The sequence below is a fragment of the Meleagris gallopavo genome, chromosome 9 (genome assembly GCF_905368555.1).
Source record: "Meleagris gallopavo chromosome 9, MGAL_WU_HG_1.1, whole genome shotgun sequence".
NCBI classification, from domain to species: domain Eukaryota; kingdom Metazoa; phylum Chordata; class Aves; order Galliformes; family Phasianidae; genus Meleagris; species Meleagris gallopavo.
The window spans coordinates 12235532-12522956 of record NC_139412.1 but is presented as its reverse complement, the minus strand read 5'-3'; the positions used below and the strand labels follow the sequence as shown (position 1 = coordinate 12522956).

Below are 287425 nucleotides of genomic sequence, written 5' to 3'. Positions count from 1 at the left end.
CTTCTTACCCTGCAAATACATCTATCTGTATATATGTATGTATATCAAGTGAGATCCTGTGGCTGTAATTCACCCTTGAAAGAAAGAACAAATAAGTATTTTCTGGTGAAAATTTTTAGAGTCTTTTGGTCTCACGTTATGTCAAGACAACATAACATAAAACAAGATTTAAATACATTTGACTTAGCATCTTTCCCTTTGATCCCTAAAGGGTATTAATTAAAGCCAGGAACCCTGACAAAGTGTGAGAGAACAGACGTCAAAGTGACGAGGTGCAGGGCACTTGAGTGATCTGTGGAGGAGCAGAATCGAGCAGTGGCATTCTGTTTGTTTACTCTGCTACTCAAGGTTGACCTTACAGATATTTTCAACCCTGTCTATGCTAGCCATTGATGTTTAGTTCATCCAGGCTCTAGTATGAAGTTCATTCCTCTCTGGGTTGCCTTGCAGCCCATATTGCTCTGCAAGATATTTGAGTTTTACCAAGTTGTAAAGCTCTTGAACATAAGTCCAACTGCAGCAGTCCTACAAAACAGCTTCTGACTCCTGAGCTTTTTCTGCTTCTTCACATCCTTAAAGAATGTGAAAATACAGCTAGAAGGAAAGACGGTTCCCTGACATAAGGTTTGGAACGGTACCCCAGTGTATAAACTGAATGATTTCAGTGCAGGTTGAAATATGGTGTAGACTGGACTAGGGGGTACCAAGGCTCACATTGATTAACATAATGAGAAGTTCATTTCTGCATGTCTGTATAAGCAAATCCTATCTTTAAAACATTACAGGAATGTTGATTATTTACTATATATTTTCCTCTGTGTTGATTTTTGTGAAAGTCGTTTTCTTTCAAAGCAGCTTGATCATTTGTGTCTCTGAAAGTCTATACCTGCAGCTAAAATTCTTCTGTATTAGAACCTATTGTGTGCAATACTGAATTTTGCATCTCACATTAAGTATTTATTTCCTAGTTTGCCTTGAGTAGCTATTAGGATTTAGTGCTCTTATATGGGTATTGCAATTTTAGTCAGTGCCAGGAAAAAAGTAATAACTCCTCTTTAGCGGAGCTTAGGTTTTAAAAGTTAATGAGGGACACTTGAAAACTGGCAGTTTTTCAGTCTAAGAAAGAATGAGATGATAAATATGATGTAATGAAAAAGGGAAAAAAAATAGAACACCCTTTCTTCCATTTGTCCTGCCCCCAAATGCTCTTTGCTCATATGAATTTGGAGGTGTGATGGTGGAGTAATAATTAGAGGAGGTTACTAATGCTCCCAGGTCTATCTGACAATAAAAAAGGGGATGCAGTGGTAGAAAAGGCAATAAAGAACACATAGGCATCTTCATTTTTCTTTTTCTTCATTTTGTGGATATTTAGAAGGTAGTACTTATGGATGAGAGTGTAACTTAAAATTAAAAACGCTATAGGCTGGAGATCAAACCAGCAGACTTTGATATTATCAATATTGTTTAGTCATTGCTGGACTGCTTGGAAATCACAGAAGTATCATAAAGGCCAATGGGAAGGGATTAGGAATATTAGTGGGAGGATTTCTCTGGATTATAGAAGTGTTACTGCAGGGCACACATTGCAGCATTTCTATGAAGCTGTCTTAGCTATGTGTATTTCCAAATTCAAATCACAGTAAATACAACCTTGTATGGAAGCTCCAAAACCTAGATTAATAAAGTATTTTAATCTTCTGTGAATCGGTACACACAAACATACATTTACTTCAAGTCAATTTTCGTGTCACGTCATATGGTAACTGGTTTTTCTCCTGCAATTGCAGATTGTTTGCTTATTTCTGGTTCCACAGTCCTGCATGTTGCTTACCCCTTCTTGAGCAAGCCATGCAACTGCACGTAGATTAGAGACAATATTTTGATCCTTAGATGCTGTCATACTTGGGGTTGGTGGACTAGCAGGTATTGAAATGTTTAGGAGTGTTGTGTGTCAGGCTTTCTCAAGGGGGCTGATAGCTCCTGTCCAAACTGAGAGACTGCAAGTTCTGTAGTGCCTGCGTGGTAGCACTGACATGTTGCTAACCAGAGTTTATCAAATTAAAGCAAGCACTGATCATGCTCAGCATTCTAGTGACCAGGGCACAGAAGCTTCACATGGGTGAGAATGTTTATAAATGCTTTGAGACTTTGGGTAAAAATACAGCACAGGAAAAACTTTTGTTACAGGTTTAGAGCCAGCTGCCACACACTTACACACACAAAGGGAGGTAATACTAAACTTCATGGAAGACTCAGCCCCACCTGACTCCTGCAGTCATTGCTTTCCCTGAGGGGTACTCGTATGTGAGCTATAAGAAGTTTTTGTGAGAATATATTTGCTGAAAAATGGTAAAAAGTTTTCATCACAATCTTCTGAAAATTGTAGGAATTTAAAAATTTTGTCTGTTTAGTGGGAAAAAAAAAAGGGGGGGGGGGGGGGGCGGGAGGGGAAGCAGCCCATTTTCCCTTAACCTCAGCTGCCAGCCAAAGTGTTTTGGCAGAACTTTTCCTTTAAGAGCAAAACATTTCCAGAACCCAACAGTTTGTTGAAAGCCATGCTTGAAAAATGATTTCTTTTTTCATTGAAAATTAAATTACTCTAGAAGAAATTTTGACAGGGAAGTTTGATTTCTGAGTAAAGAAGTAAACGCTCCATTTTGGTTTTGTTATTTTCAGGCAACAGTTCCAAGCAACTGCTCCATTCCATTTCAATGGATTGCCTTTAGGAATGCTATTAATCAGAATCACTTAGAAGGACATGGATATAAAGTGCAGTATTGGGGCAGCTGCGGTTATTTCACTTGCTGTCTGGATTATACTTTCTAGGTTCAGAGTTCTAGATTTTTGATACACCTGAAAAAGGCTGGGAAATGCTATGAAGTATTGTGTGTGTGTGTGTGTGTGTGTGTGTGTTTGTGTGGGTATAATCGGTAATGGTGAGTTAAAATTTTAATATTTCTTCTCTCCAATATGATACTTACTAAAGAGTTTATCTTCCTGCGCTATTGTAGAAGCTGTGAGAGTGCAATTAAAGAGTAAGAAGTAATGATTAAAATGGGATCTGCTACCATTACTAACATGATGACTGGAAAAGTACGTGCAAAATCAAAAATGAACAAAAGAACCCCACTTGTCTTGTCTTCAGTTGTAGTCTTGCCTCTACAGAGAGAGCTGAATTAGCTTTTTATTTTATTTATTGCTATTATATCTAGCCTGATCTATTTCTGTTTAGACTTGGGTTCGTCAGAATACATCATCTTTTAACTGCCTACGGCAAATTCATTAACATTTCTATCACAACCAATGAAAACCAAACAGCTCCGTAAAAGAGATGATAGTTCTCTTGAGAGAAGCACCTGCATTTTACAGGCAGAACAATATGTATCTTTTTTTTTGTATGCTCTTTTTAATTAAAAATTTAGTAGCACCAAAGGCATTTAGCCACATGCAAAAAATTTGAAGCCATCATTTACTGTTTTTTCATGGTGTCTGTCTGTTACAGAGCCTGTGAATGACTGCGTTTCAGGAGAGCAGCATGTGTAGGACAAATTGGGTTTCTGTAAGGAGCAAGATGGTAAGTGTGGGAAGCCCAAAGTCTTTCAGACTGGACAGCTGTAGCTATATGGTACCTAACAGATCTAATTTCTTATCCAGTAAATAAGGAAAAGAATTCTGTACCTGAAGAATTAATCCTTATGGAAAGTCAGGAAGCGTTGTCCTTAAAGTGGGCCTAGTGTTCAGCTGTAAATCATTACAGCTGCCTTTAAAATGACATAACTTCATTGATTTATAACAGCTGAGAATCTGTTATAACAGGGAAAAGACTTAGTAATTGCCACAGTCCTCTCGTAAAAGCTCAATGAATAACAGATATTTTGATGATGGTAGGACTGAAGCTGGCTCTGCGTTCCCTATAGGCTGCTCCCCAGTCTTCCCTGTCAGCCTGTAGTGCGATACAGGCAGTGTAAATCACAGAATGGCTAGGTTGAAGGGACCTCAAGGATCATGAAGCTCCAACCCGCCTGCCACATGCAGGGCCACCAACCTCCCCATTTAATACTAGACCAGGCTGCCCAGCACCTCATCCAGCCTGGCCTTGAACTCCTCCAGGGATGGGGCATCCACAACCTCTCTAGGCTGCTGTTCCAGCACCTCACCACTCTCACAGTAAAGATGATGCAGTGCTGAGCATCCCCAGGGCATGCCTGCATGCACACTGATCTGGGATTTCCAGCATTCTTTGGGGGCCTGTGGCCAGCAGTTGGCACTGCCCTTGGCTCACTTCCTTTCTGCTTGATGTGTGAGCGGGCATGGGAGCATGGAAGGACAGCTGGTAGCTATCACAGGTGGTTTGGGTGGCTGAATGCACTGCAAGGAGAATGAACTGTGGCTGAGTCCTGCCTGGGTTGGTTTATGAGGAGAAACCTACATAAATCTGGGAAAGCCAAGTGGAATGATATGTCTATGGCTGGAGTAGGGCTTGCAGTCAGACACGAAGTAAGAACGTGAGAGTTAACAATTCTCTTCCTGAGTCTTGTGAACATATACATTCCTCTGTGCTCTGTTTCTTCTGCACAAAAGCTCAGATATTTTCATATCTAGCCAGCAGAGTGCTTTGGGGGGAAAATAATTTATTTTTAAGATGCTTTTTATGATACTAAGTACTAAGCTGCTTCCAGCTAGACTGAGATTTGTGTTGCTTTCTCTCCCTTTTTATTGACCAAGCCAAGGTTGGCATAGAAGAAATCCAAATGTTAGCTATAGAACCTTTTTCCTTGCTCTTTCTTGAGAATGTTCTCCTTGCAGGTGACTTTCCGTGCAGCACTTCAGAGTGAAGGAAGGAACCAATCAAGCCATGTTTCAAAGATATACCACTGTCGCTGTTTTTTAGACCTTCTTAGTAGCTTCTAGCATTTATGTTTTTTCAGCCAGAGGATCAACATACTGGGTTTCACAATCAGTTCCTCAGCAATGACCTTTTCTGTTCAGAGTTGACTTTTTTAGAACGATTTTTTAAGTTGGAGCAGGTTTTTACAGCTTTTATGCAGCTCCTCCTATGTAAATCATGCTAAAATCCACCTGCGCGTCTGCAGAGTGCACACAGTCATTGGACAGAATGCTGCTTTGCAAATTTTCGTAATTCCTAACTGTGATTAGAGAAGGTTACTGTGGGAATTTTCATCTGATTAAAGGTCAGTTGGGAAATGTGAGGTCTGACATTGCTGTTTTGCACAGACAGCTGTAATTGTCTTCATATTTTTTAGCTCCATAGTTATTGAAAACAGATTTAAGGAAAAAAAAGAAAGCAAGACTTTAATAATTTAAAACTCCCTAGAAGAAAATGCGTGCTTTTTTCATAAGCTTTCCAGCCTGAGCTGAGGGCTTTATGTTATTCCTGCCTACAACCTACTTCTGTCAGTCTTACTGCTTTCTACAAACTCAACTCCTGCTCATGACGCACAGCCAGCCAGTGACATGAAAGCACTAGCACTAAGAAACTAGCACTCAAAGTTGTTGCCAAGTGACGCCAGAGCAACTGAAGGATATTCTGCATAACAGCTCTTTATTTGTCAGATAAGCCATGTTGCCATTAACACCAAACCTTGCATCAAATTTTACACACTTGGTAGTGTGTAAAATAAGCATAACTAGCCTCAGTACATAGGAAAATTCCCTTAATCTTAATGGATTACTCTCCTTCTAGGAACTATGTGGTTATAAGGAGTGGTGTGTTGCGATGGGAAGCTCTGCTTCATTTACAGCTTTCTGTTAATTGCTTTCTCTGCTGGACTGTGTTTCCATTCCTGCTGTGCGTTTTGTTTCAAAACCAAAATAGTTGTTTCTCAGCTTGGCCCTTCCACTTTGCTCTTGGACCGTAGTTCAAAACACATCAAGCCTCCTTTTCAGATTCCTTATAACTGACAATAGGAAAGTATTGCCCAGTGTAATTTCATGGAAATATGTTCAGGGTATCAAGGCAGGTTAGGTTCATACTGATTGTCTTTATTCTGGTTATTATCTGTGATACTTGTGTGCTTTTGTCCTAGGACAGATCCTATCTTGCCCTGAAACTGGCAGTAGGCCAGGTAAAGCTGGTACAAAATCAGCTTTGGGGGTTCTGATTAATTTTAGGAAAATGAAATCATGTGCCCATATCAGAGCTGGATGAAGTTGGCCTGAGGGACCTGGAACTGCGGGACGCTTGTATGAGGACTGCTCCAAAAGTTATGTTTCCTGCTTTATTCTGTTTGCCCGTAACATCAGAGGTAGATATCAGTGATATGGCAGAAGAGGTTGAACCTTCATACCAATATCCTGTTATGCTTTGTTGCTGTGTGACAGATGGCAGTGGAGGTGCAGTCTGACAAAACGAGTTTGTGAGTTTAAAATATAGCATTTAAATAAAACAGCTATGGATAAATACTACAGTGGTAGCAGTGATTAAGTGTTTTAAAATCACACTGTGTGTTTTCTCAGCCTTTGTCTCTGCAGCATGTAATGTATACATATTTTTTTAATCTTTTTTTTTCTCTCTTTTTTTTTCTTTTTTAAATTGAAGTTTTATCTCTAGGCTAAGTCAATTTGAAACTTGGCTTGAGACATCAGCATTCAGCTAACCTGACAGGAGGGGTCATCTCTGGCACAGCCAGTCAGATTGGACTGGGATCTTTGGGAGGAATCACAGACTGGCCTCCTTCTGGCCCTCCCTTCTCTGCTCCATTGCCCAATTTCAACTTTTAAAGCTTTTATTCCAGATAAAGCCCTGGAGTAAGCATAGAAAGAAAGAATTGTAGCCGACATAGAGTAATTAAAAGGATGTAAATGGCAGGTGGACATTGCTAAATGATCTTTCTTGAAAAGCTTGTTGTAGTGACTACCTCCTCTTTGCACTGTTTTATCCAGTGTGTGGCTGTTATCCTCATTTACATGGGTGCTGCTGCTTCGGGCCATTCCTGCACTCACTCAAAGCATTCTCAGAACTCCCCTGGGAGGTGCACGCAGCTTCAAAGAGTGTTTGGAAGGTACAGAGTGGTTGCTGGCTCATTTCTGGACTCCGTGTAAGTTTGCAAGGAAGTGCGTCTTTCAGACTCTTCTGGAGAATTGTAAACATATTTTTCTACTAAAAGTATTTTTGCATTTCTCCTATACCAAATTTATTTTTGCTGTTTAAAGCTGGTTCTGAGTTTAATTCAAGCAGAATGCTTTCATCTAAAAATAGTTTGCCTGCATTTTTTCTCCATTAGAACAAAAGAGGCTGTGGTGCTGTTCTCCCACCTCATCATACTGTTCTTCCTCAGTGGGCAGCAGCAATGCCAAGCTGTAAAGATCCATTCCAGTGCTTGTATCTGGCCCCTTGGACAAGTCACATGTAGTTCTGCTGGCAGTGTGAAAACAGACTCAGGGTCTGTGATTAAACCTATTGATGAGTTTCTGAGCTGTCTAGTGATGGTGTTTTCTGTCACTTCATTGTGCTTGTTCAAACTACTGTAAAAAGCCACTGCTGCTGCAGTACAGTATCATGGAAGTGTCTGGTGGTGCAAAGTAGGATGATCAGTGAAAGACTGGGAGGCAAATACCCTAAGGAAGGAAGACAATCACTAGAAACCAGAGATATCGATGTTTGCACCAATCTTTTCCAGGAGCATTGTGACAAGTTGCCTGGAGATTAGGAAACCAGGAAGTCTTTACAACAGATGGAAGGAGTCTGGAATGCAGTTGGTCAGGAATGTAGAGTAGAAAGCAATCAATACAGGAGCCAGGTTCTGAAGAGAAGGGTCTATAGAGCCCAGCTACATTAATATGGTAGACTGGAGAGTGGTTAGCAGCAGGTAGGTTCACTTTATAGCAGCGTAAATGAGAAGTCTGCCAGTCAGTCTCTAGGTGTTATTTGGTCTGGTCTCGGTTTATTGGGTACCTGACTGCCTGGAAAGTTGGTTGTTGACAGACTTTCATCTGCAGAGCTGAGAGCCCAGTGGAGCCTGACAGAAGTTACATTCCTGGGAACTGCACTCAGGGCAGAAGTGCTGGTAACCTATATTCATTTATTGTTGACTCCCAAGTCTATCTGAGGATCATTCACTGTCAGTCTCAAACGGTTATTAATATGGTGACAGTGTAGATAGTGCTCAGAAATTCCTGTTTTTCTGTGAAGTCATGCTCAGAGAAGTTGCATGCTTTTGAAGAATGTTTGCCATACAGAACAACTCAGTCCATGGCTGTTGATATCTGGGGAGCTGGGGCTTTGAGGCTTTGTGGGGAGAGTGTTTCTTTTGTTCTATTTTCAAATTATTCTCCAGTTACTGTACCTGACATCTTGAGAAAATACTCAATTCACTGAGTGTACTGAGTTCTGTGCTGCTATACTGGGCATGGCTGCCAAGGTTGTAATACTTCATAATTTTTCAGTATACATGAATTCACAGTCATCTCTAAGTGATATCAGTAACTTACTCAATGATTTCAGACCTTGAAACTTGAAAGCTGAGGTAGCATGAAGGATAATTCCTAGAAAAAAGGGCCTAAGTTACTTCAGATCTTGCCAGACCATTTGGTGTTCCATTGATCAAGAGGCAGTATCAAGATTTCTAGTAAACTTGAGTTTAAATTGGCATTTAAATAACTGTGGAGGCAAATTATGATATCAGAAGCTGGCAAAGGAATATCTCAGATGACAGGAGATGGTGCAGGAGAAACTTTTGTTAGTTGTTTCCATGTCAGATCTGTGGTTGTGCTTCACGTGGCTCCAGTCCGTAGAATTAAGCAATCATAGCTGTGGTCTTGCTGAACATGTTACTGCAGTTGGTTGGCTTTGTTATGACTTACTCTTTTTTGTCACAGCATTGCAAAGCGCCTCACCCTAATTTAAACCATATGGACTGAGATCATGTCATACTTGGAAAGAAACCAATCAAGCAAGACATAAGAGTGTGGGCAGGCTTCACTTGTTTTAACAAACTTAAAGAAAACATTTTAGAGGGGATATTCCAGAAAAACATGCTTACCAGAAGGCCTCGGAACTGCTGCTTCAGCTCATGGATTATGCCGCTTCTCAAGCGTTGTTGCAGATCCCTCACCTTATGATCATCTTAGACAGTGTTTAGAATTACAATGCCCTTCATATTTCTTTTGTTTAACATTCTTGTTTTCTGATCAAAAATATATATAGGAATAAGCATGAGTACTGCAATCTTCACACATTGTTTACAAATGATTATGCGAGATAAAGATGTGCTGTTAATTGTACTGATGTATATGGTCTTGTGCCCATCTGGCTAAATAAAAATGAAGAAGAACCCTCGGTGTTTTTCCGCTTAAATCACTGGAATGATCAAAAGCAAAAAGAAAGAAATTATTGCTGAGAGTTCTTAAATTCCTGGTAAGCCCACCAGCAAAAGTAGTGAAAGGGAAAATGCTGTACTTACCATGTTTGGAATCATTATTTATAGAGAACTTCCTGATGTGTGCATCATGGATTTGCCTTTGAGGCCATCCCACTACCCAACCTTTCAAAAAGATGCTTTGTCTTTTCTGAGCTTTTTGTCTGTATTTATTCTCATATCAATTTCTTTCTTACTAATGAATAAAACTATTTTTAAGGTGCTGTAAATTTATTTATCTGTAACTCAGCAAAGTGCAGTCTAGCAGTTATATGTAAATATGCAGATATATTTGTAGGACGTGTTCCTTCCCATTTGACTAGCAAAGGGATGGCAAAGAAATTCATCAGTAAAAATAGATTTTATTACTTGTAGAATTCTAACTTTTGCAATTTTAACAAAATCAATTAGCATAATAATGGCATTGTATAAAATCATAATCCAGTAAAATGCATAGGTGTTCTCATCATGAATTTAGTTATTCTTTCACTAAGATCCCATCATAAGATCCCATAGGCAAATTACCAGGTGGTTATTATACTTTAAGGATATTTTTTTCACATCCAAATTATCAACTTTCAATTATATTTTTGCAGTTCTTTAATGCTGGTGATTTTCAGCTCTTACAAGTCCTTCTTTTTTTTTTTTTCCCCCCTTTCAGTTGCTGATCAATGTCTTATAATATGCTGGGTGGTCTGTAGTTACTTTTTTACTATTTTGAGCTGAATCTTTTCATCTCTTGCCATCATTTGAGTTCTTTTGTGTGCTTTTATGTCAACTAACTACACTGTAACTCTTATGTCTTACTTCCTTTAAGTTATTTCCTGCAAATAAGTGGCCATGCCTTGATTTACATTTATAACTTCTTGATCCTAGCTATAGGAAATGTATCACTTAACCAGCAGCTTATAAGTCCTAGTCTACTGTATCTGCATGTAGATTTTGAACTGATTAGAAACCATGTTTGGATGGAACTCTTTCTCTTTTGTTATTGGTTGGTTTATTTTTGATCCAAATTTCTGCTCCATGGCTGCTCAGTGTTGCTTTACCTTAAATATGGGCTCACGTTAAAACCCTTTACCATAACTTCATAATTAGAAACCTTGCAAATGGGTGTTGAAAGTAATCTGCTGCAGCCTGCACATGTGCCTTATAAGAATTTGAAATATGTTTTTTCATAAAATCAAACAAGACTGGACATAGTCCATTTTTTATTGAAAGACTTGAGTTTTTCCAGCTCCAACAGTTCAAAATAATCAATATTAACTTCAGAAAGGGTGATCCCACCCTAGACGATGATACAGTAGTTTAAGCAAGTCTTTTGGTGTGAGTGATGTCTGTTTTGACTTGTTTAGATGGTGCAAACCAAGAAGAATTCCATTGATTTTGCTGGATTTCCTTCAGTGCAAGTAAGATGAGAAGGAGACCCACTTCACTCTAAAACAGCCATGAACACAAGGCATGGCACTGTACTGCTTCTTCACTGCTTCTGCCAAATTTTAAGAGCATTTCTAGGCAACTGGGTGAAACTGAATAACACTGAAGTTCTAAGAGAGATAGTGTTAATGGCTTTAAATGCTGCTTATATTCGATATCCTCAATAGATACCAAACTCTTCAAAGAAACATTTTCAAACATAACTTGCTATCCTGTTTGGACCTCATCATCCATATGTTCAGACCTGGACAAGAGCTCTGAGAGAGGCTACAGGCCTTCAGCCAATTGTTAGCAGCTGTACAAAGAAGCAGCCTGAGCACAAAACGAACACACAGCATATGGAAAGCCAGCGATCTTGTTTCCTGGAGTCCGTTTGGTTTTTGTTTATGCTTTTTTTTTTTAAGCAATTATTCAATATTACTCCTTCCAACAGAATGTGCATTAGAAAGATCTAAAGATGTTTTCTTGGTGAGCATCCATTCTGCTTTTTATTTCAAGCTGAAAGCGAAAGTATGTTTGACAGTAAAATTCGAAATACTTTCTTATCCTGATGCTCCCTTCTCCTTTCCTTTAAAGATGTATTTTTCAGCCAATTTACAATTTGCTTCTAAATCTCTTTCCAGATTCAGCATATAGAATAACTGTATAGTTTGATTAATTTTCAACTGGCAAGATTATATTTCATCAATGTATACACTTGAGCATGCAATTTCTATTGACTTATGTCAGAGCTTGGACTAAAGTGGTGAGAGGTAAATTACTGCTCACAACTGTTTCAGCACTCCTGTCATACGAATTCACAGTGGTGAACCAGGAACAACTGTTTTTTTCCACTTTTCTCTAGGTCAAATCTTGTCCTTAGCTAAACACAAGTTCAGCGTTATGTAACATGGCTAGTCTTATCAATAGATTGGAGAAGATGAAGTATGATGAGTATTATTTGTTTATTTTCTAAGGAAAGAGTGAGTTGTAAGGATGAAGAACAAAGAAATAAGCGTAATCCCAAAGTCTTGCCTCTGCTTTATGTAGTTGACTATAAATAAATTGAAACTATTTGCATTTACATGAAGGAGTTGTTGGAAGTTCCTGGAGCGATTTTCACAGAAGTGTAATCTTCATAATGTTGTCTTTGCCAAAATTTTATTTCCCTTAAACGTTGTATGGTGTGTTTTCAGTTGCCATTGTCTGCCACAAAAGTGGCTCTGTTTCAGTGGCACCATCTCAGTTCGTGAGTGTTGGAAAGAAATGCTTGGTGTAAAAATGAGATTCTAACACCAGGCAAATTAGTCATCCACTTGTTTGGGAGCGTGGTTATTGCCAGTTCACACTCACTCACGGTAACTACAAAGAGACTTTATGTGCCGCCGTAGCGTTTCAGCAGCATTAAGCACATAGTGTGCTGGTTTTTGACCAGGTGGAGATAGGATTTTTGTATCTCTTGACATGCACAATTTTACTCTTAGCAAAGCTATTCTTATGTCACCTTTCTTAGATAAATTTGAAGGTGTTTCCTTGACATAAGCTCAATGTAGTGTACTGTAGCTCCTTCCAAGAGCTACAAACAAAACTAAAATCTACCTCTGGATACTTCTGACCAGGCTGTGCAGATAGCTCTCCCTTCATAGTGTGCTAAACTGAAGCTTGAAGTGAGATGCTTCATTTGAATCTGGAGTCCAATTAAGTTACCAGAGTATCTTTTTTTGTATGGATCCATTTATTATCTTTCTTCAAGCTATAAAACTTTACTAAGCCATGGTATGTGCATGGGTCTTCCCCACCTGGATTAGCTGTAAAGCACAAGTGCTCACGCTTAATGCTGCTGTTGACTAGTGCTATGAACTTCCTTGGCTCACCTGGCAGGCTCTCAGGCTTTCACTTTGGAGTTTGATTTTCAAAGTGTACTTTGGATAAAGCAGAAAGAAGTGAAGAAATGTTCAGAGATGCTGAAGCACTGTGTCACTTGCTGAGGTGCTTGTATGCCTGATTAATTATTGCCTAATTATAAACCCTCGGGATCATACTTTTCACCAGTGAGAAGAAAATGTTACACAGACTGCCAAGAAAAATCACATTTTCCATCCCAGCTGTTTTCTGATTAAATGGATACACTATGAGTTTAAAAGAGCTGTTCAGCTGCGCTTTGGGATGTTTTGCCTTTTGTTTATCCCTTTAGTGCCATGCCAAACAGAACCTCTACTTCACCTCTCTCTCAGCAGAGGATTTTTGGTATCTAGCAGCAGAGGATAGGTACAGCTGAAAGGACAGGCTTGGCATTCACTTTTTCCATCTTGGGGTGTTGCTGTGTCCACTCCAGGGGAAGGGGTCAGAAATTCAATAATGCTTATACTATGTAGCTAGGCAAAGGAACAGTGAATTTGTTGTACTTCAAAACCTTTTTTTGCATTTTTTTTTCCCATTTAAATAAAAATAATAATTAAAAAAAAAACTGTTCTGAAAACTTGGAAATAGTTCAGATGGTTAATCTAGTCTGTAGTTGTCCTTCATTTCACGTCTTTTCAAAAAGCAAGACAGCCAGTTCTTGGCATCATTGTTCATAAGCATCCTGAAGTCTTTTTTGATGCACGTGTGGTTCACGGAGCACCATTTTGGAACCACAAGTAAGAGAGCAGTTAAGTTATGATTATCTGCTTGAAATATGGACACTCACTTCGGTTGTGGTCACTTCCTATGTGTGATTGGGATTGTGGGTGAACGTGGCCTTCTGTGAGTAATGAGCAAACTGCATAAGATTTCTGTGGACTTTAATCATAGAAGCTTGATTTGCAGTTCTTGATTTCACTGTAGTCTGTTAGCAAGAACTGTCAGAGCTTTTGAAGATAGAGAGCAAGTAAAGGTTATTGTGAAATGATTTCATGATAGACAGGAAGAAGTGATTTCTAAGAGACTAGAGCTCTTAATAAGCAAAAATAGTCTAAACAAACAGGTGAAGAGAAAGAAAGAAGGAAAAAGGAAAAAAAAAAAAAAACACCCAAAAATAACACACAGGAAAATGGGAAAAATAAGAAGTATTTTTCTCATACTAAAAATAAATTAACTGATTTTATTATTAGATAGCATGTGATACCTCAAATGAATTTTAGATTTGTGGTTTATGATTGTAGAGGACTTAAAAACTTTGAAATACAGGCATTTTCTTTTGAGGAGTAACTGCTAGAAATAAAATGCCAGCATAGACATCCATGCAACTGCTCTTTCTTCATGACAGCAATTTGGTATTTCTTCCTCAGAATGATTCCATTTTGCTTTCTCTCTGAACTGCTCCTTGATATCTGATTTGAAATACATAGCCTCCTTGTTTACCTTCCTTGTAATCACGATACTGAAAGATGCTTTGGACTCCTGTATGTTCTATGCAGAAGAGCAACCAAAATGCTGCTGCTATGTTGTACCCTGATGCTCCCTCCCTAGATTTTATTTAGCTTGTGGCATTTGATAATCACTATTCCCTTCTGAACATGACAGAATAGAGCAAAAGGCAGAATGTCTCTGCCGCAGACTACTGCCATAGATTCAGCAAGTTTTGATCTCATATTTGCTCTTGGTCTGGAAAACAAGTTACCACCGTGTGAAGGGAGCAGCTAAGGGAGGTTGTTACGGGACTGATGGATTTGTTCATGGTACTGTCATCGCTGGATCCCTCCGAGGCAGTGAAAGAAGGAAAAGACTGCTTGTGTGCATGATAGGACGGTAGATTTTGGCAGGTTTTCTCCTTTTCACCAGAAAGGTGAAGGTTTTTGTTTTTGTTTTTTGGCTGATATGCTGATTTTGCCAATTTCCTGTCAGATCTGTATATTATCACTTAGAATCGCTTGGCCAAGTACCTTCTTTCTTGCATTTAAATCTGGTAAGGTCTTCAAGCAGAAATATTCTCTCAGTACTTTAAAATGAGCCATTGCTCATTTATTTATTTTTTGCCTATGGGAATGTTATGTATTCACTCCAGAGAGGAGAACATCTCCCTGTGTGTGCTTTGGGGTTTGTTGCTGAGCGTTGAACAGTTGCAGGGAGCAGTGACAACAATGCCTCATCTTTTGGAAGGTGTTTATATATGCTAGATCACTTCTTTATAGCTATTTTCCTCTTATAGACAAACTGTAAACACTCAAAGGGTCCTTTTTCTGCTATTTAACATGTAGAGTGTAGCGTTGACTCTAGTATTTGCTCTTAATTACCTCTCTGTTCCTTGCATCTTATGCTCCATTCAGTCACGATGTTTCAGTGACTTTTGATGTAGCATCAGAATTAATAGAATATACCTGGGTATATCAGCATAGGTGGGTCATTGTTCCTGGAGGGAGACCGATTATGTTTAATTTCAAAAGTGGTGCGAAGGAAAGTAAATCCCTAAAATGAACACTGGCATAGCTGATGCTTGTTCTTTCTTTGGCCAGCGCACTTAACACACGCCACAGCTGAAATGAATCTGTTGCAACACCCTCATTTTCCTTTTCCTCCTTTTTTCCTCCCCTTTTTTGGTAATATTTCTATGAAAAATTTTCTTCCTGCAAAGAATAGTATTTTTGTGCTAAAAGATTTTAAATTGACCTGCACCCAAAGGTATGAGCAATAGGCTCGTGGTTTCTTCCACATGAATTTGATACTGCACGCTGAGCTCATCTAGAGCAAGTCCTTAGTCACAGAACAGTCTGTTTTGACAGTCCTAATGATCCATACAAGTCACCCTTGCTGTACAAGAATTAAGTAATGTCTCTGTGTCAACACTTTGTAAGAGTATGCTGAAGTTAATTTGCACCACAGGTCAGAGCCCAGATTCTTTCAAAAGAGTGACACTGAGCACAACTTTTTGGATTTCTGTAGACCTTGGCTAAGTTCTATATTAAGATCTTGGCAGCACACTGCATGAGTGTCCTATATGAGACCAATGAGAAATCATAGCAGCTAGCTGTTTGCAGACATCGTATTTTGACTTATGACTAGTTACAGAAATTGTCCAAATTCATTTTACTGCTGTACAAATCATTAAATTGAGATTTACTAAATTACCAGTGGTAATAGCCATTGCTTGTTTCTGACACTCTGTTCAACAAATAAAATAAAAATCTTTACCCAGAACTTCATTCTTTCCTGTGTGCTATGACAGTGGAGATACACATTTATTCCTGCAGGTTTTGCTTTCAGACACGTGAAACCAAAGGCTTCATATGATGAACTGAATCACATTCTCCATAAAAAGTAAAAATTAATGACAAACATCTCTATTGTAGCTTTAGTGTAACTTTCATGTCATTCGCCCCTTTATAATGATGCTTTGAACTAGTATGTGTAATTTTTAAGAGAAAAGATCACTGTGTGTATTCTGATCTTTTATAAAAATCCTTTTTTAATTGCTTGCATTAAATGAAGGACGATTCATTTTATATGGAAATATTCAGAGAGAGAAAGGGTTAACATGCATAATTAGAATGAGAAGTGATACTGTCTTAGGTGTATTTCCATCACGGAAATGCTGTTTGTGATATATGAAAATAAGATGGAGAGTGCTACTCTAGGCAATACTATCATCACTTACATGTAGGCTGCATTCTAAAGGCACAACCAACTAAAAACTTTAGTAATCAAACAAAAATTTAAAATTTTCTAGCATTTTAGATCAATAGGTTTTATTTTTTGGTTTACCCGTGAGAAGATACCACAAGACACTAGCAAATGAAGCTGGCAGCATAAGTGCTCTTTTAGTTCTTCAGATACATTAATAACAAAACCTTTGATTGCCAGACCTTGCAGAACAGGTGTTTCCACAACTATTTCTGATAGATAAATATCTAATAATTGATATTAGTAACTGGTAATATTAACAGTATGGTATGTCATTTGGTGAATATTCTTTAAAATTTGTATAGGATCTGTGTTTCCCAAAAGACCTGAAAAAAACTTATCTATTGTTATCATCTGTAAGACAAAACAGAGAAGGGACTTTCTGCAGCCACAGTGAATCGCCACTGAAATTCTACTATAGATAGTAATTCCCTTTCACTTATGCAAAGCTTGAAGGGCTCTGAGGTCTGTTCCCAAATAATTGATTGTTAGGACACTGTCATTTGGAGCTAACCACTTAAATGTGCAAAAAGAAAGCCAAGGAGCTTTAAGATGTTTTAGTGATTATATGTGCTTCTTTCCTTTCTCCTACTCTTTACTATTCTTTTGAGAATTTGTAGCTCTAGTCTGGCACAAATGGATGCTGAAATGGCATTGCAACTGAACGTGAACAAAAAACAGAGATGATTTGTGTTTGTTTCCTGATGATCATATATCCACCACTCAGACCTGGTTGCTGATGAAGTTTAGGACAAAGTGGTTCAGATGTTGTCAATGCCAAAACTCTGAAGAAACAGGTAAGATTTTCCGAGTTCAGATGTTTGGTGTTTTGTGCAATATAACATTCTTACAGTTCTTAAATGAATGTAATTAACTTACATCTCAAGTAAATAGGTTTTTTTTTTAATAATTTCTTAATAAGCTTAGTATGTTTTCTGCCTTGTATGCTTTGGAATTATTATCCTATTTTGTAGGAACCCTACTGTATGGGGCTGCTGAATCACGGCCTGAACCTCTGATTGATCACCTGAGGCAAGCAATGAGTCAGCCACGGGAGCACAGGTGAAGGCAATTCACCTGTGCTATTGGAAGGGGTGGAGCCTGGCTGCACCTCTCCTAGACCCATTTAAGAGCTGACTGCCACTGTGGAAGGATCTCTCTGGAGATCCGCTCCATCGGAGTTCATCTCGTGAGCCCAGGACAGGGTGAGTGACTTTTCTCTCATTACTCCAATATAAATTATATTAGCCAAGCTCCCGGATATATATATGTGTGTGTGTGTATGTATGTGTGTGTGTGTGTGTATATGTGTATATATGTGTGTGTGTGTGTGTATATGTGTATATATGTGTATATGTGTATATGTGTGTATATATATATATGTGTATATGTGTGTGTGTGTGTGTGTGTATATGTGTGTGTGTGTGTGTATATGTGTGTGTGTGTGTGTATATGTGTGTGTGTGTGTGTATATGTGTGTGTATATGTGTATATATATATATATATACACACACCATCTGTATATCCATTGATTATACACCTACAAAAGAAGTTTATAGAATTCTAATACAATAATATTAGTATCCACTTTGTTCTGATGTTCTCCCTGAGTTGCCAGTGCAGGGCAGCAGCAGGTCCCAGCAGTATCCACTTTTTACCTTGGAGGACATTGGTGGACTTTATATACGGTGTTTTCAGGAACCCCATCAACTAGTGCTGTCCTTGGACTTGGGCATGGCGGGATGAGACTAGTTTAAAAAATGTTTATTGGAGACTGTGTGTGAGGAAAAAAAGGAGTTTGATTTTGCTAGGATGTTTAGGATGTCATTTGGCCATCTGTGAGGATGGCTGTTTGACCATAAGAAAAAACAATGCAAATGCTACTAGTTAGCATGCTAGTTAGGTGGGCTGTTGTACCTTTCCTTTATGACCATCCAGAAAGCTTGAATTCCTAGAGGAATAGGCAGGCTTTGTTAAGAGAAGCAATCGCAGAGCCTCACTTTTTCCAAAAGGTATATTGTGCTTGCTTGCAGATTGTTACGCTGTGTGGTGATGAATAACACTTGGAAGCAGATGTCAAAGGCATCAGTGCTCAGTGGAAATAGTACATTTTTTCCATTTTATGTCTACTTTAGACTATATTAAAGAGGAGGGAAAAAATTTAAAAGCTGAAAACATGTTGAAACACGTTACGGTTGTGACAGAATTGACGACAGCCAGGAAATTCCAAGTTAGGGTCCTCACTCCATACTTTGTGTGCTCAGACAAGGAGTTTAACATCCAAGCCCTTGGGTTAGTATTGGTAACAGGAGTTTTATCCTTGTTATTTGTTATTGCGTGAATGCCTTTTTGATGCTGGCGGCTTTTCTCTTTTCTTTTAATCTTTCATAAAAACATATAAAGTCCATGTTCTGTATCACGTGCCTTCATACCTACTTAAAGTGGTTGGGTAAAAAAGAGGAATTCTTTAAAAATTAATCTTAAATAGTCTGCATCCCAAAAAGGTCACAGAAAATTTATTCAACAGACAAGAATGCATACAAACATGAAAACTCGTATTGCTGTTTATAAAAGCATGTGTTATTCACATAAACCTCACATTAAAATATTCTCCCTGCATGTGGTAGTAATAAAATCATCTTTATTTTTTAAAATGTGAATATTTATATCATTTTTTTTTCTCTTGGAGTTAAAATGGAATTATATTTTTGCTGAAATGTTAACAGAGGCTAAACTGAGTTTACTTTGATCCTCTTACAGAAGATGCTTGGATGGCACAGAGCAGTTCCATGTAGACACAGTGAGGCAACCCAGGCTACGTATTAATACATAAAATATAAATGTGCTAACCTTGATACCTGTGCTTTTTTTGTCCGCCTTCTCTGACATAGCTAGTTGTGCATTTATCCCATGTATTAGTCTGGGGAAGGTGATGTGTACCAGTGATTGATAGGTTATACATTATAGTTTTTTGTTTTTGTTTTTAAAAGACTGCTATGCTCATGCAGAACAACTGCAGGTTGCAGGAATTAATTCCTGTTGACCTGGAAGATTCTTGACTTTACAACTCCCGCTGAATCACCACAGTGTCTTCGTTTACTCCAGTGTCAATTACCAGAGTGCCTGAATTTGCTCTTTCACTCCTAGGCTGTGTTTGTGTACCTTCTATCTACTAGATTTGAAAGCATCCTTGTCTCAAACTGAAATGCTTCTCCTCTTAGGTCTCTTTTAGGTACTCACCAAGTTAGCACGAAATCCTCTGCTTAATCAGTTAAACCAGTGTAGCTCCTGGACATCCTCACCCACAGCTGCTTTAATAGATAATCCTGAACCAAACTCTAAGTTCAAGTCGGAATGTGTAGATACCAACTGTGTATCAGTGTGGGGGTGGCAGTTGCACTGGTACCATGCCCCAAGATAATGTAGCCACACTTCCCATATTTGATGTTCTGGTTTTGGCTGTGCTATTGTATTTGGGAGTTCTTGTTGCGCTGCTTATTTGCTGAGCCCTGAAAAGGATTTGGAGCCACAACTTAACAGATGAAAGCCCCTTAATTATGGCTGTAGATTAAATATATGTTGTTACGTTTGGCTGTATTGAAGGCGATATTGTTGACCAGGCTACCAAGTGATCCGTATTGCTGTCAGTGACCAAGTTCTTCCTACTTTCTATGCTCAGGATGTTTTTTACATGAATCCTTGACAAATATTGTTTATATGTTTCTTCCTGGTTGCCAAAAGAATGTTTTAATATGATGTCAAGATCTTCCTGGTTATCAGTTAAGCAAGCATATTTCTGTTTCCCTATTTACATACAAAGAACTGTGATTCATTGAATTTTAAATCCTCCTAATATGCACCATGTTGACTTTGTATCTTTCCAGCTTCTCAGTAAATAGATCATTAATAAGTTTGGCCAGAGTAGTTTTCAGTAAACCTGTGTTGATTTAAGTATAAAAGCTTCTTTAATGGGCATGGGTTGAATCTCTGCACTTGCTATTATCACTGTACTGTCTTGTCTAGGAAGAGAGGCTAACCAGGCTGTATTTGCCCAGGCTTTCCAACTTAACCTTTTTATGGAACTGGCATCCCATTAGCTTTCTTCTAGTCCTCTGGAAATTCCACTGTCTTTCAAGAATTCCAAGTATTCCAAGACTTATGATGTCGTGCAATCTTGAATCCAAACTCCCTACCACATTTCCCTTCACAAAAATAACTATGAACTTTCTAAATTCAATTTATTTCTTTAAAGTATTTCCAATCGTATAATGTTTTGTAGAAAGCCTTTTATTGCAAAACCTAAATTTGAAGCTGAAAAACTATTTGGCTTTATCTTTAAAAGCATTGTTCTACCAAATCCATTCCAGCCCGTGATGTTATTCATTATCATAGTACTGTGACAAAAGTAAAATTCGAAGTGGACGTGTGTAGGTAACTAATTGTAGGGCAAGCTGTTTGCCAAATATACCCAGGCTTGAATCTTTCTGAATTTTCTGTTTGAAGTGAAATCATTATTTAGCTGAACACAGAGAACTAATGAGTAGTTAGTTGCTGAAGGAATCTGATCAAAAGCACGCTTCTGAAAAGGTTAGTTGGTTGTTAAATGTGGAGGATTTTAACACCCATGAGGTGTTCAGCAGCAAGCCACAAGTTATCAACTCCAGAGTCCCTGGAGAAAATGAGAGATCATAAACGGCATGTGTTACAGGAGCCCTAGGATCTGTTGGAGTTGCTTCTTGAACTGAAAGCTTATGGTTCTTCCGAGATGGGAAGATTAAGAGGAAGCTAGTCTATAAAGAACAAGGTCACTGTGTGAGGACATCTGAGTATTGTGGTCTTGAGGATCCAGTCCCAGGAAAGCAACATAACAGAGGCCAGACGCTTGCTTCTAGTAATGTTGGTTCATGCTATAAGCTTTTAGTCATTTTTCCAAAACTTGATGCCTTCAGTGGCGTGTTTCTTCTAAAAAGCCAGTATACATTTTCATCCTTTAATAATGCTTAGAACTGAAACTACCTCAGCAGTGTATAAATATGACTTACATAGTCTTCTCATGTTCATATGGAACTTCTTGTGTTTTAGTTTGTGCTCATTGCTCCTCATCCTGTCACTGGGCAACACCAAAAAGAGCCTGGCCCCATCCGCTTGACTCCCACCCTTTGGATATTCATAAGCATTGATAAGATTCTCCCCCTCAGCCTTCTCTTCTCCAGGCTGAACAGCCCCAGGTCTCTCAGCCTTTCCTCATACAGGAGATGCTCCAGGTCCCTCAACATCTTTGTGGCCCTCTGCTGGGCTCTCTCAAGAAGTTCCCTGTCTTGAACTGAGAAGCCCAGCACTGGACACAGTGCTCCAGTTGTGGCCTAAGAGAAACTGATGGATAAAGTACGCCCATGGCAGAACTGATGAAAAAGCTCTGGAGCAGAGAACATCAGGGTACCTTCAAGTATCCTGTTCTTTCCCTCAGCTCATCTGGCTTCTATTATTTCTAACGTTTCACTTTTTTTTTTTTTATATCAGTGGTTTTAATATTAAGAGATTTTTTTTTTTTTTTTCTGTAACATGTTTAGCAAATGTGCCTTCTGGCTTCAATCTTTTTACATGCAACCAAGAGCTCACAAGATTATGACTAAGTTATAAACCCTGTGAAAATGGGCAAAGCAACCAACACTGAGCAAAACAGTAGCCAAGCTCAGTCTTCCATGCCCCATTTTTTTGGTCAGAGAACCTAAGGATTGACCGGACCTTAATGGCCTTAGTGGAATATTTTAGAAATGCTATCTTACGGGGAGCACAACTAATCTGCAGTATCCTTGCCAAATCGTGCTGCTGACTACATGTGGCATTCGAGGGTGCAAATGAGTTTTTGATGCTACCTTGTATTAGACTGGGGGGGGAAAAAAAAAAATTATCTTGAGACCAATGGAAACCACTTCCCATCACATTATCTGAGTGGGTAGGGAAGTTGGATGTTTGGAATGGGTGTTGGGTATCACCAGAGTGAGTGTTTTGTTCATTCAAGCTATATGGAATTTGCCAGGTTTTGGGATTTGCTAGCAATTGTGAATTCAGCTCTAATTCACTGAGCAGCCGCAGGAGCTTTAAGTTTGAGGCTTTGTTAGAAATCTGCCAATTAAAACCCATGTACTTGTGTGGCTGCGGAGCTCCTTTTGGCAATCCTGGCCCCCAGGCTCTGCAGCACTGTAGGACTGCTTCTATCCCTTTCTTCAGCCCTCTGTGCCATACACTCTGAAGAGCAGAAGTGCACCATTAAACCTCAGGAAAACTTGACTAATGTGACCAGTGCAAGACTTGCATGGATCTCAGCTAATACTTGGCTGCTTTGTTTTTCAGTTTGGTTTGTAAATCTTTGTGCAGACACTGTGCTTCATGCACTGACTTTGATATCAACAGTTCTCACATCTTAAAAAGTCTTTGTAGGTGGAGCACGAACTTAAAAATACAATAGCTCTTACAATTGGGTGCTTCCAGTTTTGCCAGCTTACAGAGTTCCTAGTGTAAAGCAATTAACACACAGGATTAACAAGCCCCTGTTGTTGTTTTCTGTAGCTGGTTCTCAAGATTATTTTGCTCCTTTCTAGAGCAGTAAGTCTTTGAGTCTTTCTGTGTAGTTCTGTAAACATCTGCAGCCCCCCAGGATAATATTCTGTGCTATCATCATGATGCATTTTTCCTGGAAAAAAGTGCAAATTCTGTCCGTCAATCAATAAGTGATAAAAAGATCTTTTTTTGTTTTTATTTTTGGTTCTTGTAAATGCTGCAGACAAAATGCTGCCTCTATTGGAAACTTATTTTACAAGTGCTGTAAGAGTTTGGGAAATCTGTCAAACATTCTGAGCAGCTGCTGAGCAGAGCCCTCGGATCTGTGTGTGCTTTGGCATCGGTGGGATGCACAGGAGCAAAGAGTGAGTGGAGGAGCTGGGCTTTGAAGTCTGCTTGGTGATGTTATATTATTCTTGGCTCTTTGTGCTTTGGAAAATACACTGCATCAAGTTCTCATCATTGCTGTAGTGCACAGCTTTTCTTGAGGCTGTGGAAGGGTGGTTTTAGCATTACATTCGGCTATGAAACACCTCAGTCATTTCACTGCTGAGATTGTTATTTTATTAAATTCTTGTTAGTTTTTTCCTTTATATCATTGGACTGGTTCCCCAGTTTGTTTCTTGGGGTGTTTCATGCTTTCACCACAAAGCTTATGTGTACCTTAATTTGCACTTGTGAGTTTCATAATGACTGAGTCACAGCTGATTTTTCTGCTTTGTAATTGGATTCACCTGCACCCTACATTCAAAAATACAGTAATTCCACCTTCTGTTGCATTGTCCACTCACAGCTGAAAAAGTCCTTTACAACCTTTAATGCATGTCAAGTTCAAAAAACCAAAACCACAGTTCAGGAGTACTTAAGAATTGGAAGGTGGGATATTTTGGTGAATGTATCTGACAGTGCCTTCTGAAAGGTGGACAGGAACTTATGAGTTCTGTGCAAGAAAGGTGCTGTGCTACCAATAATGCTTCTGCACTAGCTTGAGTAATAGATACCTGTGCTTTTGAAACAGGTTTTGAAATCTTAAATGTGCAGTCACTCTGCAAGTAGGTACATTTCCTCAGTGGGAACAGCTGGAATAAGGTGATATCTCTAATGTACACCAATGTTCTTTCTTTAGTTAAGATTAAAACAGGAGATCAATTCATTAACTAGAGACGGGGGAGAAGAGATTACTTAAGTTACAGGAAAAACCTTTTTCAAGTCAGGCTTGAAAACCCATATGGCTGTTCAAGAGACTCTTCTCCCTCCAGCTGCATCCAGAAGATTCATCCTTCTCTGGTACAAATAGTGTAGTTTGCACTCTTAACTAGAAAAGCATGTTGATTCCAAAGTGCCAAGTTCTTCTTGCCAAATGCTGCTACAGATCTACAGCTTTTTTTCTTCTTCTGTTTTACTTTTTCTTTGTTTACTGCTCTCTGGCTTGGTTGTGTTTTCCTACATGCAAACTTGCATTTGAAATTTGCAGAACACAGTTCTGTTGTCTTTCATCGTTGTTATTTCAGTGAATGGCTCACAGCTAAGTTCCTCTAAGCTGCGAAGCACAGAATTTGTAAGCCTTATCTCAGTTTATGACCTGATTGAGAAGAGTGAAGTCTTCTCTTTGCTTCCATGTCTGAAAACAAATAATCTTATCCCTCAAATCCCCAACCAAGCTTTAGATGAACATGTTATCATCATCCAGAACTCAGCTTTGATAGTACTTTAAGACAAAGAATTAGTAAGGGATGAAAGAATTCTTGTGGGCTTGTAAATCTGTAGTAAGTCCTTGGTGTCGGCATAAAGCACAGCTTAATTTGAAACTTGTAGCAAACCCACAAGAAAATAAATGGGAAGATTTAAACTTTCTAAAAGGCTTTACAATCTGACTGCTTAAGCACTTGAACTATTTTTGCAAATGAGCCACATCCAATTTGAGCAAAGGGTGTTGAAACAAGCTTTAACAGATTATTTTTTCTCTTTTTGGCTTTTTTTTTTTTTTTTTGGTCAAGCATGGAAGTGATTTGAGTTAGCATTTGCTTTTGTTTTTGCTTCCTGAAATGCTACAAGTTTAAAGTAAATGCTATTATTGATAATGCATTCTAGGATTGTAAAACAGGTCATCAGTTCTCAGCGTTGGCATTAGCCATCATCAGAGGGACCTGTAATCCTCCTAGTGCAGGGAGCTGAGCTGAGCAGTCCCTATTTTCTGCCTTTCTACAGCTGATGGGGCTTTTCTCAGATGAGTTTAAATAATAAGTATGTGTGGGCCTGCGCAGAGCTGATGAACAAAGAGAAGACAGAGGAAAACAGGCAAAACAATGCGAAAGAATGCATTAAAGAAACTTGCAATTTCTCCATGATTTTTTTTTTTGTAGGAAAATACTTCTTCATTTTACTGAAGTCCCATTTATTGTTTTCTTTTGCAGAAGAAGTAGGGATAAAGCAGAAGTAGAGAAGTTCCTTTCCTACAGAGAGGAAAAAAATGAACACAAACTGTAGTGAAGGCAAATTATCACCATGCTCTTGGAATGGACTCACCTCCAATTTATTGTAGAGACATACAGTCTACTATCAGGAGTTTTAATAAGCAACAGCTATACAGTCACAAAGCAAAAAAGAATATCTGTTCCTTCTTTACCTTCTACTCGTCCACTTAAGAACTCCCTTATGTCGTTGCCTGTTTCTCTTCTTGACAGACAAGTGTCCACATCAGCATGCTGTAGGTGCTGAAATATGAGCAGAGGGCACATCAGAAAATACATAAGCCAGCACCCACACTAAGAACACAGGTTTGCCAGTGTGTCACTAGCATCAACAGAACTGCTTTGCGCACTGTGGCATCTGTGTTTCATCATCCTGTGCTAATGGTTCCGTGGTTCCCAATGAGAGGTTCTGACCGGGCTTCGTCAGTGTGCTCAGGATGCAAATCAGCCGCCAGTCCATTCCTTTGTGGATTCCCCCACCTTGTGTTATCACACACTGTCTGTGGAGCAGCGATGCATGCCCACTTCTTTTATTCTAGCTTGGTATGTGTTAGACTGCCTCATCCTGCACTGCATCCCATCTGACAGTGGCCCCATGCTTTCTCAGCCCCTCTTACAGACTGCAGTATAGTACTCCTGGAAAACACTGCATCTCATTAAAGTCGTTAAAGTTATTTCTGAAGGGTATTTCTTTCCTGCTGCTGAATGCACCTAGTTGCACAGACACTCAGTTGATGTGTTTTACTGCTTGTGGCAGTGAGACTTTGACTGACGATGCTGTAGCAGCTCTCTCTGAGCATGGGCCAGGCAGTGATGCTCCATGCAAAGGACACAATGTTCACCTGGTCCTTGCTGCCAAGACTTGAACCATGATTTTCAAGGCCATGGCAGCCTATAAACTAGCACATTAGGCTGAGTCACTATTCTGGCAGAATAAATTTAATTTCTCTTTATGTAAGCTTATCTCCAAAGCACTTTATCATGCTGCAACTATTTGAACACAACAGTCCTTGAATGACTGGATGTTGCGGAAGCAATTATTTACATCAGGTAGGGGAAGCAACTCTGTGGTAGGTCTTTCAAAGAAATGAAACAAAAGCAAATTAAGTATTTTATTTTTGTGTTTTGTCTTAATACTGAGCTCCCTTTTGGACTATTAAGATCTTTCAGTTTTCCTCACCAATTTGTCTTCTCCTTCCCAAGAGCATTGGGTCAGTTCATGCAGCTTTTAATAAAGGTCCCATCTCTTACATAAACACACACGCACTGACATAACTTAGAAATCACCACTGGTAAACAAGAATGTTAATTACTGGATAATTATACTCCACAAGGCAGGGGGGTGGAAGCACTGAAAGAAGCTGCATTCTTTTCAAGACAACAATTTGTAGTTGGATTAAGCTGGAACAGACCCAGGTCCCAGAGGTGAAAAGACAGTGTTTCTAAGCCTAAAGCAACACTTCTTTGCCAGTTAGCTTTAAGTATGTACTGCCCAGTTGTAGTTCCAGACTCTCTGGAAACATTTAACACTTTAACATGAAGGGAACAGAAGCTTAACCCTTGCATTCTGCAGGCTTGAATTTTATTTAACATGCACATAATACAGGCCTAGGAGGGTTTTCGAAGCATTTTTAACCTAAGTGTAACAAAAATTAATTTGGTGTAGGATCTTGCGGGCATCGCTTGCTAAAACCACCACTTCTAACAGTTAAAGCATCAAGCTGAAGCTCTTTGATTTCACTGGAAGGGCATCCAGTCCCTATCCATCAAAGTCTTGCTTTGCTGCAGTTTTGCAAGAGATTTTGTTCTGCAGAATGATGGGTGGGTGAACACTGGTAAAACTGTATCACATTTTTTTTTTTTTTCCTAACTATTTCTTGGTAAAAGTGAGTGTTGGCTGTGACACTCATCATGAAAGATGTCGGAGGAGAACGTCAGAGGAAAGATGTCAGACAACACAGTGTGTTGTCATTTTGGACATGCGAGAGCTTTGGAGAACTCCTCTTTCCTACAAGTGTTTGTATTTCCAGATCCGTAGGGGACTGCTGGGATCAAAGTTTCAAAGAAATTAATCCCTCTTCTGGACTGCCCAAGTGTTTTTATGTGGAATGGCATAGACCATTTTGTAGTGTGTGGTTTGTGCAGTTACTAGCCATCCTTTTGCTGGCTATTAATGCAAGTTTCACGGAAAAAGGCTTGCAGGGAAAAAAAAATTGTCCTTACAAAACCTGGGCGAACTTCAGACAGGATTGTAAAATTATTGGCTCCGTTGGCAGAACTCAGAATTGTTAAATAAATATACACGGCAAAAATATCTTTAAAATCAAAGCTATTTCTCTGTCCTGCTCCAGAGCCCTGGATAGGGCTCGCTTGTAGGATCTGATGCCATCATGGGTCCTGGAAGGAAAATGCTCTTCCTGGTTAGTCCTTAGCAGAAACCCAAGAATCTTGGTGACTTAGGGTATCACTGTGCACGTGTGATCTGCCTGGATTAGTGCCCTCCTGTCGCTGACGAGGCTTGCTGATCAGTTCTGCAGATTGGGGTGTCTGGGAGGAGAGCAGGTGGCGTACACAGAGTGTGCTGAGGAGGATGGTGCACCCTCAGCTCCTTGTTGTAAGCAATGAGTGGTTGTATTAGAAAGATGCAAACACCCAGACTAAAGACTGCAGAGAAGGCTCTGCGTGTCTGAAGCTCTGCATATTTACTTGAATCTGCATGGATACCTGCCGGTCTTTGCACTCACACACTTAATTTTAATCGTGTGAGTAACTAGTGGGATTGCTTAATCTTAAGCATTTACTGAATTTTGTTCTGATTCTAATTACTATATTTTTTCTATGTGGCCAAATATACGCTTAGAACTAAGAGGAATATTTGGGGTCTTCTTACATAACTATTTTCTATAAAACAAATGCAACAAATCAGATAACTTCAGGCCTAACATATTTCAGATTGTTTTACATCATCTCTATTAAATTTGTCTAAGTTTTCCTTGAAAAATGACAAGCTGGTTAATTCTTGGGTAGCTGCTTTCCCAGACTAGCAGCCTCTTCCAGGGTTAAAAGAAAAAACAATTGCCAGATCTTTTAATTTGGGGGCCTCACTGAATGTAATGCCTGTTAACCCCTAAGGACTGCTGAAACATTTTTGCCTCGTAGGCCCTTAGCCAAGCTTAGCATGCCACAGATGAAGTAATGCCATACCTGTCCATCTGTTTGGCCTATTGCTTTACAGTATTTGAAATAAAAATTTAATTTTGTATAATTTTCTGTGACATTGTTTAGAAATAGACCATTCATATATGTCAGAATGAAATGCAAATGACTCCTTTAGCAAATGAAAGTGTGATTTCTGACTGAGATTTTGTAAGACCCGGTTGTTATGATTGCTACCCAGTTGTATATCCTCACCTTCCTCTAGTAGAAAATGTAATGGAAAACGTAACCCTAACAATTACACACAGATGGCACCATCCACGATTTCAGCCCTGTGTAGCGGCTTATGTTTCTGTAGTACAACTGGTGTAAATTAAATTCTAGCTGTCTTCTGCACATGTATTATATCGTATCTCTGCTAGCATAGGAACAAGAGCCGCACATCTGTTGGGTGAGGGGACATGTTGGCAATATTGTTTATATGGCTATTGCGTGTTGTTAATGCCAGTGAGGACCCAGGGAGCCAGCTGAATTTGTGGGAAACGCTATTGGGTTTCTTTAATCACCCTAGCAACAATTTTTTGTCTTTGCACTGTGACAGAGCAGGCTGTGGTGTAATTCTATCTTTGTTTTCTCGCACACTGGAAGCAACAGCCTTTTCCAACTGGAGTTATGGGATCGGGGAGGGAGCATCATGTACAGGGGGAGGAGGATTGGGTCTGCTGAAAGTGGAGGAGGGAGGAAAGGGAGATTAGACTATGCGCACTTTGCTCAGCCTTCAAAATCCATTTTCTATTTTTCCTCTCTTATTGAATCTTGAATGAGATTCTGGAGAGACAATAGACAAGGTCTCCTATTTCACAGAATTACAGAATGGCTTGGGTACAAAGGGACCTTAAAGCCCACCCAACCTCTGCCATGGGCTGGCTGTCCCCCAGCAGCTCAGGCTGCCCAGCCCCCATCCCACCTGGCCTTCAGCACCTCCAGGGATGGGGCACCCTCGGCTCCCTGGGCAGCTGTGCCAGGGATTCAGTGGCCTCCAAGAATTGCCTTCTCACATCTAACGTAAATGTCCCCTTTTGGTTTAAAACTATTTCCTCTTGTCCTCTCCTTACCTATTCATGTAAAAAGTCAGTCTCCTTCCTCTTTATGTGATCATTTTACACACTGGAATGCTGCAATGAAGTCTCCTCGGAGACTTCTCCAAACTGAACACCCCCAGCTCCCTCAGCCTTTCTTCATAGAGGAGGTGCACCACCCCTCTGAGCATCCTCATTGCCCTGCTCTGGACATGCTCTTGCAGCTTCACATCTTTCCTACACTGGGGGTCCCAGGTCAGGACACAGCACTGCAGTTGAGGCCTCACAAGGGCAGAGCAGTGGGGACAATCCCCTCTCTCTCCCTGCTGCTACCACTCTGTTGATGCAGCCCAGGATACTGTTGGCCTTGGGCTACTTCATACAGTCAGTCTTCCCTCATTGTCACGATTAATATAATTCACTAAACAGTAACATTCTGCTTCAGCTCTGAACCAGTGTCAGCAGCCATGGGCCCTTCCCAAGTTTGGGGCTGAGGCAGGCATGGTTCCAGCCTGCTCTGAAGTGGGCAGAGGAGCTCCCATCTGCCTGCACCTGCCTGTGTAGACATGCTTCAAAATTGCTGCTGCTTCCGTGGGCAGGAATCACCTTTCTGTTTTGTCTTCCTGCAGTGTTGCTGCAGGAGAGCACAGCGTGTGCTGGGGTCCCTGAGCTGCAGTTGGGATGCAACCAACATCTGTAAAAAATGCTGTGGTTGCCAGATGCAGTACTGCTGTCATTGCCTCTGTTTAGATCTGGCATAATTCAATGGCTTTAGTAACTTAGTCTTAATTTAAGCTGAGGTAAGTGAGAACATCTTTAGAGGCTATGTAAAATGATTTGGGAGCTTGTCAGAAGAGTCAAAACATTAGCAATAGGCTCTTACCTGCTTTATTCATTGACAATCCCAGGGCTCTTGCTGTAATGATTCAGCTAATTAAAATTCCTTTTACCTACATTTTCCTTTACAGCTTCAGGTGGCTGCAAGAGCTTTCATTTCATGTCCCAAACCATTACAATGTGTAAAACAGCTGCTGCATTCCACTCTGCAGTGGCAGCATTTCAGCAGTAGATCCAGTGGTCCTCCTGTATACTGGCTGATGCCTCAAAGATCATACAGAGTATTTTAATCAAATGGTTAAGAAGAATGTGACATTTTCAGATACTAAGGCTCTGTGAAGTATAAGGCACTGTTTTTATTTTACCTTACCTTTTTTTCCACTCCGTGTGTGTGCATGCGTGTGTTTGCGTACAGACACAAACACTGAATTAGGAGCTCTGTCTAAACATCTGGCTGGTTGATTCACACGTGAAAAACAGACAATGCCTAACAGGTGAGTCGTTAGTTACTGAAAGACTATGGGCACAATCTTATTCCCAGGGAAGTTTGTTTAAAGCAGGGTTTTCTGCAGGAAAGCCTGAGACAGTAACCTTAGGAGAATGAAATGTGAAACCCTCCTGGCAATTTAAATAGGGCTACAGTTGAAAAGCAGTGAGAACAGGTTCCCTTTGTACTTCTCTGAGCTACACTTGGCATCCCTTGGGGCAAATTGGGAGAGTTTCAGCCTCCTATGTCTACACAATCCTTCATTTTTCAGGAGCAAAGAGGCTTGTTACAGAAGAATGCTTTCAGTTCCTTGTAAGCCTAGAGTGGAAGGAGATCACTGATTAAAGCAGAGCTTTTGATTAAATGATGAGGCTACTTTCAGTGATTAAACACGCACACACACAAAAAAGGTATTTGGGGGCCCGCTTTCTGCAGAAGCTTGGGCTAAAATAGACATCTATTGAAGCACATGAGAAAGCAAGCAGCTCAATAGTCATTTGGAGGTTGGGAAGGTGCATAGCATGGAAGGGGAAATAGCAATTTTGGGATTATGCTAGTATTCATCTGTAATTGGATCACTGTTTATTTTTGTTTCTTGAGGTGCTGTCACAGGCAAGTATTGTATTTATCTTCGTAACACAAGACACACAATGCTCTGTCACTCATCATAGATAAAAGGCTTCAGTGTCCTTAGATAATTATGGAAGTTTTATTAGCTATGATGAGACAATGATAAAAGGTATCAGCACTTTGATTGCATGTTAAAGATGCTGAGACTGGTTTTTTGTTGGTGTGTTTTTGTTTGGGTTTTTGTTTTTGGTCCATATTTTCCATTTATTTGGACAGTATTTCAAGCTTGTTAATCTTTTACATCAGTCAAGCTACCCATTTCATAGAAGCTTTTGCCTGCATTCCCAAGATGAGCATCAGTAGCCATAACACTTACCATTACATACATGCCGACTGCAGCAAAACGATCTAGCAGCAGGCCAGGGCAGAATTCTCATATGCCTTAATCTTAGTGCTCCATGCAGTCACAGCCAGTTTGTTTATCTGGGGCACGGATGCTCTGGTTTATGTGTATCTGCTTTGGTTTGCATGTGCGTTCCCAGGTCTGTGGAACTCCATAAAAAAAGGGAAAGGTTGTTCTGTTAAAATCTGTTTCTATGTATTTCACAGAGTTGCTATGCTTGCATTTTTTAGTGTTTACATGCTGCAGTCATGTAAAAAGCATAAGGTTATGGGGAAAAGGGCAGAGCTTGCTTCACATTATCATTGAAAGAAATAAAAAATGCAGAGAAATGTCAGGAGATCTTGATGAACATGTTTCTGCGGGAACTGGAAAAGAGACCAAGCCACAAACTTAAGAACCAGATCCAGATTCCATATCCTTCAGCCTCACCCCTATGGGGATGAAAAATTCAGAACTGAAATAACACAAGTTTGAACTCGGGTTTTTTTTGTACTTCCTTTTCCATAGCCTGCTTACACCAACAATCTCTGAACAAACGTTGGTATGAGCTATACCTACACCTGATTGCTGTGTCTGAGCGTAACAACAGCCTGCAAAATGGGACTATGCATACATGCAATTTCTTCCTAATTTTTTCCAGCATTTTAACACTGTGGTCAAATCTGGCAGTTCTGCTAAATATTACTGAGCTGCCTACAAAAACACTGGGAGATGTTTCCTCCCTTTAAATGAGGTCTAAGAAAATCAGAACATTTGTTTCCACTCCAGCCCTTTTACTGATAAAAGGTAAATTACTGATTGAAAGAGGTGGGTAAAAATGTCAGCTTTTGGACTGAAACTTAAGAGTGTTTTATTTTGGAAAATTAATTTGATTCCAAGCCACTCCAACCACGAGATTATATCAGAAACTGCATTTAACTAAATCATCCAAGCCCTTATCTTCTGCTATTTGATTTTCTGTTATGATTAATATTTGTCAGAAATTTGTGATAATCCCTTTAATTTCTAAATATTCCTTTATTATGTGAGAGCAAGTTATAACATACCTTTCTGGGGCACTGCAGTATCTCCTCTTCTTTACCGTGTGACAACACGGGAGGTAAAAAAAAAATAATTCTTTGTGTCAGTTTTAAAAGCCACTTTAATATTGTTTACAGAATTGAATTAAATCGGTTTCCAGTGGCAGTATGTCCTGCCTGTTTTGAGTTAGCAAGAATATGCACTGTACAATAAAATGTGCTTATGCCAGAAGCATTTGTTTATGACACAACACCAGTTACCTGTTCTGATTTAAGCAGAGTGATTAAAACACAGATCTACACTTCCTTGGCCTTCAGTATTACTGCATCGAAAAAGCAAAATTGTCTCCACTGAGTGTTTAGAATTTCTGGGTTTCTATCTGGGTCTTTCAAAAGCCTTAGTTGTTTAATTTATTATGTAATATATGTTTAATTTATTAATAATTTATTGTGTAATATATTTAATTTATTGTGTAATACTGTGCTAATTATCTTAAAGCTCAGAATGTCTCTTTCCAGTTCTCCCTCTTCTGACAAAATTACCCTGATAAAATAGAAGTAACACAATTCTTTGATGATGGAAAGGAAAAGCTACATTTGTTATTGTAAAGGCTGCCAAGATGTAAAAGCTGAGGTAAAGAGTCACGCAGAAGAATATACTTACACCAACCTGCATCTAGCATTTCACCTTGCTGCTTTTTTCCTTGCTTCTTTTCCATATTGGTACCTGTTTGTCTCTCTGTATCTCTAAGTCAGAAGTGTCATGTAACTGTTCTGCTGTCAAGTCAGCTACTATGAAAGATTGCTTAATTCCTATAAAGAAAAAAGCAACTTTTGAACAGGCAAGATTACCCAGTTTAGAAAAATAGCCACGATGGAGAAAAATTTGAGTAGAACTAAGTGGTGGTTGCTACACAAGTTCAGTTGCTTCAGCCGTGCTGAGTCACAGCATTGTAAGTGGCCTTCAGTGACTCAGTTATGTCCAAGTGAAATGAATCCTAGTTCATTTGGCACAGGTGAGTTATATTATTGATTAGGACTAGAAGTGTTACAGCCTTTGGCAAAAATTACTTGTGATATTCATACTCTGTTCAAAATCTGCAGTGCCAAGACATCATCTTGCAGATAAGAGATTGTAGATCCGCAGAACGGTTAAAGCCCACCCACCTCCAACCCCTGCTGTGGACTGGCTGCCCCCACCAGGTCAGTCTGATGGTGGTCCCATCCAGCCTGGCCTTGAGCATCTCCAGGGATGGGGCATCCACAGATGTTTAGGTACGTTTGACTCAATTCATATAAAGCTATCTTCTCTTTTTTTTTGTTTGTCTCAAAAGCAGGAATACAAAACTGTTAATATATTAAGCCAGGAGAAATTGAATTTGGAAGCATTTGGGTCCTGTATTTTGACAGGACTCCCTATAATGTATGGAAACTCAACCATGAAAAACAATTGACATTTTTAAAGGCTTTTTTTTTTTTTTTTTTAGTGGTATATCTTTTTTTGTGTTCTATTCTGTTGAAATTGGCAGAGGAAATGCTCAGAAGACGTGTCATTTGGTTTCTGTGTTCTGAAGTTCCCTGAGACAGAAAGTTAGAGATGGAGGCTGTAGGCTCTGGGCAGTGAGAAGACAACATTTAGGTTTGACCCAATAGCTAATTCTGAAGTTCTAGTGTCCTGTGACACCAGAAAACGCTGTTTGGGAAAGGCTGTCACCTGGCTGCTGAGCGGTGTTCAACTATTGACCTTGACAGAAGAAGGAGAAATGATCTCAAACTAGAAGAGGGGAGATTTAGGTTGGATACAAGGAAGAAGTTTTTTACAATAGGGGTGGTGAGGCACTGGCCCCATCTCTGGAGACCACAAGGTCAGGCACCTGATGGAACTGTAGGTGTCCCTGTTCATTGCAGACTGGGTGGTTTTTAAGGGTCCCTTCCAACTCAAATGGTTCTGTGAATGTTTCCTGCCAGAAATGGTCCTTTTCTGACTGTTGTGCTGTGAGCTGGGTGTCGGCAGGAGGGGGCTGCTGCAGGGAAACGCTGCTGCAGGGAGAGGGGCAGGTTGCCTCTCGTAACAGCAGCCAGGAGAGAGGAGCACAATCCAGCTGATGGGGCACAGGAAGGGAAATGGCTAAAGGTGTCCGGAGAGTTAAATCATCGCAGCTGCCTTTTTCCAGCCGCTTTTGTTTTGCCTCTTCTGAATTCCGACACCTACACAATTCTCCGACTTTTAAAAACAAAGTTGGAGTTCCCGACATTGAACTCTGCAAACAAGTGTGTTCTCAATTAAGAGAAGAACTTCTGCCCCCCCTCGCTTGATACGAGTGCTTGGCTCAGATGTGCTGGCCTCTAGAGGAATCACACGAGCACATTTTTCAGAAGGTTTCCCCCTCCCAAAATCCCATCGAATGGCTGTTTCTTATAAACCAATGGAGATCATTTCATGGCTTTTCCCTTTCATGGCCACCCACCTCTTCTTCCCAGCTAGCTTTGATACAAAAAGACAAATCCTTTCCCATTCACATCAAAAGCAGGAGGGTCGCTCTGTGTCACTTACCCCGGGATTTTAACTCAAGCTATTTGGAAAAAAAGCTGGAAAGAGCAGCTTGGTTTTAACTCAACCGCAGTGTGTGTCACTGAGAGTTTTTGGGGTCACTGAAGATCAGTTTCATAGACCAAACAGATAAATAGGCACAAATTATTCTTTATTACTATTGTTTATAATTTGTTCATGCCATAAGTGTGCTGAGTGCGCTGCAGAGGATACAGGCTCTTCCCCGGGGAGCATGTGTCTAAGTTAGACATATGTTTTGTATATTTTCAATGTGTATTCAAGCACCTCCAGCGCTGGATATGCACTTTTAAAAACAAATTTAAAGTAATAACAATAACATGTTGAGTGATAACAACAGGCATGGGGGTGAGAGGAGGACGAGGGTTACAAAAATAAAGATCATGTGAATTGTTTTCTTTATGTCACACATGAGGCTTGGGATTTCTCTGTTTTTCTTTGAATGCTTTTGTCATTCCATTCTCTTTGTCGAGAAGAGATGACAGGCTTCAGAGGCTGAGGAATTGCTGCTAGAGTAAAGGAGCAATGAGGCAGAGGGAAGGGGCTGGCCCTGCCGGTACCTGCAGCCCTGGGGCTGTTAGGGAGAGAAGCATTGCTGCCCACTAAGGGGCTGACTTAAGAAGGGGGAAGAAGAAAATCTGTCACAACTAACAGAATTTCTACCACCTCTGGTTTATGAGGTTGTCTCAAATACAAGGCTTAGCACTGATTTTCTTAGATTAAATCTTGAAAGACCTTTCTTAATATTTATTCCAGCTGTCTCTAACAATTGTGGAAGTTTGTGAATTCAAGAACAAAAACAGAGTGAAATTCCCAGGACTCAGTGTTTAGCGAATGAGGTCTGCGGTTAGTTTAGTGCTCATTCTCATGTTATCGGTGTTTACCTGGTTCCACATGTACCCAGGGCCTTTCACTTGAGCTGGTCAGTGAAGTCATCAGTGCCTGGAGCAATCACTGCCTGCGGTGGGTGTACTTGATGTTTTGGAGCCCCTAAGAACTGCTTGATCTTTCTGTTCTGAATTGTTTGATTTTTATCACGTCTGAACCTGAGCATCCTTTATGGTGCATCACACTGGAACCTCCCCATTGGTATTGTTTGCTCATCTATTTATTGGCAACTTGCTGGAGGGAAACTGCAGTAGGCGTGCTGTGACGTGGGGACTTCAGATGATTTCACAGCAAATTCTTCAAGTATTGCATGGCAAACAGAGTTCTAAAACAAATTCAGCAAGAAACTTTAATTTGGTGCAGGGCAAAGAAGTTGACTTGTAAGAGCTGCTCCGTATTTGAGGAAGTGCTTCATAAAACACAAGTCATAAAATTAGAATAATTTGAGTTGGAAGGGACCATTAGAGGTCATTTAGTCTAGCTCCTGAACAGGTGCATCTAACAGCTGATAGTGCCTGAAAACTTCCTGTCCTAGGATGCACCCAAGGATTTGTAGTCTCTTTCACCCCGTGTACTGTATGTGGCATCAAGAGGCTCTTAAGAACTGCCTGCAGATTGAGGGCATCAATCTGGCACAGGCAGCTTCACACCACCCTCCTTCCTGCCAGTGGCAGTAGGGAAGGTACAATGCAGGCACGCGTTTGTGGTGGGATTTCCACATGCCCTGGCTGCTGGAGTAGCTCTGGGATGGTTCTCTTTGGAAGAACCTGAAGTTACTTGGACTTTAGCAGGGGTCACTGCCCTTTGTTTTGTCTCAAGAAGCAGAGTGTAAACATACTATTCTTTTCAACCCTGAATGCAGAGTAACAAACAGTTTGATTAACAAGAATATGTTCTCCTCGGTGTTGTCAGTGCATCATACAGCAGCCCTGCAACAAGGCTTCCATTAGTATGAGTACCTTTTCAGCAGAGCTTCACATCCTGCATGCCCTTCTGCTCCAGCATTGCTCCATCACTGCGTTGCCAATGCCAAGCTCTGTGCCTGCCAGGAGATGTGGTCTATCCACGCTTTTTGTTTCCAGTTAAGCCTTTTTCTTTCCTGGTAAGCATTTAAAAAATGTTGTGGCCTGTAGAGATAGAACAAATTTTGCATTTTTTCCACCGTGTGAGTAAGTTAGTTGTTCACAAAGCCAATTCCTTTTATCAGATGCTGTTTGTAAAAATATTTGTTATACATGCTGGAACTAATTTTTCAGCAGTTATTTACTTCATGTAGGGAATACAAAAGGCTGAGTTTCATCAGATAACTTCTGCAGCTTATTAGATGTGAATTTACTAGCTGTGAACAGTTGAATAATACGAAGCTCACGGAAGAAACAAGCTGCACCATCACAGGATACCAAACTTTCTAAATTAGCCCTGGCCAAAGTTCGTATTTCACAATCCTCTAAATAGCTTTCTTATGGATCACAGGATGAACGTACACTGAGTGAGGCAACTGAGCTTATAATATCTTCAGTGTAAGGTGAACACTTTCTAACAGATCATGACATTATCAAAATGCTATTTGAAATTAGCTCCATATGCTGTAGCAAGGCTGTAAGATTTCACCCAGAATTTCATTTTCAAATGTTTTTCATTCAAGTTCACTGAGGGCAAATTGGAAACACTTGGGTATATCCCACTTATGTATCTGTTAAGACCCACTTAATTTTAACGTGTGGATGTGTGGAGAGAGAAAGAAAGGAGAGGAGAATTGTAGGATGGGGTGAGCAGCAATAACTCTATCTTGTGATGTCTTTGGAGGAGCTGAGCAGTGTGTATTTGCTAATGATTGCACAAATCCAGCTGTGCAAATCCACGCTCTCCAGTCCATGACTTTTTGTGAAAGATGAGATTTTTGTTTGCAGTGGGTGCGAGTCAGCCTTTGGCTGCAGTAGGGGTTAAGTGAAGGAGTGCAGGCTCTGCCACATGTGGGAGCCAGTTGGCAAAGGCCACCGGAGAAGAGCCAGCCTTGAAACGTGCTGGTTCTGTGCTGCTGCTGGCAGGGCTCTTGGCTGGGCTCAGCCTGCCTTCCAAAGTGGGGTTCTGCCCAGGAGGGCTTGGGAGTGGGTGGGGAATCACTTGCTTACCCTTGTTCAGCTCTGCAAGATGGCATGCTGGTGGTGGGGTTTGGGGTGACTTCTGGGTAATCAGTGCATTACAGATTCTAATTCCTAATTCTGAATTCTAATGTATTTCCTCTCTTCCTAAAGGGCCTGTATGGAGAAGATGTTGCATTGAGGAATTCATGTTTCTTACTTCTGCAGCGTGAGCTGGGTAAGGGCTCCAACTGCTTCAGCAGCTCCTGGCTGTGGGAGAGGGGCATGTCTATAAGCACTTTGTCACATTGCATTTGGGATAATGACATTGCTTCTGTGAACATCTTGTGTTGCTACTAGGAGCATACAAAACTGGGAGTTAGGAGCTATATTACTGTCTTTTTGGCTAATTGTTCAAGATGTTAAAAATACTTTGTGAATTGTGATATTTAATTCAAACTAGTGTGTCATTTGGAATAACGTTTAAAGGGGAAAAATGCATTTTCAGTATTAGTTCAGTTTTGCATTTGCATATACCTGTAATTATTACATGATGTGCAGGTACAGTAAGTATTATTGGCATCAAGTGTCTCGGTACCATTCTGGCCCTATCAACTATATTATCAAGGGTGCTGATAGTAGTTATGTATGTTACCTGATTTCTCTAAAATTCTGCTTTTTTCATCACATTATTTTGAGCCATTTTTCTGTACTAGGCAAGATATCATTTTCCTAAGGGAGAAATGTAGAAGAGAGCTGTTTTAGGGAAGCACCAGGAAGTGCTATGCAACAGCTAGTGCAGTTCTGAAAGCACATCAGCTGGCAGATACAAGAATGTCAGGGGAGATGATTGCGTAGCTTATCCATGTCCATAAGGGTATGGTTCTCATTTTGAAAATGCTATTCATCTAAAATCCCAAATTCTCATACCCACAGCATGAGTGTTTCTGAGTTTTGCATCAGAGCCTGGAGTTAAACACACGTGTGCACCTTTACATCTGGTGCTTTTATGAATCATTTTGAGGAACTGTTACTAAGCAGCAGCAGCTATAGCGGGGCTCCATTTTATAAAGAGGAAGGGCTGTGTTACTCATTTTGTTTCCAAAAAATTCATTTGTTTTGCATTCCCAGAAGGTACTTTTATTCTCCCAGAAAGGTCAAGCAGAAACATTGATGTAAGTCCTGTTTATGGCGATTTTGTTAGATTTCCAGCAATTGCAATGGAACATACTTATAACAAGCATGTTTCTCTCTAGGGTGATACCATTAGTCAAAATATGCTTTCTCATATTTCCACTACATAAACACAAATACCTTTCAAGATTCAAACTTACTGGTCTTGAGGATTCCCACAGCCACATCTCATTAGTGGTTCAGAAGGCCACGCTAGCCATGGTTTCAATTTGGGATGAAAAGGTTTTGTTAGGAGAAATAACTTCAACTGAAGTAGAAGGTTGAAAAACAGGATAATATTCCATGTGTGGGCTGTTGTCCCGAACAAAACAGCAACCCTGAGAAGTCTGATACTTGAAGCATTCAACTCATGATTCAATGTGCTAAGGATCCAGCCAGGTTCATCTTTGCTGCTTTGGTCTCAGTTACAGTATTGTGTCCCTTCCATCTCACAACCTTATGCTCAATGCACAAGTAATATATCTGTCATCCCTGATGCAGTGTGGCCACTCACTCTGTACGTGGTTTTCATAGAACCATAGAAAAGGACCACAGTGATCATCTAGTTTCAACCTCCCTACTATGTGCAGGGTCGCCAACCAGCAGACCAGGCTGCCCAGAGCCACATCCAGCCTGGCCTTGAGTGCCTCCAGGGATGGGGCATCCACAACCTCCTTGGGCAACCTGTTCCAGTGTGTCACCACCCTCTGAATGAAAAGCTTCCTCCTAATATCTAACCTACACCTCCCTGTCTCAGTTTAAAACCATTCCCCCTTGTCTTATCACTACCCGCTATTTTAGAAGCATTCCTAAATATGTTGGCATCCTAGCGGAAGCTGGAAAGAAGCAAGCTTCCCACTGATATCACAGGAACAGACTTGACAAATAAAGCTCAATCTGCATTACTGGGAAAGCCACAGACCAGAAGTTGTAATTAACATAGCCGTGGTGATAAATGAGTTCTGTATTCCCACTTGCATTTAATTCCTTCATTCACAAGACTTCTGTTGAAATAATGTGACAGTGCTAACCTAGAGAGCATCCAGATAGAAGCAAATACCAATTTAGATGAAATTTTAGATCTCAATGAAATAATCAACTGAGAATGAGCTAATTATTGAAAGGAAAGAAACAGGCTCTTAGCCTCACGTGAAATCTCTGGAGAACTTGTCTACAGTGTATTTCAGCTGTCTTCTTTCGCACTCTTCTCAGTATGAATAGAGGTTGGTAGAGACAAAAACTGTTTCTATAAGAATTTCAGAAATAGGACACCCTGAATGCTACTTTTAAACAAATCTCATTGATATGCAAGGCACAAAAGTGAATAAAACTTGGGAGTATAAAACTGAGTTTTCTTCCTGCTGCCACAATTGAAGTGCAGCTGTTTGAAATGCAGCCCCCCCTTCTTGGGGTCTATCAGCAAATTCATTAACTATTTCTTGGCAGTGGTATTACTAACTGATCTTCATGTCCTAGGACCTAAGTGAGTTGAAACACCATTTCAGGATGAAGTTCCAAGGAATAGCATTAAGGGCGTTGTTATGTATCACTATGTTAAAAACACTAACTACAATCTAGCAGGAAAAAAAAGCTGGCAAAATACTGCCTACTTCAATCTGCCAATATTTATAAGTACTCCTGGGGCTCATCGGCATTACAAGTGAAGAATGAATCTAGTGGTTATATTATGTTCCGAAATTTTGGGGCCAAAACTTGTTTTTCACACAGCATTTCAAGAAAATTATTTTGTTTTTCCCACAGATTATAATGGACAATTGACAATAAATTGTATTTTTCTCAGGGTCATCAGCTATAATTCATGACACCCATTCCATCCTCAGCAGACAGAATCTAGACTAGCTGGAACTTGCGTAAAGCAAGAGAAATCTGGCTGGGACTGTCAAAGGCTGGCTTAAGCACTACACTTGTTTTTCGTACAGTGAAGATTAAAGGTGGCAATCGTAGGTCCTCTTTTCATATGAAATAGGTTTACTTGGAGATCAATGACAGGGTGAACAGATTGTTCATCGCTGATGTCTCTGGGTGACTACCACAGGAAAATGATTCCTTGTATTTCGGTTACACTGCAGCGTGCCTCTCACTGCTGAGGTGGTTGGACATTGTGTAAGAAAGATAGTAAGGAATGACTTTTGAAAAGAGATTAAAGGATTAAATAATTATAACTTAGATAAATGACAATTAAGGATGAGAAAGCCCTGTAGAAGTAATTGAAGCTCTGGAGATGGAGTCGAACTATTCAGCGTTTCCTGTGGGGCTACAGGTAGGAAACTGAGAAAAGGACTTGAGGGTAAAATCAGGAATTTGTCCCATGTAGGAAGTAATTCTAAGGTGCTTAATTCTAAGATGTGTGTTATCTTCTTTGTGTCTGCAATGCTATGTATATGCAGCTCATAGCGGGGCTAACAGAGGAAAAAATGTGAGTATGAACATTCATTGGTTATATCATGTTTCAGGAGTTACAATGGATGTATTGGTAGATGCTTTTGGACTTTTTCATTTATTTTCTGGGTTAAGAATTAATACATTACTTGCAATACGAAGGCACCACAAGTAGTTCCTAGGACCGTTATACTTCTCTATACCTTGGATTTGTAGTTTTAGAGAGGTAAGCATTTAACTAGACTCTTTTTCTAAAAAACCCAAACAATTCCAGTGTCCTGGCAAGAGCTATGTAGCTGATAACAATAACAGACTTCCCAAGATATTGCGGTATTAATTCTAGCAATCCAATCTAATTAATTCTGTCTTCAAAGTGATTCCCAGACTGACACAGGTTCTGAAGTTGGAAAGAAATATCAGATGCTAATGAGACTGGAGCATCCTCCCGGAGGTGGGTGGGCATTAGTGGAGAAAAGAGTAGGAAAACACACCAACTCAGTAATTACGGCACTGGTTTTTAAAAAATATCTAAAAATGAAGCTCATTTTTCTTACAAAGCCTGTTTTGGCAGTTTGCAGAGGAGTAGCAGTATGTTTGAGAGTTTATATAGCACTGGCATTTGTCATGCACTTGAATGCAGTGAAAGATGTGGGGCAGTTAGCTAAAGAAGTATGTACACTACTGCTCAAGAGAACTCTGTCTCAGGAAGAGCAAAACCTGATAAATCTTCCCAGCTCAGAAGGTTGAGGTTGTGTTTTACTTTCATGGGTTGAATACCAATTTGCTTCTGGGGTCACACCAGATCAGTTCTGTGCTATATCTAAGTGTTTATCAGTATGAAACCATAAAAAAGGAAGAAAAAAAAAAAGAAAAAAAAAGTGCAGTAAGACAAAATTACATGAAAAGATAAAATTGGATAAATAGAGAAGTTTTACATTTTCCACGTGACTGGTTCAGTAGGCAAGAGATCGTTGACTTGAATGTTGAAAATGTCTCCCTTTCAGTTAATTTTGACTGACTGCTCCTTGAGCTGATTAGCCAGTTATCATTAATTTGTGCTCATCAGACTTGAAATCCTGGTTGTTGAGTTTCTGTTATCTTGATCCTGTGCTTTTCTTCAAGCACTGGATGGTAAATAGAGTGTTTCTGATGATCTGCCACTGTGCTAAACTTTCATCAAGAGAGCACAGATATCCTCAGGCTGAAATGATTTCTGTTCTGCAAGGCCCATGAATAGTGTATTCAAGTCTATATCTTCGGTACAAACCAAAAGCACACTTGTGCTATTCTCCCTATTTCCCTGAGATTTGTCCTTTTTAGCTGCCTTGGGGATAAAAGCAGTAATTTGAAATTTGCATCCATATTATCTGTTGCCTTCCCCATCCATATGCACTGTCTCCAAGAGCCCAGGGCAAAGATGCCATTATGCTCAGTCACCGACAAACCAGGTGCATTCGAGAGATCTAACAGAATGTTAATAAAAGGTCTGATGAAGAAGGAAAAATAAACAAACCAATTATTGTGCCTCTAAGAATTCCTGCTACCAGGAAATTAAAACATTACACATGGCATATGCTGCCTGCCCGTGCCTATGCTCAGCACTGCTGTTCAAGTCTGAAGTCGTGTCTGCCATGTACAAAGATCTGCAAAAAATCAATGTGAGTTTATACAAATGCTTTTCTCTTCTGTGCATCTCTGAATATACATCTGATGAATCCCTATGGTTTCCAACAAAGCTCCGAGGAATGGCCTAATTGCCTATAACTCATTCTTAAAAGGTGGCACTGACCTAAGTTAAAAAGATTCCATTTTGCTGAAGCTTCACCATATCAGAGGACTCAAAATTCCACAATGTGCTGTTTTAAAAGATAAGGAAATAATTAATTGACTCCAAGTGGATCTATCTGCTTTCAAAGTTCAGTAGTGAGAGAGAAAATAGATGATGGAGTTTGCCTGAAAAAATGCATAGATTAAAAAAATACATTTATCACAGAATTATAATTATTTTAGAAGCCAGAAGCTGGTATCCTGCTCCTGTACTTGCATGAGAACTGCATCGACATTAAGGATCAGAGATCAAAGCAGCCTTATTTCTGATGTTCCTATTTCTGTTGGCATGTTCAAAGACAGTATTGGGCTCCATATCTGTTCTTCTCTAAGTGCACTCCGTGAGGAAGGGCCCCCTCTGCCAGAGAAGAAGTCCATCCGTTGAGTCAGTTAGGTTAGTGGACTTAGCTACTGCCAGCTAACAGAGTAAGGCACTGTCCAGTGTCAGATGTCTGTGATAAAAGCATGGAGTTTGTTTGATAATTGCAAGGGGCTGGGGAAGAGGTTTGCTATCGGTATGCAGAATGAAATTTGGTTTTGCCGTTAAGAGGCATGGAATGATATCTATCAACTGTCCAATTAAAATGATGCTACCTGGGGTGTAAAATAAACGACTCAGAAAATACAAATTATCATGTTTACAGTACTGTGATTTTTTGTTTATTTATTTATTATTTTTTTTACCCCAAACTGTAGCATAAATGTGTTTATTCAGATTTCTAATCTCTCCAGATTATCTGGAGATAGCAGTTGTGGGGAAAATAATTAGAACAGTTGGGCAAGGCTGCAAATGTGACAAAACATGATAATGTTGTTTCATCCCCAGTGACCCTTCTTGTGTCCCCAGCAGCGCAGACACCCGCAGGTCCCTCCCCGTCCCTCTGGAGCAGCCCTGGGCGGACGATGCGCGGGTCGGCATTGTGTGGACTGCAGCACCCTCTAATGGTATAAACTCTAATGGGAAAAGCTCTACAGATTGCTTATTGAGTTACTGGCAAGATGACTGCGTTTCTAAGGGCAGCACAAATTTTGCTGCAAATGGTCACTTTTTTACTTGGTGATAATTAAAAGTTTTTTAATGTTTGAAACAGCTTTGCTTGAAATCTGGGCTGATAGACCCTGTTAATACTCCATATACCCTGCCCGTGTTTCCATATCAAGTTATGATTAAATGCTGAAGGGGGATGGGATGAATGAGAGATGTAAGAGAGCAGGATGCTGGTAGTGCAGAGAGCAATGGCACAACGCAAAGGCGAGGCATGTGCCATACCATACAAAGGAAGCTGGGAAACCTCTAGCATGGAAAGTCAACCCACTTCGGTTATAATATAATGGTAGGATGGATAGTTGTCATAGACTCATAGAATGGTTGGATTAGGTGGAACCTATAAAGGTCCTTTGGTCAAACCCTCCTGCAATGAGCAGAGACACCTACAGCTCCATCAGGTTCTCAGAGCTCCATCCAACCTGACCTTGAGTGCCTCCAGGGATAGGGCACCACCATCTCTCTGGGCAACCTGTGCCACTCCCTCACCGCCCTGATTGTAAAAAAAAATAATTAAAAAAAAAAAAAAGTAATAATCTGTCCCAGAGTTGTACAGAGAGACCTGAAGCTGGAATGTGCGACCTTTACTCTGTTCACTTCAGCAGAGCTTTGCTGATTTACATTGAGAGAGTACTTTCTAGCAGTTTCCTTAATTTACTTTATTAACTGCAGGCTGTTTCGTAAAGCTCTGTCTTATTACGTGGGTCAATGTAGGATAGGACCATCGTATGCATACTGCCTCCTTCACTCCTGTTAAATGCAGGAATCACACTACAGATCTGCAAATTCCTGCCAAAACTAACAAAAAATAGTTTTTCCTGGGATTTCCAGGAAGTGAGAGGGTGTTAATGTGTAAATGTGACATCTTAAGACACATGGTGAAGAGTTCCTACTGAATATGGCAAAAAATGCAGCTCTGATAGATTAGTGCCAATCAGTCCTCACTACACTTTCACCATCTCCCTCTGACTAACTGGAGAAATGGGAAAGAGAAGGGAATGCTTTTATAAAATGTGATTCCCTGAGAAGTCACCAGTAAAAATAACAGGAACTCCTTTGAAGTCTGGAGATGCTCAATTGCATGTAATTTTTCTTTTAAAAGGTATTCCCTAATCCTGACTCTTTGGCCCGTTACTCCTTTGAACTTCCTGAGATGGCAGCGGGCAGATGGAGCAGCTGAATTCTGGCCTGTTTGAGACAAACCGGGAAGGCTACCGAGAAACTCCAGCTACAGCAACCCCTGTTGTCTGTTGCGTGTGCAGTGTGAGCTGTGGGTCATGCTGCAGCACTACACACAGCAGTCCAGATGACAGCCAGGGTATAAAATGGTAACCACAGAGCTTGGTATGGCCCGGCTCTGGACCAACTGTTTGGATTGGGGTTTTTGGTTTTTTTTGTCTGTAATCAGTGTTTTATTTCCATTCTTCTGAAAAATCGTACTCTAACTATTCTGCTGGAGCTGAGTTCTATGTTCTTAAAGCCCTAATCTGATCAGACTGGATGCAGTGCTCATTGTAAGAACTATCTAGGTACCTACAAGTACTCCACATGATAGTCCAAGCTACAGTCAAGGTAAGGATTGCTGCTGTGTTTTCCTACAGTAAGTGATAAAATGGGGCAGCTTTGGGGCCCCCAAGTCTTCTTCAGATCCCCAGGAGAGGTGGCAATGCAGGACTCTCAGCAGACACCCAGGGTTGTCTTTGGTTCATGGATTATCCCAAATTCTTGGATATCCCTATCACTGATAAGCAGAGGGTGGTATACCTGCACATAAATGTCTGACAATAAAAAAAAATCTGCTTTTACTTCACACGCAAACCAGTCTGAAAAAGTGAGATCTACACTAGGCTTGCCTTACTTTTATTTGTAACTGCTTTTTAAGCTGTCTTTCCCCATACCTTCAGGGCTTACATATATTACGAGCTTATGCAAGATTTTGAAGTCAGAAGTAGTGAAAGTCACTTATCAGCTTTGATTTTCTGGAGTTGAGAATCATTTTGAAATGCCTGCTGCAGTTTGTGCTTGATTTCATGTCCAACACTGGGAATATAAGCTATATTACATTATAATCGTGATTTTCTAAAGGGCAAAACAATTAAGGGTTTTCTACCATACGTGGTTTTCTTAGAGCTTTTTCTCATACGAATGGCAGCATTTTGGTGAAATTGGTGGGTGTGATCCTTTAGAATTTTCTGTGATAGGTAAGTCATAAAAAACTGGCATTTGTTTCCTGATTTTGTATGTTTTCCTAATGTATTTTAGATTTGGAGTTTTTTGACCAATGACAAAGCCAGTGCTGTTTTAGCTGGTATCAGTCTTATTCTGGTCTGAGAACTGCAGGCCTTTGTAAGGGCACATTTCCTGGTGCCTGCCGTGGGCAGTGGCACTGCTGAGTCACCACCACACCCTTTCTTTGAGCACCCAAAAAAGTTATGGTTTTCTTTTTTGAGAAAAAGCCGGAAGTCATGAGACTTATTTAAATTGCCCTAAAGCTGCTATACTTACTTGTTTCATCTTCTTTACTTAGTAATTAGTTTTTGATAGTGGTTTTCAATAGTCTAGTTATGCATGTGGATGAAATCACAGCTTTCTGAGCTCTGAAGTTTTTCCTGCTCTGTTTCAGGGTTGTGTGATGTGTGTTATCAGAAAAAAACGCTCCTGGTCAGAATGAATCCTTACAGAGATTACTTAGGATAATCCCATGTTTTCCTAAGCCACTCTCTTAAGCTGAACTATTTGCAACTGCTTCAGTTGCTATGGAGCATAGTTATACTGGGCATCCAAAGAGAACTTTCTTTGCTTTATAAAATTGGCTGTAGCTCAACTTCACGTTCAATGTTTATGTGGAATAACATCTGTAGTGTTGATTTCCGAAAAGGACTCAAGGTACCTTATACCACTTACAGCTAAATCCAGCTAGAAATTTCAAGTGGGGAGCTACTTTTTGAACCACACGTGCAAAAAATACATTATAAGAATTGCCTGATTTGAAGATCGCATGATTATTTTGTTTGAGAGAGCTTTATTTGGGAATTTCTTACCTCAGATGAGCTTGTGTTTATATGACTAAGTCTCCCCTGGAACCCAATGAAACAAAAGAATTTTGAAGACAATCCATGTGGATCTTAGAACACATAGGAAAAACTGGATGTGGAACAAAAAAAACAGTCTTAACTTTATTTACAGAGGTATTATCTGAAAATGTCTACTCCCTTTTACAGAGTTCCACTGCTATCTGTTGGAGAGGTTGCCTTCCTGCTCTATAAACAAACATGCATGAAAAATGTACCATGGATGTGCTGTGCTCCTGTCTTTGTGATCAGTAGTTCTGAAATTTTAGGAAGAAAGATTCTGCGCATCACCTCAGGTAGGGATTTAGCTCACAAAAACTTTTTAAATCTTACTTTTGTTAAAATATATGGCTGGTTAAAATCGTGGAATCATAGAATGGCCTAGGTTGAAAAGGACAAGAATTCTCATCTAGTTTCAACACCCCTGCTATGTGCAGGGTTGCCAGCCACCAGACCAGTGGTGGCCAGAGCCACCTCCAGCCTGGCCTTGAATGCCCCCGGGATAGGGCATCCACAACCTCCTTGGGCAACCTGTTCCAGCATGTCATCACCCCCGAGTGGAAAAACTTCTTCCTAATATCTAACCTAAACTTTCCCTTAGTTGTTTTTTTTTTTTTTTTTTTTTTTTTTAAAAGCTGGCTTAAAGCTGGCTTCTCAACTCTATGTAGTGTGGACAAGGAGGAAGCAAGGGGATATTCATATCTTCCAACTTAGAGTCTTCAGAACACAGAATTATAGAACCATTTGAGTTGGAATGGATCCTTGCAGGCCATCAGTTCAACCCCACTCCAATGAGCAGGGACACCCACAGCTCCAGCAGGTGCTCAGAGCCCATCCAGCCTGACCTTGAGTGTCTTCAGGGTGGGGCAACATCTCATGTATGTGTCCTGATTCCCCTCCCAAGTGCCCTGGAAGAAGAAATTTATCTTTCCACTGACTTTACTTAGGTCTCACACCTTAGTCTGTTGGATATCTGAAATTTGGTGCACTTCAGGCAGCTCAGACCAGTGTACATTATGATCTCTCCAAATAACTTTTGCTACAGTAGGGACTTTCCAAAAGGCTGGTCCACACCCTGAAAGTTTGAACACATACTGAAAAGTTCAGGTTTTGTATTAAAAGAGAAGTTTAATAGCCTGGATTAGATAAGGATAGTGGTCATAGAGTCTGTGAGTGGGGTAGAGGAGGTTAAGGCAGCTGTCACTTTGCTTCTTGGGAGGTTCAGGTTGGATATTAGGAAAACCTTCTCAGAAAGAGAGGTGAGATAATGGAACAGGCTGCCCAGGGAGGTGGTGGAATCACCATCCCTGGAGGTGTTCAAGAAGCATGGAGGTGTGGCATTGAGGGACATGGTCTAGTGCAGCCACAGGCACGGGCTTTTGGTTGGACTGGGTGATGTTAACGGTCTTTCCCACCTTGATGAGTCTATGAGTCTGTGATACTGAACAAATTAACTGACCAAATTGGAGGTTGTAGATCATCTCCATCTTAAAATGTTGAAAATAAATGTTTGTAATTCTAGATGTGATCCAAGGATTTGTAGTTGATAATTAAACATGGATTTTGGAAGGAGAATGGTAAATGTAGTGCCCATGCTTGAAAAGAGGGGAAATCTGGTGAGGGTAGTACAATATCAGCAAAAAGACAGAGTCACAGAAAAACTTCAGAGGGAAAAAGGAAAAAAGAGGTGATTGGAAAATGTGGCAGATTACACCAGGGCTTTAGGTGGGGTACGTTCTGTTAGATCAATCTCTCTTGGTAGAAAAACTAATTTCCTTAATGGGGGCAATATAGTGAGTTTAATTAATTGAAGCATGAATTCAGAACACATACTGAATATGGAAATGACAAGGAATCCTAAGGGAGTGAAGAGGTGGTTGTGCAGCAGGCCTGGGGAGAGGAGCAGCGCTTTTGTTTTTTACATCCAATGCCAATGTCAGCAGGTTGTAGAGGCATGCCGGCTCCGTTCCACGGGCGGGCCGGGCACTGGTATTGAGTCTGAGTGCTCGGAAGGGCTTGAATTAAGCAAGAAAGTAGGTACTGCAACTGGTACCGCATGACTGGGCCCCGCAGGGCGGTGGGGAAGCTGTTCTCTACAGACAGATGAGGCTGCGTCAGGCGCGGGCTCGTTCCTGAGGAGGCCCCGTGGCACTCCGCTCGCTGCCCGCTCCTGCCGACAGGGGGCGCCATAGCGCCGCGCCGCGCCCAATCCCGCCCGCCCGCCCGCCGCCAGGCCGCTCAGCCGAGCTCCGAGCGCCGCCGCGCTGCCGGTGCCCGCTGCGGGCGGGCCGAGGATGGCCCTGTCGCGGGGGCTGCGCTGCTGCCAGCGGGCGTTCGCCTGGGTGCCCGTCCTCATCATCACCCTCGTCGTCCTCTGGTCTTACTACGCCTACGTCTGCGAGCTGTGCCTGAGTGAGGGGCGGGTCGTGAGGCGGGAGGAGGGGGGAGCGCGGCCGCGCCGGGCCTCGGGCTCAGTCGCCCGGTACCTCCGTGCAGGTGCCGCGGGCGGGGCGGGGCGGGGCGGGTCAGCGCGGAGCCCAGGCGAAACGCTTGGCTTTTCTCCTCTTCTGTATTCGCTTTGAGCCGCGCGGCAGCAGCAGCAGCAGGTGTGGGCGCCGGCCGCGCGGCGCAGCTCGGGCTGCGGGCACCGGGCGTAGAGCGAAGGGCGCCACGCTGCGGCCGTCCCGCACGGAGGGAGGGCGCCCTGCGGCCTCTGCGCGCCCGCGGCAGCCTGGCTGTTAGCAGCAGGACGGGCGGCGCTCTGTCGGTCCGTCAGTCCTGTAAATACGGGCGCCGGTTCCCAGAGCAACAGCGTGAGGTGTGATGTGTCGTCTTCCGGCGTTGCACAGCAGGCTTACACCATAAGGCCGTTAGCCCTTACTGCTTTGGCAACCCTATTTCTTCTTGGGGCGGAGAGCTTCTGTGATCCATCTCAGCGTGTGGCAAAGCGAGAGCCCCCAGTGCTCTGTGATATTCCATTGCATCTCTGCAATTGCTGGCAGTTTCTTTCCAAATCCACGTGGAACCCCCAGACGCCTGGAGGTACCCAGCAGCTCTGCAGCTGCTGGCCAGGCTGTGGGACAAACAAATCAGAAAAGCTGCTGGTCTTTTGAAATGTGTTCTGCTTGCAGTGCTGTGGAAGTGCAGTAGTGCTTAACACTGCTTGACTCTGGGTCGCAGTGCAGCTGGCAGAAAAGGCTCTGCTGAATTAGATGGGATTTGGATTGGGATTGTGTTATTCTGCAGATACGCATTAGGCTGGCAGGAGCCCAGCGTGCGGCTTGGGGTCACATCTTACAGCCGCTGCTCTGCCCTCACTTATCTGCTTTTGCCTCGTCATTCTGTCTCAGGCATTTCGTTTGCACATGCAGATGTAATCTCTGCAGAAGTCAAAAAGAGTAAATGAAGTCTTTTAGGAATCAAACCTTGATTCTTGGCATGTACAGATACCTGAAAATCGGTGCTCAGGACTTCCTTTCTTGTCCAAGTTCTGAACACCATGTGTTGCTGTTTTAGCAGTTGCAGGCATGCAAATAGTAGCCACGCGGTTTTAATTTTTGATCTTTATCTTTAGTTGTGCTCAGGGCTGGAAACAGTGTGGGGTGATGTATTTAAATGGGGGCTTTAAGAAAGAAGGGGACAGACTCGTTAGCAGGGTCTCTTGTAATTGGACAAGGGGAAATGGTTTCAAACTAAAAGAAGGGAGATTTAGACTGGATATAAGAAAGAGATTTTTTACAATAAGAGCAGTGAGGCACTGGCACAGATTGCCCAGAGAGGTGGTGGGACCGCATCACTGGAGACACTCAAGGTCAGGCTGGATGGGCTCTGAGCACCTGATGGAGCTGTAGGTGTCCCTGCTCATTGCAGAGATGTTGGACTGGTGACCTTTAGGGCTCCCTTCCAACTCAAGCAATTCTATTATTCTTTGTCCTGAGGTAGCTCATAGTACTGGGATTGGAACTTCAGCCACTGATGTGGGCAACAGCTGACACTCCAGAGGGGACTGTGGTTCTGTGCCAGGTTGGTGGTTGCTGCACCAGTGAGAGCAAGAACCTGGGATAAAAACTTGTATGCAGTCTTTGCGTTGGAGTTTGCTCTTTTCTTGAGCAAATTAGGAAGGCTATGTAGCTATTACAACATGGATTGCAGGAGGGAACAAAGCAGTGTTTATGAAAAGCTGATGTGCATTTCAGAGGCTGATTTGCAACAAGTGAAAGGAAATACTAAAGTTTTCTAGGCATCTTGATGGTCTGTAATGCGGTGCACAGTGACACAGCAAATATTTTGTTTCTTTTCATTTACACTTTCATGTGTTAAAGAGCTTGCAGATCAGAATTGTTATTAGCACGGTTTTGAGAAAAGCTACTTTTGTTAGCCAAGGCTGTGATCCTCCATCACTTCCAGCTTGGTGAGATCTGAGTGAAAGCTCAGCCCAGGAAAGGGCTGTCAGTCAATGAGTTGTTCAGCAAGGTGACCTTTTGCTCCTTCTGTAAGATCACTGTGGCCACCACAGCCATATCTTTTTTATTCAGTTTGGACAGTGACCCACCAGAAGGCCACTGGTGTTGGTAGGCGCTGTGCAGCACAGACAGCTGCTTGCTCCAGGTAATTCTGCTAGCAGGGACTGTCAGGATTGCAGCCAAGAGAGGAGGGGTTGTGAAATGTCTATTAGTAGGGGTGATAGAAATGGTTGTGTGTCATTATAGGGCATCCGTCTTTCCATCTCTGCTGACTGAACAGAGACAGAGCAGTTTCTCATTTTTATTTATGCTCATGCAGAACTGAGTGGGGCATGGCTTACTGTGATGGATCGAGGCTAGCAGGAAGAGGCTGATAAGGGCACACCTAAAGGTGCAGGTTGGGCAGGTGCTGGAAGAACCTGCTAATCTGGTCAGCAGCAGGGCACCATATATGCAAAATATATATATCTATTTTATTACAAGGGAACAAGCATAGGTAACAGTGATTGAAACATCTTGTGGGTGTCATTTGTGAGTAAACAAAGAATTGTTAGGGACACTTTCAGTGTGAGACTTTTCTTGTCTGCTGTGTTGAAATGGAACTGTTTGTTGTTGTTTTTTTTTCTAAAACAAGCATATTTAAAATTAGAAACATCATTTGGCACAAACATTCCTGAGATTCCTATTTGCTCTGTAAACATATGTTTTTTTCTTTTTCAGTGACTCTCAGCAACCCTGCAGAAAAAGGTATGCGTGTTCTGTCTTCGTGTAAAAACAAACAAACAAACAAAAAAACCCCAACAAACCATGAATGTTGCAGTTACAGTGCCAAACAGAGCACCCAGCAATGGTTTTCAAGTTTAAAATGCTTTTGTAGTGTTCCCTGCCTGTAGTTGCACATCATTGTGCTGTAACTTCAGTATGCAGTGGGAGGTGCCCCTGTTCAGTCTCAGTATACGAACAACGACATGAAAAGGCTGCAATCCCTCCCTTTCACTCTTTTTTGTTTTCACTTGAGAGATGTCCCAGTATTTGAAATAGTCATAGAGGAACTTTGAAAGGCACGGTGTTAATGATCATCCAGCAGAAAGCAGTCATTGCCAGGTATAGTCGCACATCTCCAGGCCAGCTTCCTGTGACGGGTGCTATGCTGCTTGATCGACACCACTAAACAGTTGCAAGATTTCTCTTCTTAAATATTGATTTAAATCAACTGAGCTCCATCTGCGTGTGGGATGAGGATTGCATCTCAGAGTAATGAGCTGTCGTTGATTCGTGAGATCAGTTCCACATCCCAGCACGTCACTGTGAGAAACTCTCAAAGCTGTCTTTGGCCTTTGTATACAAATTGCATTTTCAGTCAGTCTGTGTAGCTGGAAGTGCTTGCATGTAGACTTCTCTTTTTAGATGTAGTTGTTTTCAATCTTAATTTGCTAGAATTTGAAGGTTAAGTGAAGGAGATAAAATGGAGATGATGTGATTATATAGCATGTCTAACTAAAACTGTCTTCTAACTGATGTGTTTTAGTTAGCCTTCAGTATTAAAGAAATAATTGAACAGTTTGTGTAGCTGAAGGATTGCTCTACTTTGACTTTCTGCACCACCCTATGCCTCGGGCATCCAAAGGCTTTGCAATCAAGTTTGTATATTAAGATAAGATTGCTTGGGGTCATGCTGGGTTCCACGTTTCATCCAGCAGCCTACTGTGCTTTCTCAGTAATCACAAGATTACTCCTCCTTACTTTGAGGGGTGCTTTCCTGTTTTGTTTTATTATATCAACTGTGGCAAATCTAAAGAATGTTAATAAGAGATCTGATTTTTCTGATGATGAAAAGCTCTGCTAGAGTTTTTTTCAAATGTCCTAGGTGGTGAAAAATACATCACATGGGGGAGCATTGCACTGCAGTAATAGTTCTGTGGTTGGAAGCGTGTTCCATGCAGCCAAACCCCAGACCTGGAGATTCTGTGCTGCTCAGCAGCAGCCAGGTCTGCTGTGCCCTGCAGGGTGATCTCCCGTTCCTCTTTCATCTCTTGTTCCTCATTCATACAAGTGGCTTGGGTGAAGATGGGGAAGTGTGTGTGTTGGGTAATTCCTAGCTACAGCTGCAGCTCCCTGAAATTCTGCTGTCCTCCTGACCCTAAGGTTTAGCTGTGTTCTAATACTGGCTGCTAGTAGAAATCTTCCTTGTTTCCCCATTTTTCTGTCACTGTTGTGAAAGATTGGAATTATGCCCATCATAAGCAAAACTTTTGCGAAGTCACTGTTCTACTCTTGTTTTTTTTTTTTGTTTTGTTTTGTTTTTTGTTTTAGTGGCCTATCTTATAATATTCCATATTCTCTTTGTGCTCTTTGTGTGGACATATTGGAAGTCTATTTTTACTCTCCCGGTTCAGCCAGGCAAAAAGGTAAGAATCTCAGCACTTCCCGTTCATTGCAGAGTGAAAGCAGGATGCTAAAGAAAAATCAAAAATCCTTCAGTCAAATTGAGCTGCACAACTGGTTGGTTTTGCTGAGGAGATGGAAAGGGACCTAAAGTGACCTGAAGACCTAGTCCTTTACTGTTCTGAGAATCCTTTGACAACCCACAGAGCATGATTTAAATCAGACACGGTTATTACCGTGTCTGTTCTATTACTGCTCTGTTACTAGAGCAATAGAATAGGGTGCTGTTTGTGCAGCACTTCCAATATACGTCACTGTAATCCAATCCAAATCACAAGAATGTAATTCCAGTGTTAGCAATAGGAAACTATAGGTGGGGACGGGTTCTTGCTCATAAGGAGAGTGCTTAAGATGTCCTTTTCACTGTTATTAATGTTATTCATGAAAAAAGGTAGTCTGAAGCAGCAGCAGTGGTAGCAGTTCCGAATGTGTTGTTTTGTGATCTTAATTTCACTTCTCCAATTCTTTTGGGTGCATTGCGCAGTGTGCTGCCTGCCTGTCCATCCCTTATTTCTCACATCTTTTCCCATTAGAGTAATCTTGTTAGAAGAAGTGGGAGATAAAATGTTTCTAGTCTTGCCTGTATTTGAGAAACTGTCTCCACTCCCCATGAGTAACTGCTTCTCTCATGACTTCTGCTTCCAGTACCACATGTCCTACGCTGACAAAGAACGCTATGAAAATGAAGAAAGGCCTGAGGTGCAGAGGCAAATTCTTGCTGAAATTGCGAGGAAGCTGCCAGTGTACACGAGAACGGGGAGCGGAGGTCAGCAAAGCAGAGAGCTCTGTTTCTCTGAATCTAATCAAGCAGACTAAAGTAGCATATGCTAGCAGTCCAGACTATACGGTCAGCCTGATGCCACCGCATACACTGCATGGTTCTTGTGCTCAGAATTTTGTGTCTTATCTGTCAGGTTTTATGTTTGGGAAAACAAAAAGATTTTAAGACTGCAGTGCATCTTCATTGGAGTAGTGTGTTCTGGCTTTGAGCAGCAATACGCTGCCCTTTGTATTTACAATTCAGCAGCCTACTTGCGTTGTCTTAGTTTAGTAGTAGTAATAATAGCATAACACCAAAATCTGTAGTGATTTTTACTTAAGATGGAGTCTAGCTTAGAGATTCAGGGTGTAAGGTCCAAAAATCCATTCATGGAATTGTTCTGTGATGAAGTGCATATTGCACTCCTTTCAGAGCTTCAGGGAAATCCATGTTCAGGTTGGAGGCTCTGACCTATTTGCTTCTGGCAAACAAGCCAAAGAATTCTGAAGTAAAGAACTGCAGTTATCAAAACTGAATGTATTTAAAGTCTGGGTAAATCTAGAAGCTAGGTGGAGGTGTGTACAGTTTTCTTTTATCGCTTTTATGCTGATCATAAGCTTTACAGTGAGGGTTGTTCCCTACGTCTGCAAGTCTCTATAAGAAGTATGAGCATTGCTTATCTAATTATGACCTGCAGATGTACTCATCTTTTAAAATGTTAAAGGAAAGAACATGCATATTCTGAAAAAGAGCTGAGTATTAATATGCAAAAAAAATAAACAAAAAACCACATATGAAAAAACCCCACTTATATTGTTTGGTATTAATGTGTCTTTAATTTCAGGTATTCGATTCTGTGATAGATGCCAGCTAATAAAACCAGATCGTTGCCACCATTGTTCTGTTTGTGCTATGTAAGTTAATGGGTTGTTTTTCACTGACGTTATGTGAGTTGTGAATAACAAAACTGTGTGGGTTGGAAGTGACCTCTAGAGATCATCATGTCCAACCTCCCTGCAAAGCAGGCTTCCTACAGCACAGGAAAAGTGAAGTTGTTCACACACTTTTTGATCATAAGGATTCCTCTATTCCAGCTCCAGTCAGCAGTGTATGTGCACTAGCATGTGTCCCTTAATTGTTTGCAATTCCCACACCTACAAATTTGTGAGCATTAAATTTATAGAAAGCCTAATATCTAGTGAAAGATTAACTGATTGCCTATAGCAGGTCAAAATAAAGTGTGATTTTCACTTTTTATCACGTTGGGCCTTTTCATGTGGTGTTTGGCAGAAGTTTTAAGTGCCGTAGGGCAGAAACCATCCTCACTGTTTTATCGTGCAGAACACCAAAGTCACCTTTAGATCTTGAAAAAGTAATCAATGTCCCATCTTAAAATGACACCGACTTTAAAAAACATCAATGAGGGAGTATCATCTTGAGCTTGGGTCATGTGGAAACCTGACCCATCCCAGAAATTCAAAACATCTCACAGCCTTTTGCTGGCAAATCATTACCAAACACAACTCATCAGTTTTTCTTTTTTTGCCCTCGTGCAGGTGTGTCTTAAAAATGGATCATCACTGCCCATGGTATGTTCCAGATCGTGGTTTGTAATTTTCTGGAAAAGGAGGCTATTTAAATCCATTTCTTTCATAGAATGGTTTCTGTGTGTCTCGTTCACTTTGTACCATGTACCTCTACACTGGGAGACTTATAAAATATGAAATGTATGTTATTTTTGAAAGACAAATCATTCATGTTCTCTCTCTTAACTGTGTGTAAAAGACAGTTACATACATGTAATTTAAAATCCAACTGCCAATTCTGTCTTACTGTTCAAACTGTAAAGGAACTTCAACTTAGCCTTTAGTTTTGGTGATATAATTGTTTGAGCATGCAGTTGGTGGTTGCTTTCAGTAGTATTTGCCTGGTTTGTTGCTGAATTGATGCCTGCCCACTTGTGCATGGCAAAGTTTGTGTAGAATGATGCATGGATACGTGACATTTATACTTTTTGAGAATTGCTGCCACTAAATTTCTTAAACTCGTTTTTTATAGAGAAAGGGAAATCTCAGAAATGAAAAGTAATGCAGGCAGTTCCCCACCTGAACATCTGCAATATTCTTAAAATTAGAGGGTTTTTAGAACCTAACTTGTGAGATAAATGCCTCCTATCTTTTCTGCACTCCCTCGCTGTTTGTTAGAGTTGCCCTGTGCTTGGAGAATTATAATGAAGTTTGTTTGGTTTGTGTTATATGTAACCAAACAAGAAGTGAATCTGGCTCCTGAGCTTTGCACACCAATAAAAGGTAACAGAAACCCCAGATCTGATTACCTCTGCAACCAAGAAACAGACATGAGTAATTAGGAACCGCCTCTGTGACAAATTCACCAGTGGTACCAACTTTAAGTAAGATTTCAAAAATATGAACTGTGCTTTTACTTGGCAGAACAAATTTTCAAGTGAAAAGCTGACAGGTTTCAGCTGTTTCATTTCAACACTAAGGGGAGCTATTTATTAATGAAATTGTGTTGTATAATTAGAGGCTTAATAACCTCCATCCTGCCCAGTGTAGTATTCATTGTGTTACAACTGTGTGCTGTATATATCCTGATTCCAACTCTGCTTTTCTTCTCTAGGGTGAATAACTGCATTGGATTCTCTAACTACAAATTCTTTCTACTCTTCTTAGCCTATTCTTTGTTGTATTGCTTGTATATTGCTGCAACAGTCTTCAAGTATTTCATTAAGTATTGGACAGTAAGTCATGGGATCTGTTTTGTTTTTTTTTTTTGTATCTTTTGAGTCTGGTGGGATTTAGTGACTCTTACTACTATTTTGCTTTCAGTCAAAGGAGGGGCTGTCTTAGTTCCATATGTGGGTTTTTTTGTTTTTCTTCTGCAGCCCTTATTTGAGTTTAACTTTCAGTATGTCTGAAATGCACGAAGAAAATCATCTTCAGGAATTTCTCGTTGTAGAGTTAGCTTCTGGAGAAAGAAGTTATTTTCTTTTCTTATACAAATGTGTTCAAACATACGCATCTCAAATTCTTTTGAAATTTATCACAAGTTTATTTGCTTAGAAAATTCAAATGTCATTCAGAAGAAGACACATTTCACTGAATGAGAGCTCAGGATTGCTATCTATAAAAATATTCTGGTGGTTTTTCAACATACATTGGGATGTATCATCAGATATACCACCAAAGTCAGAGGTGTTGCACAGGATAAGCACAGCTTGAATTGGGTTAGACTAACCTTAGACATGAATGTGGTTAATTTTCCCACCCAAATCACAGTACAGCTGTTGTTGGCTGGCCAGGCCTCCTCATTTTAAAATATAAGCAAAAAGCAAAAGCCATTAACAACAGATTTCTCCTAGATATGGAAAGAGTTATCTTCTAGGTAGAAATTCTTAGCTGTCAACATTCCATGTTTCTTAAGTGGTTGCAAGAATACCTCCTGTGTATTTCTGTCTTATTCCAGGAAGCCATTAATTGTGGGTGGGTGGTTTTCTTTTATGTTGTTTCCTGAACTGCCTGGGCATATTTCTTTCCACAATGTGTGTATTGTTGTTTTAAGGATTAGGCCCATTGCCCTTAGGGGAAGAGCAAATAAAGAGGTGCAGAGTGCAGAGCCTGGAGTTGCTACGGTACTGCTTACTGTAACTGATGGCTTTCAGACTTTCGAAGAATATCAGTCCTCTGCTCTGATCCCAAAGTATAATGTCCTGGCACTGATCTGTACATGTATACTGAACAATGTCAAAAAAAGTTCATTTTCTAATTCCCGTATTACTCTTTCCTTAATATAAAGTTGGCTGAAATAAAGCATGCTTCTTATGCAGTTATCAGTTATCATTTATATGCAAGCAATGCCAGCTGGCAGCTCCAAAAGAGACTGCCCTTGCATCTCTAGACTTTTTGCTTCAATGTCCCCTGTGCTGCTAACCCTGTATGGCACTGTTTAAGTAACTTAACTTTGCTGTGCATTAACTTAGCAATTTCTGGTTTTTAAACAGCTAATCACTTACATAAAGTGCCTCCTGTGATACTCATAAGGCACTAGCAGAAATTATTATTAATGCTAAGAAAGACGCAGAGTCTTCAACTCCCTAGCTGCATATGTGTGTTGTACATAAGCTCAGAAGTAATTTTTTTCACCTTTGGGATACTCACAGCCCATCTGTAGGTGTATGCTTATGAAAATCTCTGGCACTTTACTCTTCTAACATAGAAGGAAATTGATCCTGCTTTCAGGATCCTGCTTGGTTTTTGACTTTTCCAAACCATATCTACTCAGATCTAACTTTACTTGATTGCTACAGCTGTGGAAAAGCTCAGGCTTTTGGCCATCCCCTATATTGGAAGTGGTGCAGTATTTAATGTGTGCACAGGACATTCAGCAAAATGGAAATGAGACTTCAGGAGCTTGTCCCTGCCTATTGCACTGTGGACACAGAACGTTCTGGTGCCCAGGTGGGAAGCTGACTGTACTGACTCTGTCACATACAAAAGCAAAACACCACTCTTTCAGCTTTGGTTACAGAAGGGGAAATGAATGGGATCATTTCTCCATTGTCTCTTTGTGCTCTTTATAGTAAGGTGCAACTTTTTTTAACCTAAATTTGATAGAACAAAATAGGAGTTTTAGAGGATAGCTTCACTAGGAACAAAGAATGTTCAGCTTTTATTTGTTCTTATCACTTGTTCTGTGCTGGTCTTTTTTTGTTGTTTTTTTTTCTAGGGCGAACTGACTAATGGACGTTCCAAATTTCATATCCTTTTCCTTCTCTTTCTGGCGGTTATGTTCTTTGTTAGCCTCATGTTTCTGTTTGGCTACCATTGCTGGCTCGTCAGTAGGAACAGATCTACTTTAGGTAAGGCTCTGTGTCTTCTTTAGGTGAGATGCAATATTACGTGCTGCTATATGAAGGGAGAGGGGGAAAAGAACACACATTTTTGGTCTATTTCTGTATATTCCTGCTGTCTTATAGAAGGGAGGAAGATTTAGGGCACTGGAACAATACTATAGAAATTTGTCACTGCAAATAAGCTGTGTTTTTAACTGGTGTGACAAAAGTTTTATAAGGGAAATTAGAGCCTTAAAATACAAGTGTCTAATTACAGAAATGTTATGCATGTGCATAACTACATTTGCTGTGAAATGAGTGTGGATTTTCAGGAGTAATGGTTGCTTATGCTCATGTGCTGGAGTGCATTCTAAGAGAGCCAAGTAAGGTTGGGAAAAACAATGTCCATCCTCGCTGACAAAGAAATTAGGACTGTAAAATTACACCAATGAAACAAAGGTCTCGACCAGCAATGATTTTATTGAATGATTTCTTTTTCTTTCCTCAGCTAAGTCTTTTATTTCTTAAACATTTTTGGATGAAGTTCTGTAAGAAAACACAGAGACAAGAGTTTAAGCAAATATTCAGATTTTGTATAATTATTAACTTCTAAACTCATTTTGAGGGGCACTGAAGCTCATCCAGCCCAAAACATCAGACCTCTGCAGCAGCTTAGAAGGCAGATAAAATTTTCTAGTGCACTCTAGATTCGCCTCCCCCCTTTTCCTTTTACTAATTTTGTTTCTCATCATAACAGAGGGTCTGTCTGCATATGGTTGTTCCCAGTGCTTGTTCATTATATCGTTAATGAATGAGTCAATTTAAATCTCCAGTGCCACTTCTGAAATGTGCATTTAAGACCAACCTACTTAATTCTGCATGTTTTTATTTAGAAATTTCTACCCAGAGAAGTTCAGCAAGTTTCATGCAAAGATCTTTTAACTCTCCTCTGTAGATCAGTCTGTTTGATTATTTCATACAGTTCTTGTGCAGGACCAAATTCCTACCTTCAGTTTGAAAGTCTTTACAGTCTTGCAAAAAACAAGCCCTTTGTATCTTTGTAATGCTGGTTTGTAATCTGGCAAATCCTGCTCCCTTTAAGTGGCTGCAGTGTGTACAATCTGTTTCAGTGTATTTGGCATTGATTTTCTTTTTTTTTTCCTCTGAAATTATATCTATGTGTAGAGGCTTTCTCAACACCAGTATTTCAGAATGGCCCAGATAAAAATGGATTCAATCTTGGCTTTGTAAAGAATCTTCAGCAAGTGTTTGGAGAAGAAAAAAAGCTGTGGTTACTACCTATTGCCTCCAGGTAAGGAATAATAAAGTCCGTGCAAAAAGTTGATACAAGGGATTGACTTCTAAATCTCTAATACAGCCTTGTGTATGATGGCAGTGATTTTGTAGCTTGGCTGCTCTTGCACATTGCTGTAAAAACACCAGCAAGCACAGTCTGTGCTAATCCTGTACATGAGAAGTCTGGAAGTGAAAGCTTTCTACCAGGTAAATGCACTGCACAAGGTGTTTGATCTTTCTGGACTCCTGTGACTTGTGGATAGATGTTCATTTAGAGATGCTGATTTCTTTGTCCTTCAGCCTCCTATAACTAAAACAGTTTATGCTGTTTAATTTAGGGGAAGATGTTTTTTGGCACTTAATAGACCCGTAGTAAAGTATACTCAAATTCCTTTAGTTATTGGACACAATGTAAAGTAACTATAACTACTGAGCACAGCAAGTCACAACTTTATCAAGTAGTGGTGTGTAAGTTTAAGACCCGGTTGCATCCCAATGGCCATCTGTTTTTTGTAGTCAGTGAGAAAAGATCAGCAAAGGAAACCTTTCCAATAATGAAAAACATTGACATGCAAGTCAGAGGCACATTACCAGTGAGTATAGTAATTCTGGAGAGAACATCCAGCTAATTTAGCTTGGGTGAAGGAAAAGATCTGGTGGTTTCATCAGAAGAGAAAGGCACTTCAGCGAGCTTGTAGCTCTTCTAGGCTGCTGGAATGTGGGTGTTGTGGAATGGAGAAGAGCAAACTGTAACATCTGTTTTTCAACTTTTCTTGTTTACACTACATGAATTTGAATTTCAATCATTTGCTTGATATCCACACTTGTGAACGCATAGTTTGTAAAGTGCAACAAAAACAACTTTTGCAATTTTAGAATTTTGCAGAGGGTATTTCTTTCCATGTTATGTACAGGTAAGTCTCACTTTTCCTTCAGTAACATTTAACTAACATTGGGAATATTTTCTACTTGGCGTCATTTGAACATGGAAGTGTAATTTCTGCCCTGAAGAGTCTATGATATAAATGGATAAGATGGGTATCATTGTTCCTTAAACATAGATGTTTTCCTCAGTCTCCCTTCACTTCTAGCTAGCCACAAGTTAATGTTTTTCCTTTATGTCTGAGGAAGTTAGGCATGTAAATTCTGCTGAAATCATTTCTTTTGGACTGCAGGTTTTAACTTTCAGTCTCTGAAGAGTTTGCAGGAATTCAGGTTTGAAACTGCTCACTGGTGATATTTGGTATCTCAGTTGCCACAAAAAATAAATACAGCGTTTTTCAAAACTTCATAGCATATTAAGAAAATATCAGATGTTTGGGCAAAAGAAAACTTTGTTTGCAGATGAAAGGGTAGAAATTATAATCCTTGAGAATTGCTTGCTATTGTTTACAGCATCTTTCTTTTGCTATCTTTTGCTGTCTTTTGCTATGCAGCCAGGGTGATGGACATTTTTTTCCAATGAGAGCTTTGTGTGAAGCTCAGAATCCTCTTCTATCAAACGAAGAGCAGTGGGAAGATGACGGAATAGATGAGGAGCCTCATGGTAAGGTAGCCCTAAAGGAAATGAGTTGTGTCTTGACCTCAATGACTAATGCATGAATAACAACAGCTAATCAAATGAAAAAAAAAGCATTGGCTAAATCATTAGGTGTCTCTGACCTGACTAATGAATACAGACTAAAAATAAGCCCTATTTTGAAGCCAGTTCCTTTCTTTTAATGTAGTTGTAGCTTTTTACTTACAATTAAATGTACTCAGAGGTTGTTACTCAGCTATTGCAGACAGGAATTGAAATCTCCACAGAGTGTATTTACGTGTAAATGCTGTTGTATGCAGCATGGTTACTGTAGGCATGAGGTTATTTCTACAAAAACGAAAAGACCAGTAAGTATTTTATGTGCATTTATCCACTGGAAGTTTGAGTATGCACACAAGCACTCGAATGTGGTTTTACATTCAGCTACTTCATACTTTGTTTGTTCACCCTTAGTACAGTAGTATAGAAATTCATTTGGTGTTGATGCTATAACATCTGTGGGTTAGACAGTACCTAGCTATGTGCTACATCATCGTCATAAAATAAACATATGCTGAAAGCAATTCTAGGTGAGCTGGCTTGTTTATACAATAGATTTGATCTGTTTCCAAAATGGTTATGTACATTTTACCCTATGAATATCCTATTAGGAAAAGGACCTTATATGTGAATCCATTCTTTGATTTTTGCTAGATACATTCAAAAGTACTTTAATGACTTATTACAGTTCTCTGATCGATCACTATTCTCTGCTTGAACTTGAGGTGATGTTTGTTTTTTTTTTTAACATATTTATCATCAAACCTTTGGTCTTTGGAGAATACAATATGTATCAGAATATCAGGGTTAATGTTGGAGACAAGAGTTCAAAATCCTGCCATCAAGTTAAGCAAGAGCTTGTGTTTAGTTATTTTTTTAAGGACCAAGGATGCCATCCAGATTTATAGTAACAATAACACTGTCAGCAACTCTACTGCACCATTATAGTAAATACAAGAAGAAACTGTAAGGAAGAAAGGAACAGACTCTTTAGCAAGGTCTGTTATGATAGAACATGGGGAAATGGTTTCAAACTAGAAGTGGGGAGATTTAGGTTGGATGTAAGGAAGAAGTTTTTTACAATCAGTGGTGAGGGACTGGCACAGATTGCCCAGAGAGGTGGTGGTGCCCCATCCCTGGAGACACTCAGGTCAGGCTGGGTGGGCTCTGACACCTGATGGAGCTGTAGGTGTCCCTGCTCATTGCAAGGGGTTGGACCAGCTGGCCTTTAGGGCTCCCTTCCAACTCAAATGATTCTGTTAGACAATTAGATACTCTTAAAAGAAATATCATTCTTTTCATTTTTACAGAATGGTGAAAGTATGGCTGATTTTAAGTTTACTGTAATTAGCACATCAAGCAAGTGTATTTTTTGAACCAGATACTGCTGCTGTACTGTTCAGAGACACTGTTTCCATGTCGTTTTATTGCTTCAGAATGGTTTTCAGAAACTTTGCAGTAACATTCCTTTTCATGGTATATACTTTAATGATACAAACACAACGTATGTGTAGGAAACCGTGAAGAAACCAACATTCTTGGTTAAAAGGGGAAACAAGAATTTTCCACGAACTTTTTGTACACATGTGTGAAATACTGTGTGACGAGCTATTTAATCCAAGCAGCATGGTATTTGCACTTCAGTCTCTGGTTAGGTCTTACTGACAACTGTTCTTTCTAGTTACTCCACTGCAAAATAAACCACCTATGGTTTTTCCAAGGCACGCTGCATAAACTGCTGGGAAAATGTACTCTCCAGGATTTTGTGACTAGAATTAAAGAGATTTATTTCAGTTTTATTTCAGATAAACTGCTTTAATTAGTTAGTGTTTGTGTGCTAGAAAACTATCTGTTCTTCCTGTTTTGTTCAATATATTTTGGCAGTGATAAGGTAACACAATTTGACTGCAAAAATAACAGAATATGGTATCTCTGTGTATTACATATGATGCTTAAAATTTCCTTTAGAAATTAATCTGAAGCTCTTCCAAGTTTTACAAAGTATAAAAACTCTCTGAATAAAAAAAATCCATAACTATGAACATGTTTGACAGTGATATGAACTTTGGCCAAGTCAGATCCCAGAATCTGGGCTTGGAGCTTAGATGAAGTTCCACATCTTGTAGTGCTTGTGAAATAGCTGGTCTTTGTCAGTGTAAAAAATGATTTGCAATTTTATTCCAAGAACCTGTAAAAGTGTATCAGTGGTAGAATTAGAACTTCTTACTGTCTTACAAAAGCCAACCTGAGACAGTACAGACATAAAAGTGAAAAAATGAGCTGAGCACACATTCTTGAACGGATGGCTAGCTCTTAGTGTATGGACATTGGTTCACAACTGGATGCTGCTGTGGGTCTGGGAGCAGCTTGCAGCAGAAAGGCAGCATTCAGCTTGGCCATGATTCAGCATCACAAGCACAGTGAGGAACATGAGCTTTCAACAAAAAGCTTGGTAGCAGACAGGGATGCCCAAATCTTGCACTCTGTAGGTTCTGTGTCTCTCATGACACCCAGATAGGGTCACAATTAATTCAGTAACAACACATGTGAAATTTTTTTTTATTTGTTTTCAAATACAACTCTTGGAGCATTTTCTTTGGACTGTTCTGTTCTGCTTGTGCAGATAACAAACATTTGCTTGTCATTTTTATCATTATAAAAGATGCTTTTGGGGAGGGAGAGATGTATAAGGAAAGGTACCAGGTTGGTTCTTTTTCCTGCCACCTGGATGTTCATCACCTAGACAAAGCAGGAGCTGAGTAAACACATAAGTTCAGATATGGGAGCTGCAACTGTTTAGTCTGGAGAAGAAGAGGCTCAGGATAGACCAAAAGAGTGGTCAGGTGCTAGAATGAGTTGCCTAAGAAGGTGGTTGAGTCACCATCCCTGGAGGTGCTCAAGAAATGATTAGATATTGTACTAAAGGACATGGTTCAGAAGTGAAATACTGGAGGTAGGTAGACCGGATGATCTTAGAGGTCTTTTCCAACCTTGGTGATTCTATGATTGTGCAATTTCAGTCCTGCAGTCTTAGGAGATTGCACTGCCAGCTGCATCAGGATCAGAATAATAACTAACTGTTCTCTTGTATTTCAGTGGAGTCTGTCTCCTGGAGTTCCATCTCTAATTGCTTATGCAACTGTTATGTAGTAGGAGAAGAGAAGATTATCCTCATCAGTCCCTCACTCCAGGCTCATGCAGAAGGGAGAGTGAACTGCCATAGAATTAATGATAAGGGTGGAGTGCAGAAGTTTGGTTGAGCACCTGTGTTGTTCTTCTCCCCAGTTGCATTATTGCACTATCTTGTTTCCACTCTAGTTATTTTGTGTCTGCATAAAGATGTTTTAAAATCAGGTCACATAGATACCAGGTTGATGAACATAAGGGGACGTGGAGATTCTTGAGGAGCAAAAAACCCAGCTAAAAGCAAGGAGGTGAGGCAGCTTCATCTTGGGCTATTTTCATACAGTGGCTTAGGTTGGAGGGGACCTTATTGATTGTCTAGATCCAACCCACGGGCTGGTTGCCCCCCACCAGATCAGGCTGCCTGGGGTCCCATCCAACCTAGAACATCTCCAGGGATGGGTCATCCAGAATTCTCTGAGCAGCCAATGCCAGGGCCTCACCACCCTCTGAGTAAACTTTTTTTTTCCTGTCATCTAATCTAAATCTCCACTCTTTTAGTTTAAAGCCATTGCCTCTTGTCCTGTTTCTGTAAGACCATGTAAAAAGTTGATCCTTCTCCTGCTTATTAACTCTCTTAAAGTACTGGAATGAGGTCTTCCTAGAGCCTTCTCCAGACTGAATAAGCCCAAATCCCTCAAGCTTTCCTTGAAGAAGAAATGCTCCAGCCCTTTGATCATCTTCGTGGCCCTCCTCTGAACCCATTCCAGCAGCTCTACATCTTTATTTTTCTGGGGGCTTCAGATCTGGATGCCGTACTCAAGATGGTGCCTCCCAAGGGCACAGTTTTCTCAGTCATTTTATCCACAAGGTTGTCCTTTTTTAAATATTAGTGTCCTTACAATTTGGGTTTCTGTTACATATACATTGACTTGCTAAGGTTTTTAGTCTTTCATTTAGATGGAAAAAGTATTGTGGGGAAGTTTTGTTTTTTTTTTTCATTTCTTAGTGAGAGACTGAAAACACCTCCTTCCGAAGACATGGTAAATTGATTTTTTTTAACAGATTTATTAATGCTTATCTCTTATTCACAGGCATCTGTTTAATCTGTCTAGCCAGAGAGCTACCCCAAATCATATGCTGGCAGCTTATAAGGTTATCATATTTTTTCAAAGAATTCATCTATAATACATTTGACGTGTTGGTTGAGGACATGGATGTGTCAGTACTGTGAATGCTTGCACTCTTTGTCTTGTGAAGCTCAGGATAGCACAGCCATTTCTGTACATTTATAGCAACATCTGATCTCTTAGAGTGATTAATAATTTAATAATATGTTTCATTTTAACTTGTACAAAAGGCTTCAATGTGAATCAAATCTTTCCCAAATTGTTCTCTCTTCAAAAATTTGTCATCTGTACTAAGTTACATGTTTCCAGCAGAAGTCAACATATCCTAAGCAATAGGTGGAAGCTGATGATCTCTCTTGATGCGATGAAGCTTCAGGTGTCTAAAGGCATCTGCTTTGAATTTCAATTCAAATTGGTAAGAGCCTAATTAAAGGAGCAACATGTCCTGAGATACCAGCTGATTTGGCATAGCAGTCCTTTGAGCAGAGAAGTCATCTGTTGTGATTGTAAGGATTATATTTCTGTCCATCGAGAAATTTTAAAAGCTGTAGATGTTGGAAGAGAGCAGAGATGGCTCAGGCAATAAAGCAGTGCATTGTGCGACACAATAAACCGAGACAAAAGGCTGGATTTGCATCTCTGGGTTTCAGGCGTGATTTAAACATCTAAACTGTGTCTGGCAGAAGATGAACATGAAGCAAAGCTAAACCCTGTGTCAGTGACTGCATTCTAATTTTAAATCACGAAGGGGTACCTGGGGAGGAATCTGCATCAGTTTAACCAAATTCGTGGGTAAATGTATTTAGCAAAACCAATATGGTTTAAGCAGTCAGGGGAACAACTCTAAAAATGTACATGTGGGAATTAGATCTTTTTCCTACAGGTGCTGCATGTTTTCAGGGTTTTGTTGGGTACCTTTTAGTTTTGTTTGGGTGATTTTTCTGTTTGTTTGGGTTTTGTTGGTCTTTTGCCTTGCTTTTTTTTGATTAGGCAGTTTGTTTCACTTAACCATGCAGGTGGGGAAAGGCACAAGACGATAATTTCCCTCATTCTCAGGCAGGCTGTGAAGATAGATCTACATATAGATTACATATAGATTTGCATACAGATTTCTTGGGGATTATTGTGCATTAATTCTGGTCAAAATACAGTTCTGCAGTAGAGCAAAATGTAATTATTGCCTGCAATTAGCAGGATGCTATTTCCAGTAAACATGAAGTAGGAGCTGCTTTCAGACCAATGCTATTTCAAACGGTATACAAGAAGTTGCGGACTGCTATTAGATTGACCCTAAGCTGCTGCTTTACCAGATTAACCATGCCTGACTGCCTCCATCTCTCTCTATAAGTTTATAGTAGAAATTTCTGTTCTGCCTTCTTGTGGCTGACATCTGATCTGAACTACTTTCAGGTTTTCAATTGATTTGAACTGCCTTCATTTTTTTATTCTGCAAGTGAAAATGTTTAGGAATAAAATATCGTGAACGTGTGGTATATTCCATATATTTGTATATTGCTATGAATTAGTGTATTGTTGTGTATTTCTACCACTTGTGTACTAATGCAACTGTATTTGGAGAACATGATTTCCTGGTTCATTAAGCTCTCGTGCCCTCACTCCTTTCTGACAGAAGGGTTTGGGGAGAATGCACTGTAGAAGGAAATGATGTTTTTTTCTCACCACTGCTTTTTTTTCTTTTTTGGTAAGGCATCAGCAAATGAAGTGCTCTAAGCTTAAGAGTGTTCAGATTACATCTCACACAGTAGAAGTAAAGCAATATAATTTTCTAATCAGAATGGTCTGAAATGTTCCATTAAAATGGAAAGATTTTTATTTGTCATAGCAGCCTTACAATTTGTGATATGGTTATGAAATAGATGAAGCTAATAAGAAAGTAATCTCTCTTAAAAAACAAATATATTTGTAGTGAGAAAAACAGATTTACTTATCTAACTACTTTGTCTTTCATTGTCTAGATTCTGGTGAAGCTGCATCCCTTGCCATAGAAAGGGAGACATAGCGGTTTGAAAATGGCAGCAGTAGAAAGCTTGTTCAGAAAGGTTAGTATTTGTTATTTTCAAAACAGCTGCTCTGCAGGGAATCTGGTAGGTAACCTTGAACAGATTTTTATTTTAGCAGTCACCTAGCTCTCATGACACTTGACAGTCATTTAACACTCCAAAGGCTTTGGTGCATCTGTGTGTGCAGTGGAGGGGCAGATGCCCCTTTGCCACAGTATCATGTTGATGCAACCATGCATGGTAGTATTTCACCAATATGTTCAGAAATACGTTGTTTAAGAGAACCTAAAAGAAAATAGTGGCTGCCTTGTAGCCCTGGGCTGTATGTTTGAATGTTTTGCACAAGAGCCAAAAGCAGTTTGTAAGGGAAGATACAAACCCTGCAGCTCCTATGGTAAATGCAGCAGGAAATATTCTTTCCCCTAAGCTGTTCAGTTACAAGAATGGGAGTCTGTTCTGTGTTTCGTGAAAGGTGTGGGAAGGTGGAGATACAATCTTGAAAGAAACAGAGGTTGAGAATAGCCACACTGTGTGCTCCATGTGCTTGGGACTAAATGAAAGTAGCTTGTAATGCCCACATCAGCCATTATTCTATTTGTTTTTCTTCATTCTTAAGAAACTTGGATACAAAGACAGATTATCTGGTTTGTAGAAGGTGTTGCTGCCAGAGCATTAACACAGAACAATAATTTGTTCTGACTTTCAAAGCAGTGGGGAAGTATCCTTAATATGTACTCCTGCATTAAGCTGCAGATAGTGTCCTATTTGGTCTCCATGAGGTATTTTCACAGTAGAGTACTGCTGACCAAGATTCACTGGGTATCTTCTACTGTCCCTCTTGCAGGAGGTGGAGTAGTTAGGTAGAACTTTCTTGTCTACTTGCTCTGGATGTTAAATAACTCGGCGTTGTATGTTAAAGCTGTGTAATCCACTGCTTAGTTCTGCATATCAGTAGAACACTTTAGGATTTTTACAAATGGGCTTCTTGCACATTGCAGATGCAATTCCATTTTTTGCCACTGAGAAAAAAAAATAAGTGTTTCTTCTGTAGGTAGTCATTGAGAACTATATATTGCCATTCCACTCAGAGTGAAAAAGTAGCATTTTTCCTGAGATTCTGCATGGCTTTAAAATGATGCTGAAAGTTGGGATTAGAAGACACATACTTTTCATCAAATCAGTGTTTACATTGCGTGTTTTTCTTCATTTACATTTCAGCTTCCCTCTCAGGAGTCAACATCCCTTCTCTCTGCATGGACTTCAGTTTTGAGAGGCAGAAGTGGATCTTCAAGATGTAAAAGCATCTAGAAGTATCATTTGATTGGAATCTGCATTCTAGAGTGCTTCTCCAGAAATCCTGCTATCCAGATGTTTCAAGGCTTTATAAGTTTAAGTTATGGAGTGAACAGAACAGTTTTACAGAGTGACTCTGGCCAATCTTCTTTGGCCTGCTCTCTTTATTTTATAAATAATATATATTTTTTATTCAAAATAAGTTAAAAAAAAAAATATTGATGCGAGTGCGTTTCCAAAGGCCTTTTCGTTTTGCAAGCATCAGGGACTTGATTTCTGAAAATTCTTCCAAGCCATAATATTCTTGGGGATGGTATTTACACTGAGACTGATGCTCTAACCTCCTCAGCCAGGTGGCGTTTTCTAATATGTTTAAAGTTCCACTCAGTGAGATACAGATTCACTTAAATTTGGCACTAAATTGATAGTTGATACATTTGTGTTGAAAGAAAAAGCACTGAGCGTGTATATATACATGTGCAGCTGTGTATGAAAACAGAACAATCACGTTGCCAGTATCAAGATTCAAGAATATTGTGGCCACAGATGCTTTTTTTTCTGGGGCAGTGTAAATATCTTACAGTTTGAGTTACAGTGCCCCTCAATCCTACTTAGAGTTACCTAAAGTGCAAACAGGAATTTTAGGCAGCACAATGTGCATTAATTCCTAGGGCTAAAAGGACAGTGTTTGCATGGTAATTAGAGCATTATCAACTCATCCCCGGGCCCGTGTTCCATGGAAAATCTTCTTTGTAAAGTCAGAAAGGAAGATGCAGATTTGAAGCACACGAGTTGGAAATGTGTGCTGAATGTTTAGCTCCCACAGTCACGCTTGGAGTGTCCATTCCACAAAGGTGATTTCAGCCCCATATCACTGAAGGGACTTTTGATGTACTGAATTATCTCATACTTCTTCCTCAGTAGATGTATTGACTGATATTTAAAAGGTTTTTCAGCACCAAGAGGTGATTAGATTCTTTATTTTGCTCCATTTGCAATTAGAGGAATGTATTGTTATTCTTACTGTGTGGAATGGAACTGAGAATTTGCTGGCAGGATTATATGTATTTTTCTAGATCCAAGTCACTATTTTATCTGCATGATTCAGAGCTGGCAACTCCATCTCTCGTGTTTGAACGAGGTGCATGTTTGCTGAATTGGTATACTACTTTTAAGATCGTTTGTTAGCATTTTCTATCCTCGTTTTCTGTTTGTTCATCAGCCCCTCTATGTCTGCTTTAACTACAGAAGCAGTTGTCATGAGAAATCATCTGATTTAAGTATCTGTTGGTGACAAAGGCCTTGGCTGCAGATTAAGACTCTTCTCTGTTTCCTCTGTCGTGCTACCAGTGGAAGTATGTCAGTGACACAGAAGAGACGTGTGGAGATGTTTTGTTGATGAGTAGACGTTTAACTGCAGGATATAAACCGTGCCCTTTGGACATGGTGGTTTATGCATCAGACTGTACTTAGGAGTAGCACAGGCAGTAGACTCAGCAAAACGTGCTACTGCTGAGGCTTAGTTCTCAGAAATTAGAGTGAGTTCTCCCTGTCTAACTTATTCTCCTTTCTCTTCAGAGTTCTATGGAACGCTCTTGGAGTGTTCCTACTTTGGCTGCTTTGGTTGGGTGGCTCTGTCACCAGGTGGCTCTTGACCACTGAAACTATTTTTCTTGTTAAATCTCAACCTGCATTTCTCGTGAATGAATCTCGTGCTCAGTTTTAAGCTGTAAAAGGCAGCACTAGAATTGATCACATCGTTTCTGGTAAAATGTATTCTGGAGGTGGATCATGAGAAGGAGATGCCAGTTATTTGCTGTAGGAAGTGCGTAGGGAATTAGCACCATTACTTGTGTATTTGTGCCTTTAAAACTCTAAGTTCCTTGTATATAAAAGCAGGAGGGTAAATTGCTGACTGTTCCATTCTGCCAGCTGAAGTGTGTTTTTCAGATAGGAATATCAAAGCTGTGTGAAGCTGTGTGGATTTACAAGGGTTTTCTGAGCAAGATCTTGTGTCCTTTTGGGGTTTGGTTCTGTTCACAGCCATGTCATTATTTTAATGCTGTTTCTCTGCCAAGCAAAGCATCAGAAGAGCTACCTAAAAGAACTGCAGGCTGCATCCCCACTTATTGTCTAGATGCACACTGTTCATTAATTAGTAAGTAAAATCCACTTTTGTCTCGTGGTTATTATTAGAACAGATAAATTTATGATAATGCAGCTATCCAGTTCAGATTTAGAAGCAGCTTTAAAAGTTTCTAACTACTTAAATGATGCTTTGGCATCTGTCTCTATCTTATTCTTATTAAATAGAATTGCTCATAGTTAGTTATGGCAAATTCTCCTTTTTCTTAAAAGCAGCTCAGATGCACAAACACTCATGCAGGTAAAAGTGATAAACAGTGTGGTGACTCAGAGCCACTCCAGTATCTGCACCAGTCAGGTTTTTGAATGTTTCAGGATGGAATGTGAAACTGAAGGAGAAAAAACCCTGGTGTGTCTGAGTGACTGAACAAACTCCATTTTGTTCTCTTCTGCTTAATTGAAAGAGATATACTTACTCTCTGCTAATTGCATTGTGTGTGCTGAATTCCAGGGCAGTCAGTGCTGTGCTTTAACCTGGCAGCAGCTCAGCACCACAGAGCCACTCGCTCACACCCTCCCAGTGGGATGGGGACAGAATTGCAAGAAAAACCAACCGAACAAAAAACAACAAAAAAACAAAGGAGAACTCATGGGTTGAGATACAAATTATATATACTAAGAAAAGAAAGAGGAAAAAAGCATGATAGTAATGATAATTATATATCATCAGCCTCTGAGCAGCAGCTGCCCACTCAGCCGATTCCCAATTTTTCAAGGTTTTTTTCCACATGATGCTATATGATATGGAATATCCATTTGGCTACTTGAGATCAGCTGTCACGGTTCTGTCCCCTCGCTGTCAGGACAGTTCGAGAAGTAGAGAAACTGGAAGGTCCTTAGCTCTATGCAACAGTGCTCAGCAGCAACTAAACATCAGTGTTCTATCAGCATTGCTTTTCTCCTAAAGCCAAACACTGCATCGTGGCAGACACTACGAAGGAAAAGTCAGCTCTGTCCCCACTGATAGCAGAACAGTTGGGCAGGCTCCTCTGCCTCCCAAGGTCAAAGCTGATGCAGAAAGCTGCAGTGAGAAGTCTGGGAGGTGTTCACCAAAGCTGTAAGTGAACAGCTGGATCCCTGGGGGAAAAGCTGTTTTTCCAGGTACAGCTGCTGAGATCTGTTTGCTCCATGCATTATTGCAGCTGATGCTTCAAACGTCACTGCAGATGACCTAATAAGGAGAACACTGTTTTTTTCACTTGACATTTTTGGCCTTTAAGAAACCTGTTAGTTAGAGATCTGGGCAGCATAAAAGCAGTGATTTTGACTGCATCTCCTGCTACCTATGACTTTAAAGCTGGGTTCCTATTTAGTTTATTATTTAGCTTTGTTTTCTTAGATTCTGTACTAAAGTTGCATACAAAGAATGTAGTATATGCAGGTTCTGCCAGGTCTGCTGGGAAAGAAATGCTTCAGGCTGTCTGCAGGCACTGCTGCAGGTAATAGAACAGCTGAAGCATTCAGCTGAGTGCACGTTAGTTTTTTTAACATGCACATACCTCTTTGATGGGTAAAATGCATTTCCACTTTCACTGGTATGCGGGCTCGGTCTGTGTGATACACTGTGGAAGAGGTCCGAAGTAACTTCTGTCCTCAGTGGATATCAGACTGCCAGGAATTGTAGAAGCATCTGTCTGTGGAGAACAATTTCGCTGGCCTAGCTTCATGTAGCCAAGGGAAATGGGAGTGCACTCTGTGTTGCCAGCAGGCTGCAGGCACAGCAGTGCTTGGTGCACGTCAGGCTTTGGGCTGCCTGCTGCGCTGCCTGCCGGTACTGTCTGCATTGCTTGGTGGGAATGTGGGAGCTGGAATACAGCCACCAGAAGTTGTAATTCCACCAGCCGTCATCAGCTAGCAATGTGAGTGGCTGGAGTGAGATCCCATGTCTCAGTATCATGCACATGGAGTGTCTCTGAAGGTGTTGAACACCACAGTGAGCTTTGTAGGCTTCAATCAGAGCACAATAGTGTGAGAATTCAGCCTGTGGATGGCATACCTTGCCTCTGGCCTTTCGTGGTCTCTATTTAAGCATTTTACAAATGCTTCCTATAATGGTGGTGTGAGAGCATTTCCAAGTGGATGCCATCGTGTGAAAGAAAGAATTCTCTTGCTGGATTGTACTGTCGTACCTGCTGCCCTGTCTTATCCCTGTTCTCTTAGGCTAACACTCCAAAATAATTCACTACTAACAACCACCTCCTCACCTCTCCCGTTTCTCCCATTTACATTCAGGTAGGCTATACTCTTAGAGAAGGCATCATATTGATGCCTCTGCGCATTGTATTGTGCAAAGTCCTATCTTTGGTTGGTGAGTGCTGTCCAAGGAATTAGGACTGTAGTAAGCATCACTGCACCTTTTTTCTCTTGCTGAATCGGAACAGTGTTTTTAGAGTAGAAGATGATTGTATTCCTCTTAATAAGGAGTAGTACTGTATGTTTAGTAGGCTGTACTAGTGCATGTAGTGCACTGTAGCTGATGGGGCCCGGGAAGCTTTTTAATAGCACTACAGCAATGAATGTTTACTTCCTGCAACGAGCCAGAAATGTGATTCAGCAAAATCTGTAAGAGCTGTAGTTTTTATATTCTGTATGCTGGACAGAAAGCACAACTTAGTAGTTAGTTAGTTACAAGTTAGTTACAAAACTTAATGTGTAAACTCTGTAACATAATATGAATGTAAAATGTCAGGGAAAAGTAGAAACTAACCTTTTCTTCCCTGTAGTTAGATATAAAGGAAGATGCGTTGCAATGCTTTCAGGGACCAGCTGCCTCCGATGCAGTCGATAAGCCAGCAGCACAGATTTGCTGTTTGCATAGCTGGCTCAATCATGAGAGTGTTGAATTAGCAGGCTAAGGAGGTACTGTTGATGTTGTTTAATAAGCCAGAATTAATTAACTCAGAGTCACATTTTCATTTCCGTGACTCTTTTGGTACAAAGTTTCAAAATTGATCCATACTACTTGAAAATAGCTTGATTTTATTGATATTTTTCCAATTCTGTCAGCTTCTGTTTTGTTACAGAGCACTTGTTCCAAGCCATCAATTAAAGCATCTCCATGGTAGAGTGGCTTTTTCATTAAAATAACGGCCTGTCAAACAGTTGGGCTGTGATGTGCATGTCCAGGCTGTGGCATTATGATGTACCCTTCCTGCTTAATGCTTATTTCCTTTTCTGGTAATTAACATTGAGAATCGTGCCTGCCCTTAGTTTTGTTCTTGCTCTACTTTTCCTCTTTTCTCTTTTGCTCTTCCTCCTGAATATGGAGTTGCAATATCTCAGCTGTTCATGCGGTTTTGTTTGGATACTAACAAGGGGAGTAGGTGTCACTTTAAACAGCTGGGCCATGTATTTTATTTGTAATAATCTTCATGTTTGTCAGGGACTGATTTGTGATTCCTTTTGTTCAGCTTGCTTTGCTCAGAGCAACTTTCTGCACTGCTTTGCTGTTTCCTAAAAATCTTTGTTTTCTAGCTTCAGTTTGAATTGTAAACCATGTGAAGTAAAATGTAAGTTTACTTTTCAAGTATGAGCACATAAGCTGGTTATGCCTTCATGCTGCTTGAAATATGTATTTTTTCTGCATAAGGTTTTAAGATTTACAGCAGTATTTGCTAAAGCTTTAGTGAATAACAAGCACTGTTTTATTAAAAAAAAAAAAAGTAGGTTTCTGTTAAGAAAAAAAAAAAGGATAAAGGGATCATCCTTGGTTCTTATTTCAACTGTGCTTAAAAAAAAAAAAAAATTAAAAACAAACCACAATTGGTTGCATCAAATGCTAGTATCAAACAGCTGATGTAAGTCAGAGGTGTTACACCTGCTGGCATTTCTGTAATCTCAGGACTTACTAGGCTTAAATTTCTTGTTGGGGCTACAGGAAGCCCAGGGAGGAAAAAACATATTTGTCCTCTCTGTCTCCTTTCTGAACTGGAGTTGTGTGCTGCACCTCCTCAGATCACCACTCTCCTCTCCAAAAGAAATGAGATTCCATGGATTTTTGAAAATGTTGGCCTATTCTCTTTTCCCCGCCTGGTCCTGCAGGACCCAGGATGTGTACGAGCATCAGATTCTCGTATCAGCATCGGGCATCCTGCTGATGTAATGAAGCTCCTGGGTTGGTGCCGATGTGGCCTCCAGTGAGGAGCAGAGGAGGTATTTCTGACTCGGAGATGATGTGAAGAGGTAGGTGGGACTCTTGTGCTGATTTAAATGAAGTCCGTGTGCAGGCATTCTTCTTTCACTGTTAGGCTCACTTGTAACTTCTGTTGTGCACTGATTGTCTCAACCTGAGATTTGGGATTGCAGTGTTGGAGGTGGGAGCCTCCAGTGCTCCCTGTCCCAGCTTCCCTCTGGCTACTAACATAGAAAACAGAGAAGTTGCTGTAAATTACTCTCTCTGTTCAGCTGCTCTTCAGCTGACAATCATTTGTCTGATTTGCAAATGGGTAACTCAAAGATAAAACTTAATTAACTCTCAGGATTAGATTTCAAATCTGTATGTTAGAATTCAGCATTAGAAGCTGTTTTTATGTTGCTTTAAAATAAAGCAGTTTGGCTCGTTAGTGTCGGTGGATGGTTTTGATTTGGTCGGAAACCTTGCGTGAAGCAGGACACGAACCTGCAGCTGCTTTGGGACTAGTCAGCTCCATTTGAGAGCCAAGATACTACCTCTTCAGCTGGGCCAGAGCTTTCTCTGTAAACCACTGTAGTGTAGAGAGTTTTCACATCAAGGACGACTGGCTTCTCGGGCTCTGTGCCAATAACTACTGAATTATTTGGAACAGTGTAATAAACTTCATTTTATTGATTTATTGCTTTCGGTTGCTTGAGAGGTAACCAGTATGGCCTGGTGTTGGTATTTATAAAAATCCTGAGCCTGCAAGATCTGCATAGCTAACACTATTCTGTTCAACAATGGAATGACACTCAGAGCTTTGTGGTTTGATCCCTTAATTTTGTAGAAAGCAAATGTTTTCCAGGGAACATTGCAAACAGTCTGCTGGCAGCATGTGGATGTTTAGTGTAGAGTTCAGGAGTTTAATGCTGTTGCCAGCATTGATACTTTTGATATGAAAGGGGTTTTTACAAAAGCTTTGGATACTTGTTTTTACTGTCCAACAAATGTCTTTAATATGATTGTTTTGTGTATGTTTCACTAGCATTTTCCCACGTGTTTGTATGGTTTCTACAGGTGAATGTACTGTACATTCTGCTTTGTCATTTTCTATTATGGTTTATACTAGAAAGCCTGCATGGTTTATACTGTATTGCAGGCAAGGACTGCATTAAAACCATTTTTGGTTAATTTATTATACTTGTGAATTCTTATTTCCTAGGTCTTCCAATGTTTTCCCTCGGGCTATCTTTGGAAGCCTTACACAACTTTAATTAACTGGAATTATTATTGAGTAGAGAAGGTTCATTTGTACCAAAAAAAGGATTCAGAGAATCCTGCCCCCTTGTCTTAGCAGCGCTGTTTGGAGCAGCCAGGCCTCTCAGTGGGATGCTTACCTTCAGCCATTTGACAAGAAATAAGAAGCACCTGCTTGTGATGGGCTTGTGAGGGCACAGTATGATCCTGCATTTCCTAGAACATGGACATTTGTAACAGGAGTAACAGACTGTATTGTTCTGATCTGTCCGTTGTTCAAAGTTAGATTAAAATAAGATGCTGGCTAGTTGATTTGTTGCATATTTTGTACTTACTGCCACAGATCAGAAAGACAAAGTTGGCAAATAGATGAATGTCTGATTCATACAGCCTGCACTGAATGTTTTGAAAGAGTGCAAATCAAAGGGGGCTGCATCTGTCTTTTGACTTTAAGCCCTGCTGCTCACTGAACCCAACTTTTTGCCAGTTTACATTTCTGTAGAAGGGTGAGTGAGAGAGACTGAACCACAAATGTTTTATGAAAAACTTCAGCACTGTAGAAGTAGAATTTCTGTAAATAGTGCTTCTACCATTCTTAATTCCCACCTCATTTGCAGACAGGGCACACGCACTGCAACAGGAAGATTACTATTTCAGTACCAGTGTTCAAGACAGCTGCAGGTGTTCTACTTTTGAAAGTAATATACAGAGATCAAAATTCAGAGGTGTTTATCTTTTGGTTTTGGCCACCATCCAAATGAAAACTGCCAGGAGTGCAACGTGGCTGCTAACGATTACGGTGATTTCCAAGTGCACCCATCGTTCTTGAGTAATTAGAGTGGCTGTACTGGCCAACCTGGAGTGATGGAAACATCAGCACTAGAAACGAAGCGTACACCTTGATCACATAGTTGTTTTATTTTGCTCTTGCAAGCAGCCACAAAACAGGCTATAGAAGAATAAATAAATTAAAGCAGAGAGTGTAGCAGTTAATACAGGTACAACATGAAGATGCTTGACTTTGCCATGATTTGGTGTTTGTTACTGCACTTGGTTCTGTGTTGGAGCAGTAACCAACAAGAAGTAATCTAGGTCAAGTATTTCCCCCTTTGGCCAAAGAGATTTTTAAACGTGCCCTCAACCAACTCTGCTAGAAATAATAATAAAATGTAGAATAGAAAAAACAAAAACAAAACAAAAACAAAAAAACCTCTTATGTAATATTATACAGTCATTATCAGTTTGTTCCAAGTGTGTCAGTCCGTTCCAAAATACTTCTGTCCAAAGTGTGTTGGTGCAACTGGATGAACTTCTGTAGTTAAAATTGTGATTTCTGGGAATTCCTGGATAATAGATTTGGCACCTTTTGAGAGAGAGAAAGGCAATAATGAATGTGGCACGACAGCTGTATTTCAGCCCCACCTGTTAAATCATAAGCAGAATTATGTGGATGGCTCTGCCTCTGTTCTTCCATCTCATTTCTGCCTTAGCTGACTGCCTACAATTGCAAAATGCAATGTGGATTGTCCCGGGTTTTCTTATTTGATTTTAATCTTCTTTACCACACGTGTAACTTCCAATCTAATCACCATTACAGCACAGTTGATTTTTGATAGCGATTTCTGCCATGGCCAATTTTTAAGAGAACCCCCAAGATCCATGTTCCTACTTCACACAAACAGCCGGCAGACCGGCCCAATGCAATCCGTGGCTCCTGTGCTTTGGAGCAGCAGGAAGGTTTGCATTACCTGGTGGCAGCGCTGCAGTCTGTGCTTGTAGGAATGCACAGGCTTTAGGAATCCCCACTTACATGTACCTGTTCTCCCTCTTCTGCCCCTCACAGCCCCTCAACTTACCGTGAGGTGTGGAGAATAGGCTTAGCAGGATAATGACACTTGGTTGTACGCCATGTTCTATAAGAACTTTTACAGCCTCAATTACAGTATTACCAGTACCTAAAAGAGGAAAAACAAGATTTTCTCCTGTTTGAAGCACTCACCCTAAGCCAGCTGAGGTTAGTTGTCTGCATTAGTGCTGGTGTGTGGCTGAGTGGAGATACTGTCCTTTCCCACTGGGCGACTATCACCTCAGCTAGCACTAATTATAGAAGACTTTGGTCTCCTGACAAAGAAACTTCATCTCTACATTAAAATAACTGACTGTACCAGGTCTAAATGCTGAAGTCAGTGGATTTTATTAGAGCCCTGAGGCAAGAACGCTCATCTAAAATAGCAATTAAGAGCTCCGTGTGCACGAACAGAATTATATCTTAAACTGGAAAAGTTACTTCATCCTGATGATGTCCTGATACATTTTTAATTGCATTTAATTTTAAAATAATTTAGAATTAGAGTATTCATCAAAAAACTCTTTGAATAGTGTAACAAAAATACTGTAAGGAATCTTTTCTCACATAAAGTGAGTTTTCTAAATGTTGCCATCAGACTGTAATGCATCAGCCTTCCTCCCACTCAGCCGTACCCAACCGATATCTGCAGTCACGTTAACGCGGGCTGACCAAATCCCTGCTCTGTCACCTAAATCAAGCCAAACTATAATAAAAGCCCCCGAAATTCAGAAACTTTCCTTTTAATACAGAACAATCACTGCTCAGGCAAGCCCAGCCATAAATAATACGGATACTTACTTAGTATTGGGTACATAAGAAGAACTTTTCTCCTGTAAATGTCTGGTGGAAACTTAGCATAGTACACTTTTGCTCTCTGAGTTTCCTCATCGCTCTGTATCAGGATCTTTCCTATGCGAATTGACCTGCAGCAGTCCCGTAAACCTTGTTCCATGGCTTCGCCTCAAAACAGCAGGGAAAAATTGTTACGTGCTAAGGAAGGGCACAGCTACAAGATGTTACAATTAAACAACACAGCCCCAGTACTGTATCGATGAAGATTCTCAAAAGGAGTTTTTCTTGGTTCCTAGTTTTTAAAAGACTGTAAGCTATTTTATTTTCCTCTGTTTAGACAGAAAAAAACCAAGTCTGTTCAGTGTTACTTAGTTCCCAGGTGTTAGTGTTCTCATGTACTAGTGCAGGTTTTCAGGGCGGAAACATGAAAACAAACTATGTCATAATTCACATGTGGTTTAGAAAACATCTTTGAGCTTTGCCCAGAGACACTGCAGTGCAGAAGAGCAGCACGGGAACCTGTGGGGATTCCCAAAGTTTCAAACAAAATAATACCGTCCCTAAGCACAACTCATCTGGAGAGCTATTTTTGAGGAGGAAAAAATCAGAAACAAACGAGGAAGGAGAGTTGTTAGAAAAGAGGTAAGATGAAATCTGCGGCAGTTATTTGATAAAATGTTAAGGAAACATTACTTGACATTCTGTGATCAAGAACACCCAAGAAAGAATGGTAACTAGCAGGTTTAGCTGAAACTGCTGCAGAGAAGTGTGGTTGCACTTTTTCAAAAAGAAGTTGGTTACAGGTTTTAAAGATGTATAACTCGTACTCATTCAACAACCAAAATCTGCCTACCACTTCTCATTATGCTGACTCCACAGTTTCCCTTTTCAAATTTCACTCCTTCATATTTGTATCCTAGGAGAGGAAAGAAACCAAATGTCAGTGGCAATGATTGCTCCCTTCTGTCCCTTCCTGGTGCCCTTTCAGGGCACACTATTTTAAGTGACCCTGGTGTGAATGGAAAGGAGATGCCCCCACATACCAAGGGGACAGTGCTGAGCTCCATGTATCTCAACAACTGGCATGAGCCAATCTGCACACCACATCCTGCAGTCCTCGAACAATGGGAACAGGACCAAAAACTACTAAAGAACTTGTGCTTTCTTTACTTGTAAATTGCTTCAGAAGTGGTATTGCTGTGAAGAACGTGTGGCAAAGTTACTTATGGACTCCGCATGTTTCCCTGCCTGACTGAAAAGTCCAAGGGCTCCCTTAAAAGAGATGTAATAGGGTATTTCATTAATGGCCTTGAGGGACATTCTGTTTTTGAGCCTTAAAGAATAGAAATTGCTATGCTGACAGCAACTTACAAATGCTTGGAGGAAAAGAGTTCAGTATAGGTGAGCAAGAATTCATACGTAAGCGTTTGGATTTCCAAGGCACTGTTCCTCCTGGCGTTAGCACATCTGAGGCCCTTTCAGCTTCCTCACCAGGTACAGGTATTGAGCAGAAGTGCTGCCACACTGACAGAGAGCTGACATAGTGTCAGAGGGTAAGACTCGATGGTGTGGCCAGGAATGATGGCAGAACGCAACCTCTTCACCAGCATGACTTGTGGCCAGACAGCAAGGTCCAAGACACTCGCTGCCCACAGCCAGGCAAGCAGCCCCCTGAAGAACCACTGAGCTTCAGAATGCTGTTATTGCAGGGGTACTGCCAGTCAGACTGTGTAGTGCAGAGAAGCTAACGGGCATTGAACTACCTGTCACCAGCTGACCTGGAACAGATGTGAAGCCAATGCTTGAGAAGTAGCTGCTGATCTACTTTAAAATGAGCAAAGGTAAGTGACTTTGCCTTCCTGAGTGCTTTCTTACACTTTAGCCAGCTTCAAACGGAGTGCTTTCAGCCCATCTTTTCTGCAACTAGAAGAAGGGTAAAGAATGCAGATGATTTATTGTGAAGGGTAGAGTGGAAGAGCGCACTAATATACACAGAGCTGCTCTCAGCCTGAATAAATACCAGCGAAATCCTCAGGGAGAGGAGGACTCACCTGGTGCAGCTCTCACAGCAGTACCACAGGCTCAGAGCAGGTACTGGAATGGTTGATAGGTAGTAAAGCAGCAGCTTTGCTACCTGAATACTGCCTGCAACCTTCTGCATCTTTACAGTCAATAGGAGCACACCAAAAGTACTGCACTGAGTTTCCTCTTACGTGAACATAGCCACTTTTTATTTCCTGCTTACCATCACTTCCAGCTGGCCCCCTGTTGCAACAGGGGCAGATTTAGGCTGGCAAGGTAAAATCACTCGTGTAGAGCACTTTGTGAAATGTCAGCAGTTTTTAATTCAACATTACAATGTGGGCAAGTAAAGTGATAGTGCATATACAATGGGAAATTTTCAGTGCAGTTTTGCAAGACCAATTTAAAGCCTTAGTAAGATAATTATACAACTGTGTTCTGTTCAGCTGTGTTGTTACACATTTTCTAGCTTTTTTAATACCTTGAAGGGGCCTTAACTCTGTACTCTAACTGAATGTTAAATTGTTCGAGCCTTTTGTAATAGTTCTATGCTTTGTTACATTGATTAAGCTTCCACTTCCAATCCTGCCGGGTGGAGGAGTAATTTCCCACATACCTGTTGGAGTGGTCACTGTGCATTCTGTGTATGGCAATTGATTCAGTCCCTCTTCAACCACGAGTCTGATCTGTGGAACCAGAAAAAAACTTAAAGGGATCTGTTATCTATAGAGATAAGAAATGCTAGCTGTTTTTGCAAGAACTAGGTGAAGACCTCACAACCAAAAGGATCCTCTTTTATAATAGATAAGGACTGATTTAAAGGGCGTTTTTGGAGCAAGGTGTGTGTACGTACAAATCAAATGAAAGCACTGAAAAACAAAATTGGCAGGAGGAGCATCCATCAGTAATGACGTGATAAAACTGACTTGTTTTCTACCATGCAGATAAAGGCATGAGAGACAAATCTTCCACCAGAACCACCAATGTGAAATTCCACTTTGCTGATAGAAAATACTACTGCAAAAAAAAGGAAAATTCCCCCTTGAGTTCTCCATCAGCTATGCTCCAAACTACATCCACATTTTTGTGCAGAAACTGCAGTGGTGCTGCCCAGAACAGCCAAGGGAACTGTAGCAACGTAAATACACCACCAAGTGCCCCAAAACAAGTCTCTTTACCACCCTTTCTTTCTGGCTCCTGTTGTTACGAGTGCACTGCCAAGCAGCTGTGCTTCCACGCCGTATGGATGGCCCAGGTGCAAACAGAGTTTGTAAGTAAGTCATACATCCCTCCAGAGGTCAGAGAACTTGCAGCTGTACTCAGGCAGAGGCACTGAAACGTGCTCATCTGGGCCCAGAATGACTGCCCATGAAAGATGCTCTGGGCATTACAGATGTAGAAAATTCTCTCTGCTAGTGAGCCAAAGATTCATAGGCCAAAACTGCTCAAAGAGAACTGCTGCCGTGCCAGAGAAATCTATTAAAGCAAAAGTCACTGTGTAATGGCAGAAATGAGGTGACTGCTCCTGGGACTGAATGAGTGCACTGCTCGCTTCAGACAGTGCTCCTGAAACAGCCCAGACCAGAAGGATTCCTCTGTTCTTCCATCCTATGTGATCTCAGCACACACACATACAACACGAGGAATTAGAAAAGGTCCTTTAAACTAAAATCCAGCTTTGAAGGTGTTTTCAGCAATTTTAGTATGGCAGCTTTCTTTTTTCAGGGGTGAGTTTGTGACAGCTGCTTTCAGAGGTGGTAGGTAGAGCCAGTGAAGGGGCTCAGCTGGAGAGTGCAAGTCACATCTACAAGGAGCAGAAGAGCAGTTCACAAGTTTAGCCAGGTAACTCAACCACTGCTTCCACTGATGCAAACTGCACATAGGAAACGGGCCCTTCTGCAGTGTCGGTCCACTTCTTTCCATGAAGGGAAGGCAGCTTCCCATCATACTCCTGTCTGAAAGCAGACTTGTTGCTTCAGTCAGTTCTGGACACTGTAATTCAGAAATGGAATGACAGACATCTTGCATAAACCAAGACATCCTTGATTTAATTTCAGGTTTCTGGTACGTTTCCTGAGTCACGTTTGATGAAACTTTTTTCCCATACTGCTTTCTTGTTGACAGGGCTGGCATCAGTCCGCATTACTGCACAGTTTTGGCAGATGAACTAGTGTAGGTCTATAGTCAGATTACAAATCTCCTTGTTTTTACTACATGTATCAATGTTTTATGAAGAGGCTGGGAGGACTCTTTTGTTAACTTGTCGGTGCTGATAAAACATTTATGTTTGTGCTACACTTTCTGCTGCCCTCACACTGAGCTACGATAATTTCCACCCCTTCACCCTGTGATTAAATGTCCAGCAGCTCTGCTGCCATTGCTCAGAAGCAGAAGCTGAGCAAGTATTGCTACGGCCCCACAAGAGCAGGGAGAAGTGAAGCTTTGGTCCCAGCGTGGAAGAGTTCGACCAGATATTAAAACCATGAGTAAAAGTTAGCAATAACAAGGAAAAAAAAAGTCTATTTTGGAGGGAGTAGGGGAACTAAAACAACTGTTCAATTGCCATTAAAGTGCCAAGGCTTACAAAATTCAGTTTATGCATTTAATGCTGATACACAAAACTATAAAACTGCTAATAAAAGCCAGAGCTTATAACAGACGAGGAGTTTCAGCTAACTACCACACAAACACTTTGAGGATGTTAAAGTGTTTGTGAACCTGCCCTTTCTTGGCCAATTAAGCACATGAATAAAGTCTCCTTACCACACTTAAATACCACTGAAGAAATCAGGTTTGACCAGTCCTTCAGGGTACATGAGCAGAGGAATTTGGATTTAGGCAACCAGAGAAAGCAGGTTGGCCATACTGTCATTTAGAAGAGATGCAGTCGCTACATAAGGCAACCAGGCCCAGTGCAGGTAGGGATGGTGAAGCTCTGAGCAGACAAACCTTGGAAGAGGCACCCCAAAAGATACCTGTAACCCAGAGCATTAGGCCTTATAGTTCTTATGCCTGCCTGCAGTTTTGAGAAAAGCAAAGCAGTGAAATTCCAATAAATTAGAATTTAAATCAACTAAAAAAAAATTATTTTAAAAGCTTCAGTTGGACTGGGTTCCAAATGAACTAAATACTGGAGGAGCCAATATAGTCCTCTTCTAATTGGTGGTTAGACAGTAGTCTAACTGCACTGTAGGTGATAACTGCACTAATTTCTTAGATAACAGTGATTTCTAAGAGGATCCTCTACCCCTCATGCTGCAGTTTTTCTCAGAAGCTGAAGGCAGACCAGCAGGACTGTTGGTATCATTTCATGTTTATACAGCTCTTCTCACCTCAGGATTCCAAACCACTTTCAAAGTGTGCATCCCCACTCTTGCTATGGGTGGGCAGGAAGGTGAGGTGACCCGTTCAGCACCACACATTGCTGCTGGAAGGAACCAACTCCTCTCTCAGGCTCCAAAACCAAACAATCTGCATTCTGCTCTCTGCAGAAAAGCACTGCAGTGCTGTGAGCTGGGGGCTGCAGGACAGGACAGGTGACAAACACCTCCCTGAATCCAGGCTGCAAGTCAGTTTTGCCCGGTCATTGCCAAAAACTGGACATAGGACATCCTCTGTCTCTCTGGGAGACGTCTCCTTGTCTTGTTACTGGCTCTTTTAGCCCACACCACACTGCTATAGCTCTCACTCAGCTGCATGCAGCACTCACTCATCTGACTGGACCCAGTTCATTGGGTACCTCCTACCAAGACCTCATAAAAAAATTCTTAGGTGTCTCAGTAAAAATGCTTCGGGCTTAGTGAGCATCTCACTAGCTCTGCAGAAACCCTGCACGGGTGTCATCAACAAAACACTTGTACAATGTGTGGCTGCGGGGCAGCACTGATCTGAGGGCTCAGCACAGTCATGTAGCACCTTCAGGGCACTCTACTCAGCTATCTCTTACCACAGGTTACAATGACTGATCATTTCCTGGGCTAGAGGCTTCCTTCCCTCACCTGCTTCTCCCTCGCAGACACAAGATAGGTTGCCTTCCTCAAGACTTTAACCTCTCCCTTGCAGCTGCAGGACCTCAACACTGGCAGTCAGTTTCAGAAGCCTTTTGCTAACCTTTACCCCAAGTATCTTTGAATATTTCTTACATGCCATTCCCTTGTGTAAGAAAGAAACTGGCAAAATAAAAAAATCTACCACTATCAACCCATCAGCTTTAAAATCTCTCCTTAAGCCCTCTTCCTAATGTCACCTTACAAAACACTTCCCACTAGCAACTGCCACCTAGTAGCAAGCTTAATTTCTTTCTCATTTTCCTTCTGCACCAACGTTAAAGTTGACAGGAAGGGCTGTTCTTATGTGGTGGGAACCCAATGTAAGGTAAAATGAGAATGTTAACCAGAAACTCCTCCTGTGACAGCAGTACTGAATGGGAAGGGGCCTGGCACGTGGACTGGAGATCTGTACCCTTTAAAAGTGTGGCAACTGCTGATGTTGGCCTTTGTTGGCTTTCTTAATCTTATTCACACATTTAAGCAAATGAAGAAGTTAAAGCCACAAAAAAAAAAAACAAAAAAAAAAAACCAAAAAAAAAACAGGAAGAATGACCCACACTTGAGCTCAGACTTTCACAAGCTGTGGATGTTTCCTGTGCTGTTCCAACTTATTCAACAGCACGAAGGACATTATGTCTATTTAAACAGTGTCTGCTGAGAACTGCTGGCACAGAACAAAGCTGGGACTGTGACTTTCTGCCTGTTCCTTATGAAGCACTATTGGCAAAGAAGGATGTTCCAGTCGGTGACTTGATCCAGCAGTTACAGGGATGAGTTTTGTTAGCTTGGACCTTTACTGTTCCTGGAGAATGGGAACGGCAGACACATGCTCAAGAAGGGAAAAGTGGAGGGGAAAGCTAGAAAAGCTGCAGTGATAAAACGTGCTGCAGTCACAGCCTTCAGTTGTGGGCATAGGAAGCCCTGAGCAAGTCTAGATCAGCCATGGATTAAGATTGGGCTAAACCTGTCTGGTTTAGTGCTGGTGGCTGAATGCTCCCTGAACTGATCTTCGTTAGAGGGGGAAAGAAAGGCTTTTCTCATTAATGAGTGTGCATCTGCAAACAGGAAACACCCCCATGAATACCAGTATAGGTGTGGGAGTGGGTGTTGTAAGCACCTAATTTACACGAGATAAATGCTGCATTCCCAACAGTCTTTGTTCTGACTTCCTAAAATACACACGAACTTCAAACTCTCTGCCAGTAACTAACTACCCCATGGTTAAAGGCAGATGCCCAGTGTGGGTGCACACAGAGCGGCTCATCTCACACACAGGTGCCAGGAGGCACTTCTGCATGCAGTCAGTTGCTAATATCTAGACTGCAGGAAACGGTACAGATCTGTTCACAAGATCAGAAGTGCTTTTTTACACTAACACCTAGCTATCTCTAGCCTCTGCGCATCTCTTTTTAAACAGTCTTCTCTTACTGCTACTTCTCGCTGTCCTAAAGCGGTTGTACTTGGCATCAACAGTTTCTGGAACCCTCTGAGACGAGTCTGTAACAAGGAACAGAAGTCCCTTAGAAAGTCGCAGCGCAATCGCAGTTTCCAGTTTGGAGAAGTTCCTCTCACGCCATTATTCTTGCCTGAACGATCCATTTTATCAAAGAGTTACAAAGCACAACACCAAGAAGAAGAAGAAATGCTTCACCTACCAGACGATCAGCAGAAAACACGAAGTCTCCTCTACTGGCTGTCCTGAAAAAGGGAACAATTTCTGTTTTAAATCGGGGAATAATTTTAAGGACATTGCTTAATTATGGCAGTTCTTCAAGGACAATATATTCCAGGGACAGTTTATAGAAAAGTTTCCTGCCGGATTCCAACTTCATCCCGCAGAGATCCTACTTCATGGGTTTTGTGGTGGGTGGAGGAGGCTGAGGGGCTGGAAGCTACCGAGGGCCTTGCCTCTTATTACTGGCAATGCTGCTGCACCGTGTAAGCAGCAATTAAAGCATGAGAACATAAGGCTGATATTCCACCATTCCATGTACCACCACTCCAGCTCAGCTCCAGCACCTCAGAAGCTCAGATCTCAGCAGCACGATAAATGTTCTGCATCTTTAAGTAGGAGATCTTCGCTTTGCTTGCTCTTACATCACTCAAACCATGGGACAACGATAACGCAGATTAGACCAGTGAATGAGCAGGGATGCACGAATACCACCACAAAAACGCCTCTCTGCTGGCCTCCAGCTTGGGTGAAACTTCTTGCCAATGTGCCTGCTTGGCTTCTGGCCCACTCGGAAGACAGGAAGAATGGGCTCACCTCTTCCTGCCGCACACTATGCAAATATGCCACGTTGAAAGCTCGAGAGAAGTAAGACCAGGTTTTAACACCTTGCTTCCCACGTCAAGACACTGTGGTCAAGGAGCTGATGTTTACACTATTGGCCTTACAAAAATCCTCCAAATTAACATCACATGCACAGCAGTTATGCCCCTCTCTCATTGTCAAACTACGATACCCTGATACACTGTAAAGAGAGTTGTGCACTCAAACCCCAAGATTCTGCAACATCTATGTTCACGTGAGTGGAAGCCAAGACATTTACCTGCCCAGTCCCTGTGCAACCAGCACACACAGCTAGCCATGCTAGAAGACAGTTTGAAGCAGTCTGGCAGCCTCATCTTTCTCCTTGTGCACAACATGTTATTCATTATATGCTGCTTGTTGTTACTCTTTTTGCTCTTTCCAGGAATGACAGGCTCTGCCTAATTTTCTGCTACTTTGACTTAATCAGAACTAGTACTCAAACAAACCCCACCAAACAAGACAAGCCTTGCCATCATACAAAATGCTTCTGTTAGGATTTCGAAAGGGATTCATAATTCCCAACTGTGGTGAGCACAAACCCAGAAAACTGACAGCAAGTAGCAAGGAGTGCAGGTGGTGTATTATGAGTTTTCTCCAGACTGGACTGTGGCATTTCAGAAAATTTACCCAAATTCCATTTAAGGGTGGAAAGGTAAACCTGACAGTGTCACATCTGCAGCTTTGTTTGCAAAGCGATGCACGTTCAGAGTGAGCACTATGAATGAATACAAGATACCAGGTTTTAGTTACCCTGCCCTTGCACAGAGACTCGGATGCTCTCACAGCCAGTTCACAGAGCCGCCTTAGCCAGCTGTGCCCGGCTTTGAGGGGACAAAAGACAACAGAGAATTGCAGAGGCGTGCACAAAAAAAGAAACCCAAAATAATTATGAAAACGACAGAGCCTTTGTGCACCTGCAGCTGGAAAGCTGTCACCAGGTCTCAAACCCTATATCATAAAGGTGTTAATTTCTGGTGGCCAGAAAAAACGACGGGCAGAAGCACGGCCGTAGGGTGTGAGCTTTGCTGACATCAGCAGGCAGCACGATGCAGGGCACAAGGGCTCATTCTGAACCTGAACGCTACCCACCCACGCTGCTCACCTCTGGGTCCAGTGGTGGTGCTCACATCACAGCAGGCAAATTGTGCTTTTAATAGACGCCAGCTATGTATGTTTGTCTTACGTTGCACGCTAAATTTAATACACTATAGTATCACCTTCCATGTGCCGAGCAGATACAGACGTGACCAAGGGAAGTACGCTCCCACCGCCAGGGCAGCCGAGCACGGCGCACTGAATCATCACGTCCTGAGCACCTCACTTTGCACATTCGGCACAGGGGCACCATTTTGCATTCATTTTTGCGCTTCTGGTTTGGAACGGAGGGCTCACGGCCGGGGGAGGAGCGGGGCAGCCGTCAGCTAAGGGCGGCGCTCCCCGAGCAGCCGGAGCGGCGAGCATCCATCCTGCGGGAGCGCAGGGCCGCCGCCACAAGGGTGGGAGAGCGCCGGGAGCAAGGATGCGACGCGGGGCGCGCGGCCGCCGGCCCCGCCCGGAGCTGCCGGGAACGCGGCGCCTCCGCACGGCGTCGGGGAACGGCCGCCCCCGCCCCGCGGCGCGTCACCGCAATGGCCGCGCGGGAGGCGCTGCACAGCGCCGCGGGAGCCCCGCCGGGAGCACGCGGCCCTCCGAACGGCTCCGCCGGACGGGGCCGCCCGGGGGGGAGCGCGGGTACGACCCCACCCCCGTTTCCGTCCCCGTCTCCGTCCCAGCCCCACTGGGCCGCTCACTTGTCCCTGATGATGGTCTGCAGCTCCCGGATCTGATCGTTCATGGGCAGCAGTTTCAGCTGCGCTCCGAGCGGCGACGCACACTCCTCCGCCGCGGGGCTGGGGGCCGCCGCCGCCCCGTTGCTGGCGCTGCTGCTGTCCGGGCTGGGGCTGCCGCTGCCGCTGCCCTCGGAGGGCTCGGCGAAGCGGATCAACCGGGAGCAGCCGCCCGCCGGCGCCGTCTGTTCGTCCTGGGGCCGCGGGCCGCCGGCCGCGCCGAGCCGCTGGTTGTGGCACGGCATCGCCTCCATGCGCCGGGGCCCCCTCCCCCGCGCCGACCGTGGCCGCCACGCGCCGCGCCGCGCCGGCCCGCTGCGCCGCCGCCGAGGGGCGGGGACGGGGGAAATGGCCCGCCCACCGCCTCCTCCCATTGGCTCCCGCCGCCGTCGCTCAGGGTGGCGCGGGGGCTCCGCCGGGCCGTCCGCGCGGCTCTTGGCGGCGGCGGTGGCCGTGGCGGACGGGTGGGCTCCGTGATGCCGCGCTGTGGGATGAGGAGCCGCGTGGTTGTGGTTCCTGGAGGAACGTTTCTTAGCGCGTGCTCGGGCCCTTTGCGGCTCTGCTTAAAGCGTTGCCCCGGGGCGGCTCGGGCCGCGGCTTAGCCCTGCCCTCAGCGGAGCCCTGCCTTCAGCTCCCGGCCGGCCGCCGGCGTGCGGGCTGTAGCGGGGGAACGAGGTGCTCGCTGGTTCCGTGCGGGTGCGCTGAGCAAAGCTTTACTGAGCCTCTGCTGCTCTGTGTGTTCGCACGGGCCTTGCCGTGCTCTAAGTACGAAGCGCTGTTTGCGCTGTGTCCCGTGCTTTCTTCACCCGTACTTCCTATTGTCCCTGTGTCAGGGACCTTTTGGGTGGGCGGGAAAGCTATGAGAAATTCTGAGCTAAGCTGGTGCAGAAATCGTGTGGCAGCATGGAAACAGCCTGGGCTCAGCGATGCCCTTCTTAGTAGGGGAAATGGGTGTGCTCGCATCTCACACGCAAAGTTTCAGCCCGTGTGAGCTCCAGGCAGGGGCTGCTGGTGGTGGAGCTGTGGCAGAGCCCCAGGGAGGCACAAACACACATCTCTTGTTTGACTTGAGCGCTGATCCTGCAGCAATTAAGGGATGGATATCAGTAATTTTGTAGACAGGTGTCTGTTAGGAGAAGGAGATTAAAAAAAAAAAAAATCAAAGCTTTGGCACATCTTAATTAACTTGTCAGTCTAGTTAGCAGATAACCAAACCTGCAGGAACTCAGTGGAGCTGAAACAACAGCACTTAACGAGAACTTACTGTAGGATTGCGGCTGACTTGAAAATGTAGCTCGAGAGAACAGAAGACAAAGCTGATAAGAAGGTGGAAGGAATGCAACAGCCTGCGAAGCCATCTGCTCCAACAAACGTTCGTGTACATTCACTTAGTGTACCTATAGATACATTGCTGTGAGTATTGGCAAAGGTCACTATGGAAATGGAACCTAGATAGCAGACAGAACTTTCAGTGGGGGGGATTGGAGTATCGATCTCTGTTCGGTTCACTTGGAGCTGACTCAGGGACCCTTACATTTCTTAAAGATGAGCAGCACCAGAGAGCAAACAGACTGAAAGACAACCTGAGTGCTGGGAAACTGGAACCTGCAGTAGGAATGGGCTGCTGCAGCTTGGGAGATGAAAAGAGATGATTTAGGGAAGGCTGGACATGCAGCTATGGATTTCTACTGAATACAAAAGACCAGTTGTTAGATTTACATGAACCATTTTCTTTTCACGTTTTTTTTTTTTCCCCCAGTGCAAGGCTTCAGAAACAATTCATCATCTTTTGTCATTTGATATATATAAATGTGTGTGGGAAATAGATGTAATTTTTAGTTCTGTTTTACAGGGCAAAAGGAGGGAAGGAACTATCTAGCAGCAACCAGCAGCAGCTGTTCGAGAAGCAAAGCCAAAAGAAGGGCAGTATCTCCTGTACTCTGGTTTGACTGCATTTACCATTAAGCTGAGATAACTTGCTGCTAAAGTCTCAAGTAGCAGGCCATCCAGCCTAGCAAAACACAAAGACTTCAAACAAAAGGTAGGCCAGAGAGTAAGAAGCATTTTGCAGTATGCTTGGGGGTTATCTATAACAATTTAATGCTTTATTACTTAACTAAGTAGTATCTCTGGTGGGAAACTGCAAACTGTGAAGTAGACAAGTCATGGAATGAGGATACACGTAAAAGCTGCTTGAAAGGATGGCAGACTGGTCGGAAAACTTGGTATCATAACTGCAAAGTCTCTGACACCAGCACAGGTGGTGCTCATTCTAGTGCCATAAAACTCAGAGGGCAGCAGGTTTTGCCCTCGTGTCACATCATGACATCATGGCAGTCTTCTGGCTAACTAAATTTAAGTACTAAATTTAAGCTAACTAAATTCAAGTTCTTTACTATGAGAGTGGTGAGGTGCTGGAACAGCTGCCCAGAGAGTTGTGATGCCCCATCCCCGGAGGTGTTCAAGGCCAGGTTGGATGGGGCCCTGGGCAGCCTGGTCTAGTATTAAATGGGGAGGTTGGTGACGCTGCCTGTAGCAGGGGGAGGTTGGAGATTCGTGATCCTTGAGGTCCCTTCAACCCTGGCCATTCTGTGTGATAAATTTCTAACCCACAGACATTACTCCTTTTCACTGTGCCTGTATTATCTCTAAGTTAACATGAATAAACCTGTTGAGACAGAACCTAAGGATAGTTTATTATTTGGAGTTTCATCCTTGTGGAAAGGACCTTGAGTTGCTACCACAATGCATGTGAACTACAGCACCTGTAATAATTAAAGACCAGTTGCATTTTCACTGAGTTCAGTGAGGTTTGTTACTGACATCAACAAGTGAGTCACATAAGGGATGAGATATAAGAGAGTTCACATGTAAGGTTTTTCCTTCAGGCAAGTACTCTCAGCATTGATTTTGATGCTTGCCATTTTGATGCTGCCTCTTCTAGGCCAAAATCTCATGTGCCTGCATGCTGCCATCTGAGAAGACATCTTCTAAGATCTCAGTGCTGCACCAGCCCTGCCCGATGAAGTTCAGAAGTAAGAGAGGTGACTGCTTAGTTAGAGTGGTACGATGAAGGATCAGGGCATGTGTTAATGGAAGTCAGAGATTATTTAATTGGAAGCCTAACTTAATCAGTATGTGTGTCTAGACATTGAAATAGAAACAAGGTCTACCCGTATTCCAGGAATTGTGCACTAGGCATAGAATTATTTATAAAAGGACTGTTTTACAGGATTAATAAGATGATATATTAAATTCCATCTTCTTGACATTCATACAGTTGGGTCAGATTTGGTGGTTTTTTTCTTTGACTTTAGGTTAGTTAACTGTCAAGACTCAAATTTCAAACACATGTAAATTGTGCTGTATCCTAGTTACTGTTCTCTGAGTGCTTATTTTTAACCAGGCACCGAAACTTCTAAAATTCAAGCTGTTAGTTAGGTGACACTGCATGGCCAGTAATTAATGTCAGTATATCAGACTTTCACTGTCTGCTTCATATTTAAAGTTAATGCTTCTGATCCCCCGAGGACAAGACAATATGTGAAATGCAAGGGAAGAAAGATACCGCAGAGGTTTAGACCCTTAAGAAGGCAAGTTCATTTATGCTATGGGCAAAAACAATGCTTCTGAACATTTTTTCCAGTACTGCCCTTGGTGTCTGAAAGTCAGTTCTCAGCACACTAAGACAAGGTGCACAGTGAAGTCTGAATGTACATATTTTCTTCTTGGTGATTGCTATACACAGTGAGTCTAATTTTGCCATTTCTATCTTGAGTTTGTGATCCATTTAACATACCTGGTTTGTTTGTAACTGTATGAAGCTGGTATCAAAGTGATAGGAAAGGAATCAAGGGGACAGCATGAAGTAAAGAATAATAAAAGTATTTTGTTCCCTGATAGAGATTCAGAGGGGGAATAGCACTGTTTTTGTTGTTGTTGTTGTTTTTTAAGAAATCACAAACTGTATGCATGTTACAGCTGTTAGCATTGCACAGCTAATTAAGTTAATCCTTTCTTCTGCTCACCACACAAACGTGATCCTATTGCAGTGTTTTACAGACTCAGTATCTGCAGGAGTTAATATTTCATTGATTCACTCCAGAGCTTAACCATTCTTACTGTAATTTCCTCCCTCTCCCAACATCTTGTTGGAATTTCTCTTGTTATGACTTGCAGTTGTTGCCTCTTGTCCTTTCGCAGTGTACCTGCAGGAAGAATCTGGCACCTTTTCTATAGGTGTGTTTAAGATAATTGAAGACAGCAATTGCATAATCTCTCAACCTTTCCTTCCCCAGGCTTGGACAAGCCCAGTTCTCACCCCTGAGGTGGTGCAGGCCATCAGCTCACTCCCACTATTACACTGTAAGGAACTTGCAGATACTGTTTCCTTGAACCATAAATGAGGAACCCTTCTGTTGCCTACAGGTGGGTCTGTGGTTGCAGGAACTTCTTACCTTAACAGCCATCTACTGGATAGCAGTTCTGCAAGGGGAGGGTGACCCTCTGTGAGTTAGGTCTGATTTTATTCCAAATGCACAGAGTTAACATCTTTTGTGAGCTATTAGCTATGTATAAGAGGAAGTAAACCACCAGCATTTGTAATCAGTTACTTTGAATGCCTTTTGGTCCCAGTGGACACTCCTGAAAGGCAGTTCTTGCCAGCATGTCAACTGGATGCCTTTTCTCTGAAATGCTGGAGTTCCCCCCAGCCTTTGCCAAACAAGCCTTTAGGACTTGGAAAGTCCCCAGCATGGGGTGTGCTGGGGTGAGACCTTGGTGCTCCTGCTCCTTCTTGGAAGCTGCAAGGGTTGGAGCATCCTAGTGCTCATCAGGGCAGCATTGCTGGCTGCTGGATTAATTCTCTCCTCGATCTTTATTAGCAGCTTTCATACAGCATTCCATAGACTCCACAGCCCTATTAAATTCCCTGTGACAATTACAAGAATTTGCCTTCTGGAAAGACTAATTCATGCAAGAGCTTTAATGAGTGTTTTTCCCCCTCCCTGTAGATCTGTGCTTAAAAATCCTCTCTCATGCTGATACAAAAACACAGTTGCAGATTATATCTTTAAAAATACAGTTATGTTAGCGTGCATCGCAGGACTGAGTCTCTTATCAAGCTGGTAATGAATTCACTGTTTGCTGTTAAATGAATGCTCTGATTATTTTTCAATGCATTGCATTACATACATTTGCAATTCCATTCTTAGTGAGGCTCTGTTGGAAAATGTGCTGATATGAAAAAAATTATTTTCATGTTCTGCTATCATTTAGGAGTAAATGGAGTGTTATCTTCCATTTTTTTGTATAACACTGTAGACTAGCCATCTGCTCTAGTCACTGCTTTCATTACTAACAGGAGAATTTATTTTTAGGTTCATATAGTGTGTAATGCTGTATTGATGCTGATCCTCAGTGTATGCTTAAAAAATTAGCTGTTCTTTATTATTTATGAAAAAAAAAAACTATTCAAGAATAACAGAAGGAAAGCATAAACAAACTATCCTTATTTGAGGAAAAATCATGGTTTTGCTTCGTAAGCTACTTTACTAGCAGCCTAGTGAAGCTGTTCATGCTTGAGGCATTTACAGCTCAAGGAATCCTCAGAAACATGAGTGAGTCATCAAATTATTCCTCGTTGCTTCTTAGGGAGCTGAAACAATGATCAGCCACCTAATAATAAAGGAACACTGTGCTGCTGATGATAGGTTATTGTATGAGTTATCGGTGTGACCTCAATATTTCACTGAGATGCAAATTTTTAATTACTAATCTAGACTGGGTTGATTTTTCTTTTCTTGCTGGTCTTGAGACGTTGTAATGGGGTGTAATTTTTCAAAAGATATGTTTGTAGCATAGTGTTAGTGCTATCCTGCTCTGTTCAAGGGTTCCAAGCAAGAAAAATGGAAATACTTCAAGTCATTAGTCACCAGTAATGAGGTGCTTGTGGCTCTACTGTGAGAGGTAAAACAACGTTGTTCAGCAGTTGCCATTCTGGTTAGGATATTAGACAGTGCTGTAGCCCCGTGATATTTGTGGTGTAGATGATATGATGTGTTTTAAATAATTTGTAGAACAGCTAACAGTATGTTCATGTAACATTGCAGCTGTCATAGTGGTAAATCAGTTTTTGTACCTGATTCTTGCTTAGTGTTAAGATTAACAAAAACAACTTTTTAAAGAAGAAAGCTCAAAAGCTATCTTGCGATGCAAGCATACTTCTCAAAACACAGTTCATTTATGCTAGTCTTTTAATTGAATGTAAAGCACAATTAAACTGCACCTCAAATGTATATGGAGCTGCTCTCTTCCTAAAGGTGAGGTCTTAGGAGTAGCAGATCACATTTTTTCAAGAAATAAGCCTGAGAATCACTATCTCAAAATCAGGACTGTGTCTTTCAGCACATACTCTACTTGTCAAAACTAATTTTATGTATCCTTGAGTGAAGAGCTCTCTCGCTCTCTCTTTTTTTTTTCCCCCTCTCACAACCTTGTCCTATTTTCCCATTTTAATTTTCTTTTTTAATTTCTTCCTATTAATTTTCCCTCTTCCCCTCCTTGTGTTCATTACTTTCCAATATGTATGACCGAGTATCACTGCTTTTGTATATCTTCTAGCCTGACTTCTGATTTCACTTTGATTGCCACAACTGTAGGGGCACTTTAATTTAACCTAATGCATATCATCATTGGAATTGTCAGTGTTACCATATAAAATATGGTGTTGGTCTCCCCTCGGCATACAGATTAGTTGTTGCATACAGATTCAGTGTTGATTCTATGCATCTTAGAGGACCATTTAATAGTTATATAGGAATCATGGAATCATTAAGGTCCAGCTGCCATTCCATCCCCACCATGCCCACTGAACCATGTCCCTGAGTGCCATGTCTACTCCAGTAAATAGTCCCCATGAAATCCATGCTCTGTTTTTTTTTACAGCTGGAAGAAGTAAGTTGTCGTCACAATTAGTCAAGTTCATTCCAGTGCTATAATCTTACTACGTGCCTTTAAATAGAATTTAAAACCTTTAAACTGTGAATAATAAAACAAATTTCATATATTTTAACTGCTGTGTTATGTGCAGTTTCCTGTACATAACCACCAGCACGGCTGATTCCAGCATTTGGATTTTAAGTTATAAGCTCAGCCTCGGTGTTTGTGCATATTCACCATCTTGGTATTTTATATGTAAATCTCAGGATTTCACTACTGTGCACATTCCCCTGCAAGTACTTCTCTGCCACAGTGCAGATCTCTGTGAGCATAGCCTTGATGAATTTTTACAGATAGTTTTATTCCAGTTGCATGGCTAAGACATTTCGTGTCTCTGTGCCAAGCTGTCAAAACTGCAAGGATCTAAATGAGGCCAGAGCTGCCACCCTTAGGAAACAGAGAACACAGAGATTTGAGGGCATGATGCTCGAGAGCTGTAATATCCTGCTGCAGTGTAGTTTAGGTTTCTTACTGAAGGACTGGAATGCTTAAGGAATGAGCGCTAGTCCAACATAACTGGATATTGTGAGGTTCATTTCCGTGAACAAAGAGCAAAGCTGCGCCAGTTTGTTTAGGGCAGAACTGGAAGAGTGTCAGGCATATTGCTAAGGGTGCATCTTTTTTGTCTGAAAGAATAAAACCTACGCATTATTATGCAACAATGAAAGTGCTAGAGGAGTCCAGTTGTAAATGAGTTACACCCTTTGCGGTTTTGCTAATTCTCAATCATTTAAATGTGCTGTGATCCCTCAGTGTGCATGCACCATCTCAAGTGTCTCACTGAATGCTAATGAGCTTCTATCGAAAGTAATCACAGAAAGACATCTCTTCCACATCAACACCTATTACCAGCTCCAAAATTGGTTTGTTAAGCTTACTAGGGATATGCCTATAGCTGTGTAGCTGCCTGTAAAAACTGGAAGTCACAGCAGACTCTGTGAAATAGAGCAGTAAGATGGACTTGAGGACTATCATGTTGTGCCCTTACCAGGGAGATGTCTGAGTGTTTACCAAATACACTTCAGCTATCCCTAAGGCAGTGTAAAGACAAGGTAAAAATGAAGGAACAAAAACTGCATATGGAAGTCCATATATTAACAACACAGTTCCTATAATTAGAGGCAGGCAGGAAGCAATATATTAAGAGCATGCTTATATCTAGCAGTGCCTTAGATCAGCTCTGAGATTCTCTCTGCTTCTTCCAGCAATCCAGCTGACAGATGGTGTCATAGCTTTGTGGCTGAGATCCAGAAGTGAAATGCATGTCTTGGGTTTAGCTATCACTGAAGGGAATCTTGAGTTGGGATGTGTGTACCCAAGCTGTCCCCAACTTTTCATTCAGACCTTTCTCTTCCAAGAATTTTCTTTGATTGGTAACTTTGGGTTCACAGCTCATTTTAATACTCCTCCTTCCTAAGGTTTAGGATATCTCAACACTGTCTTTAGAAATGCTTTTTTTCCTTAGATCGAGTAAGCTGGAGTCATCTTTTGCCTTTATGAAAAATGGGATTTCTTAATTATTCTCCTGGTACATCAGTGGAAAGAAGTCACAAACCTGCAGTTTACCTATTGGAAATATTTCCTCCATTTTGATGTGTTCTTTACACAGTGGAACTTCTTCCATGTAAGTTGCCAACTCTGTCTTTTATGAAACTACAGATAAGCATGTGATTTATCACTGTTTCTTGTTCAAGATTAAACACAGTCATAATCATACACATCCAGGATGAGAATAAGCTTAAAAAGAATTAGGTTAGGAAGAAATTCTTTACTCAGAGGATGGTGAAGCGCTGGCATGGGCTGCTCAGAAAAGCCCCATCCCTGGAGGCATCCAAGGCTAGGTTGGATGGGGCTTCGGGCAGCCTGATTTACTGGGTAGCAGCCATCCCACAGCAGGGCGTTGGAACTGGGTGGGTTCTAAGGTCCCTTCCAACCTAAGCCATTCTATGGTATCAACTTTTGGGGAGTCTGTGATAACAACAGCTGCTTTGCAAGAGCTGGATTAATATACTTGTTGGGAATCATCTGAACCAGCTTTATAGCTTTTGATAAAAGCTTCTGTTTTGTTAAAGTTCATTCTTCCACTGTGCAGTGCATTTCACAGTTCACATCCATCTGCAAATGTATTTTTTTTTTTTTAATCCATTATGGCTACTTTTCCCCTTCCATTCATCTATTTTGAAATAAACAAGCTAAATTAATTCAAATGTATTGCCTCCGAAATGCCTTTATTTTTATGGGATATATACTACCTCCACAGTGGGATTTGTGTGGTTCTTGTAGGGGAAAACTAAGTACCCACTTACAGTATCTTTTATTAGCCAGATGATGCTTTCAAAGTGTTGAGAAAACATTAGCAAATTAGTCTTCATGCCAACACCCAATATGCCAGGGGTGTCTTCATTTTTATTTATTTTTTTATCTTCACTTTGCTGTGAGGGTTACTGAGCCATCCCAGATAAAGCACATTACAGCACGTTAGGGTATACTCAAGACCTGGTTTGCTGATTGTACATGTCATGGAAGGACTGGTGGCCATACTATGGGGTATACCCCTCAGATTTGTGTAATATCTGTTTGCCACACTATTTTAGCATTTAATACTTCAGAGTTTTAATATTGGCAACATAATATTTTGTGGGAGTTGGTGTGGAAAATGTCCAGATTAGAGACCTTTTAGGTTTCTATTCACAAATCTCCTCTGTGATGAGTTGTTACCATTCCTGGGGTTCCTATTTCTTCTACGAAGCTTCTTTTGTCATTTATTCTGAGCAGAGATTGATTTTTGTCTGAGTTATACAAGGAGATCCTCTGCTTCTATAGTTAACTCTGCAGAGAAGCATATATATATATATATTTCATGGCAAGCTACTTGAAATAGTGTGTGTTTATAACAAAAAAAAACCCTCTCCTGCTATCTCTCTGGGTCTACATCATGAACTTTGTTATCCTGATTTCTGACCACTAAGGTGTATGCATGGCCCCTCCTTTCTCCTTCTCTCTGTTGTTCCATCTTGTTTTTTGCCCATTTCATTCCCATCTAAATACTTCTTTGCCAGATATTTGACTTCCCTGTATTTAATTTGATCCCACTAGAACCAGTACTCACTCCTTCTACCATTGCTCATAATTTCTCACCCTCTCTAAATGTTTACAGCAGGGGTATGCTCACCCCTTACCTATCAGTGAACTAAGCTCAATATTTAGCACTTTTGATTGCTTTTTGAAAATGAATCACCTCCTCCCCCACCAGTCTTCTGATGTGGGTGCTTTTTTCAGCATTAGATGAATGACAGGATCTCATTTTGAATATTCATTTAGAAGGCTAAATTCTCGTTTGTATTTCATGAAAGGAATATATGTATTTCTTATGTAATTAGTGCTCGCTTGAGAACATTAAAACTATACTAGACAAAAATTAGTGCTAGCCTGTACTAAAGGGAATATTAATTGAATGATAAAATGCATATTTTCCACCCTCAGTGTTAGTGTCTCATGGAAAGCATGTAACAGGTTCTATAAATGGCTCAGTGTAAAGGTGTAGTAACCTGTTATTCTTGTTTCCTTTTACCTGAGAAAAGGCTGTGATAGTACAGTTGTGCGATATTGTGAGGTTTGACAATAGATGTGATTTTGCGGACCTCCGTTAGAAAGGCAGCAGAGCGGGGGCGCACCGAGAGGCGGCCGGCAGCCCCGCGCCTGCCATCGATGTGTGCGAGCGCTGCCGCTGGGCGGCGCTGTTCCGGCCGTACCGAGCCGAAGAATTAGCGACAGAGAAACGCCGCCTGTGCCGTTTAAAGGGAATCCTAGTCAGGAGCAAAGCTGCGTATCAAAGCGCGGGCAGGAAAAAGCCTGCCTCGTTAAAAATCAACTTAAAGCCAGCCGTCCTGCTCCTCTCCGTCTTTCTGCCTTTCTCCCCCGCAAACGAGCTTACGACTCTCCCTCAGGGCAACAGCTCCGGTGGCTTTGAAGAAATCTGTACGCGGCTAAAAGCGCCGCGCACAGTTCCAGCTTCCTCGTCAGACGAGATCCGCCGCGCACGCTCCAGCAGAGCGGGAGCGCGCCCCGTCGGGTGCCGCCGCCCCGCCCCGCCGCCGTCCCACAACCCCCCGCGCTCCGCTACCAAGATGGTGCTGCTGCTGCGCGCGGCTTCCTGCCCGCGCCGGCTGCTCCTCGCGATCGCTCTGCTGCGGCCTCCGGCGGCCGCCGCCTGCGCGCACGGCTGGTTCGCGGGGATAGGGCGGCGGCGGGGCCCGGGCAGCGGCACGGTGCGTGGGGCCGGGAGGGAAGGGGAAGGGAAGGGACGGAAGGAACGGAAGGCTTTGGGCGCAGAGAGCGCCGCGCCGGAGCTGCCGTCGGGTGTCGGGTCCTGCTGTCCTGTGCACCGCGTTCGCTCGCTGGCCGAGCGTTCGAAATCCGCGTGTGCGAGCGGCGGCTGGTTGCCTTGTTCCCTCGTGAGCTCAGGGGTGCTGTTAGGCTTCGTCTTCTGGGCCTTCGGTACCCGGCTGCGCCGCGCGGCCCGGGCTGCACCTCGGGCAGCCGTGTGCCTTGTGTGAGTGCAGCGCGACGGGGAACCTCGGGCTGCGCTGAGCTGAGCTGAGCTGTGCTGTACTGAGCTGTGCTGAGCTTACCCTGGGGCCGGCCTGAGCCTTCCAGGCTGGGCGCTACTGCGGGCTGCGGCCGGCACGGGATTCTGGGAGTGAAACCTGGCCTGAGAGGGGCTGGGTTTTTGGCTGTGAGCTGTGGTAATGGAAAGCAAAACTTCCACCGCTGCTGAGCTCCGAAGATGGTCAGAGCTTTGTGGCAGGTAAAATCTGATGCCCAGTGCTGTGTTGAGCTTTCTTATGTCGCTTGACTCCCGTAAACGTGGCTGGTCTCTGGTTCTTGCTTTGCAGCAAGCTTTGTTAAGGGTCAGCGTTGTGCGACAGGCTGTGGGGCTGTGCTGGGTGTGGGCGCTGCGCTGTGTCAGACAGCTGCCCCGTTCCTAGCCCACGCTGTTCTTGTTGTCAGAGAGCCCCGTGTTGGAAGGGCTCCTTCCAGCTGGCTTTCTAAAGCACGTGGCTTGTGGCCTCTCCTCAGCAGTTCTGCAACTTGCTTGCTCAGGAATATTTGCTGTTCCACTACGAAGGTTCTTTTCGTAGGGAAGTTGCTGGTAGTGTTAAATTGGGAGGGTAAGGCTTAGCTTTTGAGTCTGACATCAGTTTTGTGGTCGGCCACCTTCTAGTTTCAGCATTTAAACGTGGGACTAAAAGGCCTGCATTATGGGAACAGTTTCATCGTTAACTGCTCCTTTGCAAATGGTTGAATACACATTCAGTCTAGGTTTGCTTGCTTTTCTGTATTTTGGAGCAGTCGGCTCTTTGTTATTCCCTTTTTTCCTTTCTTATCCCCGTCTGTTTCTCAATGTTTGCGCAGTAATTCTGTTCCCACACTTCTAGTAGTTTAACTTTTTAAAAGTAAAGCATTCTCTAGTCTGCTACGGCGCAGGAATTAAGTTAAATGCAAGCATCAGATCAATTTCAACGGTCTAAACAACTAAGTTTCCATCCTTAAAATCAGTATTAAAAATGTGCTAGTACCAGAGCAATATCCATCTTCTCTAATTCCAAAGGGGCATGCAACAAGTTTGACAGTATCCTTGCACTGAGGGTTGCCACAGCTGTCTTTGTATGTTATAAGCTTCATGCTGAAGATGCGCACTTGTAACTAAGGTACAAATTGGAATTCTTTCTGTCAGCATGTTCCAGTGAATGATTTTGATTGCAAGTAAAGAATTGAGTACATATCTCAAATTGAATGAGTCCGGCTTTCAATAATTCATATGTGTTTTTCAATGTGAGTGAAGGAAGTGCATCTCAGAGATCAAATGAATTAACTTTCCATAAATTGTCAGATAGCTATTAGTTCTGTTGGGTAATAACCTTAAGCCTTTTATCCTTCTTCCAAGAGCACTGCTGTTTATGACGAACTTCTTATTGTCCCCTTGATTTATTGCCTCTGAGAGGCAGAGTTCTGTTACAGATGGCAATTGAGTTAATATTACTTAGAAGAAGAGATGAGCAGGACTGAGCTAGTAAGTTTGGAAGGCTTTTAGTATTGAAACTTGTATAAGATGAGAAGTTGAAGCTGATGCACACCAAGTATTTTCCCATGTATGTTAATATCTTGGTACTTGGTGTTGTCCAGCATTCGAAGGAACTTTGAATGTGACAGCAAGCAAACAGTAATGTAAGCATTGTGATGTGTATAATTGCTTATTTTAATCCTTTGAGTATTTTAGTTTTCATGTGAAATGTTGTGAGTTGTGCACATACTGTATCCATATGGTGTATATAGTTTTAGCATGTATAAGAGCTCTTCTATGACATTTATTGCTCTGTTGTAGGTATCAAGTATGGCTTAGCTCTTGCACTAGGTTGTTGAGAGTAACAAAGGGCAGTAATTGTGACATAAATGCTTTATAACCCGACCTGTTAATATTCAAATGTAGCAGACTTATTTGGATAATCCACATCCTTCTTTCCTCCCACTTGTGTTTCAGCAGTTTGATCTGCCTTGCTTTTCTGAGTGACAGGACGTGTAACCTTTGTATCCTGGAGAGGAAAACAGCTGAGCTGATGGAGCGACAAAGCTGATGTCATAAATGTTGCGGAACTGTATGGATGTTGTCAATACTGTGGAACTCTGACCAGAATCAATTTGCTGTTGAGATAAATTTGTGTATCCATAAATGTAGTTCCTTCATGTCACCCTCCAGAGGTTCAAGGTGTTAGAGCTCCTTTTCCGAATGTCAGAGCTCCGCTGAGAACTGCCCTGGGATGGGCTTTGAAAAGTGAAGAGACATGACTATTATGCTTGCTAGGAAACTTGTTGTTTTCCTTGTTTTTGTAATAAGTTTGCCCTGCATCCAAAATAAAAGCTTAAATGGGGGAAAATAACATTCAGCTGAAAAGACAGCCTATAAGTAAGGATTGCTGTGAATTGCTGAAGTCGAGACATATACCGAGGAGTTTCTTTCAGTGATGATTTCAGCAGCTTTAAGAAGCATGACTTGGGAAGCTGTTGTGAAGTGGAACAGCAGAAAGTAGAAGGGACTTTATTTTTTTTTTTCTTGTGCTATCTTGGCCTCCCAGCTTGCCGCATGGCATGTGATAGTGCGTTCTTGTGCACGAGGTAATGACATCCCTTCTTTGAAAGCAGTTGTAAGGAGTTGCAGGTATTTTGGTTAAAGTTACTTATTTACCTGAAGCCTGATCTTGTGAAGTTATATTGATGTTTATCATCTTGACATCATTCCACATCTGTTGACATCTGTTTAAAATCTGTTGTTGTTTAATGTTCTTAGTTTCGTTTGTTGTGGATACGTCTGCAGAGCAGCTGTACGGTGTTAGATATGTCTGCAGTTAAGTTTATGTTGCTCATACTTATAACAGTTCAGTCTATATTTGTAAAGGTAGTGATTCTGCCTGCCAGAATACTTTCGTCTTTTCTTGTTTTCCTCTGCTATTCATCTCTTCCTTTCTTGCTGTATGTTGCTCTTAAGTTAACACTGGGATGTGAGTACTGCGTGGGTTTTTGAGTTCTACCTTCACTTTTCTGTTAAAATTAGCTTAAAAAAGAAAACAAACCAATTCCTGTTAGGCTAGTGCAGTACATTATGTGCTCCACAGAGAAGCTCCTAAGTGTGGGTTTAACCTTGTGCCGGTATGTCTAATCCCATTGCTTCTTTGCACTGATAGTATTTAAACTAGCACCGACAGTCATAACACTTCAGCAATATGACTTTTATGTGCAATCAGTACTAGGCATCTGTTTCATCCTCTAGACTATACACAGAATCATATCCAAAAACACGTTAAGGGAACTTAATAGTGCAGAGTTAGAAAGTGCCAGAATTAAGGTTCCCTGACTTCTGAAATCATCAGGGCTTGCTTGTGCTGGGTGAAGTTCTGAGATGCTACTGTTACCTGCAGCAATAAGGGCCAAGTATGCCTTTCCTTTGCAGTCTCAGTTTATTGGGAAGGAGTTGTAGTGAGGGACGGAGGAGTGCTAAGTCAGCTTAAGGGGTGTGTGGAGAGTAACAGTGTAAGTTTCAGCCCTGCTCTGATTGTGTTAATAATGCTGTGGTGGCTGGAAGGCTTACCCCTGACTCACCAAGACTCACCTTGTCTGTGTTCAGTTCTTCATTTCACTGCTGAAGTCTTGGTTTTTAATAAGAGCTTGAGAGAAGAGGGAAACTTGCAATCTTGCAGGCATGTGTTTCCCCGCATATCTTGTGCAAATCGTACGTCCTTGTCACTGTCTTCATCTCTTAGCCCTGTAGCAGTTCATAGTCCCAGTCAACTGAGGACCCCCTGTGCAGTAATTGAGGTACATCTGTTGGTGTTTCAGCAGAACTTGTTTCTGTGATGTTTCTTTTGACAAAAGTACAGGAGAAAACTTGTGGATTTGCCATGGGATATAAATCATTAGCAAAATGTTTTTGTGGTACCTTAGTATGTTCTCCAAGAGCAGTACTTAGCCTCTTTCCAATAACTGTTGGGGTGTCAGTTGTCTGATTCCCACGTAGGAATATACAAGAACAGAAATGCATTCTGAGTTATCAAGTTTGATAATACTTAGGATTAATATATTCTTTTTCTTGAAAAGCCAGGCAGGAGAGAATGATACTGCTCAGGAGAGAATGATACTGCTCAGGAGAGAATGATACTGCTCAGGAGAGAATGATACTGCTCAGGAGAGGTTCAGCTGTGATGTCTTAAGAAAAGCCAAAGCATGGCGGTGAGCAGTTGGTTCATCAGCCCCTAACCTTCTCTACGGCATGGTATTTCAGCAGTCCTTTATCTGAATCACTTGCTTAAAGAAGTATAAATGCTGGCATAAAGACGCCAAGGATGTCAGTGTGCTGTCTGCATACTGTAACTGCCTTTGCTGAATTAGAGAATGCTGCTGCTTTTGTATTGCTTGTACGGCTTCATTTGCTGTTAGGTCCTAGGTTGTTGTCAGGTGCCACAGTGGAGGTTGCTGCAAGGAATGTTTAATCCTCCTCTTGCGTGCTGGTGGGAGCCTTATTTGAAATAACAGTGCCTTTGTAGCAATTACGTTAATTTGCAGTAACTTGGGACGTGGTGAGGTCTCTCAAATCCCTTGTCTCCTCCCATTATGTTTTCTGTTTATGAAGCTGTCACTGTTCATATGGAGAGCGTGTTAGTTTAGATGGAATCTACTGTGTTGACAGCAAGTGACAAGGTTATCTACAATGAACTGCCTCACAGATGCATCTCCTTAATTCAACTCTGGTCTGGGAAGCATCAGGGCAGTTCGCTCAGGCCAGTGAGCTCTGATAAGTGTGCAGTTCAGATGTTTACTCTTCCTGCGTGTGTTGCTGTAGGATGTAGGTGCTGGAAATAAGTGTGTCCTGTGTGGTGACATTTGTCCATTGCCTCTAGGTGATGAGCAGTTTTTGCTGTTTTTTTTTTTTTTGTGTTTGTGTATGTGTATGTTTTTATATGCAAGGTATGTGGTTAATGTTAGAACAGAGCAGTAAAACATTTAATACTATGTCAGAGATGTTGTGGAATCTTCATTGCTATCTGAGAGGTACTTGTTTTCCCCACTGGGAAGCACTGTCAGTTAATCTGTCTGGGGAAAATAAATGGTCCTTAGAATCTTCTATGGAAAATTAGTTGCTCTCAGTGTGGCATGTAAAGCATGCTGCAGGTGGTGCCTAGCAGTATGCCCCTGAGATGCACTGACAAGTTTGGGGGTGGTGACTACCTCGTGTCCTGCCTGCCTGAAACCTGCCATCAGCCCGGCTGTGATTTCTAGTGGTCTTAATGCATCCCAGGGAAGAGCTGTAGCTGTGATTGGCCTTGTGGTGTCAGCTGAGCTGAGAGGGATTGGAAGTGACAGAACCTATAAGCATAACAATTTGTTGTGAAAAATAGAACAAAAGAATGTTTTAAGAAGTCAGAAGACAACCTGGGAGAAGATTTAAAATGAGAGGAAAGGGTAGACTTGAGGACTTTCATGATACAAAGCCTGAGAGGACTGACTATTAAGAGAAGGAAAAGTTTGATTGTCGTTTAGAGTTCTTGATGGTTGCATGTAATTTATTTTACAGCAGCTCCCCACCAGTTTTCATTCTCTCTTCCTGTGGCCAGTTGTCAAAAAAAGAAAACCATCTGCCTCGTTACCATGTTCTGTTGTTTACTTAAACCAGATGAATATTATCTGAACGTGAAGTGCATGTTCTGCTTTGCTCTGTTACATTTTTTATTCTCTTTTTTATTCTGTAGATTTCACCAATCCGCAAACGAAGATCATGGCAGAGTCTGATGGGAGGTCATTCAAGGCCATTATTGGAGATATCAGATGTAGGTAGAAATTTCTCTTCTTCCTACTCATGGGGAGGAAAAAATTCTTAGGGAGTTTTTCCATATTCTCCCTTCCCCCCAACCCTTACAGTTTTGAAGTACAGCAAGTTAAATGAAAGTTACGTTTCCACCTCATGAGAAGAAGTCATCTTGAAGCTTCAGACTTCTGCACTTCCCTCACAGTCTTTATGAATCCCTAAAAGCAAACCATAACACAGCACATTATAAAGAAGAATTCTTATCAATGCACAAATTTTATGTTTTTACTTAAATTCATGGTGCCAGGCATAGAAAATAGCAATGCCTAGAAAGCTGTGAGTTTTCCACGAGTATGTGGGGCATTATTACTTCAAATTCCTGCTTAGACTGCGAAGTATCAAGGAACTTTGCAAATTTATTCTCATCGTTGTGAACAACAGAATGTCAGGCTCTTATTCTTGTGAAATCTGCTTGCTTTAGTGCTGATGTAAGCATAAGGAAGATTCATTTTTTTAATGGGCTCATGTAATAATGAAGCAGTGTACTTGGCTTGAATGAAGTTAAAATGTATCTGTGTTTTATATTACTATTATGAGAAAACAGCAGCAAAACAATGCTCATAGAACAGAGTTAAGCTGAAATCTGTTGAGTATTTTGACTGTCAAATAACTTTTGAAGTATTCTTTAAAATATGAACAATGTGAAACTTCGCTTTGGGGAACTCCAAGCTCTGGTATCACACCGTGTTCTATACAGTGAGATTCCTAAAGAGTTTGTCAATAAGTTTTACTGAAAGGAAGTTGGAAACACCTTGCACACCTTCTGAACAAAATGCAGCCTCTTCTGATAAGCTTTAACATCTATTTTTTGTGGCAAGCGTATTGAAATTGGAGTAATAGCAAGTTGTTATTCTCTACATATAGTGCATCTACTTGGATTTATAAATTCAGAATTTTTCTCTGTATTTATTTAGCAAGTCATCTTACTCGTGGTAGGAGAAGGGAGCATTTGTTTTTATTAAGCAGGTTTGTATTGCAACTGCATGTGTACATGCTGTTCCAAATTGCAGCTGGAGCTGTGGACCTTGTAGATTTTTATCTGTCATACGGTACCAGTAACCATTCTCAGCCTGATAGGAAAGAAGTGGGAAGTGAGTTTCTCTCTTTCTTTTGACCCCTCAGCAGAGTTGTTATTTTTGTACATGAAAAGAGGATTATTGCTTAACTATGTCCCACTTTATTTATTAACATGTTCAGTTACATTTATTTTCCAAAACTTTAACTTCTTTTCAGTGTTCTTTGTTCTACTTCTTAGTCGTAGGTGTCATTTTAACATAAATGTTTAAGACTGTTTTCTTTAGCTTCTGGCTAACTGGAACGTTTCCTTTGCTATACAGCTAGGTTTATAGTTCTCTTATTGTTTCCTTAAGCAAGGCAAGGCTTTTGAGGTAGGATCTTTTATTAATGCAAGCTGAGTCAGTTGGAGGGTAAGGGGAGAAAAACAGACTTATGGTTGTTCTTTCTGTTGACTTTTAAATGCATGTTTCCTGAGGTTCTTGCAAATTAACTTCTCTTTTTCACACAGATTTCCCCAAGCTTGCAACTGATAGAAAAGAGAATGTGTTGGCATGGACATGCAGGTGGAGGGCTTCACACAGATCCAAAGGAAGGGGTAAAAATTGCTTCATTATTATGTTGTTTTTTTCCTTAAAAATGCTGAAGACTTCAAATAGCAAATAATTAGAACTATTGATAGGTGTTTGAATGCTGTAGAACAGTAGATTCTATTTACTACTTACTCTAAGAGCTACATTAACAGTTATTATGAACGTTTGGCAAAGTTCTTCAGTTTCATTAAAATTCAGTGCTAGTGTTGCATTCCTTCGTAACTTCTCTGCAGTAGGTTAATTTTTTTTCATACCAAGCATGTTCTGTTGTAGCTGAATGTGGTCTGGTGTTCTTTGCAAATGATCTATCCCTGTGACTTGAGATTAGTTTGTGGATACAAGTTTGCACATCAGCTGGTGAAACTGCACTTAAAGCAGGAGGAAAAAGAACTAATTAAATTGTGCACATGTTTTTACTTTGATTTAATGTTGATGCATCTGGTATACTTGACTACATTTATAATCAGGAAGCACGTATGTTAAAATAATGATGATATGTATGTAAGGAGAGGCCGTATCTTCATTAACCCAAATGGTTGCAGTTAGAAAATGAGGTAGACTTTGTGTTAAAGCAACACAATGTAAACTTGGCCTTTCTTAAATTACAAAATCAAAGAGCTTGAGTTACATAACTTTTGTCTTTGCATTTGCTCTGCATCAGATGCTGTGTGTGTTTGCAGACCATGCTGTGCAGTGGTTTATAACACTGTGATGGGATCTTCTTGAGGCCAGCAAAGGCTGTGGTGGTGACAACTTGTTTCAGTGCAGATCCTGGGTGTTTTAGGGCTGGTTTGCTCATGCTTACCTGTTCTAATGGTTTGCTCCCCACAGTCTGGCAGCTCTGGCAGTCTATTTTCCTGTAGCTGTAAAGGAATGGATCATCTTAAATTTTGATCTGAAAGTTACCCCTTCATTTAATCTCAACCTGTTTGTGCTGCAAGCAGAAGTCAGGAGACAATTTGCTAACATTTATTGCTCCTGCAATAAGAAGGAGTTTCATAACCTAAAATATAACCAGTTTGTTTTAGCAAGCATCTGTGATCACTTCTGAACAAGGCTTGGGGGATGCAGAAGAGTCAGACATTTTCAGTTGGTAGCATTACTGTTGCTGCACGTAACATGAACTTCAGACTAATTTTACAACCCTACTTGCAACATGTATAGGCTCTTTTGACACATTTCCTAGGAAAGACAGACTTAAAAGCTAGGAAGCTATTCACCTCCCTAATTATCCTAATTCTATATGTTCTTGAATATGATTATTATGGATTGCACTTCTCCTTTAAGTGGAGGGGGGCATTACGCTCCCTGTTGCCACTCTAGTTCTCATATGTCCATTGAGCTTAGTTGTTATTTTTTCCTACTCACATTTTTATTTCTCTGGTTATGTTGATCAGCTGAATATTGTCTGTTCACTGTCAAGACCTCTTTTTTTTTTTTTTTTTTTTTTTTTTAACATGTCCATGTAAAACATTCTTAATGTATACTTAAAACAAACTTGCCTTCGTATGATGCAGTTGCAAATCATGTACCCAGCTTCACAACTGACCTATCTTGAGGATTGCTGCAAGGCTCTGTTTGTGTTCTGTTTAAAAAGCTGCTCCCCAAAATGCAGGTCTTTTTGAACTGAGCCACCTGCGTGGAGAGAGGAAAAATAAAGAGTGACCGTGGATACAAAAACGGAGAGGTTCTCAGCAAAAATGTAGGAAATCTGATGTGACAGTGTAGTTCTTCCATGCGTGCTTGGGTGCATAAAAGATCTGGTACTCCAATTACAATGAGAAATCTTTCCCCCCAGAATTAAACTTCTAGAAAAACTGGAGATAATGCACACCAACAATACTAAATCTGTATCTCTTCCAGCTTGCTTATTTTTGACAGATGAGCTTGTTTGTTCCAGAAACTGATTTGGGGACTGATGTTTTAAATTCCCCCTCCTTTACCAGGTAGGGAATAAAGAGCTAAGTGCTAGGGATGAACAAAAAAAAGTGTGTGTGAAGGGCAGTAGGTGTTGCCTTCATCTCATAAATAACTGGAAGATTGCACATCTGTTTTGTTACAAAGTAAATTTTGCTTGCAACATTAGCCAATGTGCAGAAGACCGAAAACGGTAACATTATTTTACTATTTTCAGTCTTTTTTTTGTGTGTGTGTTAGATTTCTGTCAGCAGAACAGGCAGGAATAAAAGCTATGATGTCTGACTTGTTGCTAAGCAGTTATATATTACTTTCTTATGGAAACATTGCTGGTCGTGTTGGAGTGCAGATAATTAACCTGCCCCTACCACCGTTTCACTCGGTTGCTATTTGGTTTGCTAGTCACTGCTTGCCCTCTGTGGTGGGACAGACAGTAGGAAGACAGAAGACAAAGTACTTTTTTTCCCCAAAGCTTGTTTGACATATATTTAAGTTGTTATGGCAGCTTGAAAAGAAATCTTACCTCACCTTGCTGTTTTGCCTGATAAGTGTCGGTACTGTCAGGTAGTGAGCTAGTGTAAGGAAGCTCAGCTGAGAAGTTGTACTGCTGCTTCACCCAAAGCACATTGCTTACCATGAGCTGAAACAATCTTTTTTTCTTAAGAAGTCGTGATCTCATGTTCTCAGTCGTGCTTTTTCTCATGCTACTGAATTTGCAGAATTGTCTGCCTCCTTTCTGAGCTGAAACACAGCAACAAACACTGAATAGTTTTCTGCCAGTTGCGTAAACTGAGTAGTCTCATTGAGCTGTTTCATGGCCTCCAGAGGTGGTTTGAGAAATGGACTGGGACTGTAGAGTTCAGTGCTGCCAAGGGATGGAAAAGCAGAGGAGGGATCAAGCAGTTAATGGCTTGCGGAGTCATCTCATGCAGATGTGAGACAGCTTGTGCTGGTACAATGAGATGATGATACAGCTTCCTGAGTGAGTACACAGAGCCAGAACTGGGTCTTTTTTCCTTTGTCAGCAATGACAACTTAAATGCAAGTCAAGCTACCACTTTTGTCCATCATGCTTCTGATGGATCTTCCTCCTGGCATAAACTTCATACGTGAATTTGCAGGGCCAGCCCACTGAATGCTCTGCAGTACTCAGTAGTCTTGGGGACTGTGAACAGAAATTATAATATATATTTTTTAGGTGTTCTAGAAGGTGTAGAATCTGGAACAGTCAGGGACAGGAAGAGAGGCAGTATTTATTCCTTCACAAATAAGTCTTAGGTATTTTGTAGTATTTAAAAAACAGGCTGCAGCTGCCTTTATGAAGGCTTTTCTTTGCTACCTGTGTATTGTACGTTTAATACTTTTCCTTCTGTCGCTTCCATTTCTCTAGAAATAAGCCTTGGAAGAAAATATAAAATGTTACTGCCACTTAGAAGGTTAAAGTAAACACCTTTTTCATAACATTTATATACCACAGAAAACCTAAAAAGAACTTGAGTCCATTAAACAGATTGCTCGTTTTAATTCTTAATGTTGTCACTTGCATATCTATTTTCAACTTACGTTTCTGTACAGGAGTAACATTTATTTCATGGTAAACTTTGATGTAGTGCGTGTGCATTTTGCCTCTCCTTTGATATTTCTTCTTGTCCCTTTGCAAGGCCTTTGGCAACTGACTGACTGGCTTCTGACTTCTGTCGCGGTTCAGAGCCATGAAAAAGCTGAAATGGGTTCCTTGTTTGCAGCCAATGTACTTCTTTCTTTTTAATAGCTTTTCTGTACAAAGTCTGAGTATCCTATAGCAGCATATAATGAGAACTGCACTGGTTGTGCTAGCATCTTCTGTATTAATGGGATACCACTTTTTTTTTTACCTTCCTTTTTAATCTGTAAGAGCTGATCAAAGATATTTTCCGAATGTTTGAAATGCTACTTATGCATATGCTTAGCTCAAATTGAAAGATTCATGTATGTGCTGTAGCTGATACCTCCATGTCCTCAGCGGGTAGGACAAAGCAGAAATAATTCTGCATCCTCAGTTCCCTTATAAGTCTTTGATTATATCAATTTTTTTAAAGTCATTTGAAATGTGCTTACACTTTGTAATGCTCAAATATATTTGCAGTTGTTGACAGTATACAATATTTCTCCTGATGGTTGTCTTTGAAGTCAGTGACTACGAACGCTGGGATGAACTTCCCCAAGCTTTTAAAAGCTTACACTTATAGGATTGGCTTCACTGCTTGTCTTACTTCTTAACAGAACTCCTTTCTCACTCATTCATGCTAAGCCTTAACAGAGAATTTTTATTCCAATTAGCTCTGTTCTCAAAATTGGGGTCCTAACATGTGAGAAACACAAACTAGTGAGGGAAATATTAAAGCACGTTGTGAAATTCCCCTTTCTATGGGCTACTATAGTGAAAAACCACTGTAAAGTATGGACTGACTTTTTCTTCTTCCTCTTCTGTTCCAAAATATTGCCTGAAATAGAGAGATTAGCTGCTACTTGCTGCCCTCCCTTCAACTTTAGATAACCTTCATGCCTTTGACGTTAACTCCAGGGTATCCAACACAAAGAATGAGGTTTTGCCATTTGCACATGCACTGCATGCACTTTTATTCTTGCTTGGCTTCTTTGTTTCAGCTGTGGAGTTCGGTGGAATATTTCACAAGTGTGATACATCAATCTATCTACAAAATAACCTATCCTTATTTAAAAGAGAAATTCTTAAGAAGGTTTGTTACCTCAATTGTGAGAAGAGAACTCATTTGAAGAGTTCATTATTTAAAAACAAACAAACAAACAAAAAAAAACAAAAAAAACCCTAAAACATAGCAACAAATGAACTTAACTAGATATGTACATCTTAAAAGCCTCATAAAGCCTGCTTACCTAGATTCAGAGGCTGTTCTGTTAAATGAAGGGATGGTAGTTGAAGCTGAGCAAAGGCAACTAGACCAGTTCTCTTGTTAATAGTTAGGACTAACTTCATTAGACACCCATTGAAGGAGTGCTTCTGTGTTCCTGAAAGCATGCCTTAGGAGACATTGGAAAAATAGAAGGATTTCTCACCTGCAGAGGTAATAGAAAGACCAAAACCTGTACAAATTGGGGTTGGAAATGCTTAAATTTGCAGTGATGCAATCAAATAGTCTGAACTGAAAATTATATTCTGTTCAATTTATGTACTATTGCAAGTGTTGAATTTCAGAGGTAAGAATTCCTGTAATGGTAGTGGTTTCTTTTTAAATAGTGCATTTAATTGCAACTCAGAGTTCTCCAGACTACTTTCTTTACCTTTTTTACTTTTTTTTTTTGCCTCATTTTTTGTTTGTCAATATATTTATTTATTTATTTATTTGTTAGTTTTCCCTTCGGTTGCCTCTGTACAATGTTAAAACTGCTTCTGAAGAAGGAGTAGCAAGCCTTTGCATTCTGTGCAGAAATACTGGGAAGATAAAAAAAAAAAAAAAAAAGGATTTGTTTGTTTGTTCTGTGAACCATGTCAGCTGTGGTTGTCTTTCTCTATTCCATTTTTGTTTTACTTGCACTCTTGAGAACACATTAAATAAGAACAATTAATCTGTTTTATCAGTGTCGTGTATATAAACCTAAAAACTTACAGCTCAAACTATTAATTGGTGGTCCTAATAGCAAACGTTGTGAACTGTCTCCCTATCAAATGAAGTACCAAAGTTATCCAGATCTACACAATTAATTCTTAATTACACTGTTACTTTGCTGCAGGAATCTCTTTATAACGTGATGCCTTTGTTTGCTCTTTTCAATAGCTGAAAGAGATAGATGCCAAAAAGATTGTCAGAGCGATGCTGTCTTATGTGTGGCCCAAAGACAGACCAGACCTGCGGGCCAGAGTAGCCATATCTCTGGGGTTTTTAGCAAGTGCAAAGGTAAGAACAAGTGTTTCATTGTGTTATGATACTCAAACTCTTGCTGCAATGAAGTCAGTGTTTATTAGCTGTTAGAAGGAAATAGGAGTGCAAAAGCTTTCCACAGATTATTGAAAGATGTAATTTAAATTTAGTGCAAACCTCGTAGGAATAAATCAGAAGGGGAAATGTGAGCTTGGGCAAAAAGTGTTTTGGAATAAACAACCACCAAAACATTTAGTTAAATATTGGAAATAAAGTTTGTAAGCATCGTTGAGACATATGGCTCAACTGACTTCCTTCTAAATAGGGCAGTTTTTACCAAACATGAGGCTAATATTAGCATCTTGATGGGATAAGCTAACGTAGGTGCTGCTTAGCAATGAGTTTCAGCAGTCGAGTTAGTCTTGCTGTATTTCCTTATCAGCGTTCGGCAACGTTGCTGTGTTGTGAAAAGAGCAAAGAAACAAACTTGAGTTATGTAGGTGATAAAAGAAGAGTACTTGGAAAAGAAATGTGTTCATTTATTTGAACTGAAAAGGGAAGGCCAATCTTTTGGTGTACAGCACTTTCTGGTAGAAGCAATCTATCAGGTGGTAGCTGGTACTGTCTCCAAGAGATATTTTGGTTTGTGCTGCTGTTCAGGAAGTTGCTGATAATGTAGGTGATGACTTGCAGAATATGGCATGTTTGTACAAGCAAATTTCCATCCTTTCTGTATAAAGTACTGCTTTTGTGTATATTCAAGACTATCTGGGAAGCTGTCTGCTCCAAATGAACGTGCTGAGAGTGTTTTGCTTTAATATACCGTGTCATTACCCTCACAATAATGTTTTACTGATTATAAATTGTTGGTTTGTTAAGCTTGTGTGTGATCTACTTTTCAGTACACCCATCTACAGATGCGTATGCAAATTCTCATGAGTTTCTTTATAAAGCCTCTTATTGGTATTACAGATAGTAATCTGAAGACAATATTGAAAGAAGTTTAAAGTACTTTTTCTGTACTTTTTCTCATTTGCTTTTAAAGGGAGTTCCTCCCCCCACTGGTTTAATGAATGCTGTTTTCTTGTGTGGTCTGAGACATTAGTGATGTTGCTTAAAACTTTTTTCACTACAAGTAATGTCCATTGTAGCAGCAGTAGCATTTATTTTCAATCGTGGAAATCTCCAGGTAGGTTCCTAGTACCTGGTAGATAGCCCTTAATAGATAGTACTGTTTCTCTAGACTGGGAGATAATTGTTCTTTGGAGTTTGTTATAGTAGTGCTTCCTCACTGGAGAGGTTAGTTAGGCATTTTGGCTTTTTTGATTCCTAATTAGGCATGCCATGTCATATTGGGCTTGAACTGCAGCTGGTCAGAATGCAAACAAATGTTTGGTTTAAAACTGAAATCTGCTGCAAGAAACAAGTTTTCCTCAGTACCTTGCCAGAAAATCAGACATTTAATAATTGCTCTTTAGGGAAGTAAGTGGATGTTGGAATGTGCTAACGGTTCTTTTAAATTTCCTACTTCTAATTTAGCCTGGAAGCACTGATGTTCAATACAGCTTCCTGAAGGGAGAGAGCAGAAAAGCTGTTGAGCTTTCCTCAGGTTTTAGGAGGTGCCTGTTAGAAGTGTTTTGTCAGAATGTTTGTTTTGGCAAAGAAGAGCTTCATTTAGGAAACACACAATAAGTAAGCTCTCAACAGATGTGTTATAACTTTGGGGTAAAAGTTTTTGTGGAAGTCTTCTAGCTGTGCTTTTCTGTAATTGCAAAGCTTTATTAGAACTCAAAAATAAAATAATTTCAATTTAACACATCATCCCTCATCACCTGCACTATATCTCCTTTTACTTTGTGGGGTAAATTTTCTTAAATTGCTTCATATTTTACATGTGCTCATGTGCACGTAGTGATTGTGGCATAACTGACATGCAGTAGATTGTGCAGAGCTATAGAAAGTGTTGTATCTCTGAGCCCTGAACATTGCTTTTCTTCCACGGCCAGCTAAAGGTCACTTTGTCCTACAGAAAATTAAACACAAATCAGCTTACCTGTAAATTGCACGGACCATATAAAAACCTGTGCAATTTCCTCATTATCTGATCTGGGACCCTTTGTTCAGGTTGCTTGTGGGGTTAATTACAAAGTACTTAATAGACCACACAAGCAGTTAGTTAAAGTTTCGCTGCTATTCAGTTGTCAGTACAAGAATGCCAGTGTGTCTTTCTCCTTGCTGCAGTCCTGGCCTGCTTTCTTTGTTTGCTATGAACTTGTCTGCATCTGAAGGATTTCCATCCTTGGTATGCATTTGCTGTAAAGGTTGCTTGTCCTTAGGGCTTTTGCATAGAGAACCGAAGGATCACAATGCCTGTTACTGGTCACCTTCCATCACAAGAAAATTCTTCTTTTAAGCCTTTCGGCCAATTTCTTTTAGGTTTGACAAAGGAGTTTGAATTTTTATACCTATATATACAGTAAAGTTTTGCTTCTTAAGGAAAGATAGGAACTGTGGCTCTGAGAAAGAGGCTGTAGGATACCTTCGGTTTTAGTGCAAAACTACCACAGTAATCCTCAGCCACAGCAAAAAAATCTACGGCCTCACGCCAGTTTGTGGACTTGCCCACAAAACACAAAGAAGCTGCAGATCATACCTGCTTTTTTCTGCTGCTTGTGAAACAATTTGTCTTATTTCTTATCTCTTTCAGTCTTCCACTTCAGTAAAATTCGATTTCAAAACAAAAGCCAGTGTGTGTGCAGCTACCGAAGAGCCTGCAGTTATAATCTGTCTTGACTCCTTTAGTGGGGCCCAGTTGCCTGTCATTGAACAGATTATTGTGATTTTTGGTTCCTCTTTGTCTACACATAAGTGCTAGTAGTATTGTTAGCCTTCAGAGTGAGCTGTTTGTATAGCTTTTTTATGACTGAGAGTTGACAGGATGGAGTCTGCTCCAGGGCTAGGAAGGTATTTTTTTCCCTTTGAAGACTTGTTATATTATGACATGCTTTAAATTTTTATCTTAAATATTTATAGCTTATATAGAGTTGTGTGATGTGAAAGATGCAACAGTAAGACAGGTAAAAAGAGAACACAAGGCATTATCTATGTTTTCAGACACACAGATTAGCCTGCACAGGTTTTATGGTTTTTCTTTTTTCAACATTCCCTCTCATTTTTTTGTCTGCTGGGATATGTACAGTAAATCCTTTACTTCTCTTCCTCCCTTTTTCTTCTGTGGCACAAGAAGAAAAAGTGCTCTGACTCCTGAGGACTCGGATTAGACAAATGGATGTGACAGAATCTCTTGTCACCTCTGTCATTCTGCAGTGGTTTTTTGGCCTTGTGGTCACACCAAGCATGTGTTATTCATGAGCCAGAGAAATCTTTCAGATCGTTTGCATTTCTACTGACTTCTGATTCTGTAAGTTTCAGGAGAATAAGTTGTTTGCCTAAATAGATGAGTGTAGTACTGTAAGTGTTGTCTGTGTGCACAGATAATTACATCTCTGGTCAGTTATGTGAATGCGCATCATCGTTTGCACTCTTTTTGTGATTACATGGAGTTAGACAATAAACCTTTAGAAACTGTTAGTTTTTTGAGAAATCATGGGTGAGAAGTAGTTCTAAACTTTTTTTAATTCTTACTGAAAACAGTGTGCTGTAGATAATCAGTGAATGTGAAGAAGGCTTGAAGCTAGAACATTGTTCCCTCATTTGGACTTAATTTTCTAGATTTTTATACCTATCTTGCCGTAAGGGATCGGATTTTCTATTCATATTTCCTCAACTAGAGCTGTTGAATGTGTACTTTTATGTTGGTCCAGAGATAAATTCAGTCGTCTTCATGTTGATGTTTTTCATTGGATTATTGGCAGCACTGTAGACCGGTTTTATCATGTTGGAGCTCAGCCTGTCACTAATTCATCATCTTTATTAAACAAGAAGTACTGGGAAAAGCAAAATGAAAGATAAGACTGTTTGCCCTAAAAGTAGTGCAATCTCGCATGGGAGCAGAGATGATGGTGCATTATCAGCTTAAAACAGTGCAGTCATTTAAAAAAAAAGTTTGAACTCATTTAAGCATGATGTACTGCTCTATAACCTGCTGTTAAATGTGGACTGTTAAGCTGAGATGATTTCATTGGTGCTGTTTGCTTTCCAATAAGTTCAGACAGGGACTAGCTATTCATTCAGAATTATAAATGTGAACACTTCTTATCTATATTTTAAAAAAGACTTAAATGGGGATTATTATCAAACATTCAGGCATCAGAAAGAGGAGGAAAACTTCTGTAAGTACACTGCATAAGACAGTTGTGCACAGGAGCTTTTCCTAGCATACCTAGGTGTGCTAAATGCTTTGTGTTCTGTGCCAGCAGATCCAGGCTATGAGGGATAGCTGCAGTTTGTGCACAAAACTGACCAAATTTTGATTCTATGAATGTGAACAGGATCTCATTGACTTCACAGATTGAGTAAGAAAGACTTGTTCGTAATCATGTTCTCTCATCTCTCTTGCAATAAACTTTCTGAGATTAACTTTTTTTTCTCTTTATGATTGGAAAGCAGACTGTGGTGATGGCTAATGAGATGCAATACTGCGCTGCCTATTATTCAACCGTTACCCTGCAGGAGTCAGAGCAACTACGGCCTGAGACAAGGCTTTTAATACTCTATTGGGTGGAATTATATTGATGTGAATGAAGATATTTCTGTGAAGTTAAATTAATTTTGAAGGAAAGCTGCAGTTTAAAGAATACGTCTTTTTTTTTTTTTTTTTTTTTCTTTAAATGGACTTCAAAATGTATCTGTGGTTCTGTTTCTGAACTACCTGTAGCACAGCATTGTCTGATGAATAAAATCCCTGCAGAGATTGGTGAGAACCTGCAGGAAATGGGGACAATCTGCATTACAATGCTCTTATTTTCCCTCCCTGGGAGGGAATGGTCTCTCCCAGGAAAACCTGCACCTTGTCAGGCTGGTCATCACTGTAACACTGACAGTAGTATATTCTTCTTTATTAAGAAAAAAATGCCACCAAAAATGGAATTTCAGTAAATCTGAAGGGAAAAATAGCTTGGTTTTTTATTATACTGTGGGGGGCAGTGGAGTTTTTGGATTCCAGTGTTGTACGGCTTCAAGATCTCTATTAATACATTGAGTTCTTTGTGGGGCTTTGTGTTTAACATTTAAGCACATTATGACAGTAACCTGTTCTTCTGCTGTTGTGTAATTGAAGTTATCTGTCGTTGTTGTGCACTGATTGTTTGGTGGTATTTGTTGTCTCTTTTTTTTTCTTTTTTTTTTTTTTCCAAGGGAGATTTCCACAGTTGTGGAAAGAGAGCTGTTGGGAATGATGCTCAGGGTTGCCGTGGGTAAATTTCAGAGGAGTATATTTGAAACAGGACCTCATCTTTGACCTGGTTTCTGTTTTCAACCACGGGCTAAGCAGCAATAATCTCACCTCAGTGTCTCATCTGTCTGTTGTATGGAGTATGCTGTGCTGAGAGCTTTCTTGTCCTTTTCTATATATTTATTTTGCTTGGTATATTTCAGAGAGAAAGAAAGGAAGAAGAGAGAATTCCTCCTCTGTTTGTGTTTGAAGCTCTTGCCTAAAATGTTAAAAACTAAACAGTAAATTAAAGAAATTAACACAGTGGTTTTCTTTAATCCTTTAGTTTAAAGACTCACTTCCAAGAATGCAGTTTTCTCTCTTGGTTAAGCACTACTCTTCAGTACTTATAGTGGTTTTAACACTGAGAATATATGATAGGTCTGAGTCCCCCTTCCAACTTGAATATAGACTGACTTCATAAAAGGTTTTAGCACTCTTTTCACATGAAACCTAGTTTGATTCAGTTAACTTCATTTTTTTCAATGGACCCTCATCTGTGACTGATGTCCTTAAAACAATTGAGATCTAAGTGGGCGTACAAAACATTTGGTGGAGAGAGCTGAAATATTTTTATAAGTCTGTTTTTTGTTATTGTGTGAAATAAATTGTCATCTGCCTACAATTTTTTCATTATTACCTTAATTAAAAAAGAAATCCTTTAAGCAAGGTCAGCTGACTGTAAAGTCTTTAAACATCATCCGTGATTATAAGACTTTAATTTAAGGTACTTGTTCAACTGCTAGGAACCTTTTAATAACTTATTTCAAAATCTTAGGTAGAAGTGGATGAATTGTGTTAATTAAATTTAATGGTATTTTTCATTATTAGGGTAAATGAGTGGTGTAATAATGAAATATTAACAAGACTTAAGATCTTTATGCTTAGAGTGTCAGTATTTTTCTTCTACACTCCAATTGTTCAAGGGCAAACTGAAAAAAGATAATCTGGAAGTTGCTCTGTTTATGCATGTAACTGCACCTTTTTCAGATGTAAAGGAGACATCACTGGTTTTGGTGTTCTCACAAAATAATCTGGTGATAACATGTGGTTGATGTGGATCCGATTGAGGTGTTTTGTTTGAAAGCTCATATTGCTAAAGTAATTAATAGTGCCTGGTAGGTTGTATGGAAAGCCTTTCGTATCACTGTCGGTGTTAGTGCAGATACTAAGTTAATGCTATGAATGGAAAGCATTTAAATATTAAGGTATAGAGTGGGCTGACTTTTTTCCTTTGGTTTAAATGGAGCTTTGTTTTAAAGTATCTTTGACCTGGAAGTAGCAAGGGGTGGGTGGCTTGGTTGTGTTTTTTTTTTTTGTTTTTGTTTTTTTGTTGTTGTTGTTGTTTTTGTTTTTTTTGGATAGAAACTGTGTGTGTGCGAGACACAGATGACCCTGCAGTAGTGGGAGTAAAAACTTAATAGTCTGGAGGGTGTTGTACTTGAGATCCAGAAAGTTGTACCACCAGCACAAAGTGTTTCAGAACTAGACGTAACAGTACAGCTAATTCAGAAACAATATTCATGTGGCATAGGTGTGTTTTAATGCATGCAGACTAATTGGTGTTCTTCTGCTTTTAGGCTATGAATATATTGGTTCCCTTCATGTTTAAATACGCAGTAGACAACCTCAACCAGGTATCTGGAAACGTGCTGAACCTGAGCGATGCACCAAACACGGTCGCAACCGTGGCAACTGCTGTTCTCATAGGCTGTAAGTGGGATCCCCAGATCTGTAGACAGATATTTGCTATTTTTGCCAAGGTAGAGGGATAGCAGAGCTTCCCACCTTTGCACTAAGCGTCTGAGGTAGTTATTCCATAGTGACTTCTGTGTTGATGTCTTACTTCCAAAGTTCTATGAGTTTACTTCTGATATTCCAGTTAGAAAATGAAATAATGCTTATAGAAACAATCACTGATTATAAATTCTATCCTTTGCTTAAACCAGCTGAGAACAGAACTAATCTAAAATGCACATGTAGTGGTTTATAAATGAAAAATAACATTAAGTTTTGGACCAATTAAATATAAATTAGACTTGAAATAAAAAAAAAGTTGAAACTATGTAAAGAATGAATCTTATTTTCATGTACAAAGAGGATTTGAAAAAAATTCTTTTTTTAATTTTTCAACTTTTTCTAGATGGCATCTCAAGAGCTGGAGCAGCATTATTTAATGAAGCTAGGAATGCAGTATTTGGGAAAGTGGCTCAAAACTCAATCCGAAGGATAGCAAAGAATGTTTTTCTGCATCTTCATAACCTGGATTTAGCATTCCATCTAAGTAGGCAAACTGGAGCTCTGTCAAAAACCATTGACAGAGGAACGAGGGGCATCAGCTTTGTTCTCAGTGCACTGGTATTTAATTTGGGACCTACCATGTTTGAAGTGGCACTGGTCAGTGGAATTCTGGTAAGTGTGTGTTCATGAGCTGGAATTGTCTTGTTTAGTAATAAAACACTGATTTTTCTTTTAGCGAAGTCTGCAAAGTATTAGGAAAAGGAATTATTGAATTTATAAGTTGGTTATGAAAACAGATACTCTAAGGGGAAGTAATATGCAGTTTTCAAATATAGTTACTGTACTTGAAGTGTTTGGTTATTAGTATGCTAAAATCTAACTCTTGGTTATGCAATTTAGACTAAATTAGAAATTAAAATAAAAGTTTTTTTATTTCCCTTTTTTTTTTTTTGTAAGGATTTGAATGTAACAAAGAAAGTTAGGAATGTTGTTAATACTGGGTTAAATTTTTATAACCTATGGAAGTTGCAAATTAAGCTAACAACCAGCCAGCCTGAATTTCTTCTGGCTTTTCTCTCCTTATGTGCTCAGAGGTAGAAAAAAAGCATTGCAAGCTGTTTTGCAAGGCCATTTATTTCTCCTGCTGTCTTCAGCTTTCCATCCAAATCTACATAAGAATTGTGAAAAAAAGTATTTATGAAAACATCAACATTTATGTTATATAACAGCAAAAGTAACTTTCTAGTACAGTATTGTAATTCACTAGTTCTTGTGTATCTTTTTTTTTTTTTCTTACACTGTTCCTGTTGCTTTCATTTTGAATTTACGCCTGTATTTAGTCTTAAGCTGTTCAAACTGGGGAGGGGCCTACAGTGGAGCTGAGATATCACGATTTTGGGACAATGGTGAAGCTTTTAAAACTATTTCATTGTTTGTTTGTTTGTTTTAAATCTTGTAGTATTACAGATGTGGAGCAGAGTTTGCATTAGTTACCTTGGGGACTTTGGGAGCATATGCAGCCTTCACGATAGGAATTACACAGTGGAGGTAAGGCATCCCCTCAGATTCGTCGCTTAGTGTTGTCTCAGCCTGAACTTCTGATTGTATTAAGCCTTCGTTTTGCAGGACCAAGTTTCGAATAGAAATGAACAAAGCAGATAACGATGCAGGAAATGCTGCAATTGACTCACTACTGAATTATGAGACTGTGAAGGTAAGATCAATCATTCCTGCTTGGCTCTTGTTTCTATAAGCCTAAGCAAAGTGAGTCGTAAGATTTATCTTTTATGGGGCTACGTATTTGGAACTATAGCATATGTTTATAAAAACCATTCATTTGAAGGGTGCTGCTTGGAACTTGTAGGTAGAGTAATCATGAAGGTTGACAGTGGGGCTTTAAAAATCTCTCGGCTGCCAAAGAGTGATAAGTTCTTTGTGACTGAATTGCCTCAACTATCAGTTTATGGGAAGCGTAAACTTTGTCTTAAAGACTCATTTCCAAAAATTATCTTCTGAATGTCAGCCTGCTACATACTGCCTTCTCAAATGACCATGTTTTCATCACCTGTTGCTATTTTGTAGCGTACCGTTGCAGTTTTCACACCAAGGAATATTGGATTTTCTGCTGCTTCACTTAAAAAATCACATGCAAAGTTTTGAAACTGAGCACACCTGTGCTGATTTCACACTGTTAGCTGGAGAAGTAGAATTAGACAGAAGTAAGAAGAAAGCGATAGTGTGAGAACTGCTGTTCTCCAAACTTTGCCATTGTCAGTGTTACAAGGATGTCCTAGTCCATGCGGGACGTTAACTTTCTTTTTAGTACATAGCAGCTGATGTTTGGTTTTGATGCTCCATACAGTCTGATATGATTGAGAATGTCACGTTTATTATTTTTGGGTATGTTACAGTATTTCAATAATGAAAAGTATGAGGCCCAACGGTATGATGGATTCTTGAAGATGTATGAAAATGCCTCGTTGAAGACTACCTCTACTTTAGCTCTCCTGAACTTTGGACAAAGTGCTATATTTAGTGTCGGTTTAACGGCCATCATGGTACTTGCTAGCCAAGGCATTGTTGCAGGTAACTGGCCTGTCTGAAGTTGAAATCGATTTGCTTTTACCTTAATTCATAATAGAGATGTTAGTTATCTATGGTTGATGCGACTGTTCAAGAGTCTTGTTTCTTGAGAATATTGGAAATTCTTGAAGCATTAATAGTTCTTTCTCTAATTGCCAAAGTTCTAAAATGTTTTTAACAAAATCATACTGGTTACTGAGATACGTATACAATTAGGGAAAGATCCTAACAAAATGAAACTAAGGCAAGTTTCCATTGAAGAATTTTGGAAGAAAATTCTGCGAGTAAAAATACTTACTTGGGGAAACAGTTTAATTTCTACAAGGGACCTTTTTACTAATTCCTTCCCTCCCCATCCTTGTAACTTAAGACTGTTTCTCACTGTGGAGTTTACAGCTTTGCATTCGTGTATTTTCCATGAATTTCCTGAAAAGCTGTTTGTCATATTTTCTAGGTGATATTTATTTCAACTTTTCTGGTGAAATCCACACAAATATTGCCAATACTTTCAGGACCCTTCCAATGTAAAATCTGATCTACTGTGAAGATTGTTTGCTATCCAAACTGATTTTAGAAATGGGCTAAAAGGACTTGATAGACTTGATCTTTTTTAGCTATACCCTGGTGCTTCCTGACAAATAACCCTTTGCGTCTCCTTGTTCTCTCATATCCATTTTGTCTTAAGGCAGCCTGTCTGTTGGAGATCTAGTAATGGTGAATGGACTGCTATTCCAGCTTTCTCTTCCCCTGAACTTCCTGGGAACAGTGTACAGAGAGACAAGACAAGCCCTTATCGATATGAATACCTTGTTTACCCTTCTCAGTGTAGATACCAAAATCAAAGTAAGTAGTAGCTTCTTTTGCTTTAAAGTGTATGGATTTGTAACGGGTGTTTTCTAGCAACACTGTCATTTCACCCTGTTTGTTACCTTTCAGGTTTAATTTCTATTCAAGAAAGAGATATTGCGGAAGGATGCTGTTCTGTATCCTCTTTAAGAGCAGCTACTGCTATAGCAGCTGCTTTTTTTTTCTTTCTTTTCTTTTTTTTTTTTTTACTTGCAGAACCTTTTAGTGACATCAAAAGTTGCTTTGTGGAAGCTGTGTTTGTACTGGGTTTTAATTTAAGTATTCACGCATTGTGCTTACATTTTTATTTGTAATTAATGATGCAGAATTTATTACTGCAGAAGAAGTTGTGAAGCAGAGTGTTTACAACATAAACTTTTGCCTTCTTTGGAGAAAAGGAGGAACAAACCAGTATTATTTTTGTGGCTGAATATAATTACTTTAAACATATCCAAGCTACAGTGTCTGTTTGCCTTTTCCTAATCTAGGAGATTGACTGTTAGTTAAGCTTGTTGAACTGCTTGAGATACTTCCTGGGCAGCATATAAAGCAGCACTCTTCTTTTAATAGGACAAAGAACTGGCTCCACCCCTGCAGATCACACCACAGACGGCTACTATCGCCTTTGATAATGTGCATTTTGAATACCTTGAGGGGCAGAAAATCCTTGCTGGAGTGTCTTTTGAAGTTCCTGCGGGAAAGAAAGTGGCCATTGTAGGAGGTAGTGGGTCAGGGTGGGTAAATGGACTAAATACAAAATTCTGCATCATTGATTGGCGTTTTTTAAATGTGTTCTTGTTTTGATTTTTATTATTTCTGTTTGTGGCAGTGTTTTGATTGGAGATTGTAAGTGACAAACACGGAGCGTAACTTCAGCTTCAATCCTTTTCAATTTCAGGAAAAGCACAATTGTGAGATTACTGTTTCGTTTCTATGAACCCCAGAAAGGAAACATCTATGTTGCTGGACAGAACATACAAGATGTCAGTTTGGAAAGTCTGAGAAAGGCAATAGGAGTTGTACCTCAGGTATAACATCTTTCGTGGGAATGACTGTTTACCTGTGTTGATAGTGGTAGGACAAAGGGAAATGGCTTTAAACTAAGGTGGGAGATTTAGGTTAGATATTAGGAGGAAGTTTTTCGCTCAGAGGGTGATGACATACTGGAACAGGTTGCCCAAGGACGTTGTGGATGCCCCGTCCCTGGAGGCATTCAAGGTCAGGCTGGATGTGGCTCTGGGCAGCCTGGTCTGGTTGGTGACCCTGCACATAGCAGAGGGTTTGAAACTAGATGAGCATTATGGTCCTTTTCAACCCAGGCCATTCTATGATTCCATGATAATTCTTCCCAAATAGCCTATCATAATGGTAATTCTCACAGTTCTAATGCAGTGGTATTGTCTAGTTCCTTTGGAAGTCTCTGTGTTGTTTTTTGGTTTTTTTTTCCTGGAAATATTACAACATTTTCCTGTGCATCATTATATAGACCCAATTCCAAAAATGAGTTTAAGCTTCTTAGAGCTGGAAATTTCCTCAAAATTTCATTAGGCTTTGTGGAAAAAATACAGATTACTCTGTACTTATTTCTTTCCTGGATCTGGGAAGTTTCTTGGACTATCATCATGGTTTCTTGTTTAAAATGCTTTTTCCACGTTGTAGGATGCTGTTCTGTTCCATAATACTATCTATTACAATCTGCTCTATGGAAATATCAGTGCTACACCAGAAGAAGTGTATGCAGTTGCCAAGTTTGCAGGAATCCATGATGCTATCCTTCGAATGCCTAATGGTTACAACACACAGGTTGGTGAACGAGGACTCAAGCTTTCTGGTAGGTCATTTAGTGTGCATGCTCATTTGCATCCCTTCTGTTACCTCGAAGGTCAATGCATAACTTATTCCTTAGTCAAAGCTGCTTTTAGCTTATTTACATAATAATATGAATGCAGAGCTAGAACATTAATACAAAAATCCATAGTTTGGGCAACTGTAGTCTACAAGATACTTAAAAGAAGGCATTTTCAGGGGCTGGTATTAAATAAGTTGATATATAAGCATGTAGAATTCATCTAAGCAGAAAAGTACCAGTCTTGTAATGTGTTTGGATAGTAGAATGCGTGCAAATAGAATTGGGAACTTTGTGTGCTTTGCATGTTAAAGGCTTATCTAAGTGCATAGACCTTCCCCATTTGAATTCTTAAATTGAAACTTCTAGCAGCTGGAAGTGAGATTTCTTACTTCTGCTGTTGTAATGCTGTGGGATATGTTGCTGTTACAACGTAGTAGCTTTGCAGCCTGGTAACAGTGGAAGTGCCTTCATGTCTTACTGTTTTGAACTGTATCTGAAACAACATGGAAGTGATGTCTGTGTATCTGCAAGCTATGGATTGATACGATGTGACCTCAGTTCTGAAGTTTAGGTTGTCCAAGTTCCTCTGTAGCTGCGTATGCACCATATAAAGGAGCATAACCATACTGTGTAGAACAACAGTATCACAACCTGGCTTTGCTTTGTTTTTTTTTTAAAACATGCTTGAAGTTTTTTAGATAACTGTGAGTTCACCAAAAATGTTTGGGAGGATTTTGACAGGATAGCATGACGCTGAGTTGTGTGCAGGAGGTAGAAACTTAGCAAATATTGCCTGAGCAGAGGCCACTTTGCTGTGGGAACATGAAGAATGTGTCTCTAAATAACTCCTAAGTACAGAGCCTTACTTCATAGCAAACATGTAAGCTTGTGTGGCAGAGCTGGTTAATTTTCTTCCACCTTAAGACACAGCATAAAGGTCAACTGTTCCCATTTGCATGTAGGATGGAGCAGTGGTGTGAGACTGTTCTGCTCTGCTGGGAACGAGGTATGGCCCTATAGAGAAGATGGGTCAGATCTGTCTCAATGAGTTTGGACATTGCAAGGTACTGAGGCTGTTCAGGAACAATGCTGGCTCTTCAGAGGATGTGGGATTGGTTAGGCATGGTGGGCTCAAAGGCAGGGGCCCAGGAGCAGAACAGGTTCTGGCAGTGATGCTGCCTCTTGCAAAGATAGCAAGCTCTATGTGGCTTTTTCTTACTATGCAGCTGGTGTAGTTCTGGTTTCTCTGAAACAGGATCAGAGGTCACATTCTGTATCCAGAAAATATGTGCAGGAGAAAGCATGCATATCAGTGAAAAGGAAATATGGAGAAGGTTAGAAGGGAAATAAAATGTGAAGCACAAATCTGGATGAGTGAGTAGAAGATATAAAATAGATACTGGCTGGACTGCAGAGGACAGTGATGATGATGAAAGGTTTGTCCTGCTGCCTGTCTCCCAGAAGCTGTAATTTCTAGAAGATTTGACCAACTGCATGTTTGGAATGTCTTGTGGTTTACACAGAAATATAGTAGCTTGGGCTTCTTCAAGTAGACGCTGTGGCAATCCCAAACACAAAACTCTGTGAGCAAAACAAAACACTGCAGCAGCTCTGAATGTGAATGGAGAAGAATGTGAAACAAGTCTGTATTCTGCTAATGTAAAGAAAGACCTTGGATTTTGTTATCATTGTGTGACTTTCAATCATGTTTAAAACTCACAGCTTGTCAATATCTGTGCTTTAAAAGAGAGGGAGAGCACATTAAAATAGGCTGAGCAAATTGTACAGTTCTATTTGCTACTGAGTTCTGCTGAAGCCAGATAAAATTTGAACTATGGGATTATTATCAGCCTCTTAAATGGTTTGTTAAAGCATGTTCTCTCCTAATAGGTATGGAGCATTAACAAGAATGTAATTATATTAAATGGAATATTTCACAGTCTTGAATGAAACAATGGAGGACAAGTGCATGAATGTGAATGTTTGTATTGCATGCCAAATGTCTAGCAGATTTTAAGCTCTCAAATGCACCTGTTTTCCTGTCTGTAAAACTTGTCCCAAGTTATTCTTGGGTAAACGCTGTCTGTAAGAGTTGTGAAGGAAGGAAACAAGTCTGAAAATTGGTCACATCAAAAACCAAAAGGCGGTAGGTTGCATAATGAAGGTGGTTTTCAGTACTGTGTTAATTGTGTTCCTAAATGGAAATTTGCTTGTTAAAGCTGTTGGGTTTGGCCAGAGAGGACTAGAAAGATAGATGAACTTCAAGGAGAGAACTGAAGGAGTCAAAAATACATGTCCAAGATGTGTGGAATAGAACACAGCAGGCATGAACAGAATATGGTTAGTTTGTGAGAGAAAATGGGATGTATATTTATTCGTGTGATGCATGAGGCATTAGCTTAGAGCAGGCAAATGGGTGCATGCCCATTGCTGTGTGGAGTAAGTTACCATGCACTGCCATTATTAGCTACCTGTGTGAGGTTTTTGCCTTGTAACGTGTATGAAAAACAGTCTAATGTTCTTTTCTAAGACTGTAAGACATGTTGAATCACTTTGGATTTACCAGAGTGCGAGAACTGGTTGTGTTACCTTACACAGCCTATGCACAGACCTTCATCAGTAGCAGCTATGATCTGTACTGAAAAAATGAAACGAAACAACAAACAGTCGTGTTTGCTGTTGAATCTGGAATATCCTGCAGGCCACAGTTACAATTTCGTCTTTTTTCCTCTTCCTTCCCTCTCCCTGCTTCATTTAGGAGGAGAAAAGCAAAGAGTTGCAATTGCTAGAGCAATGTTAAAGGAACCACATATTTTTCTCTATGATGAAGCGACGTCATCTTTAGATTCAATTACAGAAGAGGTAAATTGGGATAAAAAAATGTAAAGCTTAAATGGTGTAACAGTGTCTGATTCTGATGCTTTTTCCTTGTCTGTTCCCTCTTTTGAAAGAATTCTGTTCTTACTGTCAGATTGCTGAAATTAGTTTTCCTAGGGTTGCTGTGAAGAGATCCTGTGCTTAGTCCCTTTTATAAAAGGCCAGAGCAGAGGTACTGTGTCTCTGCCCACCTGGAGACGTAGTGAAAGGATATCAGCTGTATCTCTGGGTATACCTTCTGTTTTATACTGTTGAAGTCCTATTCAGCATTAAACATTCCTTTCTCAATGCCATTACGAATAACCAGCATGGCTGTGGATTATGTGTAAAGCTTTCCAGTTAAAAGGTGTTCAGATGATGCTTAGCATTCAGTACAATCATCTTATAAATAATTGTGACGTAGCGCAGAGCAGAAACTTGTGTTTGTTGTGCAGCATCTTTCTGAGATGCAAATCAGGTAGGCGTAACCTGCAGCGCTGGTATTAATTTGTATTCATTTCACAGGAAGGGCTGTGAAACATCAGAGTGTTGTGACATAGATGTCATGGCACTACCACAGTAACTGCATCAGGCTTCATAACTACATCTTTGCTTAAACACACAACTCTCAGCACCAGCAGTAATTTCATGAACTGTCATCAGAAACTGGAGCTAGAGCTGTGTTTGTGTTCACTTATGCAAATTATTGAGCGAATTTATTGACGTATAATCACTAAATTACTTTCATTTTCCAGGTGTAAGGAAATCAGAGTACTAACTGTACACCTATATAGCACCTCATTCAAATATAGTACAGCTTCCTCATTGGATGAGAAACATTTGTAACATATGCAATTCTGCTTGATTCTTTCTTTCATTTTCTCGTGTTTATGGCAAGAATCATAAAGCTGAAAGCTTGCAGCAGAGCTGCACTTTAAAAACAGCAAATGAAAATGAATCATTTCAATTGGAATGTTTTCCCTGTTCAACGCTTGTCTTTGTCAGAAGTAAGTGGGCATTTCACTTACTGTAGTGGGGACGCAGACTCCCCAGTTGGTGCTGCTTGCATCTGAGTGCAGTTTGGAATGGAACACAGTTGACCAGTTCTGAGGTGTATCTATGTTGACATGGTATTGAGAGGGTTTTTTTTTAAACTTTCCTTAATTGGAAAGTCATTTTTATTATTATTTCTATATCTTTACTACTAATCATGTTGGTTTCGTAGCATGGCTACACAGGGGAGTTTTTCCTGAAATCAAGTAAAGCTTTGTACTGTGGGATATCTGCATTTTTTTTTCTGTGAATGAAGGCTTTTTTTGTTGTTGTTCTTTTTCCCCTTCCATTCCTCATGTATGAGGACTTCATTAGACTTCATTTTGTGCTTGGATTCTCTCTATTTCTTCTGTAGGTAAACCTTAGCTCTTTCTTATTGGTATAGCATTAGATGTATTAGAGGAATTTCTCAATGTTCATTTTCAGTAACTTGTGTATTTCCAGATTTTATTTCTTCTATACAGTCTAGGAGCATGTAAAAATACAGATATATTTTAACCTTACAGAATATTCTCAGTGCTATGAGGGATGTGGTGAGACACCGAACATCAGTTTTCATTGCCCATCGGCTGTCAACAGTGGTTGATGCAGATGAAATCATTGTGCTGGATAAGGTGAGGCTGGTGCTGGCAACTCTCATTCCCCCATAATCTCAGTGTTCATTGTTGAGGGTCTGTGTCCATTCTGAAATACCAACCTCTGCCAAGCTGCTGGAAAGTCTTTCTGTGGAGATGAGCCATGTTGGGAAAATCCAGCTCTCTTTGCAACTGACAGTTTTAGTTATAGAAACTTGCACATTCACCTCTTGTATGTTGCGTGCATTTTTGTTTCATTTGCATTTTAGCTACACGTTCTTTATGTGGATTCTGGCAAATTTCACTTGATGCTTTGGGATTGGCTTAATGTTATGTGTTTCTAATCAGATTTATTACATGCTGCTGTCAGATTGGGGGAACACATTATGAAACCAATTTATGCTTTATTCTCATTACTCAGTGAGTGCCAGTTTTTTCAAATACATCCATTATTTTTTTCATTTCAAGGGCAAAAGAGAGTCCTATGTGTTCTGTTTCCATGCAGATAAAGCTGTTTAGGATTGTTCAATCTAATTGTTGCAAATCTCAACCCCATTCTCTATTGTTCCTGCAGAAAACTGTAATTATTCCCTTCCTGTATGCTTCCCTTCTGTGAAAAGTTTCAATATTTGATCTACTAATATCACTGTTCAGCCTTTGCTTTATATTCACTCTGTCCTATGTTCATTTTCTTCAATTGCCTGTAACTGGATATAGATATTTAAAGGATATTTCCTGCATTCTTTTATTTCAGTTCACATATATATATGTGACCAGATGTGTTTAGTGACAAAAATGCGTGCATCTAGAAGAAAATAAATCGTTTCTGCAGTGCATTAGATGATTTCATGGAGATTTAGAACAAACTGTTATGTGAGGCTCGCGTTTGTGATTATCTTTGCTGTACAAACCTCAGCTTCACATGAATTTTAAAGTGAAGTAGTGGAACTCATTTATAATACTTTTTTAATTTGTTTTTTCCACTTTGGTTTTTTGGCTGTTGCTGAAAGATCTTTTTCTAAGGTGTATCCTTGGTAGTAACTGCACGTTACTACATCTTGCAAACGTGTCTTAGCATGTAACAAAGCAGTCTCCAACTTTTTGTTTTCAATGCAAGTTTTTCACAGCTTCTGAAGAATGTGTTTTGTGCTACCCTGTAACTGTTAAATTAAAAATAAAAGCACAACCTAGAGCTGTAAAACAGCTAGGGTGCTCAGTTTCATGAATGATTTCAGTGTAAAGAGATTGTAAATGAGTAAGGCAGTGTGGTGCTTTACTTTTCAGTTGGCAGTGCCTCAGGAGGCAGCCCTGGAGCTCAGCAGAAAGTTGCCTCTTGCCCCAGCTTGATGGACAAGTGCTATGCTCATTCAGTGACTGAAATGAGGTGATGAAGTGACCATGGCTGTTTTTGCTTAGCTGTGCAAGTATTGCATTACAATTTGAGTGTCTTTGCCTAGATAAAATCAGAATCATTCTTAAGTGAGTAAACAAACACTACTAATGGTATTGATCTTCATGCTGCAAAGCCGAATGGAGAAGATAAATTTCGAGGGATTGTTTGAGATTTATTAAAAAAAAATAAATTAATTAATCATTCAAAAGCCCAGTCTCTGCTACAGAGAACTCTCTAAATTAACCACTCCATTTTTAAAATAAATTCCGCAGTTATGTTGGTCAAGTGTGTATTTGTTCAGATTCCGCCAGCACGACTAGTAATAAAAGTGACAAGACCCAATTTTGTTTCCCAGCATGTTCATCAGCAGCTGTCACAAGGAGGTAGATTTAATTGTAAATCAGAATTTGGAACTAACACAAAATCCATGTAGCTGTCTTTTCCCAAAAGAAAGAATAGCTGAAGAACGAATACGTTATTTTAATTTGAAGTCAGCAAATGTAAATGTATCTTTCAAATCAGAAAGATGAGAGTCAGATTGGTGGGGTTGGGGTTTTTTTGGTGTTTTTTTCTAGAGAACACTCTTGCTTCAATGTCTGTAGGATTTGAATTTTCCCTAACTCTTTCTTCCCATTTCCATTATGATAGTCAATAAATCAGCTTTGCTCTTCAAAACAAAGAGCACAGATGAACTAAATGCACACAGTTTTCATGATGGCACTTAAAATGACAGAAGCAACTGAGCACCCATCTAAAAGCTCCATTTATGCTGGTTGTCTCTAGGATTTGATTTTAAATGCTTTCTGTTTATTAGTACAATTCCCTCTCTGCATGCTCCTTTCTCTTAGCTTCAATGTAGCTTATTTCTTACCAAGCCAAGACAATTACCTGTTTATTTTTTTAGGTTTGTGAGCCTTTTCTGGTAGCAGTTTATCACGCTGTTCCTCTTACAGTGTTCTGTGCTTTTTTTAAATAGCACTTGCAGTTTAGATAGTAAACTTTCTAAACTAAATATTGGTGGGCTTTAAATTTTGTCCAGGTGGACAGAAGACATCTACACTCCTGCTTGAGAAGAACTCAGCTCCTTGTTTTCAGCACACAGCATAACAACATGTATTTCAGTGCACACGCATTCAGCTTTTCATTGCTGTCCCTGATTCTCCTAATTAAGAATTATTGTAAAATTTTGGCCTGAGTGTTGGCAGTGTTTGTTTGTATTCGTAAGGTCTGGTAGTACTGTTACTCACTCACTCCCGTTCTTTTGCAGGGTAAAGTTGCAGAACGTGGTAGACATGCAGACCTTCTTGCAAGTCCTAGCACTCTCTATTATGAAATGTGGCATACGCAGAGCAGCAAAGTACTGAATAGTCATAATGATCCGAACTGGGGAGAGAGAAATAACCAGATGTCTAAAGAGGAGGAAAGGAAGAAACTGCAAGAGGAAATTATCAATAGTGTGAAAGGCTGTGGAAACTGTTCATGCTAAGTATGATTCTGGATTAATCTTTTCTACACGAGATAAACAGTGACACGCGGCTCTTGTTTCGTTTTTTTAAGTTACCATTCAAAAACCTCCTGGGTTTTGCAGTTTTTGTTTTTTACAGTTACTCTGAGGGGCATAATTTCAACCAAAGGAGTTATAATTCAGCATATTTACAAAACTAAAATTCATTGGCATCTGTAAGAGCTAAGATTTTTCATAAACTTTAAATGTCTCAACTAAGAGTGTATTTTATGGCAATTTGTAGGCATTGGTCAAATCTTTTGGTAGATGCTCAAGATGGATTATTAAATTGCAAACAGACTCATCCTTGATTTACATTATTTCTTAATGTCATCGATTGATAAATGTTTTAATTGGGCTAAATTGAACTCAGTTGCTGTTGAGGAAGATGCAGTTTAAATTCTTGAGTGGTGGTCTAGTAGGAAATCTTTCCTATAAAGAATAAGAAAAGCATCAACAAAATATTCAAAGTTTTTAGTAGGAACCGAAGCACTGGAATGATCCACCTCAGAAAACACCTGTGCTACTAGACCATCAGGAAATGTATTCCTTCAAAAGAGAATTCAGCGTTTTTAAGAGCTGTCAAAAATCTAGAATTGACAAAATATCATGTCACTTCATGGAAAACATGCAAAATATTGCATGCAAATATAAAGAATCTGAACCTTCCCTTTTATTTAAATGAAAAACAGAAGTCCAAGATAAGGATTCTTTATCCTCAACATCTGCTTGAGTAGGCAAAGCAGAATGCAGTCTCTTTCATTTCAGTCATGGCATTAGGGAGCAACTATCACTCAGTAAGAACTGTCAGGAGTTTCTGTTGTCACTGGTGGGAGAAAATGACCTGGATAATGTTAGAAGTGTTGCAGTCATCTCCAGACCTCAATAAACAGAACTTCTTCAGTGTCAAGAAAACCTCAGTCTTTGTGATTCCTGGGACACTACAGGATTGTGGTTTTAGGCCTTATCTCTCCAGGCATGTTGACCATATTTATTTTTCATTAGCTACTCTCATATAATTCCTTTTTCACTTCTTTTTAAATTTAAATAAAGCATCCTTCTTCTTGGATGCTGAAAAACAACTTATTTTTTTCTAAGAAATTATACCAGTATAATTACATTCATATAATTGTGTTAGTAAAATTATGCAAAATTTCTCAGTATGGGCACTTGCAAAGCACTGAATTTTGATGCTGCTTGAAGTTTATTTCTGAACAGTGTTTATTCTTTTGTATTAAGCCCTTCTTTGAAACCAAATACAAGAACAGCATCTTAAAGGAACTGAAACCTTTGTTATCTTTTCTGCTAGTCATTCATTTTCTCTCTATTAAAATGATAGGGGGGAAAGAATCTGTTATCAATCAGCAGTTTAAAATAATTTTAAAATTGTATCAAATGCAAGGACTCCTCTTATTTTCATCCTTGGAGTCCAGAAGCAAAATGGAGCCTTATTAATGAATTGACAGTTCAGAATTCTTGTAACTTATCATTTTATTTTTACCAAGTTTATTTTAATTTATTTTTAGTTTCTAACAGCAGTGTGGCTGATTTATAAAGGTGAAGTTTTAGAAATGTCAGAGGTCTGAAGGAAGTGTTTTTTACTTTTTTTTCTTGATGGACAGTTTCGCATATTGCAGGGCTTAGATAGTCTATTAAGTGACTGAAGAGAGCACAGAAGCAAGCATTATCATCTAAACAGTCTGAACCCAAAGCCATTTTAATGCCAAATTTAATTGCGAAGGTAAGTTTTCAGGTGAGCAAGTGATTATAGAAGGCCGATGTGTTTTGTGATCAATGGGGATGGAGTCTGCAAGCACACCAAGATTTGTAGTATTACATGCTGGGCATAAGGACTGATGTCAGATGGTAAATACTAGAAGTGGTCAAGGCTTTATTTAAACTGGCAATGGGTTTGTTACAGATGTGAGGCTATTGCCTGTCTCAGCCATCACTTTTTATGCCAACCCATATGCTGCTGCTTGTCTGACGTTAAGCAGAGCTCTTAACAAGGGTGTTTCCTTAGAGAGGATGGCAGTGAGAGTACTTGTTTGAAAGACTTTTGCAATGAGATTTGGAGATATCTGAAAACTTCCTGGCTTTGAGTGATGTGCTTGTCTGTGCTTTTAAGGCACGGGTTACAAAAATGTGTTTTCCCATTGTAAATTTAGCAACAGCACACAAGAAATGGAAGAAAAAAAAGACTACTGGTTTAAAAAAAAAAAAAAAGTTCCTACTGATTGCCTTCCCAAGTTAAATGGCAGAAAAAATCCTGGAGAGAGTTGTAAATGAGCAAATGAGGATTCTCGGGCGTTGACAGTTTTGCACAATCCTATCAAATGGATGCAGGAATAGAACAGTGAGTGACATGTCTAGCTTGTGAGCAGGGTGGCTTGGGGAGGTGGTAGCAGTACTTTGTGAATCTGTGCTAGAAGGTAAAACTTTTGCTCGGACCTCTTTGTTTAGGATTTTCATTCATATACAATGGCTCCGAAATGTCACCATTCTAAGCAAGCATTTAGAACACAATGGTGGGAGACTCACTGTAGTTCTCTGACTGTCAAGATGGCATATGACATTTCTTTAAAAAGCTTTACAGTTTCATACAGGAAACTGATATAACCTCTGGATTTTGGTAATCTCGCTTTTCTGTCATCTTGGAACATTGCTTTTCTAAACAGAAGCTTTTTAAGTTCTTGAAATGTTCATGGACTTCTAGATGTTTTGTTTTTCAAAATTTAAGTTGTCTACTCCCATTGTAAGATCTTTGTGTTTTTAGAGTGGGGAAAAAAAAAAAGTTTTTTCATTTTCATTTTTTTCATTCTCTCTTTCTAAAAGAAATATGTTTGTGGAAAAATGGGCATAAAAACAAACTGCTTTTGCAATGGGTAGTCATCTATTAACTACAAAGTTACCAATTTCATTTGAATTCTTGTGCATGAACTTCTAAGGACAATACATCTTTGGCTATTCTTACCTCCATGTGAGCAAGCTAATTAATGGTTGGTGGAGAGGAAATTTTGTTTTGTTGTGAATTTCCATTTCTGACAACCTCCTGGCAGATGGTCCCTCAGTTTCCTCTCAACAGTGCTATTATATGGATTAGTAGTTACCAAATCTCTTAAAATTTAGTTTTTAAATTATGTTCAAATTTCCTTTTGGAACAGAAGTGTAAAATATATATTGTACAGTAAGCTGATACATATGCAAAAAGAACTTGCTTAAGATCATATGATGTAAAAATCCTGATGGAAGACTTCTTACCTTGATACCTGTTGTTTGTCTGTGTGTAGATAATTGTTATTAAATAAAGGATTTATCTTTGTGAATAGAAATGGTTGTCCTGGTAAAATTATTTTAATAACAGCTATGGGAGTGTTGTTCTTCCACCCAGAAAGGGAAGCTCCGAATTGACCCTTTTAGTCAATTGGCAGTTGTTTGCAGTGCTTGGAAATGACAGTGAAAACGATAACAGATTATAGGGCTGCGGGCTAGCATAAGGCAAACAGTTGCAGATAATCAATCAGGGAGGTGAATTTGTATAGTACATAAAAATCCTGTTTCCCTTGGCTTTTATAGCCTTTTAAACTTCCGTGTGCTGAGTTGCAAAATCTCTCTACAACTCCCTGGAAGGAGATTGTGGGGGTTGGGCTCTTCTCCCAGGTAGCGGTAGTAGGGAAGGCCTCGAGTTGTGCCTGGGGGAGGTTTGGGTTGGGTGTTAGGAAGAACAGGGCGGTGAGGCACTGACGCAGGCTGCCCAGTGAGGTGGTGGAGTCACCGTCCCTAGAGGTGTTAAGGAAAGGGTCGGTGTGGCACTGAGGGATGTGGTTAGAGGGCCAGATTGGTGGTAGGTGGGTGATTGGGCTGGGTGATCTCAGTGGTCATTTCCAACTGTGTAAGGGTTTTATGAAGGGCACTTGTGTTAGATGCAGCGTGCTGGTGAGGTGAAAGTTGTTGCTGAAAAGCTTGCATGTTTCTTTCTTAAACATGTATTTGTGAAAACACAGCATAGTGAACTGCTTTACCTCCTTAGCACTGAACTAGATAGTGTTAGAACTAGATCTGTTTCAAGAAATTGCCCAAAGCCCTCTTTTGAAGTGACAGTGTGTCTAATTTCTGACTGGATTTCATGTTACATAACTCAAGTTTCTCATTGTGAAATGAGAGACGGAAATGTTATTGGTGTAGCTTTGATAGTTTTTCTAATGTATCTGCACCGTGTGGATCTGAGCTGCTGTAACCACTGGTCCTGCTGTCGTTCTGTTTCGAAATGATGTCACTGAGCGCTGCGTGGTTGTGCACTGTGTGGCCGTAATGAAGGGACGTGAGACCCTGGAGCAGGCTGCTTCTGTCATCTGTGACTGGATGAACTTGCAGCTGTTGTTTCTGAGGGTTCACTTCCTTCTCTTTAACTCTTTTAACAGTCTTTTGCAGGAATGCTGTATAAATGCTTACTGACAAGAAAAAAAGTCATTAATGAAAGAGCTGTAATGGGAATATGTTGTTTTTCTTCACGTGTACATCTAACTTCTATTAGTGCTGACTTCTATTAGTTGCATGTGTGCATCAAGGAAAACAGTAATTACAAATCTAGCGTTTTCTAATCTTCACATAAATTAGGAATCATTTTGAGGTTACCATGCTCATTTAACATCCCATCTGTGTTCACACAATGGTTGCAGAACTGACAGTTTAGTATTCTATTGATTATCTAATGTTTCACAGTGGGGAAAAATGTAATGCGACGTTTATTTTGGGTAGTCAGGCATCTAAACACCCTTCCCTGCCTTCAGCCCTGACTTCTGCTGGGAGTGTTGGCTTCAGACAGTGTGCAGGACAGGGGATCCGATGGCAGCTGGATGTGTTTATAGCAGCACGCTGATGTGTTTGTTGTATCTCTTGGAAAGAGCCAGGGCAATTTTCTGAAATAATGATTAAAAGTGGTGTGAAGTGATTTGACAGTACCCTGACATACAGTTGTCTTATCATTTCAGTGACAGTTTCATTAATGAGAGAGGTCAATTGTGAAGTCTGAGCATCCTGTAGAACTGAAATTCTAGAATGTGGCTGCTACGTTACAGCACTGTTATATAATTATTATTTATTTTAGAAAATCCTCAGGTGGTTAGTGCCTAAAAAAATGTACTTAAAATCCCTGTTATGGTTTTTGATCAGTTTCTGCAAGTGTTGAAACAAAACTCGGGGAAAAGACATAAGCAGCATGGAGGCTCAACAGCAACCCTGTGATCCTAAAAAGAAAGCTCTACTGCGTAAGGTCAACCCAGCATCCAGTTCCCTTTTGTCTCCCACCAGGACACTGCCGGAGCCCAACACTTGAAGTGAGAAACAGTCCCCTGCAGGCAGGCCTGCCTGGCCCTAAGTCCACTGGTCATATATACCCTGTGGAAGTACTGCTGTATAGAAAGTATTGCTGCATATTGTTCTGTGGGTGTGTAAGGAAGGAGCCTATAACACCATCAGATACAAAGTGCTTTTGTCATGACATTTGGTCAACCCTGTCAGGGTCCTTGTTACCCAAAATATTGCTCTTTATGCTGGCAAGCTGCCTGCTAGGCTGTGTAGCTTCCTAAGTTGACTTGAAGGCATGTCCCATAGGGTGAATTATGATTAACTGTCTTAAACAGCTGAGCAGTAGTGAAAGTAGGGCTGATGGAATTCAGCCTATGAATTAACTGAGCTACTATACAAGCTTCCTATGGCTACAATGTAATCACAACTTTAGACATATTAGTGCTTCATTGTATGATCTCCTTAAGAAGTGCCTGTTGTGCTAAGTTGCACAGTAGATATTTTATTTGAGGGGAAAAAAAAAGTAAAGCAGCTGTGTCTTAAGACAGAATTTAAAATAGCATCTCCGTTGTTGAAAGACTAATGTGACATCTCAGCTCCCCCATATTTCATTTCCAGTTTTCAATGCTTTGTAGCCCTTTATAAAATTGTCAAGTAAAGCATTTATGTCACACCAACTTAAAATGTGTCTTGTAAAGCTATCAGCCTTATCCTGGAGAGTAGAGGGGGAAAAGAAGAGATTTTCTTTCCTTTCATTATGGAGAGGAAGAAACAGGCTGGAACACAGTATATCAGCTTGTGCTGTGTCCTTTGAATGCATTGTAAAGTGCTCTACAAGTGTCATCTGCGGATTTTACTGGCCTTGTGCAAGCACCAGTACGTGTTCTGAAACACGGAGGTTGAAAAGATGAAAAGTTTTCATTTTAAGCTAGTTGCAGCAAATGGAATATGAAGGTCAGTCTGTAATTAGGAATGAGCGTTTCATGTGCAGTTGATGCATGAATTATGTGAAGGGCTGTGCTGCTTTCTGCTGAAATGGAAATACATATTCAGGTATTTTCACATGAGTGTAAAAATCTTCATTTCTTCAGTGATTTGAAAAAGAGCCAGGCTTTTTAAGAAGACAAATAATAGTAATGAAAAAAAGAGCTTATTTACAAGGAAAAGCAGGGGATGTTTTCTGGTAATACATAGTGTTTGCAGAGTTTGTAAATGGTAATGAGTGACATGAGTTGCTGATGCTATGAAGTGACTGAAGTAATATCAGATAGTTGGCAGGATGTAAGGAAGAGAGGACAAAGCAGAGGTATTTTAGGCTGCTGTATTTCTTTCTGTCCTGTGCAGAGTTCACCTGGGTTTATTTCAAAGCCTGCGTGGGGATTGAGCTGGTAATGGATTTTGAGTGTTTGGACCAGAAAAATACGCACCAAATTGGGACTAATGACAATCCCACAGTCTCAGCAGAAAAGAAGTTCTAAGGAGCAGCTTATTAAATCTTTGAAAGTTAAGCAAAGGAACTAAAGTGCTGAGTAGTAATATATTAATACTTACATCAGGGAGCTGACGCATGAAGTAGAGGAATGCCGCGTGTCTTTGGCTGGCTCTCCCACATGGCAGGTGTCACAGATGTCTGTCCCACTGACGAGGGAGAAAGACTTTGGCAGACGTCAGACTTTTAAATGGTTCAATTTAAACTCCTCTGTATCTATAATGTAGAAAGAGTGTGTGTATATACCTGAGAATGGCTTAAAGCAGAGGCTGGGAAGGAGTTGAAAAGATGAGTAACCTGTAAAATTGTACTGTGAAACTCCTGAGGCTTACCTTTGAGAGTGTGGAGGGAATCAATTTGCAGTCAGTGGTATTTAGTGTGTGCCACACAGAGTGACTCCAGTGCAGTTACTGAGAACACCCCTTGCCTGAGCAAACAAGGTTTCTGAAGTTTTTAGGGTAAAAATAATGACCCTATGTTGGACAGAGCAATAACACTTTTGTGTGTGTGTTTTACAGTATTTAAATATAAATGGTTCATGAAGAGAAACTCGGAGGGCCAATACTGGAGAGCAGCGGGGAGAAGAATTTTCTGCAACTGGTCCCTTAACTGCTGGTCTTGGCCTCGAGTTTTCCTTGCAGCTTCTTAAACATTACTTCACTTTGCTCTGTTGCATCTTCTCCCTTTCCTATCCCCGTAGCTGGACTAGAATTCTCCTATAATTCCCCCTTTAAAAAATTCCTGTCTGTGAGCTTGAGGAAACACAACCAGCTTGTCACACAGGGCTGGGCTTTTTCTCTCACATGCTGCTTTCAGAGGAACTTAGTGGGTGACCTGTGCAGTGGGATGCTGCACAATGAAGGCCCTTGTGCTGCATTCAGACCTCTCGGCAGCAGCTGTCCTGCCAGGAGGGGTTTGCTTCACCGAGTTCTGCATGGAACTACCACAGCATCTGTTTCTTCCAGTTTGGGAGGGCAAGTAGCCTGAAATATGAGGAAGCTGTGTACAGCCTTCTTGATGCCGGCTTTTGTTTGTCTTCCATATTGTTTGGGCTGTACAGGCATCCAATCCTCAGTAGTGTCTGTGTGTGATCAGGTTACAGAGCCGTGCTTCCAAAATGGCCAGAGAGCTTTGCAGAGAGCAGTACGTGTGCACGGTTCTGGCAATGTGGAAGGGATGAGCTCAATGTCACGTCCACCAAAAACAGTGCTTGCCAGAACCCTGCACTCATGCTTAGTGCTGCTACCAAGAGTCTACCTGTGCTGAGATGTGTTTGGTGCTGTATCTTTGTATCTCAGAACTCAGGTCCCATCAGCCTTGTGCTTTCCTGGCAGTCCCCCTGGAATTTTGGATGCTAAAAGTCTCCAACTGCCCTCAGAGACCTTCTGTCACCACATGTAGAGCTCTGAAATCATACCTACTGAATCCTAGTTAGGCAAGGCTCACCTGTTGCCTGATGAGATCCGTGTACGTGCTGACAGCTTATAACATGTTAGGCTGTCTTTTTTAAATGCCTCCAGCAAAATCATCAGCTGGAATTTCCGTCAGCTATTAGATTCTAAACTCCCCAGGTACTTGTAATGAGAAATGGCTGTAGGTAAATAAGGTTTCGAAGGCTTCCTCTGTGTGTTCCACGTGCTGGGTTCGTATGTGAGTAACCATAGTTCTGTCAGACAGCTGGATTCTGCCATGATGCAGCAGCTCTCAGCCACAGTCTGGAGATATTTATCTACGCAGCAGCCTGTGTGCAACACGAATGGTAAGTTTAAAATATAAGGATTGCTCCAAAAGTAATGCCTCCTATCTTATTCTGTTGGCCCACAGTATCAGAGGCAGGTGGTTGCAGAAGTGGTAACAACAATGTGAAGGACAAGCCACGTTCTGGATGGCCATATACAAGCTGTAACACCACAAAATGAAGAGCAGCTTTTGATCAGCTCATCTGTGCTGAATTGACTAATGGTGGTGACTGTTTAATAAAAGCATTCTGTAGCTGAGAATTTCTCTATCAAATAGTGGTGGTGTTCTCTTTGTTTCTGTTGTAGTTTCCAGAGAAATAAATAGAAGGCGTTGCTTTTTGAACAACCTATGTACTACGTATCCTTTGTGTAGGCAGCGTGTGTGCAAATCATGTCTGACACTCAGTTCCTAATTCATACAGAAAAGGCCGTCAGGCCTTGAGTGCATATATATGTAGTAAAGGTAAGCATAGAGACCAGAGTTGATGAAAGGAGGAACAGGAAACAACTGAAGGCAGATTGCAATACTGAATATATTATCTACTATAAATAGCATAGAAATAATTTATAGCAAGTCAAAGGCAAATAACACTTGTTTTCTATATTTCTATTTGATTTCAACAGATTAATAACTCCAGCAGCTGTCAAAAAGTTTTATATTGATTATGTTGTGGTTTTGCTTGCATTTAAGCCCCCCAAATTTTCTAGTTATTGTTTGGTCTACTGGAAAGAAGTCTTAATTCTAGCAAATAAGTGTCCAAGTGATTCTAATAGGTGTCTAGACAAGCAAATCCTATAAATGGCTGTTTTCAGTCTCTGATATCAAGGTCTTGGTGGGAATTTATTCGGAGGAAATACAGGCCCGTCTCTGATTTAGACTAAAGCTGCTTTACTAGTATTAAAGGGGTGGGAAAAAAAATGTAGAAAAGTGTGCTAACTTGCATAGGGTTTAAAATTCATTGGACATATCTCTTAAGTACTTTACTTAAAGGAATATTAAGCTCTTTTACTAAATCTGCAAATTACAGCTGTTGACAATTTGGGTTTAGTCTGACAGCTCACATCAGTCAGAACGTGATGAGCAGAAGACTAAGAGGCTGCAGTGCTTGCTGACAACTTACAGGACTCACGTAATAACAGTCAAATAGAGAATGTTGAAAAGTCTGTAAACTGCCTGTGATGTGTTGAACACATGTGGTTGTGTTCCTGTTGGCTGCAGTGAGATGCAGGTGGTCATGGAAATGGAATGGTCACATCCCAGAGTGGGGGCAAAAAGCCTTACTCTAGGACCCGTGTTGTCATCCAGGTGGGTTTCTTTATAAATGACCACATCACGTTCCTAAAGCTTGAGAGTGACTAAAAAGTAGTTTAGTACTAAAACTTCAGTTTTAGTAAGGTGTAAGTGAGGTGTAAGCTCAGAGATGTGTGTGTGTCATCTAAGCATAGACGGCATTGAACTTGCGTGGTCAAGTGTAACCAGTCGAGAAGAAGAGCTGTCTCTCTTTGCAAGAAAAGATTCCTTGGTAGATTACTTTGTTATGTCTCTGACTGAAGTGTATGGTTCCTGGCAGAGAGCAGGATTCCCTCTGGTATATTTTGAAGGCAACACCAGCTTGTTTTAATGCACACTTGTTGGGAAGTCGTCACTGCAGAACATGTTATAAGAGTTGTTGGAATGGCTGTGCAGAAACTTCAGAAAACGTTGGTTTACCATGTTAGTGGCAACGTAGCCAACTGAATTCAGATGGTGCTCTTTTCTAAAACAAGTGCTAAAAAAGGAACATGGCCACATAGGAGTGAAAAAAAACACCACCATAATATTCAGTGAATTATCCAACTGTTGCCACCGTAGTTTTGAGTCACGGATCATTTAACAGTTAACAGTAGTGAGAGCAAATATATGAAGGAAGTTCTTAGCGCTAAGTTTCTTCATGCTGTTTGACCAGAAGTTTGTAGTCTGCAACAGGAAAAAAAGCCACTGTGTTTGAAGAGAACAGGAATAACGTACAAAAATGGTCACACAACTGAGAGTGTGCATTTGTCCTTCGTGGAAGACCTCTAAAACCATCCAAATGTTGGGACTCCAGTCAACGTTAAGGTCTGTGGGTCTCAAAATCTTGGTACTATCATCACAGAAGGCTGTGAATAAAGGCTGGTAATTGAGACCTTGACACAAATCCTATAGATCAGTTGCCTAGCTTTTTGCTTCAGGTTACTTCAGGCAATACTGTCATTATCTACAGTATGAAATGAAATCACAAGTTTGCATGTGATTGTCAGGAAGATCCCAAACTACAGGCTATCTAGCAGAACTGCTGCCTCCTCTTTGGGAGAAAAGCTTGTGTTATTCTCTGTGGGAACAATAGATTAGAAGACATTCATCTCTTTACAGTGAGGTCTTGCACAGTGTCCTGTGAAAGAAGATGACCCCTTAAGTGTTTACACTGGTTTGTGTAGCTTTCAATCTGGAGGGCAGAGAAATCTCATCACTTGAGAACTCCTAGGGCTTCAGTGCGAAGCTGAAAATCAGACTAATTTAAACAGAGACCACACTGAGAGCAAGCTACAACTCCAGGATATGTGATGCATTGCAGAGCTAACCAAGCTGCCCTGTGCCCTTAGGACTGGCTAGTAACTGAATAAGGATTTTCCCCCTTTTTTTACTGTTTTTATTTAAACTAGATGCAAGATGGAAAGGCAAAAAAAAAAAAAAAAAAAAAAAAAAAAAAAAAAAGTAAGCACGTATGCCCTGCATTTCCTAGAGGAGGAGCGTAAGTGTTGTGGTGGAGATGGGAAGAGATCCTTTTGTGCTGCAGGCTGAGGCAGATGAACAGCAGACCTTCAGCATCTCTCTGGAAGGAAAATGTGATACCCGAGTGACTGAGTTACCAAAACAACAAACAAACAGACCACCTCTGACTATAAAAATGGCCTTTAATTTTTACCTTAGCCTTTATTTTTGGGAAGTTGATGAGAGATGAAAGAAGTATATTTAATCTGTAGTTCTAGTTGTGTTTCTTTTTGTTATCAAAAGTAAATGTTTTGCTCAAGGAAGCCAGCTAAGTTGGTTTGCATGGGTGTAAAATGTTCCTTTTACTGATATTAAAATAAGTAGGGGACTTTCATTGAACCGCAGCTTGGTTTTTGTTGGGTTGGAAAGCATTTTTTCTGCGAGGAAATGATTAAAACACCATATATCCTCAAATTAATAAAAATCCCTTGAGAAAATGCTGAAACTAAATGGAATAATTCCAGAAAAATCAAGCATTGTTATGATGTTTCTAAAGCGTGTGTAAAATAATCCTGTCTTCCAAAAAGATGCTTAGAGTCCTTTGGATAGAGTAGGCATCTGCCAGAGTAGAGTCACACATAAGATAACATGATTGACCATTTTTGGCATACGATGGTCTAAATTGGCTCATCTATTGGCTGTCAGTCTCTGCTGAATTAGATCCAATTCTTTGTAGGCACGTTTCCATCTGGTTAAGTTTAGGACTCAAGCTGTTTATATATTAAAAAAAAAAAAAAAAAAAAAAAGTATTTCATACCAGTAACAGTCTCTGGGAAAAGGTTTTTCTTATGTTCCTAATGCATTTCAGAACTATTTGGTTTTCCTTACTGGACAAAATAACCTTCTAAAAAATGAAAGAAGATCCACCCATGTTTTAAGATCCTTGCAACACAGATAAAATGGAAATTCAGATTTTTATTCATGCACACTTATGTGATTATATGCCTGCATATAATTCTGTAATGTGCTATTCTTCTACATTGGAGGAAAAAAAAAAAAAAAAAAAACATTTTAAGCCTGCTAATATTTTAGCTGTGTGCATTAGGAAAGTGGGATGAATACATGATTGGCCTTGCATTATTTTTATTCTGAATATTAGCCATCTGGCACTGTGTGCTTCAGTATTTAGTGCCACAAATAATAATGAAAAATATGGTAATATCTCATGATGCTTTAACATAAAAATATAAGACAGAGGGTATAAAGCTTTGGGCATATAATCTTAGAGCTGCCAAAGCAACTTCTTCCCTCTGCCCTTGTTTTCCATAAATGACTCTTCGATTGGAGACAGTAGCGGTAATATGAAAGGTTAATCGCTGGTTAACGCATGCTAATGAAGCTGCTTTTCTAGTACTTAATGAACTATGGTCCTGAGGAAAACAGGTAGCAAACCCCCAGGATTTGTACCTTTCTATTCATGTAGATGTGGGTGCATCCAAGATGCACAAGGAAATGCGATTTGCCTCCTGTTTCCATGCAGCCCGCCCCAAACGGAGACAGGAGTGTAACATGAAAGATGACAAGGCTAAACAGAATTTGAGTTGCCATCTGTTGGCACGGAGTTCTCACCAGCTCTTTTCAACTCTGCCGTGTTCATCCAGGATTTTAGATGCACGGCAGCTTGGCCAAAGCAGTGGTTAGGGCCAGAACCACCTACTGCTTGTCTGCGGTTCATCGGTCTGTGCACTTAGCAGAAGCATCCCGTGTAACCTGGTGCACTAAATTGACTGCCTGCGAGTGGGCCAAATCCATGATGGATGCACAGTAAGCTGGCCTCTTGCTGGCCCAAGGATCGCTGCCTGAGCATAGATTTGGTGAGCAGGGGCTGTTTGGTGTGTCAGTCCCACTTTCTTTCACCTTCACTTCCTCCTTGTGCGTATCCTGATCCTTTTGCTTTCTCCAGATTTTGTTCTAACCTGTGCTCTGGTTCGTTGCAAATACACCAGACCATTCTTAAGCCTTTTTTGTAGTTGCTGGGTTGTTTTTTTTGTTGTGTGTGTGTGTGTGTGTGTGTGTGTGTGTGTGTGTGTTTTGGTTGCTTGGCGGTTTTCTTTTCTTTTTCTTTCCTCTGCTAATACAGTAGCCTCCCCTAAATGTCCAAGGGTGTGAGGCCTGCCAAGGAAATGGAAGAACACAGAGCCCTCTGTCCTCAGAGTGTTCCTCTTGGCCAAGGCACAAATGTGTGCTTTTATTTCCTCCTGTTCAGAAGCCACAAATAATCAGGTGTTTGGCCATGGGAACATGGTAAGATAAATGTGTGATCTGAACCAAGATTTGTGATTTAGAGTTGAAGTGTTGGGAAAGAGAGGAGAGAAAATAGAGAAATAGGTATGGACTAATTTGGGAGATCAGAGCCAATTAGCAACACAGTTTTAATGTTGTATTCAGCCATGGGAGCCTCAGAGGTTATTAATCTGCTGGAACTTTCTGACTTGAATGAGGAGGGTTTTTCAGCCTTGTGATGGCGGTGTGAAGGAAGGGTGTTGAGGGGACTGGAGGGTGGTTAACCAGTGGAACAAGAAATGTATAAAGGAACAGAGAAGACCGGAAAACAAATCTGGGCCCCTCCTTACTTTCTTTCCTTCCAAGGGCCTTACCAGGCACAGCAGGAGTTTGTCTCCCCACTGGCTCTGACTTTCACCTTTCTGAGTGTTTCCGAAACATCACCAGTCAGGGCAAAAGGAAGGCATGGGCTGAGCAGTGATGTGTTTCTGCAGCTCCTCAGCATTCTGGAAGGGGGTACAAAAACATCAGCGAATGTGGAAGGAGTCTTTCTGCCACCCGTGGCCTTGCTAGTGACAGACCCTGTAGTGCTGCGTTGCCATGCTGTATGATAAAGCTGCACAGCTTGCAGGGGTGACAGGCCAGGAGCCATTCTGCACGTGGCAGTTCATAATCCAAGCTTTGTTTCTGCTTCAGGAATTGCTTCGGCCTCAATAGGAGTGAATCACTGTTGGGGGCTCAGAATTCTTTTTCACCACTCGCAGTCAGGACTGAATCACACATGTGGACCAGGGGAAGGAGGCAACAGGGTCGCCTGCCTGAACCAAAGCCCTGGGCATGGAATGCTTCCCATTACCTGTTCCAACTGCTTTCCCCCTGCTAACAGCACAAAACCCACTCCTCCATGCAGCATGCTCCAGCTATGGGCCTGCTGTCTTCTCCCCAGCCCAGTCCCTGCTTCCATCCCCACACAGCAACTGTTTTGGGCAATTGTGCCTGGATAACAGACCTCTCCAGGGACTGCTTTTCCAGCACATCCCTTCACAGCTCCTGCACCCTCTCCTTCCCTTCGTGTCTCTCCCAGGCGCCTGAGAAGAAGCTGCGGCTCTGGAGTGTGAATATAGCTGTTACCATCATCCAGGCTCTGTGGCCATACGTCTTGACTTCCCTGAAAGCAGAACCGTCTGGGTAGGAAGGTGTTTAAAGGCAGCAGGGAGAATAGGACAGGTGTAAGCATCTGCTCTGCCTCAGCCGGGGGAGACTGACTGTGGTGCGTTCAAGCCACTCTATGCCAGGGGGTTAGCAGTGCAAGGAGGGCAGTACCATGTGCTGGGGGATGGCAATCTCTCCTCCCATCGCGGCTGGGGGATCACTCTGCAACAAGTAGCTCCCTTAGCACCTGTTCTTAGATCCGCGTGGCTCTTAAGTGGCAATCTGGAAATTCAGTATCCTCCAGCCAGGGCGGGTGGCTGCGCTTCCATCACGTCAGCGTGCCTGTAAAGCTGACGCTCATTTCTGTTACTTTAATCTTTCTGCGGCGAAAACGACGTGCGGGGTGAAATTAAAGGCAGCGCTGAGGCGGGCGTTGGGGATGCGCAAAGCTGCGAGGACCGAACTCTGCAACTCCCGCAGCGACGTGCTGCTGCCGGGAGGGAGACTGACGGCAGGCAGCTGTGCGGGGTGCTGCACGGGCGGTCGTGGCTGCGTGCGGCACGGCCTGGGCGCGGCTCTTCCCGAGGAACAAACGCGTGGCTGCCCGCGGCGCAGCGCCGAACCAGGCGTGCGGGGCGCTGAGCTCGGGGCGTTCCGGTGCCCCATGGCGTCACCTGCGAGTCCCGGTGGCACTCGCCCGACCTGTCGGAGCGTGAGCCGTGCAGCGTCGGGGATGGAAAAGCGGCGGCGCTCCGCGCGAGCCGCAAGCAGAAACTTTAACGTTGGAACCTCCTCTCGATACCGAGGCGCGCGGTAACGGAGCCCGAAGGCTCACGGTGACGCCGCTCCTCCTTCCCCGCCGCAGCCGCACCACGCTCCGGGTCCGCTCCCCGTTTCCCAAGCCCCGCGCTGACCCCGCGGGCGCAGGTGCACAACTTTCAGCTCCGGCGCTCGGGGAGGGGCGGGCGGGGCCGCGGGGGCGATGCCGCGGGTCCCTCCTTCCCGGCGCTGCCCCGCGCCCACCGGGGCCGTACCGCGGCCCGGCACCGCCTCCCGCCGCCGCCGCTCCCCCTCTCCCGCAGCACCGCCGCGGTGCGGCAGCGGCCGCCCTCCCTCGTCCCTCCCTCTTCCCTCCCGCAGCCGCGCCCGGCCCGGCCGTGCCCCGCGCCGCGATGCCGCCCCTCCCCGCCGGGGGCACGGCGGGCCCAGGCGGCGGCACCTGCCCGCGGCCCGGCGCCAGGTGAGCCGCCCCGCCCCGCACCGCCACGCCGCCGGAGGGGCCGCGGCCGCGCGCCCTTTATGCCCAACGGCGGCGCGGTGCGCGCTCCCGCCGAGCGGACGGGGCTGGGGGGGTGGGGAGCGGGCGCGGGCGCGGGGCCGGGGGGGCGGCCTCGGTCCCGCGGCGGAGGGAACAATGGCAGCGGCGGCTGCGGAGCGGCGTCGGGGCGGGAGGCGGCGGCGTGCAGCCCGCGGGGGGCGGCGGGGCGCCGAGGGCCGGCGGCGGCGGCGGCGGCGGCCGTGGGGGGGGCGGCGGGGAGGGGGAGGGGCGGGGGCCGGCGCGCGGGGGAGGGGCGGGGGGGCGGGCGCGTCCACCTGCGCGCGCCGGGGCCCGGGGCGCATGGAGCAGCGCTCGGCGCCGCAGTCAACGCCGTCACCAACAACGCCGCTGCCGCCGCCGCCGCCGCCGCCGCCGCCGGGCGGGCGGGGGGACCCCCGGCCCCTGGCGGCCGCCTCCCGCGCGGGTCCGGCGTCGAGGTGAGTCCCGGCGGCGGGAGCGGCCGAAGGGGGGCGCGAGGCGGGCGGGGGCGCGGAGGAGGGGGGCGGCGGGGGAGGAGGAGGAGGAGGAGGAGGAGGAGAAGAAGGAGGAAGAGGAGGAGGGGGCTGCGCGCGGCCCGGGGCCGGGGGGTGCGGGGCACGCGGGACGGCGGCAGCCGCGGTCCCCCGCGCGGGTGGCATCGGGCGGCCCTGCAGCCGTAGGCCCCGCGCCGAGCGGGGCACCGGGAGCGGCCCGGCGGCGCTGCCCGCGATCGGGGCCGCCGCATTGTCTGCGCCGCGCTCCGGTCCCGCGGTCGCGGGCGGCGGTCGCCGTTTCCCGGCCCCGGAGCGGCCCGGCCCTGCCCTGCGCCGGGAGCGGCCTCGGCTCCGCGCGTTGGGCTGCGGGGCGGCCGGGCACGGCCGGGGAGCACAAAGGCTCCGCCGCGGGTGGGGAGCAGCCGGGCCGGGCTGCGGCAGCGGCCGTTGTCGCATCGCTTCTCCCGAACGCGTCTGACAAAAGGAGCGGAGCCGCGAGCGGATAACAATTATGTAAGCCCGTAGTAGGGTTTGATGTGTGTCAAGTCTGCTCAATAAATCAGCCCGCTCGGTGAATAAATCTGCCACGCGCCAACGCTCTATTATTTTATTTCGTTTTATTTTGAAGGGATGGAGGCGGCCGTGCCCGGGATGCTGCGGCCGGGCAGGGGCGGCGCGGGGACCGCCGCCGGGCCGGGCGGCGATGGAGCTGAGCGGTGGCGGCGGCCCGTACGGAGCTGCGCCGATCGGGCTCCACTCGTGGCGGCGGGGCCGATGAATAATTATTTCCCAAAAGCTCCGAGCGAGGGAAGAAAGCGAGCCCTGCCGGCCCGCGCAGCGTGCGGTACCTTTGTGAGCACGTATCCGACCGCGGGGAAAGGCGGCCGGCCCCGGCGCTGCCCGGCTCGGCCAAATGAATGGAGCAGAACGGGACCCGGCCTGCCCGTCCCTGTGCTGCGCTGTGGGACCCAGGGGCTTCCCCTGCTCTCCTTTTCTTTTTGTTTGCTGTCACCTTTTGGAGCAGGGGCTCCCGCTGCCCGTTGGACGGTCGGTTCCGAGTGCTGAATGTTTCTCTGGAGTATAAAGGAAGGAGAAGGCCGCGGTTGTTCTGCTGTAGCTGAGCATGGTCAGCAGTGTGGTGTGTGGGGCATGTGGTGGGCCCTCCTCTTCGCTGATGCTTTGTGGGTGGCTTGCTGCGGCTTTTTCCTTTCTGCTTTTGGAAAATGAGGTATGGGATGCAGAACCAGGAGGGAGAAAGTGTCCCCACACGAAGCCCGTGCGGGCTGGCACCCAGGGGCAGAGCAGGAAAGCAGCGGTGCTCCTCCATTGCATTCAGGTGAAAGCAGCCATGGGCCCTCTGCTCATCACCCTGAGCACAGTGACGAATGGTCCCTGTAAACTTTATGCGCTGCTGCAAGCAAACGGAAAGTGGTTTTGGGAAATAATCTGTCTCGGAGGGAAGAGCTGTGTGCACACCAAAGCTAGTGCTTGTCCCATGCAGTGCTGCAGATGTTGCTTCCGTGCTTGGCCCTGAGAGCAGCAAAGGTAATGTCAAACACCATAGAATTACAATTGCTTCTCAGAAATAACCGTTGTTGATCTGTGAAGGAATTAAATACATACATATACTTGGAGAATTAGGAGCAAAATAACATCAGAGAAATCCACCTGTTACATGCAAGGTGCTGCGCTCTCACCTGTCAGCAGTTTGTGCTTTCTGTTGCTGCTGCATCTCTGCGCTTCCAACCCCACTGGAGCAAGCTCTGTGCCCATCTCTGTGTGTTCTGCCAGGTGTTGGCACGCCTGGCTTTGTGGCAGAGCCGGCAGTGAGCCAACATGCTGCCCCGAGCATTGCCTGTCCCAGCAAAGGGCCAGCCCTGCCACAGGGGTCAGACTCCAGGTGCCTTCACTATTCTGGCACTGCTCATTGCTGTGTACTGAGGCTGTTGTCACACTGAGTGTGCTGGAGGCTGTGAGCTGGTTCGAGCATCCGCACTTGGGCATGGCTTCTTTCTGCAGGGTGCATGAGCTCAGGATGAGCTGCCCTGCTGTTGGTGCCCAGTGTTGGCTTTGTGGTTCTGCAGCCGTGGACGTGCAGAGATTTGGAATCCGGTGGAGCTGAGCTGCAGGAGAGGTGGTGCTGGGAGCTGCCGTGTGCAGAGCAGCGCTGATCCCTGCTCCGTAATGAAGGCTCCATGCGGGTGGATGGAGGGTGGCTTTGGTGCGGCAGCGCCGGGTGGATTTTGTTTGCGGTTCAGGGGAATAGCATGTAATCTGTGTAATGCTGCTTTTGTGTGCATCTCTTGCAAATTGACGTCTGGGGAATGGCACGAAGCAAAGGCTCTAGACCAGCAGGTCTCCAATATTTTTGTAGCAGAACCTTTTTATTCAAAGCAGGTGTCACGGAGATCTTTCATCCCAGGCTTTCTTTCATCCCTGGCGTTTGCTAGCTCATGTTAAAACTTTAAATCTCGACAATTCCTCGTTTGCAGGTGTTCCTGTATCCCTCCTAGGTGGGTGATGCAGTGGCCCTGAGCTGGGGCTGTGTCTGTGGGACCGTGGCAGCCCTGCACAGCACGGCTCAGCCCTGAGCCTGGGCAGAGCCCTGACCCTCAGCTGTTAGGAGGGGTTGGTGCTGCAGCACAAGCTCACCCTGCAGTCCTGCTTGGTTTAACAAAGCTCTGGCAACTCTTCTTACTGTGAAATGCCCAATTTGTGTGATATATCCAAGCTCTTGTCTGGATAGTCTCCCATGATAGAAAATTCTGCTGGCAATTTCCATTCATTGATCATGTTTGTCTCATTTGTCTTTTTTTTATATATATATAAATAATGTTTGTGCAGTGCCTTAAGAACGTGTATGGATGTGAGGTTCCTGGTGGATCCTTTCCAGTTATTCCACTGTTGTCCTTCAATATGAGCGTGGTATGTTGGTCCAAACGTGGTGCAGCTCACCTGCTCCATTCACCCAACACCTTTCTGAACGGTCATTGCCTTTACTGAGGTCGCTGTGTCAGCAGGTGGCTCAGCTCAGTCATCCCTCTGGGCACGACCCAGTGCATGCTTCTGCTTCCAGAGACTGCATGGACCGGCCGCTGATACCGAGCAAGGCAGTGGCTGTGTACCTGGCACACGTGGCACGTAGCTTTGGGTCGTTGGCGTTCAGCCCTCTGGCTGGATGAGGGGCTTTGGTGCTGAGCTGTAGTGCTGCAAAACTGCGTGTAGGCAGGAGGGGCCCCATGGATTTTGTTCTCTGCACAATGTGCCAGTGAATGGCTTGGGCCTTTGATGGAGAAGAGAAGCTGAGGCTTTATGGAAAAGCCTGTTTATTGGCATTAATTATTTTTTATTAGTTACAGCATCCGTAGTCCATTGGCAGTAGAAGAGCCCAGAGTAAGAACATTAAATCTTCAGAAGTTTTTCAAAGCTTGCATTTTTCATAAGAAGCTTGTGAAGCTTCAAATCTAAAGCTTCCAAAGCTTTTTTTTTTTTTTTTTTTTTTTTTTTTTTTTTTATTCTTCAGAAGTGCCACTGAAGCTCTTTTTTAATTTTTAGCATTTTGGCTGAAGCTATACGTTTATATATATAAAATAATAGCGCTTTCCCATCCACTGCGTCAGGATTCTCACGTTGTGTGAGCAGGTTGGCTTGGTGGATTGCCATGCCTTAATGTGGAGAGGTGGGTAGAAATTTGGGAAGGGCAGAAGGGGAAGCCTGCCGCTAACCGCCGTTGTTCAGTTCGTGTTAAAGCAAACACAAATCTCATGTTCCCGCTGCCTCTGTGGGGAATGCTGACGGTGATTTCCCATGGTTTGTTTATATATCTATCCGAGGATGCCCACTATATCAAAACCACCTGTCCATGTCGCAGCCTGTCCTAGATTCCCTGTGCGTGTGATGTATGGGTTCTGAAACACATCAGGTAGGCGCTGCCAGCTCACACAGGAGTACGTGGGCTGATGTAGGCGGTGCTGGGGCATTGGTGCTGGCCCCTGGGGCTGGAAGTAGAGCTGGAGCCGTTGGGTGACCTGTGGAGACGCTGTCAGCTGGAACCTCCTGCAGGAAAATAATTTGTCCTAGCCCAGTAACCTTCGCTCGCTTAATTGTTGTATTTGTCTGGTTAGCTTATCGCTTGATGGAGAGCATGTGCTGCAGCAAAAACGCTTTTGTTTTGTTTATTGTGCCTGCTCCTTTCTTTAATGTGAAGTAATTCCTTGCCAGATTCTGTCTCCATTTGAGCTGCCCTGTCCCCGTGTTAGTGGTTTACACACAGCCTTTTTGCACTGTGCTTTCAGGAAGTCAGTGGTTTGAAGGTATATATCTTTGGGTTGACTTGAAGAGAATGACTGAGAATGTATTGCTGCATTGGGATGTAGGTGTTGGATGTAGGTTCCCGTGGGCTCACTGTTGGTGTCCAGGTGCAGCAGCTATGCCGGCTTTGGGATATGGTGCTTTGTGGCCTCTGTGTGCAGGGTCTGTTCTGGCAGTGTGTGAGCGGGGTGGCTGTGGGCTGTGGTTACCACTACACGAGGGATGGATGGAATTATTGATTTCTGATTAATGCCTTAAGCAAGCGTAGTATCTCAGTCCCTCTATCAGGTTTTTTCTCATTAACAACATCTGTCCTTCCTCCCTCATTTACAACACTCACCTCTGCATGTACAACCTGCTTGCTCAGATTTTCTCTGGCCAAATGCTTGGTGAGTGCCATCCCCTAAAAGTTGGCTTGGGGTGAATTTGGGGGGGCCATAGGTTCACTTCCAACCTTGGCAGCTGGCTGTGGTGCTGGGAATGAGCAGAGGAATGACACACCTTGGGTTGAACCCAGCCCTCAGCACTGGGTTGGGGAGTGGATGCTAGTAGCCGCTCAGTGCTGGGGGTGTTGTACTGTGTGTGGTGTGGCCACGGTGTGGGGTGCTCCTCTTCTTTCCTTGCTGTCTGACGTGTTCCCGCATTGCTCTGTCTCTCCTCGAGCAACTTCTGTGTGCTTCATGGTAATGGGAGTCAAAAGAATTTGTTTGATGTTATTTATTCAAATCTGGAAAGGATGGTTGTGCAAAGACCAAAGAAAAATGGTTTTAGTCTGACAAATGCCAAGGGTTTTTTGTTTTGTTTTTAAAGCCCAAACAAACCCATTGGGATCCTTGGCTAGGCACATAATAGCATGAAATAGACCATTTCTTTCATTCCGCTCCTTAAAAATCTAATTCTTTATGCATTTAAAGTGGGAGTTGAGGCAAAAACAGAGTTTAGCTCTGTTGACCTATATTTATGAGAAGAGAATGCTTGCTAACTACTACGAGAAAGTACGCAGCACTGTTTGCGTACTCCAATAAAATGAATACTCGTACTAAAATTGCTTTTGGGATTCTTCATCTCCTTATGACACACTCGAGCCCTTTCCATCCAGAATCAATGCACTTGTGCTGTCCATACCACCTGTGTTGGAATTTCCCATCGGCAGCCACGAAGCACCAGTGAGGAGCAAGGAGCTCAGAATGAGCAAGGAGCAGAGGTGGCAGCAATAACGTCCTTGGTTTCAGGGTGTAAAGGCAGACCTTTGTTTATATGTATTTTGAAAAATTCAGCTATTTTTATAGTGTTCAATGTAATGGTGATCATGCTGCTTCTTGCATAACTGCGGCACAGATGTTATTTTTTGTAATGTTGCCTGGCTTATTTAAAAGGGAAAGGGAGGAAGGGAATCTATGCTCTTTGGAGATGAATGTGTGGAGCCCATTAGTTACAAAAAGTGTGAAGAGCTTGTTACAGCTGAAACTAGCACATCTCTGAAAGGCTGATCTACTGAGCAGAGCTCTTCAGATAGAGAAGGAGTGTTGTGTCTTCTGGAGTTGTTGTAAGTGTTGTCAGATAGCCTAAAACCAGACCTCATTGAAGTATTTGCACACTTGTTTAGAATCATAGAACCATAGAATGGCTTGGGTTGGAAGGGACCTCAAAGATCATCTAGTTCCAAGTCCTGCTGTGGGCAGGGCTGCTGACTGCTGGATCAAGCAGCAGATCAGGCTGCCCAGGGCCCCAGCCAGCTTGACCTTGATCTGCATTAGATTCTACTGGCAGCAAGGAATTAGGTGCAGCCCTCCAGTGTCCTGGTGGAATAGGCAAGGGAACGTCAAGGGGACTCATTTTGCCCTTTCTAATGACATTACAGTTTAAAAAAAAAAAAAAAAAAAAAAGTAATGCAAATAAGCATGGGTGAAAGTGAAAGTGGTAAACGCTGTATTTATATTTAATGACATTGAATTAATAAGCAAGCTCCTGGTGTTTGGGGTCAGCGCAGTGCTGCTGCTCCATGGCCCACCTCTTGGGGCCGTGTCAAGGAGCCAGCCAGCCCAGGGAGAAACAGAGCCCTGCTGGCATGGCGGAGGAGTGAATGAGTTATTTAACAAGCCTTGCGAGCAGAACAGGTGAACGGTTACAAAAGCTGTATGGAGGGAAACCTGAGGGTATTTTGGATTGGCTTCTGCCCGGAGGAGGATGTTCCAGTTGGGTTTTTGTTTGGGTGGTGTTGTCCCATTGGCCAGAGGTGCAGCAGGGATGTGGGGCTGGGTCTGGCTCTGAGGGCCAATGCTGCGTAGGTAAAGAATCTGGGTCCAAAGCAGAAGGCTCGTGCTGATGCAAGCTGTGTTTACTTTTGAAAATTCAGTTTATTAAACTCAAGGCTGCAGAACTCTGGGGATCAGTGATGCTGTCTGAACATCACCTTATGCACCGCACAAGCAATTTTTCAAAATTACTTTTTTAATTAAAAGTTGTATCGGTTTAATGCGAGTTAAAGGAAAGTTCACAGGCTTAGCAGTGTCTGAAACGTGCTGCAGGTTTGGGTGGGAAGAACCTTCTCCTGCTTCTCTAAGTTTATCCAAAACAGCAAATGTGTGCATGAAGAGTGCAGAATCTCCTGTGCTGTGCGTCCGAGGAGATGCAGCATGGAAATGTTCATTGATTACCAGTCAGGCTCTGATATCCTCTGCCATAGCTGCACAGAGCTGAATTGGAATATGGACATAAGGAAAACAAGAAGGGCTCGAGATGCGGCAGAGGAAAGTCAATACAGAAGTTATTTAAATGTCAGCTGCCTGGAAGAGATCTGCTCCAAAGCTGCATGGGGAGGTCAGGTCTGGGACGTCATACCTGAGCGCGAGGAATGGGGAAGGCTGCTGGGCACAGGGCTGCCTGTGAAGGGAATGGATCAGGGAGGAGGAAGGCACGAAGACACTGCCGGCTCAAAATTATATCTGGCAATTAGTTTTGAGCAATTAATCGGAGAAGCACATGGCTTCTGGACATAGGATGATGGTGGTTGTAGTTAGTGGGCGATCTAATCCATCTGAAGTGTTATTCATCAGCACAGTCAGTTGTCAGGGACGAGCAGTGCTCATCACTGGTCTGTTTATTGCATTCATAATACAGCACGTTGTTTTCTGAATGTGTCTGCAGTAAGCACAGGACTCCTGGAGTTTGAATTTCATTGGCTAGATAAAGCCAGGAGGCCCAAGTTATAATTACGTGGTGTTTGTCAACGTCAAGTAGGTTTCAGTTTGCAGGGAACTTGATTCTGAAATCAGTGTTTGGAGATGAATAGCCTTCTTCTGAATATCATGGCCATCCCTGCTGTTGCCACGCACCCATCTCATGTGCTCAGCAGTCACCTCATGTTGGTATTCTGGTCCTGTTGGCCGCATAGCAGCAGTGCCACACGCTGGGTCGCAAAGTCCTGGGTTATGCAGACAACTACCCAACTAATTCTGGTGTGGTGCGAGGGCTGCTTCTCTGCCATCTCACGCAAACACACATCGACGTGTAGAATTGCATTTGTTTGTATCGGTCGTACATTGTGGTCTAGTGCCATGCTGAGAGCAAACATGCATTTATTAAAAGCCATCACAGCCGTTGCAGATGCTTTGCTCCTGCAGAGAGGACGAGCGAACAAACAACCCGTGACGAGCGTTATTTGCAGCATTCAATGCTCAGCTGAGTGTGCAGCAGAAGAGCCCATTTCCACCAGGAGGTGATTGGTTGGCTAGAGGTTAGGCTGAGCTGTGCAGGACAGTGTTTGACAAACAAGCAGGACAGAAGGTGGGTCTGGACCCGTGTTTGAAGCAGTGAACATAAGCAAGTTTGCATTTCATATGCAAAGTGTTACTGCGACCGTGCTGGCAGCAGGCTCCTTCTGTGTGGCCCCAGCGCAGCTTCAGCTGAAGCCTTTTGGACCAGCCAACTGTTGGGCTCTCAAATAAAGCAGACCCTGCACATTTTGCATTGCATCTTCTTAAGTGCTGAAAAATAAGGCAATTTTTGAAGTTTTGTGAGCTGCAAAATGAAACAGAGGAACTGTCACACTTAATTAAAAGGTTCTTGCTATTCTTCCAAAGCTTTCTGTTCCACTAAAAGGTAGAGAGATCTTCCTGAGCTTTATTGCTGGCCAGAACTGATTTCCTGTATATATTCAAAAAAAAAAAAAAAAAAAGGACCCATTTTTGCAGTTTCTTAAAAGTCATCTGGGGAGCCAGTTGAAACTAAACTCACATGGACCAGAGATATGAGGAACAGTTTCTGTAGCACTTGAAGTAGACATTTTTTGGAGGGGATCCTTCCAAGGGTTGGTCTGGGTTGATTGTAGGTGGTATCCAAATCCTCAGATGCGACTGGAAGTTGGATTGAAAACGAGGGGAAAGAACAAGGAGACGAATCCAGAGGGGAACGTAGAATTAATGCTTACAGGAAGGAAGACACTGTATCTTCTCCCTTAAGCTCACCTGAAAGAAGTATATTATCCTCCCTTGTGGACTTGTTCTTCTGGTCTCTCCTCCTTCTCGTCTCTGTCTCCAGTTTCGAAGGCAGTGTCCCATGCAGGCAATTTTGCTTCTGGTGTCTGAGTTCATATAGAGGATGAGATGGAAACAAGGCAAACTTGGTTCTAACAGCTCTCTTCTAATATCTGCTACATAATGGAGATGAGCAGTACTTACATAATGTTATCCTGGGATGCTAATAGATTTAATAACCCAGAAAGGTGGGAAGAAGTTCAGAATTATCAGTTAAAACTGCATATAACTAACAAAGTCTAAGGGAAGCTCATCTCTTCAAAGGAGGGTCAGATGGTAGACACACGCATGTGTGTGGAGGAGAAAACAAGATAAAGTTGTCTGTCCTAACCAGCATAAATCTCCCTTTAAAATAAGTTCTTGGTTGCTGTTGGATTATGCCAGTTTTAAATGGGCTTCTAGTTAAGCTCTTGTAAAAATGTAAACAACACAGTCTTCATCTGATTATTTTTTTCCAAATGTAGATATATACCGTTCTTAGGGATTATAACAGTGTATGTGCCCAGTGAAAACAATCAGTTCATTAATGCTGTTTTGTTAGCCCTTGCCCCCCTCTTGCCATGGTGATAAGGAACCTTAATTAGATCCCAGAACAAATGCTGGTGAGTTCGTCAAAAATGAGGAACGTTGGGAGGGGGTGGAGAAATACCGAGCTGTTGTTAGCAGATATATGCAAAGAGCTGTGTCCTGCAGAGGAGAGGCTGCGTCGTATTGAAAACATGGGTTTTCTCTCCCAGGAGCAGAACGTGTGCTGGTAGGCTGTGAGCATCTGCGGACGGTACGTGGAATTGGCATTGGCAGCCTTATGTATGTCAGATCAAGCTCCAAGGTGTGGGCACCTGTCCATCTGCGGAGGAAAGCGCTGCCGGAGGAGTGATAGTCTGGAATTAAAAATATATCCTCGTGTGTCCTCTGGGCGCTGGTGATGTTCCCTGATGGGAAGAGGCCAAATGGCTGGGCTGACTCACGTGTCCCACTGTGCAAGGAGAAGTGTCCGCGTAGGAGGGAGGAGGAGAATGGGAGAGCTCGTGAGCACGGTGTGTAAATGGGAGGGGGAATTACAATGCAGACTGGCAGAAATGCTAGCACAGAAAGAGAGGGGCAGCTCTCTGCTTGGAGCAAATCTCCATGTGAATTCAAAACAGCAAGCACACAAACACAAGCGTTAAAAAAAACTCAAGTGCTGTAACATTTCAGTAAGAAATGTTAGGATCTTCTGCTTATTTTCTGACTGTTGGGTGATGAGGGTGTGCATTCAGGACTTCATCCGCAGTCATTCGAGGTGGAATATTAACTCTCAGTTAGAATCTCAGTGTTTTATTAACTGCATTTTGACTCTGAAACATGGGGACTGTGGCTGCCAGCTCTCACCCTTCTGTCTGTGGTCACGTATCTACATGCTGCCAATCTAATCATGTGTCATTCCTTGCAACTTCCTCTACCAGAAACTAAGATCAGGTTGTCTCCTTGAGTCTATCGTAGGGAGTATGGTTTCCAAGTCATAAGATAGTTGTTCTCTGGGCATAGTATTTATGTATTTATTGTATCAGATTTTCTCTATTGGACTACACATGTCTCAGTGCATAGAGGAAGATGTTTCAAGCGAGATCTGTTGCATTATGACACAATGGTGTGTGAAAAGCAACCATATTGTCAAGGACTGTCAGGCAACTTAAAATTCCTGAATAGGCTATCCATCCAGCCAAGTGAGGCAGAAACTTTTAAATGTGAAAAAAAGTGTAATTCCTTTCATTTAAAAAAGGCCTTGGGGTGCAGGGGCTCAGTACCACACGTTGTTTTTCCTGCAGTGTGTGCAGGAAAGAGAAGCTGTTTGGAGGTTAGCTGGCGATTTGTTGTGTGGACACAAGCAGTAGGATAAAAGAAACCGTTGATTCTCATCTTCCACTATTTTTGTGTGTTGCTAACAATCATATCCAGGACTTTCATTGGAGGCTAACAAAATCTCATGTCCAATTCTTGCTGTCTTTTCAAAATCCTGGAGATACATCTTTATATTTTTTCCATGTTTACCTAGAGAGCATGATATCCTTAGGTCTCCAGGACTATCCAGTATTAGCTTGTATTTTGCAAGAATAGAAAACAGACTTCTTATTGGAGTGGAATGGAAAATGAGGTTGTTCCATTTAAATCTTTCTGTTTCCCTTCACAAGGTGAGGATAACTGGTATAATATTAAACAAGAAGACTTTATTATGGTGTAGAGACAATTTAATGGAAAAGAGGTTCAGATAAAAACATACAGGGTGGTGCTTATAGATAGAATAGCATTACAAAGTAAGATGTAAGGGTAAGATGGTGGGAAGAACCTTGAATAGTCAGGTGGGTGGGCTGAAGGAATGTGGACAGGTCAGCAGCAGTACCTCTGCCTGCTGCGGGCCGGGAGCTCAACATGAATTGGGAAATGCATTTCCCTTCTCCAGAAACTTGTAGTCCTCAAAACTGATGTCAGGTAAATGTTACTGCAGAATCAGAACGAAGAAATGCTGAGTTAATATTGTTCAGGTTATGGCATCATTAGCAGTAAATACCCTTAAGACCAGCACTTTGCAGAAGGTGCCCTCAGGAGCTGTGAATCTGAGTGTCTGTGGGAGCCTGGTTCCCACAGAATTTGATGGGAAGCCTTGTGGGTCTGGGTCAGCGCCACAAGTGAAGCATGAGGTTGATGGAGCCAGAATAACTGGGTTGGAAGTGGTCTTTAGCAGTGTTAAAGCTGTGTGGATTGCCTCTGTGTTATAAGAACAAGGTGCAACATCTGGTTGTTCTGGGGAGGAAGGCAGAGAATAAGTCTATTTTATGTTTTAACACTCATTTGAACTCTTATATTCTGTAATTTGAAAGGAATAAGGTGAATGTCTACATTGTTAATCCATTGTAAGTTAGCAGAACTGGTGCTTTGTAATGCAGTGTTTTGATGTTCAATTTCAAATCATTCCTATGACTGTAAAGCAAAGATATAGTTGTAAAAAGAAAGCCCAGGATGAGTGCACCTTGGAAATGCACCTCTCTTGTGTGTTTGGGTATGGTGCTCTTACAGTGATGGCTTGAATGATGGAAAGCTGTGCTGCACGCCAAAACCTTCTTTTGAAACAGTACTCAGCCCTGATCTGTGTTATTGCACAAAATCCATGGTTCATCTCCACTGAGGACGTTCAGCCCCATAGTGGGCTGTTAGCACAGGACACCCACATGCTGGTATCCAAACGGGTGGAAAGAGGTCATGAATTCAGTGACTGGCCGGGGTGGAAGCTGCTCTTGGATTGCTGGCAGGCTCCATGAGAGTAGGAAATGCCAACGTGCAAAGCATATTCTTCCCCACGGCACCTGCCTTGCTGCTGCTGTGTCTGTGCGTGGAAGTCGCGGTGGCTTCCTGAGAGCCTCCACTTTTATCCTTAGTCTGATTTCCATCTACTTCGGTTAATGATTGTGGAGATGAGCTCTTACTGCCAAGTTTTATTAACCTGTGCACGTTGGGAAGCCAAAACAAACCTGGTGGGACTGCAAAGCCCAGGGACCCTGCCTGAGCCCTGTCACTTCATTGGCAGTGCTCCAAGAGCTGGTTTGCTCACAGGTCTCTCATGGAAAGATACTGGGTTTGCAGGGTATGAGACATCATGGAGACATGATGATTGTTTTTCTAGCTCAAAGCAGGGAGCAGAGGTCAGTTATCTTCCCTGTAGGCAGCTGGTATTTTGGTGAGGGGTGGCTGCTCCAGCACTGCCCTCCAGCTGCAGCAAGCAGTGCAGTGTAGCTGTGGGTCACAGGAACAGGCTGTATGTGCATAACTGCCATCAAACTGATGAAACTGTATCCTTGCAGAGCAGGAGCTGGGCAAGGTGCTGGACGTGGCTTTACAGGCTGGGAGTTGGGGAAGTTGTTCCCAGCCCTGTAGGGCAGCGTCCCCGCCTGCTGTGCATGCTGCAGAACGTAGCCATGCGTGCATTCCATAATGTGCATTACAGCCCTGCTCTTGTTATGCAACTACCTGGTGCTCATTGTTAGCTTCAGCAAATACTCAGTCAGACCAGTAAATGTGCACAACTGTTCAAGGAATTAAATTGGCCAAAACTGGTGGTGTGAAAGGGGGGAGGAGGGAATAAAAGCGATAAAGCTTTGTAAAAGGCTTGATTGTAAGCAGTTTATTAGCAGATGTTGGGAGTGTGAGTTTTACTTGGTGTTTTCTGGAAACTTTGTAGTCTGCTTTTCTCTATTCATGATGATAACAACACTACTTCCAAGTCTGCTATCAACGATCTCTTGTGCACTTTGCTTTATAAAAATTCTTTTTGTGATCTGTAAAAATTTAATCAAGGAACATCATGTCTGCATGACTCCATAGCAGTGCTAAATGCTCATCCGTTTTAGCCATGGTATCTGTTGAAGAGGGGGCTGTGGCTCCATTGCATATAACGCCCTGTAATGACTCTTCAGATCCCTTTCTGCAGAAAGTAGAACAGGGTGAAGGAAGCCCGTGGCCCAGAGCTGTAGGGATGGTGCAGTGCGGGCAGTGCGAGGCACAGAGCTCAGTGTTCCAGCAGAAATGCTCACACGCTCCTATAGTGCCACCCATGGCTTCCCATAGCTGCCAGGCCCTTCACCTGCTCCTCTTGCACTGGGGGTTCCTCCTCCCCCACCCAAGAAAGTCTAAGTGCAGCTTGCCAATAAACTTGCTAAACTGTGTAGTTGAGCTGAAACGAAGGGCTGGTTGGTCATCCTTGCCAAAGTGAGAGATGTTTCTGGCATGCAGAGGCTGGTGCAGGGCTTCTCGTGGAGGTGTTTCTGGGAAACGCAGTCTCATTGCAGCCAGCCCTGTCAGCCAGGAGAATGGTGAAGGAGAATCCCATTCCTGCCAGCTTGGATGCAACAGAGATTGACCTTATCCCCAAATTTACTGGTTAAATTTGGCTTGAGACTTTCCCTTCTTCCTAAGCTCCCCATTATGTTTTTAAATGCTTGTATTCTGTATTCTTGATTCCTGTCCTAAAGCTGCATAGCGTTGCTGTAAAATATAAAATACCACCTGACACTTGCCATTTCTTTCTCTGCATATGACCTCTGGAATAATTCCAAAGCTCTGGAAAAGAATGAGATTTTCAGTAATGGCTACAGGCATTAAGGGCACAAATACCACAGAGTATCAATGGGATTTATGCTCCTAAGTTGCTGTAAGTGCATTTGAAAGTCACATCCAAAATGGACCATTTAGAACAAGATGTGTTGTTAATGTTTTTTTCCTAAAGCAGAAGTGTGGTATAAGTGAACAGGAGAATATAAGGCGATTTAGAATATTATTTTTGCAGAAGAGATTTTAAATACATAATTATTACAAACAACTGAATCTTGGAGAGCTTTTCCAGCCAGGGTTAGAGCTTGGCCTGCCGATAGTCATCCCACCTGGAGAAACCAAGGGCCTAAGCTTTCAGGGCAGAACTCCTCTACTCCATTGTTAATCAAGAATTTTATATGTATTCCTACTGAGACAAGAAAATATCCCCAGTTTCCAAGAAATGTTCTAGTACACTGATTGTTAAATGTAAATGAGACCCTGTCATTAAAATCCATAGATTCACAGTGCTAAATGACAAATTGCATTTACCACATCGCTTAATACACCACTCTTTTATTTTAATGTCTTGAAGGTGTGTTACTGCTCGGCAGTGTCTCCCGAGCTTTGCAGGGTTCCAGCTCTGGTTTCTCCCTCCGCCATTGGTGACTTGCTTTCTGCTGGCCGCTGGATCTCCTGGAGGATGGAGACGGGCTGTGGCTGTGTGTTCAGGTTGCTCTCTGCCTTTCCTGCCGGGCACCCAAGCCGTCCGCTCTGATCACCTTGCGTTCTGAAACCTCACTGTTCTGCGCTCCTTCCTTCTTGGTGCCTGACCAAATTTCAGCACTCTATCCCTATTATAATGACATTCGTGTCTGAAGCCTCTTTTCTGAAGGAAGGTTATTCCTTTGGGGACGATTTTCAGCTTTTTGCCATGTCTGAGCTGCTGGTCCATGGAATCCTTTTGTATGGATGGTGCGAGGCTCTCCTATTAGCAATTGTAGTTACATATTTAAACATATTTCACATAAGTAATTATGCTTTATGGCCTGTAGCCAGACTGACTAATTCTTCTTCCTAGAAGCTCCAGAAAAATCTACATACGTAGAACTTGGCGAAAACTTCCCTTCAGCTCCTCCGCGGCGTTTCCCTGTGGCAAGGCTGTGCCGAGCAAATCCGGGTGGATCCTGGCAGGCAGATCTCAGACCAAGCGCTCCCGTCCACCTCTGCAGCCTTCAGGCTGCCTGCGTGCTGGGCTGGGGGCTCGTTTGGTGCAGGTGGAGCCCCGCACAGCGCTGCAGACACCAGCCCTGCTGCACAGGTGCTGCTTAGGGCATGGAGCTGTGTTGCGGCTCTGCCAAGCTCTCCCTTGGCATGGGTAAGGTGCAGAACTTATGTGAGGTCAGAGGGGATTTCTCAGATCTTTCACATCTTGCTATCCTGAGTTAGGTTTAAAATGTGTAGCCATTAAGCACTAAAAGCAACACATGCACCTGCAGAGGTCAATTTAACTGGTAGAGCAGCACAAAAATACACAAAGGACCTATGTAACAAAACCTAATGGGCTTTAGCTTGAGGGTTACCAGAACCCACATCTTCCAGATTCTGCTATTGCTACGTTTCTGCAGTTCAACTCTATTTACTTATTGCAATTGAAGCACAATATGTGTACCTATTTAGCCTTTGAGTTTCTCTTTTAACTCCCTCCGTATAAAGCAAGATGCAGCATTATTATTAAACTGTTCTTGAGGCTAACTATTCCGAAAGCCATTCGTGTCTGCATTTATTAGCAAAGTGGGAAGGGGGAGAAGGGTTAGCTCGTCTGGTTTGCTTGACTTGCATCAAAGATAACTTTGTAAGGGCAAGAGCTTTCAATAAGGGTTTGAAATTGCAGAATGAAAAGGTTCTGGAAATGATTATAAAAATCAGACTGAAATCACTCTGAGAATTGTGGAGGTTTTTATTTTTTATTTTTTATTTTTTTGCATTTAAATTGGCGTTGAAGTGTAATGAAGACAGTCAGAAATAACCCCTGACGCCCACACAGGGTATATATAGAGACTGTATTTACTCTGCTGTGCAAGCATCTACTGCAAGATGGCACATTAAAATGTGAACAAAACAGCACATCCACGCTCCTGGATGCCGCAGTGCTGTTACAATCTGATAAACAGTTTGAGTGAGGCGTGCGTGCTGTGTGCATGCATTATCTCCCGTGACGCTCCGTGCTGCTGCTCGGCGGCCACCAGCTTTGTGTCTGTGCGTGGCTGGGGCTGCCCTCCCTCGTCTCCCTGGGGATTGCTGCACGTTGGCCGAGGCCAGCGGTTTGCTCTGCAGCGCTCCGATTTCCCCACTTCCCATCTTTTTGCACTGGGCGTTCTCCTCGTGTGGGATGGGTGGTGATGGGTATTTGGCAGGGCACGGCATCCTCAGTTTCCGTGGTTCTTGATGGTGCTGGTTTGCTCTCCAGCAGCAGTATTTCGCTGGCACGTTCTGTTTTCTGTTAGGTTTAATTTTTCTCTTTTCCAGCATGATGTTTTTGTAGTCTTAGTAGATACTTGTATGACCTTCAGTATGTGTGGTAATCTCTTAATTCGTTTTGTGCCCGGTCTTATGGTGAGGTGAGATGTTAGCTGTAGAGACTCATCTTGAAGGATACACTAACTCTAAATATAGCAATGTATTGAATTTGGGGAGAAAAGACAAGCCCATTTGTAAGTGGCCAGCCTCTTCCTGCCCCTGGGCCACTTCACCTCAACAGTATCGTATTGCCTACGTTAGCAGGTGATAATTTAGCTTGAAAAGCACTTAGAACATCCTGCAATGAAAATTTTTACATTCAAGTGGATGCTGGCTTTCACTTTTCCATATTTCTGTATACCTCTGCAAGAAGCGCGTTATGGAATTTTTGCATCTGAAGTTAATTACTGGCACTTAAGACGTTTTCAGGTAAGTAATCACAATAAATGATTTCAGCACGGGGACCCGGTGCTGTGGCTGAGCTGTGCAGAGCTCAGTGGGGTGCTGGGGCAGACCAGGCAGCAGGGTATGGTATGGTGTAGGGTTTTTTGGTTTTAGGCAGTAAAAGAATCAGCTTTCTGGTCAGCAGATAGGCAGCTTTTATTTGCTGTGCATCTGGTTTGGGGGATGCAGACCCACGGCCTCCAATTTTTGAGTTCTTGCTCTAATTAAAAGGTGCATTCCTTATAAACATAGTTATGGCGCAGAGGGAGAAAAATATATGTGGCTAGTTGTTGGCAGCTGCTTGTGTTTGCAAAGGAACATCATCACCTTCCAAACTCATTGTTTGTAAGAATGCTTTTTTACCTCCAAGTGTTGTGAGTAGCATTTAAAATAAGCAATACTGAGAGAAGACCATCAGAGTCGTCGGATTTTTCCCGACTATTCTGGTGAAGGTATCTGTATAAGTACATTCAGAGAGTTTTTCCTACTTTCTATAGATTTTCACACACAGCTGCAGTAGAGAACAAAGGTTTCATATTGGAATAAGTATTATTCCTGAATTCTTAGGGCAAAAGTGGGACAGACGTAAATTAACCTACATTAATGTATGTAAATTAACTTTTAAGTCCCTTAAATTATAATAGATTTTAAAAAGGCAATTTGCCTTTTATTTTATAATCTCATCCAGATACTGTTATGTGCTATAGCCAATAACATTGAATGATTATATTCACAATGTGTTTTTCATCAATAATGAGCTCGGGGCGCAGTGACTTAGAGAGAGAAGTGCAGGAGGTTGGGCGTCTGCTCTCAGCTTGGCTGCGAGGAGGATAAAACAACCCAAGGCAGGCAGGGGAGCCCAGCAGGAGCTTCAGGGGGACCCAGCAGCTCTGGGAGGACCAGAGGATTTGGAAGGGCTCTGGGAATGGCTTTGGTCTCCGGCCACTGTTGTTTCAGAGGAAGCAGGGAAGCTCAGCAGCCAAGGTGGATTTCCATTGCCGGCTCCCCTCTGTGTTGTTACAAGCGTTTACAGAACATATGGTGTGCAAGAAGCACCCTTTCTCGGTGAGATCCCAGCAAATTCTCAGCATATCAGGGTGAGTTACTTTTAGAGCGTCTCTTAACTCTTCAATCGCTGGATTTCCATCCCCTAGCATTGCAGGAAAGCATATGGTTCTTTCCCCCCCCAGCAGTGTTGTGGTTGGTTTTTTGCTTTTTTCTGGTTTGTTTTGTGTGTATGGTTGGTTTTTCTTTTTTTTCTTTTTAGTTTCATTGGTTTGTTGTTTTTTCTTTTTCCTTTTCCCAGAGCAAGGCAGAGGGAAAATACTGAATTCCACCGCTGATCGCTGGTCAGCTGGCCTTTGGGGGATGACATTATTTTCCCTTTGCTAAACTTTTGCACACATTTAAATGATGGACCCCTCAAATGTTGGGTTATTTGCAGGCTGGGCTCCGACCATTCTGTGTGCACTGGGGGATTGCTTTAGCCCTTCATGGCCAGCAGTACCTGCCTGAGAGTGTTTTCTGCCTAACCTCTACCTTTACTCTTCCTCTCAAATTGAGGCTTCCCATCCCATTTCTGATTTTTTATTCTTGGAGATGTCGTGCCAAACATAAATATTTCATGTTAGATTTACATGTCTTCCTTACCGTTGGACAGCTCTGCTTAATAAATAAGAAGATAGAAGAATAGGTGCTGCAGTCACTCGTTAGACAGAACTCACATTTTAACGGCTAGTCTAAAGACAGGTATTTTCTAGTCTACGTCTGTTTAAAAAAAATAAGTCTCAAGACATTGATTAAGTGAGAATGATGAAATTGAAGCCTGTTATTATAAGTATAAACTGGCGTAAAATCTGAACAATAAGTAAGTTTTTTCAAAATGTCCCTAAACCTTAAAAACAGTCAATAAGCTTGTTTTGGGTTTTGTTTCCTTGATTGTTTCAAGTCACTTCTTGGTGTCTCCAGCCTACAAACATGTATGGGATCAGCGATCAACAATTGCAAGGCATAATATCATTCTGGTTTTTTTTTCATAAGCAATAAAATATGTGCATTATTAGCAGTGTGATTGCTTTGGAATGTAGCATGAAGTAGATCTCAAATTATCCCGGGGCTTTGATTTCTCAGTGCCGTATTTCAGATTTGAACAGACCTCCAGCACTAGGGTTTGTATTTATATGGAAGTACAGCAGTGAGCATAATGGAGCATATCACGTTATATCTGTCACAGCAATTAAAAGCTATGGTTTAGTTTTATTTTTTTACCTTCCTGACAAAAACATATTGATCTGATTTTCAAATACTGAATGATTTTTTTGTCGTCTTTTCTTAATTTTGTTCATTTCTGACTGCTCTTTATCCCAAGGTATTTCCATATCCCATAAATGTTAGGACCGGTGTGATTTTTTCCACCTCAACATGTGGCAGGTGCATATGGCTGGCATACAATGGTCCCCTGTCCTGCTGGAGGTGGGATGGCCTTTCCTGATGCCTCTTTCCTGGTGACCGTGATCCATGCAGTGGAGCCAGAGGGTACTTGGGAGCTTGGCTTTTCCAGGCTGCCACTTTGACAAAGCCTTCTGAATAGATCTATGCTGTCTATGCTAACTTAGTGTATGAAGATAGATCTTGCATCCCATTAGAGTTTTTTTTGTTTTTTGTTTTGTTGATTTTTTTTTTAACTACCAAAGAGGAAGATAATGCTGCCAGCTGTCTTGGAGATGAGATAGGTAAATAGTTAGTGTATTTGTAATGTTTTTTTCCCTCCCCCGGCCTTCCTTTCAGAAATACTTGAACATAGCTGGAGTCTGCCGCTCATTCTTAAGGATAAATTTACCCAAGACTGAAATACAGCTTCCTCTGAGGTGAATCAAAGTGGTTGTTACAGTTTGATTCAGTACCAAGGCTGGAGAGTGTCATCTGGGGTTGCAGTCTCAACACTGCTAAGCAAAAAAATATATATATACGTATATATTGTTATGTGAAGTAACGAAGTATTCTGGAGCCCTGAGCCTCTGCTCTCAGTGCCAGCTTCAGCCATAATCCCTCAAATTTGCCTCATTTTCTCTAGCTGACAGTGATGATGTACATTCTCAGTATTGACATTATAGACAGTAAGTCAAGCAAGTTGGTAGCGTGTCTGCAATGGTTCAAGTTCTTAAAGGATAACAAAACAGATGCTGAAAATACAGCATGGAGGGTATCTGCAGCCCATCGTCTTGCAGATTGGTGTTAATTATTGTGCAGTTGAGAAAATCAGGGGAAAACGTGTGCTTCCTTGCACTGTACATGAGTCCAGGGTACATACGCAGAGTCCAGAAGTGACTTTGACTATGTGTATTTGAGAGCAGAGGGCTCATGGCACAGCTTCTGCTTGTCCCAAAACAGAATTTTTGTAAAGCTCATGGCCTGGAATCATGGTTTGTGGAGCATTTGCTTTCTGGCACTGCTACCGGATCGCAGGCAGAAACACATCCCGTCCATAAGCAGGAGCACAGCGTGTCGGTGCCAGGTGCGGGCGGGCAGCTCATGCTCCCCAGCATCCCACCCTGTTCTGCTGCTCCCCCAGAGCACTCAGTGCTGGCTGCTCACAGGTACCGTCTGCTGTGGTGTGTCGGAGTGCCGGTCGTCATACGATAGCTGGAGACCTAACTGTGGTTTCCTTCTTGGAGATATTGTTAATTAAATTTTTTATGAAGGAGCTAAGGCACACCAGCAGTGATCTCCTTTCAAGCAGAAATGTAGCAGGCAGTTCCCAAAGAGACCTCATCTGCTCTCTTCTCTATGAAAATCAATTAGTGTTATGAATGTGTGATAGCTTCTTAAAAAAATCTGTCATGACGGAGTAGGCTTTACACCTTAGAAGAGTAAAGGGAGGGATGTCTCTGGCTCCTCCTTCCTACTCTCTTCCTTCCCCATTCTGCTGCTCAGCATTGCCACGGATGGGCGTCCACTTGGACTGTCTTTTTGCTCAGGTTCTTCAAGTTTTTGACTTCTGAAAACTATTTTATAAAGAAAAAACAAGCCGAGAGTTGTTTTGCTGGGTAATGATGACTTGCAAACCAAGAAATCTGTATTTTACTACTTATTATTTAAGCAGCGTTCCCGGGTATGGGAATTGTTGGGCAAATTCTTGTCTGGTATTTAGGAACCAGCACTTACTATTGGGTGACCCAAGGTGTGTGCTGTACAGGTGGCATCACCATCGCTGTGTCCATTTGTGCTCCTAATTAAGAGCTTTTTTCATTCTGTTCTCGTTGCTGGCTGTATGTTTGTTGTTGAATTCCCTACCCGAACTCCAGTGCTGATTTTTTTCTCACACCATATTTCTGCCTCTGCCGAGCTGCAGACTAAAGAAAAAATGTTGTACTTATGTGCTAAAATGCTTAATAGCTGTGTACCGCTTATAGACAAAAGATCGTTTTCTCAGCATGACAGTGTTACTGGAGTAAATGACTTCAACCAATCAAAAAGGTAATGCTTGGAGTTTATATTTTTGCCAAAACCTTTATTTTCCATTGTTACTGATACAGTATTTGAAATCTGGAATATGCTTTCAGGTGATTTATTTTTTATTTTTTAATCAAAATGTATTTAAAAAGAAAAAAAAAAAAAACTACTGGTGAAAATACAAAGGTTGCTTTAGAAAGCACCTTCCCAGAAACACGCAGATCAGAGAGGAGTGGTTTTCCTTTTTTCCTGAGATACATAGTAGGAGCAAAATTTGAGTACGTGGTTGTCACTCCTTGCTTTTATTTACTGTGTCACAGAAATCCCTTTCTGCCATGCAAAATGTGCGATTGTGCAGCCTGTGACCTTTATAGAAGGCGGCGTTGTTCTCTTCCAATCAGTTCTTATGAAATTAGTGCAATCTTGGCTGCTCCTGGTTGGCATCCAGGAGCAGAGCCATCCCAACAAGCCCCAGATATTTTAGGCTTCCCATCACCTTGCAGAGCTCTTGGAGAAAGAGGCAAAGGAAGACGTGAGTTCTGAGTCTCTCGCTGGCAGCCTGCAGCCCACAGCTCGGCCTTTCTCTGCTTTCCCTTGTAACTTCTCACCTGCGGAGAAGGGGTAACAATTCATGTGTAAGCTAAAGGAGCATCACGAGGATGAACTGTTATTTGAAAAAAGGTTTTCAAAGTGCTTAGCTGCCTGGGATCTTCCCGACTGCCATGTTGGGCCTGGTGGGGCTCTGTGCTGTGAGCAGGGCGGGCTGTGGCCATGTCTTGTACTGAGGGTGCGGTGCTCTGCGGCGCGGCAGCAGGGCTGGCAGAGGCTGATCACGTTTAAATTCTCGCATAGTTTTTAAACATTTACATTGAAGCAGAACATTAATGATCCAGTGGCTGTTCCACACCAGGTTGTGGAGCATTTCAAAGTCCTACAGGCTACTGAATTTTGTATGTAGGCAGGTTGAGTAGATCTTTAATTGAGCTCACAGGAAAAAAAAAGGAGTGTGTGGTACAGCTGTGAGAGGGAAACTTTATGCTGTGCTTTGTGTCTGTGGAAAGCAGAGACACAGTGAGCATCCTCCTCTTTCTGGCGCCGCAGTAGCTGTGCAGGATCCAAGTTACACCTTTCTTCACCTACGCCAATCAGTTTGCAAAGCCGGATGCAATATGCAGTTTCACCTCTTTCCATAGTTCATCTTTAAATGTGTTTATTTTTGTGTGGAGGAAGGAGTCGAGTCAAAATATGCGAGACGTGCTCGTGCTCTGCAGGCTCCTTGCAGCAGGGTGCACATGTGGCTGTGCTACCAGGTGCTTCTGGTTTGCTGCTCAGGTGGTGGTAACAGCCCTTCCCTTATGCACAGTTGCATCACTGGAGATGGCTGGAATTACTGCTTGCCTGCAGGCTTTGAAGTGATCTTGGGGAGCAAAAAGCAAAAAGGGGATCTTTCACTCAACAGCTCTTTGCCCTGGAGTTCTCTCATCACCAGCTTGAACCTGCTGCATTTCCCTGGTCCCACTGCAACATCTGCTGGACAAACACCCTTGGGTCGGTTGGGCATCTTACCAAACCCCGACACGTGCCAGTAATTTAGTAATGTAATGCTGTCTGGGCTTCTGTATACTTGAAACAACCAGAAACCTTTCCCAAAAAGCCCTTCAACAACCACACTGAGATAATATGCTTTGTAAAGAGCATCTCCAGAAATCCTTCAGCTGTGTAGTTTGCATCGTGATGATGTAAAAACCCACTGCTTTGTAGCTTGTGTGTCCCTTCTGTTGGGACAGTATTTGGTAGGTGGCTGGATGCACATAGCCAAGAGCTGAGCTTGTCAGGAGTGATCCAGACGAGGTTCTGAGTGGTCCTCCTCAGTTTTCAACCTATTGCTGCACATCAGCCATCTTGTTTACAGAACTCAGATGTTGCAGCAATATGAGGATCGATTCCTGCCTGCCCTGCCAACGCTGCCAGCAAAGCCCTGCACTGGGGCTGACAAGGCTTCTCCCACTTGTTTTGCATCGCTGCCTGCTTCCATCAAACCTGCACTGGAAGAGGCAGGGGTCCTGTGATCTCCTAAAGACTGAGCAGCAGAGCATGTACACAGGGGACTGCACTTCTTTACACAAGTGGTCTCTGCTTAGACGCCGTCAGATGTGGAGTCTTTAAACTTGGACTGTTTTTTCACGGTATTCTTTAGGGTTTTAGTAAAGGAAGGAAAAAACCTTCTGTCTTGTGGGGCTCAGTGCTAGACAGCAAAAAGATGCTGTGTTTTAATAAGAAGCTGTTCCCTTTCTTCTTTGCCTCATAGAGTATGCACATCTCGTGTTGATTGAGCCGTAAGTCTCCTGGGCACCTTTGCAAACACAGCCTTGTTCTGTGGGAATTGCTCTGTGCTTCCTGTCCTCAGCCACTCGCCTTGCTCTGAGACGATGGTGAGCATGGTGAGCAGCGCCTGCCCTGGCCACAAGCAGCCGTGTGACCACAAGGCACTCTGCACAGTGAGAGATTCATGCTCTGCTGTTTTACACGATCTCAAAGGCAGGACATGCTGTCTCATTTTTGGAAAACCCAGACTTCCCAGTGCAAAAGTATTTCTAAGGTGCAATCATCCATTAGATAGCTGCACTTTGAAATGAGTGTGCCTCAACATTTCGGGACTGGTGAAAGCTCCCCAGCCCAGGCTGGGCTCCTTCTGGCCTCTTGAGCAGCTCAGCTTCTTCAGGCTCAGCCTGCAGCAGGCTTGGAGCCCCTTAGATGAGGGGAATGATTTGGTGAATGCTTTCCTTACAGATCTGAGCGCTAGTCCCTTGCTGAGGTTTGTGGATGCATGGGAGAATGGATTGGAAAATAGAGAGTTGGCGAAAATAGCTTTGGTGTGATGAAAGGTGCTCATTTTGCTGATATGCTGGACACTTACAAAACAAAGGATGCTATCCCCAAGTTTCATGGCTCATAATATAATCTTTTCACCATTGAATTTAATTGCTCCTGTGATGTTTAATGGGAGTTGTGTGGCTAACTCCCCTGCACTGGGCTTTCATGAACAAGCAGGGGTTAATATTAGAGCAGAGCACACAGCTTTAGAAATAGGGGGAAGCAGAAGCAAATTACGGTGAATGCTAATTGTTTCTATTTGAAAATTCTTGTGGTGTTTTTCTGTGAATACTTCCATTAAGTGAGCATTAGGTGGTTAGCAAGACTGCTTGCAGAATGCCTCGGCTATGCACACAGGTTCTACTGCGTAGGGCTGCAGAGCTGCCTCTTTAGGCATCCTCTGTCCTGGGGGGAGAGGCTGGGGTGGGTTCCAGATTTTGGTAAAACGGTGGGGAGGGAACAGCTTCCTAAAAAGGTGGAAGGGAATCCCAGATCCTTCTGTGTTGGGTAGCAGTGAGGTTTCTGCCATGCTGGGGCAGAACTAGGGTATGGAAGTAATTCCACAGTATGAGACATAGGCTGGTACCTGTATCAGAACCAGCCTTCCCAATGGCTGTGCCATCAGTTCTGTAGGCATTGCTGGGGCCTTCTGTGCAACCAGAGTCTGACCCCGTCCTGATAAGAAAAAATATATATACATTTTCCTGATCACAGCATATGTGGGAGCCACACCTAAGAAATAAGCTCTGAGGAGCAATCAGTTGGAGACATGGGGTCGGCATGCTCCGCCAGCACCCAAATGCTGAACTTTTAATAGGATAAGAAATTGAGTCCCATCAAATTAGCTTGGGATCTGCCACGCACCCGGGCCCCCCTCTCCTCCCTCGTGCACTCAGGTGAATCTGCTAATTAGACTGGAAGTGGAGTGCAGGAGATGCTTCTGTGTCATGCTTCAAACCTTTCATCTGGATTGAGCTGTGGCAGCTGTACTGAGCACATGAGAGGTAAGAGGGCAGCTGGCAAGGTTTGCAGCAAGAGTGGGAAGAATAAAGCCATGCTGCCAGCCCTGGGCTGCTTGCAGCAGCAAGAGGGGTGTGTGAGCATCTGCTAGCACACACAGACATCTTGGGTCGCTTTTCTTTGACTGCGACTGCGCGGATCGCAGCGTTTCAGGGCTTCCCTGGCTTCCTGGTGCTCTTTAGAAAAGGGTTTTGCTTTGGCTTTGCTCACACAAAGAAAGCTGGCAAAATTAATGGGGGGTTTGAATGCAGCCATGTGTTTGGCTTCAGGTGTGTTGTGGGTCGGTGGCAGTTCTGCTGCCCTGCAGAGTCAGCACTGCCCATGGTGTGGCATCCTCAGCATCAGTCCCCTGCTGCCAACATCTACTGCATACACTGGTTAGCTTAAACCATACACAAGTACTTCATTTAAAACAAGAACTTTACAATCAATAACTTTTTATTAGATCCTCAGGTTCTTTAATCCCCCTGCCATAGTCTCAGATTAAGCACACAAGAATTAGGTTCCAGGGACTGATAGCGTTGCTTGTATTTATCCTTTTGTTTGTGTTGACAGATAATCTCATTAGTGCTCCTCTTAGTAGTTTGGTGGCTGTGATTGCTTTTATTACAGATGTCTGGGGTTAAAACAGCTAAGCCTATCTGAGCACTTGATTATACCTTTGGTGCTGAGCACCTCCCTCCCCTCCCAGGCAGTGGACAGAATGCTGATGAATGTTTGTGACTTAAATACTTTTTGGGGAGAAAAAAAAAAAAAAAGAGGAAAAAGATAAAAAAGCATATAGTTTTAGGTAAATGCTTGTTTTGACGTTAGAGGCTTTTAGACCCATTAAAATTGGCTGCAAAATGGTCTGAGCTGCTGACAGTTTGCCTTGTTTTGGACATTGAAGGATGTAGTTCAAAGCATAAAATGGTGAACTGAAGCTCTGGCCTGCTGGGTTTTCTGTCCTTGCTGCTGTGAGGATGAATTTTGGTCAGGTCACATCAGCTCACTGTCTTAGCTTTGTAGTTTATAAAACGAAGCTACCAAAAGCATCCTCCCCAGCGCTGTCGTGTCTCTGGGCCGGGGGAGCTGGGTTTTACATCTGTCTGTGCTGTGAACGTGGCTTGCACTGAGCTCAGCAGGCACGGAGATCTGATTGCTGGAAGCAGACTTTGTAACGGAGCAACCTGCACACGGCTTTGGAATTTGACATTGGATTAGTGTTAGAAACCAGTGGATTGTAGCCTAGAGAGAGGTGGCTGAGTGTTGCTGACTCCAGTTGTTTCTGACGAGCTTCCCCTAAGCGTGAGGCAGCGAGTGGTGTTTGGTTTGTTTGCATAAGTAGGTTATGAGGCTGCGTGCCTATCCCAATGAGCCTTTCACATGCGTGGCACATCAGGCCCTGAGCTGTGATACCATCACACCCAGTGAGCCTATAAAAACGAACCTTAAAAATGCAGCTACAATGCTGTCTTTTTGTGGATGCCTTTCTTCCTCGGTATTTTTTTCACTATTTGAAACTGCAGAGGTAGTTAAAAGGAGTGAATAAGTTTGTGTGAAATATTTAATTGCTAAAATCTTATGATTGCATGAGAATGGTGCGGATAAGCAGGCTGTGTTTCAGTTATTTCCTGCCTTCTTGGGAGCTTCTAGAAATGCAGACAACTAAAATTTGTTAGCAGAACACAGTCAGCAGAGAAGCCGCTTGCTTTGCACCCTGTTAGCTGCAAAGAAGTTTCATTCCCCTGGCCAGGATGAATTTTGTTCTGTGAATTGGAGCTGGAACCACAGAGGTGTTTCACTGCTGCTTCTGTTTTTGCTCAGGGTGCCAGCAAAGGTGAAGGGTTTAGGGAAATAGCCTGGGACAATTAAACACTTAGAGGTGCCTTGAAATACAAAATGGTGCAAGGTGATGTTCCTGTTCTTCCAGCCTTTTAAGATTTTTTCCTGGGGCTCCTGAGCTGCCTGTTTTGCTGGCTGAAGGCTGGTTTTCCCTTGGACTCCCTTCCTTTCAGCCTGCCTCAGTGCTCTGAGGGTCTCTTTACTGGTGAACTTGAGAAAGCACAGCCCCTCTGCCTGCATCCCCATTCATGCATGATAACGTTCTGCCTGTGAGGAGGATAGAGGCTTTCTTTATGAAGTTTCTGAGCAGGAGAGGATGGGGCATTGAGATGATTTTGCTGAAAGTCAGGTTTCTGCTTGCTGCTGACTTGTCAGGGCTCAGGGGCAGAGAAGAACCCAGATTAGCTCAGTGGAGATGGAGTTTTCTTTGCACAGAAGTATGAAGTTAACTTCATTCCCAGTAAATAACTAGAGAAGGTCAAAATGCTCTTTTTACCCTTCAAATTCTGTCTTGAAATATTTGCTTTATATTAATGTATGGTCATTCAGTAATGTACTTCATCAGTTTAAACCATTACATTTTCTTTCCTCTTCTACCATCTCCTTTCTCTGACAAGAAACATCCAGATGAGAACTATATTTTTCCCTAAAAGTGACGTATACTTGCTGTGGTTTCACCCAGCATGGAAGGTTACTGTGATTTAAAGGAATTAGCAAGGTTTTTAACTACTCAGGCGCTTTGACAGCTTTTTCTTTTTTTTTCTATAAAACGTATTTTCCTGGATAGCCACTTTCTCCCTTCCGAAAATGCCTATAAACACTAAAAGAGAGTCATAAAACTCTTTATACACTTCTTACGTTTTCAGGAAATACAAAATCAGGGTTTTTACTCCAAGGAGTAGTCCTGGGAAGTAGTTTTCCTGTTTTATGGATGCGTGCTTAAAGGAGCCAGATCAGGACCTCAGACCTTTGTGCAGCGCCCTCTCTGTTCTGCAGGTGCCAGTCTGAGTTAAAGCAGGGCAGCCTGCTTCTGCAGAACACACAGAGCATCAAAACCCATCACACTGCAGAGGGGTGAGGTTGGGCTGGGGAGGTCCTTGAGAACTCCGTGCCCTGTGTGTAGAGAAGGGAAAAGGGAGTGCTGTTTCTTAAATGGCTGCTGGATGGCTTGACTTCCTGATCGGTTTTGATTTGTTTATTTGCTTCATCCCTTTGGCTACATTAAAGTTCCAGAAATAGGTTTTTCAGGAGGGTTTGTAAGAAAAAGAAAGCAACGGCCACAGAGATCATTGGCAAGAGATATCATCTAAGGAAATATAGCTGTTATTTTGTAACAGAAAGTAAGTGGTGTTTTTGTGTTGCATCTCTCACCAATGTGTTTTTTGTTCTGTCACTGACACCACTTCTGAGTTTTTCACAGAAATCTTTTTTCCTGGCTTTTGCTGTGCTGCTCTCTATTAATCTTGGAGAAGATGGGATTTTAGAGGAAAGCGAGCGAGTGGACAGGTGAAAATGGCATTCAGGGAGGAATTGGGTGGGCTGGGATGGATGGGGTGTGACAGGAGGCGATCCTTCTTCCTGAGGAACAGCACGTGTACCTCACAGGATTGATTTTTTTTGATTGACACAGGAGCTTGTATAAATGCAATATCAATCGTGTCAAATGCTAGCTGCTGCCAGTGTATTTATTTAGCTAGAGTTTACCTAACAAAATGTGATGTTTTGAGCAAACAGAATCACAGAATTGAAGGGACCTCTGGAGTTCATTGAGTCCAACCCCCTGCTAGAGCAGGTTCCCTGCAGCAGCTCAACGGGAGTGTGCTCCCATCAACTTGACTCCCACATTTCAGATCTTCATAAAGAGCGCTGAGATCCCCTCTCAGCCTTCTTTTCTTCAGACTGAAGAGCCCCAGGTCTCTCAGCCTTTCCTCATGCAGGAGATGCTCCAGGCCCCTCATCATCTTTGTAATCCTCCACCACCCTCACGGAGGGTGATATCCCCCCAAAACTTTTCATAAGCAGTTCTGTAAGTGAGTGAGCAAAAACCCCGTTCTAGGAGAGATCCCAAAGGAAGTCCCTGCTTTTGATAACTTTGGCAAAGAGCCTTCTCTGTGGACGCCTTGTGTTGCTCTGACCATGGTGTGGGCACAGTGTAGCCCAGTTGTGTCTGCTTGTTGAAACTGAAGTGTTGTGGTTCTTTCTTTTTAATGGATGAGTGCACAAAGAATGAATTTCCATAGCTGATTGTGTTGCGTGTCTCTTCTTTTAAACTAGGCGTGCTAAAGATAACCTTTCTTTAGAACAGGAAGCACCAATGGGTTTTGCAGAGTGTCTGAATTCTCTTGGACACTAGGCATTTCAAACCAAAATGAAGACCAGAATCCCCACTATAGAACAGCAGATTGAGATATTATACTACAAAAATATTCTGAATAATTGGAGAGTATCCTGTAATTTCTTGAATTGAGAGCAAACTAAATCTTTTTGTGTAAACTCTGTATGTCACTCATGTTGATGATTGCTAGATGTGGATTAAATGTTGGGAATTTATTTCAAAAACTTGATTATGGCATGTATAGCAGCATCGGCATACATAGCACTGGCCCTAAAGGGAGAGAACGGAAGTTAGCTTACCACTTCCTTTCACAAAAAGGTTTGCAATGTTTACAAATTCATTCTAAATATTATAATTATTTTAGAATTTTGAGGTGAAATTGTTGCATTACATTGGAGGCCATTTTCTTGCAGGGATTGCTCACTGTTCTTCCCCTGGCAATGAGAAGGAAAGTGCACAGGCTGTCAGGTGATGCCAGTGTGTCAGGGAGTGCAGCATCCCTGGATCACTCTCATGTGTGATCAGAGTCTGTATTTAGGGGACTTCAGCTCTGGTAATGCTCTGGTGCTGTCTGTGGGCACACTGACTAAACTGCAAGCAGCAGAAATTTGGCTTTGTAACTGTAGCTTGGTAACACGTGTGGCACTGCAGCAGCAGCAGACAGCAGCTTGGTGTCTTTTCTTGCATCAAATGGGGGTCTTTCTGCAGACCTTCTGAATGCTGTGTGGTAATGTAGGTGAGTGCAGCTGGCTGTGCCACACGTAGCTGTGCACCAGTCCTAGCCCCAGGCCTTGGTTGGAGGCAGGAGATGGCGGCTTCTGCTGAACTGGGAGCTCAGGTGGGATCCAGGGCCTTCATCCTGGTCACAAGGGGCAGAGCTGGCAGCTGGCTGCCTTCTGCTGCTGCTGCTGTGAGATTGACTGAAGTGTCCAGAGAAGCGGTGGTGCTTTACAACAGAAATCTGCTCACAGCAGAGTCAGGAGGGATGAAAATCAGAGATGGCTTGGTGAGGTTAGGAGAGCCTTTTGTGTTATGAGGAAGAAATCTTACAAATGCATACAGGAGCTGCTTTTGATGCTGGTAGGGAAGTCATGAGGAGAGTTTGCAGTCCTTTGATTGAGAGTTCTCCCAAACCAGTGATGGGAGATGCAGCGGAGTAGCAGGTACTCAGAAATGAATTCACAGCTTTTTTTTTCCCTGTTGAAATATTGTGCAGCAGAGATGTACTGTGAAAGCACAAGATGGTTTCAAGAAGCAAAGAACGGCCTATTCAGCAAACAGTCATTGATGAAAAGTGAGGTTACTTTTAATTTCTCATACCATAAGTATTTCATGTATTTTTCATCCTTAATGGCATTCTGGCTTGTTATAGGAATTAAGCACTGTGAGTTAAAATAACAAATCTGCACTATGCTTTGCTGGGTTTTAAATCAAAATGGCATTCTTCTTTCGTGAGCCCATAATCCTTTCTTTTATATAGTTTGATGCTAGCCAGCTCTTGCTTCCTGAGGCAGAACCATTAGATATCAAAAATATAATTGCTCTCTATATGAGTGTTCCTTTGTAGCCCATCCCTTTCATGTTTTGAGGTTGCAGCACTTTTATTTCTTTAAAAATATTCTATTAACTTCTTCTGAATTGCGTATCCCAGCCTCCATAGGTAACAGGTCAGTGTGTTGTTGGGATACAGTGAAGAAGTGGGGCTTCTGTGTTAGGATTTACTTTCTGGTGTGGCAGTTCGGCTGGAAATTGTGAGATTCACAGACAGACGAGTGTAATTATCCCATCAATGCCAGTTGGGAGTTAATTAATCTATAACCTGGCATCCAAAGTAGAAACTGTTTGGGGTGAGGAAGAGAATCATAATGGCCTATCTTACACTTGCTAGAGTGTTGGAGATTTGGAATACAGATGTTGTAACATATACATCATTTTCTTTAATGTATTACAGGAGTATTGCTATACCTCATTCCACATCTAAATATATGAGGGGGTGTTATTTGTATGGACAGGTGTTTTAAAACCCCAGGGTGTATTTTTCTTGCTCTTCTTTCCATTCTGTGTCTGTAATTAAGAGCACTGCCAAGAACTGCACTGTGTGCTCCCCTGCCAGTGCCGTCCCCTGGGAGCCGCAGTGCCGCTCGGCGTGGAGAGGGAAGGATTTAAGGAATTCATACGGCCTGTTCCCGAGATCAACAACTGCCACTCTCTTCCCGAAGGTTAGAATTATAAAAGCCCAAATACACAGACATTTCCTTTAATAATACAGACCTGTTTTCTCTAGTCTGCCAGAATTCAGAGCGTCTGGTGGTTTCCATGGAGAGGTATATTTCTTACAAGGCCCAGCTATTTTTGCAGACTATTTTGCAGTGTATTTGAACTTGCAGTCTTGTGTGCCATTTCTCTTCTCCTCCCCTAGCAGTGCAGTGAAATGCTGCCAAATTCCCATTAAGCACTGGCAAAGAGCAGGCTGAGGGCCCAGGCCGTGTCCCTGCCATCCGGAGAGCAGTCTGTGTGCTGTCCCAGCCCTGGTGTCCTGGAGGTGGCAGAGATGGGGCTGCCCCTGCTCTGCAACACCAGGAGGATGCAATGATGTGCTGCTCAAGAAAAGGCAATTTCATTGTTGCTGTATCATCTAATGACTTGGTCAGAGTTGTACGTGGACTGAATGTCAGCTGCTTTTCTTAACTGACAGCCAAGCTTTCTCTGATTGTGTAATGATATATAAAGTTTTGTCTCACAAACACAGTTTGTTCCATAATTGTCTCATTAGAACTTAAACTGCACTCCTAGTGCACAGCTCCTCCATTGCTTTCTTGTCATGGCTACGAGAAGGGAAACCTCAGAAAGATGTGACTAGGCGCTCCGTTTGGAGCTTGTCTCCTATTGCCTTGTTGTTGTCCACTACAAGTTTAATTACTGTGTGAGAAATACTTTTTTCAAGTGGAGCCAAAATCTAGGATTTAAGCCAAAGTAAATTAACAGTTCTCAGAAAACCTGGAGTCCCCAAGCCAAGAATTTCAAGGCTTTTAGGCATCTCTGTGTTATTGGCAGGCATTGCGTGATGTCATGTGGTAGAACAAATGGACACTGAAAAACTGAAGTCAACGTTGTGCCAGTTTAGCAGGGAAGATTAAAACTGATTAATTTAGGGAGGCCAAACTGGAAATAACGCATATACACAGAAGCAGTGGGGTTATTTCATAAGCCGTATCCGTTCTTTTTCCATTAGTGGCAAGTTTCCAACCTTCACTCTTATTCTTGGTTGCCTAAATTTGCCCTACAGCTGTTGTTTTTTGTTTTAATGTTGTATGCTTTATTTTTTGATTGAATTTTTTTTTCTTTTCCCCAATTTAGGGGCAAAGAGACTGCTTGTTTGTGAAGTTGTGGCATTCTCTTTTTCCCCATAATTTGACATGCTACTCAGCCCAAATTCTGAATTTTGCATAAAATAACTGCATTCATGAACTAAACAGGGAAGTCCTACTGGTTAGTGGCGTACGGCTGACATGCACATTTTCTTTTGAAGAAAATTGATGATGCTTAATTTTACCTTGTGCGTGCAATTAGGAGGACTGTGTATGTATAATTCAGTGCAGAGCAGGTAATAAGAATTCCTCTTTGTGTCTGATTCTTGCAACAGACACAAAGCCCTCAGAAAGGCATTTTTGGTGCAGCTCGGGCTGTGGTTGCTTTATTTGAGGCAACCACTTTAGGCACCGTGGGGCAGGGCAAGGAGGACACGTGGCTCCTACACCTTTGGGTGGCTTTTAGGAGCTGTGTAAGTGGAAGAGCTGTTGGCTCCACTATGGTTGCCCTATGCCTCAAACCATCTCCTGCTCCGCATCCAGGCTCTCACCTGTACTACAACTCTGTGGATCCCCTGTGCATCTCTTCCTCCTTGTCAGCACCTCCAGCATCTCATCTCAACTTGATTTAGTGCCTGATTGGCAGCCCAGGCTGCGGTGGGGCAGTGGAACTAGATGGTCTTTGAGGTCCCCTCCAACCCAAGTCATTCTGTAATTGGCTGTTATCCACTGAGGCTCTGCTGTGCCTTGTGTTGAAGGGGCTCTGCTGCTAAGAGCGTGTTGGAGGTAGTACACATCCATTGCTCTCTGTGTGGGGTAAGGGTGGTGAGCATACTTCGCTGCAGTGGTTCCTGCCTTGGGCATCTCTGGTGTCATGCAGGGTGTGCAGTGATGGCACAGGTCTGGCTATGCTGCTCAGACTGTGCTCGGTCTGCATGCTGCTGTGTGTTCCTGGGGGCGTGCACGCTTGAGGGATAATAATAGTAGAAATTCTGTCTCTAATTTGTTAACGTCTTTATCCAGTTTAAGCTCTCGAGGAAGGAAAAGCAAAGTCCACCTAGACCTATACCAGCTCTGCTCCATGGTGTCTGCAGAGAGGTGCCAGCAGGTCACTGGGATGCAGACCTCATTGCAGCTCTGCCTGGGTGGGTTGTGTTCCAGATCTTGGTATGCGAGAGAGGCTGCTGTGGTCCCGTTGGACTCCTCCATCCCATCAGCATCACCTCTGCAGCCTTGCTTTTTGCCTGCACACCCACCAGAGATACACAGTTTGCTTCAGCCGGTGGACAAATGGCAGAGTATGCTGTGAGCAGGGAGAGCAGGCCCCATGCTCTTCTGGAGCAAAGCAAAGCATGCAGCTCTAGGTTTGGTCAAGACTAAGAAAGAAAGCCTCCTTGTTTTTATTTTTATATTTTTTATTTTTGATACAAAAGCATTGCTCAATACATGTATGTGCGTTGTCACAAAATGCCTGTGCTTAGGAAGGAAAGCAAGGTGGACTGAGAGGAATTCCTGTGAAATATGCACGTGTATGTGTAAGTATGTGTACCTACAACATGAGAGGTGCTGCTGCAGGAGTTAGCTGGGTGTAGCTGTGACAGAATCCATGGAGAAAAGAGAAATTATGTATTACAACCAATGTGAGTGACTGAATTCCTTGTTTTGATGTTTACTGTGGGTGTCAAGGATGTATAAATGCAAACAGCACATTCATGAATTATTTTGGGTTGCTAGTAGGTTTCTGAAGAAAATCATTTGTAATGAGCTTTATTTATGCACTAGAAATAAAGACGGGATTAGGAGAATATTGAACTGTAAATGCACTGGTGATTTTTGGCTTTTGTGCATAGCACAGAAGAATCTCATCATTTATCTCCGTTCTGATCTTGAATATGCAGAGCTGGCTGTGCCTTTTATGCAGCAGCTATTTTAGTTTGCAGCAGTCTGGCCTTGAGTCTGCAACACGAGCTCGCTGCAGAGCCAGCAGCGCACCTCTGCGGGCCTCTCCTCGCTCCTGTCGCTGGCTCAGAGGCTTTGCCAGGCTATGTCACTGCACCGTGATCCACGTCAGCCCCTCTGTGCCTGCCGGAGCCCGAGCAGATGTGCTATCTGCACAGCCCCGTTTGCCTGTTGTTGGCTGTGGATGTGACAGCGTGTGTGGCTTTGCTCTCTGGCTTCTCCAAGGCAGGAGGAGGGCTCTCAGGTAAGGCAGCAGGCAGGTGGGGCTGGAGCTGGAGCCTGTGTGGGCAGGGGAGTGGGTGCCACACGTGCACATCTGGCTTCCCAGACCTGCTGCTGTGCGAGGGTCCGGCTGTGCCTTCCAGGGCTGCCCTGGCTCTTCTGTTTGTTGTTGAGGCTTCTAGGCAAAAAGGCTTATGGGAGGAGGTTAGGGTGTCAAGGACAGCCTATATGTGTTACGAGGTCTTCTGTCTGAGGTGATCTACCTAGGGAAAAAATGGAAGTTTTTAGAATAGCATGCATTGACATATTGTCCTTGGAGGTGTTTAAGAAATGGGTAGCTATAGTACAGAGGGACATGGTTAGTGGGCATGGTGGTGATGTGTCAACAGTTGGACTAGATGTTCTTAGAGGTCTTCTCCAACCTTAATGATTCTATGATTGTGTGGGGCATGGGCTAACTTGGTGAAGTCTTACTTTAGGATGTGCCTGAGTTCCCATTTTGGCGAGGCCTTACTTTGCCTAGAGGGAAAGATGCATCAGGTAATCTTTGGAGTTGCACTGCATTAAGAAATTTGCTTTTTTTCTGTTGCATTTGAACAGGACTATTGAACATCCTTCAGTGATTAGTGCAGTGGTAGTGCCATAGCGTGCGTGGTGCTGAGAGCACTTACATCCGCAATCACAATTTCACACAGGTGCAGACAGCAAATATTTTTTCTTAACAATTTCAAGCTTATAGACTAAAAATGAATGTAGGCATATTTTTCATTTGCTTTTTCATATCTCCATGCATACCGTTTTTGGAAGTCCCGAGGTTGGTGACAGGCCAGGTGCTATGGGCTGACCCACTGTATTGCATGACAAGATCTGACCCTTTTGTGTTCATGTTAGCAGGTTCATCACTAAGTGCTTTCCTTGCAGGCACTGAGCCTGGGAAGAAGCCTCTTCAGCTCTACCATAACCTTGTCCATTGGATGTGTTTGTTTTGAAGGAATCTGATGCAGCTTTGGGATTGTTTTTTCCTGGCTAGTAATCCTCCCAGCCCTTATATTACCAGTGACGTTCTCTGAGCTGCACGGATTTCTTTTTTTCGTTTGCTTCATGATATTTAGCCTTTTAGATTTCTGTGAAGCAGCCTTGCCCCCGTGTTGGGCTGTTAGGAATTAGATTTTCACTTTAATTTCGTCACCTTGAAAGGGGACTGCCAAAAACAAAGGCAGGATTCGGTGATACGGATCAGCTTACACCAAATCAGCGTTGTTGCCTGAGAATCTCTCTTGCAGTGAGAGAAGCTTGAAACCTGCAGGGTGTCTTTTTATGAAAAAAACAAAATATATACTTATTTGTATGCATAGACCACCTAGGGGAGTTTCTTTTGAATTTTGCACTGTTTTAAACACTCATTGATGTGAGTGCTTATTGCAGAAGCAAGGACAAATAAGATGTACAGTAGCTGAAGGGCCATTTGTGTCTGGAGGTGCATGCAACCAGAGTAAACAAGGCTCATTAGAATGAGAGGAAGGAGGAATAGCTGTGAGGACAGCCTGCTGGCCCGTGCCACGCTCCCGGACAGCACGAGTGGAGTTGTTTTGCCCCTATTAATGGCAGAAAAGCCCCACTTCTGTGAGTTGTTTCCTGAGCTATGTAGAACACAGATTTTATGTGAGGGGTAAGTACGAGTTTGTAAATGCTTTGGGTTTTTGGAAGGTAATATCCAATCCATTCTTTGTCCTTCCACATGCTGGGCAGTGACTGCTGCATGTTTTGCTGGTTACAGACCCATCTGGCTCATGTCCTGGTTGGATGGGCATCAGGATTCCTGAAGAAGTAGTATTTGGATCTAAGTTCCATTAATGAAAACAGAGGTACCTGTGGTCCTGTAGGACCCGCTGGGGCCAGGACTGCTGAATTGTCTCCTTGGCACGGGTGCAATGAAGCGTGCACCTTGAGTAGTGCTGCCTGTCTGCAGGGCTCGCAGGGTGGTGTGGAATTTCAGCACCCGCCGCACTAAATTGAAGCCTGGTCCAGGGTGGGTTGTAACAAGCTTTTAAGATTGCATGGTAGCTCAAAAGTGATTTGATAGATTCAACAGCAACAGCAGGGAATGTTAGTTCAGCAAATTATGTCCACTAATGTGGTATGAAAAGGTCACTGCAACCCACCCAAACCTACCAGCAGCTCTTAGCAGTGCACCGAGGGAGCCGGCAAGTTTTGGTTGAGTGAATGAATAGCCTCTGAAAAATAACAACCGAGAGGCTGGCGTGTGCTTAAATGCCTTTGCTAGCCGGGCACTTGCATTTAGAATTTTATTATCCATTGCTGCAGATTTCTGCCAACAAGCTGAAGAGTGGCTGTAAGCTTTTATAGCCACAGGTAGAAGTTTCCCTATTTCTTTCTCTTACATCTCTAATAGCTGTTTTCATGTCTGAGATTTGAAATACGTGGATTCTTCTTGAAAACGGTTAAGAGAAATACTGCAATGGCATGGGATGGTTTTGCTCTTATGTGGAGGGGGAGGCTTGGAGGCTCGGTCTCTGTTTTCAGCCCTTTCTTTCCTCCCTCCTTCCTTGGCTGGCAGTATCTGGAGCCGTGCAGGGATGGCCCCCACCATTAATTCCAGTCACTTAGCTGGGGCCTGTTCTGGGACGGCATTCCACACGGTGAGGTCTGGAGAAAAGTACTGACAGGAGTGATGCCCAGTGGGCAGCAGCTGCGGCCTAGGAAAGGCTGTGGGCATGCAGGGCTGAGAGGCAGCAGGAAGGTACCACTGTGCTGCTGCAAGGATCATCTGCTCTTGGCCATCAGATGCTTCAGAGGTCTGTTCTTTGAATTGTTGTGAAAGGTTTGATTGTTTTTGTTGTTTTTTAAATGGACTCAATCACTGTGGTTTGTAAAATTGATTCCTTGCTGCCTTTTCCCCAGAAGGTACCATTACACGTGAATAGACCTTTCAAATTCAGCTCCATTGAAAATAATGGAATTAGTCTGTGCTGTTGTTCCCATTAAGGAAATCAATCAATCTGTTTTGAAAACCCTTGTGCTTTTGAGAAGAGCAGAACTTGACAGAAGGATCTACCTTTGCTGGCCAGGGTCCCCCGGCAGACATTGTTCCTGGTGAGCATCCCCTGATGTTCGCCCTCCCCTGTGGGGGAGATTTGCTGTGGTTTGGGAAGGGCGTTTCCTTGAGTAGTTTTGTGCTATTGTTCTTGTTAGTTTTTAATATAATTTTGTCCTTACACCCTTCCTTTATTTTTTTCTGACATTTGTGTCTTGTCATAGACAAACAGTTACATACTCCATGGTTTTATTTTTGGTAGTGCTACCCTCATGGAGCACAACTAGCAGACTCTATTTCCGAGTTGCCTCCTGCTCTTCCTCTGCCAAATATGCTGACTGCTCCTCTCTGCTCATCCAGGACAGCTTATCACTGCTGGTGGGTCTTTGATGGCCTCTTTCCAGAGTGTCTTAGCCCTTTTTGGAGCCAGTTCTTTGCTTTCCCTTGCTGGACGCTGAGTCATGGGGATGTCCTTGCTGATTTGTTGACTGGAAGTGATGGATCCATGGAAGCCGTGGATTTTCTTGTTGGCACTCCTGAGTAATGTAGTATTACATTGGCTGCTTTTTTTCTTTTCTTATTTCCCTATCTGTTCTGCTAAATTTATATATATATATATATATATACACGCACACACACACTTACATAAAGTAAACAAGGAAGCTTCTGTAGAAAATAAATCATTATTGAGAGGGCAAAATGACACTAAATTGGCAGCTTTGCAGAAGGTATGATGCCTTTGATTGATTAGTTGTCAAAGAAATGTACTGAACTTGGTAAAGATTAAGGATGTTAAGATGGTTGAAATCCAGAATGCATTTGTGTTTGGTGTTAGGTTTAGAGCATCTTCCAGAATTTCAATTTTTAAAATGCAAACTATTTGTTTTGTTCTGTTCCTTAGGAGCCCTCTAGGTGATACGGAAAATTTGAGTTCTTAAAAAAAACAACAACAAACAAACAAAAACCAGTCTGAAAGTATTTAGTAATCACAGTTTATGAATTAGAGAGAGAGACATTTTTTTGTGTGTGTGATTAATAGCGAGTTTCTGAGGTACATTAGACACTATTTACAGAACTGAGCACCAGAAATAATAGTAGCATTATCCTGAACCTCGTAATTACTCTCAGGGTCCAATTTTACATTGTGTCTAATGCTCAAGAAATAATAGCAGCACATTTTTCAGCAAATGCTTATTTAGGTATTTAGATGGATACATGTACAGCAGGAGAAAATATTAGTTAAACTAAACAATGCCTTTTGAGAGGGTGAGCAATCTTTTTCTTGTTTCTTTGTGTTTTGTTTTTGTTTTATCTGTGTGCTATTTCTTTTGTAGCCACACGGTCCCTTCTGACTGTCTCACTCCCCCGTTCCTTCTGGGAGAAAGGAGCTCACAAAAACAAATACCTGAATTTTGCATGTGGAATCCCAGTCCCAGCCCTCCTCCATACCCTGCATAAGCAACTTTTCAGAGCCTTTCACTCTCTTGTCTCCCTATCTCCGGATGCCTGATCTGGCCTCCCACTGTTCTGCTTCCCCTCTTTCCAGCTGCTAATAAATCCTGCTTTACTTAACAAAGCAGAGCAGAAAGGAGGCAGCAGGCAGTGGGGGAGGTGACTCAGCCTCCTGACACCCAGTCCACCTGTTCCTTGCCAGGAGACATCAGGTGTGCTTCTGCAGGTGAACAGAAACAAATCCTGTCCTTGGCCTAGCTGATGTGCAGCACATGAGCTTACAGCACTGGCCATCTGGGCCCCTCTGTGCCCTTACATTAGGCACAACTCACTTGTCTCTGTTTTGATCATGCTTATCATCTTTCTGCCAGCCTTTTTTTGGGCTTGTGCTGCCAAATTCCATCACTCCTTTGCTAAATACTCAAATAAACATCTTGATTTCTCTCCCAGGGAGAACTCTGTTGCAGTACCTGCACAGTACTGTAGTATTTTTTTCCATCACTTCCCTGTGCTGCTGAGGAGGAAGACACATGAAATGCCCCATACCTGAAAACAGTTAAGCTAGGTGGCAAATGACTTTCATATGTACCACTGTGGTCTGCTTGTCTCTATTCTGCATCCTTTTTAGAAGTGATACCAGACTGGTCCTTGAGCTGATTGAAATAGTGGTTATAATCTGTGCTTGCGCAGCACCAGCTGCCGTGACTGAGGCTGTGGCACTGCCATTGTCACTGCCACGAGCTCTGTTTAAAGGGCAAATGGAAGAACACGCTCTCAGACTTGTGGCAGGTGATAGAGCTTCTCTGCCTGTTGTAATTTGTCAGAAACTACGACCTTCATTCGGACTTTGCTTTTCATGTTGCCCCGTGTGAGTGGAGGTGAGATGGCGAGGGCCCTGGTTTCCCTTGTGCAGAACTAAGAAATGTTAGTCAAAAACTTTGTTGTGAATTTTGTGAAGTGCTGTCAACACAACAGGTTTTTGTGTCGTCCGTGCTTCACTTCTTGTTCTAAAAACATTCAGGATGAAGCTTCGCATTTGCATTTAGCACAGCTTATTTTACTGTTATCTCTGTGTGTAGAGGGAAATGATGCTTCATCCACACGCCAGCCAGCAGTCCCATTCCTGGCACTTGGTGTGCTGCAGAACTGAAGCACAGGGACTGCAGGGAGGTGGTAGCCTTGAAAGGCAAAGGCTGCTCCAAGGAGCCTGTTCCCAGGCTGGAAAGGGGACACCCTGGAGTCTATGCCAAGCGGTGTCTGTTTTCCATGTAAAGATTTCTGAATGGTGATCGTCTTTTGCTTGGGTGCTGGATCCTGGCTGACAGCGAGGTTACATCAGGTCAGGCTGGTGACCAGTCCCTAGTGAGGTTCCCCAGAACTTCATTTTGGGGCCAGTTCTCTTGATTGCTTTTAAAAATGATCTGGATCTGGATCTAAATGCATTCTATATACGTTTACAGATGATATTAAATTGGGAAGAGCTGTTGACCCGCTGGAGAGGCCTAGCAGTGAGATGTTGACAAGGGGGAGGATTGGGCAATCACCAACTGCATGAAGCTCAATGAGGGGAGGCTGAGGGGGGCCCATGACGGCCTGCAGACTGCCTGTGCTGCTACCTGGGGTTGCGGTGGCAGGACAGGAGGAGCTCACCTCACCTGCTGGTGTCTTGGCTGAATTCATCAAGGCCTGGCTCAGAGGGAAAGGTCCTTGTGGTTTTCCAACAGAGCAGGCTTGAGATGTAAGTCACGGAACTACAGTAAATGTGAAGCTCTAAGGTATTGCTTTTAGAACTGCATTTCAGAATGCCACAGCTCTTTAACTGATTTCAGTGATGAATAATTAAAGCATAAATACAAGAACAGTGAATATTTCATTAAAATACTAAACAGAAACAACAAAATCTGTTGAAGACAAAGGAATCTTTGTATTTTTATTCTTTCCTGCTATCTCCCCCCCACCCCACTCAATCCCCCAAAGCTAGAGAGCCCTGTTCTGTGCCAAAGGGAGCAGGGCGATGTGTGGTCATCACAGAACTGTCAGGGATTAGAAATTCCTCCCTGCTTATTAACCGCTCTCCTCTGAATCTTCCTTCCCAGATTATCTTGTGAACATAATGACTCAGATAATAGCACGTGTGTTCCTCCCCCAGAAATGTTTACAGACCTTTGTAAACTCGAGAGGCTGGGAAGTTTCATAGCTGGTCTGCTGAGGAGAAATGCGTTCTCACTCTAGTCAGAACTTATGAGTTCAAGAGAAGTTAATTAGTGGCTAACATTAGTATATGGAGTTGCATTGTGTATTTGCTGTTAAGATGAATAAAGCCTTTGCAGAAAATGTCTGATTAAGGATTTGATTTCTGGGTAAGTAAATAAAATAAAGCAAGTCCTTAGAGTCAGTTTTCTTGATTTTATTTTTTCCAATGTTCTGGACTTTTGCAAAACATTAAGATTATTTAGAGGCTTCACAGTTAGAAGTCAAATTAGATGTTTGTTGAGGTTGTGTTTATTAATCAAGACAAGTAATTACAAAATGCTGTTCATTTCCAAGAGGAATTCAAGCAACCCTCACTACGGCCCAGCAATGACGAATAGATAAGTATGTGCAACTGGTAGGGGGAGAATGAGCATTCAAGGTTGATAAAGATCTAATTTCCACTGAAAAATGAAACCAAATCTAATCTGAGGAATTAGAAACAATAAAGACAATGTGTTAAAGGGTGTTTATAGGCAGTATTGATCTTCTGCATTGAAATGTCCCTGGCCTGCAGATCGGGGGGGCCAATATCTTGTCAAATGACTGCAGAAGCAGATCTGTATTTCACTGCTGACAGTTCTGCCTCTCTGTCTGCAGCTACCTCACCTTTAAGGCTGATTTTCCTATATTCAAAGAAAAGGCATTTAATGATTATGTGGTCATCACTATGTCATCTCTCCCAAGAATCAGAGTGGAGAACTTAGGCTGGACCAGATTTCCACAAGACTGAAATCCTAAGATTGTTTCCAACCTGTTTTCCCAAAATTGTACAGAGTGATGCCCAGAGATGTTCATCGGTAATTGCTCAATTAGTCACTGCGGAGGTCATTTGGGATTAAATTCAATAAAAGACTTGGCTGCTGCAACATCATATTTTTTAAGTGCTTGAATTCCTGAGTGGAGCCCCAAAATCTGAGGTAAGTGCTTTAGCTGCCATACAGAGTGCATGTGGAGAGTTTAACATTGAACAAGGTGATTGTTTTTAAAAACCAAGAAGGTGGGAGGGGACAGTGGGGACAGTTCTCTTCTTCTCCATTGTAGGGGACAGCTCCGGACTGTGGGGATGCAGAGGGCAGCTTCAAACTGTGAACAGACATACCAGCAGATTTAGGGGGGTTACCAAGTACGTGGGACTCTTGATTCACCCTTTTTTGACTTGTATGCTTGACATCTGCCAAAGCTCATCAGTGGTACAGAAGTCCTGTTCTGTGAATGGCATTTTAACCTGAGCACTTAGGTTGCTCCTTCAGAGATGTCACAAGGGAATTCTGAGTACTGGCTGATGCTTGTCAAGCATTTGAAGATTAAATATGCTGCATGTGAACAAGTTTTTGCTGTTCTTGTATTGGACTTGGATACCAAGGTGATAAACATGGTATAAATATCTTGAGAGAAATGCTGAGCATTTTATTGATCTCAAAAACTGTAAGATCTTTCTGTAACTTTCTAGGGTTTTTTTTTGGTATGCGATTAGTCATTTATGTATCAATAATGGTGCAGTTATGTTTTCAGCAGAAGAACTAGGAGATTATCATTGTAGTAATGATACCATTACTACCACCATGATACCACCATATCTAGTGGTTGGCGACCCTCCACATAGCAGAGGGGTTGAAACTAGATGACCTTTGAGGTCTTGTTCAACCCAAGCCATTCTATGATTGTATTACTAGAAAACAGTGTAATTTGTGAAATAACAGTTAATGTCTTCCAGTTGTTTAGTTTAAGGTGGTTAGCTCTGGGTGGAATTAATGCACAGCATATGTATTGAGCACTTGTTGGCCCTGCAGGAGCTGTGGTTTACAGGCTAATGCTTTGTTTTATTTATGATAAACCTCTGCTTAGACGACCTTTTAGAGTTGATTTCTTTTGTTGTTTTTTTTTTGTTGGTTTGTTTTTTGTTTTTGTTTTTTAAAGCTGGCACTAATAAAGAAAGTCTAGAAACAAAGGACCCTTATCCTTTAGTTAAGCTTTTTATGAACATGAATTTTTTTTCTTAAACAAACAAAAACCTCTAATTAGACGGGAGCGCAGCTTTCAACTAGTGTTGGTATGGTTTAATTTGCAACTTGCTATTACTTTCAGAGTCACACCTGGGGAACAAAATGCAGAATGCTTTTGTGAGATGTGCTGCAGGAAGGCTGCTGCTCTGCTGTGGTCTGGTAGTGATGCCATGAATGTTCCTGATGCATTAAGAACACCTAGAGCCCTCCAGCTCCAGGTGTATGAGCAGTCCTACAGTTATTAGTCCCTCTGCTGATTTTTCGTTCCTCTTTTTTTATCTGTCACAATCTCTGAAGTGTAAACCAGTTCTGGAAACATTTCAAACTGACTTGATTAAATGGTCTTTCCTTTACGAAGTCTTTTGATTAGCTGAAATTCAATATTATAAAGTTATCCTCTCTCTTCTACAAGGAACAGGCAGGATTAATGATTGCTTTGCCTGTGAACGGTTTGGTGGTGCAACCTTGCGTGGTTGGAAATGCACACTTATTAATGAGGTTCCCATTAAGTCTCTTACAAATACTGATGAATAGTTAGATGCTCATCATACAGACACTTTGTCTTGTGCCTCGAGAGTAATTGTTGAGCAGCTGTGCTTGAATCCCTTTCAGCACAGTTGTTTCTTGGTTCTGCCTGAGGCAAGCGGATGATGCTCTGCAGCTTGACAAGGCCCCATCCCAGAGGGATGGAGCTGGGTAAGTGAACTGACAGGGGTTCCAGTTCACAGAATGGGCTGGAGTGATTAAATCTGGGGTGGTGTGAAGTACTGAGCTCCTGGCTGCTTTTCTGTGGAGGAAGAGGAGGGCATCACATTGAGTGAGCGCTTGCTTGTTCAGGGCTGGCTCCAGAGAAAGCTATCCATTTCCATTCTGTCTTCTTCCTCAAAACACTTAAAGCCAGTGTTGCATGTTAAAAAAATAATAATAAAAAAGTCACAATTAAAATATTAATTATTAGTGCTGAGAGTGTTTTGAGCCATTTTACTATTCAATCGGCTGTAATTAAATACTCAGTGAACACAAAATTAGGTCATATATTATGTAAATAGGATGAGACATCCACTAGCTCTGGCAACAAATGCCTTGGAGTCCTTCAGGGTGTAATTCAGGACTGGACTCTTAGAGCCTAATTGGTTCTGTCTGACCCCGATTCCCTTCTCTGTCACATGCCCACCTGAAGGCAGGGTGAATATCAGCAGGCTGCTGGGGATGCTTCCCTCCCCGCCTGCAGGCTGCGCTCCGGCCATGTGGTGTAGTGCCTCCTTCGGACACGAGCAGAATGACTTCAAGCATATAAATGAAATACCAAAATCAAGAAGTGATGCTCGGTCGTCGGGCTGAACGAGGCTCGGAGCACACGGCGCTGCCCGGGATCGTGCCCTCTATTCTGTCAGTGTGACATTTGATAACTTTTATTTTAGCCTACATAATTACAAACGCCAAACCCGATTTTGCTCCCTCCGAGGACAGCAGAAGCAGTAGCAGGTCTGTTGGTATTAGTCAGAACAATTATGTGGCTCTGCAAAGAGGAAAAATAAAAAACAGAACTTGCAGCTCTCTGCTGCCGGTGACAGCTCCGCGCTGCTCGGCTGCACGAAGCCGTGTGCTGTACACATCTGGAGCCACTCCTTCCCAGTGTCCTCCCCTCGTTTCAGATTTATTGTGCTGCCTCCAGAAGTGGCTCTCCAGCAGCATCCCCGTGCCTTTCTCCTAGCTCTGTTGTTATTTTTAAAGCTGAATGCAGGCCTCTTGTGCACGAGGCACGTGAAGAGGAGCAAGTGCGGGCTGTGCTGCAGCAGCGTGGGGAGCGAGCAGAGAGCTGTGGGCACCGCGTGCTGACCTCGCCTGGTCCTCCGTCACAACATGCTTCCCACCCCTCCCTGTTTTGTTCCCTGTGAAGCAGGCTGTAATTCAGAGCTGGCTGAGGGGTGATGCATCACATATTCTGTTTGAATCCTTCAGATATTAGTTTTCTAGACTGTGCGCGGCTCTCTGCTGCTGGTGTGCTTCACATCTTGGAAGAAAAAGATTTTAGTCTAATGTATTTGATTTTCTGAAGTGAGACAGTGTCTTTTCTAGCCCCCACCTTCTGCTCTGCCTCCCACCCCCAACCCAAGCACCCCTGTTTTAAAGAATTTATTTTCATAGCTCCTGAATGGTTCCTCGCAGGGCCCTGGCAAGAAGCAGGGTGGGTTCATGTGGGTAGAGGAAGGCCGACCTTATCCTTAGGAGTGAGGGCAGTGTGTGGCTGGGGCTGCTCCCAGCTCTGGCTGCTGGATGGCAATTGATCTCTAAATTGCTCAATGAGTTTGTTGCTGTGAAGGTAGAACCGTAGCATATCCCACATTGGAAGGGACCCATAAGTATTATTGAGTCCAACTCCTGGGTCCATATAGGACCACCCAAAAATCAAGCCCAATGTCTGAGAATGTTACCCACATGCTTCTTGAACTCCAACAAGCTCAGTGCTGCAACCACTGCCCTGGGCAGCCTGTTCCAAGCAACCCTCTTGTGAAGAACCTTTTCCTGCTACCCCACCCAATCCTCCACTATCACAGCTCCATGAAGTTCCCTCCAGTTCTGTCGCTGTCACCCTGGAAATACCTGCCTATATGAAACCTGCTCTGTGCACCTTGAATTTAGGTGATAGAAGTCACAAGGAAGCACGACTGCTTGCAGCTTGTCTGCAGGCTTGACTGCTTGCAGCTTCGTATCGTCAGGAGGCATGGATTTGGCTTATCAAACGACACTGGACTTGCTAAGTGGTTGGCAGACATTATAGAAAAGTGAGATGCTATTCATGCTGCAGTGGATAAGGAGTTGGAAAGCATTGGTTTAAGATTGCAAGAGTCTGAGAGGAAAATTGAAGTCATGGAGATAACGATCATTGGACCTAATGCAGTTCTTGCTGAGAATGCCAAAGACCAGGTTGTAAGCTGTGCAGAAGTCCAGTTGATGATCTGGAAAATAAGTGCAGATTGGGAATTATCATCTCGGTGGGAGAATCTCATGGATGTACCCATGGAGAAGCAGAGAGATTCATTTGCTTGTTGCAGAGTGCTGGCTGAGCTGCATAAACGTGAGGTGAAATTCTTTCAAAGTGCTTCAGGATGTCATAAGGGCATCGTGTTAGTGAAATGTCAAGCTAAGCAGTGACTTCCCAGGATGATAAATCAGTGCCTACAGTATTGTTAAATGGCACGGTAACTCGAAACAGGTCCATACGCTGCAACTCTAATGCTGTGAAGACTGTGTGTTATTTCTGTTGGGTTTGGGTTTATCCTTGTATTAAAAAAGTACTGCTGGGTTGGCTGTTTGGGTTTGGCCTTGGCTTTCTCCTTGTATTAAAAAATAAGTCAAAAATGATCCAGCTGAAATGCTTGTAGGATATTCTGGCTGCTTTTTATCAACAGGTTATTATTATTATTTAATAAATATTTTCCTTGTCCATAGACAGGTAGATACCATAGCCTGGAGGTTTCCCTTAGGCCTGGGTCTTTCTGTAATAGGAGAGAGTTTGGGGAGGAAGGATCGTGGCCTGGCTAAAAGCCAGTGTAACGTCCTGCAAGGCCTGGCCGTTCACAAGTTTGTATCTGTACAGATGCAGCTGTTTCTCTATGTTCTCTAGGACTTCCGTGACCTGGATGGCTTATTGTCTGTGGGGTGCTGGGTAGCTGGGAGCCAAGCCCTCGTTCCCAGCGTGTTCCACAAGCTGTCCCTTGCCTCCACTGGCAAAGCTGCCTTCTTTCTGTTTTGCCATCTGGTTTAACTCTGGTTTGCTGTACTGTGCCACGTGGGAATACATTTCTGTATGCCTTTCAAAATGCAGAACGTCTTTGTGATTACCTGTGAGATTGCTTGGGACTTTTATGTGCTTGCTGTGTTGTGCAAGCTCGTAATACATTCACAAACAAGACACAAGCTGGGACGAAACTAGGTCACTGGTAGCTCTGTACTGGGCAGATGTTGGCTTTTCCTCATTCATCCTCTGTCCTCAGCGATATAATTGGGATGTTAGAGCTAACTGAATGTTGCTGACCATAGCTAATTTCTATTGTGGGCCCATTCAGAAGGTTGAATTTTGGAGGTCCGAAATGAGAGTTTTCCATAGATGGAAAGCGCAGGATATTTTGTCTTTGACTCACAGTGGGAGGTCACAGCCTTTTGTGCTCACAGCTTTGAAACCAGCACAAACTGGGGTGATTAGCTCCCTTTTCTAATGAGTACACAAAGCTGATTGTGAATGAGCCAGTGGGTTCATTGTGAAACCTTGGCCTGCATTTAATCCCTTATATGAGACCCCCTTTTACGCAGAGATAGCAATTGGAATCCAATTTACACTGGGCTAGGCATTAAATCTCCTTACACTTGCAATACTGCTAATCAATGAAACTGAAATGCAGTTGCTGTGAGGAGCCTCTTCCCTTCAGTTATGCCACTCACTTTGTGCCGCAGCGTTGTGAGACGGAGCCCTTAAGTGGGAAACACTTTGTCTCCTAATACAGGAATAAACAACATCTCGCTTCCTGGCAAAACACATCCCGAGCGCTGTATAACAAACAAGAGATATCTTAAAAGTCCATCAAGAGATGCTATGGTAATTTCATAGGAACCACCACCTTGCTTTTAGTGAGAATTATCTAAATAAGAAGATAAAAGGAAGAAGAAAGGGAGCTTGACGTGTAGAGAGACACATGTAAGGTTTCAGGAGAGGCTTTCTGTGCTGCAGATGTATTAGCGGTTGAGTTCTCTGGCGAGCACCTTAATAGCAAGAAGAGTTTCTTCCTGTCTAGTTTTAACAAGCAAGGCTTCTGAAAGTCAGGTTTGGGGTGCATCAGAGATCAATGAATGACGAGGAGGAGACTTCCTATGCATTGAGTGGGAGCTGCACAGCTGGGATAGCTCTGGTGGGAGACGGAGGTCCTCTTGGGGCCTTTGAGCTGTCTGGGCTTCTGCTTTGTGCCTTGTGCAGCCCTGGTCAGGGACAGCTGAATTCTAATCCCCACCTATTCCTTTCGCTGCCTGCAGCCCCTTAAAATATTCATTCTGCCTTTTATTCACTGGTGCTGTTTAATACCTGAGGCACAACGATGATCTGGAATGCTTGTATTTTGTTACAGTCATTGTTTTGGGATTATCTAGAAAGCTGACACTGCGCAGGAAATTAGTCAGTATATATTCCCATTGTAACCAGTATGCCAGGTGTGGATACTTAAAAAATCATGAAGTATCCCTCCCCAAATCAGGTGGTTTTTTTGTTGTTTTTCTTTTTTTTTTTATGTCATTTTTTGTTTTTTTGTTTTAAATGAACTGCACTTGCTTTTTATTTCTCACCTGCTTTGTGAGCTGTTGGGAAGCACATTGGTTGTGTTTCCAATCTTATTTGCAGCTATGAGAGTCAGAAACATCGTTTAGGAAAAAAGAGTTACTTTTTAATCCATCCTAAGGAATTTGTGAACAGAAGTGTTAGGACAAATACTACAGAACTTGCTGTGAAATCACAAGAGCCCCCACTGCTGCTGAGCTGAGCAGGGTACAGCCGCGTCCCTTCCTTGTGCAGCATCCTGCCTTGCTTTTGCTAGTGCACCCTAGAGCCCCAAGGATGCTCCCAGCTAACACAACTCTTTCTGTCCTAAGCAATCCCAGTCCCCATTGGATGCAGCTTTGGAGCCCCACGAGACAGCTGTGAGAGCAAAATGTGAGGGCTGCTGTGCGCAGCGCTGCCTGGGCAGCAGCCTAAGAAGCAGGGCAGAACTGCAGCACTGGTTGCTCTGCTCCGACTGCTTCCAGCAGATGAGTGCAGCCAACCATGCAGCAGCTTTCCCCAGCCAGCAGCCAAACAGGCCGTGGAACTTTAAAGGTGTACTTTTTGGAGGGTGGCACTTCGTGTCTCAGGCGGATGGATGGTGTCGGTGTGCCATGCTTCATTTAATCTGGTTACGTATCACTGACCTTTTCAGTCTGAGCCCTTCTCCTCCGCTCTGAGCCTTGGTGTTGTCTCAATTGAGTTACTGCAAAGTTGTCTGAGCAAGGCCAAGCTGAAAGGCTGGGGGGAAGTTACAGTGGGTGCAGAATGGAGCTGCCTGCTTGCTGGATGGCAGTAGCTGCAGGGAATGGATTTGACTTGATCTTCAGCAGTTCACACTTATTTCCACATATAAATTAAAAAGCAGAAAAAAAAAAAAAAATGCAATCCAGCAACAACACATGCCTTAAGCTGCTGCTCCTGTTTTAGAGATGCTGGTTATCTTTGGACAAGATGCTGAGGAAGACAGGGCTGAGCTGTGGTTACATGCTAATGGTCACAGGCTCTAAACATTGCTCTTGTCCAGGGGTGTAGTCCTGACCTTGGGATGGATCCCATCAGAAAATGTCTAGTTGGCATTTCGGGCAAAGCTGATCTGCTATAGATTTTAAGATTGAGGGTATTTTATTGATTTTCATTTATTTATTTGTCTGTTTTGTACAAATGCAGCAGCCTGCATGTCCTGAAGCGTGCCACCGAGCCTGCTTAATAAGCAAAGCATTTCGGAGCATCTGATTTTTGACCTCTTTCTCAGTGAGCAAGTTGAACCTGGGCACTTTGCCAGGGAGCACAGTTTTGTGGAGAGAGGATATTCATCTTATGTGGCAGAGAATACATGGAAATTTGTGTGATGACGCCTTTCCAAGAACTTTTATTTTTTGTATCTGCAGGACTCTGCCCTAAAATCAGATCTCATCTGACTGATACATTTTCAACAAGATGATTCTGACTCTTTCACAACTTCCATGTGTAAATGTGTTAATGTTTTGCCCGGCACATTATTTCTAACACGCTGAACTTTCATTGTGTTTTCGCAGTTTGAGTTTATGTTTAACTTGAGGCATTCTTTACAATTTTTGCTGCCTGGTAGCCCTACAGCTGCCCCAAGATTATAAAGACACACAGCCAGCCAGCCTGGTTTTGTTTTGCAGAGATCTTCCTTTCTCTTCCCAACCTCCAAGCCCCCAAATCTGAGCCCCAGGGGAAAATAGGGAGTTGCTTCCTCAAACCTGTCAACTCCTGTGCTTTCAGGATGAGCCTAATGATGTTGAGCCCTATATGATTCTTTCACACTTGTCTACTTCAATCTCACACCACAAGACAAGTAGGTGCTGTGCAGAGGAAGGGATGAAAGTCATGCCAGGGTAGAAATCTGTAAAGTGTATGCTCTGGGTGCAAGAGAGATTTGGGATGAGATGCAAATCCTGCATGTAGCATGGCTAGTAGTGGTGGTTTTTTTCCCTGCAGTTTAATATAATTTTCATCTTGACGCATAGGAAACCAGATCAGGCTTTGGGGTGACATGGATGATAAGAGTGAGGAATTATGCCGGGTGCCGGCGTTAGGGAGGCAGGAGCAAATAGCAGCATTTGGGCATGGAGGGGAGAGAATCAGAGCTGAAATACACAGCCACCCACGTGGCTGCATGCAGGGGTTGACCTTTTTTAATCACTTATGAGACTACTTCTCCTAAAGACATGTCAGTATTTGTATAAGAATACAGGAGCTGCATTAGCAACTAGTGTAGCCCTTTGTCCAGGCATTACCTGCAACCCAGCGTGTGCCGTGCCCCTTTTGCACTGAAGATAGGCAAGAAGTGTTGCCAGGGTACATTTTGGGAACAAATGGTGCTCAGCGGCTCCATAGCATGAAGTCTACTCGTGCTTTCCAGTGTTTGCTTTTCAGCTCGTCTGCAAGCTGTTTCCTCTTGTGCTTTCTGCTGAGGTGGACTGGGGGGTTGTATGCCCTGCTTCCCCAGGACGGGGAACAGCACCACGAACCTCGTGCTGATCTTCTCTGTAGCTGTGAATTCCGTGCAGGTAGTGTTTGGCAAGTCACATCTAGGTGCTACAAACATACAGTCACATGAAGATGGGGCTTGTTTGGCCTTTTGCTGTTCGATTCATTTTACATACATATAAAATGCAGATCAGATGTATTGCTGTGTGTGTAAGTAGTGCGGCTGCCTCTTCTCCATCTTATTTCTGCTCCTTATGTGTATCCATTAGCTTCTTTTGTATAGGGCTCTGTTTCTGTTATACCAGAACAATACCTGAGGCCATGCAGATGAGCACTGAGCACCTGCTCCTGGTGCAAGCTGGGCAGACATGGTGATGGGATTGCCTTCTGAGCACGGGGTCCTGTGGCTGAGATACGCATGCTGGATGGCAGTCCCCAGTCCAAAGGGAGACTCAGTGAGTGAAAGGGGTGAAAAAAAGCAGGATAGGAAGGCACAAAGCAGAGTGCGATAGCACAAGTCTTACCAAAGGCTTTACTGCTTCATCCTTGCTTTCTTGTTTCAAGATAGCTCTGGGTCTTTTTTGCTTACAGCTAATTTGTAACACGATTCATTATCACAAATCTGGATCCTAGAGACTCTGCTGAATTCGAAGCTTTGTGTGTACTTACACAGCTGCAGCACACCAGGTACTCGGTCACTTTTTGGAGACAATTTTGCCAGCAAAGCTGATGTCAGGCCTCTGCGTAGTTAAAAAACCAAATTGAAGCAGCCCATTGTGAGGAATCTGAGAAAGTGCTGTTGGCAGCCAGGTTCTCAGTGAATGCTGGCCCTTGCCCAATGATCAAATGGGTGATTTACTATGTGCTTTTCCCCATTGCTATGCAGCAGGCCAGAACTGTTGTGTGGATTTTTTTTTAGACCTCTTTTATTGGATTTGTGAGCTCTCTTTGTGGTTTGCCAAATGACCAGCATTAAAAATGACATTCTTTGGCTGTAGGTCTAAAGGTTGTGATAGCAAATCAGAATTTCAGCATCGGAAATTGGGCCTCATAAGAAGCAGACATAAATCAAGGCAGAGCTGATTAAATGCACTCTTTTGCAAAGCGTTGTCGTGGGGCTAAACGTGTCTGCTTTTCCACTGAAGTTCCTGAGGGGTCAGAAAGCGTTGGCAGCAGAGGAGGAAAGCATGTACTCAGGGATAGCAACCAAGTGCTCTTTGTCACTCCTGGGGGGAAACGGTGCAGTGAAGACATGGGCTCTGCAGTGTGGAAAACACCAATGGTCCTCCTCAGCTTTCTGTCTGGATGGCACATCACCTGCCTGAAAATGAGAGCAGTAAGTCGGGGCGTGCAGAGCTCCTCGTGTTTGTTACTGACTTCTTGAGCAGGTCTGTACCCATGCTGGTCCTGACACCTAAACAACCAGCAGTGTGATCTCTGTGCAGGACAGCAGTGGTGGAGAGCTGGGGGCACAGCTCTCACCCTCCAGTGTCACCCGGCTCGGCTGTCGCCTGCTGAGATGGCTCCAGCCCCACTTCTGTCTGCAGGCTGTGCAGCACAGGCTCAGTGTAGCACTGCTGGCTTCTCTGCAGCAGGCATTTCAACTGCAGTGAGGCTAAACCCAGCATTTACCACCACTTTGGAGACAAAATGCATATCAGCCACTCTTTTCATCTCCATTTCCTCATTGCTTTTAGTTAGCACTCTTCAGGCACTGGAAATCGCAAGTGCACTCCATTCCAGCCTACTCTTTCCAGCTGGACGATGAGAATTAAATCATTTCCTTCATCCTCTTGTAGCTGTGAGACCTGCTTAAGAGAAACATCAGGTATCTATTTATGAAAACGGAGTAGAAGCAGCAAAATACAATTTAAAACGTTGGCAATAAGATGCTGCCTTGAAGACTTTCTGAAAGCTTCACCAGGACAGCCCTGGTTCTGGAGCACCTAGAGATGCGTCAGCCCTGCTCTTGGTATGTGTTAAAACAATATTATGCTAGCGCATACCTACACCAGCAATGGTGCTTTTAATGAATATGCACTGTGCTGAACATAACATCTAGATGAATCCCCCGGGGACATTTTCTTTTTTGACTGTTCCAAAATCCTGTTCAAGCGGATTTGAGTTAGTCATCCAACATCTGCTTGCTCTTCGTTCCTAGCAGTATTCATTCAGAGGTAAACTTCCAGGGTAACCTTTGCCAGCGCTTCCCTAAATACTCAGTGATATGCAGGGAGCATAGGAGAGTGCATCTCAAAAAAATGTGGTAGGATGCAATGACAACAGAGCGCAGCTGCCACCTGCAGATTGATGCTTGCAAGGGGACCCTGTCCTATGGGCTGTGCCTGAATGATTCTCTGTGAACCCTAAGAAATTGGTTCACTGATTATTATTTTTTAATTATTATTTTTTACTGCTTTGTTCCCCTCCCTTCATCCATCATCTGCAAAAGCTTGGTTTATATATTGGAAGAGAAATGCTCTGAGCTGCAAGGAGCCACAGCGGCTTGGTGCACTGAAGGCAGCATCGCTCAGGAGCATTTTTCCTTAGGTACAGAACAGTAGTTCTCTCTTTCTTCTACTGCTTCACTCTTTATGGTATCTTTTTTAGAATTCAGCTTAAGCTGCAGACTTGTCTGCATCATTAAAACTCCTGTCCCTGTTTGCCCTGGTTAGTCACTGTAAATGAGCTGCTGCGTTTGATGCTAGCCCAGTGCTAATCTACTGCTACTGTTAATAATATTAGAGTCACAACAAATAAATGCTCACCTGTCTCAGGTGCCCTTCCATCCTCCTGTACTTTCTTGAGGATGGGTTTGCAGCCCTCTCTTTCCATCCCAGAGCGTCCAAACCACTCCACTGTGAGAATGGAAAGCGCAGGTTTTCCTTGTCATAAATTCAAGGAGTTATCATGTGAATGCCAGGAGCTGCAGCAGGCTAGGTGGAACACTTCGTTTCTTATTTGAGGCTGCCCATTTTTTCCCACTAGCGTGTGACTGTTCATTAAGTGATGATAGGCACGCATTTTAAAACAGGAAAACGTCTCCAAATAGTGGGGACGGTTGGAGTCAAATCAAAACCAACTTCATTTTGCTTTGTTTCTTGATATGTTGTTGGTGACTTTCTTCCCCAGCCAGTTGGGGTCTGCAAGTGACAAGCTCAGTGTGTGGATCGCTGGAGCGGAGGAGCTTTTGCAGTCCTACAGGTTGCATTGTGTGCTGGTAACAAAGGCAGAGCAGACAGAGCAGGGAAGGGTTTCCTGTGCTGCGCGTGAACAACCATATGGTCAGTCCCTCCTCCTCCTTCAGTCCTGGGCTCAGTGGTGACAAAGAGCCAGCTTGTAGCAGTGCCCTGATGCCCAGTAGCCCTTAGTCTGAATGTATAGAGTATGCAGTGGGTAGTTAAATTAGAGTTAATTCTTACTTGGTGTACTTTCTTTCTCGTCATCAAGTTGTGACCTTTTTTCCCACTGCAAATCAGGCATTGTGGTGGGCTGCAGTCTCAAGGGATTAATGCTGCAGGTTCCAGTCCAGTGTTCTTTTACCTTGAGATGCAAACAGTTATCTTAGGTAATGGCCATTTTTGTACAACAGTTTGCTCACCAGGAGCAGGGCTGAGACCTCTGGTAGTGTGTTGTTGACTGCTGAACAGCCATCGTGCAACTCGGATCACTTGTTTTCTTGTAGTCCCCTCTCTTTCCAACCAGGTGGTTCTGAGCAGTGCTTCAGGATGCTCACAAGCTGAGTGCATCGGTGCAGATATCCCTGGATTCCCTTTTTTTTGTTTGTTTAACAAACCCAGGCAAACCACTTGGACACTGCCTTGATACAGAGTTGGCTCTTGGCTCGCTATGCTGGGAAGTTTGTATTAATCAGCGCTCTGCAGTCAGTGTATTGTTGCTTCATTAACCTACTTGTTTTTAAGTACCTGTAAATCACAGAGAGAAGAAGTCATGCTGGTAGCTGAGAAAGCAGCCCTGTTTGTAGCATCTCTGAATCGCATTGCTGGGTAGCGCATCGTTGTTATGTTTTTCTTACCTGTGAAATTTGTGATGTAGCTGGAAGGACATTTCAAACATATATATCCAAAATTGCAAGTGTTGTTGCTTTTAACATGTAAGGTCCCTGGGGATATTTGGTTCTGGAAGACATCTATTCTCCAGCTGTTATTTCACTTCTCACCAGGTCTCATCTCAGGTCTCGGTTGCTCGGTAGGTAGATTTTATTTGTCAGTGTGCTGTATCTTTCTAAAGAGGCAGGGAATTGCAATAAAAATGATTTACTACTTTTATTTTTTAGAGAATCATTACTGGAGTTGTTAAAGGACTCTAATAAATGTTACGGGCAGAAAAATCTTTACAGGATCTATAGCAGGGGAGGCATTTGGTGTTGTGTTGGTCTGACTGTAGGACCTGTGTGTCTCTAGCATAGATGTTGTCCAGTGCTGAAGAAGAAGCTCTGTGGAGGAAGGCCTGAGGGCATGGGGATGCAGCTGGTGGCACTGACTGGCCCACACTGCATGCCCAGCATTGGGAAACACTCATAATTTTTTTTTTTTTTGCGTTTCCATCATTCCCACAATTGCAATGTCAGGAGGGAGAAGTGGACATTTTCTGCTTCCTGGCCCTCATCACACAGAATCACTCATGTTCCAGTGGTGTTTGATGTTGGTCTTTGTTGTCATTGGAAATGCAACTGAAGACTATAGTTTAAACTCAGATTTAGGGCAGAAAGCACCTCTGTGATTCTCTAGGAGAATCAAATACATATTAACAAAAATTTTTAAACATAACAAAGAATGAATGATTGAGCTTCAATTGCATCTGATTACATTTGATATAAGCTTCAAAAATCAATTGTTCTTGCAGAGTTGAATTTCAGTAGCATTTTTATATGTGCATGTATGGATTTGGCCCTTCAGTCCCTGGCTTCTGGGTGAAAGAGTTCCAAACACAGATAAATGCGGGCAGTCTCAGCAAACCACCTGCCACATGCACTAGCTCCCAGCCTGCCCCAGCTGTTGAGAAGCACAGTGTTGACAATAAACATAGGTCTCAGGTTTGGAAGGAACCTTCCCCAAACTCCTAAAGCACAGAGAACTGTCTCTAGATTAATATTTAGAGCAAATTTATTAAACGAATAGGATTTTTTCAGCATGGGATTTTTGAAATTAATTTATCAATCCCTTGCCTGGCAGTGCTAAAAGAGGCAAAAGGGAATGTGTCGGTAGCATTGAGTTTTATTTCAGAGAGATTTTTTATCCCCTCTTTTGGGGGGGAGAGAAGGGCTCACCTAACAGCATCACATCTAGCTTTCTGTGGCACTGCACAAGATGCTATGTGCCCTGACCTGCCCGTGCCTCGCCATGCCAGGCCAGGAGCCAGGCTGGGATCTGTGGGTTTGGATTTGTGCACTGGCAGAGCGATGGATTCCTAAAGCATCCACTTCCCCCAGCAGAGCTCGCAGTTAATGCCTTGGGGGGGGGGGGGGGGGGTTGACAATATATATGCATTGCTTCTTGTTACTGTTTTAAAAATAAGCCAGCAGCATCCCTGCACACCAAACGCTACCAAGTGCAGGGAGCAGCACGCCTGACGCCGAGGCTTTTGGCACAGCCTGCCTGCACAGGGATGCTGCCGAGTCCCCTGTCTGCAGCCTCGCGATGGCAAACCTTGTGCCGGGAGCTGCAAGGCACTGGGCTGCTTCTGATAGATCTGCTTGCAGCAGGCATAGGCACCGCTTCGTCAGAAAGGTGACAGCTCATCATTAGCCAGTTCGGTCACATATGTTACGGCGGTGAGTGATGTTTGATCAAGTGAAGCTCAAGGTAAGACATGAAGAAATAGGTTGTAAAGCATGCTTTGTTAATACAAAACAGAGAGGTGGCTCCCTGGCATCTAATGCAAACATCTAATAGCTCCTATTTTATCCTCATCTCCCGAAATGTGCTAAGCTTAAGTGGAAGCAGCTGCCTCCTGCGCAGAGCGAGAGCCGGCCCCAGCCCCAGCCCCGTGCTGAATTAGCTGCGTTGTGCCTCCCAGTGCTGCATTACGGCCACTCCTCCGTCAGAGGCATTAGCAAACGTGATGCTGTAATGAATTTGTAAACGGGGAGCGGGGCTGCGAGTGGCCCCGGCGCAGGAATGCAGCGGGGCTGTGCTGGGCCAGGTGTGTGGGGCGGGGGAGGAAGGCTGCTCCAGGCTGGGTTTTGCAATTAGGCCGCATGGTGTAACTCTTTTGTTTCGCAGAAGCTAGCTTTATTAATTGATGTAGAAGGTTGCTGCGCGCTATTCATTGTTTGATTAAAATGCCTGTATAAATAATTAGGCCTTCTCTGTTTGTTTTATTTTCACACCCAATTTGCATTTTTCATGCAGAATGAAAATGAATTAGCAAATACATTTATTTTCCAATTTTTTTAACCCACTGTGGCTCTCCCCTGGTTAGCCACTGCTGGTCCAGAGCCCAGCAGCTCTGCTCTTCCTTTGTGTGCTTGGGGGCTGTCGGTACATGTTATGGGGGGATCTTCCCAGGAAGGAATAACCCAGAAGCATAGGGGCAGCCCCAGGCTGGCGGGGCTCTGCTGCAGTGAGCAGCTCTCAGCCAGTCTCCAATTTGCACCCATTGATTTCATGGGCTATGTGAACTGCTGGGAACACTGCTGTTGTGCTGCAGGGGCTGGGGGCCTGGGGCACATCCATGGTACTAGAACTGCACTGCTTGTTGCATCGCCGCCTGTCTGTCCTTGTTAATGTAGGAAAATCTGTCTGCTGACAGGAAATCTGAACCAGCCTCCTAGTCAATCTGAAATCTTTATCTTAGGGTGAAATTGCTTTGAGTTGTAAACCAGCGCACTTGATTTCCATGCATTATTTGCTCTTTCTCAAGGAAACTGCTGCAGTGTGATGCAGTTGGCCATCGGGGCCCCCCTACAGACGTGGGTCATCCACACCAGGCATGGTTCTTCCATCATGCATGTGCAGCTGCTTTTCTGTGTCAAATTAGGTGTGCACCCTTTCAATGAAGCTGAGCACTGCTCACATCCTGTATGATTCACGATGGACAGATCCATTTGCCATGGTATTTCCCCCCCTCCCCTCACATTTTGGCAGCACAGGCTGAGTGCTCACCCCCGGAGTGCAGGGAGAACCACTCGCTCCCTGCTGCTGGGCAGTGCTGGGCTGGGAGGAGCTGTGCCAAGCTGCAGAGCAGGCTGCAGGACTTGTGTCTGCTGCTGGCGGTGACTGTGCTTTGGGAGTATGGGCATGGTGATGCACGCCCGCTGGTTTGTGCTGGGGACTGTGCTGCTTAAAATCTCCATAGCAAGCTGGGGTCTGGAAATCGGTGCCCTCAGTGCTGATCTCTCTTTTTCCACTCGTAAAGACAAAAATTAGAAGTGAAAAACATATGACTCTTGGATCATGAGGAGTGCCTGGTGTTGTTGCGCATGGCCTGAGCATTGCACCCAAAGTCGCCTCTGCTCCCAGAGCAGTGTGGGGGAAGCTGGGTGGGTTCTCACCTCCCGTGGTGCTGCTCTGCAGCCCCACACAGGTTCTGGAGGATCTGTCCTTCAGCAGCTGCGGCTGATGGTCCCTTCTGGAAGGGCTGGGCCAACAGCACGCATCCTCAAGTTTTTCCAGGCACAGATCGATAGGCAAGCACAGTTTAACAGCAGCTTCAACAACAACAACAGAGAAAGCTTGCTCTGTGTGGCTGGTCCCCGGGGTGGAGTGGAGAATTGTCCTCATAATAAGAGAGGCTCAGTTTGGAGTAAGTAGCTCTCCTGGGAAACTCAGGAGCAGGGGCAGGCAGCAACAGAAAGCAGTGCTGTTGGGCTCTCGCTCTCAGCCAAGCTCTGGTGCAGCACTCTCCACTTTGGGTCGTGGCAGTGGCAGCTCTGTGCTATGGGAGCAAATCCGAAGGAAGGGCAGAGCCGGTGCCTCTCTCCTTCAGATGTGCAGCACTGCATGGCTGGGAGCCGCTCAGGCAGGATTCACAGCAGCATCACACTCCTGTACGCAGTGTGACTGTGCTGAGCCGTGGCTGTGGTGGCCGCCTGCTCTGCGTAGCATTGCCAGAGGCTTTTCCTTACTGCACCATGTCCCTAGCAGTCCTCCCCCTCACCTCACCTATCCTCTGTGCTCCGTGGGACAGGACGTGGTGAGATCTGCTTGGGGTGGGCACTGCTGTTGGCACCTTGTGTCCATTGGATGTGGCACATCCCAGACTGCGTTGGTCCCTTTCCTGGCTGGGTGTGAAGGCACCAGGACCCCCCAGCTCCTCATGGAGGTGGAGCACAGCCATGGACTGCAGTGCTTTGAAAGCATGTGCTGCAGGGGCCGATCTTGGGAGATGCCCACACATTGTTTGTTACCCCCCAACAGCCCTGCCTGTGCCAGCCCACACTGTCCTCTGCCAGAGCCCGGTTATTTTTCCAGGGAATGGGATTAAACTCCAAACAGATCCTTGTGCGTCCTGGCTGAGGTTTGCTGCCTGCTGCCAGCTTGCTTCTGCTATTGTGGGTTTGTAGTGTGCACCAGTAAATCAGTGGAGTACAGAGACTGGTAGTAGGAGCTTTGCACATCTCCCCCATGCTGCAATATTTTCTGTTTTTCTCGTGGCTCAGAACTTGTGTTTCTTTGCTGAAATTTCCTTGTGGCATGCCAAGAAGCTGGTGAGTGCTGTGCAAGTGCTGGACACGTGCTGCTGTTTGTGGCCACCCAGGTCAGCTCTGGCTGTTGTTGAGCTGCCGCTGTCCTTGCTCTGCAGTGCTATTCCAGTGAAATCATGACATGGAGGGGTTGGATCCAACTTAATATTTATTTTTCCCCCACCAGAAGCCTCTCTTTATTCCTTTTGCATTCTCTGCCAAACATAGAGTAGTCAATCGGTGGAATTTTTTGCAAGAAATTCAGAAAAATTCAGACTTTTAAATTAAAAAAAAAAAAACAACTTGAGAACACAGCTTTAGGAACATGCATGTGTCACAGAACGAGTTGTAATGCACACAGCCAAATCCAAGTGATCGCACCCTCCCTTTTTCCTATCACTTACAGGCAGCCAGCCACACAGAGCCAACCCAGCACTCTTTGTAGTAAAGGTAAGTGAACATGCTGGGGCTGCATGGACAGGACCATGCCCAACAGGGCTGTGGCACAGTATGGGATATGGTGTGTGCAAGGTGCAGGTGACAGCCTGGATCAGTTTGCCCAGAGAGGTGGCAGCGCCCTGTCTCTGGAGACACTGGACTGAACGGGATTCTGAGCACCTGATGGTGCTATAGGTGTCCCTGCTCACTTTAGGGGGGTTGGACCAGATGACCTTTAATGGTCCCTTCGAATTCAAATGATGTCCATTGTTATGAAAAAGCACACTTTGCATTAAACTGCACAGGATGAATCAAATGTTCATTTTACTATGTATGTTGCTGCATTCATGAGCTTTCCAAATAACTTTCTGCATATGTGGTGGGCTCCTCATTGAGAAGGTAGAAGTCCTGAACACTTGAAATGTTCTCCTTGTAAATTGAATAGCAGGGAAACATAAATCTGCTTAAAAGAAAAAAAAAAAGATTTTTCCAAAACTTTCAGAACGTAGAAGTATAAAACTTCCAACTGTTTACATTGTTCACATCTTTTCTTAAGGGTGCCTTTGGTGCTTGGATAAGATGTTGGTGACTCCGGAGCGGAGAGCAGTGTGCTGCGTCTCAGAGATGTACCACTAGAATCGAAGCCATGGGAATATGTGGGGTGATTTCCCACCTTGTTGGACAGAATTACAATTTCTCTGCCTTTGTGTCTTAAAATATTTTGACTTGGTATTGCAGAAGAATAAGCCAATGGAGACTTGCTGTACAGGAGGTAGGGGATGAGTATTTTTAGCCTCAGAGTAAGCCACAGTGCTGCGTGGTTGTGTGTAGTTTGGCTTTCTTTTTTTTCTCCTTTTTTTTAAGTAACGGGTAGCCTTATCCCTTCAAGGAGATGGGGGCTAAAGAAGCTGCTGTGGCTGTTGGTGTCTGTAGCACAGAAACTGCCCCACACTGCCTGGATAGGTGAGGGCTGAGGGTTTCAGCTGCTGCCTGCAGCTTCCTCATGTTGTGTGTGCATCAAACTAGTAGTGTAGGGCTGTGGCCCTGCAAGTCAGTATTTCACAAGGTGTTTTAGGACCATGCAAGTCACCTAAGGAGAAGTCCAATCCATTGCCATTGTACGTGAAGACCCCAGAGAGGTTCCCCAGAGAGACCCAGAGGTTCACTCTGCAGCTGGGATGTCCTGGTTCTTGCTGGCAAGGCTGGGGGTGGCTGTGCATGGCACAGCTCAGTGGGAAGCTGGAGAGGCAGAGGGTTTGGGTTGGTTGAAGGACTCTTATTAGTTCCATTCCTTGTCATTTTAGACGTGGCTCTGTGATGGTCTGTGTGATCCTTAGCCGTGCGTTAATCTCAGCTCTGCTGAGGCTCATATTGCTGCCCTTCCACCATTTCAGTGCAAGGTTTCTGTGCATCCCAATTGGAAATAAATTTCTTTATTAGACATTCTTTGACCTCAGCATGTTTGTAACCCTCCTGGTTATTAGAGGGAAAAAGGAGGACTTCTGGGAATAATTGCCTTGTTTGTTCTTTGTCTCCGAAGCATTGATACCTGCAGTTCTGTGCTGAGATAATTAAATCTTAGAACCACGATCACACCAAGAGAATCTCTCCATTTCTGTGGGCAACACATCTCCGTGGTTTTTGGAAAGCAGTTACAGCAAGTGTCCGACTGGGACCACTCTGCACAGGGCTCTGGGAAATAGCTGCTCCAGTCACCTTTGAAGGTGATCAGCTGAAAACCTGTGTACAAGAGAGGAGTCCGGTGCTGCTTCTTGGTATCCATAGTGAAAACAATTTTAGAAACCACTCCTCTCATAAATACTGCGTTTTTGGGATAGCTCTTCTTGTGTTCTGCATTGCCAAGTGCATTGGCATGAAAGCAGCTTTCCTCAAAAATTAATCCGAGCCTGCTGTCTTTTCCTGATGGGGTGACATGAGCTGCTGTAAGCTGCTGCTGAAGCTCCATGAGAAATTTAGACAAAAAAATTAAGAACTCAGAAGGAAAATGCTCAAATACTTCGAAAAAAAATTTGGAATGAATGAAAATTCCCACTCCTTTCATATTTTTTTATGCTTTGTCCCTTCTTTCTTCTTTCTTTTCTTCTCCCTTCCTGGTCCCGTGCCATTTATGTGTGTGTGAAATAATGAAAAATCACCCAATTTTCATGTTGGCTCCTCCTGGAGGAGGAGAGCAGCCCTCACTGCCACCGCCTTTCTCCTGCTGCACTGCACGTGGGATTGTAGAAAAAATAAATTTGCCTGCAGTGTTGAGTAGGTTTATACAGGAACTGGTACATTTTCCTGTGTGTTTTCTCTCCTCTTTCCTTTCCCTAAGGACACAGCAAGATATTCTTTGTGTCATCCAAGTCATTGCAACATCTTGTTTTCTGGAGCCTACAATTCATATGGAGAAACTTGGTTGTGCTGCACAGAATATTTAACAACCGAAACAAAAGCAGAAGGAGGCTTGTTAGCAACCAGGGGAGCCTTGTCGTGGGGGGCTGCCAGGAGCAACCACTGCAGTGACCTCATGCATCACCTTCCCTTCATGGCAGACAGTCCTGCTCTCCTTGCATTTAATGTTACCCCGAGGACAGGTGGAGGAAGGTGCCCTCCCCAGGCCCCCTGCCTTGTCTCCTTAAGTGCAGCGCTTGTTTCTCACTTGCTGTCCTTACATTGGGTGGTGGTTCTGCAGGATTGCTGTGCTTTCCTTCAGGAAGCTTTCACAGCTCCACGTCGGCGCTGATTGACGTTTCTGTGTCTGCTTTATTGCAACTTCTGGGCTGCCTTTTCCAGTGGAAAACAGTTCCCTTTAAATTTGAAGGTGTGAAACAAACTGCTTGGCTGAGGCTCACTGTAAATCTGGTCTTTGCAAGCAACAAACATTGGTATTTTCACATCAGAAAGTTTACCAGTCCTCCTAGTAGCATTTTCAAAGGGGAGTTGCTTAACAAGTTGCTGTCCTTACTGTGGGCTGTGTTTGTGCTGCAAAAGGTGAGCACGGGGCTGGTTTATTGACAGCAGTCATTAGAAGATGCTGTAGGCTTAGGTCTGGCTCAGTATAATGTAAATTGTCTTCTTTTGATGTAACGCTGGCTGAAGTTACTTGGTATGCTCTGTAAGCAGAAGAGGAGCCATGTGCTAGGATCAAATGCTTCCAGATTTAAGGGCTCAGTGTGAGCCAGCAGGATCTCCACACGCAAATGGGATTGATAGGCAGGCTTGTTTCCTTGGCGGGGCTGGTGGCACGGGCAGGAGCAGTTTGGGTTATTTAAAGCAGCATCCGTTGGATGTGATGACGAACGGCTGTGATGCATCAGCTTTCATTACCTCACCCTGAACATGGCTAACGTTGTTTTTCCCTTTGCTTGCCTTTGCAGCATGCTTTGCCATGAGCAGTGAGCTGGAGCTTTGGGAGGGCGAGTGAGGATGGAAGTAAATCCTTTAATTTGGGTCAGTTCTGAGGAGCCATGCGTATGTGCCTAGCCTTTCATTTCAATTGGCAGTCTTGACTCTGCTTTCACATTAAGGTACTTACGTGAAAATCCATTAATAGATTTTGCATCACTCTATAAAATAAGAGAAGCTGATGTCAGAAACCAGATATAGAAGTTCCCAGCTCAGTCCTGGTCAGTGCACAGCTCTCTGCACTGCACCTTTGATCAGATGTTGTCTGGCCCAGCCTGCTTCTCTTGCACTGGCACTTGTGCTGCATCCCCTGAGAGCTAACTGTGCATCCTAACAGGGCAAGGAGATCTCCATCTGAAGCTTTCTTTATTAGTAATTTCATTCCGTTTTTCCTCCTAACAGCCCCCCATGCTGGTTTCTTCTGCTTGATGTTTACACTCTTGAAGCATGCAGATACGTATCTTATCCTGCTATGCTGGATTCTTGCTTGCAGCCAGATGTATTCAGATCTTTTCATCTTTCCTTAGAAATTTTTCCCTTCGAACCCTTAGACTTTTTTTTTTTTGTTGTTTTCTTTGTACGCTGTTCAATTTGTCAATGACTTTCTGGTAATGAGGTGTCCAGAAGTGAATACATTATTCCATTTATGGATTAATTACATCTGTAGAGAGAGGAGACTGCAACGTCCTGCTATGTGATCCCTGCTCCTGTGTTTTCTGCCTCTGAAATCAAGCTGTCTTTTTAGCTGCCACGTCTTTCTGCCATTTCATCTCGGGCCTCCTGCCCTCTGCCTCTGCACCTCCCTGCCTGCATCGCTGCGTTCTCAGCATCTCCATCTCTGCATGCCTGGACTTTGGATGACATCCTCTTCAATATTTGGTTTATTCTTCCAAACAGAAATATCTATATATATAATAATATATTCTATTATCTTTTTCTTCTTCTTTTCAAATCTGGCAGGCTTCAAAGCTCCTCCTGGAGAGGACAAGGAGTGATGTTGATAAGGGCGGTCCTGAGAGAAGGTCGGCACCTTCGTTATCAAAGATGTCCCAGTCAATCAAAGCAGTGCTTTCAGGTGCCAGTGGAAAAATGTTCCTGGGCTATGGTTCTCCATGAACTCTGCCCTTTGGACCAAAAATCGCTTCAGTTGGCTTCACTTCTTACTGGCACCAAATCCCAGCTCCTCCTACAGCAGGGAGACTCGAGGATGCTCACATTTTGCATGATACTTCCTTTTAATTTCAGGACCAAGTCTCAGAAATGCTGCCGTAATCCATGTGGCATTTCCTTTCTTCTTTTCATTAAATAAATTATTTGCTCTAACAAACCAAATGTGCATAACGAGGTGTTCTCAGCAAATTTGCACTTCTTGTAGCTTGCTGAGCTGCTACCCGCGACAGAGAAGATTTTTCTTAATATTTTTCCTTTCCTTTACTAGGAATGAAAGTTAATTGCATCCATCCGTTGAAGTAATTTTCAGACTTAGGTATTACGTTTATGTTTTGAAGGAATTTGCTAAATTTCCCTTTAAAAAGTAATTCTTCACAACTAACAACACTTGATTCCTGTGGTTAATTGCACAGATTGAGTGGTTTGGCAGATGTCTGCGTTTTCCACATACTCCCTTTTTCTCCCCTTCAGTGGTGGCTATTTTTACAAACTCGCCATCGCTCTCTGATAGCACAGGCATCTTTTCTTAATTTACTTTTGAAGACAAATTTAATAAAGGAATTCCCTTTCTTAACCACATTTGAAGTATTCTTTTTATTCGCCTACTCCTTCTTAACCAGGTTTTCGTCTGTATGTTTATAAATAAGTCCTTCATTCCTTAATCCTTTTGTCTAGCATTAACTCATGCGGAATTTTGTTTTTAGCATTTAATTGACTCTGAGAATTAAATGTCCAGGCAGTACTTGTTTGTTCTCATCTCTGTTCCCAGTACTGCTGCTAGTAACCCAGCTCTCACGTATACATACAGAACATTTTGGGTTTTGGGGAGATTCACAGTAGAGGTTGTGGTTGTTGTTTTCTTCTGGTTTTGTTGGAATAGCTTTGCATAAATCATGGTATTCTTCCCTCTTTGCCACGTGGCTCATTGTCAGCACCGAGGGAATTGGTGGAGTTCCTTTTTTTGGCTTTATGGGTTGGTCTGGGGGTGCCAGATTTGGAGAGATACTGAGGACATCCTACGGAAATGGAGCTTATGTTTCCTTTATGGCTTAACTTACAAGGGAAGCAAACGATCTAGTATTCTTGACTTGACATAGTTTGTGGCTACTGGTCCCAAATTTTAGTAGGCCCGTGATAGAAAGCAAGACCTAAGTGAAGTCTCTAAGAGTTGGAGCACCAAATTGCATCCTAGACATGTTCAGGCTGCCTTGGAACCGTCCTTCGTCACTTGAAACTCTCTGCAGTGGGTTGGTCTGGGATGTTTTTAATTTGATTTGCTGCAAAAGGCTGCAGCCTCTTCCAGTTGATGTTTTTTTCAGTGCTGATGACACCATAATTCAGACAACCCGATCTTCCCTGTTGAATTTCAGCTTATTGGTATTATAATTAATTTTGACACGTAACACCACCCCTCCAACTTTCTCTCTCAAATCTATTAATGTGTAATGATGAAAGGTGTGTTCTATGCATAATATTGTTTTAGGGTTATAGATCTTACGCCCTTGTTGTCTGAGATGCATGAATGCATTAACTCCTCTTAGCTGTGGCTTGCTGAAGACTGGAGATGATCTGGAGTTCCGTAGCTTGCGATGACAATATATCTTAGTCTTAGATGGGAAGATGTGTGTTTTATTAAAGCTCGAGCTTCGGTATTTCAGTCCAATGTCTTTTCAGTGTACTTTCCAGCGTGCTAATTATAAGATACTGGACTGCATTACATCATATTGAGCCTCACTGCTCCATAGTATTTATAGGACTGCAGCTTCCTTGGCTTCGTTTTCATGATCTTAGAAAATGTGCTGAAGGCAGTTGGTGGCAAAGGGAAAAAAAAAAACACACACACACAACCCTGCATGCATTTGTTACAGAGGCCATTAGCAATTACATCACTGGCATGTTGGTTAGATTCCATTTTCCTTCTGTACTTAGTAAAACTCCAGAAAGAATGCCCATGAGGAATTAAGCTATAAACACTCTGGCGGAGGAAGTGCGTTAAAAGCAATTAGCAGAAATTTAACAAAGTAGATGAGAATCAGATCTGGGCTCTCCGTATTTCCGAGGCAGGGCTGGGGGCTTCGTGCTGCTGTCTGTGGGAGGAGGAAGCCCTGGGCTGGGCAGCTCCTGCCAGCAGCGTGCCCCTGAGCAGCCCTCCAAAACTCTGGGAAACACATGTTTACACAGCCGAGAGTCTTTGTGTTGGTTTGGTTTTATGTTACTCATGGCAGTGCGTTTGATGGAGATGCCAATTCCTGACTGCCTTTGTTTTTTTTCCCCCGCTTGCATCCTTGCTTTCTTTTTTTTTTCTCATTAAAGGCAAAGGGAAATGGGCAGATTGTCCTGCCTGGGGAGCAGCGCAAACAGCTGGTGCGGCTTGGGAGCGGGGGAAGCACAATGAGTGCTTGGAGTGAGCGAGCGGGAGGGTAGGGGAGAAGTGGCTTCACTTGACTCTGCCAACAATATGGAAGCAGTGGTGAAAGTGAGCGCCTGATCTGTGGGGTGACAGGCTGCTTGCCTTTGGGAATCGCACTTTGCAGCACGCCCTCATCCTGATGTGTGAGCGGAGCCTGGCTCCAGCACTGGCGGGCTGGGAAGTTGGCAAAGTGCAGTAGTTTGGTTCTGCAAAGCACCGGGATAGATCACAACGTTATTATGGCAGAAGCTGCGCCAGAGCACCCTTTGAAAGGGCAAGGCACAGTAAAACATGGCAGCTCTAGGAGGCTTGGGGTGCTGGAGGGCAGGCAGCCCTGTGCCCCTGTAGGAGTGCAGGACACGGAATGCAGACATTCACAAGAGGCCAGGTTGGTAGCACAGCGCTTGTACAAAGCACCACGGTGTTTCCTCCCAGCCATGGTCATTCACACCAGCAGAGACATAAAAGCACCTCCATCTCCCCTGCCCTCCACTCCCGTAGCCTGCCTGGCAGGCCCTGGGGATGAGCAGGCGGCCGGCTCACTTCCTGCATCATTGCATCCTAAAGAGCAGTGTAGCTGCAACTGCTGGTTATCCGCATTCTGCAGGTATCTGTGAGTTCTCAGTCATTTTGAATGGTCTTCTGTGTCATGCCACCAATTACCTTCAAATCTCCTTGCCCTGCCAGGCGATGAAAACCATGGGTCCCCACAGTCCTGCAATGGTATCCAGCCCTGCAGCAGGAGGTGGCCAGATCTTTGCAGGGAAATGAAGGGAATGCTGAAGGGAAAACTGAACAGGGCAGGCGCAAAAAGGCTGTAAATTGCAGCAGATAGACAATAGAAGAAAGTTTAAGTAGCAATTTGTTCTCCTTTACATAGGTAAATGCACTTCATTTTAAAAAACCCAACAATTTGGGAAGCTGTACTTGATACAGCATGAACTAGATACACCTCCGGAGAACCAAAACTGGTAATTGTGCAACCTCTCCAACATGTACACAAGAAAACAAAAGTGAACAGTGATTGACAGAGTTAATCTGTTCATACTGGATGCTTTATTTAAATATTCATTTTTCTCATTTGCATACTGGCTCTCTTTCGGGTCTCCTCTCAGCACCATAGTTTCTGTGCTGGTGATGGTGGATCATGGTCTGGGATATCCCTGGTGCATGGCAGCCAGCAGCTCCCCAAGGGACCCCTCCAGCAAGCCATTCGCACAGCAAGAGCATTTTCTCCTCAAACTAATACCAGAGCTGCTTCTGTGTGCTGAAGGCTCTTGATGAGGAAGACAAGAACAAGAGTGCGGGACTGATGCACGTTGAGGTAGCATTCCCTAGGTGTTTCTCACAGTCTCATAGGAGAAGGAGGAGGGCAGAGTCCTTCTGCTGGCTGCATGATGTGACTGTGCCTGTTTGTTAGGTGCTGGAGTTGGCCATTCTTACTGGTTGCTGCCAGTTATCCCCACGTTAGCAGATCCCCTTGGCTGGGGCCCTTGGTGCTGAGCTGGCTGGCTACCCCAGGGGCTCAATGCCTTGCTTGCTATTGGAATTTCCTTCGTCTCTCTGTTTTTATGTGAAACTTCAAAAACTTGCTCTTCAGAACTCCCAGCTCAAAATTCAGTGGGGTAGCGTCTGGAGGAGATGGCTTTCTCCCTCCTGCCCGTTTCTTTGCCTCCCAGGCATCCCTACATTTGTCCCTACATTTGTCACTGGGACAAGTTCTTGTCTTTCCACGGGGATTTTGTAGAACTGGAGAATGAATGCTGATAGACGCAAAATGTTTCCACGTAGTAGCACAGGGTTCTTGATTTAGATAAGAAATGCATAATAAATAAGGCTAACTTCTACATTAAAAGCAACCCAGGAAAAATGCCATTACTGTCCCTCTAAAAGAGAACGAAATGATATAACCACAAACTCCACCTTGTCTGTTTTAAATACATGATCTTGATTGTCTGCGGTTTCTTACATTTCTCTGTAAAGCTTCAGGTGTTCTTTAAAGCTCAGATTGCATTTTCCAGTGCGAATGACTGATACGATGTCTGTACTGCTCGTGAGAAATGCTGCAAAATTTGTTTAAAGGATCTAATGAGTTCTGGGCTGTCTGCATCACACAGCATCTCCGTGCTGCGTGGTGCACATCAGGCCCTCTTAAGTATTTCTACATTTCTCTTCAAAAGATGCCATAACCATCAAAGATACTTGCTATAAATGATTCTGAATGTGTGGGTTTTTTTCTCCACAGCTAGATCTGCACATCCAGTGTATTAAAGGAAATGTGTTTTCCTTGAAGGAGGTAGTTCCTATGTTGGAGTTCTCTTAGGACATCTGCACAGCCCATTTATTTTATATCATTTTGTCCTGTTTTACCCATTTGTTTGTTGTTATTGTTATTCTTTTTTTTTTTTTAATGAAGTTTGATGCTAAAGCAATTTATAGAACCAGAAGAATTCAAATCTTCATCCCAAATGCTAGCATATGTTCTAAGGAACAAGCAGCTCCTGTTGGCCTCGGAATGACACTACCAGTGCAGCTGTGGCTAACCCAGGCGCTGCTTTTCTCCTTCTCCAGACGGTCTTCTACACCTCAGATAAAAATCACATCTTGTTATTGGTGTGAGGATAAAGAACAGATGCATACAGTAAAATACAGCTTATTAAACTGCAGCTTAGATTGGTTAATTACTTTCCCCGCGTTAATAGAGGATCAGGGCTGCGACTGTCGTTTTTAGAATTCAGCAGGTTCTTCTCTGCCTCTGTAGAAGTGACTCAGTACAGTTCTTGCTTTGATTTACAAAATTGGATTTTAATCTCTTTGAAACCATTATGCTAAATCAATTTTTAACATAGCAGAGCATGGAGGTACAAAGCCCCTCTTGTTCTCTTGTTGCTAACTCTTTGGATGAGTGAGCACCGTATAAACAAGACTTAAACGGCATCTATGTGGAAGACCTTGGGCCAGCACGGACATCCAGGTTTGCCCTATTACGGTGAATAGCTGCTGTGGGGCACACAAAGTAAACACAGGTGAAGCTGTATTTGCTGCTGCTGCGAGAAGCTCCCTCCGGTAAGGCAAGCAGTGCAGGAGCGCAGTGGGGGGCTGTGTGCTGCCTTCCTCTTTGCTTTCTCACTGCTGAGGTGGTTGGGAAACACACAGAGGGCTCAATCACTGTATCTGGGGGTTTTGTGTGTTGTTTTTCCCCCCCCTTAGCGCAGTTCCAGAGCTGTCACGGCACAAGATGAATCACCCCTCTGATGTTTTGGGTTTTTGGCACCAGTAGCAATTGGGCAATCATCCAAATCCAGCAAGAACTCTGTTAGTAATGAATGGAAGCTCATATGATTTCATGTGGGAAGCACAGTAAAGAGTTTTAAGAAGATGTGGTGTGCACATGCATGTGTGCACTTCTCCTCTATTCTCCCCTTCCTTTCTGAAATGCATGGCATCCCTCTGTCTACCTTGTATATCTTCAGGGTGGGGATGGCCAAAACCCCTGTGAAATACCAGAAATGGATCTGAGCTGCAGAGTATCACCAAAGATAAGATGATTTTAAACCCATCCTTCTTGCCTAGTGCCCATTTTGAGATGCAGATTGCACATCTTGCTTGGAAGCCTCTCCCAGTAACAGCTCTTTTGCCCCATACTCTCCGGGGAACAAAATCTTAAACTTGATCATTCCACAGTTTTTTCTTTGTTTCTTTGTTGTCAGGTATTTTTGTACAGCTTGGAGCTTGAGATACTTCAGAAAACTTAGAATAGCCTAGGTTGGAAAGGACCACAATTATCATCATGTCTTGACAGGTGCTGAGCTTGACCCCATCGTTCTTCTCTCTACTTGGAATATTCTGGACTGTTTATTTCAGCTTTCAAGTGAAAAGGGCATCTGGTACTTATACTTGGCCAAGTTCACTTTTCCAAAAGCATAAAAGTTAATTGCAAAATAAATATAATTGTGTGGGAATATCAAGAGAGAATAATCTTCTTACTCCTTAAAAATCTCCTTTAGGAAAAAGAATGTCTGTTGCAAGATTTGGGCAATTTGCTCCATAATAAGTCTCATTGCTTAAAAGCTGAGGATATTAGTGAAACAATGATCCTGAAATCAAGTAGCAGTTTTATTTGCTTGTGATGGCATAAGTCTGCAGAAGACGTAGGTTGCATTCATTCCTTGCAGTGTCAGTGTGGTGTGCCCCCAGGCTGCGGGTGTGGTGCGTTGGCTGGAAGCAGCAGACATGGGCAGGGAAGGATCCTTTTGCTCTTGCCTTTCTGTTGCCACTGTGATTAACAGAAATGTTTTGCTCCTGTTGCTCCTCCTTAGCCCCAACAGTGGCATTGGATGGGGACATGCAGCACGTGCAGGGTTGGCTTTGGACGTGTGGTTCTGGGTGGTGTTTCCAAAAAGCATGGTTGGTCTCCAAAGCCCTGCTGGAACACTTTTCCCATAGCACAGCATTAGACCAGGCCCTGCCAACTGTTCTCATGTGGTGAAGGAAGTGTTTGTTCCTCTGTGCATGGCAGCACAGATTTAATGCAGGCTTACCATGCTTGCATGACTGCAGCATAACGCTCGTGCTATGGGAAGGGCTGCCAAAAAGGTGGGAGCGTGGCACATCTGCGGGAGTGCAAATAAAGGAGCTCTTCCATTCGGGAATGAATGGGAGAGGTGCCTGGAGCAAGGCAGGGGCACCTGGAAGGAAACAGCGAAGGAAATGCATGAGAGCGAGCCCCGCTCCCATCCTGCCCGCAGCACGCACTGCGGTGGGCGGTGCCGGCTTCTTCGGGATTTCTGTGCGCTGGGCTGTTCCTCCCCCTCCTCCCCACAGCACACGCTGGCTTCCTTTTCAATAGTGCTGTGATTGAGGTCTAGGGGCTTTTTTTGTGTTAGAAAACTCCGTTCTGGTCCCCATCTTAGGCTAAAATGGCAACTTCTACCTGCTTTTAAACTGCATCAATTTAACTGACGAGTGAGCACATGAATTTGCTAATAATCTCTGATTATTCTCTGCTAATCTTGCAGTTGTAGAGCCTGGATCCCATTGACATTCAGCAGATGAGTTATTAATTATTTTCCTTTATATCGCTTGCCCTTCATGCCAGATTTCTCAACACCTTTTGGTCTACATTGTTAGTGGTACTGTCTGACACTGATTAGTTCTTTATGTTCTCCTTTCCTCACCTAGGTGATATAGTTCGGCATGCCCCAAATCAGCTCCATTTACTCAAGGTATGGCTTCACTGGGCAAAGAACTGCTGCCATGTGTGCCCTGTGAGCGGGCGGCAGGCAGCCCAGGTCGTGTCCTGGCTGTGGCATGCCATGGCACTGGCATGGAGTGTTGGGTGCCCAGCATTGCCGTCACCTTGCAGCAGTGCTGGAGCAGAAAGATGATTTCAGAACGCTGCACTGCACTGCTTTGTTATGAGCCAGGATCCCAAAATAACCACCTTTCAGTTGGTAAAATAAATCATAAAATTCTGTCAGATCTGAAATGCAATGGTTGGGCAAATTAATCCATTGTTGTATTGTTATAGCGCTCTAATCATATTTTTATACATCCCAGGAGTTGGAACTAAGAAGCATTTTGCTGTCATTGCAAGCACAATAATAAGAATAGTCTTAACAAAGTGACGTGCACTAAGTTGACTTTCTGCAATACATTTCAGCGGAAATTACAGATGCTTTTTACATTTCATTATCATTAAGGTACAAATAACTTTCTTCTATTGAAAACCAGGCCTACTTTATCTGGTTTAATAATTATATTGAGGCTCATTATGGACACCTTGTTTGTAATTCTCTTTTCTTATTGAATTCTAAATGAGTTATTACAGAAGTATCTACTTTAACAGATGGGGTATATTATGGCAATGTTTAGTTCCAGTTGATCTTTTCCAAGGAATACACGGAATGATCTGGGGCTGAATACAATCGAGTCATTGACACCCATCTCACTGGGAGTGCTGCTGGTTGGAGTGCCAGCTGGGAGGGAGCAGAGCGTGAGTGGGCTTGGGGGAGGCCTTGGGACTGGGAGAGGTGTGGGATCTGTGTCACAGCAGGAGAAGCTTCTCCAGGAAAACATCTTGGTTGGTGTCAAGGTTGTCTCATTCACCAGTGGGATATTGCTTTAATGGCGTTCTTTCTTCCTCTCCAGTTTACATAATGAGATCAAACTAATTAAACCATGTCTAGCTTTGGGAAAAGATCAAAATGTGAGCTCTTTTTATTTCTTTTTATTAAAACCTTCACCTTGTAATAGAAGATTATAGGAAGTACTTTGCTACCAGTGCATCTTGCTCATTCCTGGCAAAAATAATAGTTCTTTTTTTTTAACTGGTGTATGCCTGGGTTTAATTGTTTTTTCTTGTAGCTTCTCATGTTTCAGGAACTTGTGATAGGTAGGCAGGCAGTAGGTGGATGAAGTGGAGCAGCAATAGCAGCAGGTGAGGTGAGATGTCATATTTAGAAGCTAGCTCCATTAAAGCCTGGTGAGAGGTTCTTGGTGTCATCCCATGATGTTTCCGAGCAGTTGCTCTGGTTTGTGCAGATGTGTGACACATAGCTGACTGTCCACTGCCATGTACAGGTTGTGAGTTCCTTGATCCTTGGACATTTGCCCCTGAATTTGCAGGGCTTTTTTCCCATCAAGCCTTGTTTTCTCCTCTTTTTTTTTTTTTTTTTTTTTTTTAACCTGAAAAAGCAGAGATTTTCATCCTGCTGGCTAACCGCTGGTCAGCACTCCTACCCCCTGGAGTTGAAACCGCTGTCCCAGGTGCTGCTGCTTGGTGCCTGCTGGTGTCCTTGGGCACTGGGTGATGGCCATTGCCTTTGTGGTAGAAATATCACAGAAACACTGCGATTCCACAGCCACAGCCCTGCAGCTGGCACGAGTCTGGCAGCCCTTCTCCATGGGAAGGTGATGGGTCCGCGTCCTGTGCTAACAACAGGATGTCCTGGTATGGATACCCGTGCTGGCGGTGTCCCATGCAGCACAGTGTTGCATTCATCTGTATCCAGCGCTCGTCATCAGATGCCATTTGCTGCAGCCACCATGAGTCCAAATGAGGAGAGGCTTTATGGGCTGATAAAGGCGAGGAGTTATTGCCAATATTAATATATTACTGTATTAGAGCACGCTAATAGTATTTTAAGCCACAGTGATTTCAGAAACATGGAGAGGAAATGAGGGCTCTCCCAGGCCTTCTCTCTCTTCAAAAGGAAGCAAGGTTCAAGTATTATTTTCTCTTCCAGAGGGGAGGAACAGCTGTGCCGGGGCTATGAAGTAAGTTCATAATGATTGAGTTGAATTGCAGAGTGCATTTTAGGTTGCATTCAAATCAGGGCAATTTCACTTCTCTCAGTGAACAGAACAAGGAGCTCTCCACTTTGGTCATTGATGTTGACTTGGAGAGGCAGAAAACAGAGAAGCAAAGCTTTTGTTTCAGGCTTGTTGTTTTTCTTTGCACACGATGGCATGTTGGCAACAGCTGTGCCCTGCCTGCACCATAGGCTGCAGCAGTCAGGTGGCCAAAGTACTGCATGGGCTGTCACAGCAGCTCTGTAGGGCAACAACTGCAGGCCTTTCTGGCTGCTTGTGTTGGCCTGCTGCAGTGGCCACAGTGTTTCAGGTGCTCACTGTCCTTCAGCCTACCCCACTACTGGAAATCTGCAATGGGAACTGAACTGGCTACGTGAAGCCCATTAGGGTCAGCCATTGTCTCCATCTCTAATTCCTGTGTCCTCGTATGGGGCATGTGCAAAAGAAGTCTGGCATGGAGCAGACCAGTCCATCAGTGAGTCCTCGCCACACTGCAATTTCTTTGCCCAAGCAACTTCAACAGCTAAGCAAATGCACTTCATAGTGTTTTTCACTGGATTTCAATGGTTTGAATGTATGTGAAAATTACAGCAAAGGCATCATTTTTTTAACAGCTGTGTTTAGTTGAATAACAGATTTAGAAAGTGCAGACTTTAATTAATCTGTGTTTTCTGCTGGGATTTCAGTGCCATCTGATTTACTTTTCATGGCTGGAAAGTGTAATTGTAGTTTTTCCCTTTAGCTGCAAGTTTATCCTCCCAAGAAATTGATTTGGTTCTTCTTTTTCTTAAAGAAAGCTCAATATCAGACTGATGGTCCAGGTGATATGCAGACAGCAAGGACGGGAGCTGCTGGACAAACCAAGCAGGAAGGGTTTTTGAAAGAGCGATGTGATTTTTGTAGTTGGGATTAAGGAGACGACTCCTCTCTGTGCTTGCTGTTCACTGCGGGACATGCTGGTGTGAGGCCATGGCCACAACTCCTCTGCTTTTATCCCAAAACCTCGCTGCAGAAGGTGGCAGTGGGTGTGCGACATTTGGGAGAGCTAAGCAATGGGTTGTGGGACCGGGATGAAAAATTGCATTTATCATGCACTGTTGATCTCTCATTATTTCATCTCTGTTGAGATTCATGTGAGTGCTACAAACGCTCAAAGAGCTTCGGTGACTCTTGTTTGGGAATTCATTTTCTTTAAAAATCAGCCTGCTGTGGAAACACGTGCTTTTCCCAGCCCTCCTGCACTGAGATGGGACAAAAGCCCCAGCATGGGACCTCTCAGTAAGTTACTCCCTTCGGTGTCTTCTGCCCTGTAGAATGTCGGTGCGATGGCTCTGTGGTAGACCTCACCACTGGCTCTCTTGTGCAAGGAAAACTACTGCTTGTGCCCCGCAATAGCAGTGGTTCACTTCCAGGAGGGCTTGCTCAGAGCTGGGTTGACAGAGATGAAGTTTGGACAAAAGAGGGGCACTACTTGTGTTTTAGAGGAAGCCTGAATCATTGTGGTTACTGTGAGGTGTACTCTCCTCTCACATATATTTTGTTAGGTTGGCCTGGGTTTCCTGTTGTTGCAAAGCCCACACTGTCTGAGGAGAAGCAGTGCATTTCAATTCACAGCGTACTCTTAGGATGGCTGCTAATCTGAACAAGGTGAAAAAAATCCTGATGCGTTTTAAAACTGATTTTAATTAAGGCTTTTCCTTTCATCTCACCAAAGCCCTGAATTAGCTCTTTCATTCTCCCACAAACATCGGTGGGTGCAGGAGGGAGCACAAACTCGTAGACTGCCGGGTGACCCCGCGCTGTGCGGAGCTGGGCCTGGCATGGAGTGGAGGGGAGCAAGGCTGGCCAGGTTGGGAGCTGCCACCTGCATGCTGTGGGCTATAGCTTGCTGCTGGGCCTTCTCCCACAGCCCCTAGAGAGGTGGTGGGGCCAGAACCCACATGGCATTATGTTGGAGGTGACCTCATTGCTTGGCCACCCAGCTGGCCGTGACCAAGGTCCAGATGGACGCCAGGACACCTTCATCTGGGAGAGAAGCAGAAGTCTTCCTCCTGCAGAGCGTTCTGGAGTAGGGAAAGTGCTGAGTGTGATGGAGCTGGGCTGCAGGCAGGACTGGGGCTGCCACTACATAGGTAGCAGCCTGCCCTTGCTGCAGCCACCCCAGTAAATAGACACAGAGGGGATTCCCTTTTCTGAGCATTTTTATCCTCTGCTAGTTCATAGGAACGGAACCCACGAGCAGGAGGGTGCGAGGGGCAGCGAGGTACTCTATGCTGTGTCACTCACGTGGCTTTGCCTGGCTGGTAGCTCGCAAGCAGTGCTTCAGAGTACAGGCAGTGTTTATTGTGAGGAGAGAGGGAGCAGCACCCAGCAAGCACAGCTCCCTGGCTCCTGCTGGGGAGAACACGCTGCACCCTGGCCCTGTGTGCTGCCGCCCAGTGCACCCCACTCTGGTCCCTGTGGCCTTGCTGGGAGCTCTACGAGAAGCACAGCAGTGCTTGCAAAGCCTGGTATAAGCACCAGTTTTTATAATACACAGGTGTTACCTGTGGCTGGTTATATCGTCTGCCTGCTGCTGGATAGAGGATACAATATCCCCCGGCTGACAATTGTAGGGCCATGCACCTCCAATGCTGTGCGCTGTGACATCTTCACTGTGCCTTTCACTGGTGCTCATGTAAGCTAATGCTGGGACAGGCTGCTTTCCATACTCCTTTGCAAACACCAGAATCCATGGCCATGAGCAAAGCGGTGAGCCTACCAGCCTGGGCACCCAGACCTGGTGGCTTTTGTAGTTGCAGTGACACCCCTGGCTGTGCAGGGGACGCCATGTGTGGAGTGTAACACTTGCATGCCCAAGAATAATAAGAGCAGTGGTTCATACAGCTGAAGTAGGTTGCTCGTTGCGTCCCAGGCCAACAGTAAGCGTGTTCCTTGTCACTGTGCAGCTGCAGGGGACGGCACGAGGTTGTTTCACATTCGCCAGCACACTGGGAGCAGCACTGAGCCAACTCTGCCTTCCTCCTCAGGGTGGCCCTGTATGTGCCAAGCAAACCGCCTCCTGGCTCGCAGAGCCCATGGCTTTTGTCGGCTGGGTGCTGCCTTTGCCTGGGAGTAGCGTATGGATCCAGACCCATCCCTGATGATGGTGGGTGCCACGAGGGGCAGGGACCCCCAAATCCCAAACAGCCGTGATGTACTGTGCGGCTTGGGCAAAGTGCGTTTGTTGCCTTGGAAACAAATAGCAGCACTGAACAACTAAATGAAATTTATGGAATCAACTTCAATAAATCTTGATGATAAATGTGCAAAAACATACACAATTTGATGAAGATCTACAATATGCAGATGTGAGGGATGACAGTAAGTTGCAGAACTGCTCTGGATCCATTTTGGGCTGCCACAAATGCATTCCTGGAATATGTTTTTTTTTGTTTCTGAGGAAGCTGTCTGTTTCTTTTCATAGATATGGCATTTAATTTTGATTTCCCGGGTATCTTTTAGCTTAATTGGCACGCTGGATGATTGCAGTGTGTTGTTTTGTCTTCTGCAATTCCTGATTCATATCTAACTCAGGATAAAAATAAAATTGACAACTGTGGCAATCTAAGAGAGCAAAATGCAGCGAGCACCGTGTCACGCGCCCCACATGGGCGCAGAATACACCACCTCAATTGCAGCCCTTGTGCAGGACGTCTCCCTGCCTCCTAAGGGGCTGCGCTTTGCAGGAGGAGGACGGGGTGGTGACAGTGAGGTGTGGGGAAGGGCTGCTGTGCCAGAGCAAGGAAGGGAAGGATGCCTTTGTGGTGCAGATGCACGAAAAGCTCCAAGCGCTGTTTTCTAAAATAGATATTTTTGTTTCTGGTTTGACCTGTGGATCGATAAAGGTTCGGGAATATCAGCGGGCTTGTCTGGAGACCGTTACAAACCTTTAACACAGCCCTTAATGGAACTTGATGTTTTTCCATTCATTCTCGTCCTGCTTCTCATTACAGTGTGTTATTTTCATGTCACTCTGCTGCCTCAGGAGCGTGGGGATCTCCTCTTCCCATCACGCTGTGGGGGCAGTGGTGGGGTCCCAGCCCTCAACCGCCTCCTGGGCTCCTCCAGGTCCCAGAGATGGCTCCTGACCTGGGCCTGCAGTGTCCCTGCTCTGTCTGCAGGTAACGCAGCACAGCTGGCGGTCCTGCCTGGTCTGCGGGATGCTCATGGGCAGCATTGTGGTGCTTCATAATGAGTTTTGCTCGGTGTATTCCAGTCCTGGGGTGAAGCATGGAGTGCCACACGGCAGGGGAAGGCGGCACACCTGCCCAGTGCCATCCCTGCCCTTGCACAGGGCTCTGGAGCACTGCGTATATGTGCGCATGGTAGCTGGTCCCTAACCTGCAGTGCAAGGCAAGCTGAGCTCCATTAGGAGCTAAATTTAGTGACTCGCTAACTTCTTCTTGATATGTTTTTGTAATTTCATTGTATTATGACAGTCAGTTTTAAATTTGCATGAGTAAATGAGCTTCTCACTAAGTCAGGTAAAGAGATTTTTCACTTATCTACCATGAAATAAGGCATTAGAAACCAGGAAAAATAGAAAGCAACGTATCCTTGACATATTTCGTTTACATTTTTTTCAACTGTGCTGACTGAACAGTTCTAATTATTAATGATATAATAAAGCTATTTGTACTGCATATAGCGGGCTAAATAATTTCACATTATGAAGACTTTTTGTAATTAATTTACTGTTCTGCGTGAGAGCAGATTTTGAAAAACACACATTTACATTTAATTACACACTAAATCTGAATGCTAAGCCGCACTGAGTGCATGCTGGCCTTTCACCTCGCAGTAGGAAGGCCCATGGATGTGGTGGATGCAAGAGAACAGCTTTAGGCATGTTCCCGGTGCATGGGGAAGGTTCAGCACTGCTGCAGGGCCCCAACACCGAGGGGCTGCAGGGGAGCCCAGGGCACAACCCCTCCTCACATTCTGTTCTGCTGTCCCACAGTTAAGGTCATCTTGAAAACGCACGTCAGCTTTCTCTGCAGGTGAGGCCAGCAGGAGCTCAGCAGCTTGGAGACCCACACTTCAGTGTGTCTTTGTCCTTCCTCAGGCAGGAGGACCCCCAGCACCACCCCACCACCTCCCAGCCCCACCACCTGCGCTTGCTTGGGTTATTGATTTCGCTCGCTCTTTTTTTTTTTTTTTTTTTTTTTGCTGTTTCATTAATAGTGACAGATGCTTTTAATTAAAAAGAAAAGACAAAACAAAATCCCGCATAAAACAAAAAGGGAATATTCTAATTTGGCGTGACATTATGAGGCAGAATGGCTCCTGGCATGCAAGGTACAGAAAAGGTCATCTTCCCCGACTGCAGCCTTTGCAATGGTGGAATTAAGTTCAAACTCAGGCTGGTTTTGAAGTCTTAAGTCTCTCTGGGGATTCCTTTCATAACATCTTCGAACTGGATAACACTACAGTAAATGAAATACACTGCACTGGATTAAAGGGTTATTTCCCCTGTGTGTCAGGCTGACACAGAATACCAAACCTCAGGTTGCCTCCAAGTTGTCTCTATCTGCTGATACCCTCTCTTCTTTCCCTTGCAGCTCTCAGAGTTCTTGCATGTGAGTTTGTGATTATTTATTCAGTTTCATTGCTTTGTGAACGTGAAACAATTTGGTGCAGTGAGGAGCCAAAATGAAGCAGTTAAATGGGAAGGGGTGGAATGGGCTTATAAGTGTGAAAGAGATGATGCAGGAAAGAGTGGAGCTGCCTCTTCAGTTCTCTTTATGTTGCTCTGTAATTTATACTCAAATCCCAAATCCAGATCTCTCTGTGTTGCCCGTTCTGGGCAGCACAGACCTGCAGTGACAGCGGGGATGGTGCATGCTCTGCACTCTTACCTGCCTGGGCCAGCAGCTGAAGTTTGCCAGGGAAAATTGCAGTGTGCCCATGGCTTTGAGCTGCCGAAATCCTCCTCCATCTTCCTTTTCCCCACCACAAACCCTAAAGATCAATCTGAAATAACAGCCTGTAAAAGGCTGGCTATACAGAAACTCTTCCAATGATGAAAAAGGTGAAGCTATTTCTTCTCCCTGCTTGCCTCCACCCATCGTATTTTGTCCGAGGCAGCCCAAGGCCACCTGAGGTCATGCAGTTGTCTCACTAAGCAGCAGTGTGTATGGAGATCAAAAACCCTCTGCATTCTCCCTATACTTGTGTTTGGTGACAAACAGGGTGCGGTACACAGACGTGGTCTTGCACGTCGATGTCTGCCTCTGATTGCTCTTCCCTGTATGAATCCCTGGTCTCTGTCTGAGCATCCTCCTGCCTGCGGGTTTCCCTCTACGTGCTCTCCTGGCTGCACTGAGCGGCCCCCAGCAGCCCCAGTCTCCAGGGCGCTGCCCTGCAGCCCTGTCCTCACTGGACCCACCTGCCGGCCTGAACCAGGGGAGTTATTTCTACTCTAGCTGTGTGTTTGCTGGAGTCCCACTGCAGAGATCCCACATGCCGTGTCTCCTCTAGTGCCAGGTTCCTCTGCTTCCCAGTGTTACTCACATACTTGCTACACACGTTAAACACACATGGAAAATGGTCATTTTCTGCTGCCCACAGGTAATTTGCATTAGCCACGTTTCCAGACAAACCTCTCACCAGGTGCTACGTTTGGTAGCACTAGAAGAAACATAACTCATGCATTGCTGGGCACTCCCAGCAGCCTTCCGTTGCAGCGTGGCAAGGTGGAGGCGCTGGGTTAGCAGACCCGGCTTCTTGTTTCTGCGCTGTCCTCCATGCCTCAAGCAGCTCTATTCATTTGTGCTTTCCCTTCCCCGCTCTGCTAAACAGAACGGAAAAGCTTCCTGCCTTTGTTAGCACACTTAGGGTTTGGCCGAGGCCGGTGGGCAGGGGCTGAGCGCCGCACCGCTTATAGGAAGCACTGTTGGGTGTTATGTTGGTACTCTGCAGCGTTAGCACGGGGTTCTGTGTCCCACTCTGGAAGCCCCAGCCCGGTTCTTTCCACGACCGAGCGCAGTGTCTGTGTGGTTTGGGAAGTGCTGCTTTTTAGCAGTTGTGATGTTTGTACTTGTGCATAAAAACACCAGGAAGCATTTATGTAGGTGTCGCTAATTTAATTTAATCTGATGCGTATGTATGGAGAGGCCTGTTCCGCACTAAAGTGCTTCTCTTTATTTTGCAGTCTCCATCGTCATCAAATACAACTCCTTTCATTCTCCTCCTCCATTCACCTACCCAAAGACCAAATCTGGAAATAGTAACCAAAAGAGAAGCCCACATCACACACAAAGCAGAGAAAGGTTGAAGTAATTTAAGGGTAAGTAATTTTTCACCCTTATTCTAACTTAAAGCTTTGTGCTTAGGGTAAAGCTGTACCAGTAAGCGTGAGCTGTTAAGCATATACAGAGCTGCTCTGTCAAACTGACTGAAAAAGCTGAACTGGTGATGAAAGCCAGGGGTAGTGGCATCTTCTGAGAAAGCTGAATGAGCTGGGAATGGTGGACGCCTGCACCATGCAGTGTGGCTGATGCTCTTTGCTCCATGCAGTGCCAGCAGCACACTCGGTGCGTATCCTGCATGTATTGCATTTCCACTCACCTTTTTCCCTAGACAGACAGGATATGCGTTTGCTTGGATCTGAAAACTTCGCTTTACACATCTGGGTTTTCTGTTTTATTGCTGCTTTTTTTTTTTTTTTTCTTTTTTTTTCCCCTGCAATGTTTGTTCATGCAAAATTCATATCTGGGCAGGGCATCTCAGATCCCCGCTTCTGAGTCAAAAAGGGAAAGCATGGAAGTGAAAAGAGAGATTGTATCACTTAAGAAATATGATTCATGAATTAATCCTCGTCTGCTACACCATCTGTGGCATGTGTTTCAATACCAAATCCTCTTTTTGCATCTCTTTAAAAAGCCCTTTCCCCACTGGCTGCTGGGCACCCCACAATGCCGAGGGGAGTCGGCCACTCCCACAGGTGCGCAGAGATCTCAAGGAAGGTGGGTTTCCCTCGCCCTTGCTGTCACTCATCGTGGCCCCAGCAGTGCCACGTGGCCACAGCCTGGTGCTGCCCCTGGCATACAGTAATTACAGCCCCAGTAGTTCCCTGGCACTGGTGGTGCTGATAGATGGAGGCCAGCCAGGAGCTTGGGGCCGGCACTGAAATATTGCGGGTTTGTTGCCTTTCCATTCATTTTTCTTTCACGCCTTTCTGCCTTCCTGACTCATGGCCGTGCAGCCTCTGCTTGCAATTTCTATTTGCTGTGGTAACACCCCCTGGACAAGACAGGAGTGCCTGCAAGCACTGATGCTTGCTGATGCTTGCAGCTGCTTTTTAAGCTTCTTTTTTAATTGAGCATCTAAAGGCAGGATAGCAACAGAGTGGAAAACAGCAGTGATGCCTTTTGCTGTGGTAGGAAGTACGAATGAAGTATTCAGTGAAGGCAAAGCAGAAGAACCACATTGGGCAGAGCCCCAGGGGCTGCAGCAGGGTCCCAATGGGAGGTGGTCATCTGCACATCTAGGTGCCAGGCCAGGGGTACCAGACCAGTTCCAGAACTTGCTGGTTTCTAGGAAATGCTTCCCTTGCCCTTCCTTTGTCCCACGTCTGTCCACTGTCTGGGAGGCTGTATTGGAACTGCTGAATCATAGCCTGAACCTCTGATTGAGCACCTGAAGCAAGCACTGAGTCAGCCCTTGGAGCACAGGTGAAGGCAATTCACCTGTGCTGCTGGAAGGGGTGGAGCCTGGCTGCACCTCTCCTAGACCCCATTTAAAAGCTGACTGCCACTGGGGAGGGATCTCTTTTGGAGATTGCTCCTCTTGGAGTCTTCTCAGTGAGCCCAGGACAAGCATGAGCTTTCCATCCATTCTTCTTTAGTGTGATAACCTGTTTAGCCTAACTTTCTTGTATATTTCTTAATTATAACATCCGTATATTTGCTGATTATACAGAGGCCTTAGAGGTGCAGGTGCTTTGCTGATGGGAAGTGCCGCATGAGCCCCACGAGCACTGAGCATCCCAAGGCTGCTGTAAATAGCCTCATGCAAAAAGGAGAAGCAATTTTTAAGCAAACATTTAACCCAAACAGGACTTACAGACTGCATTATTTCTGAATGAAAAATATCTGGAGGAACACAGCCCTGAATCAACACCCAGCTTTCTTTCTCTTTTACTGCTCACCTGTGCTTTCACTATGAACTCTGGCTGGCTTAATTTTTGCCTTTGCAATATTTTGTGACTGTCTTAAGGCATGTTTTGTGACTGTTTCAATGATTTTTAACCTGAGTTCTGGAGTCTATGTGCTGTAATTTGTCCTGTGCTGATGTTTGGGTTTGTTCTGGGTGCATCTCACCAGCAGTCACAGTGCTGATTCTCCAACATAAGAGGGCTTCAGATTCTCTACCTTGACAGATTTCAGATTCTTTACCCCCTCCTGCACGGTGGTAATGAAGGATTGGGGAGCGTTGCTTCATGGCCTGATCATTAGGACCCTGGCAAAACAGCTGCCTGATTCTCATCAACAATTGTGCCGTGAAAGAAATTGGCTTGTTCCTGTACGTACTTTTTGGATGGGGAAAATTAAGCAGTAATAGGTGGAAAAATAGTATGGGTTGTGAGATGATAGATGCCTAAGGGATGCAATTAAGCAGTACTTTACAATGAAGGAAGGTATTTTGGCAATGCATCGTTTACATTGGACTTGTTTTTGTTTGGCAGAGGACTGGTATTGCTTTGGAGGGGTTGTCCTCCAATGTATTTCACCAACAGACGTCAGAGCATTCTGCAGGTCCTTCTCTCCTCCAGGGGAGGGTGCAATGTTCCTGCTGGCGGAAAGCCTGACACTTGGTCCCACAGCATGGTGAGACTCCCCTCACTCTGCGTGCTGCCTGAGCTGAAGTGGGGACAGCCAGAATCATTAAGCTTGGAAAAGGGCACTAAAATCTAGTCCAACTGTCACCCCATCACCATACCCACAAAACCGCATCTGTGGGACTGCCAGCTTTTAACTCAGGAAATTCTCCTGGGAGGCCCTGAGCAAGAAGGGGGCTCGGGGAACCCTGAGGTGTGGGACTGGTGGTTCCTATACCTGCAGTGGGACTCGGGTGCTCAGCACCCATGCAAATGAGGCTGCGCTGCCTGGCACGTTGAAAACAAAGTCATTAAGTAGCTGTTGCATTAAGGCTGCTTTTATTCATGGAGTGTAATGTGATTCATTTGCCCTTTTGCTCTCATGTTGAGAAGGCAGTCATCTAGTATGCGTCGATGGCTGCAGGGAGAGGTTTGTTGTTTGTCTGTTTGTTTTTTTGTGAGGGAGCAGACATTTTCATCAAGTGCAATGGAGCTGCAGGGTCGTCCCTTTCTTGGTGGTTGTCCCTTTTTTTGGCAAGCAGCCCTGTTGGTGGAAGTGCTGAGCTCAGGCCATCTCCTTGCCTCAAGGCCTAGATCCTCATTGTTGCTGTGCTGGGGGCATGGCTGGTGGTGCTGTGGGAGCACTCTGACAGCACCCTGGGGGCAGGCACAAGGGGCACACTGGGTCTTGTGGCCAAGCTCGGCGACCTGCATGTCCCTTGGTGTCCCCAGGACACCCAGTGCCAGCAAGGCATAGGGCACAGGCCAATGCAGGTTGAGATGTGTGGTGGGACATCATTATGTGGGGGGGTCTCTGACAGTGGGTGAGGAGGTGGTGGGTCCTTGGTGCTGCAGGTGGCTGCTTGCGGTTAGGTGAGAAGTTAAGTGCAGCCAAGGGAAATCAGTTCTTCCTGGAGTTACAATAGGAAACAAGCCAAGTGAGGGAAGAAGGTAGAATACGGAAGAACAGAAAAATGCAATTTTTTTTTTAATGTTAGCATGGGGAGCATTAACTAAGTTGCTAATTTCAAGATCAAGCAGTGAGTAAGGCAGTTTGAGTCACTGCTTCTTGTGGCAATGGGATCAGAGCAATACAGCTCCGCATGTTGGAGCTGAACCTGCAAAGTAGGAAGCAAGAAATTGTTTTTAGCCCCAACAATAGCAGCCAGCACTTCTTAAGCACAGAGATCTGAACAGCGTCTGAGCTCTGTGTCAGATTCCAAGTAGTCATGATGCACGGCACAGGGACCATCTTGAAGTCCTCAGGTGACAGTGGGCTTCTAAAGCTACAGGGTCATACTATATGTAAAAATCAGTAAGGCGTATTTCAGAAGCAAATGGCAAGCGGAGAGTTACTGCAGTGCCTTGTCCATCTCCCCTCCATTACAAAGAAGCAGCGTGTTGGCCAAGCCAACAGGAGGCAGCCAAGCACAGGCCAGGGAAAGGCTGTTCTGCAGGAACTGGGCCCTTCCTTTGGAGACTCTCTTACGCTGTGTTGACGAGGAGGCTCAAGAAGAATGGGTCTGGTGTGGTTACAGATATGGAGAAGAGGTTTTTGGAAGAGCTCAGGGCTGAGAGCTGTTTGGGAAAGGGGATTTTCTTGCCTCTGACGATTTGGGTAGACAAAAGAGGAGAAGTGCTTGGAGCTGGGGAGGTAACAACGCTGACCTTCCCTGCTCTTGTTTTCAAGCAAGAAATGCACAAATCACTGCTGATACTGCTGAGTGGTTTCCTGCTGTTCTGTAGTTTGATTTGGATCCGCCGTTGTTCCCAACCTGGTTCCCGTTTCTGTTGTAGTAGGACACAAAAGCAAGCAAATCCTTGCCTGTGGAATTGCAATTGTTTTGTAAGCACTGCCCGATAGAAAGACTGCTTCACAAACACCTTCACCTTGCATCGTGCTTTAGATCCTAAATGGATTTTGAATAGATTAATGTATTTCGGAGTGTTCTAGAAAGGTCAAAAACAGAAAAGAGGATCTAATAGCAGTGTAGCAACCAGCTGGTTGCACTGGGTTTCATTTTACTGCCATAGTAACACTATGAGCCACAGTATTAATACCATGCCCACTGAATGCCACCCCCCCCCTTTTTTTTTTTTTTGGTCAGAAAACAAGCCCATAAGATATTTTCTTCCTCAAGAATTTCTACAAAGCAGTAATAGGCTTTTTGGAGGGGACTGTCCTCATACCCAAAGATGTAAGGTGGGTAATTTACAAGGCAATGTGCAAATGCCAAATTGTTAGGCAGAACTGCTGCTGATTTAGAAGGCAGTTAATGCTATAAATGTGCCAAGTGCCAGTAGAGTGTTTCTACAGATGGAATAACTGGAAATATTGGAGAGGTTCCAAAGGTTTAATCAAATTCAACCAGTCTTTTTTTTTTTTTTAACTGCAGAATTCTCTAAGGGATGCAAGTTGCAATAGTAGATTATTCCATTGCTTTTAGTACCGGGGGAGATTTTCATAGACACACACAAAGCTTTCAGGCAGTCATGTCAGCAGGTACACAATCAGGACAGCAGCAGCTATGCTGTGAAAGCCCGCATTGGTGGCATTAGCAGGAGCATCCTCTTTAGATACCATGGCAAGAGGGACCTTAGAGGCAGACTGCTGTGCTGCATGATGGCAGTGAGGGAAGGGGAGTGGAAGCAGATGGCAGCAGAACCCGTTCCTGCGCTGTGCTGCTGCCACAGCTGGGCAGGTAGCATTGGGGCTCTGGGCATGGCAGCCTCTGTGTGGCTCAGCATGCAGTGCCGGGGCACACATATGTTTCTGCACAGATGCACACCTTCCCCTAGTCTTGTTGACAGCCTTTCCAAGGCTTCTTATTTAGCCAGACCATATGTGCTTGGGCATGGAGCTAGTGCGATGTGGAAAGAGCATCACGTTATCCTTGGGCTGCAAACACCAGCAGGAGCAAATCTTGTCTGCAAGATGTAGAGCTCTCAAGCTTGCATCACAGGGCATTCATGATGATCAAACGTGTTGTGTTTTTTTTTGTTTTGGTTTGGTTTTTTTTGCTCATTTGTTAAAACCAGGTTCCACGAAGCCATTTCCTTTTGTTCTATTGCAAAATTAGCTCTCCTTGTCCATGACAAGGACACAACGCAACACAAACACAACAGCAAAGCATGGATGAATGCTACCAGGGAGAAGAGGAAGATGGGGCACATCTGCAGGTCAGGCTTTGCTGCTGATGAGGTGACAGGGACCAAACTGTGGCAGGGTTGGAGATGACTTGGTGGGGTTTCCCCTGTGATTGGTATGAAAAATGTAGAGTCCCACTCCTGGCTGGCAGCGTGATTTTGCTTAGGGGTGGCACAGCCATGAACCAGAAACCATAAGGAAGCACTGGACATGAAGTGGTGCTGTGACAGCACTGAAGCTTTTCTCATGTTGGGTTTTTTTCATGTGATGTTTCTTCAGTGAGATTTTATTTTGCAGATGGGCCGTTTGGAGCCATTAATTGTCACTCCTTTCATTTTGTAAGCTGCCTGCTTTTCCTGGAGTGCTCAATATCAACCCCCTCTGCTCTCTGCCACTCTGGAGCTGGGGCCTATGCCCCTCCCAGTTCTCTCTGCCCGCGTTCTGCCAGAACCCCGCGTCGCTCTGTGCAGCATTTCTCACTGAATAAATTGCTACAAAGCTATTAGCCTCAATGCCACAGTCTGCTGCTCCTGCGTTCCTGCACCCACCTCCACCCCACAATTGATCCAGCCTGCTGTCTGTTCTGCAGTCAAGAATGCCGGATGCCACTGCGCACAAATTGCTTTAAAATTGAATTGTTTAAAAACGTTTTCTAAACATCCCTTCCCTTCGTGGCACTGTCTGTTGTGCCAGCTAGGGCTGGGAGCTTGAGCTGATCAATGCTGGGCAAAAGGCAGGGGAGGATTCTCAATTTTTTGTTTGTTGTTGTGGTTTTTTTTTTTTGTTTGTTTTTGTTTTTTTTTAATTCAAAACAGAAATTAAGAACTATGTGGCGGTGTGAATCGGAACTTTGATGTGTGCCAGATTGTGCACCCAGTCCGTATCTGAGCTCGTGTGCCTCGGCTCCTCGCCAGCTCCGCTGCTGTGCTGCAGTTTGGGGTTGCTGTTGCTGTATGTAGTGCTCACCAATGGCTTTGCTTTCCCAGCAGTTCTGTCTTGAGAGGGCTGTTTTCCTGGTGACGTGACTGTGCTTTACCAGAGGTGTTCCAGAGATGCATCTTTCGGGTCTGTTGGCAGTGTGGGGGAGCACAGGTGCGTAACCATTGCAGTGTCCCAGTGGGAGGCTGGCAGCAGTACGTGGTTGTGGCATTTGGGAGTACATCCCTCTTAAGAACACGAGGCTTTTGGTGGAGCACTATGGCCGCTGCCCTCGCAGATGGGGCTGCAGAAGTTAAAGGCATTATGGAGCCCATGAGAGAGATACCAAGGGACTGACTGTCCTTGTATGCATCCACGGCAGTTTTCTGCACAGATAGGAAAAGGGCTTTGCAAGTGCCAAGGGAAGAAGATTTGGAAAAAGTGAATAACTTTCCAGATAGTGTTAAGTCTCACCTTGAGAAACATTTTATTATACAAATGCTGGTACAGCACTTCCAACGCTTCTTGATGTTCCTTTATTTCTCAATTCCCCCAAAAAACTCCTCATCGCTCCAGATACTGACAGAAGAGCCCTTCTGAAGCAACATTTACCTCAAGTGCTGCTATATCTGGATCCATTGATTTTTGTCAGAACATCATCCGTACCTAACTGGAACACCAAGTATTGAGGAGTGATGCAGTCCTCCCTTCCTGCAGGCCTGCCCTGTGCTTACGGCTGAGGATGTGCCATAACTGAAGCATGCTTTACAGGGTGACTGTCTCAGAGCATCCCTGTGCTGTAAAGCCCCGTTCCACATGGTCTGTCCCCAGGAGGTGCCAAGGGCCTGGCTCAGCAAATGGAGAGGTTTTGTTCTCCATGCCCTTACATCCTCATGACCAGCTGGCAATGCGTGGGGGCATTTGCCTAAATTTGATCTTCCATTGGGGCTTTTATTTTTAATGTCTTACTTTGCAGTACGCTGCAGTTGTATTACTGAGGTCCTGCAGTGCACTACCAGGGTTCTTCTTTGCTACCCTTGCCCAATGCTCCCTGCATCCTGCAGTCACAGCCTCTTTGCCCATTTTTCATTTTCCATTGCACAGTGATGCGTGTCCTGGTGAATAGCCTGGCTGTGTCCTTCTAACATTTGCACATCCATTCCTGTGTTATGCTGAAAGTGTTTGAGCAGATTCCTGCAGGAATGTCTCCCAAACCTACAGCTCCTCCCTAAAAGCTCTTCCCTTTATCAGCAAGAAGTGCACATGTTCGGCGTTACGGAGGTCTGTGGCCTCACCCGTGTAACCACTCTGCCCAGCCAACCTCCCTGTTGTCTGCTGATAGCGCTGCAGCAAACTGAATATAGAGTACATCATTGTGACATCTGTACGTGCTTTAGTTTGAGAACATATTTGGGCCTTTGACAAATAATAGAGATAGGAAGTTAGCCTGGTTGATGGGTCCTGTATTGACACTCCTGAAGCTCACCCAGAGAACCTAAATAAACTTGTACCAATTGAGTTACAAGTCGTGGTTCAGACAGGACCACTTTTCAATGCAGACAGCAGTTCAAGTCTTCATTTAGGTGTTGTCACTTATGTTGTACCATCAAGCAGGAGGCTATCGTGCTGCTGATGTTTACGGCAGGCTCAGAAACGTGCTCAGCAATAAACCATCTGTTGGGAAATTCCTGCTTTGCTGCTGCTTTGGGCTCAGATCTGAGCAAGAGGTGAGCTGCTCCTATTACCCTGTTGTGGTTCCAGCCCTACTTCTCATCTTTTGATTCTTTTTTGCATCTGTTTTTTAAATGCTCTTATCCTGGGAGTTCTCCCAAGGGCAAGATATACATTTGTGCAGACAGTATTGTGCATCTGTACTTTGCAGCACTGACCTTGTGTGCTGCAGCTAGATGCCATCTCCAATCTGCTCAGTGTATGTGGTGATGTCATTTATGTGGTCATGTTGCCCTCCCTTTGCTGGGGAAGACATGACGGCGGATGACACAAGGTGCTTGCCTGAGTGGGCAGATGGAGCACTTCTCATTGAGGTTAACAAAGGCAGCATCCTTGGGGAGAGTGTGAAGCTCACATCACCCCAAGAAAGGCTCTGAACCAGAACCTCCTCATCTGAAGAAGTCCAGTGACCGTTGCTGTCCTTTGCAGGCCCGGTACTCCACACGTCTAATGGGATTTTTCTCCAGAGTGATCTTTTCTTTCAGAAGAAACAGAGAAAATATGCAAGAGGATAAAAATCTCTTCCAGTCTGTATTGGTTTTATTTTTTTCAGTACGATGTAGTCATTCATTTCCCTACATTATAGTGCCTGGTGGGGATGTGGGGCCAAGCCACCCTTCCAGGACCCAGGTCTGCTTCTTGCTGCTTTCCATCCTTTGCACGCCCAGAGCTGCTCCTTCCTGGCTCTTGGCCAGACAAGGATTTAAGTAGTTAGGAAGTTGGGAAGCTTGGCCACCCTTGGTCTCACAGGTTTGTTAAACAGAGGAGAACTCAGATCACATTCAAATGGCAGTAATTTGAAGGAGCTTGAGACAATGCTAGAGGATTAGGTAATAAAATTGTGTCTATTATTTTGGGGGAAAAAGACAAAACAGTTTGGCTCAAATATTTAATTTTTGGAACTTAAGGGTTAGATATATTAATATGGGCTTGGCAGAGAGTTCATAGCTTATAAGGCTGCGCTAAGAGTTCTTCGTATGCTGAGATCAGTGCTTCAAGTCAAACCTGTCTCTGTGAAAATTATCCTCTGAACGAATAATTGGCCCCAATGAGGAGGTGACTGGGCAAAATGTAATTGTCTATTATGGTAGGAGGTCTTAAATGAGCTGGTGGTCCCTTCTGGTCTTAAATCCTGTGAATATTTGTAATGTTTGGAGACAGCTTTCCTAGGGATTGAGTGGTCACTCAGCCTGCCGCCTCATCCCTGCCAGCCCTGGCAAGGAAGCTGGACGTGATGTTGCCGTGCTTTTGGTGGTACTGTGTACAGGCTGGCCAAGGGAAAGCAGTCCTTGCCTTCTCAAGATGGGTAGTTGGAGTGCAGTTGCATCTTTCTTCTTCTTAATATTATGTACCTGCATCTGTTTCGATAAGGAAAAACAATCCTAACTGCAACCTTCTGAGGGATTTGTAGTAAATGAGAACAAGCACGAGAAATTTAGAGGGACTGTGGTCAAAATAGTAGCGACAGCTTTAGTCAAAATAGGGGAGTTTAGGGACTTCCAGGAGTGTTTTCAGTGAGCGTAAACCTGCAGTGCACATTAAGCGGTGCCAGCAGCCGGCTGGTTTCCGTGCTGGCTCAGCCCCAGCAGGGGGTGGGCTGGGCTGTCCTGGGGCACAGGCCCCTCCTGCAGAAGAGGTAACAGATCCCAACCAGGCTGGTGCCGAGCTGTCGGACGTGCCGTTGTGGTTGCATTGCTGCCCCTAAATGGCACCAGGATTCGGTTGGTCGTACAGGCTGCCTGGCTGGGCTCCAAGAGTGCTGAACCGAGCGCTGACAGCGTTAAATGATCCTACTGCCCCGGGGTGCGTGCTTCCTGCACGCTTCTTTTCTCTGTTTGCACCTCTGCTTGCAGGCCTGGGGTGGGCGAGGGGTTAACTGTGTCCTCTCAGCTCTTCCAGTTACCCCGTCAGGACTGTTGAAAAATTAGCTTCTCCCCACTTGCAGCACTATAATTAGGATACAGGAGTTGTGGGGAATGATTTCACAAAGTGACTTGGTGTACTCGCCCATGCACCCCAGGGAGCCAGGCAATTATGCATACATAATTCTACTCTTTGAATATTTTCTCTTTCTCTGCATAATTTCTCTCTATTCATCTTTCCAATGTCCTTCTGAGATAAACTTAGAAGTCTCAGCTTTCAGAATGCAAAAACAGAATCTGATGACTGCATGCTCACTATTTGTGTCCAGACCAGAAGGACCAGGAGCCGTGCTGGAGAAGCCCCAGCAGTGTGGAGCTGCAGCCTGGGGGCTGGAGCAGTGGGGGGCTCCTTTGCAGCCCCAGCCTGCACTGGAGGGGCCAGAGGTGCTTGCCACGCTCCATCAGGCCTGCGGTTTGGAAGCCCGAGGGCAACTCACATCCATGGCTGGGCAGCAGTGGAGGCTGTGGAGGAGCTGGCTTTCCTGAGCACGACGTATTTTTGTTTCTAATCTCGTGTTTATGCTGTTCTCAGTGAATTTATTGCAGCGCGATAAGCAAAACACAAAGTAACTGCCAGCGTATTGCTACTGTCTTCAGTCAGTTTATCTCTATAAACTTGCTGTTGACATGATGCAATTTCTCCCTGTTGCAGTGTAGCCGTATAGCAGCAAAGTTGTGATAAAAGACAACTTGTTGAAGGGATTCTTTGTCATACTCCTGAATCACCCGCAATTCCTTTTTTCCCCAGCGCCAGAAGCGTGCTGGTGCTTTGCAATTATACCTACACATGATTCCTTTTTTTTTTTTTTTTTTTCTCCCTCAGCAATTCATGTTCCCTATTGTGCTCTCATTCATTTTCTCTCTCTTTTGGTTTCTTTTCCTTCTCCTTTTTTTTCTTTTTTTATCCAACACCTTCTCAAAGCACTGAAGCTGGAACTGCGTTGCTGTGGTTAGGCAAGGCTGCTGCTCTACTTCCTGAAGAAGCTCATTGTGTGGTGCCATGAGAAGAGCTTTAAGCAACACAAGGGAATAAAGGCACTGCATTTCTCTGATTTTTTTTTTTTTCTTCTTTTTTATTTTATTTTTAAGGAATAATACATAAGCTGCTGGGAAAGGGCAGGAGTGTCTCCTGAATCTCTCTGGTTGTGTCTGCGAGGCTGTGAAATTCTAAGGAAACCTGCTTTTCACGTGGAGGCTTGAAAGGTAGACCACCCCACCTCCACACCTTAGCTGCTCTCTGCTTTGGTCTCGTATGTCTAACAATAAATCCTAACATTGTGCCCAGACAGTGCAGAATCACAGTTTACCAGGCAGCAGCGTAATTACTACTTTTTTTTTTTTTTTGTACTAGTTCTCAGCAATCTAATGTAAGTTTTGTTTTGAGTTGTCCTGCAACCAGCAATCTTCAGAGTTGTTTTAGTGCCTGCACGCTCAGGTAACGGAACCCGGTTACGTCCTTTGGTGATACAGTGAAATAAATGTCAGCTTCATGCACTGACGTAGATTGGTGTGCAAATCAGGAAAGGATAGAGTTTGTGCCTTGCAAAGGGAGGAGAGCTGCCACAGGTTGCAGCTGTAATGTAATGGCCTGGCCATGTCTCGGGGCTGCCCATAAATACCTTTCTTCCTGTCTCTGCACAGGAGCTGTTGCTATTATCTAAACCACGGTAATTAATCAGTGCTTAGAGACAGCATGAAGGGAACTGAATTTCTGTAATTTCTCCTATTTTTCATAGTTGGCTGTACAGCAGGATGCTAGAAATGCCATCATGGAGCCAAACCACTTCCACAGTTGGGCTCCCTCCTGTGCAAACCAGTTCTGTGAGAAGAGAGCAGGTCAGCGTGGCAGTGGGGCATGCAGCCCTTGGCCCCCAAGGGGACACCTGGATAGCCTGCATGCACAGTGCCTTCCAGCTGCACCTTGTTGGCATTGCAGTGCTGCTTCGTGTCTGGAGCCCATGAGATAAAATCATAGAATCATCAAGGTTGGAAAAGACATCTAAGATCAATTCCAGCTGTCAACCCATCACTACCATATCATTAACCATATCCCTCAGTGCTGCATCTGTACGTTTTTGCACACCTCCAGGGGCAGTGTCACACCCCCCTGTTCCCCAACAGGCAGCCTGTGCCAATGCAGCACTATTCTTTCTGAGAAGAAATTTTTCCTCATATCCTACCTGAATACCCAGATGTGGTGTTCTGGCCACAAACCAGCCTGTTCCTTGGCAGTCTGGCAGAGATAATGCCTCACAGAGCTGCGCGTGACACAGAGTATTTCATTACCTGCTATCAGTACCTGCACTTGTGTGACCCACTTCTGCCATGGAATCTAGCAGCAGGTGGGAGGTAGCAATGCATTATTTGTTTCATCAGCTTGTTTGCTTAACTTTTAGCTGGCATAGCACTTAAATAGAGCATCTCCCTGGGTACGTCTCATTTTCCAGGCGCTTGTTCCCATTTGCGCTGCTCTCCTCCTCCTCACATTCCCCCGCCTGTGTTGTAGCACCTGTTGCATTTTGCCACAAATTAGAGCACAGCGTGTTCGCAGCAGGGATGGTTTGTGCTGTTACTTTGGACTCCAGTTGCCATTGCCACAGGGCTGGATGCTGCCTGCGTGCCTTGGGGACCGCACGCAGCAAGGATCTGCACAGGGGCTGTTCTTCACTCTGCACCGTGATATGCCATTGGCACCTTGAAAAGCTGTTGCTGCTGTTCCTGGAAAACATTTGAGGCAGCTTCCCTGAGTAATATGGAATCTGGACACTCAGATAGCTAGAGCACACTGAAGGCAGTCAAACCAGAATCCCTTTTTTATCACAATACGCTTTGATTAAGATCATTACAGCGATGGGAGCAGCACTACTGTTAGCACGGAGTTGGTATTTCTGTCTCACGGGCTGCAGCTCAGTGTTCAAGCTGTCAGCCCAGATGCAATTTAAGAAAAAAAAAAAAGAAAGAAAACTAAAAATGGTTTCCATCCATTGAAGCATTTTAGAGAGTGTTTTTATAAGATAGATTTTAACTTGCTCTGATCTATTTTTATGGGTGATGCGCATCTGCACATTGTAAGATCCTCAAGACTTCCAAAGAAAATCTTGCACTCCTTTGGCTTTCCTGTATCTTGCAGCATGATGACATGCACAGGTCACGGACCTCTGCATAGTGAACTGGTGCAATCTACACCTGTTTGCACTCTGTTCTGTCTAAGTCCATTTGCTCAGGAGGACGAGCTGGGGTGATGTGCAGCCAGGCTGGCAGAGATCTGCAGGAGGAATGGGGCTGATCCCTCTGCGTGCAGCACTTGTAGGACTGGCTTAAATTGCATCATTTAGAAGACCATAAATCTTTATTCCGTTTATGTGACTTTGCTGTCTGAGCCTCTGGGCCATATCTGGGACGCATTTTAAGTGCTTTTTGTGGCCTGGCAGGACGGGCACAGTGTTGCATTGCAGGTGATGCTGTCACGTTGTTGCCAACTCCAGGAGGGTAAGCACTGGCAGAGCACCAGGCAGGCGAAGATGGTGGTGCCAGGGAGCAGGAAGCACTAAATTTAGATAGTTTGAAACCCTTCACTTCTGCAGTGCTGCGAGATTGTTAACTGAGGTGAAAAAAAATTGAAGTACTTTGTGAGTTTCAAATTGATAGCATCCTTTAAAACCTTAGCATAAATTCAGTGGCACTTCACCTCCCGCACACAATCGGATCTAAAGAGCGAGAGTAACGGTGTCATTTCTTCCTGAGCTATTCAAAGAACCCATATCAGGGATGTATTAGTGAAATATTGGCAAATCAACACCAGGAAAAGCAACAGCATGCTGCAGGCAGAGGAGTTGCAGCGGTGACCTGACCTGCTGGCAGCATTCAACCCAGAGATCTGCTCGCTATTCATAGGAGTGCTGCTTGCTGAGAGCAGAGAGGACCACAGCCCTTCAGTGGGTGGAGGTGACCAGCAGTGACACCTGCGTTCAGTAATGGGCATAATGGGCATGGAGATTGTGCAACAAAACATTCATCATTTCCCTCAGGCTGAAGAGGTTTGATTTCTGATGGGCGTTCGATGCAGCTTGATGTGGCTGGGAGCTGTGGGCATTTGTCTGCTGGCAGACAGATACAGCACCATGCCCACAGCACCTGGCCCTGTGCCTGACCCTAAAGGAGAGCTGCTTTGTGCTGGCAGGGCATGTCCTTGGTACACACCAAAACACCAGGCCGTGTTTTGTGCTGACAGCTTTTGGAGATGCCTTCAGTTAGCTTAAGCCTCTAGCTGTGGTTCCGTGCTTGCTTGGGGTGGGCTTTCTTCACTGATGCTGCATATGTGTCCCTCTGCAAAAGCACCACTCAGCCAAAGCCCTCTATCTGTCTGCGTTTGGGCTGCATCTGCTTCTTAATGCAGGTTTCCATCATTCAGGGATCTTTCTGTGCACACTTCTTCCCCGTGCCCTTTCCCTTGGAGCAGGATTTACAGCCACAGAGTCTATGCAGACGCGTGGGAGCCCTGGGCTTTGTAGAGCCATCATGCTGCCATCTGGGATTTCTGGAGCTTCCTGAGCCTGTTGTGCATTGGGGTGCTCTGTCATTTCCAGAAGGTTATTCCCAGCCAAATAGCAACAAGGATGTGTTGTAGATTATTCACCAAGTGGTTTATTTACTTCTTTTCCTTAGTGATCAGTTTTTTGCTATAATAAGCCACTCTTGTCAGGACTGTTGTTTTTAAGTAAGTGTGAACCTGACCCATGATCCCCAAACTTGCCATCCCATAGAGTCCTATGAAAGCATATCAATCTGGAGGTGAGCCCAGCTGTTACTTCTGGGGTGGAAGTCACATCGAACCGTCTGAGAAAACCATTCTGTTTTCTCAGGCAGTTCATACCTGATGTGAAACCTCAAATAAGCCTGGATAACCTGACCCAAGCCCCTCTGAGCTCTGCGTGTCCCCATGCACGGGGCTGACTGGCTGCAGCTGCTGCTGCACCTGATGCTGCCAGCTCCGCCTTGCCGTGCCAGGGGTAAATTGGCTCTTTCTGAAACAGCTCACATCTCTTTGGGTCTGCTTTCAGCACTGCAGCCCGGAGCTTGCTGCAGCCCATTTACTGGTTCCTGTTCAGAGATTTTTAGCGTGCACCAGGACATCATGTAGGTTTAACAAACTGGCTGAGACATGCCATCCAATACCTTCTCCATTAACCTCTCAAACGTGGCATGCCAAAAGCCATCACTTTAAATTGCTGCAAGCCTTGTCCTGCTGTGAAAGCAGCCTTTCTCCGTCCTTTGGATGGACTTTGATGTGCCAATCCCCATTTTTAAGATCCAGGGTGAAAAATCAGGCACTGCCTGCTGCGTCGTTCACAGCATCATCTCTCTGTGGTAACGGACAGAAATCCCCTCAGTGACTTTAGGATGTTATGCTAACATTGCCTTAAACGATAGCTGTGGACACAGCTCGGGCACCACTTCAGTACTTAATTTCTGTGTTGCTGGTTGATAAGTTTCCCCTGTAGGCCGTCACTTTGTCCCCAGTATGCAGCTACTTGCTTCCTCGTTCTGTGGGCAGGTCCAAAGGAATGAAGGGAGCGATAGGGGATGGTGCAGGATGGGTGTTTGGGTGTTTTGGTGCTTTGGTGCATGCATACACAGCTGTCTACTTTGTCCACCAACATCATCCCTGTCCATTAATTTGATGTAGAAGAGGTTAAATGGAACCTGCACACCATGTTTTACTGGACTTCCATCAAATTGCTCCACAATGGCACCACTTACAGTGCACACAAATATGTCATTCCTCTCTGAGTGAAAGTAATTTATCAACAAGTGGTCCTTGTCCCTTTACCATGTAAAGTCTTTGTGAAATACACTTTTACAGCAAGCTATGATTTGTGCAATGTTTCTCCAGTTACAAATATGTTGTATTTCTCCTTTAAATGTTAAGATACAGAAGAATGAAAAGGAAGCGTGCAGGTCTGAATAATTTTTGAAGGGGAAAGCTATCCATTGTGCAGACCCTCCTTGAAATGAATAGATCTGCATTAAACGTGTTCTTGAACTTGGCGACGGACTTTGATTTAATCCATTGTGGAGACTTCTCCACCAGCGTAAGTGTAATGCACGGAAGGGGAGTGCTGGGTTATTATTCCTTCCTTCATCACCTTTGTGTTTGTCACCTTGGTGGCAAGGGAATTGTTCCCCTGTCCTTGCCTGTTGATGAGGGCATTCGGTGATGGGGACAGGCAGTGATTGGTTCTGCGATAGGGACAGTTGGTGATGGGCATGCCCAGTGATAGGGACCCTCAGTGATGGGGGTATCCAGTGATGGGGATGCATGGCATGACCGGAACCAGCTTTGGGTTCACATCTGGAAGATGTTTGCTTTGTCTGGATGAAGCTCTGCATCTTGATTTTTTTCTCCTCTCAACTGCATAGCTGGAAAATAATACACAGGGAAAGAAGAAAGTGCTTTTAGAGCACACTGCAGGCTGGGTGCTTCGATTGTTCATCTCTGTAGTGCTCTTGGAGTTCAGGGTTGGAGTGCTGGGAGGGAGGCAGAGCAGACATCATCACCCAGGAGCAAATCACCCTGTGTACCTGTGGTGTCTCTGTCTCTCCTGGTCTCCATTAGAGGGCTTGGAGGCAAGTTAGCATGAAAGGAATTTAATATCTTCTTCTTATTCTGCATGTCAATGTTTCCTCAAAGGGTTATGTTATTTTTCAGCTAAGTCTTTTCCAGGTGCAGCTGATGCTTGCGCTGTGAAACTGCGTGGCTGCAGATCCTTATTGGTAAGTGCCACGTGCCGGCAGCCCAGGGAGGTCAGTACTCAGTGCTCCAAACAAGGCCATCCTCCAAAAGCATGCCCCAGTGCTTGAGGAACTAAAGCATCATTGAAACACAAAGTGGTGTTAGCACTGAATTGGTGAGCAGCCATCTGGAATCTCGAAATATCGCCAGGAAAAAGCCACGGAGGCGACAGCATGCAGATACAAGTGGGCAAGATGAAGAACCCAAAGCAGGAAACTTGAACTCAGCATTTCTTTGCTGTCTTTGGCTTCTGGCTTAGCACTGATGTTATTTTAATACAGTTGCATGGCTTGAGTTGCTGTGATTAGCAGAGCAATTTGCAGTGCGTTCTTCAAAAATTGCTGATCAATTTTAGCTCGAAATAGTTGAAAGCTCCCATGTAATTGACGGCTGCTGTCCAAAAAGCACTACATAGTTTGGAAAATCTGAAACGGGATTCAAGTTGTTTGCACAAAGCATGGGATCCCCAAGATCTCCTTGCAATCTTTAACTGCAGACTGGGGAATAAGAACCTCAGCCTGAAAGGGACTGTGACTTCATCCTTGGGGTTACGCTTGAACCGACAGTTGTTTTTTGGCTTTGTCCTTGTCTCACTCTCTAGGGTGCAAGGCTCAGAATTTTATCCAGAATGATTTCGACTGGTTTAGAATGTGTTCTGTTAATTCTTTTTTAGCATTTTCAAAGGGTTTTTTACTTGTAGTAGTTCCTGTCGTTTGTATCAGTGCTGCTGGTTGGCCCAAGATCCTTTCGCAACCACAGTGTGCACTGTCCTCGAGGGGCTGAGAATGTGGCAGTGTGCTGTGTGAGGAGCCTGAACAAAGATGAATTATTTGGTTTTAAGGAAAAATGAAGAAAAAAGGTGATGGTTTGTGGAAAACAAAGTACCTAGTGGGGCTTTGCATGAGGCAAAGGCAAACCAGCAGACATAAAGCCTGCTGCACAGATGTGGATTTCCTCCTGTTCCATCATTTTGCGCCTCACTAATACAACGAGCACAGATTTGGATACAAATTTTATATTTTTACTGAAGAATTGATTTCATGGCTGCCTTAAGTGAATAAAGCTGTGATGTATTAACCAGTGTCAGGCACAGGATGTTTACGTATGTATCTTCGCTGTGGCAATGCCTGTAGTACTCGTTCCCTCTGTTCTCCAAGACTCGTTAACGTCGCAGACGTAACCCAGCTCCTCCTAATGAAACAATCGCAACTGGATATGCAGAGCAACACCTCCAGCAAAAGCTGATAAATGCCTTTGTTTATGATTTTTCTTCCCACTATGCTTTCACAGGGAAAGAGCAGGGAAACATATTGACATCCTCCTGGCTGCAGAAGGGTGGCCGGACGGGATGCTGCGCGCTGCTGGTGGTGCTGGGCTGGTGCAGGCGGAGCACTGAGAGTCCTGGGCTCAGCAACTCCGAGCTGTGCGGTGAATATGAGTAATAATCCATGACCTCACTGTGATTAGAGATGAAAGAAGGCTGATGAAGGGACCCCGCCGTGACACAGAAAGGAATTAGACATTGTCTAAAGCCAGGGCAGTACCAGAGCATTTGGATTTCACATCAGAGATACACGGGTGAATAATTCAGCACTTGAAAAAATGCTTCAGCCACAGTGTGACATCTCCACATATTCTTTCAGTGATATCCAAGGACTTTAACTAAACATTGCTTCCTAGGGAGTTGGGGCAGCTGTCCAGATAGTTCTCCTCTTAAATATCAGCATTCCAAATTGTTACCTGGATACAGGCAGAGACTTGGACTGATCTCTTAGGAGCTGCAGGCTCTCCCAAGGCAGGATTTTGCTTTCAGAAATCGCCCCCAGTGCTGGGCTGAACCCAACATCTTTCTGAGTGAAAATTAAGAGACGTATCTTCATATTTAATTGACACTCTCAACTAATTGGGTGAACCGCTAAGGCATGCGGAGTTGTGGATGGGGTTGTTTGGGAATTTTAAATAAATGAACCAGTTCTCAAAGGCAAATGTTGGCACATTTATTGAGTGTGAATAGAGAAGTGGAGGAAAACTAGAGTGTGTATAAAACGGCCTTGTAAAATCACTTGCTGTTTTATAAATGCAGGAGCCCTATAAACTAAACCAGCCACTTGGTTTTAAAGCCTCATACAGGGCTATGAAATCTCTGCCTTTGGTTAAACGTACAGCAGTCCAGACAAGCAAGTGTTAATGTGTTCGTGCAGCCCTAGCTCTGCTTCCTAGAACATATACATTATAATAAGTCTTTAAATAAATGATCACATATTATTCCTCAAATAATTCATCCTTTTTCTGAATTATTAGCTAAAAATGGATGGTATCTTATAATCATCATCAATTCAGACACCTTATCAGGCCCCATAACTTCTTTTCGCAGTGCGATAAGTGTTTTGATCATTTGCTTTTCCTACCTACCCCTTCCCTTTTTAGTCAGAAGCATTAGCTCCTTCAGGTGCACATCACGGGATGAGACTTTGAAGCTGTTTTCCCTGTAGGACGCGGTGCTCCAGCTGTGCAAGCTGGCTGAGCCTGCTTGCTCTGCCATGAAACACGCTCAGGTCAGTGGGTGCTGCATAGGGCTGTGTGCACGTCCCTCCTGCATTCTCCTCGTCTGGGGGACCCAGTAGGACTGGCTAAGAAATCACTTTTAATGGCTGAAAGCTTCCGTGTGGAGGAGGGAAGTAAAGCCATTCTGGGGACCACTGTTGTCTTTGCCTGTTCCCTAGCAGCTTGGCTCTCCTGGATTCTCGAGGGCTGCTGTGACCCGCAGCCCTGCAGCCTGGGTGGTGCGGAGAATGGTCCCACTTGGCACAGCTGGGCACAGCTGGATGCATCTGGGTACATTTGGGCAAAGCAGCCACACAGAAAAGGGCCCCCTTGTGCACTGGATGGTCCCTGTGTGACCGTAGCATGAAGGAGCCCTTCCACGCCTCATGGCAACTCTTATTCCTTCCCCTGCCTCATCAGTTTTGTTCTTCTACCCGTGCTTTTAAGAAAATTCTGTGGACTTTGTAAATGAGCACCTTTTTATCCCACATCCATGTGTGTTAATTGCTAATAAGAGAAAAATGAGCTCGTCTAAGATTTGTTTTTCACCATAAAATTTCTAATTTGAAAGTATTGGAGAAGAGACGTTTACCTCACTAGGGTTACTGCAGCTGTCCTGATGAGCTTTCCTATCCTCCTCCAACACCAACCAGCTTAATTGCCCTCTTTAGTCCAAACTTCAATGTATTACAAATTCATACACATTTTTTTTCTCTCTCTCTCTCTTTTTTTTTTTTTTAAACCAGGTTCTTAACAGCAAGGAGAAGAAACTTTTCTAGCAGGGAATCTTGATGTTTAGAATGGAGCCTTTTCTTCAGCATACCTCTGTGAAATGCGTTTCCTCATGCTATTCTGGCTCTGTATTAATCCATGTCTTTAAACAACATTTTACACACCGTTCTTCAGCTGAGTTATTTGATAATATCAGTGTGCAGGGAACCGTGAAGCATCTCTTTTCTTAGAAAGCTTCAGTAATATTAATGTACTTAACCTTGGTCTCTCGTATTTCCTGATTAGGTTCACAGGAAGGCTTTGCTAAGCTTTTAAGATACTGCCTTGTAGACCTATACGTAAATACTGCAATAGAATGAGAATTTTGGTAAAATAATTTTATTTAAATGAAGCAATTCTTCCCATCAAGAAATCTCCACCCAGAACACTTCCTTAATGGCTTTTGTTGTTTTAGGCTAGACTGATACATAATTAGCTTTGGAGAGGTCCTTGTGTTTTTGTCATGTTAACACCCCCAAATCACTCTGCATTCTCAACCCCTGCAGGTTTACAGGAGCTGGCGTTTTTAATTATTCTAGCCTCATTTTCTCAGAAATGTGGGCCCTTAACTTTTCTGATTCATCTTAACTTTAGATCCCTCCATTGAGTGAGAGCCACGTGTTCAGAATGCAGTTGCTTTTAAGGAGGGCAGTGGTGTTGTGGTCTGTGTGCGGCCATACCGAGATGGCCAGGGCTCCAGCAGGCTGAGCACAAGCAGGGAAATGCAGGCAGTGAGGCAGGGGTGCTTTACAAAGGGCCTTCCCCCGTTCTGGCCCATGTTGTGCTTTGTGGCTTATTGCTGGTGGCTGCGGTTTGCGGTTTGAAGCTGTATGCAGTCAGTCCCTCTTGTCCTGGCCCTGCCAGCCTCCCATAACCATTTCTTAGCAATCTGCTCTTAGATACTTCTGACAATCTTTGCGGAGATGTTGTAGCATGGGACAGCGTAGTGCAGAGCTGTGCTTTTCCTGAGCATTGGCTCCATTTTGATTTCCTAATTACTAAAATCAGATCTGCTAGGAAATAATGAGCCCAGGTTATTAATGACCTTCATGGAGCTACAGAGCAAATCAGCTCTAAATCGAGTGCCTGCACCATGGTGCAGGGTGTCTGGGTTCTTCTCCTGCGGACGCATTCAGCCTCACACTGTGCTCCTTACCTAAATAATGAGCTTTCCCACTGCTCGCTTGCATTCTCTGGACTGGGGTCAGTGGTTTCTTTTTCCACAGCACTGCCCTGCTCTGAGGCCAGGTCTGCATTTCCCGATTGCCTTTCCATCCCCCTTGCTCCTTGCTGTTTGTTGCTGGGCGCAGGCTGTCCTTGCTGCTCCCATTTTTTTCAGCCTCTCCAGTCTCCACGTTGCTGCTTGCATATTCTTCTACCCACATGGTTCCAGCTTTCCCCAGTTCCCCTCAGCCTCACCCCATCTTCTTGCACACCCACATTGTACCAACCTTTCAGCCCGCTCTCATCTCCTGGTACTTCTGGGTTTAGCAGCAATCCCTTCTCTACCATTAAGCTGAAACGGGCTGTATTTCAGACATTCCTTCATGCGTTTCAGCTTCTTGAGGCTTTTAATTGCTGCCTTTTTCCCTTTATGATATACTGCTGTTCATGATGTGTGAGAATACATTTACAGAGAAAGCTTCTTCTGTATTTTATGTGTGCTGTGTCAGGAAGGCTATAATTTTGTTCACTTCCTTCCCTTTTCCTTAAAGTTGTTTGTGACAGGTCTTGAAACACTTGCACCTTAAGTCCTCCCAGAGTAAGGTCAGAAACTGCCATTTATTTCAGAATCTGCCCTAAAATAGTCAGCTCTTAATATCGTGTCTCAGGGTCTGCTGGAGTTGGGGCTCGGGCTCCGTGATAATTGTTGCATCTGCTTTCAGCTGAGAAGAAAGTGGAGGCTTGCTATGAATATTAACAAGCCATCCATCCTTTACACCTTCTGGGAACACACGAGTTCTTAAATTGTTTCTTCTCATGATTTTTGTGTTCTCCATTTTCTCTGCAAGCTCTTTTTTTATCAACTTCGTTTTTTCCCGTTTTTTTTCCTAATTGGAGGCTTTTATCCATATTTATATCTAGACTGCCAAACTTATTCGCAGCTAGCATTTATTCTGTTGAACCCTACCTTCTCTGCAGGCTTTAGATGTCTTGCTGCTGGAATGAATTCTCTAAGACCTCAGTCTTGCCTTTCTCCTTCACTCGGCCTTTTCTCCCATGCTCATCATCAATGATAGGACAGAAGTGCATAAAACTACAAGGAGATCGATTGCCTCATGAGAATTTTCTAGCTTTGAAACTGGGACTCTGAAATTTGGCATCCATCCGTAGCCATGGTGGCCATGATGGGCACCATGATGAACAGAGTGGGAGGACCATTTCCCACTGTATCTTTCCTTTGGAACTTCACCTTTTGAACCATACTGGTTCTGGAAACCTCATGCATAGTGTGTTGTTTTTTTTTTTTCTTCTATCTTATGGTGTGCACGGGTTTTATTGGGACAAAAAGAATGGGGAGAAGAGAAGGCAAGAAGGTATTTTTCTCTGCAGGCCTCGCTGCCCTGGTGAACGCAGAGGAAGCATGCAGCACGGTGGCCTTGCTTTGGGAAGGGCGGTGCGGTCAGAGCTGCACCCGGGAGACTCTGGGAGAGCATTACTGCTGTTTGCATCTGATTCGTGGCAGATGGCCTTGAACTCGATCTTTTAATTCTGCCTGAGAGTTAATGAAGTCCACCAAGGGCAGAAGATGTTGTTAGGAAAAGCGCAGCATGTTCAGCATCCATTTGTACCGTGGAGAGAGCTGAATTCTTTTCTACTATTACTCCACTGAATGTAAATATCTCAGAGACATTTACATGGTATTTCTTTTTAAGTATATAATGTTTTCATTCAAAAGTATCATAATTCTTGAAAGACCTGTCAGAGGCTCTGACATGTAATTAATTTCTCTAAAGCTCTTTTTCTGAACGATATAACTGCATATATAGAACTCATTCCAACACCTGCGCTTATTCACAACTCTGCAGAAAAAAGCCACATCTTCTGCTTCGTTTCTTCCCCCACTTCTCCATAAAAAGATTTTCCTTCACTGTGGATACTCCCTCTCCATCCACCCTCATGATCTACAACAAATAAAAGCATTGATTTGTAAAAGGTGTGTGCAAATAGGAATTGGCACGCTGGGCTTTGTCTGGGTGCTTGTGACCTTTTGTTTATTCAGCTTCAAGCTGAAACACTCTCACAACTTTAATTATGGAACAGTTATCATTAACCCATAATCTAGTCCAGCTAATACAATTCCCATTTGTGTAGGTGGGCTTTCAGTCAGTCTAGTAGGCTGTTTATTTTTACCTGGTGGATTTTTTTTCTCTGCTCGGGTGTATATTAAGTTCCAACAGGATGATACTGGTGCTGGGGACATCTGAATGAGGAGATGCTCACAGCCATGGGCATCATCCACGCTACCAGGCACTGGTTCCATGGCAGGCATGGCCAGCTCTGAGTGCCTCCAGGCTACTGCTGAGCCCATTGCTGCTGCAGGGGTTCAGGAGCCAGAGCCCGCTGCCTCTCAAGGGAGAGCACGAGCAGGAGGAAGGCTTTCTGCAGGACTGCTCCATGGGCAGCCCTGGGCACGTCCTCGCTCCACAGCACCTCCAGCAGCAGCGAAGGGTGGACCCTCACATGTGCACCGTGCAGACAGCCTTCAGGATTCCCCTGCTGGGAAAAAGGTGTTTTTGGAGTGAGAAAGGAGCAAAGCAGCTTGGTGCTGTCTTTGTAGAGGACAAGCTTTGAGCAGAGACATTTTTCCCTCACAGTTGTGTAAACCTTTCACCCTTGTAAAATGGATACAGTAAGAAAGTGCTTAAATCCAGGCTGTATAAAAATGTGTCTGCTTTAAGTGCACATAAAGCCTGTCCTTTACTTTACTTGAACATGGAAACATGCCCAAATGTTTTAGCTTTGTAATTCGAGCATTTCCTCCTCTGTTGTAGGTAAATAATTGGCACCCCCCAGTTTTGTTTCTTATAGGGAGTGTTGTTCGTGTTGTTGTTGCTTTGCATACATACTCTGTTGAATTCACAGGAAAAGAAGTACATTCATTTTACTCCAGCTGACAAAATGTGTCATATTGAGTGTGCTTGGGCTGTTGCCATGTCACCAGGAGCAGAGAGAGCTCATGGAGCCTCAGCTTGGGCATTGCTCTGACCACATCTGTCTTCTGAGACAGATGTTTCAGCAGTAGCAATGCCCATGAGGTTTCTCAATCACCAGGTGGGTTTTTAAAGAAAAACACAAAAAACTGTTGGGCTATGTGGCCAGCTGAGCTGAAGAACACATGCTCCAAGGCCATGGACCTGCTCCCGAGGTGACAGAGGTAAATGGGAGGATCCACTTTCGGTGCTGTGTTGGTGTTCTGCCAGACATCTGTACACGATCTTGTTGCTAACAGCTTTTGCACAACCCTGTTATCATGAGTAGTGGGAAAATGTACAGGAGACGTGAGAAGGGGAGAATTTTCTCAGCTGTGCTGGAGAAGTTTTTTCTGAGGCACTTGCAGTCCTTCCGCTGACATCAGCTGCATGACTGAAAGGGATTTCTCCTGGTCACGGAGTTCTGTGTGCTGCTATCACAGGCAATTGTTTCCTGTCCTTCTGCCCATTAATTTGTCCATCTCTTGCTGAAAGCAAGTTGGATTATTTTCCAGCTCCAGTGCCTGCTTTCTGCAACTTCTTTCTTTCCATCTCCTTTCATAGCTAGCACATTTTTCAGTTATGCCAGCTGTGATCTTAGCAGATCCCAAAGTACACAGTGCAGTTGGGACGAGGCTGTCCTTATGAATTCTTCCTTGTGACTGAACCACCCTGCCTGCACTTGAAACCCAGCCTGGCATGCGGTGCTCCTGCTCTCCTCCTCCAGAGACCTGGAGTTAGTCCAACACCATGGCTTTCACCATCATCTTCCTCCATCCACTCCAACTCCGGTCAAGTTCATAAACTTCAAGCTAGTGACTGAATTTCCTCCTGCCGCTTCTTCATAATAGTGTGACCTCAGTTGTGTGTGTCTTCAATAGCTGGACGCCATCTGCAAGCCGAAGCCTCTCCCCTTTGTTCTTCTGTCTGCATATGGCTCTGTTCAGCTCTCCTGCTACCCACTATATTCTCTGCCAATCACCTTTATACCCCAGCTCTCTGTTGGTTTAGCTTTTCTTCCCGGAGACCCAGCTGTTCTTCTCCACTTTGTTATTCCCAGTCTTCGGTTTCTTCTTGTTCTGCACTGCGTCAAGCCCCTTTGTCAATTTTATTTCACAGTTGCTGGTGTTTCTCCCTGTCCACCTTGGGAGCTGACCTTCTGTGATCACAGCGCTCTGGAAAGGTCCTCTTGTTCAACAGGTCTCTGCAAACCTTAAATTGTCTGTTTCATTTGCACTTCATCTCTCTTCAGCCATATCTGAAGATCCCCTGTCTGAATTCGTTTCAGTTCTTTCCAGCTCGTTTCTAGAACTCAGCTCTACGCTCAAGGTACTTCAGTCGAGGCAAGCAGTTGTCTGCAGGCACAGCCCCTTCATTCTTGCATATCATCATCCTCTTTTTCTTCTCCAGTCTTTGGATTACATCCACCAGAAACTTTCCTTTTGCATTTCCCTCCCTCCTGTGCACTTGCATCCCAAAAAATAACAACAGGCGATGAAAAATCACCCAGTTTCCCCACCTGTAGGCTGTCTTTTTCTGCCTCTGACTGTCCGACTGCCTGCTTGCTGGTAGCTTGGCTTTTGCCCACTGAGTCCCGCTGTCTCCATTTGGTTTTGCCTGTGACACGCCGTGAGAAGTGATGAGGGGCAGAAAGCAAAGCTGCCCTCACATCTCGCTTGCAGATCCCACTTCCAACATGCACAGCTGGCAGGCAGCCCCAGGGCAGCACGAACCACAGTCACACCCCAGCAGCAAAAAGCCAGCAGGCAGGGACGCGTCTGCAAACACACACGTAAGACCTTGCTCCTGTCTCCTTCAAGAAGTCCCAATGGCAATAGGACGATGCCTTCCTAATAATGCCTGGGATCCTTCTTTGTAAGCCTGCTGGTGTTTTATGTCCACATTAGTTTTCTCTCTGGAGATCTTTTGTGCACTGCAAATGACAAATCCACATTATTGGAGAATCATTGTTTTTGCTTTTGTATTATGTTTTATTCATCGCAAGCTCTTATTTTAATATGATTATGTTACCAGTTGAAAACAGGCCACATGTGGCATTTTACACCAAATTGCTATAAACAGATAAACCCTGGCAAAAAATCAGGTCAGCAAACCGGTGCAGAGATGATGCTTGTGCTTCTGAGTGATGTGGGTAGATTGAAGATGTGGCCATAGGCCTCATCTTGTTTTGCTAAAGCAGAGACTTGATGTGCAGAATTAATTTTTCTGCAGCAAGTTCTGGATCATCTCTTGTCCTTCAGCCTGGTTCCTATAGGTTAAACAGTGAACAGTGAGAAAGGGTTGGTAATATCCTCATCTACATTGTGTATTTGGATGAAATATTGCCATGACTCTCTTTATAAATGTTATTATTATTAAATATTTATATAACAGTCATACTCAGAGTCCTGTCTAGGACTGAGGCCATTTTTCTGTGCCCATCCTTTGGAGGTCAGCAGGGTGAAACTGAACAAAAGGTGATTCATTTTACAGAGCACAGAACGTACCACGTGCAGGGTACAGAACGTACCACACAAGGTGCAGGGGAGGCCAACGTGTCAGTAAGGTAGAAAATAATCTGGGAAATGAAAAAATTAAAGTGTGGAAGTCCCTCAGGTACAGTGTCACAAGTGAAGTGCTACAGCACGGCCTCTCCATTTCACTTTGCATCTGCTGGTGACCATCAGGAAAAACCAAGACCAGAATTATCAGCCTGCCACAGTGCAGCCATCCCCACAGCTGGGTCCCAGCAGAGGGACTGCAGTCAGAGTGGGTGCCCGCTGGGTGCCATGTCCTGCTCCTTGGGAAGGAAGAATGCCCCAGCATGAGCCGGCACAGATGGGGCTCTCCTGGAGCATTACCTCTGTGCTTCAGAGAGACAGCAGAGATCAGAGAAGACAGGAATACGGATCTGTTTGTGTTGTAAAGATGCCAGTCTGATCATCCACAAATGCTTTTTGAGTGCTTTGAAGCGAACCCGTGAGCAGCAGGTTGAGATGTGTGAGCATCCATAGCCAAGTACTGTGGACTCCAGCCCGACCCAACTACAGTCAGTTCACCTGAAAGGTCTCTCACACCTCGCAAACCATGGAGGTGTACAAAACCCATCGAGCAAATCACAGTCTATTGGATAACCTTAAATAATAACTCAGCTTTTCCTGCTCACAAAGCTTTCTCATGCCACTAACAACCACTCCCAGAAGCCTCTCTGGCCCACATATTGCTTCAGCCTCCCATTCAACAGGCCGGTGTTACTAAGGAGGCATGATTTCTCAAAAACACTGAGCAGCTTTCATGCTTAAAAGTTAATCTACTTCAAGTTACACATAAGTATCCAGCCTGGTGTGTGGTTTGGAGCTTGCAGCTCCTCAGCTGAGCTCAGTTGCCTTTTGTCAGCCGTGGTGGCAGCCTGGGGTGCCAGCGAGGGAGAGAAGGCTTACTGGAGCCAGCGATTTGTTGTGAGCTTTGAAATATGGATTTGCATAGAAGTAGAACTCGGCGGGTTAGTTAAATATTCTTCTAAATATGCAAAGGAATTGGGTTACTGATGCTTGTTATTCTTATCTTACTCTTGGTGTCACAACATCTTTAAGTTCGGTGAAGGTTTTGCTTACTAAGACGGTTGTAAAGATTTCACAATTAAGAGGGCTTCACTGCAAATCTGAATATCAGTGAAGTTTGGCTGCTGAACCCAGCGCAGTGAGTACTGTGGGAAGACGAGGCATTGACAAATGTTGATTTAAAAAAAAAAACAAAAAACCAGTGCTTCCATCTATTATCTGTTGTGAGAGAGAGAGAAAGTTGAGTTCAGGTTGCCAGAAGTTACAAGCAGATTCTGCTTGTGATTTCTGGTTGAAGAAGTGTGGTCCTGCTCATCTGGTTGTTCCCTGCTGCCTGTGCCAGGACTCAGCTGTGTCTCTCCACTGCACCATGTTCCTCTCCTTGGGTGGGCAGCGATTTCAACATGGGGCATCTTCAGCAGAGGAATGGAGAGAACCTGGCCCTGATCTGGATCCTGGGTTTGATGCCTCCAAGAAATGATGGATGCAAATAGGACCAAGATGAATTTTAACATGGTATGGATTGTGAGTGCAGGCAGGTGGCATGGGAACGAGAGCAGCTCTCTGAGGAAGGAGTTCTGATGGTGAAGAAGTGTTTTCAGTGAAAAATGAGGCTGCAGATAGTTATTCCAGAAAGCTCCTTAGGTGAAATTTCTCGTGCCTGGCAGTGTCTGGATGAGGAGAGTACTATCTAGCAGCTTGTGTGAGCTGTTATTACTCGGGACATCTAAGTTTTTCTTCCAACTCTGCCACAGAATTGCTGTTGTCAGACCTGGGGCGAGTCCCCTCCTGTCTGTATGTGTCTGCTCACCCATCTGCCAAACAGGGATAATAACACTTACCTGCTTTTGCAAAGCAATTTCAGGTGACATGAAAGGTGCTGTGGAAGTGTAGAACACCACTCCACCTTCTAAAATGGGACTTTGGGGAAGGAAATTGGGATGTATATCATTTTAACCCTGCTGAAATGTGTTGGACTTGGCTTTTGGAGTGGAAAAATGAAAATACGGTAGCCTAAATAAATAGCATTTGTCCTCTTAAGCAGGGCAAGGGCAGCATGTAATGTCGTGTGTTTATTTTTATTGTTGTTATTTTTTATTCACGGTTCCTTGAGCTGATTTTGGGAATTGTACTGACTGTGGTTATGTTTCTGGAAATGTGCAGGTTGGCCAGATGCAGTGGGGCATGGAATGAACAGAAAGAGGTTAAATTGATGGATGACCAACAAGAGCAGGATTGTGCCTCAGAAGACCAAGAAACTATCCTGATTAATGGGGTGAAAGAAAATGGTAAGGAACTTAATTACAGCACGTGAGGGAGCAGTGACAACTCACAAGCCAACTTATTTTTCTAATTCCTTTCATGTATTTAATTTTAGTGGTTTGCAGGTATCTCTACAATGTGGAGCAGTAGTGTAAATGGATATTTTCTGTACTCCAGCTATGGATGTACAGCTTTTTAGGTCTTAACAAGTACTGCTTTTCCCCATGCATATGCATAGTTGGAAATGTTTTTGTGCACACGCAATTTGAATTATAGATTTTAGTTTGGTTTCCTAGGGAAAAAAAGTCTTATGCGATTATGTATCCCCTCTGTTGGGAATCTTTCCCCCTCTTCACAATTACATAAGCCACTCTCAGGCAGATTTGATGGAGGATTTTCAGTTCCTACAAATTCAGGGCAAGTTGGAGCTTGGGCAGAAGTAAGAGAGCTGGGTTAGCTGTGGCCGGCAGGGAAGGTCAGATCTGGGAGCTCAGTGCTACCTTTGTTCTGCAGCCCATCGCTGGCCAGCTTGGCCTGTAACACCTGTGTGCAGGAGTCATACTGCTGGTCATGGTCACCGTCCTGGGAGCCTCTGCAACACTGCTGGGAACAACCAGCCTCTTCTAGCGGCCTGCCCCAACTATCTGACTAATGTTGGCGTAATCTATTCCTTACTTGCTTTCAAAAACATTAGGTAGGTAGGAGTAGCAGGCGCTGTGTTTTGCCTGAAAACCTGATTGAAATAAAGTTCCTCAGAGCATTTTCTTGTGTCATTTATTTGGCCTTCCTGTCACTAGCCACAGTAAGTGCAGCGGCAGTCTGGTGTTGAAGCAGAGCTCAGTGTTTTCAGTTCTTCGTGTTTTTATGGTTAATTTCATGGCTTTTCTGAATTTGTATTGACCTACAAATCTTGCACTGTGTGTAAATTGGTCCCTGTAAGATATCTAGTACTCTGTTCTCCAGTGCCATGTGTTCAAATCCTTCTGTCTTGTCAACGTGAGGTTTACTTTAGTGAGAATGCACAGAGGCATCAAACCTGGAGCAACTCCAGACACGCAGGTGCCCTGAGGTCCCCACAACATGTGCTGGTGGCAGGTGAAGAGTACGCCGGCACTTTCTTGTATGATGCAGTTCTGAAGATCTCTGTCTTCGCCAGCCCATCGCATTCAGAAATGCAAACGTGGAGGCAGGATGTAAAACCACGCTTGTGGCACCTGCAGGAGCTATGAGGAGGTTTTCTGGCCACGCTCTCCTCGTCTCATCTGATAGACAGTACCTCCTCAATAAAGACTGAGGTGATTTCTAGAACCTGACACCACTTCTATGAAAGTCAATTAAACAGGTCTTAATTAAACATTGTCATGTAGGAGTTGCTGCTGAATCCCAAGCAGCGAGTTGCTCTAATGCCACCACCTCCCTGTTGATGACATAGGGGTGTTGCTTCTTGAATCATCTCACCCTCACTGTGAGTTGGTGCTCACTGCAGTGGTCGGGCTTAATCCAGAACAGCCCGTAGGATGCTGTAATGCACACTCGGGGATGGGCCTCCTTTTGGAGCTGACTCATAGTGGGATGATCAGCGTTCCTCTGCTAAGGCTGCCTGTCTGATTTTGGGCAGTTGTTGAGTTAAACCTGAAAAGGTTTTCTGGTGTTCCAGTATTTTTCTTTTTTAATTGCAGTCTTCTTGGAGTGTTATTTACTTTGGAGTTTCATTGATTATATGCCTGATTTTAGAACAATAAAACCTCTACAAAATCAAGTTTTGGTATTTGTATTTCACAAGAGTTAAGTTCACTTCTACAAGTATAAACCTTAAAAAAAACACACAGACAGTATATTTTATATTATAGCATCTCTATGTAAGACTGAATTTCAGCTCTCCACCTCCCCCTTTCTTCAAGTGCTGCAGCATTCATAGTCTTCTTTTATCTTCAAATTTTCCATGCTTCCTCTCAGCTCCAAGCTGATTCTTATTTTCTTTTACTTGTAAGGTGGAAGTGCATCGGTTAATTTGTTTTGCTGCTCAAGGAAAAAGATACCACCTCTGCATTTCTAATGTAAAAATGGTGGGAGGAACCCGAAATGAGCTTAATTTTGCTTTTTAACCCTTTTTGAGGGAGGGAAACAGCACCAATTTCCAGCAAGTCTGTCTGTTCAGGATGCATACAGGCATTGCATTGCATTTCTGATTTGGTTTGTTTAGCATTTTTAAAGTTGTTCAAGCCTACTCTGTAGCTTCCTTGTCTTGACTGAAGTCTTCAGTGATGGTTCCATTCCTGAGACTACCAGGAGCCCAGAACTAGTGGCAGCTTTTGGGGCCAGATCAGTGGGATTTTGGGGAACACGTGCAGCAGAGTAGCTCTGTACTGTGTAGCAGGGTGCTCCTTCCCATGTTTGCCAGCTCTGTGTGAGTATCCCAGTCCCAGCCGTGCTGGAGAGGCTGCTGCTCCATCTCGCAGGTGGGGCCAGGGCATGCTCCTCCATGTTCTTTTCAGTGCTTCTCTGCTCACAAAGACAGGGCCTTGCCCCACAAACCCACAGCTATCCATGAAAAGGCCAAACAGGTAAGATGTGCCAGGATGTGAGCACTGGGAGTCACCTTGAGGGTAGCAGAGGTCTCTGGTTATTATGAATCACACATTTGTGTATTTTTTTTTAATATGGAGATATCAGAGCATGTTCATGGATGAAAAGACATTTCCATTTCAAGGGTCATACCATCTGCTGAGCCAGAAGCCAGATAAATAATTTTATTTTGCCATAAAAATCTACTATAAGGCAAAGAAAATAAAAATCCTTAAGCTAAAAAAAAAAAAAAAAACAAACACCTTACATAATGCAAAAGACATTTTAAAGATTAGGTAAAATGGAAAGAATTGCAAAAACAGCAGTAATTCTAATAACTGCTTTAAGCTCTACTCCGCTGCCTGCTTTCCCTGCGCACGGACAGTGGCAGGAAAGCTTCTGGATTTAAATCAGCCCTTACTCTGTGACCCTGCAGCAGCTCAGGTGCGTTTCAGCTGCAGGCACTGCCAGGAGGATGTTTTGTTTCTTTAAGAATCTTATTTTTCTATTAATTTTGTAAATGTTAATGGGAACATTTTTATTAGAGTTGTTTTGTTTTTTAATAACCTTGTCAGATTTGAAAGGCAGTATCCAGGTAACGGTATGTATATTAGGAGGAAAGAACGGATGGTTTCGGTTTTTTAAACGTACTCTTGTACCTCTTCCAGCTGGCTGTGGGGGGCAGAGTGTTTACCTCTCTGGTTTTTGTACATCATGAAATTAATTAGCTCTGAGAGTGTGATCTTGTGGGAAGGAGCCTGCAACCCTGCAGAGGGGAACGGTCACTCCTGAACCCAGGGAGAGAGAGAGTAGGGTGACTGGGCTGCAAGATCTGTAAACTCTCCTTTTTCTCCCTTCCTGTCCTCCCACTGTTCCAGAGCTACGAACCTCAGACGGCGAGGAGAGGCCATACGGTATTGCCGACACCACCGACGCCTTCCCAGCCCTGACAGCAGCCCCAAAGGAAACCCAGGCGTGCCACCGTGTGCTGCCAGCCCTGCCTGCAAAGAAGCCCTGCTCGTTGAGCCCGCCGTCCCCACTGCGGCTCACCGATGTCCCTGAGCACACCTCAGACGACTCCTCGGCACACGCCATCTCCCTCACGTCCTGCGTGACGAAGGGCATGAGCTCCTGGTCTCTGCCGGGCGACTGTGAGAAGGCTCCCTTCAGCATGATGGAGCCTGGAGGCATGTCCGCCCTGACCGGAGACTGCCTGATGCAGCCGAGCAGGACCTGCCTGGGCTGCTTCATTGAATCAAAGGACGGCATTGATGCGGAGCCGGGAATAAGCTTGAAAGTGGGGGATATAAATAGGGATTATGACACCTGTTCGGTCTCTGATATAGGGATTCACTGCATGAGCACAGGAGAAACCATGAGATATGGGGATCAACTGCTTTCAGACCAGCTTTTAAGCTTCCCTATGCATAAATCGAGGGCAGCGGACAAAAGAGATGCAGAAAAATCTGACAGTGATTCAGAGGACCCCACTCAGAAAAATTATTACGAGGGATTACTATTAGACAAATGCAATGGTGAGGAACCCTTACTAACAAATCCCAACCAGGAATGGGGCTATTTTGAATCTTTCATTAGTGAAAGTAAAATTGAGCTGCTTGACCTATGCTCCAAAAATGAGCTTTCTGTAAATCTGTTTTCTGAGGAAGATGTGGATAATTACATGTTTGATGATGATGATTCAACCTTGGGAAGCGACGTCTGCTCCTTAAAGATCAGATACGAGTCGTTCCAGGACAACGTGCGGGAGAAGACCACCGCCCTACAAGAGGATGCCCAGTTCAACTTCTTCCCCAGCGTCTTCGGCAACTGCACCAAAAGGGACAGCAGGAGCACCCTGAAAAGGGGACCCGGTGGTGCCACCGACCCTTCTCAATTCAAGTCCGAAGAAGGCATCATCTGGGGGGAAGAGGAGGAGGACGGCGAGGAAGAGGATGGTGAGGAGGAGGAGAAAGCTGCCTTAAATAAATCTTGCAACAGCACGGAGGTGGTGCAGTACGTGGGCCCCAAAAGGAGCCACTTCTTGGACTCTGTGAATTCCACAGAGGACTCTGGGGAGTTCAGCGATGACAGCACGTGCACAGAGTCCTCCTATGATGTGCTGCGGGATATAAAGGACTGCAGCCGGTACCTGTCCCGGGACCACTCCAGCTCCTTCATCCAGCAGAACTATGGGCTGCGGGCAAAGAGGAAAGTGCGATACAGTGACGACTACCTGTATGATGTGGACTCCATTGAGAATGAGAAGATCCTGGACAAGAAGGAGTGGCTGCCGGACGGGCCCAAGGAGGAGGATGACGACGAGTGGTGCCCCAAGAAACGGCGAAAAGTCTCTCGCAAGGAGCCCCCTGTTATCATCAAGTACATCATCATTAACAGGTTTAAAGGGGAGAAGCATATGCTGGTGAAGCTCAGCAAAGTGGATGCCAACGAGACAACTGTTACCCTGAACGAGGAGCTGCTCAGTAAATATGAAAAGCTGGCCCCACTGAAGGGCTTCTGGCAGGAGAGGCAGCAGAGCCGGCTGGATTTGCTCAGATCGTCTCTCTACCACAAGCAGAATTTCTATCTTAACGGTTCAGATGCTTCGTTCCTCCCTCACCCACGGAAGCGAAAATGCAAGCTAGCAAACAGGCACAGGATTCAAAGAATTAAAGCCATTGAGCAGTCAGTGAACAAGCTGGGCTCCTGCTCCTCTGATCACAAGCAGCCTTGCAGCAGTAAGGAGGATGCAGGCCTGAAAGGGCTGCAGGCGTTAGCCATTGCTACCCCCAGCTGTGCAAATGGATTACACGTAAATGACATCACGGACATCGCTGCTGTGAAATGCAAATCGCAGGAACGAGAATACAAGGGGACAGAGAGGAAAGTGCTCCGCCGGATCAAATTCAAAAGTGAAGCCAGGTTGAAATGTAAGAAAATCAAAGCTGCTGCCAGCGTGGTGGAGGGTTGCTCGGCTCTGGGAAACCAGGACTCTGCAGCGCATCTGAAGGATGAAAACGTTCCTTGTGCTTCAGACAGCTCCCATCTCCCAGAGTGCCATGAGGATAAGATTGCTAAAAATTCTCCTTTCCTACCATCCACCTCCTCTTCAGACAAGCCTCTGCCATCTGCTAATATCACTACCAATGTACCCCTGATCCCTGGAGGGTATCTGCAGACACTGTTAGACGCTTCGGATTTGTCGAGCAGCACCGGCATCTCATACTTCGCACAGCATCCCTCTGAGCAGCAGCACCCACTCCCCAGCATCATCCCAGCAGACAAACCATTCACTGCTCTGCAGCCCTCGCAGAGCTGTGTGCTGTCCCCGCCATCTGAGTCCGAGCTGCAGCAGTCTCCCGGCCACCTGGAGATGGAGCAGAGCACCTTTGGCAGCGTGTGGCCGGCCAACAAAGCTGCTGGGGGCAACCGGCAGGAATTCGCTGGCGAGCTGCAGGATACCACAGCACTGACAGGCGAGTTTGGTGGTGCAGCAGGCACTGATGGCCTCCCGGCCTCTAACTACCCTCAAGTCAATCTGAATAGCAGCAAGTTGCTCTACCAAAAAAATTACATGCCGGATAGCCAGCAAGTGCAGCCTGATGATTCTTATCAGTCGTGTCATTTTAATAATGGAGAGGGGCGCTTTCATTTCCAGCGAGGTACACTAAGTACAGATGATGGCAGACTCATTAGCTTTGATTCAGTGGGTTCATTGTCAGTTAGTTCTAGCAATTACAGCTCTTTAAAGTCCTGCGAAAAGGATGGTGACGATGATATTAATGACGATTTCTTGGCCCACTGCAGTCCCAAGCTAGTGATCCAGCAAAGCATAGATGAAATAACCCCTCTGAAGGAGTCCACGGACCTTTTAGACATTTCCAACTTCACACCCGATAAGTTCCGCCAGTCATCGCTCTCGGAGATGTCCCCTCCGGACACTCCCAACCTGTCCCCACAGATAGCTGGCTCCGACAACAAGCCCTTGGGCACCCTTAAGGGCTTCCCGGAGAGTGCCCAGGCTGCTCTGAGCAGCTCCGAGAAGGTCAAGTGGAACTGCGGGGTCCTGCAGACCGAGGAGCAGGCAGATAATGGGTTTACTTTAAATAATCACCAGTTTCAGTTCCATATGTTCAACGATGAAGATTCTGTCAGCCTTCTTGAAAAAAGACCATGCTTGTCAACATTTAATGAGCCATCTGGTCAAATTAGCACCAATAGCAAAGTGTCGAAATCTAAGAGGAAAAGTTCATCCAGCAAGAATGCGGGTACAAACCAAAGCTCTTCCCAGAAAACCACTAGGAAAAAATCTCCCAAAACCAACAAAGGCACCGATAAGCCGCAAGGGAAGAACTCTAGGCAGGCACCCAAATCCACCAGGAAGGGGAAGAACGCCGCGAGCCTCAGCAGCGAGAAGGCCCAAGTGGGTGGGGGCAGGGCCGTCAGCCAGCTGGCCAGCCCAGCCTCAGTGCCCAAGGGGCTGGCCGAGAGCATTCAGCACAGCAGCCCAGCCACTGGCAAGCTGGGCAAGCACAACGGCCTGGCTGGAGAATGGGCACTGGGGAAGGACAGTGGCACAGCCTGGTCAGAAACAAGCCTTGGGAGCACCACAGGCCTGCTGGATGATGACCAGAGGGAGTTCGAGGAGCCCTCCAACATCCTGTCCAACATCGCCTCGGGAATGGCAGACGTCCAGAGGTTCATGATGGCCTCCATCGAGCCCCTGTGGGGACCTGTCAACCACAACAGCGTGCCAGACATATTCCGATCACCCGAGTCGAACAGCCTGAAACTGAAAACCCTTAAAATTTTAGCAGGGACGCCCCAAGAGTCTAAGAAGAAGGCGAACAGCAGCTTGCCGGGAGTGGCAAAGAACCATAAGTCGAACAACAAGGGCTCGAGTAAAAACAGCAAAGCAGCCACCTGCGACCCTGGTCGCCCCAACTGTTCAGCTGGGTACAATACAGACATTCACTCTCCCTTTTTTGATAAAAACTATAGTAACCTGAGCACTTTAGGCAATAACGGACCTACCCATAAAAAACTGTACCGTCATAAATCAAGTTCTAAATCGCTGAGGGATGAGAACTGTAAGATAAAGCGAACAGACCGGGAACAGACCCATAAGGACCCACCTGTGACAGCTTCTTTTGAGAAACTGAGGTAATGCTGCACCAAACTGGCTGGAATGCCCCTTTAACTTTCCTACTACCTGCTAAGCCCGCTGTTCCTCATTTTTTCCTTCCTGAAAGCAAAAGTTGCATGAAAAAGACATTCCCCTTTTACAGTTTTTGGTTTTTTTTTTCTTTTTTTATTCTTTTTTTTTCTTTTTTTCTTTTTTTCTTTTTTTAAAATGCATGAAAAATACTTATTACTTGCAAGCTACCTAAAAGAATGACCAATTTTCTGGCTTGGCTGGGGTTATAAAAAAAAAAAAAAAGAAAAAACACTAACAAGGCTACTCTTTTCTGCTGTTTGGCTTCTTCAGTTTTTAATTCCTTATTTATTGGGGGAGGGGGGGAAGATTACACAATCTTTTTAATGATTTTGAAAAGGAAAGACTTTTTTTTGAACATTTTGTAAAAAACTAAACACAAAAAAGAGGTTATGCATCCAAAAGCCAAGATCTCTAAACTAAAGGCTCTTTAGTTTGAAAATGAAAACTCATTCATAATTGAGCTTCATGTGGCAATTTTGAGTGCTTTCTAGCCCCCTCTGCTGTTTATCTCCTAACCTGCATCATAAAGCTTCATCTCCTGTGTCAGAGTTTAGCACATTTGATCCTGTCGTGGTGACTCCACACAAGCTAACTAAGATGGCATAAAATGTTTGGTTTTTCTGCAGGGAATCAGACTCCATTCTTCTTAAAGCAGAAACAACATTTTTGGTTTTTCCTGTATTTGAAGAAGAGACTCCCTTTTCTAGAAAAAAGACGTTTGATGTTTCTTTTTTTCATTTGTTTTTTTTTTCGTTCGTTCCTTTCAAAATATGCCTTGTGGTATGTTGAAATGTAAGTGCTGAAACGAAGAGTTTGAAATTGTGGGAATTTATTATTTGAAAGCGAACCTAATCTGGTATTCTCTGTGAAAGACTGTTTTAAAAGTCATACTGTTGTACAGTAGTTTATGCACTATTACCCACAACAACAAAAAATTGTGCCAAACTATGAACAAGTGACTGTATTGTATATATTTTTACTTCTCTATCAACATTGGGTTGTGAGTGTTTTCTGCAGCTATGCCTTTTGATTTTACTAGATACATTCCAGTTATTAAGTACTAACCACCCCCTTTGAAAGCACCTGTAACTCACAATGAAAACAATATTGTTCACTTATACAACTTACCAAAAGTTTTATGGACATAACTAAAAGTGTGCCAAATTTACTTACCTCATTTCATGGATTCACCCTGTGGTTTAAAGCTCATAAAGAAAAAAAAAAAAAAAAAAAAAAGAGAAAAAAAAAAGGAAAAAAAAAAGAAAAAAGGAACTTTGAAACTGATGCTGGGAAATTGTAATGTCCTCTCTTTAAAACCATGAGCAGAAAAACATAATGGTGAAATGTTGAGTTTCATTAGAGGAGAGAGTTGAAATGGTGAAGGAGTTCAGAAAACACTCCAGGTAAGTTTGACAGGAACTCGAGTGTCTGCATCTAGAGACTACGAAACAGCTGCTTTTCAAGTGTCTGTTTTCTTAAAGCAAAACCTGTAGCTGAAGAGCATTTGAAATGCAAAGTTACATTGCTAATTCTTTGTATCTCAGTTTTATATATTTTATAATAACCTGGGATAAATTCTAAAATAATTATAAAAACGGAACTAATATGTTTCATACATTTATTGCTATTTACTTTTACTTTGAGTAGTTTCTTAAATATTTTTGATGCAGAGCCTGTCAAAAGCGCTCTCATTTCATATCTTCGGTGTTTCCTAAATGTCTAACCTTGCAATGCCAGTATAGTTTGAAATTTTGAAATCAGAATCATTAGTTTAAACGCAACTCTGAGCCTTTCCTTTGATTCAATTCATAACGTAGGGAGGAAATCAGAACTATTGGTGATCTCACTGATCAGGGCCGGTTCATACGTGACTGGACTTTGTTAGACAGCATTAAGTATTGAATGCTAAATGTATTATTGAAAGGCCTTATTTGTAACCCTACTCACTGCACCCTCGCCCTTCAAGAAAATAACAAAAACAAGCAAACAAACAAATAATCTCTTCCTTGTGCAACTGAGAGCCTGTGCATTTTGCTGCTGATTTCTTATGAAACCTTGATATGCAAGAGACCTGCCAGCTGGGAGCTGTTGGAAGCAGAGGGGTGTGAGGCTCAGACACACTTACGCAATAGAAAGGGGTGAAGAAATGGAGCCTTAATGTAGCCGACAGATCACTCTCATGCTCACAAGCATAGAGGTGGTGTTGCACACATCACAGGACTAGACTTCGTTCTCTGTACAAGCCCATGCTGAAAGCCAAAGCATCAGGAGTGGCTGAACACAAGATTTGGGTTGATTTAGCAAAAAAACATGGACTGTTTCTCATTAAACACTTGGAGATGCAAAGTGTCAAACCGGCATGAAAGTGTTTCCAGTAGTTGTGGATTCTCAGATCTTGAAGTATAGCAATTCACAGAATCACAGAATCGCAGAATATCAGGGATTGGAAGGGACCTTGAAAGATCATCTAGTCCAATTCCCCTCCTGGAGCAGGAACACCTTGATCAGGTCACACAGGAACACATCCAAGCGGGTTTTGAATGTCTCTAGATAAGGAGACCCCACAATCTCTCTGGATAGCCTGTGCCAGTGTTCTGTCACCCTCAACAAGAGAGCACAGCACAACGATCACATTACATTTTATTTAATGAAAAAACAGCTGGTGCAGGCAGGAGTGAGTGTCGATGCCACCCTGCCTCTGGACTTTGGAAGGTGCTTGGAATCTTGGAGACAAGCACTGTGCAAGGGCTCCAGCCCAGGATGTTTGGCTTACCTGTGCCACGGTGCTTTCTCCTGCATCCCCCTGTAGCTGTCTTTTCTATCCATACAGTCATTCAGGATCCAAGCCCTCAACATGTTCGTCCTGCACACTGAAGGGCTCCTGGCTCCACTCTTTGGTATATTGCAGCCACTGCTCCCATGGAGACAGATCAGGCCTGGAGTGAGGGTGTAGCATGTCCCTTCTTTTTGATCCAGAACCATCCGTTGAGAGCACTGGCCACTGGCCCACACTGTGTTCTTCATGATGAACGTTTAAGCTATGTGATCCATAACAAAGTTGTACTGGAACAGATAGCAATATTTATTGCACTTGAGAAATGTGCAATAGGGCATGAATATGAGTCATAAGATATATCGGCTATTTTACTGTATATCATAGAATAGCTTTGGTTGGAAGGAGCCTCAAAGCCCATCCAGCTACAGCCCCCTGCCATGGGCTGGCTGCCCTCCACCAGCTCAGGCTGCCAGGGCCCCATCCCACCTGGCCTTGAGCACCTCCACGGATGGGGCACCCACAGCTCTCTTGGTAGCAGTGCCAGGGCCTAACCACCCTCCAAGTAAAGAATTTCCTTCTTACATGTAATTTAAATTTCCCCTCTTTTAGTTTAAAACCATTCCCCGTTGTAAAAAGTGTAAAAAGTTGGTTTCCCTCCTGTTTATAAGCTCTGTTTAAGTACTGGAAGGCCACAGTGAGGTCTCTCCAGAGGCTTCTCTTCTTCAAGGTGAACAAGTCCATCTGCCTCAGCATTTATTCTTAAGAGAGGTGCTCCAAAATACGGAAAACCAAGGAATAACACAGCTGCCAGACATTTCAGGACAGTGTTAGTTACAATTGCCTGCTGCCTTCCTTGCTGCTCTCCCTTCACTCCTTTTATTCTCTGCCATCTTTGGTTGCCATCCCACATCCCACATCTGACTACGGAAATTTTCAAGACCCCTGATGCCTTCTCTGTGTCTGAAAGTTATACCCCTGTCAATGTGCTCCAAAATTACCAAATCTGGACAATTGCCTTGAGCCAAACATCTGTTCTTCTCCCTTTTGGTTTTGATCTCCACCTGCCTACCACTACCTCAAGATTTTAATCACTCCCACCTTTGCCTCATTCCCTGTCACAGAACTTCAGTTTTTCCCTTTGCCTTTGTCAGGATTGTTCAATTTTCATTTCTCCACGTGCTGCTTGCAGCCATGGGATATTTGTCCCATCTTTCCTCCACCCTCTTTCCATGCACCCCTCAGGCTCATTCACTTTGGCTTTCCCATCCAAAACTTGTTGTCTTATCTGACCCCCATGCAGTTCCAGCCATCTTTTGTCAGGCTCCTGGCTGTTCAGGGTGATTAATTCAAACTACACAAAGATGTTTATTTTGCATCATCCCTTAGGATGTCTATTCTACTTGATCTTGTTCCACCCCTGCTTTAGAGGCATCTTGTGAAGGGACTCTGATGTGTAATGCTCTGCTCTTGAACTGTGCCGTGCTGGACCACGGCAGCTGGGCAAACTGTAGTCAGCAGCAAAATTAGGAAGAAAGTAGCTGCTTGCAAAAAATGACTGTAAAAGTGGGTTGAGACCAAGCTGGGGCAGTTTAACACGATCCTCAATAGAGCGTGTCTCCCACAGGACAGAGAAAGCAGCCATTCTCCTTTGGGGAATACGTAGCAAGGACGATGTCCTTCCACGAGAAACCCTACAGCAAGCTGACAGCAGCCAGCTCACCCTTGATAGCCACAGTTTTGCTGGAGGTACTTGCATATAGAGGTTTTGTAAATATAAAAATATCGACAATGGGGATTCAAGTAATCATTAAAAAAAAATAATAAATAAATCAGGTTTACATCTCACTTTTTGTTTTTAATTTCTAAGCATAAGAGGTTTTCTTGAAAAACGGAGAGTTGTGAATTACAGACCAGGTTTAGCAAGGTATCTGATGGAGGGAGGTGAGCCATGCCGCACGGTTCTGTCCTGCTGAGCCCAGCCCTGCATGGAGAGGAAAGCCAAGTTCAGTCACTTGTGCAGCAGTTGCCGTGCAGCTGGTTTTTTAAAAAAATCAAGATCACTGTTATGTTTTTGGCATTACACTCAAATGAGCCAGGAACCAAAATCAAGACATTCTAAGAGTTTTAATCCCATGCCTGTTGGACCATGTTATTCCTTCTGTGAGGTCCCAGTCTAGCAAAGCACTTGGGCAAGAAGCACCTGCAGCAAATGGCCACTGCTCACCCGAGTGCTTTCCTGGACCGCAGTCTGCTCTGGCGTGAGCCAGGAGAAAACTCCACTGAAGACAGTGTAAGTGAGAAAAGGATCAGGTGTATGGACTTCAGTCGGTGCAGGATCAGGGCCTTGGTCTTACTTTCTCAACTGAGCGTGTTGGAGTTTGCCTGTGCAGCTCCCAGAGTCCGGTGGCAGTTGCATGGTTCAAGGCGCTGACATCTATTTGAGAATGTGCCTCTTTATCTCTTCAGCGTGTAAAACAATGCAAAAAAGAATATATAGAGTAAACAAAGTACAATGTCTGTGGTAGAAGCAAGGCTTTTCAAATCTGTTTCTCAGGTAAACAAGTGACACTAATGACAGTGGAGTAAGAGCCATCTAAGGGAATTCAGATCTAGAAAAGGAGGATGTCCTCCGTCCCACAGGATACTTGGGTTGCCAGACACGTTTACTGAGCCTTTGAACACTTGGTGCAAAAGGAAACAAGAAATAAAATTTGTATTCACCGTTACCCTTCGATAGATAGGAAAAAAAGAAAAAGAAAAAAAAAAAAAAGTATGTTTCAAAAGCACAAAGGGAAGACTTTAAAATAAAATAGAAAAAGGAAAAAAAAAAAAAAAAAGGATTCTGGTTAAATTCCTTTTGTCTTTTACTCCCCGTGGGAAGCAGGGTAGGAATTGAAGGAGATGCTCTGTTTCACATCCCACAGCGCCGGCTGCGGCTGTTCTGACTGCTGCCTACAGAGATTTGAATGTACTGCTCCTTGAGTTAACTTCCATAGAACTAGAGGCACCTCGCGAGTAAGTTGCTACTGTTTTATGGTGCTAAAGAAAACTTTTATCCCCCTTGAGCATTTAAGAAATATTAAATGGCCCTTTTTATGAATGTAACATATCCATTTCTGTTTAACATTTTACACTGCAATTTTAACATGTTTGGAAATTATTTGCCTTTTTTCTTTTAGAATAAGCTTTATAAATATTCTGTAGAGTCAATTGAAGTATAATTCTTAAGGATCACTCTAAGACGCCTACAAAATCTTGTATATTTTTAAGTGTGCCAATTTGTAAAATATTTTGTAAGTGTATATTTTTCTTAGAAAAGTGCTGTGAAGTGTTTGTATGTGTGAGGTTTCCCTTTTTTTGCACCTTCGGGTGTTAATAAAAGGATGTATACTTAAAAGTTTCTGGTTTTAAAAACCAAAATACAAAGAAAAAATTAAACTTTTGTTGGAAATTTTGTAATAAAAAGAAATGTTGTGAAAGAGTGTAGTGATATTGTGTAAAGGAAACTGGAAAATTTGTGAGCGCTTTGCTGTTTTATAGATCCTCTTGTAAATTATTCTTGTAATATTTTTGGTTTTGTTGTTCTTGTTGCAAAGGTTTTAAATATTTGTGACTGACTCTGTATGGTGAAAATGTCATATTGTTAACTTGCTGAGTTTTGTTATATTGTTTATGGAATAAATAAAAAAAATTAAAATCTCATTTTAAGATCACGTATGAAGAAGAAATTAAAACTGCCATTTATTGAATATTAGAAATTGTTTCTTTAAACAAATTGCTACCCTCAGAAATAAATCAATAACTGTCCTACTGCCACTCGCACACGCACTCATGGTTTCTGCCCTTTGGTTTAATTGGGCTCACATTAATTACTATAAATCACATTGGAAACAGGGGTGCAACAGGACTGGAAGAAATGGGAAAAAATGCTCGGATGGCTTTTACTTCTCCACCTGAGGCTTTCTGCACTGAAAATGGAAACTTGGGCAGGAGCTGGAAGCAGTAGGGGTCTGCCTCCTGGAGCAGGACTGCCCAGGGCACAGAGGTTTCCTGCAGCGCAGGCTGGCTGGTCTTCTTTGTCTCTTGGAAAACATTTTTCTAAATTGCCATTCCTTTCATTAGCACTTCACGTTGATGTGAATGATGAAGTGAGGTCTCTCTTTCTGCCAGAAGAAAGCTGGGTACAGTGCCGTGGGCAGTGAGCACTCACTGGGTTCTTGGGTCTGTCGACAAGGGAATGAGAAGCTACCTTCAGAAGTCAGACCTGGCACCTCTACGAGCAGACAGCTGCCTGGATTCATGGACAGACAAGCACTGCCTCTGAAGCTCAGCCCGAAGTGATGGCACAAGATTTTGATGTTTCCCACGTTGTGTGGTGCCAGTGCTGGGATGCCAGATGCAGAGTGGTGAGTCGGAACTGCTAGCTGGTCTCTGTTCTCTGATAAGCGCAAGGTGGTGGGGCTACTGGCCTGAGAGGGACAAGTGCTACCACTCTGGAGATAGTTCCAGCACAAGTGCAAGTCCTGCACAGAAATCAGGACATTGTGCACGCAGCAATGTGCCTGTCAGTGTTAATGACATCAAGGTGCAAGAGAGAGAATGCAAATGCTTTCCAAATCCTGAGCAGCATCAGGTCAAAGTGACTGAGAGCTTTAGATTTGCTGTGATTCATGGCCAATAGTGCCAATGTGGCTGCTGGACTTGAGCTCTCACTGTGGGCATAGAGGGGCCATCCCACATGGGGAAGTCACAGGATGGGATGTGCTGACGTGCTGCAAAGCACAACAAACACCCACGAAATGCTGCACAGCCAAATCAAACTGCTCACTGGAATTAAAAGCATTGCTCTGGCTTCCCTACTGCTTCCTCCAGCCCCGGTCCTAAAGTTCTTTCAGTTTCTGACCTGTAAGTCCCAATGGAATTGTATTTGTTAGGAAACATCCAATTTCTTGGCCTTTCCTACAGCTGCGGTTCCTCCTGCATACATAGGGCAGCACCTGTGGGAATCTCACTGCCTCCTATCAATGTTTGAAGCTGAACCTGACAGTGTTTAGGCTGCTCCTCAAAGTCAATATGTTGTTTTAATAGTTCCTTTGCTATGCTTTCGTGGACTGTATTATAGAGATCGGAGGGGGGGGGGTCTACCAAAGTAGTTGCAGCACAAACAGAATCAATGATGTTGTAAACCCATTGAGCAGCTGAGGGGTAAAGCACATTTTTAAGGGCCAGTTTCACACACGGCTGTACCCTCATGTGTTCCACGTGTTTACCAGCATGCTGCATCAGTAAAGTGGGAAGTGGGAATATGCTCCCCTTTGCACACAGAGCAGCACTGGGATCTGACAGAGAAATCACATGTGCTGTAGCAATTACAGGAGATAAGATTTGCTTCATGTCAGCCTCCTGGAGGCAAGGAGGGATGCTGGCAGCTGTGCTGAGACAGGTTCCAGCTCTGCAGGGACCACCTGCCAGACCCCAAACTTCCTCCAACCCAGCCACAGCCACATAGGCTTTTACAGGTCCCAAATTGCAGGTGGGAACAGTCAGCACAAGCCAAATGGAGTTGGTGTTGATAAGGGCACGTAGGCTTTCACAGACAAGTTGCAGGTGTTTCAGTGGGGGTTACACCTACAGTAATATTACTTCACAAACATACTTTGTGTTGCACTCGTTCAATAAAACACTTAAACATGCACTTTATCTTAAGCATTTTAGAGTATATCGCTCTTTAGCAGAGCATTTAAGTATGTGCTTAATTTAGGGATTTAATTAAGGATTTTAATTGTAGACTTCAGTATGTGCTTACCTGTTTAGCTGAATATGTGTGAGATTACTCCATGCTGAAGATTTCTACATACAGAAAGTGACTAGTTCCTCTGGAATGAAAATGCTACATTATTCTTGCACAATGCAGTTAAAATGTAAATAGGAAAATGCAAGAGACAGTTAACTCGATTCCTCCAGCTGAAAGCATTATCCATGACCAAATCTGAGTTGATTAAAATCTAATATAATTAGTTTTCATCTCTAAAGTGGCATTACAGATCAATAGAACAAGGCACTTTAAAAATGAGTCTCCAGCTCATAAGCTTTAATTACGAGAAAGGAAGGATTCACACATGCTCTCTCACTGGAGATAGAGACCTTGAAATGTAAATGGCCACCAAATAATGGGCTGTGAAGCAGTTTCTCCAGTCATTAGTGTTTTAAGCTGATTTCCTAAGGAAGGAGAGCTTCAACAATTTGCATCATCAGCCTGCCTTTGGGGTCACTTCCATAGCTTTTGAATTCCCTGATAAATTTCTCCTAATTGGGGAAAAAGGGGATTCCAGAGACACAGAGCTGCAACAGGTTTGACACCAGCAAGCAGCTGGTCTTCCGCTTCTGCAGGAGCATCGGTGCCATAGAGCAGTTTGCTCCCACCAGCACTGGGACCACCTTGCTGTGGGGCTGAAACTTCGCTTCTGCTTTCCTGCACTGCTGATGGTTTGGGATGCTCTAAAGCCCTGAATACACATAGGTCTGAGATATCTGCTGTGACATTTATTTTATTGCATGCCTGGAAAGTGCATGTAATTTAAATGCACAACAGTGATACCAGTCTGAACTATAGGAGTCACTGATTTACTGCCAAATGCAGTGAAACGTCTATGTTGCTTCTTTGCCTTTCTGCTTCTTTGGGTTTTTGTCATTTTACTGTTCCTTGCTGAAGTTACATAGTAAATGATGCGAGGGAAGATGTGGTAGCTGCCTACAAGGTTTTGGAAGATATAAGCTCTTGCAGATGTGAGAGAAGGAAATGAGACTCAGAATGTTTGGAGGAAATTGAAAAAAGGGAAAATGTCTAAATCCTCACAATGCAAGAAAAGTATTCCAGCAGTGTTTGGTGGCACTCTGCACCATGTCTCCCAGACCATAAGAGTCATTATGTCCCTTGTTGCCTGTGTCCTGGGTGTGAGGAAGTAACTGGGGAGGCCAGCTTATTCCTCTTCTCTTTTGGGTTCATTATCTGCCAAGCTGCAAAATCCTTATTTTTCTCATTTCATTGAATACCCCCTCAATTTTTATCTCTTACCACCTAAAAAACTATATCTCAAACACTCCCCTCCTTCTGTGCTTCTGTCTCTGCACAACATCTTTCTGGTTCCTTCCAAAAGAAAGGAACATCTGTGCTCTTCCTCCTCCCCAGCATGCCATCCCACAGCCTCTGTTCCCCATTATCAAGGCAAACATTTCTTGTCTGCCATCCTCTGCTATCCTTTCATTTTGCGCTCCCTATGCTACTCCTGAACAACCTCAATCCCTTCTTCCCAACTTTCTCCATGAGCGCTGGTCAGGAATCATCATCCCAAGTCTTGAGACAACAGCTGAAAATTTGGGTTTCATTGAACCTACTGCTTTCTGCCACACGTTGATGTTTTATCCCTCCAGCTCTGCTCAAGAGTGTCTCCATCCCTACATTTAAGGACATAGACAGGTTTCATGCCATAGAGAATCCTCCTATAGCAATGCTTCTGTCTTTTTGCTGGCAGAAGTCAAACAAGTTGAGATGTATGTTACCCACAGCTTTTGCCTGTGGAGAAATGAAAGGATAGGTCTGCTCTGGGAAGGTACTCGAGATGGAGATGAAAGGTGCCACAACATTCAATACAGCCTCACAGAAACAATCTCGGGATGGTCTTGGCTCCAGGATAGCAGGGCTGTGCGGTAGCACAGGAACTGTCACTAGCTGCAGAGGTGTTCAGTGTTGTGGCTGAACATGGCCCCTGGAAATGGCTCAAGAACAGGAGATTGGACTCTGGATAATAATTTATTTCATACATACTGGCAGGAAAGAGGATCATTTCCTGCTCCTCTAGGTTGTAGGGATGTTCTTGAAGGGAAGTGCAGGTTTTCATGAGAAAACTGAATCTGGGTTTTAGATTGTCCTTTGCTTTACTGTTGCTTTACTATTGTTAGTTGCTTTACTGCAATGTGCATGAACGCAACTCAGAGGAAGAAATGGTGTATTAAAATCGAAGTCTTTCTGTCTCTGGTACCATGAGATACTATAAGCTGTGTGAGGTTGACTGGATTTTCCTTTTCAAGTTCATATATTGAGCTGTCTTAACATGTATAAAGGGGAGCAATTTGACACCTGGAGAGGGAATGGCCATCAGAGCCAGAAGGGCTCAGAAGCCTTTCCGGGGGTGAGGCCATCCCAAGGCTCCCCCAGCCGCCAAAGGACAGCATGGTCTGGTCCTGGGCATGGCCTCTGTGCTACAGAGAGACAAGCGTAGGTGAGTTTCTGCTGCATTATGCATCAATTTTTTTATTTTTTTTTTTCCCCACATGAAGTGTAAGAGCTATTTCTAATTCCTTTATATACCTGCATTGTTTTTTCCCTTTACCATTAAAATTCACTTAGAGATCTTCTAGACTGCATGATTATGCAAGATTAGGCTTCTAGCCTTTCAGTGGAAATAACAATTGGAGTGGGTGGCTATAAATGCAGCTGCAGACAACAGTGAAAAGTATCTGAGGAACATGTTCTTTGGAGCACAAAAATTATTATAGCTAGGTTGTGTGGCAGAAGTGGCTTGGGAATGCTGACTGCAGGCTGGCAATGTGGGGACTGGATCAAGGAAAAGAGGAAACTGAGCTTGACTGAGCACTGTCTGTCCTGCTGTCTGAAACTGCAGTACAAGTCGTTGCAGCGGCAAACAGTAATTGTCAGTGGGAGTTGGTTTTGTCTATCAAAGCATCCCCACTTCAGAGAGTCACTCAGCATCGCTGAATGCTCCTTCAGATGATGATCTAGAGCAAATAAGTTGAGTAATGCCTGACTTACCAACCTGTCTATCACGTGCCATGTATTTCTTATCTTCTTGCACATTGCACATTTCCTATCTTCTTTGAGAAGATGGAAAAGAGAAGCCCATGGCATTTAGAAAGTTGGAGATAGAAAAGACATCTTCAGATGTTCTACCAAAGTGGTGATGACCAGGATCTCTCATGCCTTACATCATGCAATGTAGTGTGATCATAAAGCCTTTACCATGCAGCATGCAGGGCTGTGATTGACATGCTCCTATTTCAGTGCACTGATGGTTCAGAGGAAAATATCTGCCAATTCTGAGCACTGTAAGGTGCAAAACCAACAGATGAGTCAATCTAATTTAAATCTGCAGTGCACCTGTACAATAATAGCACATTATTATACCCTTTACATGATTATCTCTATGTAATATAGTTAGTCTTCATAGCCTTTGATAGATCATATTATTTATTCTTTCATTTAATGTATTTGGAGTAACTTGCTAGCAAGATGCAGCCCTATTTATCCTTTTAGGAACAACAATACCAGGAATAAATGTTAAACTAAAGGAAGCTATTAAAAAAAAAAAAAAAAAAAAAAAAGCAGCTCTATTTCTGCTATGCAGAAATGCATTTCTTGGTAGCCCTAGAGATTCAACAGTCTCTGGTATTTATCATGATGAAACCCAGAAATGTCTGAGATTACATGAGGGCAATAAAGAGAAAGAGCACAAACTGCAGGCTGAGAGATAAGGGGTACATTTTAATGGTAGGCAACTGCTACAGCAGTGGTATGTTGAGTCGGCTGCCGTGGGCAAGGATCAGCAGTGGTGATCAGCAGCTGTTGGAGGCCACAGTGCAGACACAGCTTCTGGGATTTCTCCCTCCTGAGGAGACAAAAGGTCACTTGCAGCTGCTAATGGAAAATCTCCCTGTGAACTGGACCTCCATTTGTCCTAAGGAGCTGCACTATAATTTTAAGCCTGCAGAGAGAAGCCTCAACCTTGCACAGATGTGTGTGCTCATGCATAAAGAATTTGCACATGAAGTTGTTGTGACTCTCAGTGCCTGGGCAATAGCTATGAACAGTGTCCTCAGAGGTCCAGGCTGAGGTGATGGTGATTCATTACTCTGTACAGAGGGAGAAAACTCCCAATCTTTGAGCAGCTGCATCTCAGTGACAGAAGTCCCTCGACTCCCTTTGCTTTGTGTTATTTTTACGAGCACAAAGTCAAAGAAACACACAATCCTTCTGTTTTGGCTTCAGTTAATCTTTTATACTACAGAATATTTGACACACGACTCAATGGAATGACAAATTGCACTCTAGAGCTGGCATTTCCTAAAGAAAACTCAATAAAAACATGCAAACATGCAGCTCATCATATAGGACTTGTAGGCTCTCATAGGCAGTAGCATGAGTTTCTGTCTGGAAAATTCGTTTGGCAGTTGCTTCCCAAACCCTCTCTGGCCCAAGTAAAACCACCATCCTCTAGGATCAACGATCTCTCGTAACTCACTGCACAACAGATCCTGTCGTTTCAAAGGGCCAAGGGCATCAGAAGCAATTACAGAAAAATGAGAACTGAAGAATGTAATAATCATTCAACTAGCTGGGAAGAAAGAAAAAAAAAGGATTTTATCATTGATATACTAGAAAGAATAACATATGCTCTCTAATAAGCATTATGGTACCCACACAAGTAAGCCTGAAACCACAAGGATTCGCACTGTAAATGATTTGATTCTGAAGAACAAGAAAACAATATGTTGAAAATCAATCAAAGCAGCTAAAAAAGTGAGAAATGGGCAGAGGAGGGGTTTCTGTATCCAGTCTTGGCACAGGCTAAGAAACCAAGTATCTCCCAGAACTTGTGCCTGTCTCTTCATAGCATTGTGCTGCCTCCCTGCATATTGTAGAATCTCATAATGGCTTGTGTTGCAAGAAACCCTTAAGATCATCAAGATATGATGCCCAGCTAATTTTTCTAATCACCTCTGCAGCTACTTTTGGAAATACACAGTTGTTCATTCTTCGCAGCTCTCACAGGCCCTGTCCTGTTGAACGGACATGCTCAGTGCTGCCTTCCTGGCCAAACAGACGTGTCCTGCCGCAGTGGAGCACCTACATCCCCAGGTTGTTTTTTCCTACATGCGAAGCTCTTCTGAGATGCCTGAGCTTGTAGCCTCTGGCTTCAAATTGCTCTAACCGGGGAGCAGCAGGACAGATAAACTGATTTTCGTGAAATGTTCAGAACAAGTAACACTTTTCTTTCATCTTCCTGATGTCCCCGCTAAAGAACACTTACTTGAAACTCTGTCCACAACAGAGTAATTAAGCAGCCTTGCTAATGGGGCGTTGGAGGATGGGCCTGATAACTGCTCATCCAGGACTGTCTTCCCCAGTCCCAGGCCCTCCAACATGATTCTCCTGCAATTCTCTGAATTTCTTTCTGCATTAATTTCAGCTGGTCTTGAGATTATTTGTAAAATGGCCTTGGGGAACTTGTTCAAAGGCACTGCCGCCACAGACGACTTTGCATTTTAAACCAAAGCATTTCACTCCTATCTGTCTGGACACATGAGCTGCTCAGCACTGCTTCATTAGGCAAGTTATTTTTAAATTCTCAGAAAGAGCAAAACATTGAGAGAGGAATTATCATTTGCTGGTGAAACAGCTGCAAAAAGGAAGAGGCATCAGCTTTTTGTGGGACCCCCTGCTACTCGAGTGATTAACCAGATGGCAGTACCAAGAGGCACCCACTTACACTCAGGAGACACATGAGATGTCAGAAATACCATCCAAATATAAGGACTGGTGGGGGACCACCAAAACAGTGGGTTTAATGTAAGTAAGAGGGGGCCATCAACACTGAATAGGAAAATGTCTGTGAAAGATTTCTCTTCCCCCCGGCCCTGTCCTGTTTTTCCCCTTTTTTATTCTTCTCATTTTTCTCCTAAGGACAGTAAGTAAAATATTGGAAAGAAAAAAAAGAAAAAAAGAAAGAAAAAATAAAAGCACTTTAAAAACCCTCCACTCTAACTTATCAACACAAATAAAAACACAAAACCTGCCCAGAGTCCTTATTCCCTGGACAAACAGTAAAAACCCAGCAGACACCCAGTGCTTTCAAAATGCCAAGGGGCAGCAATAAGCTGGTGTTATTTGGAGGTACCCTTGCATCATAACATGCTTATGTTTCTTAGCAGCTGATACCGTTCTTACAGCACAGAGTTAGAGCAAAAGGCCCAGCAATAAAGCTGTTCTGGTAGCTGTTTGGTTTTTTGTTATTTGCAAATGCTGATCGTCCCACACCTTGTGTTGCTCAGAGCAGCTATGATTCATGCTGACAAGGTGAGACAAAGTGTTGAAAAGCTGTAGCCAGTGATGACCACTGCCTACATCTAAAAATGGAGGTGAATGGCCCTTTCATGCACCTGAGAGTGCACACATATTGTGAAATATTTTCAATGATGGACACTGCCATAGCAGGCAAATTGCTGGTGAGCTATTTCAGTGGACAACTTACACCAACGCTAAAAGTTTTCTAGTGCATATACAGCAATGGAGTGTTGATACCCAGCTACCAAACATCGCTTAGCCAGATAAAGAAGGCTTTATGTTAAATTTCTCATGCACACTCATTGAGGCTGCATGTGAGGTGTCCACTAATCTTTTCTTTCTTACTGAACTGTGCTTCTTGGGTGTTTCTTACACAGGTGTGCTGCCCAGCCGCTTGGAAGTATTCCTCTGTTCCTTTCCACAAAGGGGCTGTGGGATCCCAGCAGCACTCACAGCCACGCCTACAACAGAGGTAAAAACCTCTGTCATCTTCCTTGGTGTCCTTGCTTCTGGCTTCCAGGGAAGTGCTAGAACCTCTTATCACAGCTGATTATTCCTCTTGGGAATCCCTGTTTTCTAGGACTTTGTCTCCTGACCTGCAGTCTAGCTGCCATTCTATTCTTAGGCAGATGACTTTACATCTGTTGGCATTTAAAAACATGTTGTGTGCTTCGGCTTAGCTCATTAAGTGATCCAGATGAGGTTTTGTATCAGTGACCTGCCCCAAACTTTGGCTTGCCTGCAAACCACCAGTAATGATTCTGTGCTTTCTTTTAGGTC

General features: G+C 43.4%; 4 protein-coding genes across 8 annotated transcripts; 3 read left to right on the top strand and 1 right to left on the bottom strand.

Moving 5' to 3' along the window:
* The first annotated feature begins 48146 nt into the window (after positions 1-48146).
* ZDHHC15 (zDHHC palmitoyltransferase 15) lies at positions 48147-78447 on the top strand. Of its 2 annotated transcripts, none has more exons than XM_085230930.1 (12): positions 48147-48327; positions 53215-53241; positions 54808-54902; positions 55585-55705; positions 56544-56613; positions 57256-57288; positions 58340-58460; positions 60446-60578; positions 61737-61863; positions 63284-63393; positions 69656-69739; positions 70919-78447. In XM_085230930.1, exons 1-11 carry the CDS (start codon positions 48162-48164, stop codon positions 69697-69699), a joined length of 1047 nt encoding a protein of 348 aa, XP_085087056.1. In that variant the 5' UTR covers positions 48147-48161; the 3' UTR covers positions 69700-69739; positions 70919-78447. The 2 variants fall into 2 exon arrangements, with proteins under 2 accessions (XP_085087056.1, XP_085087057.1); XM_085230931.1 differs by lacking the exon at positions 48147-48327 and adding an exon at positions 50243-50443.
* A 961-nt stretch (positions 78448-79408) lies between these two features.
* On the bottom strand, positions 79409-91728 carry UPRT (uracil phosphoribosyltransferase homolog). Of its 2 annotated transcripts, XM_085230932.1 has the most exons (7): positions 91329-91726; positions 88877-88919; positions 83789-83858; positions 82004-82066; positions 81157-81318; positions 80366-80464; positions 79409-79872 (listed from the first exon to the last, which is right to left on the bottom strand). In XM_085230932.1, the coding sequence occupies exons 1-7, from the start codon at positions 91616-91618 to the stop codon at positions 79766-79768; spliced, it is 834 nt and encodes a 277-aa protein (XP_085087058.1). In that variant the 5' UTR covers positions 91619-91726; the 3' UTR covers positions 79409-79765. The 2 variants fall into 2 exon arrangements, with proteins under 2 accessions (XP_085087058.1, XP_085087059.1); XM_085230933.1 differs by lacking the exon at positions 82004-82066 and having other exon boundaries at positions 91329-91728.
* Positions 91729-102443: 10715 nt separating this feature from the next.
* Positions 102444-139302, top strand: ABCB7 (ATP binding cassette subfamily B member 7). 3 transcript variants are annotated; one of them, XM_085230929.1, is made up of 16 exons: positions 102444-102631; positions 108662-108739; positions 110303-110389; positions 116096-116215; positions 123152-123284; positions 123715-123983; positions 124771-124859; positions 124938-125025; positions 125723-125897; positions 126580-126737; positions 127311-127474; positions 127639-127768; positions 128400-128571; positions 131348-131451; positions 133005-133112; positions 135734-139302. In XM_085230929.1, the coding sequence occupies exons 1-16, from the start codon at positions 102491-102493 to the stop codon at positions 135950-135952; spliced, it is 2235 nt and encodes a 744-aa protein (XP_085087055.1). In that variant the 5' UTR covers positions 102444-102490; the 3' UTR covers positions 135953-139302. The 3 variants fall into 3 exon arrangements, with proteins under 3 accessions (XP_085087055.1, XP_010713659.1, XP_003208466.1); XM_010715357.3 differs by lacking the exon at positions 102444-102631 and adding an exon at positions 103135-103170; XM_003208418.4 differs by lacking the exon at positions 102444-102631 and adding an exon at positions 107124-107144.
* Positions 139303-151721: 12419 nt separating this feature from the next.
* NEXMIF (neurite extension and migration factor) lies at positions 151722-278208 on the top strand. Its single transcript, XM_085230345.1, is given in 6 exon segments — positions 151722-151911; positions 234438-234572; positions 263849-263973; positions 267391-271675; positions 272357-272448; positions 272451-278208. Coding segments are annotated over 4 exon segments (4536 nt in total). The 5' UTR covers positions 151722-151911; positions 234438-234572; positions 263849-263897; the 3' UTR covers positions 272534-278208.
* The last annotated feature ends 9217 nt before the right edge of the window (positions 278209-287425 follow it).

What these genes read in the sequence shown, in the direction of transcription:
- ZDHHC15 (XM_085230930.1), top strand. Translation starts at nt 48,162, where the DNA reads ATGTCTACTCCCTTTTACAGAGTTCCACTGCTATCTGTTGGAGAGGTT. An exon ending in CAGCAACCCTGCAGAAAAAG is followed by an intron (nt 53,242 to 54,807) that starts GTATGCGTGTTC and finishes TTTTTGTTTTAG; the next exon opens with TGGCCTATCTTATAATATTC. An exon ending in CGGTTCAGCCAGGCAAAAAG is followed by an intron (nt 54,903 to 55,584) that starts GTAAGAATCTCA and finishes TTCTGCTTCCAG; the next exon opens with TACCACATGTCCTACGCTGA.
- UPRT (XM_085230932.1), bottom strand. Translation starts at nt 91,618, where the DNA reads ATGGAGGCGATGCCGTGCCACAACCAGCGGCTCGGCGCGGCCGGCGGC. An exon ending in CACAGTGACCACTCCAACAG is followed by an intron (nt 82,067 to 83,788) that starts GTATGTGGGAAA and finishes TTCCTCTCCTAG; the next exon opens with GATACAAATATGAAGGAGTG. An exon ending in TCTTATGTACCCAATACTAA is followed by an intron (nt 80,465 to 81,156) that starts GTAAGTATCCGT and finishes TTCCTCTTTTAG; the next exon opens with GTACTGGTAATACTGTAATT.
- ABCB7 (XM_085230929.1), top strand. Translation starts at nt 102,491, where the DNA reads ATGGTGCTGCTGCTGCGCGCGGCTTCCTGCCCGCGCCGGCTGCTCCTC. An exon ending in ATAGGAATTACACAGTGGAG is followed by an intron (nt 124,860 to 124,937) that starts GTAAGGCATCCC and finishes TTCGTTTTGCAG; the next exon opens with GACCAAGTTTCGAATAGAAA. An exon ending in TAGATTCAATTACAGAAGAG is followed by an intron (nt 131,452 to 133,004) that starts GTAAATTGGGAT and finishes TTAACCTTACAG; the next exon opens with AATATTCTCAGTGCTATGAG.